The sequence below is a fragment of the Anopheles bellator genome, chromosome 2 (assembly GCF_943735745.2).
Source record: "Anopheles bellator chromosome 2, idAnoBellAS_SP24_06.2, whole genome shotgun sequence".
Classification (NCBI taxonomy): domain Eukaryota; kingdom Metazoa; phylum Arthropoda; class Insecta; order Diptera; family Culicidae; genus Anopheles; species Anopheles bellator.
The window spans coordinates 64,582,811-64,806,399 of record NC_071286.1 but is presented as its reverse complement, the minus strand read 5'-3'; the positions used below and the strand labels follow the sequence as shown (position 1 = coordinate 64,806,399).

At 51.4% G+C, this 223,589-nt stretch overlaps 6 protein-coding genes across 8 annotated transcripts; 2 read left to right on the top strand and 4 right to left on the bottom strand.

Annotated features, from left to right (window-relative positions):
• Positions 1-5,107: 5,107 nt before the first annotated feature.
• LOC131207869 (uncharacterized) lies at positions 5,108-191,827 on the bottom strand. Its single transcript, XM_058200501.1, has 8 exons — positions 191,240-191,827; positions 77,893-78,045; positions 7,075-7,692; positions 6,420-6,993; positions 6,224-6,348; positions 5,557-6,145; positions 5,347-5,486; positions 5,108-5,275 (listed from the first exon to the last, which is right to left on the bottom strand). The coding sequence occupies exons 1-8, from the start codon at positions 191,825-191,827 to the stop codon at positions 5,108-5,110; spliced, it is 2,955 nt and encodes a 984-aa protein (XP_058056484.1).
• Positions 191,828-210,418: 18,591 nt separating this feature from the next.
• On the bottom strand, positions 210,419-212,219 carry LOC131209561 (PIN2/TERF1-interacting telomerase inhibitor 1). Of its 2 annotated transcripts, XM_058202655.1 has the most exons (3): positions 212,031-212,219; positions 210,775-211,956; positions 210,489-210,614 (listed from the first exon to the last, which is right to left on the bottom strand). In XM_058202655.1, the coding sequence occupies exons 1-3, from the start codon at positions 212,140-212,142 to the stop codon at positions 210,610-210,612; spliced, it is 1,299 nt and encodes a 432-aa protein (XP_058058638.1). In that variant the 5' UTR covers positions 212,143-212,219; the 3' UTR covers positions 210,489-210,609. The 2 variants fall into 2 exon arrangements, with proteins under 2 accessions (XP_058058637.1, XP_058058638.1); XM_058202654.1 differs by having other exon boundaries at positions 210,419-211,956.
• Positions 212,220-212,509: 290 nt separating this feature from the next.
• LOC131209347 (la protein homolog) lies at positions 212,510-214,232 on the top strand. Its single transcript, XM_058202398.1, has 3 exons — positions 212,510-212,596; positions 212,744-213,680; positions 213,764-214,232. Exons 2-3 carry the CDS (start codon positions 212,751-212,753, stop codon positions 214,052-214,054), a joined length of 1,221 nt encoding a protein of 406 aa, XP_058058381.1. The 5' UTR covers positions 212,510-212,596; positions 212,744-212,750; the 3' UTR covers positions 214,055-214,232.
• Positions 214,233-214,318: 86 nt separating this feature from the next.
• On the bottom strand, positions 214,319-215,205 carry LOC131207868 (protein TIPIN homolog). The gene has a single exon (XM_058200500.1). The coding sequence runs from the start codon at positions 215,156-215,158 to the stop codon at positions 214,319-214,321; it is 840 nt and encodes a 279-aa protein (XP_058056483.1). The 5' UTR covers positions 215,159-215,205.
• Positions 215,206-215,570: 365 nt separating this feature from the next.
• Positions 215,571-218,152, top strand: LOC131210384 (histone-lysine N-methyltransferase SMYD3). The gene is made up of 6 exons (XM_058203626.1): positions 215,571-215,592; positions 215,669-216,017; positions 216,080-216,324; positions 217,000-217,127; positions 217,189-217,669; positions 217,731-218,152. The coding sequence occupies exons 2-6, from the start codon at positions 215,908-215,910 to the stop codon at positions 218,132-218,134; spliced, it is 1,368 nt and encodes a 455-aa protein (XP_058059609.1). The 5' UTR covers positions 215,571-215,592; positions 215,669-215,907; the 3' UTR covers positions 218,135-218,152.
• Positions 218,153-218,236: 84 nt separating this feature from the next.
• Positions 218,237-220,005, bottom strand: LOC131212236 (cytochrome b-c1 complex subunit Rieske, mitochondrial). Of its 2 annotated transcripts, none has more exons than XM_058206023.1 (4): positions 219,786-220,005; positions 219,152-219,292; positions 218,842-219,089; positions 218,237-218,774 (listed from the first exon to the last, which is right to left on the bottom strand). In XM_058206023.1, exons 1-4 carry the CDS (start codon positions 219,904-219,906, stop codon positions 218,556-218,558), a joined length of 729 nt encoding a protein of 242 aa, XP_058062006.1. In that variant the 5' UTR covers positions 219,907-220,005; the 3' UTR covers positions 218,237-218,555. The 2 variants fall into 2 exon arrangements, with proteins under 2 accessions (XP_058062006.1, XP_058062005.1); XM_058206022.1 differs by having other exon boundaries at positions 219,708-220,004.
• Positions 220,006-223,589: the final 3,584 nt, after the last annotated feature.

The following is a 223,589-nucleotide window of genomic DNA, read 5'->3' as shown; positions in this document are numbered from 1 at the left end:
TCGGTTTCGCCCGGACATTGCTCCGCCGTCCGCTCCGTAATCTCTCGTAGTTTTGCGCGCGCGCTGGGTACGCAGCACACATTAAGTTTGTTTTTATGGTCGATTCGCGCGAAAAGAAATTTTCTTCCGAGTTCCGGCAAAAGAACCAGTCACTAGGTTCCGATTTTCGCGCTCCCTTCCCCGCTCTGGACGTAGTCGTACGGTGATTAAGGGGTCGTATGCTGATGCAATGAAATGGGGCCCTAACAGAGTACAGAGAGCGAGGACCGGACGAAATCTTTCTTATCACGCACAACACACCCCAAATCCGTTTGCAAGCAAAGAAACAGAATGAAGCTATTAACAAAACGTGCGCGCAGTTGCGTGTGTGTTTAGTAAAGCCTTAACTCCGTTAGGGAAAATACTCTACTCCTTACAGTACTAATGGTTTTTGTGGTTGTTAAAAATCAGTTTGATCGATTTACAATTGAGTGGCCCGTGCGATGGCCGGTTTGCTCCACTCAAGGCTAATAATAATGGGTAACGTAACTAACGAAGAGATGCACTCTGAACTGGCTAAACATTGTAGTGACTGGATCTGGATCTGTCGGGATGTCACTAAGCTAATAATGCTGGCATGTTGCACTAAACTATTAAGTCACGCCGAAGTCGAAAAAAGGGACAGAATTGGACAGAATTAAAAATGAAATGAAACGATGCAAATGGGTGTGGGCAGTAAGTTGAAAAAACAAACAAATGGGAAGCACAGAGCGATGCGCTGGGAACATGAGTGCAAAGTGGTATGCTTTAAAATATCCTATCAATAAATACACGATACAGCACGAGGGCGCGAATGAAAGAATGAGACGGAAGTATGATAAAAGTTACGACTAATCTTAAACGCTAGTAATAGTAAAAAAATCGGATGCATTCCGCACCACGAGTACAGGGTGGAGCAAAAGCGTTAGGGGCTGTGAAGCGAAACGAGTGTGTACAGTCGCGGTTCCGGCCATCCGCTTTTTTAGCGCACGGATCCGAACGTTATTCACGCGCAAGGAAATCATATTATTTGAACAATGTGTTTAAGTAAAAACGATTAACGCACCCGCCCGCGCCCGCGCCCGCGCATGTCCTGGACGACAGCTTCTCCGCCGACAGCCCTGTTTTGTGCCTTCTTTTCTCACTCGTCGCTCGGGTTTCACAATTTAATTATTTTTCTTTAAAAAAAGCTCATCTTACTCAAAGCTCCCTGTTTTCAGTTTCGGTTCGGTTTGCCAATGTCAATGCCTCCAGCAGCGTAATACGAGAATTGTGTGGGTATCGATCGAGCGTGGATCGGCACGATCGGCCGCTGTGTGCCGTGGCCGTGTGTTCGTGTCTGATGTGCGTGTGCGTGTGTGTGTTTGATGCTCTTAGCTCAAAACAATACTGTCTTGTTACGTTCAATATCTTAACTGGTTCGCAGCACACGGATCCGCTCGCATCGCGGCTCTGTTCGCTTCTCTTCGGTGCGATGGGTTTTAATAATTTAAAATGGAGCGTGAAAGATCAAAAATGTACAAAATAATGTTATGCGCACCACTGGGTGAGGCGGATGAAGCGGAAGAGGTGTACGCAATTGACTAACTTGACTTGCTTCACTAAAGCTAAACATATGAATGCCGGGTGAAGGGAGAGTCTCAGATGCTAGTGTGAGTCATGTACAAGTACAAGTGGAGATCTCTGGCTCGTGTCGCACCCTGGACACACTCTCTATTGGCCAGCCAACTAGGAAGGTTCTTGAAACTGTTCGCGCACGACGAGCAAAAGTTTCCATTAAGATCAAGCGTTTCACTTGCTTCGCAAGCGTGCAAAGACGGTATGAGATTTACATTCTATTTAAAAGAAAAACATAAACTTCTTGGACACAAAGGTTACTCTTTTACATTCAGCGCAGCGATTGGTACAAGTTTCACGAAAACGGACGTTTTATGAACGCGCTCTATTCACTCATTCAGGTAAATTTACATCTTCGGGGTTGGTTCCCTACTGGTGATGCCCGGTCTTCGGCCCACCGGCATCATCTATGACCAAATAGAAGTTACTAAGGTCTAGAGGAAAGTAAAACTACTACTAAAAGTATTCACAAATATCAAACGACCACTCAGCTTCACCAGGCCACCGGTGTGAAACCCTCAAAACATTCAGCTGCTCGTATAACCTAAAGCACTAAACACTACATCGTGGATCTTGCAGGGGGATGGAACCGCCGAATCGGATTTCCATCGGGTGTAAAACTGGTAAACAACTGGGGTTAAGCATGTCAACAATTCCCAACGTTCGGCACGCCCCAGTCCGCATCAATTTGGTGTGGTGCATATCTCCGAAACCAACGCTACACGGTTTCCATACATATCTGGTCTGGTTTTTTGGCTGTTTTGGATTGTGTTCTAACTGGCCCTCGGTCGAGCGCAAATGGCTCTGCTATCTCTCTCTCGCGCGCTCTCTCTTTCGCTGTTATCCCTTCTAATAGTCCTGCTTAAAGCTTACTGGGTATACTCGGTTGTCCGGCTGTTGCTTTTGCTAAAATTGTCCTTTCGTTAACGATAATTGTCATGACATGCAGGCAGGATTGTGTTCTTGTGTGTGTGTGTGGGTGTGTGTGGACTGGACTTTACTTAAACCAAACAGAGAAATGAAATGACTAATTGAAGCTGCACGCGTGGTGACGAAGAACTTAAGTATGGTAACCATGATATAAAATGAGGGAAAATGGCTTGAAATCCGGGCCCTTCGTTTGGTTGCACTGTGATCGATTAGCTGAGGCTGCCTCTTGGACTAAGTACGCAAAAAAAGACGGATCGATTAAACAAGTACTCCACCGTGATTAAATGAGATGAGAATTTTTAAACACAATCACGAGATCACGGTGCTCGGTGCCACAGGGTTGCGTTTTAAGTGAGCTTAATGTGCCAGCAGCTTATGCTATTCAAAAATGCGAAAAACAAGTAAGCAAAAAGACGATGAAGATTCGTAAAACGGACGGACTATGTTTGTTTGATGGCTTCTCGATTGGTTTCGGTTTACGCTGGGTGTCACGTACGTGCTTCTGATTCTCTAAAATACTGGTCCATATGCAGCCCCCGTCTGTGGCCTTTCAGCTTCACTGGTTGCCCTACTTTAAGGAAATCTGTTTTAAGTCGAGCCTGCGCATTGAAAAGGAAGCTGAAGGAAGCGGGATCACTGTATCCAGTAGGTCAGGCTGGCGAGTTCTGCCTAATAAGCTGTCCGGGAACTGGGGCATCTGTACAGTGCTACCGAATTTAACGAACTTACTGGTTGGTGTTTGCCCGAGGGTGAGTTGTAAGAGAAAAGAGAATCATTTCATGATTATCAAACAACTACTTCTTTGAAATTGACCGCAGCCGCTACGCCATCTTGACGCTCCTAAGCTACTACATAATTTTGATTTTGACACCATCTCGCCATTCTGCGGTTTGTAACAACGTTTTATCCACCAACTTCCGATAAGTGCTTCTGTGTTTGTGTGTCTGTGTGTGCATGTTGAGAGATTCTTCTTCCGCACCCGGCTTCGTTTGATTCCGCACAATATTCTTATTGTATCACAATTGTTTTTCGTTTTGTTCCATTACACGCTTCTCGTCGTAAAATAAACCAAACAGAACAGAACAATCTGCGCTCCCCTCAAGCTAGGCGTGAAACGGTTCATTCTTCCGGACAATGGCTACTACAATTGACAGTTAAGCACACGCGCCCTAACACACTGCGCCGCTCTCTCTCTCTCTCTCGCGGCACAGCACTAGAAAGTGGACTTAGAAACGAAAGAAAGGGAAAGGTGGTTAAAACAGGATTTCTAAAACATCTCACAATTCGCATTAATAAAAACAAGCTGCGCACTTCTTTACACTAGCGGCTCCAAAAAATACCTTCGTTCCGTAAGCCATACACCTCCTACAGAGCCTGCTGCGCGCTCCCGTGGTATCGTACCACAGCCACCGGCCTCCTCCGTGCGTATTTAAAATGATGATTAAAATGAACGTTATACATATGCGCGTGTGTTTATGTGTGTATGCGTGTGTATAGTATATCTAAATGTAAGTATTTATCATGCAAGTAGGATACGGTGTTTGCTGCTTTCGCGTTTGTCACAAAACTATGTCAAAAGAACTTAAACATCGCTAAACCCTAAACATCACTACTACTACTAAGTTCCACTCCGTCCGCAGAGGCAGCATCATTGCGAGTGCCGCCGCGGTTGTTGCCACTCAATTATTGCTTATGGTTCGTTTTCTTTTGTTGCTCTTGTTACTTGGCGTTTACTACGGCCACCAAATCGTTCGCTTTTCTGCATGCGCACGCGCAAATCCGAAGGACGTGCCCATGAATCATATGCTTGATGTGTCCTGTGTGTGTTAGTCTCTTCCGTTCGCGTGTAGTAATTGCGGCGGCGTATCGATTAGTGGTATTCAATAATATTGTCCTCTGCGCCTAGGATTGGTTTCATTAAAAGGTAATAAATACTGTCCTCTAGTTAATAGTTATTAATCATTTGTCGATTCCGTTTTAGCTGACCACGGGTGCCCCTGGCAGTCGGTGCCTCACCAATCGTGCTCTTTTTCCCGTTCCCGTGTAATCATCATAAGGGCGCCCTCTCTGGAGTATTACAGTTGCTTGTCAAATGTTGTGCGCGGAACGTGGTGCCGCTTGGTTTGTTAAATTTTAAGAGTTTGTTTCTGTTTCAAATTTCCATTTCATCACACACCGGTTGCGTCGAGAGATTCCACTCCGATCACCATCGTTGGAGTATTATATTCATGCTTGTCTGCTGCTGCAACTGCTGTCACGTTGCCGAGTGCATCCTGCACGGCGCGTGAAGCCATGAAGTTGGAAGTTGCACCACTTTTCAACTGTTGCCGATCATCGACTTTAACATACTTAGAATGTCCTTCTCTCAACCTCGCTTTTTTCTTTCTTTCTTTCTCTCTCTCTTTTTAAACATCGCTCACTGCGCTTCCGCTGTCCGCTTTCGTCCCGCGGGTACCGCCGCCAGACGCCGTAGTAAAGGTTTAGCCTTCTGGCCGCACGGTTGGCGGCGGCGGCGGCGGCTGCGCTGCACCGGAAGCTTCCGTCAGTGCTGTGACGAGTCGCTACCGAGCTGCGTGGCCACCAGGTTCAGTGGCAGGTTGCACGAGTCCAGATCGTTCTCCGGGCCACTGTCGTCGGCGGCATCGACCAGCAGCTCGCCGCTCCCGTTCGGATCGAAGTTTTGCGTCGCTCGCAGATATTGCTGGAAGGCCTGTCGGAAGGAACAGCAAATCGGTGAGTCATCGGTGGTCATCGGTCGAGGTTCCACGACAAAGCACTTACAGGTGACATGGTAAAGTTGGTCGGTGTGCCGCGGGTTGCATCGCGCAACGCCATCAACTGGTTTTGCAGGGTCTGCAGATCCACCGCCGTGTCGACTCCGTTGTCCACGACGATATCGCCACTTTCCTGCTTGACGGACTCTGGAACGGGATACAAAGGAAATACAAATTTAGCGCATTGCACGTTTTGCTTCCCACACGCGGTACTTACTCCTGCGCGTACTCTTGTCGCCCTTCGGCCGGCGCCGTCGCGTGTGAATCGTGTCACGGCGCATCGTGTGCGGCCGGTTGACGCCGTGCAGCTTGAAGTAGAGCCCGCAGGCGTTGCAAACCATCTCGCCGCGGATGTTCCGCCGCCAGATGGTGGTCGTGGTGGTACCACAGTTCGTACAGGACATGTCCTTGTGCTGCGAGTTTTGCTGCTGCTGTTGCGTCATTTGCGGGGACGATGCGGCGGACGCTTTGGGAAGTTGCTGTAGCTGCGGGCTGCTGTTACCGGACGTGGCCCCACTGCTCGTCTCCGTACGGTGGCCCGTACCGAGCGATGGGCTCTTGGCGGTCGCCGTCTGCGAGAGCTGTTCCGAGGCAACCCGAAACAGCACGTTGCCGGTGGTGGAACCTTTACCGCTGGACACCTTTATCAGACCGACAGAGTGCGGTGCCCCATTGCCGGGCCCACCGACGACACCGTTGCTGTCGAGGCCGTTCGGTGAGTTTCCTTCGACCGGCGTTCGACTCGGGAACGACTGTTTCCGACGTCCACTCTGACTGCTCGCGTTGTGTCGACTGATTTCGTTTTGCTACAAGACAAGGGAGAGAGAATCGTTAGACCAACTCGTTCTCTCGATAGTGGCTAGTTTCTGGCATTATGGTTCCACCTTGTGCATTGACAACCCGCTGCCGACCGGGACAGTTGGTGCAAACTGGATGCCTAGATTGCGGGCACTAATCATTTTCCGCAGGAGTGCCGTCGCTTCGTTGCCTCCGCCGTTGACGATGAGATCTACAAAACAAAAGTTGCCAACAATCGTTAATGGGTCGTAACTGAAGACATTCAGGGACCGCGTGACTTACTCGTGTTCTGTGCCAACGCTTGCCACAGCTGGGCCACGGCCGGATCGGTCGCATCGGTCAGCCCACCGAAGGGGATCTGGTGGACGGCGGCGGCCACAGCCGCCGCAGCTACCGCCTGCTGCTGCTCGTCGAGCGAGTGCAGACTGTCGGGCGTCTCGCGGCCAATGTGGTCCATCGGACTGCCCGCCTGCTGCTGCTGCGGGTGATGCTGGAGATGATGATGGTGCTGGTGATGGTGGTGGTGGTGGTGGTGGTTGTTGTTATTGTTGTTGTTGAGGCTACCCCGGAGCTTGAGCTCGTCCCCGGCACACTCGGAATGGGCGTCCTGCGAGGATATGTCCATCTGCAGCCGGCCCGAGTCGCTGCTGTCGACGCTGTCACTGTGCTGACTCGCCTGGTCGTCGGCGACGGCCGCGGCCGCCAGGTGATCGATCGTTTCCCGCTTGATCACGTTCTTCCGGACGAGCGTCGGCGGCAGGACGGCACTCGGCTCCACCTTGACGCGCTTCATCGTCAGGTCCATCTCTTCGCTGCTGGGCGTGCGCTTCAGATTGTTCAAAAGGTATTCGTGAGGCTGCGGGTGAGATGCAAACGGTTCAGAGTTTAGCAAGGTCCAGAGTGCGTGATCGGAACGGCGGCCAGGCGACAGTCCTACCTTTATCACAGAAGATTTAATACTTTGCGGTTGCTGCGGCTGCGGCTGCTGCTGCTGTGTCAGCTGATTGTTGTTGCTAGCGTGCTGTTGATACTGTTGCTGCTTCTGCTCGGCGAGCAAACTGGGCGACTGGGGGTTCGAGCTGGGCGGCGAGATGATCACCTTCTTGCTGATGTCCATCAACACCGCGGCCGTCTCGAGGTGCTCCTTCTGGAGCTGCGTCAGGTTGCGCACCTGGATCAGTGGCTGCCGGCCACCCTGCGATGGCTGCGTCGGCTGGAACACTTCCGGCTGCTGCTGGTGTATGATGGTGGCCGGGTCCGTCTCCGTCGCCGTCGTCGTCGTCGTCGTGGGCGCTGGCTGCTGATGCTGGGACAGTACGCCGGTGGAAGTAAGTTTCATACTCTCGAGTGGGATCACAGATACGGCGTTCGCTTCCAGGCTGTCCAGGTGCGTTTTACTAAGTACTGAGGTAACTGATTTTGTATGATTGTTATTGTTGCGCAAGGCCTGCAGGGCGGCCACCGCGTCCTGCTCGGCCGACGCCTTCAGCGCAAGCGTCGCCGGCGACGACGCAATCAGGTTCTCCAACCGCTCGGACGCCTCCGTGAGTATTTCCTGTCGATAGCAAAGAAGAAGAAGGGCGTGCTCGAGTTAGTTAGTTACTGAACCATCGAAACCTTGTCTAATTAGATTATTGGTTTGGCCGTTTTCGCCGATGGAATAAATTTTTAATTGCTTGTCTCAGCCGTCTCAGCGACGATGATGATTACTAAAAACGTCCACCGCGCGGCGCGGTCCACATTGATTTTAATGATCCCACACCGCCCCCCCCCCCGCTAGAGTTTGGCCAAAATTGTCCTTCAGTCATCGCCGGGACGAGGCGACGGGTGGGGAGGCCGTTTCGTGACCGTTTTCGCTATCCATAAAAAGACCAGCCCTTTGCTGTCCTTTGAACTTTCCGCCCACAGCCCGGGTCGTTGCTTCTAAACCGGGCGCTTCTCGTTTGATCTTTTGCCGACCCAGCGAGATGAAATTATTCCTTCAATCACCGACTCACGCACGACTTTCGGCACGCCAGGAAGGAATGCGCCCTCAATCGGTTCCCAATAATGCGTGGGTTCCCGATTTTCCCGACTCCCGGAATCTCGGATCTCGACCATCTTTCACAGGAAAATCAAAAGCTCCCACCTAAAGGCGGCGACGAAGGGTATCGATATGTCACTCGCTTAGGCACGAACAGCGAAACACACGCCGCGCGCTGCTCCATAATTGATGGCCGAGCGCGCCATCGATTCCCAGCCATCGATGGGCGTACGTAATTAAATGTTTAATGAATGCAAATAATATTTATCAATAAATATGTTTGATCCGTAAACATGCTCCTCCGGCCAGTCAGCCAGCCAGCGAGTGGATGGCGAAAAAATGGGACCAGCTCACTCCGTCTACGTTACACGTTTATTGGTGCCTGCCACATCTTGTTTGTTTTTCTTATTTCCCGTCTTCCGGTGTGCCCCTGATGTGGCCAGTAGTTTCGCTTGGTTTTTCTTCGCTGACGCTATCTCTCTCGCTCGCTCTCGTCCACGATCTGGATCCGGGTCCTCCGTTTCGTTAAGTTGCCAAGTTTTTTCTCCAAACAACGACCGAGTGTCCGAGAGTGTTTGTTCCGGTACGAAGGTGATTCAGTCCCCGTTTTCAGTTTTGTTGAGAGATCTCGAGAAAAGACTGCTTTCTTTACAGTCTTTTGATGTGTTCTCCCCTGCACGGCCTCGTAACGATCTTGACGGAGCGCCCCGTGTGGGCGCCCGGTGATGCAACTCGATCGTAATGCACGGCGAGCAATCTATTTAATATTTTAGTTTCAAGCTTCGCTTCCGCATTCGATTACGCCGATAAACAGACGTTTTCGTCACTGCGGCGGCGGCGGCAGCGGCGCCAGGTTTGGGGCTTGCGCGGCTCGCGCAACATAATCGAACCGATTCGCGTTCCGCCGTGGAGAGTCAGTCAACTGGTAAGGCTGCGCGCGATCGAATATGCCGCCGATAATCAGCTAATTAAGGTCGGGTTAGCGTGCCGTCCGGGGGCTAGGGAAATATAAATTTCTATACCCGTCCCCCGGCTTCACATGTGCCCTGGTTCGCGGTCCGAACCAGGGAACGCTTAATTAACACGAACACGGTGATTGATGTTCCAACCATTCCACAAACCGACCCATTTTCTCCCCCTTCGCGTTCATCTTCCGTTCCGTGTACCGCCGTGGCGCGGTTCGTGGTGGGCTTGATCGAAATCGGTACCCGTTTGGTGGTGGCTGCATTTCGCGGGGCATAACGATCCCCGATTTCATTGCTACTTCACCGCTCAAAACTATATTACTTCAGTCCGGCTTCATCGTGGCATTTCGGCATCACGGTGGGCATCACAGATGCACATTGAATGTCACTCGTTAACTGTTAACGATTCGTGCCGCGTATCGATAAAATTGAAAGTGAAAAACTCCCGCGCCGACAGCGCGGGTCAAAGGGCTATTGCCACCCGCTGCTGCTGCGACATTCGCCTTGGCGCAGGCGAATCGAAATGTCACCCAGTTCTCGGTAAATGATCAATGCCCGTCTGGGAGTCTGGGGTCGCCCCGGGTGGTCCTCCGGAGGCCGAGCATCGTGGGATGGCTATCAGCGCAGCATCACCGCGACATCGACAGCCTCCCCAACACAGCTGATCCGCGAGGCTGAGCTGAGGGCTGAGCGAGGCCGATGCAAATAAACGTCGTGCTGCTTGCTGCTAAAATCACTCACTAAATGTCACAGACCCCTTGATTGTTTGGGGCGCGCCTTGATAGTTTCGTAACCAGCCCACCGTATTCGGGTATTTTCACTAACAGAGAACTACAAAAATAGGAATACGCGCGTCGTAATGAAAAAGGCTGAAACATAAATCCATTAGAAGCTGAAGCCCCGTGAGTTCCGTTGTAAAACCAGCGACCGGTGGGACCTGGTTGTTGAATGATTTAGCGCGGCTTCCGCGCGATCGCGAAAGGAGCGAAAGTGAAGCGAACGCCGCCGTCGCCACCGCCAGCGCCTGTAAACTGACCGGGTCGAGCTTCATTCATGAATTCGCGGCGCGCTACTCACGCGAAATGTTGCGCAAAAGCGAACGGGCGTGCGCGCGAGGGCGCTCTCGCGATGGGGGTTGCAGCATAAAACAAGCATAAATAGAAGCCGCCGTCGCTGCCGTCGAGAAAGGCCGGCTACGGAAGAAGGCGACGAAAAGAAAAAGCATGGGTAGCATGAATCAGCACTCGGACTCGGTCGGACTTCGGGAAAGCCCTCCCGGTATGCGAGAGAGAGAGAGAGAGAGGCACAGCGCTCGCGGGCAGAAGTTCTTGCTGAGCCCGGCCCGGGAGCTGGTCAGGACCTGGACATTAAAAAGAGGCAACCGAATGAAGCATAACGAATGACTAAACGATGGACAATGCGCGGCGCGCTGGCTGCCGAGCGGCGATCGTGGGAAAACATGTGGACATCGGCATTAATGCTCCTCAATCCTGCTGGGGAGCCTGCTGGCGCGCGGGGGGCCTTATCACCTTGCGCGCCTGCAGGTCACAAAACGAATTATTGGCGACCGGGTTGATTTTTCGTTTCACCATCGCGGCAGATTTAGATTAGTTTCCTGCTCTTTAACGGCCCATTTGTCCAGGAAGTCTGAAATTGTGTCGTGACGTGTGTGTTCCGCCGGCCGCTGCCACCCGGCCGCCTGGGCCGCTCACTAACGAGGGCATTTGAATATTTTGCATATGATTTATGCTCGCACCGACCCAGTGCGGCCCATTGCGTATGTATGAAGTGAATGGATTTATTTCGTATGTCCAATGCGCGGTGGCCACCGTTCGCCCGGTGGGTTGCGTAAAGCGACACAGCAGGCACAGAATCGACAAAAGTATGCAAATATGCAAAAACGTAACAAGCCGCACCACTGTGTCCATTTATGATTGGATTCTCACGGCTTGAGGTGCGTGTCACGGCGGAGTGTTTGTCAAGCGAAAGCCCTCCCGATCCACAAACCACGGAACGGAACATATGATGGGCCACGAAAGTGATGCGCCCACAGCTAGATCCTGTACCGAGAGGCTGCAGCGAAAGGAAAGAAACAATTAATCATGTGTGCCGTGCGTAGAGGTCCCTTCCAGTCGCTTCGCAGGTTGTGGACGACATCACCCTGCGGACATCATCAGGCAAAACCTTTCGAGGGGGCTGACTTTTTGGAAGACTTCTTCCGGTACCGGGAGCTCAAGCCGGCAGACCTCCCTTCACCAGTCGCCCGCCCGGATCGGATAAGATCTGAATCGAATCACGGGCACGGGGCGCGGGAGATAATTTGTCGCCGTGCCACAAATCGTCAAAACCCATTCGGGACGTAGAAGAACCTGCGGCGGCCAACATCGCTCGGCCGTTGTAATCGGCTTTGGGAGCGAAGAAAGACGGATGTAGCGCGGAGGTTCCTGGGCTGGTGAGGGCATTATTCACCATGATTAGGCATCTTCCGCTAACGAACGGATGCCACACCGCGCTTCCTGCTGTTGGCCAAGGTGGTGGTCGGGGGTTGCGTCTGGTCTATGGGCTGATGGTTTTCCAATTCTGATGAGATAAGGCGTAATTCTAGGTGTGTTCACGGGCAACGAGAAGACGGCCACTGCACGGTCCATCACCACAAAGACACATCTCGAGCGGAGCCTGAATCCCCGGAACCCAGCATCATCGCCCCTTCGCCCATTCAGTCAATCAGTCACAGAAGGGAGCGCAGACTTTATACCTGTTGTGGTCCATGCGGAGAGGCGGACCGAACGAGCCCGGGAAACTCGGCAGAGCAATCAGTCAAGTTGGGTTCCGCTCCTTCTCTACCTCGGTCTCTGGATGCGTAAGCCGCATTATCTGCCATGCTCGATTTGCCCGTCCCGATCTATCAGGGGGATTCGATTTTCGGACCTGAGCCCGGGAACGGCTGAGGAAGAACAGCCACCACGGAGAGCGAAGCGGACTAATCTGCATACAAAGCGAACGGCGGGATGCGTTAAGGACACGGACTTTCTGGATGTTGAACGATAACAAAACCGAGTAAATTGCTGAACGGAACGTCCGAGGGCCGCATGTTGTCAAGAGTTGATGAGATGGACCATACCAACATCTCCCGAAAATAGGGGGCTCCCCCAGAGAACGGGGAGCTCCCGGAGTTGGGTATGAAATCATAATAATTGTAAACCGCGACCGCGACCGCGACACGGACAGGTTAACTCGTGGCAGGAAATGAGCGGCTAAGGCGCTATTACTAGGCTCTAGGCCTCTCGCATAACGATGCGAGGAAGATCGATGGACCACCACCACGGCCTTGATGGAAGGCGCACCACCATCCCTGGTGGATGATTTATCTGGTGGTGAAGATAAAAATGGTTCCAAACTTCACAGCCCAAACCCCGAGACGAAATTGACGATGTGTTTCTCTGTCTGTGTGAGAAAGAAGCCAGAACTAAAGGCCACACGAGGAGGCTTAGAGTAATGCTGCTTTTCCGCCCGGGCTGGGTGCTATTTCGGAGCCGGGTCGGTCGATCTCCCCGGGAACGGAGAACCCAACCGAAAACCGATCAGGTGATCACCAGTGCGCCCTTTACAATTTCGCTTCCTTTCGCCCCGGTTCGCCCCTGTGCACCCCTGTGGGCGCCCGGGGACTGAGATGATAAATGAGATTCAAGACTTATGCGATGATGTTTCATCTTCTCTCGCTCGGCGAGCGGAAATGATCTTTTCAATGGTCCGGCCACAATTTAGAACCGACCGATCGAGCCGAGCGATGGCCACCACCACAACCAACACGATGGTCGGCCCTGATGATCCTTCGGCGGCGGCGGCGGTCTACAAAGTAGTTGTTGGCTCATTAAATTGTGATTGAAGTTGAAGAGCCGGCGGGACCATCGGCCGGACACTGTAATCACACGCGGATATCATTACACGCAAACGAGATGCCGGGAAGGTGGTGGATGAAATCGGGACTCGGGACCTCGGTTTCGGTTGAAGTCAGCAACCCAGAACAGGCCGAGCGGAGCACGGTCGGAAAGCCGAACTGTGTGACTTCTCTCTTCAGTGGCGAAGACTCTTGATGTGAGGAAACCACCAAAAGTGAACTACTGTTTGCGTCACACACAAATCAAGATCTACATCTGGGAATCCATTAAAACGGTGCGCGCGTCTGCCCCAACCCAGGGGGGGTAATTATTCTACGTTTTCCAACTATAAACGCCCTCGATTCGGCGGTTCGGGGCGGATTTCGCAGGGCCTCTCCTCGCACAGGGCTCGGGCTCGGTAAGCTTCGCTGAGCAGGCAGCCGGCCACCGCCACCGCGGGTTTCCTCAGCGGGGCGCCGCCTCGGTGACTCGGTGAAATAGTTACGCCTTGCAGCAATTGCATGTAATTAAAATCGATAAAAAGTTAAGTGCTTCTTGGGGCCCGCCCCGGTGTGCTATGGCCCATCGTCGTCGTCGCTGTCGGTGGGTAACAATCTTTTTCCTGGCGACGATGCTCCTGGGCCGCCCGCCCCCCCATTTGCCCCGTGTGTGGTTGTTGCCCAAACCCGTACGCGATTACGCGATTAGCCAACCCGCGCCAGGGAGAGAGAATGGCAATGTACAATTGGCAACGCGGTTTGGGGCCAGCAGATCGAGCTGATTGAGCTCACGCTACGCGGGGCACCACCACCAGCGGTGGGCCAATATTTAGAAGAAAGCCTAACCGTTGCATAATACAGCACGCCGAGGTGACCTTTGGGAAAAAGCAGCAAAACGGTGCAACTTTACGGTCCCATTTCCGATCGGAACGCAGCCCACTTTATGCACCATGCGTTGGTGTACGCTGTGCTGCTTATTAGCTGTTTGATTAAGGACTATTTAACGGTTCTCTCTTTTTACGTCCCAACCGAACGGGACACACGGCTTCATTAGGATTCGGGCCCATAAAAACGAGGCCCCGAGTTCCGAGGGTGACAACTTCCCGACTGGGCCCGCATTATATGCGGCGGGGTCTAGGAGAGTGTAGCGCCGAGTTCGCATCTTCTTCAAGGAGAGCCTTGGCTTTCTTGGGTGGCAATTAGCAGGGCCCTGTCTCGATCTCTCTCTCTCTCCGTGTGTCTGCGAAATGCGCTCTGCTGCGAAATAATTGCCAATATAAATTGTTATCAATGAGAATCTCTGGCCAGGCTGGACGGACCGGCCGGCCGGCTGGCTTATTGGCCAACCAAACCCACCCCACACTACTGCTGACGGTGGGTGGTGGTGGGCGTTAGGCAATAAAGAAGAAAAAACAACACGGCAATGGCAAACAAGAGCACCACTTTACATCGGTATTAATGTGAGTTGTGTAGATGGGCGGACGGGGCGGCAAGGATGCATTCGAGTGGAGAGATTTTATCGATTGCGCCGGCCGAGGGTCTGCTAAACGGGCACAACGTACTTGCGCTTGCGCGGCCGTTACGACAATCAACATGCACAGAGAGCAGTGCGGCCAGAACGGTCCGAGATCGGGTCGTTATCATAAACTTTCGTTCACGTGGCCGAATTCGGACACCAGAAACCGGTGGGCGATATTTAAGGTTCGGACCAGTAGTCAACCACATGAGGGATAGCATCGATTCAACCACAACATCGCGATGATGCATCGAGTCCCAATTGACCCCATTAACCGGAGATGTACTTTGTGTGTGAAGCCTTTACTCGAAGCTCTCGATAATCGATTGTAAAAGTTGTACGGAATCAAGGGAAGATTACTTTGAGTCAAGAAAAATAGAGTCCCCCGGGTTCGGTTCTATAATCGTAGTCTTTTAGACTCGTTGGTCGCACTGTTTTGGGTCCAGTTTTGGTAAGCTGATGGTTGAGGTGCTTTTTAGAATCACTCGTTTTTCGGGAACAAAATATGTAGCATAGCCGGTGCCATCGCAAATTTTCAATGAAATTTTTTTCTTCATTCGATGCCATAGTGCGTTCCGAAGTGGGTAACACATGGGCTGAAAAATGCCGAACCTAAACCATGGATAGCGCTAGTCTGATTGCATTAATCGCTTTTTCAGGTAGTACTAAGCTTTAAAAGAAAGCTACTAAGCTTTTATGGCGTTCTTTAATGATATTTGATATTATGTTATGCAAAGCGATTTCGTGTTTTAATATTACACTGCTTCTTGATGGGAAAGAAATCGTTCAAGTTTATTCATGATTTGAAAAGTGTTACAAGAACTCCGGTCCGTCAGAAATCACATTAAAACATTGATTTGCTGACTTCATACGTAGTCGTAGAGACACCGGTGATACAGAACGCAGTGGACGTCCAAATAATACGGCGGAATACTAGAAAATATTAACAAAATCCATAAAATCGTTTTGAATGATCGAAAAATGAAGTTGCGTCATTTTGCTGACATTGTAAGGATATCAAAACGAACGTGTTGGCCTGATATTGCAATAACATTTGACTATGAGAAATCTCTGTTTAAAATGCGTGGCGCGTTTGCTCACTATTGATCAGAAACAAGAACGTACTGATGATTCTGAGCAGTGCTAGAGGCCATGTTTAAACATTACAATCCGGAAATTTTGCTGTCGAATGGATAAAACATGGCTCCATCACTTCACTCCGGAATAAAAAAAAATCGTCATCTGAGTGAAGAGCGTCTGTTGAACCTCCACCAAAACGCCCGGAAGCACAGCAATCGGATGGAAAGGTTATGGCCTCGGTATTTTGGGATTTGTGTGTTATAATATTCTTCGACTATCTTGAGAAGGGAAACAGTGAATGGCGGGCTGGAATGATTGTGTGGCTCTTGAAGGAGTTTAAGTTGATAATGAATCCAATTTTTGATCAAAAAACACGTTTTCCCTCTTAAGCCCGGGACTCTATAGGTGGTATATTGTTTACTCTACAACAACTAAACGTTCGCAATGAGATGCACCATGAAACAAATTACTTCAGCCTGCCACAAAGCCACTCATTTTGGGTGCGTTCGGAAAATACGTATTTATGTTGTTCGTCGTACACAATAAATTGACCCGTTTACTGTCAATTTCCGTGCGAAAAGATCCAACATAACCGGCTTTATTTAGGTGAGCAGAAAAGTTACGTGCTTCGCCGGAACACGCAGCCGGGCGCATCACGGTGCGCTCCATCAACGGTGGCATATTGGATGCACCGGTGCATAGGCCATCACACCCGCCACTCGACCGATGCATTTAGCGTTCCGCGAACTGCAGATGCGGTCGGTGAATCGAACAACCTGATAAACATCGGCCGAGAACAGTGACGGGCGTTGTCAGAGTCTCCCCGGGACCCCGCCGGGACGACCCCGGGTGGCCACCAGCAGCCCTCCCACGGCGGCCCACTCCCGCCGTCGTGCGGGAGGGGTTTCGCGTCCGGTAATGTTTTAATGTGCGGTGGCGTGGTTTCTCCTCGCGAAATAAACCGTCGGCCATCATTCGCATTCGTGACACGCAACACACGCCCGGGGACCGCCACCGTTGCACTGTGACTCATCACGGCCTGGTGGGCGCCACCGCCATCTGCATCTGCGTGCAGTGGCAAAGGAATAAAAAAAGAGGCAGCAAAAAAGGGCAGCGCGTGAAGCGTGGTTCGAAGTGTTCTAATCTAATTACGGTTTCAATAAACAACGCGACGTCGCGCGGGACCGTTTGCTGGTTCGTTGTTCGCGTTTTCCCACACGGCTCCGGCTCGAACCACGGTGTGTTGGTGCACCACCGACGGGCCAGTAGTGTGCTCCTTCCACCGAAAGGAAGATAAATGACACCTGGACGTGTGTGCTGGGTTTGCGTGGCATATGTGAACATTTTGCAACCCGTTTGTGAGTGTCCCCCGTTTGCCCGGTTTGTGATGCGATGCAGAAGGCAAACGGGTAAGGCGATTGGCTTGCCTCTCTGTTCTACGTGGCATGTGGAGCAGGATAACAGTTAAAATTAAATTACTAAATTTAAATTTAATACCACAAAACAGTGGTGGGAAGTTTGCTATTTTAAATGCTAAAGAGCAAAAATTTTGGGAAACGAAGAAACATGATTCACAGCACTTACTAGTTAAGTATAAACAATTTTACACTTAAAGTGACTTTTTTTTACAGAAAGTTTACATAAGGACCAACAGCAAAATTCTTGCTTACAATACCGAGTGTGGCTTGTGTAGCTCAAAAAGAAATGGCTTTCACAGACCGGCTCTCCGGCGCCGGACCATATGAAACGTAGGGATATTTTGTCGCAAAATCAGCCCAAATTTGGTACCAACGATGGCAACCCTCGCACGAATTGGGCCACCACCCACGGGGCGGTGGTGGAAATAAATCATTCGCCATTGCGCCACCAATGTCTGCGCGACTTTCCGATGCGTTTAGGATGCGTTCTTATGGATGCACCGGCACCATTGCCTATTGGTCTCACTCAACATCTACGGGAAACCCAAAGATTCTAAGAAGACAGATCCGTCGAGCCGATAAGACAAAGACCGTATAGAGTGTGGAAAGCCGATTCTTTGTTCGGGTTTTGCTAAGCTCCAGATGCGAGGAGGAAAATGCAAATCCGCTTCGTTCTGGAGAAGAGCCGACTGCGAGAGAGCGAGAGAGAGCGAGAGGGAGAGGGACGGGGATGGAGTTTTTATTTTTAAACCAACGACACCCCGGGTGGTACCAGCTTCTGGCGGAGAATTTTCTTTTATTTGCTGTCGGCAGCAAACCGGGCGAAGGAAAAAGGGCACGAAGACAGAACCGCTTACGGTTCGTTGCCGTTGGCAAGGACGCCGGAGTCGGATTGGATCCTTTGTGTTCCTTTTTTTCCGATGCCCGGCGAAGTTGGAATAGTTTCAACACGAAATGGCAATCGAATATTATCACACGATATAGTTGCGCCGTCGCATTCGGATCGCACCGGAAACGGATTTATCCTTTCGAGGATTCTCGCCGACGATTCGAACGCTACTCTAATGAACCCTTCGGTTCGTGGTGTGAACCGTGAACCGTGTGTCACTTGGCCGTCGCCATTTGTTTGCATTTCAATCTCGCTCAGCTTCATCTCTTTTTGGGGACACTCTTGCTTCCATCACAACAATAATGATCACAATTCGTTGTGTGCACTTTGTTGCCGTGCTATGTGTGAGTATTGGCCGCTTGCGCTCCCGAGACCCGATTTCGATGATGCACTTTCGATATGCGGTTCGAACATCAAAATCGCACCCGCGCCCCGGATCACGGAACCGATCCGTGCCGGAAATGACAATAACCCGTCGGCTGCCCGCGCCCTTTACAATGGGACATAAAGCACACAGACACAAACACGGGGGCGCGTACGCACTGGGAATGCACGCCATAGAACGGTACACAATCTCGTCGCGGGTCGTGGACGTTCTTGCCGAGTGATGCGCGGCGGATGATGCTCCGCTGCCGAGCGCACAGTCGCCCTTCCGCCGCGCCCGGAAACACTTTCAATCAGTGCGCAGCGACCCAATTACCGCTCACAAACACCGACAAACACAAACACAGCCAGACACAGGGCCGATGGCGGTGCAATCACTTCCAATCGTCGTGATGCATGGGAGATGGAAATTCGATGCGCCCCCGGCCCGGAGAGGTTCTCTGCGACCGGAAATGCAGCCGACCCGACCGTTGCCGCCGCCGCCGCTGCCGTTTTTGAATGGATCTCGGGGCTCGGCGTCTTAGCCAGCCAGAGGCGGGTGTGGTTTTGTTTCTTTCCCCTTTTATTGTGCCGTTGTTTCGTTGCTTCCGGTCGCGATGGAGGACGCACAAGACGCACACGGCACGCTGTCTCACTCGCTTGCACCGTTCATATGGCATTTTAACATTTGGCGTGTGCTTTGACACGAAGATGCATTTCAGAGCTTCAGCGCGAAACACCAACACACCCACGGAGTTGCCCACACGGGAGCCGTTCGCGGAATTTGATAATTCATTTAATCACCGCGCGCATATCCTTTCGAGCCGTGCCGCACAACACGCGCCTCGAATGCATAATTCGCCTCTTTCTCCGGTTGATTTTAGATACAAATATGTAGAACATTCTTCTCTTCAACTTTACCTTCTCACGAACCACCGACCGGCCGATTCTTCCTTCGAACGTGCCCGCGGTACCAAACAGTACCGCGGCGGCAAACGCACGCACAGACACACACAGTCGCACACGCACGATCGTGCACGGAAGTGCACCGTGATCGTGTGTGACGGCGCGCACTACACGCCCTTTAAACGGCACTGCGCGCCAGACGGCGGGCTTTCCGTGAAGGGACGCACCCCGCACTCGTGGCGAGGCACGGAGATGAGAACCGAAAAAAACAAACGGATCGCGCGAACACTCCCGTTCTGCTGCGGCTGCTGCTACTGCGTGCGCTCCACACGCCACGCACACGCGACCGGCACGAAGTCTCAAGTTTGACTGAATGTTTAAAGAGATCATACACAAAACATACGACAAAACATGCTGCGGAGGATCGCGGTGAGAAGAGTGATGGCTGCGCGCGCCGCGATCGTCGAACGAAAGGGACCGCAAGCGATCGCGAGCAACCGCGAGTGAGCGAGATCAACGGTGAGCGCGGTGAAATGAATCCCCGAGCAGAGCAGCAGCATGGACGGACGGGACGATCGCTGCGGGTGTCGAAAAGAGACGGCTCGAGCTGACACGCGGTCCAACCTACGCACGCACATTCACTCACCAAATGAACCAGCTTCTCACCCGCCGCGGATCGGACTGAGTGAGTTTGGCTCGGCCGGTGAGACAGTTCGATATGCGCCCGATACGAACAGTACGGGAGTGAGCAGGACGACCCCAGGAGCCACAGAGTGTGTTCTTCAGGCAGCCATCAGCAATAAAAACAACACTAAAACACGATCGTATCGATCTCGGCTCACAGGATATTATAAAGAAGGACTAGTGCAAACACACGACACGGCTGGCGGAGAATTAGACAGACGAGCGGAAGGCAAGAGACACGGGCGGCGGCGGTGAACGTGGCGTTGTGTAAATGCGCGGCCGGATTTGGAATTCATTCACACGGATCACGGATCTTTTGCGGGGCGCCCCGATGTTTGTGATTTTAATATGCTTGCAGGCGGAACGCAGTTATTTATTTATTTTTTTCCGATTATGGGGCCTCAACAAGCGTTTAGAATAACAATAGAGAGTAGGGCTTAGGATGGGCATAATAAACATAACATAAAAAAGTGCACGAAAGAGAGAAAAGTAATATGATAGTTCTGTCACTGGTTAAGAGACATGCCAAAGTCCGATAAGGAAAAGGGCGATTACGGCGTGATTATCTGTCATCATGAAACTATTTCCTACTCTCTAAGCTCAAATTATTGGCCATTGGCCACGAAACGATCATTTTATGACGACATTCGTGCGATTCTAGCTACTTAAATGGGGGGCCATACATTTGAATGACTCATGAACGAACGTAACTTTTTAATCCGTAAACCTATTTGCATGAAATTTGATGCATGTAAAAGAGGATGTACCTTTCAAACTATGTAACTAATTAATAGATATGGTTGCCTTTTTTCAAATTAATTCTCGATATTTAGCGAACGTACTGTGTATGCTCTGGCCTTGCAACTTCTTCTAACGCACTAAGGTGAACAAGGCATCAAATTGAGCAATTGGAAGCTTTAGCATTTGAAGATCATCTTCATGAAAGAAGCATCTTCGCTGGTGATCGTTGGAACATTCAGAATATCGAACCACAATTGAACATGCATCTTCGGATCTAACAAACGCATATCACCAAAGCAATTCTGGCCCGGATCGCCCAAAACACGTTGGTCTACAAATGCTAAAACGCATATCGGATCGTGCCACGTCCTGCGTACGGTGAAGTCATCTGAAACCGAAATCGATTGATCGCCGGCGGCGGTGGTGACCTCGCATGATTGAGTCATACGCAACCGCACACGCGCAAATAGCATGATCGCGTCAGCGGAGGCCATAAATACGAAAAAAAAAGATGATCCGAACACGGAGCACCGAAGGAGTCAAATTTGAGATTGATTTGCTGCGTTTCTTTCACCAAACAGCCGGCCAACTACTACGGGGCGAAGTGTAGGTGCTCGTGATAAATACCCCCCCGGAGTAGCAACAACAACGACGACCGGCCAAGCACCGCATCTAGGACGGCGGCGTGGGTGGACATGGGTCAAAAGTTGAGCAAAGCAGCTAGCAGCGCATTGAAAGTACACGCGTAGCGCGGCCACAACCTACCGTGACACGTGACGCGCGGCAAAGAACACGACGAATTGTTCCCAGCGAAGGAATGACCACCACCAACACTCGGGCGGCCCGTTTTTGGTGGCCACAGTTTTTGGCTGTGGCTTTGGGATTCTCGCGCGCAACTCGAAAAAAGGCGTTGGAAGATTGATCGACCGAACCACGCGGTCGGCCGGGCGGGGGAATGATTTGCGCTTCGTTTTATTCGCGCACAGGCGCAACAATAGCTTTCGGTGGACGAAGGACACACACCGAGTACCGGTGGTCCTCGGTCCGGTGTTCCGATAGCCGCCGATGGTGGTGGATGGTCTTCTGACCCACAATTTTGCTGCCATAGTGTGGACATTAATAACGCGTGTGGACCTGCCGCCTTCTGCGGTTGACCAAAAGCGGGGCCGACTGGTGCTGTGTGGGTAGGGGCTGGGGCTGTGTCCTCGAGCGAACGGGTGTGTCCTTCTTCTTCGACTTGAGAAATGTTAAATTTACGCAACCCAATTTTGGCCGAAATAATTACTTCACTTCGGAACGGCGTTCGATTCGCGGAAGAGGAGTTCGTCCGGCACTACTTCACCGAGCGGAACACCCTTCCGAGGTTTGAGGCCCGTTAACGAGCCGCCGAGCGTTCGTTGGCCCCCCGTCCGCCGTCCGTGCTCGTTATCAATTTGTATTAGTTTATTACAAAACATCCCGGAAAAGCCGGGTGCCCAGCACCCTTTGCCTAGCAGCTCGTTTGCGATATCCGATCGCGTTTCTCGTTTGGTGGACCCACTGGCCTCGGAACGAGAGGGAGAGAGAGAGAGAGATAGCGAGCGCACTCAGGCGTAGGGAAATTATAGGTTTGCGATCGGCTGGCCGGGCCTCGGTAGGAAATTCGGGAAATGGTTCTCGTGGTGGATGGGCGACCACACCACTCAGGCGAGCGCGGGAGAAGAAGGAAAAACTAATCACTTAAAAGCCACGAACGGGGGTCTCGCCCAGGGCCAAATCCTATCATTACACTAGCGTCCAGCGAGAGTTCCGAAAACCGCAGCCACGCAGCCAGTAAAGCACCTCGCGCTTTACTCTCGTTAATGCGTCTCAAGTCGGGGTACTCCGTTATTTTTAAAGCCGATCACGGCGCATCACGGCGAGCCGGACAGATCGAGGCTAATCCTTGGACGGGCCTCTTGCTCTCTCTCTCTCTCTGCTAGGAAGGATTAGGCGCTGGAGATTGAGATCGCGATTCGGTGACGGATGTCAAGCGCGGCCCGAATCCCGAACCATGGGGACCGCCTCCAACGTGCGGTATGGCGCTGTCGATGCGGTAAGTGCGGTCCTCTCTGATCAAACCCCGAACTGGCTTCGAGCCGCATTTTTCGGGCTCTGCTCGGAGCTTCCCCTAGTTTAATTAATCCATTTTACATACCAGCCGCAAGCGTGGATACCGTTTGGGCGCGCGGCGAAGCGCAAATCGAAAGACTCATCCCGCGAACGCCAAGCGACGAACCCGGCCACGAACGTTCGTGCGGGCCTGAACTCTCTGGCCAAACCTTTGCCCCACTTTGGCGGCAATCGTTCCCTCTCGTTCCATTATCTGCGCCACACCGCACCTCCTTGCTGCTCCTGATAATAGTTTTCAATTACTTAAATCGCTTATTATGTGTATTTAGAGGAGTATTAAAAATTATGAGCACTTAAAAGCCCAACTAGGGGTGATGGTGCTGGCCGGCCCTCGGCGGGGCGGTGTGTTCTCATTTCCATTAGCCGCATCCTCTCGCGGATCAGGGTCCGCGACCCGAACACACACGCAGAGCGCGGAGGTTGATCAATGGGCCCGTTTTGGCCGCCGTCGGTTGCGGCATATGATAAAGATTGGCTTGGAGCGATCAGAGTTGCAATCGTTCGGCAGCGAGACGATCGCTCCGCTCGATCGATTGCGGCATATGGAAAACTGATCGGCCGATGAGTGCCTGCCCGATCGTTCGCGTGTAATGAGGTGAAAGGTATTTGGGGGCCACATTTTGTGTGCGCAACGTGCTATTGAAACCACACACTCCCGAACCGTCCATTACCCGCGTACTTTGCGAAACGTTCGGAGGTGAAGAAAACGGTTTCGGTTTTCGAAGCAAAATGGTGCGGTGCTCTTATCATGCTCGGAACAATGATTAACATTCTTAAAGTGCGCCGGCTACACATCAACGTGTAATGGGTGATAAAATAAGGCACACACCGGGCGGGCGAGCTCATCACGAACGGGAGCCAGCATAAAATCGAGCATCGAATGGACGTTGCGGCCACAACAAAAATAGTAATAATAATAATAACGAGGGGAACACAAAACAGAAGCTGATTGCGGCGAGCATAAAACAGTATCATCATCCCACCAGCAGAAGCTGTCGGCGCAGCGGGGCCTTAAAAACCGGGATGCGCCACTTCCGGTCACCCGTCGTCGTCGAGTCGGGCCCTTCATCGCCAAACGTCCACTTGGCCGCGGATCGCTCGCGCGCGCTGCCTCCTGGTTGTTGTGAATGGATCCGCGGCCACACGCCAATGAATGGTGGCGGCGGTGTAACGCGGGCGCGGGACCATCTTCTTGAATGGATTCGCGTACCGCCGTCGCCGCTGCCGCTGCCGCTGCTGTCAGCCGCTCTCGACCGGGGAGGTCAATCTCATTCAGTTCTTGGCCCTCGTTGGCTTATGTGGCGAACGGAGCGCGCGTTTCTTTTCGCCTCATCTTTGCGTGAAACACTTTGGCACCACCCCTTTCACCCCACCATCGGGAGGCCACCGCCGAAGTGATCGATGGGTCATAACGAGTCACATCCGGAGAGGTCGTCGTGTGTGCGTAGAAAGTGTGCAGCGAAACAAGCGATGCGCGTGCGTGCCGCCTTTCATTCAGCCTTCGCCCAATCGACTGGTGCGCCAATCAGCTGGATTGAAAAGTTCTTAGTAGCATCGGGCGATTGATAGAAAAAAAATATGTCGACGAATGATCTTCGGATGAGTTTCTGCCACTCGGTCTGCCGTGAGTTGTGGAGGAATTTTGAAACGACAGCAAACGCCACGAAGATAAGCACTCATCCCGACCCCGGATGCCGTAAAACGGAGAGCGGCCCATCCGCGAGCGCGTCCCTTCAACGATCCCGCCACGATCCACCACGGTGGGTAATCGATTTTCCGAAACATTGCAATTATCAGCTCTTTGCGATCGATCGCCGTGCACGGGCACGCTTGAAGAGTGCTCCGCGCGCCCGAAGAAAATTGCATTTTCCCTCTCCCTCTCTCTCTCTCTTGCTGGGCCACCTTTCTGTTCGTCGTTCTCACCCCTCGTCGGGCCGGGGGTGGGGAGCCCTAAATCGGATCGGCATTCGGCGGCATCGAAGGAGCGATCGCACTCAGGACGACGACCGGGCGGCTCTGCCGCTGATGGGCCTTTCGATCGATCGATCGCAAATGCCGCAGCTTAAAATGTTTCCGGTGCTGGCCGCGCGGCCGGCCAATTGATGGATCGTCGGCGCGTCGGTTGCCCCGATAATGCGCGCGTCCCAGTTGATGCGGTGGGACAGCGCCCAAGCACCCAGGCTGGGCTGGCCCGCAGCAGCGTGGAGGGCTTCATGGCCAAATGGAGCACCCCCAACTAGTGTTAAATGGTTTGTTACATTCCATTCCCGCGAGAGCGGTGCGTTACATTTTATGCGCGCGCCGTGCTAAAGTGCCGTGTGCGCGAATGCGAATGTGCAGCCAGCCACCGGAAGGGGACTAATCGTGGGACTGGGCAGGAAGGGCCCGATCGGGGCGAAAGGGTGTTAAAACGGTTATGGATGCAATTTGGCCGAAAAACCATCCGATTCCGGTGGTCCGGCTCGAACGGGGATGTGAAAGTTTCCCGATTCCCGGGAGGCTCTCTTTTGTAAGAGTGCAAAGTAAGAGAAGTAAGGCTGTCAACGGCCAAACCACATTGGGCATGGTTAGTATTTAAATGGTTGGCTGACGGGATTGGGAACACCGTCTGTCGTTGGCATCAAGCAATCTTTGGCTTTGGTTCATCCATACAACATCGGCCTGCGCTTCCAACCGATTTATCAGTTTCTATGCGAAAGACGTGAGTTCGAACCGTGACCTGGCGTCAACCGGCACGGAGTGCAAAATTATTAGGCTCTATTTTTTCTAATAATTTGCTTTATTGTTCGTTGTAAAAATATTGTCTATTTGTCTGCTCCACTTGCGATAGAATGCAGCATTTTAGATGGAATTGCTGTTGTCATGTCAATACCGTCGTAAATTAGGATGTAGCTGTAACTTATTCAACAAAGCTTTTTAATTGGCTTGATTTTCCAGGACCAGGCGGATTTCTGTTGAGAAATATCAATCCGACGAATCTTTGTAATGATATTGGGCTTGCCATAAAAAATTATCGAAAACACCATTTTGAAAGGAAAATATGTTCAACTAATCCTAATTTCCATATTACCAACGGAAATGGCCTTCAAATTTAAACGTGTGCAGTTTCTCGTGCACATTGCCTTCGGGATGACAATAAACAAAGCATGGATAATCGTCAGGTTGGTTTGCTTATTCACGTGAAAGAAACACTAAATACATTGTGTACTTCGCAGCACTCCAAACGGAAAGATTTTCCTATAGAAACTTCCATGATCAATGGTATCAAAAAATCCTCTTCTAATTACATGAGCAAAATTTTAATTCAAATCTAAAATTTCTTGAATAGTAACAGTAACTAAAGACTGCTTTTAGCACCGCGAAATTGAATGATTGAACTCGCTTTAAGAAGCGAAGCAACGCTCGCTCCTGGTAGAGCTAGTAATAAAAAATAAGAGAAGATAAACGCCATTGCACTCGACGCATCGCTACAGCAGCGGCTTTGTATTTTTATTTTCCATACAAACTGCGGTATTTTAGCGAATGTTAGTTAAATTGGTTTTCGCCACAGTGAGCAATTTCATCAAATGTAATTGATTATGTTCACTTTCGCCCCGTGGCCGTTGGCCAGCAAAGGTTGAGTGAAACGAATTTCGGGTTGAGTGGAGCACTCAAAAGCTTATAATAGGATGCAGAAAAGTTAACCAACCCATGCGGCCACCCCGAGTAATGGTGAAAGGAGAGCGAGAGAGAGCGAGAGAGATAAAATAAACCTGTTGGATACAGTGCACAGTTTTGGGAAACAATTGGCTCCGACGTGGTGCTGCAGCATACAACGAACCCCATTCGCGCGGGTGCCGGATCGAGTTTTCCCATTTCCATACGACTCGACAAAAAAATAACGGAGAGCGCGAACGGAACGAGCATAAAACATAATGAACGGGGGCGCGCAACCCGGCACCGAAAACGAATGGGCAAAGTTTGACGCCAAATGATAGCGAAAATGGAGGATCCGCTTTATATTTCCCCGTAAACGGGAACGGGACAGCCGGTAGGGCAGCGGTGGTGGTCGCGGTGTCGGCGGCAGTCAGTGGCCGCCATAAACGATAGTTAAACCCGCCGGAAAAAACGAACCCACCTGGCGGCCGCCAGAAGGAAACGCGCCAGCAGAAGTAGCATGCAAATAGCTTCACTTTGCGTTGCGCTGCGCTGCACACTCCGGCGGCGGCGGCCATTTTATTTTTATTTGACGCGCTTCTCATTTAATTAAACCGTGTAACGCTCTCACTTGCCACCGTCGGCGGTGGTTGATGTTGAGGAGTTGGAGCCCCCAGCCCTGTGCGGTCCCGGAGTAAATTTAAATTGTAACTCCAAACACTCCACAAGCAATGCGCCATGTTTTATCAATAACCGGAATGGGATTCCGGTTTTTTCGCTTTGTGGGGCTTAAAGGACCCCCGGTATGGCACCGTGGTGTGGTGGCACCACTCATCAAGCGAGAGAGTGCCAAAAAGTGTTGCTAGAAAAAAGAAAACTGTAAATTGCTTCGCGCGCACTGGCGCAATGTTGTTTGCGCGCCAGTGCGCGCTCCTTCGTTTAATCGGCCCCGCGCCTTGCAGAAGCCATCGCCATCGAAAGCCGAAGCGAAACATCATCATCATCACCCATCATCGTTGGCGCAAAACTAGATTGGATCGCTGTTGTTGTGTTGGAAGGCGCCGCGCATAAGGCAGTCACTTCTGAATCCTTAGTGTTTGAGGTCACCACCGAAGGGCTCTGCGACACCCCGACACTGTCACCGCGGCGCCATGGGCCACGGACGATGAGGATAATTAACTTTCTTCATTCGGCAAACAACTTCCTTGGGCGTCGTCACACACCTCGGCGAGAGAGATCCGTAGGCGATAAAATGGCTTTCACGCCCCTTGCGATGTTTGATCGAACGTGCCAATTGGGTAATGGCACCACTACCGATGATGGCTGCGGTACTACCGGAGCCGACGGAACGGATCGGCGACAGATTGGACCGCTCCACCAATTGCGATTCGGCGTAATTGTTGGCGTGCGGCAGAGACGGCCACAGCTTTCGTGAGGAAAGCCCATTCGATGTGATTGTTGTGCGACGCGGTCGAACAGGAAATGGCATCTCATATTTCTAAGCGCCCGGCGGCTATCGCGTCCAAAGCCCCTGTGTGTTACAGGAGTCAGGATCAGTCGAGTTGGCCCGCAAGGAAAACGAGCGCACCGAGAGCAAGAATAACGGCGATAACGAGCCTCTCTCTGCTCCGCCGACGGTAACGATCGGATCGCTTAGGGATCGTGGACGGCGCACGGTGTAATGCTTGCACAATTATCAGCCGATTAAGCGCCACGTTTCGGGTACGCGCTAATCGCCGCTCGGCCGATGAAATCCCAATTCATCAAACCGCGGCCGGGCCACTTTTGGGTTGATTACCAGCACCCAGCCACCGGAGAGAAAATGACACTACGATGATCGGGCAGCAGAAGGTTGCATAAACAGGGGGGGCTCTCTCTCGTTGGTCGGGTTTCAACATGGTCTGCTGGGTCTGCGCACTTGACTTGATCGATCACCACAACATACGCGGCGTGCGCACTGTTGGCGCAATTGTTGGGCCACCGAATCGACGGATCGGTGCCGAAATTTCGACCCGATTGGGGCGCCATTCTTTTGCTTTTCGCCGCTTTCCGAACCCGTTACATACAGTTACAGTAACAGCGTTTTTTTTTCTGTAGCCGGGATATTGGCCGGGGACATCATGACGATCATAAGAGCGTTACACACATTAACCGTTTTGGGGCGGTCGTTACTACGGACGTTTTTTTTTTTTGTACCGGCGACCAGAAATTAAAGTCGACGTCGGGCTTACCTGTAATGAGAGAGAGAGAAAAAACGATCAGATGGATGGCTCAAATGCGTGTTGCGGTGGTTAGGCCCGCAAATGGTCCGGTCGAGTTTCGAGAGCCCATCTGGAGCCTCGGAGACGTTTAATGAAACCGGATTAATGTCCTGCCTGGGTTTGATGATGTCGAGAGTTTGTGGTCAGAAGCAAATTTTCGAGACTCTATTGGAGTAATTTGGGCAATAATCGGCAACGGCCGCTCACGAAGTCATCAGAGAGAGGCACTTAGCGGCCCCAGCCTCTAAGACATCCCGGAGGATGCCTGGAGCTACATCATGCGAGTTGGTCCGTAGTGCACCAAGTGCATCCACACCGGGTGATGAGGTTATGCTCGCGCTATGTAAGGGTTATTTTGCCAATTTGTAGCCCACCCCTGGAGAGCATTGACGTCCGTCCCGGGAACCAGCTCCTAATTGATCAAAACTTGAATCCAAATGTCCGTCGGGTCCTCGGACCTCGGAGAACGGCACGATCGTTCGAGGTGGTGGTGTTGGGGGCCTGCCAACGGGTCTGACACACGACACAATGCGACAGCCCGGGAGTGGGTGACACGGCCCGCCTCACCCGGAGAAGATGTGTCCTCACGAGAAGAGCTCCTCGGTGCTGCTCGGTGAATGGTGTGGTGTGGGAAACAGACGACTACAGCGACCGGTTCACATTCAATTTTCAATCACACCTCGACGGCGAAGGATTGACTGCTGAGTTAAGGTAACCGGGTTCGTAAAGAAGCTCCAGATCGACAACTGGCAACTAGGTTCCGTGTGAACACTCGACGGCGGCGGCACACAGAGTAATTAATTGGCGAAAAGTCCAAACTCCCGGGAGCTCCACGGATCGACGGAAATATGAATTGATCCCGGCTGTCATTTCAATCCGTGGCCTTCACCAAAGCGCTAGATGGGAACTGCCCGCTTTTTCCCGGGAACTCCCCATTAGACGAACAGCAGCAGCAGCAGCGTCTTCTCGGATTGATAATTGAGCCATATTTTGCATATTCCGTGCGCCCCGCATCAATGTTGCGCATAAACCCACACCAGATCTCCGCGAGATGGCAATCCGCCGAAGTGGGGATGTCGATTTCCTATGGCGGGGTCGCTGGCTTTGCTGCAATCAAACCCACTTTATTGCCCCATTATGAGCGCTGACAGTGGCATAAAATTGCAATAATATTGTTGTTCGGTCTCAGCCGCCAGCAGCCAGGCGGCGGCAGCCTCAGTCGCCGGGTTGAGGCGTAAAATGGTGTCAACTTCAGGCGAGGCGGTGTTCCGCCGGGAAAGGATCCATCCCGGCTAGGGGATGGGCAGAAACAAAAAAAACGGAATCATAAAACAAGCATCCAATTGAGCCTGGGAATGGATTGGATCTCGCGGGGCCTTCTAATGGTTCGCCGAAGCACCGCTGCGCTCGTTTGCCGTTTCCGATTTGCTAATGAACTCGGTAGTCCCCCCGGACGGGAGGGTTCTCTGGGTCTGGTGGCGGCGTGTGGTGTGTGAGACAGAGAGTCCGCGAGTTATGGAATACAGACAGTCGAAGTCGTCGTGAGAAATCTAAGCCAAATGCATAACATTTGCATTGACAAAAAAGGTTTGTCAATAACGCGCGCTGTAAGGCTCCTGGCACTTTCGCCATAAACAATAGTTTGCCACAAGGAGAGAGCAGAGCGTCGGGGGGGCTGGCAGGATTTTATTTACGACCCTGGCGGCGGCTGATCGATTTGTGCCAAGCGAACCGGCAAATGGGAGACCCGGCCACACGTTAATGTAATCATGAACGCACACATTAGCATCTTGGTGCGGCCTCTAATGTTCTTTAATCTCCAGCATCCATGCGCCAGGCCCGGCCGTCATCCGAGACACGTAAACAAGCCGTCAATCATTTTTTCCAACCCACCACCGTGTGCCGGGGACGCGCATTGGGGATTGGGCCTTGGGAGCCTGCCTCTTTGTTCAGCAGCAGCATAGATTCGCAAATGAACGATCGCCACAGTTCGCACAGGATGCATTCTGCGCGAAGTTGATTGGCATCAATTAAGAATCGGACGCAAACGAGCAAAAGCCACCCCAGGAACCGAAGCGGCCTATCGCGCCGCTTGCGGCCGGTTGGTGGAGAAATGTTATTAAATTACACCGCCATCGCCAAAACGTTATTAATTCCGGCGGTGTGCCATTTCTCTTGCTTGTTTTGGCGATCAATTATAGCGCGACTCGGAACCGGACACCCGATCCGGCGACCATGACTGATTGATATTTGGCCATTTCACAACCGGAAGCTCGCGCCGGCGTCCTTATCGACCGAAGAAAGGCGGGAAACGGGGCGGTGTGAAGCTGAAGAGCCGACAGTTTCACTCGGAATAGCCAACTTTGGTGAGCCAATGTTTGGACCGGCCGTTGGAAAAGCCGAATCGCGCACCGCAGATTGACGTCAAACGGTAGCAGTATGAAAGGGAGCAGCGACACTTTATTTACCCCATATCCTGAGCCCTGAGCTCATCCTGCACTTCGAACTTACTACCTCTAAGGCAAACAAACCAGAATTAGCTTTGAGGATGGTCAAGGACTTTCGAGACCTTGACTGCACTAAGGCAATCTCCTGCAGCCTGGTTCGTCCGCTACTTGAGTGTAGCAGTGTTGTGTAATGCTTGCCCCGTGCAGTTGTGTCCAGCATCCGTTGTCTCCTATTCCGACTTGAGTCTCGTAACTCCAGAGCGGGAATCCTAACCATCATTATGAACTCTCCAGACTTACTGTCTATGTTACTTGTAACAGCACCCGCTTGGGTCAGTTCCACCCATTAAATGCATGTGTGATAGATTTAATCATGATGTTTTGAACAGCACGAATACAAGCACTCTTCCCTGGATCGGGAACGTCCCAGCGTTCATTAGTGGCAGTGACGGGGAAGGAAGACATTTTGTATGTCTTAGATGATCGTTATAGGAATTTCGCGATTAATGTTAACAATTTTCCGGACCTCGCTCGAATTACTATTCTTTGGGACACACTATAAAATAGCCTACTCTACGACCTAGAAATGCATTAAACGTATTCGATCAAACAATAACTGTTGGAACATTGGACGAAACGAAGTTCACCAGGTCGGTTAGGAATAAATAATAATAAATGTTTCAGTTCATTTGCGAACCCGAGTCCCAAGTGAGTGAATTCCATGATTCACCGGCTACAACCGGTGGCCAGTGTCGTAGCCAATTTTGCAAACTGATAATAGACTCCGAAGGCCGGGGCCTGGGAGGGTGGTCCGTTTATCAGGCCCGGAGGCAGTGAAATTACCCGGTTGCTTATTATTAAATTGAGCAAAATCCAAAATCGACAACAGCGAATTGATATGAAGAAACGATCGAACGATCGCGGCTGGTTCGAGAGCCGTCGGCGGGTTACAGCATCGCGGCACCACCGCCCCGGCCATTTGATTGCGCGCCAAATGATCGAGAAACCCCTCGTCCTGCTGCCTCGGCACCTCGAAATGATCGAGACAAGATCGAGAAAGTGATCGGTGGCGATGCTGCCGCTGCGCAATATATGCCCGGATCGGGGCCCGAGGACACACGCGCAGATCGATTGCGATCATCTGCGCTCATCCACCACACCACGCAGCTGCTGCCGGTGGCGGTGCGGGGGGCATTTGCAATCGCTGCCGGTTTTAATCGGAAAATTGTTTCGATGCAAATGCCCTGATCATCACTAGCAGGCGCAGCGGCCCCGTGATGGGCTTTTTATTTCAATTTTTTCCACCGATTTTTTCGGGGGTTCGATTCGGGCCGAAGAAGAAGCGCGAGGCTGCTGCGGGGAGAGATGCCTCTTTTTCCAATCATTGACGTGTGTTAATCAGTGCGCGGCCCCCAACCGATCGCATCTCATTTTCGATACGTTTGCTTAATTCTGGATGAAATTATCCATCATCGATCGTTGCGCCGATCGGTGCGCAATGAGTCGGACCTGGTGAGAGAGCGAGCAAATAAGAAGAAAACCCCACCAAACCCTCTCTGTTTCTCTCACCCGTTCGCCACCCCCGGTTTCGGTTTGGGAGGGATTCCACTTGGTGCAGTTGCATTAATTGGCGATGCTTTTGAATTTTTCACCATACGCTCCCACCGGCGAGAGACCGACCTTGGCTTCGAATTCGGGCGCACCGTTCGCCGGTTCGTATGTTCTGTGCGGGGTCGCGCTTGCCGAATCAATAACTCGGTCACGGTATGAATATTGCAAATCGACCACCACGACCACCAAGCGACCTCTGCACGTGGGGCACGATCCGGATGCCAATTATTGGAGCATTATTTCCGGGCAACATAATTTCCACACGTGTGCTGCAATTTTAATGAATTTTAAAACAAATCGATTCGCACCGGTGGCAACCTGACGACCGTCGACCCGCCGTCGACCTGAATCCCGCCCGGTAGGAAGCATAAATCGTAGCATCCGCGCGTAGCATGCAAATGTGCATGCTTTCCCCCCGGGGGTCTGCGGGTCACCACCACGAAACGTGAGCGAAGGAAGCGAGGAAGCAAGGACCGGGGACATCCGATCCAAGGTGGTCGGGTCGCCTTTCAAACGAGGTGCAAAATTTATGTAGCTTAATGGAAATAAGGTGTTAATTAGTAATTAATTATACTAGTTACACACCCTTTGGCGCGCAGGCAACAACGCGATTCGCGCGTAACGCATCGCCGGCCCGCGGGCAAAGGACCGCGGCGGAGCACCTCGCTACCGCAGGGCAAGATGCAGCGCAAAACAAAGCACACACGACATCCCAGCCGGCCAGCATAGGCTGCGGTGCCACCGCCCGGGGGGCTTTACTGACCGTCGTGATCGCGAAGACGCACACAGCATAATCCGCGCGCGCGCGCGCGTCCGCGAGAAGTTGCTGAAAAGTGAGCAAACAAAAGTGATAAATGAGATCGCACGGACCCCGTTTGGGTCATACGCAAGCGAGGGCAGCATAAAAAAAGAACCACGCGAACGCAATGTAAGCCGCAACACCAAACACCGCGGTCATGTGGTTCGCTCTCTCTCTCTCCCTCTCTCTGTTTGTCTCTCTCCGGCGGGGGGTTCGATTCGCGCTGTTGTCACAGTTCCTGCCACGACGACGAAGAAAGAAACGGTGCAGAAGAAAGAAGCGCAACCATTTTCAAAACAATCCCCGGCAACAATGTGCCCCTTGTGGGTGGGTGTCGGGCGGTGGTGCTGGTAGCATAAAAACGGCTTATTTGTGCCTCACGAAAATGGATAATCCTTGCAGCAGATAGCACAGGACTGCGGCAGCGGCGGTTGGGGGTGGCCAGGCCATGCAAAAATAAAATATATAGGCCCGGAGAGAACGAACGCAGCAAAAACAACAACAAAACCTGACATCGAACACAATGTATATATGACTGGGCACAATGTAGCGCTGTGGCGGGGCCCCCCGCTATCCTTGGCCGACCGGCGGGCAGGAGCGGAGCGAGCAGATGTTCCGTGCCCCGCGCCGCGTTGTTTGGGTTTCTTGGGCCGGAAAAACTTAAACCGTCATCTGATAAGCGTTTGCTTTGACTTTTTTATGCCCTCCGACGGCCAAGCCACAGCAGCAACAGCAGCAGCATATTGCATGATGTTGTTTGGGCCGAGCGATTGCAGCTGTTTTAAATCACATTCTGCCGTTCGTTTTTTGTTGGCTTTTGGTGTTGCCATTGCCTTACGCACGTGACACACACGGTCGTCGTGAAGGTTCGTGTCCGATGAATAAAGTTTTCCACGAGAAGCTTTTCCAGCACGCCTCCAATATTTGGTGATAAATTTGTTATGATAACCCGAGCCGATGGGTAGGATGAGAACGGTTGTAGATTTAGGTGTCAAATCCGGGAACAACAGTGTTCAGATTTTGTTACACATAAATCAACATAATTTGAAATGGAATGGATGATGACACGACGCGTGCTACGACTATTCACAATGTACAATGTAGAGTATCATAAACGATCATGTCACAAATACATGCAACTGTTGATAATTTTAACAATGGTTTTCCGCAAAATTTTACCATTTAAACCAAATAAATTGCAAATGGCTATAACATTGGCTAATGCGGATGACCCTACCAAATATCGAAAAAGGAATAATGATGACGTGGAGTATAGTAGATAAGCTACGCACGCTGTTTAAAATATCGCAAATGATCGTATATCAAAACGCATGGCTTCACATAAATTGTTCACAGTATAGTTTAAAAATAAAAAAAATTATGTTTTTCACACCTAACACAGGCATGTGAAAGTTGAAGCTAACTTTGCCAAAAGGATTATAAGAACAACGGAAAATGCGGTTCCTTGATACAGTGGCTAGCGAAACAGACTTTATCATCTGAACAATTCGATAGTAAGTGAAAATATTTCCTTGAGAGCTGTATGATAAGATAATAATAAGAACAATTCGACTCTTTAAATATGATGAATGCTGGTTGGGAATGTGCACACGTAATTTCATTTAAGTCGCTCTATTAATTCATTCATCCTAGATCATCCGTCTTGTTGGTTTCTATACGAAAGCCGACAGTTTGAACCCTGGCCGGAGATATAAACTTGAGTGCAAAATTTTAAATGATCGCGAAAATTATTCGACTTTATCGACTAAAATCTTTCTCAGCGACGTAGATCATAAAAACGTTTGATTCGTTTAAATCTTTCAATAAACTTTGTTTCGCCAACCACTACGCATTTTAAAATTATTTTTGTTCAATATATTGCGGCACTTGGCTCAGCGCATGGTTTTTGGATTGGAAGAAAAAATTTAAATCATTTTTTTTCGTACTTCTAACGAACACTCTTCTTTTATAGGTGTCCAGCCAGACGCACTCTGCACCGGTTGCCACGAAGAAGTCGGTCGCAACCAGTACCATAATCCGATGCCCGACCGGGGCGTGTTGGAAAGCTGCGACTAATCCAACAGCTGTTTTGCGTGTACCTCCGCAGTGCGCAGTCAACCTGCCGCCACGGGGCCGATGATTTGCTCGGCTGCACTCTCTCACCTCGGCACGGCGTTGTTCGCACCGGTTCGCACCCTCCCTGGTCGGCGTGAAGTCACCGGGTCCCCCACCAACCGGGATCTCCCGGAGTCCGCCAGCAACACGGCCTGCGGGCGGCCTGCGATCCGATTTGCAAGCTACGAAAAAACACGAACGAGAAAGGGCCCCATGGCCGGCAGAGTCGAGTGCAGTGTTTTACACGTTCCGTTTCGGTGCAATATGTGACCCCGGTCAGCCCAGCCCAGCCGCCTGCCGGAAGGGTTGCGCGTCGTTGCGGCCGGTGCGCGCTATGCAAACAAATCTTCGGACAAAACGGGGAACGTTCTCGTTAAGGCACTCGCGCCGCATGTTGGGCTTGCATATGGACAACGTAGCATAAAATGGAAATGAAAGGAGCAAGAAGAAACCCCGGCACAGATGGTGCCGGCCGTGCACGGAGAAGGTGTTAGAACCACACTCGGAACGGCGGCAGCCATTTTGGGGACCTGTGGTGACCCCACGATATAGATCTTCATTTGCGAAAGAGTCTACCGGATTTTGGGTGCTTCCTTTAAATAAAGAATATGGCCACTGGCGTGGCCCAGAGAGCACGACCCCCGGAGGGATCGCTGGAAGGATGTGTGTCTAAGTCCTGCGTTTGCACAACGCAAAAGTGTCGCTCCGTGTTCGTTCTTTGTTCCGAAACTCCCGGCGGGTAGCATACCTGCATCAGGAAAAGGGAACACAAAAAAAACTGTTTGGGAGCCGAAAGTTCTCGCAGCATAAGAGACGCATTATTGTGCGAACATGGCACCGGGCCGCCGGGGGCGCACTGTGACGCACCGTAAGCGATTTGCATCGCTCTCTCTCTCTCTCTCGGGAGGGGGGGCCTGGGTGATGTATTCCGTTACCGGGGCTCGTTAGGGCACCACCGATGCGGGTGGCGAACGCGCACCACCAACATCTGGTCTGTAAACCGCAGGGGACACATCGCGCTGCGTTAGCACGGCGATGCGCCGGCTGATATCTCAATGGCAATGGTGGAACAAATCGGAAAAGAAGTGGCCCCACCCGGCCGGAGAGCGCGGGGGGGGGCTGAGCATGAGCATAAAACAGCGTGAACACATGCGACGACCGACCGGAGGACCACCGCCATCGGTGCCGGGTTGAGATTGCAGATTCTACTCTTTGCATTTGCCGTTCCACAGCAGCCCAGGTGGTGAAGTAAGAGCGCACGAAATAAAACCCAGACAAGAGGAGGACTCGCAGGGGCCGGGACATTGGCCTTCCCACGGGGGCAGCCGCCAGAAAAGAAGGCGGCAAGAAGGAAGCACGGACGGGCTTAATGCAAAGCGTTAGAAGAACAAACAGAACGGTGCTGCTCCTGCTGATGATGATGGCCGCTGGCAGTGCTGGTGCACCTGCAGTGTGCGAGGCAGCCATAAGGACAGCAGCCAGAAAAAGGGGCAAAATGTGAGCCACGTAATTTTCAGCCCGCTTTTTGTCGGTCCACATGGGTTCATTATTTAGTTCGTAATGTGTGGTGTGTAAAAGTGGGCCCACCTTTGGGCTGGCGCTAATTTACTCCCCGTCCTGCCGTCGTCGGGACCACCCCCACCAGGACTTGTCACGGCTGCTAATTTTCCCACCAATCCTCACCGGAACGCAGTGCGGGCACAACAAAACGAATGCACGTTCGCGCGATGCGTATTTCTGTGGCGTATTTATTTAACATCAATTATGGTAGTTCCGTGGGCGCGAGTCGCGTGTCCTGAGCAGGTCTGATAATGTGAAACCATAATTTGCAAACCGATAGCTTTGGGCTTTCCATTTAGACCTCATCGTAATGGTTTATTGGCAACGCAGCCTTGTTTTGACATCTGGCAAAGGTTTTTAACTCGAAACACAACAAGTCTTAGGTTGCAACGTACGTTTGAGGAGGTTTGAGGCCTCTCGCAGTGCTTTCCATTCCAAATCTCCATTGATCCATGAAAATGGAGATTTCAGAGCGAGCGTGAAAGACCTCCGAAGATGACATCTGAACCCAGCAACAACTCGCGAATCAGTTAAATGTGACTTAGGTAGCCACACTTCTGACGCTTGAGGGCCATTAGAATATCTAAAAGATCGGAAAATGGGAATCTATTTCGATAATTTTAAGCTTAAAAGAGCTTCAGGAGGCCATCAACATCGGTTGTACTAGCTCTGCACTGTGTTTGGTGGGATCGGAAGGGTTCAATCTACTATGAGTTACTCAAACCTGATCAAACGGTTGATATGCAGGTCTACCAAGAGCAACTGACCAATTGAAGGAAGTTTTGGATAAAAAATGGCCACAATACCCGCGAAGGCAACACAAAGCGTTTCCGGATCCAGGAACAACAGTCAGGGAAACGATTAAACCATTTTGTTGGTAACTACTATCATAAGCGGGCAAATCACCGGACTTGACGCCTTCCGACTACCAAATGGTGATCGGCGACTACGGCGAAACCACTGGGCAGGCAAAACGGTCACAAACATAATCCCGAAAAGCCGAGAGCCCGGTCGCAGTAAAAAGGAACCCTTTACCTGCGCTGCCCGGAAACTCTCGGCTTACGGTGGCGATGGTGAGCGCACGGGCCACTACGCACGCTAAATGGACCTTCGCGGCCCGCTAATGTCAGCGATAATTATCTTAACGATGGCCAACCGCGAAATGCAGCGTTTCGGGCGCGGTTCGAGCGATAGTGCATCCCGCGGTCCCGCGGCGTCTCGACTTCAAAGGCGCGGACCAAAGCAACGGAACAAGTGTGTAACAGTTTGTTCCCAAAATAAAACCTCCGAAATCGCGCGAATCGGCCCATCGAGTGCCACTCACTCACGAATAACGATATCATTGCAACGTTGTTTTCCTTTTTTTTCCCCCGGAGGTCTTTTCTGACGTCGACGCGTCGGAGGCTGACGATGATAAAAGTGGATGCGTTTGTGCCTAATTCACCCGAAAACACGACGCACGCACGCAGGATGATAGCGCGCAGGCGACTCCGACGTCGACGGGGCCTCGTTAATTTGGTCGCTTTCTGGTCGAGGAAATCGGCAAACGACAACATCATTTCTGTCGCCCGTCGGCCGACAAGGCACGTACATTAATTATAATTAAAACCGAAAATGAGTAGCGACGACGATGACACCGGCGGCGGCGGTGACGGCGACGGCGGAAAAGCACATTTTTCTTGTGTGTCCCGGGGGGCGAGAAAAATGGGGAAAGCGTGTCCCCTCTCGAACTGATACCCGGTGACGCGCGCGGTGCACTGGCTAAATTAAGAAGAACACCTCGACGATGTCGCGAGCCGCCAGCGATCGAGGATCAGGTGTGTGCGTGGCTCGCGGAAAACAACAGATAAACCCGACGTGGGACCACTTTTCCAAGTCACACAAAGATAAGAGCCGGCTCTGGGTGTGTTAATGGGTGTGCGCTCTGTGAACCTTATGCGACTGGGAAAAGATTAATGATGTATCTATTTTGAAATTTTCCACCGAGGAAGTGCAGCCGATGAGGGGCCGAGATGCAGGAGAGTTTCCACGTTTCCGTGGAAAACGCGAGCGGCGAGCGGTGGTTAATTAATTTTCAAACCATGTGCTCACAGCGCACCCGGGCAGTCGTTTATCGGGCAGGAATTAAGGCAATTTACTGACACCATTCATCAGCCCGCCAGCGGCCGGGAAGGAGTTTTCCGATTTTCCCAGCCTGACCTCACGAACCAATCGAATCGGGCCCCGGACGGGCAGGGCGAACCAAACCCAAACGTCGCCGTTGCCGGCCGGCTAATTAGCACATAATACCCGCGAGGGATGGATGGCCGACTTCTGCTGATTAGACGAACCACTGGTTCGGTGATGGTGGCGGCCGCCAAAGTCCTTAATTAATATTTACACCAGACAGCCTGGATTTCGGCAGCCGGGACACCGTTCCGTTGCAACAAAGTCCCAACAAGTAAACGATGCGAGGTGGCCCACTGGGAAGTTATGCTACGGCGACTGCTTGGGAGACGGCCAGATTCGATTCACTTCCGAGGGATCTCGTGTCTCGGGAAAGGTGATTAAAAACAAAAAGGTGTCTCCCCTTTTTCAATCCAATATTCCGCTCGGTGCCGATTGTCCGGAACGAGCGCCACAAATCTGGGGCAGCGGGGAAAATTGGTTCACAAAATGACCCCATCAGGAGGAGGGAGCAGGAGAAAGAAGGGCCCCTCCACCCACCGCCAAAGATGGATGCAATTATCGTAAATGCGTCAACATTTCGCTTCGCTTCTAATTATGCAAATCAGTGGCTCCCTTTTGCGCGGCGCACCCGCGGGCTAATCATACACATTATCGGCACCATGGCGGCAGTGGCAACAAGCGGTAAAAAATAAGGCAAGGAAGGCGAGACGGGCAGTGCAATTTTCGCCCCACGGGCGACCTGTTGTCGATCACTTTAATGCCAATCAACGCGATGTTGCCGCGCGCAACGCGAACAAACGGGTGCGCGCGCGAGTGCATTTGATGTGGCCGGTAGGTGGTGGTGGGAATTCGGTGCAGCGGAGGAAGAAAAACACACACAACACAGGGCCGCGATGACTGATCATCGGCCGCCACCGTCCGCTGATGATGTTGTTGTTGTTGATGGGGCGAAATGAAAGAAAGGAAGCGAAAGAAGGGCCTGCAAAAGTGCATCGCGCGCAACGCGCGACGGGCACCAGAGCATTGTGAGAAGCCGGCCCGGCGTGAAGGACCCGTGTAACGATGTGTTGAGTGTAGTGACCAGCAACAGCGGCAGCACATGGCCCCCAATAAAGGCAGAAGGGTTGGACGTTCGCCGGGCGCGAAGATGCAAACAAAATTGTATTTAATGGGTTCATTAAGCCGGTTGTGGTGTGTGGCGAGGTGGCCAGCCCGTACCGTAACGTGATACGATGGTGTGAACAAAGTCCCAAAACAAAAATGGGCCGTGATTTTTCTTCCTCACGGGCGCGTGTGCGCGTGTGTGAATCGCGGACGTTTGGAATCGGATACCGGGCGAACGGGCAGGACAGACAAAGTATGGCAATAGTGAGGCAGCTGATTCGAAAACGGGGCTTTTAATTAAAATGTTAACCAGCAAATATAAGACACTACAGTGAACAAGATAATTAGTCAACTGTTTAATTACCTTTCATCGCTGAGCGTACTGTTAGATGCGAGAGTATGCGAATTAAATATTTCAATTGATTTTAAACTACTTATCGAAATAATTTTGAAATAATAATTCAGTTAAACCTTTTGCAATTAATTGCTTTTATTAAAATAATAATATCATTAATCATCGATATTAAATCAATGAACTTTCCAATAAATTGAGTTGTATTTCAATAAAAAGTAAAATAAACGAAAAATACTTTGCGGATAAAATACATTCAATTTCTGACCTTTCCTAGTCGTGGTGACTTGAAAGATGGACAAAACTGTCAAAGAAGGAACAAATCTTACTGACGACGATTTCACCCTACGACAGGATAATATCCCAATCCACAAGGCACAATTAGTCATGCAGTATCTCGGAGATGATGATATTAAATTTTCAAGCCATTCACATCGTGTTGTCCAGACCAACCAACCAATGAGAACATGTGGCCATTCATGAACTTTGGAGTACCTGGAAGACCCCACTCAATTCAACAGAATTTACTAAATTAGTCAAAACAATCAGGTCAACAGTAATAGCTGAGGACTGTAGGAAGGACCGCACGCCGTTTGAAAATGTTGTCTGAGCGCACTGGCAATGGATTGTGAAAGGTAAACTTTGTTTTGCTTCCGAGCGAACTTCCGAGAATTTGTCACGTGTATCACTGATCCCTAAAAGAAGCAGAAATATTATTTACACGACTAAATCGATGTTTGTGACTGACTTTTGATTAGTTAAAGAGTTTTTCATCGCCGTATTCAATGAAATCGGTTGTTTTGTTGAAATGAACATTGTTTCGCTAGCCACTTATAATAATACATGAAAGGCTACACCAGCGTGGTCAGGGGTTAACCTTCCGTGTTACATTGGCGTTCAATCGGTGAAATATAATACGGTGAAAGCAAACATTTTTTTCAATTAAAAAAGTTATAAAAACAAATAAATTAAGCAATAAGCCGCGGCGCAAGACCCGAGGTTGAACGACTGGTGGCACAGGTAGACCACGAATCCGCCAGAGGCTTTCCGCTCGATAACCTTGATAATCCCCTACTTGAAAAGTAATTCCAACAAACAGATCAATAAAGTAAGCCGAATAATGCCGACGGAGTAGCTTAACTTTGGCAAAAGTTTACCGTTCACCGAGCGGAACACCCGGAACAGCAGCAGCATCGATGCCGGAATTCGACACCAACCCCAAGTGTCCACAATCGATTTCCCACCGATTGCCCAGGTACCGTACCGTGGGCCGTGACACGTCGTGCGATACCACACCACACACACACGTCGGTGTTTCAAGGATCCGACCCGGGAAGGCGTCCAATTTCCCGAACAACACACGCTTGATCTGTGCGCGCCTTGAAACTTGGAGACTGGAGATTGGGATCCGGCAGATGGGGGACCCGAGGGTAGTAAATTTCCCACCGATCCACCCGAAGTGGGAGAGCAGTGTGAGTGGCCCAATTGGAAATTGGCAATCTGTGAGAAAATGCAGTTGCCGTCGGGGCAAGAACCCGACACCTTCCCGATGACGCTCGGACCGTTCTCCGTTGTTTAATCGATTCTCCGGCCGAGGTCCCGAAACGCTTCTTCGGCTAATGGTCCGGATCCGAGTGGGCACAAGTGGATTCCCTCGAACGTTTCGCGTACGTAAATTATCTCGATCAGAAATTCTTTTGGCTCCACGCTGCTTCGGTCGGCCACCAGGTGGCCCAGCTGTGGTCAACCCATTCTCCGACCTGGGCCCTTCGGACGCAAAAGGGCAATCATTTCGACGGAACGGAACCCGACGCTCCGTCTCCGTCCGTCTACTTTCGATCGGTGAAGATGCTGGAGCCCGAGAGAAGCAGCAAACTCGCGTCGTTCCGGGTACGCGATCAGCTTTCCCGCAACATTCGCTTCTCGGACGGTACCGAGGGCGCGTATTGTTTTCGGCGGAAATTTGCCCCCGTGTGGTTCCCAGAGGAGCGACGGGCATCTCCAGATGTTGTTATTTTGACGAAAGCCGAGGCCGTCCGTATCTGATTTCCGCTCTGGATGCTGGAGTCTGTTGTTTGCAAAAAAAACCAGGGCTGCGGCTACATGTCTTGGGGCCCCAATTGGGGTGGAGCAGAATATTGACTTCGAGGCCGTGGGGTGTTGCAGTTGCACCGTGCTGTCCGGACGACTGGCTGCTGCCGCAGTCAATGTTGATTAAGCAGCCGACGGAGTGGAAACACCGAGCGAACCATCTGGCGGTCGCCGGTGTTCAGTGTCGCCCGTTTTGAGGGAAGAATATGAACGGTTTGGGACGTCCATATCCACACCCTCTGACTCTGAAGTACGCTGCGGTTAATGAAAAATAGGCAAATCAGCTTACGGAAGTCCACATTTTTGTCAACAAGGACATTCACAAATGAAGGTTGTGCAACGATCCGGCTTATGATTCAAATGAAAACTCGAACCTCCACGAATCTGCTATCTCGGGATTCATTAAGAATGCGAGTAGCATTTAGCAGACGCCCGGAAACCACCTAAAAACCACACGTAAAATGCTGCTCGCCAGTCAAATCACTATGTCCTGTGTTTAGCGCGATCGGAAGGGTTTGTTTTACTATGAGCTACTCAATTCTGCTCAAACGGCGCTCAAAGCGCTACTAGCAAGCGCTACAGCTGGCCACATATCTTGAGTAAAGTAGATTTTTTATTTTAAAGCAATAAAATTGTGTTTTCTTTAAACAAAACCTACAATTTGGAAGTTCTTTTTCCACATCCGTAATAACGTCTACTTCTGAGGAGACCGTTTGGCTGTTACTTTCTCTACTTTTGTAGTAAATTTTAGGCGTCGTATTTTTTGGGATAACGACCCACAACCAACGGGAGCGATGAACCGATTGGGCCAATGATTGGTTTATAGACTCAAACCCTTTGATTGGTGTAAGCGAATTGGACGTCAAGTATTCGATTGACCGGGGTTCTGAAAAATTGTTTTCCAAGAGTCAAAAGACCAGAGGATCCGAAATTGTAATAATTTTTACTGTTTATTCATAGGAAGTTGTGTTTTGGCTCCAACATAGTTAGTTAACATTGGGTTGCGATTTCTGCCGCTTAATAATTCATAAACCGCTACAAACAAACCAATCAGTAATCGGGCATTTGGTACGGTACACTGGCTCCCGGGTCTCGGGCGTTGTATGTCCTCTCCGAAAGGCGACATTTGATGGCTCACACCACAGGCAGGATTCAGCGACCCAGTAAAGTACAATCGAAAATTGAATGAAATGTTTAACCGATTCCAATCATGCCCGGCCGGTGTAATTATCGGCCTTCGCTAATCCGCCCCAGCCGCCCACTTTCGCGAACGAAGGCTGCTTCCGCAACAAAACCAGCTCGCGCCACCCCGCAACCAATCACATGTGATGGATTGCGTTTCGAGCCCCTTTGAAGTAATTAAATTGAACACAATATCCAATAAATCAATACCCAGCCCTTTGCCCGGCCGAAGCTTATCAATTGTTAACCACCTACGCCTCTCGCCCCTACCGTACCTCTGGGACCATCCGACCGCCCCCCCCCCCCCCCCCCCCCCCCCGCCGATTTCGGGGCGAATTTGGCAATTTTGCTAATCACAAAAACCCCATCGCTAAACTCCAGGGGGGGGATGGGTCCGAGCGGGCCGGTGGGCGAGCGCCAGGTGTAATCAAATAAATTTCCACCACCCACCCAACCAACCAAGGCCCGGCCTGCCGCAACCAACCCTCTCCCCGGCCGCAAATCGCCACCGTTACACATCGATTACACTTTGCGCCTTCGGGCGCAGCGTCAACCTCTGCGGGCGCAACGAAGGTTTCAGGTGAGGCCCGGGCCGAGCCAGGCCGGGTGGTGCTGCCTCCAAATCAAATTATTTTAAAATCAGTTTGGGAAAGCCTCCACCCCCAGGGGGCTGGCCTGGCTCTTGCCTTGCCTGGTGTGCCGGAGCTTAGACGCGCGAAGTGGGTTGGAAAATTAAGGTCCGGGCCGATTTGCCTGCGTGATAATGCGTGCGGGCCGCCGGGCTCGGGCAGAGGGTTTCATAATCTAATTACCGACAGACGGACTGTGGTGGCGGCTCGGTACTCGATTCGATTTGGAGTTTTCGGTGTGCATGCGATACGAAATTACCAGTCAACCGACGCCGCCATCGTCCGCACGCACCGTGGTCGCTGTGTAACTGACAGCTGAGGCAACATTCGGCGCGCAGGCCGGCGATCGTTGGCCAGTGGCCAATTCGTTCCGAGCGTTTCGCCAGCCCAACTCCGGCCACTGATCTGCGTCGCTCCTCGGGTCCGCTGCAGAAGGTCACCGCACACACGGAGACGATTTATGCTGATCGATTGTTAATTTCGGGCCACCCGGGGCCGAGGGCCGGGGATCGAGAGGTGGCTGTAATGTGATTTTAGGCTAATTTTCGGTATCGATTGGGCGCCACTGGCACACTTTGGGAGGCCCCCACCGATCGGAGAGACATTGCGTTGCGTTGCGGTCTGGCAGATGGCCAGCCGAGTGCATGACCTGCCAGCAATCATGCGGCGCGCGAATGTGTAGTAAAATCTTATTGTTTCACAGACCATTGTGCCTTGCGTCACGGTGCGTGGGTGGGTTTACTGCGGAGTCCATCGATGGGCCCCGTCCTGCCAGGGGGTGGAATTTCGCCCACTTTCAGTGTGTAGCCAGCAGGATCTTATGCACATCATCAATCAGAAGTTGGACGCCTAAAACTATTTGAATGATTTTTTTGCATATTTCAGTTCAAATGATTCGCCTTTTTAGTCAATCTCAAAAAACGTGGAATTGGTGCTTCATACAGTTCTGTCCAATTTAATAATGAATAAACAAAATAACTAAAATGGTAGCAGAGTACAATAAAAAGGTTAAGATTTAAGATTTAAGCAAAAATATCTGACTTGTAATATGACTTTACCGTGTCTTTGCAGCCTTTCAAATTATTTTTCCATCCATGCAAAGTTTAAAGCATCATAAACATTTGCTGTCGGTAGCGATATGCATTCATCTTTTCGCCTGATGGTAGTTGCTCATGGTACACTGTACCTTCCTGTTCCCACCACAAGCAGAGCCGAAACAATTTGACTTAGCAGTGGATTCGCAGGCTTCATTAGGTGAAAGCCATGCTGTTTTGCCCTTGCCTTCGCAAAATAACCCAATTTGTTATTGCCAATAATAATCAGATGCAAAATTGATCTTCTTTCAGTCTTTCACAAATGGTTTTGCGATGTTTTTTTGCATTTCGCTCAATTTGTGTGGCCACCATTTTCGGATCATTCTAATGATGGCAAATTGCTGCTTGGGACACATTCACTCTTTATACGTATCATGTTATGGTGTGTTTGGGAGGCGTCTCCATCCATCAGCTCCTTCAATTGCTCATCTTGAAACCTTTTTACAGCACGAAGTCATATTCCTTCAGGTCGATATAACAACTTTTGAATCATCTCTCACATGTATTCACTGTTGGAGCATGTTCATCATAAGTTTCTGCAATCAACGTATGGGGGTCCTTTGACCGCTTTTGGTTCAAACGAAACGGCCAAAGTGGTGAATTCTGCGAATGCCCTTTATTCGGAACAAATAATTGAAAAAATGGCAAAAAACGGCACGTACATTCTTTCCGATTGATAAAGACTTATACGTTCAAAGTAACGCTCATTATTAGCTACATCCTTTTAAGTATACCTCTGCTAAGGCTTTAATAACCGAACTGGCCTTTCAGTGAAGCATCAATCAAAATAAGGCCTTTTTCGGTACGATTCGTAAATTTTATCCCAAACTTCTCCTCTTTTCATAGTAAAATAAATCAACATGCTTTGGTATAGGAACAATTTCAAGATTAGTGGCTGATAAGCTAATACACCGTACGTTGTTCGTTGATGCGCCATATTTGGTCGAAAAAAAAGATGCGAAAAAAAATTGGACGAATTTTCCACAGATTTTTTTACAGGAGAGCAAGTGATTTTTTTCTGTAAGAAGAAGCACCAAAAACGACTAAACAGAACAATCTCATGCGAAGAAATCTGCGTCACTCGTCGACCGGTGCCAGCTTGAGTGGTGCGTGATAAAATGGTGTGAAATTGAGGTGAGCTTGGTAGCTTGGGGACAAATTAAAATCCGAACCGAACCTCCCACAAGTAGGTCACTTCTCTCCATTTATATCATCACCGGACGGACGGTGTGTCGCCGATGACACACGCCGTTGAAAACCCGCTCTTTTATATCATCCAAACGCCGCCGGGTCGCGGCTCGTCGGCTGACAGAGCTTCTCCATTAGCATACCGCCGGTCCGCGCGCGCGCCCTTTTGCGTTTCGACGACCGTGGCGTCTCGAACGAGGATTTTACAATCTGTCAAAAAATTGGGTGTAGCACCACTTTAGGGCCCGAGCGCGTTAGTTGGAAAACTTATTAACCACGAGGGGCAACAAAAAGGATACAGAGGACACTGATCTCCAATTTTTTTTCCTTCCCAATCATTGTACCGGTCGGTCCCCCAGCCGGCTGGCCGCACACGTTGTGTGTTAGTGAAAATGATTTTCATTAGAATCATCCGCGTCCACGTTGGCGTAGGACCTGGCGCGCCATCTTCGTCAGCGCCAGTGAACAGCTCGCGATGCGCTCAGAGCTCGTCCCGTACGACCGCCTATGGTACTATATTTAGATCCTCAACACAGACACGTAACAAGCCATTATTATTATTCAGTTCATAATCCGCGCAAAAGTATTTCGCGGCAAAGCACGGGTGGCGAAACTATTTGCGGTCGCGTTTTTATCCTCGGTGCCAAGTTATGCCAATTTTCTTCAAATCGGACTCGGCCGTTAATTCTCGACCCTCAACTCAAAGCGCAGCGCAGCGTGGCCCACCAGAGCATTTCAGGATCAGGTTCGGACCAATTTTCCACAACAGCAGCATCCGAGGGCAAGAGGGCACGATTTTCCGTGTTTGGGAAGTCTTGGAACGGGATCGGTGACACATGCCCCACCGATATGTATCAACCGCAGCGCAGTAACGCTCGCGCTCCGTTTATGGGCCCGAACATGGGTCGCCTTCCCCCCTGCAACACCACACCGGCCACCGGCCCCAGAAAGTCCAAAGTGTTGATTCCCACGGGCCGAAGCGGCCATCTGTTGAGAGCGGTCCGGGGCGATCGTGGCGCGTCAACCGGTGCGCGTCACTTACCGTTGCCAAACTGAGCAAACAATGGCCCTCCGAGAGGACTGCGTGGGGCCAGTTGTGAAAATTGGTAACTCCACGGAGCAGCACCGCGTAAGGCCTACGCGTTTGGCGATGATCAGTGGTGCGTCTTCTATTGTTTCTATTTGCATATCGGACCGTGACGACAGCTGCTCGCGCTGAGCTGCTGAGAAAAGCACGGCTTAGGCGGACCAGATTAGGGGCAGCGTTCCATACCTGGCCCCTTCCCTTCCCGGCAGCATAAATCGGCCTCGGCCTTTCGGTGCAGTGCGGAGACACATCTTCCAGACTTCGGATCGCGCCCCACTGGACTGGATAATTCACTTTGTCTCGCTCTCGTGGCGGAGCTGGCTTCTCGGCCAGAGCCACCGGTTGGACCACGGCGGCAGCTGCTTCCGAGCGCCGAAACGAAGCAGAATCTCTTTCACCAAACCAAATCCTGCCAGCGAGGTAATGAAACAGTTTCCCATGGTTGGGCTTTTAATTCCATTTTACCCTCCATTTTTTTTTCACCGGACGGATCGGGCTGCTGGGAAAAGCGCTGCGGCTCAGCTCGGTCCGGCCGATTACATATTAATTTCTCCGCTCGACTCCGGGGCCGGTGTGGCCAACAAGTGCCAAATGTGCGCGAGCCACGGACCACAACACGGGGGCCTTGCGAGTTGCGAGAAAACATTAGAAACGCATTACGGTGGCCACCGTCGGGTCAGCCATTTCATACTGAAGCTCATAAACGCCGACCGAACACACTACTCCCCGGGTCGGTGTGTTCCGTCCTGGCACGGGGGGCAATAAAAATGCGCAACATTGGCCACTATCGCCGGCCGGTTGTGAGTCGCCGGTGGCCGGTAGTAAAATGAGATTAAAAATGGTAATCCACATTCCATGTAATCACCCTGTGCCGAGGTGTGCCGGGCTGATAGCTCGCAAAACTAACAGATTGCAACAGATTGCCGGGTCCGCCGCCGGGCAGACGAGCGACGGGAGGGCTTGGAAAACTTCAAATAAAACCAGATAACCAGAGAAAGACCGGAGCCGCCAGAGCCAGGGCTAAATTTATCGCTCGGCCGTACTTTTATGGGGACGATAATTCACGCCAGCATAAGGACGCCGGTTGGCTGACCGGGCTGGGAGGGGTTTCCATCGCCTAGACGGAGCGCACCGCCCAGATTTGTCGCAATATTTTGAAATAAATTATAGAAAGTGGCGCCATTTACTGGCGAGCGACAGAGTTGCAGTGGGGCCAGAGTTTCTAATTTCTAAGACCCGGCCCGGAAGATTGATTCCGGACGCGTCGCGAAAAGCACTGGACTGGAAGTTTGCGTTGAACTCACGCGAAGAAGCGGCCACAATTTCCGCGAACCACCGCCGAAACACGGTTGGTTGTTAATTTGTTTAAAATAAATTGCAACAATGATCCTGCTGCCGCCGACCGAGCCGAACCGTACGCCGCGGATAAATGCAACCCATTAACGCGGTACAACCGACGCCGGCCATTCGAAGACGCGGATCCGGACGGTGCTCCGTCCAGACCATCAAATTAGCCTCCCGGCTGGGGAGGGCTATAAATTGTGTGGGGCACCACCTGGGGCACACAGTAGCTTGCAGTAGCCCGCAGGAGATCAGCTCTCGTTTCACGCGGGTTGTTGTATCGATTTTTCCAACATTTCCCAACCGCAACCGGCGCACTAGAGGCGAGGACCGCACAGCTTAGAAGGACCAGAAAAAATGGCCACCATCAGCGAAATCAAATCAGCGATTGTCAGTAAAACAAGCAACCGTTTGCCAGGGCCAGTCAGTCAGACACTCACAGCCGGGTCGTGTCTGGCAGGATGGCGACCCGGGTTTCCCACCAGCATCATGATGGGTGGCCAGCCAGCCAGTCACCCGGGCCTCGTTTAGAATCGATTGATCAAAATGCACTTGCGCTCGGGCTGCCGTTCGGTGGCCACCGGTAATAAGACGGGACCAAAACGTCTACAGGTGACGCTGTCCTGAGCGATCCATATCGGACGGCCTGCCGACCGCCTTATGCCGGGAACCATTTTTCATGTTTCCCACACCACGTCGACCGGTGTATGTGTGACAAACGATGGGCCGCCGAATGGCAGCCACCCACCAAGAAGGTGGGCTATGGAAATCAATCAGATTTCAGTTTGTAGCCCGCCATTAGGCGTCCACCACCGCGCGTCACGTTGCATTTTTATCGCGATAAAAATAATATCTCAGACCCTAATGAGAACCCACGGAGGGCTGGGACTGGGAGGCGCGGTGGGGAGTCTACACGTCGTCCCCGCAACCGACCACGACGTAGTGCTTCATCATTTTTATCATACGCCCGGGAGTCGTTTGCGCAAGGAGTGCTCAAAATAGATCATAATATATGCAAACAAACCTCTGTCGCAGACTGTCTCTCTTTCTCTCTCTTTCTCTCTCTCTCTAGCGGTCGCTTGTGGCGAGAGATGTATCGGTGGGGTCCCCCGGTTCCTAATGTGTGTCTCGCTCGATGCGGAGAGCGAAGAAGCATCATTTATATTCCTCCTTGACGCGTTAGATACGGTGGAGGCGGCTGGTGGCCGGTGTGCCGGAGCGAAGCATCGAAAAACTGCCCTCCGGTTCTCCGGCTAATCGCCCCCCAGTCTGTGGTGTGGGTGGGGGAACGGGAGAGAACGACGCACAAAGCGGCGTAGGGTATTTTTATCCTTTCGGCCCCGGTACAGGATCTCGGAGTTTCTAATCAACGCGCGCCGTGGTGGTCTGCCTCCGATGGGGGAGGTGGCGGGAAGACCAGAAAGTACGCCCTGAGGCCCGGGTGGGGGGCTTAAAATAATATCGGCCCCGGCCAAGAATGTCACCGTTTGACATTTGCCCGCGACGTCGAAAAAATGTCGTCAAAAAGCCTTCATCCGTGGAGCATGAGAGCTCGTCATAATCAGATGACACCCTTCGGATAGTCCGCGGCGCGAAGATTGGCCGGACCGATTAGTGGTGGCAGGCGGTGGGCCCAACACACACTAACCTAGATCACCGGCACAGTTCATTTATGCGTAGATTTATGATCCATCACGTGCGGCCGCTGGTCAGCCGCCACCGCCGCCGGCGAGACACCGTTTGGTCTAATTGCAGGAATTCGCGCTACCGGCAGGTGGTTCTAATGTGCCAAACGTGGCAACGCATTAGCCACACTACCATGTAGCCATTTATCGGGATCCGGGTCGAGCGGATCATCATTCTGTCGTCATCGCGCTGGTCAAGCGTGGCATCGCGCGGCGGGAAAATATTATTACACCACCCAGCAAGATGTTCGGCCAGAAGTTACACCGAACCGAATCTGATCTCCTGGGTCGGCCGTTGCGTGCCCGTTGGTTGTTGGTGGGTTTGATCGGAAACCCGCTACAAACTCGGGGAGTTTTCCCTCAACCATCATAACGTCTCGTCCACACTATGAGATACCTGGGCAAGTTTTTTTCTGTACTGGCATCCACACTAGCAGCTACTGGGTGAAAAATCCGTGAGCTCCAGTGAGTGAAATGACAGTACGTTTGTTTTTGTTTTGATATTTCAGTTTCCTTTCCTTCTCCTTCTATTCCCGACTAAGTCATAATCTGGAAAAATTGTCCCTTTTTTTGGACAGTCAAAAAATCTGACCATAATTTGGCTCCAACGGTCAAATTGAAAAAATGCGAGAAATATTTCATAAACAGAAGGAGCTCAACAGCAACTCAAAGTTGCTCACGACACTCCAGATATTGAGTGACAGTTTCTGGGCCTACCATACATTTTTGCCCAGTTTCTTATAGTGTGGACGCCGGGTAATGGTGACAAAAGAGCGCACCGAGTGAACGAGACCTTATTTTATCCGGTTTTGGCCTTGCAATAGAGTCCACAAATCGGAAATAGTCCACAAATCTGGTATCTCTTGCGCTCTGTCATCGCAGTCGATGCTGTGCGCCATTCTCATGACATGACCTACCCACCGGAGCCTTTCGTGGCATATACGTTGAACGAAAGTGAGGTCGTCGTTCAGTGCGTACAGCTCTCGCTGCGCATAAGGACCCAAATATCAAGTCCAGGTTCCAAGTGAAGGTTCTGCATAAAACCAGCTTTGAACATTTCGACATGAGATGCAACCGAAATAGTTTCCTCATGCTGTAAAATGACCTGGGGGCTGCTAGCACCCAAGCGAGAATTTCCTCAAATATGTTATTATTGGTGCTAATCTTTCACCCTAGATAGGTGAAGCTCGAGACGACTTCGAACTTTCGAGAATGGTGGTGCCACCACGCACTTGGTCTTGTTCTCGTTTATCTGCAAAGCTAAATTGCCTGAGAGCGAGACAGAAAATGGGCACCCGTAAAAGCAATCCACTTTCCACAAACGGCGAAAAAGCCGCGACCGTAAACTCGCCGTCGTCATTGGCACCTTTTGAATAATTCAATCATCGTTACCCACGGCCAACGCTTAACGGTTTGCGCTCTTGCGCCACCTTCTGCACAACCCCGAAGACGCTGCGTTCCCTTGCTCATCAACGCACCTCGGTGGACTTTAAAGCCGGGCTAAAGCTCCCGCAAGGAGCAAGCTTGCAACCTCGCGAATCCAACGGATCGCCATAAAACCGCCACGAAACGTGCAACCGGAAGCATCAATTATTCATACCGGAAGCCGGCACACTGCTGCTTGGACTCTCTCTCTCTCTCTGTCCTCTTTTGACTACGTCAACGACATTGTTTAGTGCCCGCCGGGTGTCCCGGCAGCAGCATAAAAAGTCAGTGAAAGAGGTCCTTGCGGGCGCTTCGAAGGTAAACTCTGGATGCCATTTATCAAAATGATTCCGTCACCCCAGCACACCCCCTCCTCAAGCCACCCAATAGAACTGTCAGTTCCGCACGCCCGCGGGATGAAGAATTCGTCATGCGTCATCGATTTTATCGATGCCTCCAAAAAGGCAATCAATCGAGAGAAGCTGCCAAAAAAAATTGTATTTCGCAGTAACTTTATCCACCGGAAAAGTAACTCTTTCGGCCCTTCCACCACCCATCGGTCAACAAGTCCTGGTTCCTGGTCCGACTTTCCCGGGCCCGTTTACTAGCAAACCACCTAGGACTAGGACTACAAACACACCGAGAGCTGCACCGTTCCCGGAGTCGATCGATCGATTGATAACGCTTCATACGGGTTGGTTGCCATCGACTTTTCGTCCTCGGTGGGGGTCACCGGAGTGGGGTCCTTGAAGCGAGAACCGTGATGGAGGAGGAGGGAACGCCAGACCAACTGCGTCCAATCAGACCGAGAATTTAAATCGTCTAGACGTCGTAAAAACTCGGTGCTGCCGCACCGCGGACGCGCGATGGCGACGAGTCCTTCCGCGTCCCCACATACACATACGAACGGACTGACGGACACCAAAATGGGAACCACTGACTGCGGCGCTGCGCTGGTGTTAGTGATCCCGTTGGACCAGAACATCGTTCGGTCGCGCTCCGATAAGAGTTCGGGGAGAGTTTCCAAACGGTCGCAACAGACCGGAAGTGCCAGGGGTTTGCGCCTGACTTATTTATTATCACTCCCCCCCGCGGTTCTCGTAGGGCTCTCTGCGTCTGTGTTGGTGAAGAATATTTGTAGGGTAAATGCTGGTCGCTGGGCCGCTGGTGCGTGCTGAATGATTTTTGCGTTGCGACAGGACATTGTTACCCAGGACACACACATATACACACCGGAACGGACGCATGTGCACAAGAATGCACCCCGTACGCGTGTGCTTGTGTATGTAGGCATGGACACCAAAAAACCCACGGCTTGTTGTCAGCTTAACGCGTTTTTCATAAATCGGACAGCCGTCGCCCGGGATAACTTAATCGCCAAGAACCGACATCGCCGAACCTTCGGAAATGCCCCATGTGTCTCTGTGTGTGTCTCCCGACCCGGCCTCGGCCCCGTGCCCCATGGTTGATTATAAAACTTGTGGCGTGCCGGATGTTTGCCAGAGACAAAATTGGATTGGTCCTTGGAAGGGCGCGGCAGCGTGTGCCATAAAGTTTGGGGCTCCCAAACTCCCAAACTCCTTCGGGGTTTTGGGCTTCGGGCGGACTTCGGGCGGATGGCGCTTGGTGTGAGTCGGGGTGTCGGGGCTCGGAGTGTATTCAACCGCAACCCGGGTGAATGATTAGTTTGGCCCGGGCGCTGGCATTCTTCCGGGTTTCGGGGCAAACAACAATGCCAAAAGTCCCGGGCCAGGACCACACGCTACACCCGGGTCCCGGCCGGGTGTTGGATCGGACCCCTTATGAGAGGATTCTTGTGCGTCGTAATTTATGGGCCCCGACGACGACGACGACGACGAAGGCACTGGTTGTGGTGGTTTCATTCCGTTTCGTGTAGAATTAAACGACTTCAGTGTCCGGGGGGACGATGTAAGATAAACGGCGCTATTTGTTGGTTTTCTCACGTTATTAATGCTTGTCTAATGGCTGGGCTCCTACAAAAACGATGAACAACTTGTTTCGGGTTGGCCTTTGCAACATATCTCGACCCCCCGGGGCGGACTTTACTGGTTCAAATTCGAAGCGCGATGCGTCCCCGTCCGGCCAGCCAGTCGATGAGTGGTCATGTGCTTCGGCTATCGGAAATCAGCGGCCAGACCAGAAGCTGTGCGGTGTGTGCGCCGTCTATCTATTCCCGGAGATCCGGAGGACGACCGATGGGCGCTGACACATCACACGCGCGCGGACCGCCCGGGCTTCCGCGAATTGCGATAATCGCCGCGCAAATGGAAATATAAATTAATGAATATTTATATCTTCTGATACGACACACACGTGGGGTGGCCCTCTGTCCTGTGCCGTGTTGTGTGCCGTTCTGATTTCACTACGGCGTGCCCGCGGGGAGGATTCCGCATTCGCGCAACGTGGCGTTCGTCGAACGCGAACTTGCTGGGAGCTCGGATAAGGTCGGGAGCATCGGATACTTCTGATGGTCAGCCACGCGGCCGACCCTATCAGGGCTTCGCCTGAACCGGCCTGTGCCTCTGCCTATAAATAAAAACGGCGACCGACCGATGGCGATGTTCTAAGCCCATCAGATAAGATCGTCCCTTTCGCACTCTCGCGCATCGCTCCGGACCCGGACTGGCCACCCATCGGACAGCCCATAGTTCGGCCCCCCCCAAACGAGGCCATCGAGAACCACTCGCGGACCCGTTCGACCATCCGGGGCTTAATCCGGGCTACGTTTTGTTTTCTGTTTTCCGAGTCCGAGGCTGCTCCAGTTTCGCTTGGCGCCCGGAGGTGCGGCGCGATGCACTTCTAAAAGTGCACTTCATTTGCAAATGCATGAGGAGAAGGTCCGGGCACCACCACCGCCAGCCCCGGGGGCCCCGGATTGACCTCCGCTAATCTCCGCTGCCCTTTGCCGGGCCGTCGACGACGTAGCCTGGGGAAGGGTGACATATGGGTTTCCTCTGCTGCATATGTTGCCCCACCGCTTACCACTCGACCCGGCGACACTTCCACGACACAAAACAGAACACTCGGCGGCGAGTTTATGGCGCCGCCAGCCTGCCTGCCTGCCTGCCCGTTGTTTATCGATCTACTTCGGTTCGGTGGAGAGTGTCGTTACCCACCGTAAACTGACCGATAGATGATTCAATCCGCGGCCCGCGATCCACTGACTAACGGATTAGGCACAGCGCACGATTAGCATTCATTCCGTGTAACGGTACACCAGCGGCGCACGATATGGCACTCGAGGCCTGGCGCCCTTTTAGAGAGCAGCGAATTTGTTGCATTTAAATCCTGGCAAATGCGAAACCCAGCGACAGAATGGGAACGGCGCGGGATTTCCGGTCCGCCGGCAGGAGGCCATCGGCACAAACACTTGAATTTTAAAATGAATTTTAAACGACCCTCTACAATGCATAGCCAATCGGGACGCTAATAATGATGTGTGACAAATATCAGGTCACAAATCGAAATAGCTCAAGTAGGTCAATCGTGTCCTCAACGGACCGATTAATCATAGGCAGCGTTGGAAAACCCTAGCTAGAGTCCTGATGGTGCAGGCCAGAGGAACGTAACGAGTAACGAGTAGCGATATCTGATTGCAATTTATGGAGGGTTTTCAACAGCAGACATGTCGTCGAAATTGAATATATCAAAACGGTTTGTGTAAACGAAATTCATCGAGTCAGAAACCACCATTTATGAAACGCCTTTCCAACGGTGACATGAATCCGAGTGTGATCCAATTTTTGATCACTCGGCCGCAAAATTCCGACCAAATTTGGACGATGGAACGACAGTACCATGTTCGCTTTCGGGACACCGGTTGTTTGTGGTTTGTTGGAATAAAAGCCTGTGGCTACATGAAAACCCAGAGGTTCCGTCCCGTCATCTGATGTAGATTGGATGTAACGGAAGGACGTGCCATTTGCACAATGGAACACGGATATTGGTGCTAAATTTTGATCATTTGGACGTTCCGCTCAGTAGCATAACTACTGAGTTTTGTTTAGTTTGGCATCTAAACAAACAACAAAGCGTTGGACAGATGCCATGAAAAGTACATAGAAAGGACATTCGAGCACGCAAATCAGCAAATAGTATTTAAAAGAACTTATAGAACTTGACACGACATCGTTTGGTCAACTTAATGGTCGATTTGGATGTTTACAGGGTAGGTTTCTTGCAGATTTATCTCCACCTCCAATGCGATTATTTCAATTAGGACCATTGGCCAATATCGCCGCAAGATATTGGTCTAATTATTCTGCATTCTGTGCTGCTGCCAATGGTGAGTTACAGTGCGACATTTACTTTACTTTTTTTTTAGCAACGTTCACTTTTTTCGACTTTTCTAAACCTGAATATTTTGTAATCAACTTTCAATTTCATATAGGAAAACTTCAGGAAACTATAGGAAAACTATAGGAGTTTCAGGATTGCTGCAGGGAAAAGAGTATTTGTTCCCTATTTAATGTACCATACTTTAAATAGATCCTCTTTCCTTACTGACTCACATTCACATTTTGTAAAATTCAACCCAATATCCCTTCTCGTTATTGACACATAGCTTCGACGATATCTCGCAGCTATCTAGCTGCGCACTGTTGCGTGCTAACCTAATTTCGGAAAAGAATCCACCATCGCATCTCGCAATTCTGGACGAACGCGCGAGATAGAGAATGATAAAACATCCTAAACACATATGCGCTTGTGTTACATACTTCCGCTGCCGGCTGGAACGACGTAACACCTCCGGTGTGGCGTTCGCTTCCTCGTGCTCAATAACTCCAGGACGCCAATCGTCAGTCACGGCTTGTGACGCTGGCGCAGATCTCCCCCCGGCCGCGCTAATCCAAGCGGATCGGCGTCGCGGAAATCAGAGAAATCCGTGTCCCAACACTCACCTGTAAGGAAAAGGAAAGATATCGCGTATGAGAGAGACTTTGTACAACCGAGAATTGGTATAGCTTCTGCGAAGCCGCGGTCAAAAATAGAACGAAGAACGACGGACGGGTAAGGCGTTTTTGTAGCAAACCCAAACCCGCGCGGACTCCAAAATGGATGTCAATTTTTAGACCCAAAAACTATATGATAAAAAATGGTCCAATATGGGAGCTCATCACCCGAATGTTTATCGTCCGGGAAGACACACAGCCAGCGGCCGGTGGTGGAATCGGATCATAAAATTCGACTCATGAAATTTAATGCTTCCCGACCGACCGACCGACCGGCCACGCTGCTGCTGCTGGGGCGAACCACTCCAAAGTGGCTTCTGCTGTTCCGTTTCGTCGTGATTTCTGTCGCTCGCTCGCTCGGTTTATTTCGACACTTCCCGTCACCGATTTCGGAAGAAGACGGAACGCCGTGAGTTTGATCGAGCGCGACCCGCACGTCAAAATAAGACATTTCCCTCGCCCCGTCCCGTGCTGTGCGCCAGGCGGAGGCTGGAAAAGGCGGATCAAGAGCGCACAAGAAATTGAAAGATGTTGTGAACCGAACCGAAAGAACCGCCGGCCGTAGCTTATGATAGATGCACCTGTCGTTTTAAGGGGTTTTCGGGTTTTCGGGGGAACCAACAAGAACCGGGGCGAGACGAGCAGGGAAAAAAACATGGTCATTGGTGATTGAAAGGTTTTCTAACGCCGCTCTGCAAGGAGCGAACGGCCGCCAACTCCGTTACGCTTTGAGTCGCTTCCGCCCGAGAGGGTTCTTCGGTGGGCATCTGCGTCTTGCGGTTGCGGGCCCGCACCTGCTCCCGGGGACGAAGCAGAACTCGGGAACTAACGTACCGGCACAGGATCGCCGGGAAGTCGGGGAAACTCGACGAAGCCACAAGTTGGCGGATAAAATGACGAGCGAATGATAAACGGACCAAAAAAAAAAAACGGGCCCAAACTTCACGCATCACACCGTGGCGCTGCGCAACAGCTTGCCAGCGCTTCTGTGAGAGGGACACCTCCGGAGTAAGGATGAAAAAAACAATATTCCCCAACTGCCGGCCCAAAAGAACCGCCGGAGTTAATCGAATGGAACCGAATCCATCGCCGGAGAGCGCTGGAGCGAGCTGCGCGCGCCCGCTCATCATCAGGTGCAAAACGCCTGTCTGCGCGACGAAGGCTTCCAGATTCGTTCCGGGGACTCAGAAAGTCATCGAACTACCCCGGGCTGCTCTTGGTGCTGCGACCCCTTCTCAGACCGCAGACTTCTTCTTGATCGACGGTAAAACATAAACCCCCCAAAAAAACCATAACACGATAATCTCCACCACGGCTCGGATTGTTTTCCGGACTCAGCCTTAGCGACGACGATTGCGCTCGTAACGGTCGCAAGTAGTACCTGGAGCATTGAGCAGACCTCCACCACCACCACGGGTTTTCGTCGCAGCCCAAAACGCAACGGATTAATGCTGGCGGTGGCGGCAGCAGGGAGGCTCGGTGTAATGAGGACAGCTGTGCCGCAGTCGGGTCCGGCTGCTGCGGCTCAAAACGGTTAATCTATATTTAAATCAGCACCGGATCGCCCCATAAATCATTGATTTTTATGAATATATTAACCACGGCGCATTATTATTATGTCCGCCTGTGGCCCGCCTCGTACCTGGCGGTCCAGGCTCGCCGTGACAGCATGACCATTGTTTTCGGTGGGGGCGATGGGACCAGGCTTTGGGAGGCAGGTTTTTGGAGCAGCGATCGGTGCGCCTCGGAATCGATACGTTGCGCATCGGCGAGCGCCTGGAGGCCACCGATTTGGTCGCTACGGTCGCCGAAGTAGGACTCGGAGTTAGGACGCTCCGGGTCCGTTATAGCCTGGTTGCGGGTGCACCCCGATCGGTTGTGGTCAGATCTTTGACTCCGCCGCCCGGTGAACCGTATTTACTGTTGCCACACAGACCAATAGGTTTTCTCACGGTCCCTGCAGAGGAGAGGGTCCGTGCGAAACCCGCAGACAACCCACTCTCTATCTTTCTCTCTCTCTAAACGATGTGTTCTAGACCACAAACGGTTTCCCGATTGCGAGTGGTCCATAAGCCCGTAGTTAGTCCCACTTTTCCACAATCAACGACGTGTAACAGCAAAACTGGCGCCGTTTAATATTTGATACCGGAAAAGCCATTCCGGGGTATTTCCGTTTATGCTGTACGCCAAACGTTGGCCGTGCGCTTTGGCGGTGACAACCACCAGACAACACCATGCGTGGCTCCAATCTGCGCACTTTAACATCAAATTAAGTTAAAGTGAGCTTTAGTAGTCGAGCCGAGGCAGCCGAAACCCCCGGTGAAGAAAGCCAAGGAGAGTTCTCTTCAACTTCATCTTCATCGCGCCTCGGCACGCATCCTTCGCGGCGTGTGACATGATTTGACGTAAAAAGAGCATGTTTTCTCGCCCGTACCATAATCTGATAAGCTTTTATGTCACCTTTTGCCCGAGACCAGTGGGGTCCCAGCAGCGGTGGGTTCCGCCGTCGTCCTTTTTGTCGTCGCCCTCACACACAGAGGCGGGCACACGACGACGACGCTTGACACACATCATGCTGGCCGCCGACCACTAGGCCGGGGGTTTAGGGGCTGCCAGTCCTTTTTTTGTTGTTTCGGTCTTTGGTCTTCTGTTCTGCACCAAAGGTGCGCAACAAGACACTCCACTCCGGTGGTGTGCCGTTCATTTCCACCACGCTGAGCCGAGCCGAACAAGAGGAACTCCACTTCTCCAAGTCCGGACCGGGGCGGGGAGCAATATGTGCCGTGGCCACTTGGCCGTGGCCCTGCTGTCTTGCCGAAACAAAAAAAAAAGGGCTACAAGTTGCCTTTTTTCTCTCCCTCTCTATCTCTCTGTCTCGCCGTCTCGGGGTTCGTTGGCTTGGAGGATGATTTACGACATTTCTTAATCTGCACATCGGCCCAGCCGTTCGCTGTGCCAACACACAACACACGCTCCGCGCTCGATGCAATTTTAGGTTGTTGGCTGCCACAAATGGCGAAGGTGTGCAATCAATGCACTTCCCCATCCCCCTGTACAGACCAGCCTCGCATCCGTGCCGTGGCCCGGGGGGTTCGGTCGGTCCACACGTAGGTTCCTTCGTCGATGTGGATGACAATTTTATGACGACTTTGGATGCTGGCAAACGCGAAGCATCATTTTTCTCGGCCTAATCCAAGCGCACAGCAACGCATCGAAGAGATTACTGCGCGTTCGAGTCGGGTGGGTTAAGGCAGCAAAACGAAAAACAATCCAACAACTCCAACTCCAACGCCAACGGTTGGTGCGAAGGCGTATCACATATCACCGATGGTTGGTTGATCTGCCTTTGCTTCACTCGCGGGGGGAATCGGAAACTTTGGGGAACACCGAAACAAATGCAACCAGTAGACATAAACACCGTCGAGACGGAACCGGTGCATACGCCGAACGGGGCGCCATCTTGCGCCAACGGTCAATACAGAACGGTGGGTTCGTTGCGAAAGTATTGCCGTCGCCGTTCCTGTTCAACTTTAATTGATTTGGCATTCAACATTAATGCGAATAAGCTGTCATCGGGGCGTGGGTTCTTTTTTGTAGGGTGGTTTATCAAGTGTTTGGATTTTAAACTACCGATTGACTTGATTTTTTAGTACGCCAAATTTATTACGGGAAATTGTAACCTTCTAGTAAAAACATTGACAATTAAGAAATAGGACGCTGTACGCTTGCAGAAAATGGTAAAATATTTTTAAAAAATTTCGAAAGTGGTGAGTCTTCAACTCAAACTGTGCGCAATTCGAAAAGCTTATTTGATTAAGGCCCATTTCCACCTCGTTTGTTATATTAGTAAGCAGAATTGTCGTATTTGATTGGCTCGGAAAACCGACACGTCGTGCAAGAGAAGCCAATGCACCCACAACGAGTGACTTGGTGCGACCTTTGGTCCAGCGGCTTGATCGGCCCATCTAAACTCTTCTTGGTCCATAGTTCTACAATCGAAGTAGAACTGAAGCTATCTCCCGGTGTCACACTTTTTCACAGTGTCACACGCTGAAACACAGGATATCCAATTGCAGTCTTCATAAAGACTTCGCAGAAATTGTAACAAGTTTATCAGACTGTTTAAAAGCCGCACCATAAAGGAGATGTATTACAACATCCCTACCAGGGCGCGTCCGTTTTTTGGAGTGTTGTCAAAGATGTTTCGAGTTCTTCAGCATACATGATTGACATCTGTAGTCAGCTTAACAACATGTCTGTCAATACTCAAATATCGAATATTTCACAGTCACTGTTGCTTGGTTGCATATGTTGTATTCAGCAGAGTTGGTCCTTGGTCCGAATATCATTCATTTTTATCGATGGGACACGCATTGGCTGAGCAGCACTTTGATTCTTACAACGAAGTCGAAATCGGATGACTAATTGGCTTGTTTCAGAGCAGAGCAGAGAGATAGGAGAAATGTATATCTAGCGATGGCACATACTTTGAATAAAATAGAATTTTTCATTTCAATGTAATAAACATTTGATTTCTTAAAAAAAAAGTCGGATTTCATATGTCTAGACCTTAGGTACAGCTTACAACGAAAATGTTTCGGGTTGCCGATAATGTAGACGTTTATAAACATTGCCACTTCTTTTTAGATCCTGTGGTTCGATGAAGGTCCAACAAAGGATCAACATTTTGTGGGTATGTTAAGGTCTCACTTAGCTTTTGCATCCCCAACTAAAACCTAAACCATTCGAATTGACCATCGTCATTGGCAGTATCAGGACCATTTTACAAACATATGGAGAATTTGAGTAGTTTGCTTTGTATGATAAGAAGCCTTTCTGCAGTAAATTTTCTTTGAAGTGTCACATATTTTCAATAACTTCATAACTATTCTTTTTACAAAAATTACCCCCAAAACTGGACGTTCACAACAACGACTTAATCAATAAAGTGCAAGAAGCATCACCCCAATGTATGGCGATCGATGCCGGTGAAGTGACGAAACTTTATCGGCACTCCAGCGTGAGCGCAAACACGACCTTAAGCCGTCTTCACACCAAAATGAACTGAACGTTACGTAGCAAACGACGCGTTGTCTCATATGGCATTCTATAGGACCCTTCACACCGGCGTCGACGAAAACTTCGCACGGCGCGACGAATCTGTACGAAAAGACAACGCTCCGTTTGTGTCGCTAAAAAACTTTGGCCAAGGTTCGTATACTTGGTTTTTGGGTGAGAGGGGCGAAATGGTTTGACAGTTGTTTGTTTTGTTTCACGAAATTAAAATTGATGTTAGTTTGAAATAAAATAAAGTATTTCTGTTGTAGTCGGGTATAAAATGATATTAAATATGAAACACTTAAAAAAGATTATTTGAATTATAATTTTAATTATAAGGCATCCCGGGATGATAATATAGGGATCGATCGCTTAGCTTGAGTAACCGCGTGAACATCTCCACTTATTTTCAGAAACAGTACCAATGAACGTACCAATGAATGATTGAAGTAACAGTTGGTTCTACGAGCTTGGATCGTTTTAACAGTACGATGACTAGTACAAACCAACGCGAGTTATTATTCTCTGGTGTAACTTGGTAGAGCAAACATTTCGGTAAGACGCGAGTTAGCAACGCTCGCTGTCTCAACGGTCAGCCAACGGGTACACCAGATATTCCCAGATAAGATTAAACAAAGCTTCGAAACTGTTTCTCGACATTCTAAAGTACACGAAGAAACGTTCTTCGTCAGTTTCGAGCTCCCTGCATAGACGATGATATTCGCCGAGATTTTTCCTTTTTTTGTTGGTTTCATGTACCCAACAACGTCTCGTTGATAACAAAACGGCACTAATAAGCACTACTGCCCCATCATCCATTTCATTTACCATATTGACACGTAAAACAACGATGTAAGCGACTCAACGATTCAACTGATTTGAGAGATTTGCCAAACAGTCATAACACAACAACAAAGCATTCTTTAAATTTCGCCGCAAAATATTTTTTCTCTTGACAGATTAGTTGTGTTTATATTTGGAAGATCAAGACACATTGAATTTTTGGTGCGAGAATTAAAATAGTTTCATGATGAATTTGTGTTTGTATTACAAGTAATAATTAAGTGAAAATTATTTTGCATGCTTGTGATACGAAAAAAACGTCAATTGAGTAATCTTCGATTATTTTTGAACTACCCAAGATGTCTAATTGTTTTCGCCCGAACGAGAGGGCGAAAGACTTTTCCGTTGCCTGTCGCCGCCGTCGTAACCGGTGTGAAAGGTCCGAAAAAACGTCGCGTCGAAACGCACGTTAACGTTCCCTGTGTGAAGAGGGCTTTAATCTTTACGCAGCGAACCATTTGCTCGAAAACGTGTCCCAAAAACACACCCATCTCAAGAGACCCGCTGGTGCATCCTTGTGACCGGGCGACAGGGTAAGTGTGTTCTAACTGTAGTTTCGGTGCGGAGAGTCGGAGTCCGCGAAACGAGTGTAACACCTCGACGGCCAACAACCATTAAATGATGTGCAAATATATGACACACTCCATCTGGGGCGCGCCGCTGTCCCGCTGGCGACTCTGCTGTGCGTTATTGTTTTTGTGCTTTGCGCTCTCGCTCGCACCAATGGGCACAAGGGAGAGGTTGCGATGGTGATCGAACGCGCCCCATCATCGCGCGCGATCGCGCAAGGCGCGCATCTCTCCCGAAGAAGTGTTGTTTGCGCTCATAGCCCCCTTAACCCCCATAGCTCACCTCCTGTCCGCCTGGTGATGATCGTGACGACGACGATGATGATGATGGTGATTTGCATACCAACACAGCGCCACCAGGCCAGCCGCACACTACCATCGACGCGTGCGCCCGCGCGGTCAATCACCGCGCGCGGTGGCGTATAAAATCCATCTTGTCATTCATTCTTGCCACTTTAGTGCTTCGTCTCCCGTAACCCGCCCAGAACCACCCCCCGGGGGAGGGATCCTACGTCCCCAGCTGTCTCCTACGGTGGAACTTCAAGAACTTCGGCTTCGGGGCGTCGAACCACGCCAGCCAGCGCGCAATATGCTGATGATGATGACTGGCTGGCTGGCTGGCTGACTGGTTGGGTTGGGAATGATAAGTGGTGATTGTGTGATAATATGGTAAAGACATATACACACCCACACGCACGCATATCGGGTCCCGGTAATGTGCGATCCGGCGAAGCAGATAAAATGCCAACCGCATGATGCAAGAGACCGAGAACTCTGGGAGTCTCGCGAGTTGGGGAGTTTTCGGATCGCGAACTCGCTGCTGCTGCTGCTGCAGGAGAACCGATTTGTCATGCCACCAATGGCGGGGGTTCAATGGAACCGGTGCCGTGCGGAATTCCAAGCCGTCTTGACGACTTGACGCCAGGCGGAACGGAGTTTGACAGGCAAACTGCCGCAAGTGGCGCCCAAGTGTTTGTCTTCTAGCGTCTTTTCGGGAAAATGTCTGATAACTTAATGTCACTTGCGCGGCTAGAGGGATCCCTTTTGGCCGGATGTGGTTCGAAGAGCTAGCGGGTGAGTACGCCGCCAACGGTGCAGTCGTTTGGCAACCAATAACTCATTCGTCACCGCATTCCCACGCACCGCTGGCTTGTGTGGCAATCAACATGTTCGTTGTCGCGTCGTGTGCCAATATCCACATGCTCCGTGCGCTCCACCAACCTGAACACCTGAACGGGACACACTCCTCATCGTCGTCGTCGCCCGTCGGGAAGGATGACCTCAAGAGAGATGGGCGCGCTTGGCGGAACCGAACACGACAAGACGCCAATCGATTCCGGCGATGTCTGCGTGTAACCAGTCCAGTAACACATTCTACAGTCACTGCTATCCGTGGCCGTAAATGGGTTCCGTGTACGGAATGAATAATTTCTCAGGTACCACCGTGGCGGCCCGCGCGCTGTACTTTGGTTCTGTAGCTGGGCCTGGTAACTCCCACTTGGCCACAATTATACGCCTGCGTCAGAGGGTGTGTGGGGAAAATTAGTACCACAACCCGTTGGCAAGTTGCAACCGAAAAGCCATCTTCCCGGTGCAGTTGGCGATGGGTCTGTTGTGCCGCTCGGAGTCGAATCGTCTAAGCGTTTAACAACGGCTGCATCCGAGTCGGAGAGAACCTAATCGGGACACTAATCGAGGACCAGAACTCCTACACGCTCATCCCACCACGCCTCCACTGGGGGGAGTTCACTGTCATCTTGACTCTGAAGTGAGTCATTTTATAAATATTACAATCACCGCACACGGCCGCGTGATGATAATGTAATATTTAGATCATCGCTATTGCTGTTTGTTGTTTTCCTGGTCGTTGTTGTTAAAGTATAGGCCCATATGGAGAAGAAGTGGAGTCCTCCGCGTTGGAGATGTGCGAAAAACGTGGGGCACTATCGACGCAACCACAACTCCAATTCTTCGCAAGACACGTCTCCCTCGGGGGAGCTCTCGCAACGCAGTACGACACCTCCTTCTGCTTCTTGCGAAGGTACCGAAGAGAGGTGCGTAGGACGTTCCCCCCGTTCCCGGAGCGCAAGGCAGCGCGATTTACGATATCGCAAAAGTGCCGTTGCGCGAGGGTTGCGCACTGCACACAGCCCGGGAACCCGGACCCGAACGACGTAGGACTGGTAGCAGCCAGTCAGGCCTACACGTGCTAATAACTGCCACAGTAATAGCCGGCCGTGTAGTCGTTCGCCCAAAAACATAGGATTATCATTAACACGCATCACACGCATGGCACAAGAGGCACTGCTTCATCTGTCAGGTTATCCTCTCCTCTGGGCGCTATCATGATGTGCCGGGAAGTCGGGAAGATATTTTTATCTTCTTCCTCGCTCTCCACGATCCCCACGGCATGGCAGACAGCAGGACCAGGGCCTATGCACTTTCAGCTACCGGATGTTGCCCGACACTCGGGGTGTATGCGAGTGTGTTTTCAACCTCTGATCTTTCCCCATTCACTTTATATCACTGGCATCCGTAACAGGACCAGGACCGGTGGCTTGGTCTCTCTCTCTCTGGCGCTTCTTCGAGATTATCTTCGGTCTTCGGACGGGGACTACTTCGGCACCGGGATCGCAATGCATAACGAACCCCAACAAGAGCGCCCCCTGTCGGCAGCGAACTGCGTCAGTTCGGTCTGCGTTCTGTCGGTTCTGCCTCCCGGCTACCGGATACATCCGATAGCAGCAGCACCAGCTGCAACCGATTCTCGATAGCCCGCAGCAGACTGGTTGGACCACCAAGGCACCGATATGACATACCGGGACAGGATGGGAGGTTCAGGTTCAGGATGATATCTTCACGAGACCTCCGGGTGACGCCTGCCGCCTGCGGGTGTCGTCTCCCCGCCTGCGTGCGTGCGTGCGTGCGAAGGAAGTGAAGTGAAATTCTTTAAATAGATTAAAAACATCTGGATTGCAATTTATCAGCTCTCCCGACGCGATGCGGCCTCCCGGTTTCTTTCGGTCGCCGCCGCCGCGCGTTGATTACGATCAGGGGTGGTGTACCTCCCCGGGGGGAGGTGCTCGGAAAATGTCCGCCACAAAGAGACGTTTGTGACGGAAAATGTGCCAGATTTGGATCGCCCGATAACGCGCAGACCCGCGGAGCGGAGCGAGATTAAAGGTTTGCCCCGGTCCGGCGGTCCGGATGTGGGGCGCTTCACTGTGTGTTGGTGGTCGATGCAGAAATGCACTAATTGTTCTGGTAAATGCATCCTGCGCTTTGACGCCACGGCGAACGCGATGGCCGGCGTTTCGCTTGACTCATTAAAATTCATTCAATAAATTCACCGACTTCAGCGGTTGTGGGCTCAAGAAGCTCACAATCTTTAAGACGGGAGTGAATATAAGTTTTTAATTTCAAAAATGTATAATTTCATTCGCTTTCGTTTCATTTGAAGATAACTTTTAATTTGGGGAACAATTTTCCACGCAGTTTCAAAGGATTCAGGTTGGAGTCAGGTTGTCAGGCCAATTTTTGGCACACAACAACCCCAAACACATAGCAACTGGGCCGAATCAACTCATCTGGATTCGATAACGGCACAAGACCTCACCGACGGTAACTAAATTAATCTTACATGACAAGCGCAGCGTGAAGCCGGCGATGATAAAGAACCTTCTAACGATGATTAGTACTACTGGGCGGGTAGAAAAAAGGGAAAACTCAACCCGGGGCCCGATGGGAAAGGTGCTAAGAAATTTGCCTCCCCCTGAAACGAGAGCATAATTCTGTGTGTAGCAGCGCCAGCCAACTCTATCTCTTGGTAGCGAAAGGTCGGCAACTATTGGAGGAAGCTAAAAATAGTCGAACGAACCTAGGCACCTACCACTATCACGTACCCGATACCCGATGATGCAGTTGGGTTGGTGCATCCCCCACCGGGACACACATACACACCCGAAGCAGCTCGACTGCGGGAAGGTGGCCAAAGACTGACATCGATTTATGGCCCGGCACCGAATAAGGGCCCCCAGTCGGGTTTATACGCGGTGCGGTCGAGAATTCTTGAAAGCTTCGACTTTCGACCAAAGGCTGGCCAGAAGGATGGCCCAGCCAAGGCTACCGGCTGGGTTGCTGGGTGCGTTATCGCTATGGGCTAATTTTCCGAAAATCCGGAGTGGCATCGTTGGAATCAATATGAAGCCTTCTCCGATCTTAGTTGTCGAGTAATGCGAGGTTCCTACTTCGGGAATGTCACCTGGGGGACTTCCTTGGCCGTCTGGGCCAAGACAGACTAGAATCGCTCTCGTCGTCGTCGTTGCTATCATTTATCTAATTTTGTTGAAAAAATTCGGGCATTGGATTTCCATTCGAGGACTTCCATTGAACCTGCAATTCGTCCAAATGAGCGTGCCTCACGGTAACACACGTGCATAAATTCCGTCTCAATTCCGGGGAACACTGCGACAGTGAACTAATACATCATGTGTCGGAGGAAGAGTCCAAAAACCCAACGCTCCCCTTGACGCCCTCAGCCGTCTGGTGCTCTGTTGGCTCTCTGTTTATGCCCCACGTTTGGCGCTGTTTACTGTTTACATATTCATAGTGTTCCGTTCCGCAACAACGTCGTCATCCGGGCCGGGCCTCGAGACTCGCCAATCCAAATCGGGAGGGAAATATTACTTCGCACTTTGACAATATCGGGCGGGAATCTCGAAAAATCCGATGCCTGCCGAAGGGTCACCACCGCTCTATCAGGCTGTGCGTCGCCGTCGTAGTAGTAAATGGCGAAACCGTTGGCCCAGCATCCGATAGTCCGGCCAGTCGGCCGAGACCAGCGCCGAGGTGGAAGTGATTTCTTGTTTATATGCAAATATGTTTAATTTATCGTTCACCATGCTGGCGCACGATCTGGTCCGACGGGGCTAAGGAAGGTACGCGCGCGTACGGGCGGCGATGATCATGCAAATATGTGGGGTTCCTTGCCCCCTGGTACCCGGCCTATCGTGATTGGAGGGAGGCCCAAGAACCGAGAGTGGCCGCCGTGTGCCGTGAAAAATCGTCCCAGATCTGGACGGAACCGATAAGCCGGTTAAGCGTTTCCTGGCCTCTTCCGGGCGCGGGCCCCGTACGGGAGATTAAATTGAACCTAGCGTAAGAGATTCGGCCAAGGAATCAGAACACGGGAACCAATCTCTCCCTCGCCCTCCTCGTTTCCCATTCGCCCGTGTCAATTGGTGAAGGTAGAGACAGCAAAGCGCCTTAGCCAGCCGTAAGCGGTCCCCAGCGCGTCCGGGGATAAAGCGAGTGTCCCCGCGGCGGTGGTGGTGGTGGCGCAGCAGTAGTTGTGTGGCGACAGTTGGCGTCCGACAATCCGGCCACCATATAAAGGCCTCCTACGCAGCAGCAGACGACAGCTTCGCCATCGTTACCGTTCGCTGCTCCCAAGGCGCGAGCTGCTGCTGCCAGAAGGAAGATTAGGGTTTGTGGCGACACAACACAGATCTGCACACAACTACCCCAACCCCACCCCCACCTCCATTTGTGTGTGTGTGTTTGTGCAGTAATTGCACTTATGGGATTGCACACCCCAGAGAAGTGGTGTGGTGGTGGTGGCCGCCTCGAATGCAGCCAAAGACCGAAATCCGCCACACGGGATTGCACTTGGGACACACTCTTGGGGCCGACGGCTTGGGGCCAATAACGAAGTTGCGGATCCAAATGTGGCGTCCGCCGGCTGAAATGGCAGAGAGCGATATCTCCCGCTGCTGCTGCTGTAAAAGAGGTCGGCGTCAGCTTAAAAATGACTGAAGCGATAAAAACATATGAATTAGTGCCAATTAGAGTGCCAATAAATTGTGATAAACGCGTAGTTCGTAGTGTTGGCTGCGTGCGTGCTCGGCATCGCCATCCTGGCCGTCGTCGTCGTCGTCGTCGTCGCTATCGCTCGCTCGTGGGCGATGCGCGCTACTCGCTGCTGGCAAAGTGCACCGCACCGTTTAGAGTTACACTCGGGTGGCGGGCGCGATTCCAGCGAAAAGCCACTGGGAATTCTGCGGCGCGACCACGGGGTCCCAGTGGACGTGGAACAACACGACTCCGGACGTCTCTCTGCCATCGACGCCATCTTGATGATGATGATGATGCAGGCGAGAAGTCCTCGCTCGGCGCGTGGATTAAGGAAATCTGTCCGGGGCCCGCGAACCGCGACACGATGGGTTTGCGCAATTGCGGAGGTTTATCAGCGGCGAGTCGATCTCAATTTATGCACGATACGCGGCCGTGATCTTGCGCCCGGGGGTAATGTACGGATCCAGCGCTGTCACTGCGCGCACTCGTGGTCACCACACCACTTTTGCAGGTTACGTTAGGTGCAGGAGTGTTTGATGATCATTTGCTCGACTTTGCTCTCCATTGCTTTAGCATGACTCACAAACTTCTTGACGGACGTGGAAATCAAACATTAATTTATGAGGATTTGACGATTTTCATTCAGATTCCAATTGTGTTGTATCGGAAATTTTTATTCTACAGACTGATACTCTAGGATCTTCTCAGTCCGGACTGTAAATGATCGTTTTTCTGTTCACTATGGAAATATGGCAAGAAGTGTATTTAAAACTTCCCGGTTAACTTCCCTGTTATCATTGTAACATGGTGCTTAATACTTAGTGCTGAGGCATTATTTGTGGTCAGACCATCGGGTCGATCGCTTAACTCACAGAGCTGGCATTGTACAGTTTCGAATATATCTGTCAACCTTTTAGTTGAATGTCTGGCATTTTAGAAAATGAATCGCTTAAGAAAAGAACTACGTGTTTTTAACGATATTTTTTCCAGCTAAATTTTCTTCGGCGACGAGTCACATCGTTCACTTGGCGAGCTACATCTTCACTGATAACCCTCTCAATCAATTGACGAGAGGACGTTATATCCCCAAAAAATTGACAAAAAATTATTGACTGGCGACTTCATAGGATACAATTTTTTCGAAAACGACGAAGGGAGGATCACTACTGTAAATTCCGATTGATACCACCAGATGATGATGATGATTCGCTAATCGAAAAGTGTAATTAATAATTATCTTATCCGAATCAACTGTTGCCATTGATTAAAAGGCGGCCATCTGAACGATATTGTATTTCACGCGTAATATGGCAAAGTACAACTTTTATGATTAAAATAAACATTACAAACATTATTTTGTATAATTTTTAGTTTGTTTTTGAAACTATTAACGTTTCAAATGACCCTGTACAAATGACGGATTCATTCGTTCGATATAGCCGATGACGGAAGCTGAGCCAAAGTTGGCTGAATCTCGCCAGTCACCGGACTTATAATTTCTGCCAGATGATATTAGACATAACTTTTAACTCGTGATGTAAGCTAGATCAACGGCAGGTAATTAGGTTGCCTGGCCGCTACTATTGAGTCACTGATGATAATACTAATAATAGTAACGTCCGAGACGTGGCTGCCTTCCGGGCAGAAAGTGTACTCCCAGGGCGGGCACACGATGATGAATATCGTATGCGCGCGTGAAATAACTCACGGTTCCGCCCGTGGGCGTTTAGACAAAGTGCGCGAGGGTGGTGTCTCGCTTTACGCCCAACTCGCGCCCATATGCTCTTACTTCATGAGCTCGTCACGGAGACCCTACGCCACGCTCAGATGGTTCGGTGAACGAAAGCGAAATGATAAATCGTCGCCCGGGGGACGCGGCCTGTGATGTGTGGTCCCGATACGTGGATCAAACACAGATTGATGGATTGTTAATAGGAAACGGATTTTCACCGGTCGGCCGAAATCAACCCGCCCGGCCAAGATTCATCATCCTTGCGAGTGTTTAAATGCCCCAGTCTCCAGTACCCAGAAACGGCCGGCCAAATAAACCTCATCCTTTCGCGGCCCCGTTTATTATGAATGAGTCCTCGCAGAGAAGGGTCTTCTCCGGCCCACGCCGGGCTGGACGCATGAAAAATGGTCTCCCCGATCGGAGCACTGAATCATCGTCGGCGTCGCCAGCGATCATCGTCGTCGTCGTCGTCGCCGTTCTCAAAAACAAACTGACACCATCCATCTCGCTGCGCTGCGATTGGCTGGGAGGTCGGAAAACTATCACCGAGCGGCGGGGGAAAACTTAGAACTCCTCATAATTTATTTTTGGCTGCGTTTTGGGTCCCACGCGTCGCCCTCCGGACAAGTGCCAATGGTGGCCCTACTTAAGACGCCCGCGTTTGCTGCACTTGCCGTGCAAGTATGGTGCTGGCCGGCGGGTAAATCTCTCGGAAGTGACACTGCCAGAAAGCGGTTCCTCGGCTCAGGAGACCCAAACACCAGCGAGTTGCGTGTGTGTTTGTGATTAAAATAGTGCCGACGCCGGGCCTCGGCTCGGCGATCGATGCCCCCAATGTCCCGCTCATGACAGGTTCATATATTTATCGCTGATGGACTCGTTCCGAATGGAGGAGGCGTATCGCGAACCGCAGACCGCCGCTGCTTGGTGACGAGCCAAAAAGCAGGCACAGAGAAGCGGAGGTGCTACTGCTACCCCAATGCCGGCGTCCAATTCGAAGGCAATTAATTAGCTACGGGGGTCAGCGCATTAAACGGTTCTACCGACCGGGCCGTTGCCCGTCGGATCTGGCCGCGAGAGAGGCCACGGATCTCGATAATCTCGTTTGCACGATTGGGTCACCTTCAACGGCGGCGTTCTTATCGGCGATTGGGGCCGCCGAAGTGAGGACCCCGTGCGTCGGGTCGGCCGGACACGGCCCAACAGTTCCCAAACAAGAGAGAGAAGAAAAAAAACAGAAAACGTGACAAGTTCCGCCCAGCACTCACGGGGCTCAGGGTTTTATCAGGGCAAGCGTGACATACGGCCGACAGGGGGGCGAGAAGTCAGCTAGACACCGCAACTCAAACATGGCGTCGTGCACCACTCCAACATTGCCATCATCATCGAGGCACATCACAAAAGATCGAAACGCGCGGCGTAAAGAAAAATCCTTGATAACACACATAGACACACCTCGCGAGCCTGCTTTCCATGTCCGGACGACCGGGGCCTGGGGCCGCTCGATTTGGTTGTAATTTTAATTAAATTTGATAACCGACCGACCCGTGGAACCGTGGAAAGCCCGACCTTCTTGGGGAAACTTCTTGCGCTATGCGTTGGCTCCGTCGCGGACCATGCGCGTCGATCGGATCGGAACGAGCGTGATGAGCGTGGCGAGACGCGCAGCGAACTGAGACCAACTATCGTGGTTTCCCTCCCGACGAGATTTGCCTTCCAAGAGCGAACGAATTTGGGCGGACATTGACTGCGAACTATGGCGCGTATCACGTGGAGGAAGGTGGCTTAATTCGTGGATTCGTTTCTTCACCCATGTTGCCAACTCATGTTCCGGATGGTGGATCCAACAGCGCCACGAAAAAACCATCGATTGGAGTTGCGTACGGTTCGGCGTGGAGAGTGGGGACCTAAAGTGTCCCGTTGGTTACCCGCCAAGGACGTCTCTATTGGTGTGTGTGTGCGTTTATTGGCGAAAACCCGAGACTGCCATTTGCAATCGGGTCAGATAAACCAAAACATTGAATCCCTTTGTAGAGCGGGTCTCGTCGGCCATTTCACCGGCCCGAGGGCCTATAATTTGTCATCCGTGTAAAGGGGGAGGTTGCTAATGCAAGCTGCGCTTTATGGTTATTGCACGACACGACGACCAATGACAGTCGGCCCACTTTTGGCATGGAGCACCGCGAAACGAGAGCAAATTCTGCGGCCCGTGGGTCACTCCACAGTTAGATTCGTCGAGCGACCGAGACACAGACTTCTCAGGTTGGCTCCAGGAAACAAATATCGGACATTGGATATCGTCGTACCTGGGTGACGGGGTGATTTCCAATTAATATGCAAATTGAAGTACCACCATCAGGCTATAAGGGACACGAGCCGCGTCTAAGCTGTTACTTGAAGGCTGAACATTGTTGGACCTAGAGAGCGGGAACACGGCGCCATCAGCATCCGGTCCGAAAATTAACTCCAAAGAATACACTGAACACTCTTTTGTGAAGCACCCTAACTGCCGTTGATTACAGGCGCTGCCGTCAGGAGGTGGAAGGACGTGGACGACCATTTGTGTACCATTTAAATGGCTCAGGAGCCTACAAACGACTGTTTGATTTGATGTCAACCTAATCAGTCCCAAATCCGCGCGCCCGGGCTTTCCGAGGGCTCTCGGCGAATTCTCGAACATCATCAATATAAATCAATCGTTTGCCGGGTGGTAAAGGCTGGGTCGGACCGGGGCCAAGTGGCTGCCAATCGGCGGGACGGTTTCTAAATCGCTGGATTCGCAGAAAATCTTCCGCCACACGGAAAGCCTCTTCCGTGGAGACCGGAGAAGGCACTTTACGCCGTAGACGGTGGTCGTGCGAAACGAATCGAACAGCTCGGCCATCGGCTGGCTGAGCGGAGGACTCCACAGCCGCCATCGTCGCCGTTCAAACGTATCAAAATTGGATTATGATTAATGATGTGGTGTGGTGCCTGGGCCCGTGCCCCCCCATGACCGCCCAGTGGGGATGGATCGATTGATTTCTGGTACACCGTTGGTGCCGAGAAATGTCACACCCACTTGCGAATGGTGATTACACGTCACCGGGGAGCCGATATGTATCTCTCCCGTGGCCCGGGGGGAACCGGCGTTGTAATTGGATTTCATTACACAACGGCATTTTCCAACAGTCACACACGCGCACATACAATCAACAGCCGGCTCCGCGGCGATAAAAAGTGTGTCAACGACGTTCGATTCCTCGTTATTTTTCTTCTTACTGTGGGTATTTAAAAACAGCTTGCGGGCCGCGCAATAGACCTGCCGGCTTGGTGGAATTGCTGCAGAGCCGGGCGCAAGGAACGTGAAATTTCACGACATTCTTCGGAGGAGGTGTTTTGTTGATTTTGAAATTTCGGTTGTTGGTCGGAGTTCGGAGACTCCTCCCGGGACCGAAATGCGGGGCTGCGGAAAGGTACGTGTAATACCAAAGACATATTTGATCTGAATTACGTGACACTTCCATCTGTGCCTTTATTGGCGCAGCATTATTCTTACGTCTATCGGATAGCATTCCAATATTGCTCCAGCAGAGGGTTTTATTCTGTATCTCGTGGTGTTCAAGTGGAATTAAGCTAGGTCGACATTACAAAAATATGGTTCTTGATTAGTTGCGTTCTGCGTTTGTTCAACTCAGAGCTGAATGAATGGTTAGGTCCTATTAGGACATCTCGACCTGGTTTGCTCAGTGGATGGATCGGCATGGGATAATCCATCCCAAGCTGGGGGCTACGACCAGATCATTATTCTTGGGCTACAATGCCAACACTTCACGCATTCCTAGCAGCCATTCGCCGAGAAACAGCCCGTCATGTCGAACAGAGAAAGAATTGAAAGAAAAGTAGTTGCTACCCTGGACTGTGTAGGAAACCGTGGGACTCAATTGTCGCTGTCAGCGTCAGCGTAAAGGCCATTTATTTACTGTGAACTGCAGCTCGCCTCACTGTTTGATAACAAGTCCCGGGCGGGCGCTTGAGCTCTTCCGGCAAGCGTGCCGGTAAACAATATTCTGCACAATATTTCTACACAACCAGCGTGTCGCAGCCGCCGCCGCCGCGCATCGTTTGCAATGCAAAGTGCAGCTTCGACCGAGCGTGGCGCAGGTCGGTCGTCAAGAGGGCCGAAGATCTTTGCCGATCTTTGTTGGGCGGTTTGAAGGACTCCCCGGGCAGGACACGCGGTTCACAATCGACCTAACCGCGAGCCATTTTGTGCGTCGAGTACGTTGATCCGACCTCAGACATAAACAAACGTCACAGTGTGGCTCAATATTTGAAGACGTCGCGTCGTTGAGCGCCGGCAGCAGAGACGGAAAGATGATAATGGCCAGCGCCACCTTCCCCGCAGCATTCTAGTGCCACGGAGCTCATAACGCACAGAACATGGAGAGGAACCGCCATAAAAGGTGCAACAAAACAAATCATCGGCGTTGCGCGAAAAGACAAAGACGAAACCGGCCAGCGGAGGCCAGGAGGCCACGGAGGGGCTGGTGGTGGTGTAAGAAAGGGAGAGGCGGTGGGTGGGTACGTGTGGCGGTGCAGCCGGCGTGCAGCGTCGGGCAAAGATGGATGAAAGTATGATATTCAAATGATGCACATATTTACATGTTGTTTGTATTTATATATCACTCTAGCGCCTTCGCTTCCCTTCCCCGACCGGTCGACCCGATCAGCGACCAACATAAAGTTGCACTCCGCCGGGCCCCATTTATGCCCCCCTTTGCGCGACTCACGCAAAGATATTTATTTATTTACATTTTAGCGTTCGTTGCGCCCGCGAAGAACCGCGACGTGGATCCGCGGGTTTTTCTTTGTGCGCTCCGTGTCTTCCGGGACTGCTGGAGTGGTATGGGGGAGGATTTGCTGCAGTTGCAGTTGCATTACCACACCGACCCGTGGACGCCAAGCGATTCGCAAAACAGCGAGATAATGCCGTGTCCTTGAATCGATAAAACACATTTCTGGCCCGAATTCTGGGCCACAGCCACAGAACCAAGGCGCGTGACGTTCGCGGAAATTTATGGTCCCGGGTTCGGGTTCTGCCAAAAGCGCGGGAGGTTTCAGTTTTATGATTGCAATCCACTCCGACTTCCTCGCGAACTCGCGGGTTGGGCTCATCATCAATCAGTCGCTCTGGTTCGGTAAGGATATCGGAACGAGGTCAGCGCGAAGTGCTTTCGACAGTGCGCCCCAGTGGACGACGACAAATGGATTGCGCCCATGGGCGAGAGACCGACGAAGGGTCCCTCGGGGATCCGTGGAAGATCCTAGGGCCCCCCTAAATCGTGGGCCCACACGCAAAGGCAATTTGCTTTCCGATCGAGTTTAGTCGATAACAGCCCGGTGCGCCCGATATTATTGGGGCAGCCGCAGTCAATAGAAGGGCTGCCGATTTTCGTTCTCGCCGAGCTCCAGCGAGCTCCTTGCAGCAGTGAGTCGGACGTGATAAATTGCGGTACTTTCACCGTTTGCTGCAGTCGTGAGGAGCGAAAAGGAGTTAAAAAGGTCCAGACCCAGACATGACACGACCCAATCGATCGGGTAGCGACCGTTTGGCTGCCGAACGAGAATCTCCACTCCGCTTTGTGGCCGAATGACGGAGGCCGGGCGAAAGGACTAATACACTTTCCGACCGGTTAAATACCGGCATCGGCTTCGGTCGCTCGGCAACACAAATCAATTCCATCCCATGCCGGAAAGCGGGATAACGGAAGACAAACAAGCAGCAAACAGGTTACGATGCCGCCGATGAGGAGACGAAGACGTACGTCTGTTTGCTACGAACTGTTTGCCTAAGACCTTAATCTTGGGACTGGAATAGGAAGAATGTTTACCGTGGCCCGTGGCCCGAGACCCAAGCCATCCAGAGACAGTTCTTCCCGAGCGGGCCAACAACTAAATCAACTGCCACCGAAAGACTCCAAAAGACGGTGTGTGTGTGGTGCCGCGAACGAAGACACTCAAGCCTTACGGTAGTCCCTTCCCGCATTCGCATTAAGACAGTGATAATACCATTATCTCGCACACGAATGTGTATGTGCGGTGCGGTTAATGATCTACCCGAGCAAGCGACGGGAAGGTGTGAAAAGCTTACCCCCACCGAAAAGGCTCAAGAACGCCATGTTCCAACGCGCGTTAAGCTCGTCAATCGCCAGATAAACAGGCCCGGGACTCCAGCACAGCACCAGCACCGGAATTCACTCCTACATAATCCGGCAGATTTAAATCGAAGCCCTCATAGCAACCCACTTAACCAGTTCTCGGAGATCGGAGCCCGAAGATATTGGAGCCAGACTTACCTGTTCGCTTCCGCAGAGTGTCGCCGTGTAGCCGAGGTAGCTCTGCAGGGACTTCTGGGTCCGGTGGGCAACCCGGCGGAATCGATGGCAGGCCTCCAGCTGATCGCGACAGGAACTACACACCACCATCGGCAGCCCGTCGTCGGCGATAATCTGTTGAGAGCGAGAAAGAAAGATAGGGAAGATGAGAAAAGTGAAGTCGCAGCTTAGCTCGGCGGCAAAGAACCACATCCAGAGAACCCAACATCTCGTGGACCACAACCCGAGAAAGCTCGATGTGTATTAACGAGCGCACCGCGGAAGTTATGTGCTATGAAGATGTCCATGTTCTGGACTTAATCGTCCTCCCTCCTCCGCGTCAACCTCACATAGCGCGGGGCTACGGTGGATCTCGCGATGTTCATCACCTCTTGGCTTGGAAGGGCTTGCTCGGGAACGAGAAGCAGACAGAGCCAAACCAGAGTGCGACCGAGCTAGAGAAAACTGGTTTCCGCCTTCGTGGTGCCCATTCATAGTTTGTTCTTGGGGCCCCCCTCCCGAAACCAGATTCTCCCAGCGCGAGGAAGGTGTTAAAAGTGGGCGGAAAACTTAACAAACTTCACCGACCTTTGGCCGTGTGCCCGGCGGAGGGCTTATAACATTATTCGATGCAGCGCAGCCCACTGTCCGCGGCTCCGGAAAGTGTTGGAAATTTCTCACATTTACACCTCTCAGCCCGGCTCGAAGAACGCTTTCCCCTCGTTACTTCTTCCTCCTTGCTTCGGAATCCTAACAGCCGGCCCAACAAATGAGATAAACTATTCCCAACAACGCACGAAATTGAATAATGGCAATAATTTTAATCGGAGTTAATCGGAAAATGAAACAAAATCGCCCGCACCTCGCCCCTCCAGACGGTCGGTGGGCACTTTCGGGCTTCCCCGGCGCATCTTCTCCCCTCACGGCACACGGCGAAAGAATGGCGCAAAGCGGAAAACGCTGTGAAAAAGCATCGAAAAGCTGGGAAACTCGAAGGCTGGTCCGGGGGTCCGTCCGGTGGTGGCACGGAAAAGTGAGAGTGTGAAGAAAAGTCGAACAAAAGTGCCAATCGTACGCACCGGCCATTGATGGTGGTTGCCGGCTTGTTTCTTTTGCCGGAGCCGCAGGAGTAATTGCGCAACGCTCGAGGTCTGGCCGCGATTCGAACTTGGCCGTAACGCGATGATCGGAATGTTAGAAAGGAATGCTACGCCTGAATCGCCTACGAACATAATGGGCTTGACGTTTCTTTAAAAGTTTGGCGAAGTTGTGTAGCGAAGTTAAGTTAATTATTTAATGCGTAAAAGAAACAGCAGTTCCGAAAGGTGGGTCCCAGGCAGAAGGTCTCAGTTCGAGCAGAAACCACGAAGCAGGGGTGTGACAACCAATTTTGGTTTTCCCACAAATCCGGGCGTTTGTGACGGATTGCTTCAGGCAAATTGCGCATAACTTACAGGAAATATTCGTCATTGACCGTTCTATCCTTTGACAACAACTCAAGATGCACCACGACCCTGCAAACGAAGAAAACTGTGAGCAAAACTGTTCACATTCGATTAAACTTGGCTTTTCGGCATCTTCTCGGGCCTCTGAAAATATTTTGAACCATCAATGAGCGCTGCTTTTGGTCTTAATAGATTCACCATAAGAGAAAGTCAACATTTAAAATGCGTTCGCGTTTTTAATTTCTTTTTTCTTACAAAATTTGATAAAGTTTCTTTGTCATGCATTGTTTGGAAGAAACAAAAATTGACGATTAGCCAAAACACGGTCAAGCAAAGCAGCTGTCAAAAATTGATTGATCAAACAAAAAAATCGAAAATCGAATATACGTAGCTTGCGAAAATTCAAATGTCGCGAAAGTTTTTGATCAGACCACGTATGTCCGTGCTCAATCCGGCTTTGTCCGTTCTAAAAGGAACTCATGCACGAGTAAGCCGCCTACCTTCCGTGTATCCGGTTTAAAGGTTCGGGATGTCGTTCAACTACTACGCCCACCCCGAAAGACACCCACCTCGCGCCTTCGTCATTAAACGGCCATAAAAATCAATCGCTCGCTGATTGATAGCACATCCACGCGCGCGAAGCAGCATAAAGGTCAGTCATCGGAGAGCTATCGCTGTCGTAAAACCATCATCCGCACCGTCATCATCATCATCATCAATCCTTGGTGTGGCTCCCCTCAGGGGTAAAGGACTTGCGGCCCGGTCGAATGCAATGAGTCATTTCGCAATCCTTCGCTACGCGAAGCGAAAGCGTATAGGGAAATGTGGAGTACCACCGTCGGTGTGGAGTATCGGGTCGGAGGTTTTGCCCAGGGGTCAACCTTCGCGGAACACATTCCCCGGGTGACGCTATGTAAGGAGGTCGCCCCCGACGTAAAATGGCCATTTTTACGATGGCCCGATCTAGCGGCCCGGGCGCACCCCGAGACCCAATCAGCGCGCCATCCGTCATCCGCCGGTGGCCTTTAGTTTTAGTGGCGAACCAGCTTTGAATTGATTTCGACTCCAGCAAAGTCTTCGGCAACGGTCGAGTATCGAACTAGGAAGTAATAGACGTAGCGCAAGCCACAACGGGGCCACAACCTTTCCGGTGCTAGTAAATTCCCCGACTAGCAGGGCCTTTGGTGTGCGCCATTTCAACGCTCTCCCATCATGTAAATAGCGAAACAATTGGTAATCCGATTGTTGCTCCCTTGCCGTGTGGTTGGTTGGCCGCGCGCGTATTGGAAATTAGAAATCGAAACCAGGCGCGCGAACGCGGGTTGAATTCGTTGGCCCCAACCCCAAACTGGGTGCGGAGTTGAGCCCCGGAACATGGAGAAATATCAATTGGCAAATGGCAAAAGATTAGATGTCGCGCCATGCCGAGTGGTGGCACCGCGAGGACCACGGCTTTATCCTATCAGCATCGCGCTCTGTGTCGGTTGCATGATCGAAGGAGTAGAGCCGCTAAGACCCCGCGGAGTGGCTTGGGCAACCTCCACTTTAATGGCAAGGCGCGCGCGCTGTGGGCTCATAAATCTTCCATCGATTAATTGATAACTGGTGCGGAGGTGAAGTAATGGCCCTAAGACGTAGGAGCCGCTCGTTCCGGGATCGGAAGATATCAGATCGGGAATCGGGCTCGATCGAGACCACTTCTGGGCTCGTGTGGGCCACAACAACCGGAATGTGGTGGCACAGCTCAACACACGAACCGAGCGAGGCTGGACCGGGTGTGTTTTTGTTCCTTGCTTTCGGTGGCCAACTTTCAATGGAGCTGTGTGTATCGATTGCGAAACGTCGGGACCGAATACGCGGGGCGCAGTTTCAGAACAGGGAAGGCATTGTTGATCGCCGTCGTGTAGCCCAGCCCTGATCGACAAATGCAATTCCGCTAATTGACAGTCAATCTCTGGGGTCTGGACTCTTTCTCCGGAGGGTTTTCTCCCACGGGACACTCCGACTCCGAATCGAAGCGATTGCTTCGGTCCGCACGAGTCAGTCGGGTCAGTTCTGTTGAAGATGCTATCGTCGAGTGACAGTTGTCGTGGCCCATCTTGTGATGGAACACTTTATTTTGTAAGAAAACGTGAGCTATCGGCGGCCCGTCTTAGCACAGAATTGTGGACACTTTTGAAACCATCAATTGTTTATTGATTACCCTAAACCCTAAAGAAGCAACTACTCATTAATGCAGGCAGCTCACCAGATGCAGTATACAGATCACCAAATGAAAACAAGGAACAAAGAGCCAATATCATTTTGAGGTCATTATAAAATCATTTTTAAACGTGATAAAACATGCATCAAGACCTATAATTTGTTACAACAAGTTTATGGTGATGATTATAGTAGTAGAGAAAGAGTTTTTGTGAAGTATAAATGAAGTCGAAAACAAACAAACAAAGCAAAACGAAGCAACAGTCCAGAATAAAGACAATGCTGATCCCTTTTCATGGTTCGGAATACTATTTAGAAGTACTGAAACGATTATGGCTGGCATTTTTTCCAGTACAACCTGAACGGTGGTGGATAGAGGATTTTGTTGCAAAACAATGCAGCTCCTTACAAGACCGTTGCAGTTAAGGAGTATTTGAACAAAAACACTATCTGTGTCATTACTGGTCAATCACCATGTGACTTTTTCCTATTCCTGCATTTTATATTTAAAAAATATTATTATTTATCGAACATACAGTGTAGTTTATGTTATATTTAGTTGTGGATTAGTAGAAAATAAGATCACAACTTTGTACAAAGTTCTGCTTCGAGACGTCTCTAGCGGCAATAAATTGTTAAAGGACTGTACCAAAAACATTCAACAAACTAATGAAATACTGTTGCTACTACTGCTAGAGCCACAAAGTGTGCAAATATTCTGCACAACACACTTAATCAATTCAATTTGCCCCGGACCGGGCACAGGACGAGCCCCGTCAACGTCAGCGGATTGAAAATTCAAATAACGAATGATTCGGAACGGATGCGGATGTGGAGAGACAGCGTGTGGGCAAACGTCATCGAAATGCGCAAACAAACGGCACCCGTACCGGGATGGCCGATAATTTAATGATTGCCAACATAATTGAGCACGGTTTGATGCGTCAATCAGAGTAATTCACAAACAGGAGCCAGCAGGCGGCACCAGCCCGCACCGCACAAAACACCCGACGGCGGCGCACGACGGCGATTGCTTCCGAGTGATTTGACCCAAATCGTTCGACCACAGCCAACGACGTTCCGACGGATCGTTCCCGGGAGCCGTTGGTTGGCAAACAGACCGCCGCCGAGAGCGCGGCCTCGTCGGGTGGAGTGGTCCGGACAATCATTTTCCAAACCATCGGACGCTCGCGCGAGCGGAAGGATACTTCTGGCACTGCGCTCTCCACATCCGGTCGCAACGTTGCAGCGGCACCACCGACCGACCGTTCGAACTGTCGATATTTTGATTGTTCGCCTTTGCCTCTGGCTCTTCTTCTTCTTGTCGTCCACAGACACCACTAATGGATCATCGCCATTTCGCCGGGCGCCCGCCTGTGTATGTGTGTTTGTGGAAAAGGAAGAAAAACAATAATGCTCGTGAGCGGGCACGACGACTCCGGGGATCGGGGACTCGGGTTTCAGCCGGGCACAAACACTCAACCCGGGGCGCCCCGGAAGTGGCAGCATGGCGAGAGATGATCGAGCTACCGACTTTCTTTCGGTAGCTCCAATCTTTTTTCCATCACAATCCCGCCGGCCCCGGAGGACTTCCGGTTGGCCAAACAGTGGACCGACCGTTCTCGTTGGCCAATCGAGCGTACCGGGGCGGGTGTCGGTTTAAATCCGCTGGAGACGGCCAACGAGGTGGACAATAAATTATGGGCGAAAAGTATGCAACATAAGCGAAGCATTATGAGGCTGACCGGACCGGAAGTCGCTAGTCAGCTGCTGGAGGAAATCAATAAACTGTGTGCGCGCGCCCGCGATTGATTCGTGTGTGGGGTTCAACCGAATTCAAGCCGCTGGTCTAATGGGGGGCTTTCCCCGGGGGCGAGAGACCGGCCGGGAGAACACTTCCGGTCGAGCCGGACAAGATCGGAATCGCACCTAGTGGCTCACCGCTCGGCTCGGGTCGGTTAGCAAATGGATGATTATGGGGCCCAAGCCGCCATTCATGTATGTGTGTCTGTGTGTGACCCCGTCTTCCTTCCGTTGTGTGGCGCGGGGGCGGTGTTGGAGAGTAGCGGAGGGATAAAAACAAGCATTTCTAAATTGATATATTTATGTTCCGCGTCGTGCAGCGGTGCCGAGGAAAAAAAAGGGGCTTCCCCTTTCGCGCGCTAGTCCGTCTACGCAAGCGCCATCTATATCTGTGGCAAACACAATGTTAGCCGGGGGTCCTGGTCGCTCGCCGGCGACGATCGACTGCTTAATGGACACTCTGCCCCCCCCAGCGTGGACCGAGCTTATTAAAGCGTGAGAAAGTCAATCGCAAGCCGATCGACCGAGCTGGGCTCCGGTCGTTCGGCAAACGGCAATCTGAATCTTGGGGGCCCTCTTACTCGCGCTGCCTGAACGGTTTCAGTGGGCCACGATCGCGATCGATTCTCGCCCACAACTCGCCTCGATCTCGCGATCCGAGCGGCCGTGTCACGGAGACCTCGGCGAAAGAAAAAAAAAAGCCCAAGACGATTACGGGCCACTGATAGCTAGTTGGCTGGCTGCTCTCTTTTTCACACGGCTCAGAGCGGAGGTCCTCGATGCCACAAAGTTTAAAACGGTCGCGCGGCCATCGACGCAGCCACAGCCATCGTCAGCGACGGCGACTTGGGCGGCAAGCGACGAACCCCAGCCAGCGCTCGGGCTGGGCTCGCCGCCCGGTACTTATTTTGCAATTTTAATTTAATTAATAGATTTCTCATCGTAAATTATGAAAATTAATTAATGCTCTCCAAACACACACGCGAACGGGCGCCGATCGATCGAGCTGTCGTCGGCGGTGGCGTCGTTGCGAAAGAAATAAATCGACCGTCGCCGGCGCTGGCGGCACAGAGGAGTGATGCAGAAAAGGGCGACCTCATAAAGCAGACGCGTGACAAGGAGATGCGAGAGATTCGCGGATAAAGTGGGACATTTTTTTGCCCTTCGTGGCACTCCAAACCTTCCATCAGATCTGAGGATCTTCTGTCGGTCGCCGGCCGGTTCGGGGTTCGGTTCGTCCTCGGCAAAGCTGCCGTTGAATTAAGTGATTTAAAGTAAAAGGTGCACAAGAAACAAGCGATCCGTCGCTGGGTGCTACTGTGACCGGTGGTCCCGGGAACCGGTCCCGCTGCAACTCACCACCACAGCCGCCGTGCGATCGTTTTCACCAAACCGATCATTAAGTTAATAAATAATAAATTAATAATCGCACATCACCAAATTACACGGCATCGCGAGCGAACCGCGGCCCGGCCAGCCAGCCGGGCGGTGTAATTCGCACGGCGCAATCTTCCACGCGAGCGCAGCATGAATCACAGCAGCAGCAGCAGCAGCGCCGCATGAATCTATGCTCTGCTGCCAAGCGACGCCGCAAGGCGAACGGAGCCCCACAAAGAACCGCGAGATGCTGCTGGGGGGGGAGCGATGCAATCCTTGATGGCGGTGCAGAGGGCTGCTGCTGCAGCTGCAACCGCCCAGGACCCGGCCGAAACGTGCATGATTTAAATCACTTAAAGTTTGCCACCCCTTTTTACGCCGCTTTTCTGCTGCCGGGAGAGAACCACTCGGGGCTCGGGTTGAGGGGGGTTTGTTTTCCTGTTTGTTTTTTTTTTCTTTTTTGGGATGAAAGAGAACGAAAGCATAGGACCCGGTGGCGGCTGCGAAGAGTGGGTGGAGAGTGCGGCTTTCGAGCGTGAAACAAGCTTCGTTTACATTCAAAGTTTTCCTTTCAACGGAACGCAGCGTGAACGTGAGTTTCCCATTTTTAGTTTCAAAAGGGTGTTATCGTGCAGCAAGCTTGATGAGTTCGGGCACAAAGTAGTGTACGAATTGTTTAACGAAGTTCTGTTAAGGTGTGCGAAGGTGGTTAAGTTTGAGGTGGGCTTTAGCAACTTGTTCTCGGCCATGTGTAAATTGTTTTTGTTAGACAGCGATTCTTGGCCTTTCCTTTTCAAAACTGGTGACACGTTCTTGAGGGTCGATTCCGATTCATCTGATGCCTGATGTTGCTGAGATCGTTTTCTATATGTGAGCGCATGTTTTAGATGTGGCAAGCATTGTTGTATCCATCACTCCGATCAGTTAGATACCTCATGTTGTTATTTAAATTAAATCTTTAAAAATATGTCAGTGTCATTCAAAAAGTTAAGTAACTTGGTTGTTCGGTTTCGTTTAAAATGTCGATGTTCCGAATAAAAGACATTCGCCGAATTCGCTACTTTGGCTTTTTCATTTGAAGAAAAAAGCTGTCGACGCACATCTTTTGCTTGTCGAAACATGTGGGGGAATACATGTGACAGATGATTCAAAAGTTGTTATATCGACCTGAAGGAGTATGACCTGCTGATGTAAAAAGGTTTCAAGATGAGGAATTGGAGAGCTGTTGGACGAAGACGCAACCCAAATACAACATAGATTGGCAGATACACTGAATGTGTCCCAAGCAGCAATTTGCCATCATTGGAAAGCTCCAAAAATGGCGCCCACACAAATTGAGCGAAATGCAAACGGAGCATCGCAAAACCATTTGTGAAAGGTTTCTTTCACGGTCCCAAAAGGAAGTCGATTTTGCATGGGATTATCATTTGCAATGAGAAATTGGGTTTTTTTGGGAACCTTAAGGGCAAAACAGTATGGCTTTCGCCTGATGAACCAAGGTATGGTGATGGGAAAAAGACGAAAATGCGCCCAACGACACGGTTATGTAATAGTACAACATGACAAGCGACCACTAAAGCCGTTGACGACGCAATAAAACCCTTAACTGGGACACATTATCGCACCAGCCGTACTCTCAACAACTGAGATCGACTAGGATTATTGCCTTATTGGTTCAATAGGTCGTGCAGTTACAGAGCAACAATCCGTTGATTTTGAAGATGCCTAAAAATGGGAACAACGAAATCGAAGAAATCGATGAAACAAAAACAAAAGTTTTATTGGAATCCACAAATTCCCTGAGAGATGAGCGAAATGTGTATCATCAAACGAAGATTACTCCGAATCAAACTATAATATGTTGACGTTCTCCAGAAACGTGTTCTTTTTCAACTAAAAAATCGCACAACTTGAACTCATACACTTGGGAATCGGTTGTCTGTCCTAAATATTTAACAAATTGACTTAACAGCTTTTGGGTCTTTTTTTCTCTAGGGGACCTATTTAAAAAAGGTTTCGGCTTTAAAAAGGAGCCAAAAGGATAGCTTCCGGTTTTGGGCCATTTACTTAAGACTTATCCGGTACATTTTCATAAACCTTTTTGTGACGCCCTATGACCCCCGAAAGTCCGGCTTTCAAAACATTTTTCTCCGTAGAACCACCTCCGTTAGCTTATTGAGCCAGATTGATAAAACAGAATGTTCGTCTTATACAAAAACAAGCTATGAATTTTCATTTATCTCTAGTAAAAGGCACACCGCTCGACAAACGCCTGCGGCAGCCAGCGAAGATTACGACTCAGCGAAAATTCATGAAACCATCGGGGCGAAAATTTAAGAAAATAAATCAAATCTTGGCGACCGTGGCTGTCATCGTGTGCCCCTCGGTGTGCGCTCTCTCGTTCTGGAGTTGCCCGCCGGGCGAAAAAGTAGCCACCGGAGCCACCGAACCGAACGAAGGTAAAACGGGGCATCATTTGATGCTGGGGCGCGCTTTATACGATTTACGGAAAAGTTATAAACCCGACCCCTCTCCCGTTGGCCGCGGGCGTTCGGTTTGGCCCCGAAAATTCCTACCCCACACACAAGCAGCACCATACGTTGATGGGTCATAAATTAGATTGGCGGGGGCTCCCCTTCGGGGCGCTATGCGCTGCGCGAAACAATGTAAACACAGCTCATTATCCGTTAAAAGCTGACCACCGCTCGGCTCGGGAAACAATGGAGATCGGTGAAGTGAATATGGTATGCTAAAATGCGCAGTATGGCATGGCGCCGTAGTGAGCGCTGCGGTGGCTTCCCGAAAAACATTGTTTAATGAAATGCATGGGAAGCAAACATAACGTACGCGCAGCCACCGAACGGAACCCGAACAAAAACACGGAACCTTTCACTCCCAATTAGCACATCATTTTCGCGGATCAAACCCTCGCCACATCCTCCAAAAATCCGTCCGCCGCCAAAATATCCGGCCACCACGACGACACACACCCCCTGGCGGTAGCATAATATGCTGGCGCTGATGATGATGCTGCTGCCGTCGCCACCACCGTCGTGCGTAACAGTGTGCCGCGGTAGCCGCGTAGCTAAATGATCGGACAAACGATGCTGTCGATGATGCTGTCGTGGCGACAAGAAATTAGTTTCCATGCTGCGGCCTCCACACAGAAACCAATCGAAGCCCGATGGTGGCCGCCCCGTCAATGAGCTGGTCCGTCGTTTCCAAAAACCAGTTTCAAAATTATTCAGAAGAGAGTGAAAAAACTAACAAAATCCCGCATCTTGACTTCTTTCGACTTCTTACAATGCTCCAGCGCCGGCCGAAAATGGACAAAAGAAAAAAACGACGAAAAACACAGAGAGTCCGAGTTCCGAGAAGTAAAAAGAAAAGGGAAAAGAAACCAACGCTGGAAGTTGGAAATCTCGGACGGATGAGTGGTTAAAAGAAGAGTTACGAAAAAATTTACATTTTAACATCGCTTCCGTGCGGCCACGACCCGACTCCATCAGCCCCCACAGACGAGGCCAGTCGGCCCGTCACCGAGCGCCGGGGTGAAGCGCCACCGTGAAGCACGCGTCTTATGCTTCTCTATGCTTCGCGACGCAAGCAGAGACCAGCAGAGACCTGTCGTCGCAAACGGCAGGCGGGCAGGCAGCAGGCACCCATTTATGCTTTGAATGATGGCGATTGAATAAATTGTCGCTTGTTGACGGCGAAGACCGGCCGTCGCAGCGCTCCCACCGCACCAGAGGTGGAACTTTAAACGAAACTCTCAATATCTCGTTAACGGAAAACCCTTCGGAGGCGGGAAATTGCGTTAGGGAAGGCCCAAAGCTCCAGTCCATTCTGCTGCTGCCGGCCGGGTCGGCCGGAGGACACATTCTGGGTTGCACGTTGCTCCTCCTCGTTCGAAACGCTTCCGGGCCGAACCCTTTGGAGAGCACAAAAATCAAAGTCCACTCCACGGGCCAGGTTCAAAGTAATCCCATCTCGTGCGTCCAGTGCACGCAGCCCCTTTAATGTACCTTTTCGGTTTTTGCTTTGCGTGTCGTAAAATTGTTTTGGGATAACGTTAAGCCGAGGTTTCGGGAACCAGGATTTCCGTGGCTCAACGAATTAGGTCCGTTGGAGAGTTTGTTCCTGATTTTAGTAAGAAATTCGGCACGTAATTTGAAACGGTTTGAATAATCCAATACCAATAGGGAATTGGTCCTGACCAACAATATTGACTCTCCAGCCATACTGTCCAAGTTACACTAAACAGCGCCATTTCGTCAGCTAAGCAATTTTTCATTCTTAACTTCAGTTAAATTATACATCAAAATTACATAAAAGTGTGAAGCGAAGCAGGAGCTAAATCAGTAGCTAAAGATCGACCTACCTAGCTAAAACACATGGCGAAACATGTTCAACATCACGTAAAATAATGTTTTGAATTTCACGCATTCTGTTCTTCTCTACCTAATATTCTTTAGTCGTTCTTTTGATTTAATTATGCCTTTCTCATTTGAATAATTCATTGGCCCTATAACGAAAAAAATCAGGTAAGGCAACATTCAAAAACTTTTCTCGAGATAAACTTTTACCGACGGAAAAAGTTCTCGTTCTTGGTCTGGATTTTAATCTGGATCCATGAGAATATCTCAACGTGACGCTGCTATGAAGCTATCACTCAATGCGATTGGCCTGGCGTAATTCTGTCAAAATATATTTCAGCTGTCGTTGTTCGAAACTGCGGAATTTATAAAATATTATAAGCTCTCTCTTGACTAGCATCTATCAAACTATGGCGACCCAAGCAATCATAGAACTGTCGGAGAAGGTCCTATTTTTATTATCCCATTTAGCAACCTTTATGGGACGGGTGAATCAGATTATTAGCAACCACAATGGACATTAATGGCAAACTTTTCGATAGACCTAATATTCGATTCCCTTTCGGGGATCGGATCGAAATCAACTGAACGTGGACAAAGTTGAACGAAGAAAGCGTTTCAAAATTCGCCAAAAACCGCTTCAGCTGATCCCGTTGCGTCGCTTAAGGTGGCCGTGAGTTGGCTCCCTTAAAACGACCTTCTTCGGGTCCACGGCCACCATTCGAGTACGTAAAAACGACCCCCCTGCAACCGGAACTGGGGCCCTGCCCCAGAAGATATATCACCCATTGCCGATAGTTTATCACCACCGTTCCGTTTCGTTCCGTTCCCTGTCCGATAACGATCATATTTTTCGCGATGGATCATTTCCGGCATCTGGTGGCCGCCGCCGAAGACTACGTTTCCCTTTGCCGGATCGGATCGGAACCTTCGTGGCATTATTTTGGCACACAGCATATAGCATGGCGCAGCTGGCCTCGCCCCAATCGCTCGGGCAAGCGATCTGCTGGTGACGGAGGCCGGGGAATTTTATGCCTTCATCCAGTGCACGGACGAGACCAAAGGTGGACCAACGCACCCGGGTCTCGCTGTGACAAGGTGGTCCGGGTGACCCTGAGGACACTGACCTTATCAACGGGCAAAGATTTTCCTCCATTTCTTCGATCCCGACGAAGGCCCCCGGAGGTATCCGGACCTGTGCGCGTTTCCGAATCGGAGAGGCCGACCTTTCAGGGAACAGGGTCTGTCGTTGGGTTTTTGCGGGAAGAATTAAATCTTCGTTTTCCGGCGATAGCCAAAACCAGACGGATTAGCCCCCTGGCCCATGTTTGGTGGACTGGCTCCTGGTTGGATGGTTTCGAAATGAAATTGAAATCAACGCTGAAACGGGAGTTTCATACAATCCTCAAATAAAAAGCCCTGAAATTCCTTGATGGCCCATCTATCATTAACAAATTTGTCAAAACTCATGTCCGCCCAATCGCCACCCGGAGGCTTATGGTGTAAAATTGTCAGCTAGCCGCTGCGCCGCCGTTAAGCCGCAGTTAATTGACAACTTACGGGCGGGTGGTCCACGAAGCAACTGGGCGAATCGATTTTGTGGCCGCCACCGGTTGTCGGTGTCGTTGTTGTTGTTGATAGCCAAAGCCGCGCCGCGGATGTTGATGGCAGGTTGGTGTAGCACGTTCCCGATGGGCCGCCATTGGGCCAGTTTTTTTGTTCTGTTTTCTACGCCACCAAATGTCATTTTGGACGAAGGAAAAAGAAGCGAAAATGGAACGGGCGTCCTCTCCCGGGTCGGGGACGGGTCATAAAAATGGTAATTTTCAACCCATCAAAATCCCCACCAGAGACCCGAGATTACGCACGGAGAGGCCCACTTCGGGACGCCAAAATCGACACAGTGACGTTGGGCGCAATCAAATGAAACCGCTCCGATCGTTCTGACACTGAGACGGGGCCCGGGCGTCCTCCACAGCACAATGGCCATGCCACTGGCTGCGTACTGGCTGGCTGCAGTTATCTGGACGGGCGCACCACCGATGGAACTTCAGTACCACCCTGTGTTCGCTTTATTGTTGTAACTTCCTTTTTTTATGTTTCATTTTCGAGTTTTTTCTGCGTTGGACAAGGCTACACTGGGCGTGTAGGCCGGGCGCGAGTTGAGTGTGGGAGTAACCTCGCTCGGATACTCGGACACGACGGGGCTGACAGTCAAGATATGAATTTTACGAGATGCTGCCGGCAATAATTACACGTGCCAAAAATGAAATAATAAAAATAATAACAATGTGAAGCGGCGATTGAGGGAGAGAGGCCAAAAAATGGAACCACTTCTTCGAACCGCGAACGTCTCGGCTCGACCTCGGGCGCGTGGGAGTCCGGACTGGCGCACTGTCTGGCCCCACACGTCCGTGTGGCCATCATCATCGTCCAGAAGACATAAAGCCTATAATTCCCACGAACCGGGTGTCCTCTTTACGCCTATCTTGGGACAATCTTGGCCATCGCCAACTACACTATTCCGGCTCTATTTGGAGAAAAAGAGTTTGGCAGCTCCGTCCATCCGTCCGTCCGTCGGCAATTTACGCCCTCCCGCTAAGGCCACCATAACACATATATACGAGCGTCGGCGTCGGCGGCCATTTGGCACAATTCGTGCAACAAACGGCCGATGTTAGACACGGCGCGCGACGAAGATTTATTGGAAGCGTTGCCGATTATTCATCGCCCAATCCACCCTCTCTCGGTACGGGTAATCATTCTCTCCGCGCCTCGGGGTGGTTGATCGATCCGAGAAGGGCGAATGTAATTTGACAACCGCCAGCCGCCTTTGTGTCATTGGCGTTTGCGTGTGTCGCAGCAACTGACCACGCGCACAATTAGACACCATTGTTTGACGTCCGGAAGGTTGGTTGTGCCCGATCCCGAGTGCGCCACTCCACGCAACTCTTCTATCGTCTACTAGTGTGGCTTAAAAATATCGGTAATTCGGGTTTATAAGTCGAAGAACATTTATCTCTACATTTGTTCCAATACTCAAAATGGTTCGAAAAGATCCTTTTAGGAACAGCCTTCATAAATACATTCTTCGTTTTGGCTCCACACCAAGCTAATCAAAGAAAACGGTTTCCCGCTATTTCTATGTCAAAGTAGTATTATTCCCGATTTTGCGATTCACTTCTTTTTATGTAACAAAAACCACACCGTGGGCCCCAGGGTTTCGGCCCACTGTGGCGGCTGGCACGAAAGTAACAGTCGAACAACAGTGTTGACCTCATTGCATGGCATTTGCGTGCGAGAGTGAGGGGTCCCGGCTTTAAATGTCCGCACATTACTCTCGTTGTCTGGTCCACCTTCATCTTGTTTTGTTCACTTAATGCCAAGATTAATCTACTGTCAATACTCTGCATCTTGATAGAGACGGAATTGGCTCGCTGCACGCGCCCGCCAGCGATCCCGCGCGCTAATATATTTGCATAAAAACGTGGAGAAAAGGGAAAAAAATACTCCCAGGGCAATGGCTGGTCACCGAGAGTCCTTTGGAAGAGCAGCCTCACAAAACAAATCTCCGATCCGGGCTCTTTGCGCACCGGCGGCCACAGGCCTCGTAAGCAAAGAGATCTTAAATTAACTCTTAATCAACATGTTAGCTCAGCAACCCTCCGCCAGATCGTGGCGCCTCTGGGTTCCCTAGTTTTCCGCAGTGTCAAACCTGCGGTCCTGGTCCTTGCCGCAGCGCCCACAGCGCCCTGCGGCCAGCATCATCCAGCCAACGGCGACGTAATAGTTTGTGGCGCGCAAATGAACAATGTTATCTCGACGATCGGCTTCACTTTCTTCAGCCCACCGACCGAGCGAACGAGAGCGAGACAAGGCGCAAGCGGAATGTGAAGAAGCATAAAAACAACACGAACGGTACAAAATACCGAGAGGGTCCGGCTGCCGCACATAAAACATAAAAACCGATCTACCGGCGGGCATGGCGCCATTCCCCACCGTAGAGTGATTCCGTGGAGCCTTCACGCCAAGCTTACAGGCGCTAGACGGAGTGCGCACGTTTGCCATTATGTTCGACGTTGCGCTTGCGTTACCGCGTTGCGCAACAGGGCCTCCAGGAGGCTGACCTAGTGTGGCGGCCACAGCCACAGCAACGAGGAGCTGCGCGCTCTCGAAGAACGTCACAAAAACACATAGACTTCATGACGGCGTCGCGGCCATTTTGCTTCCGGGTCCTTAGGGCGCTGCGCCCAAGAATCGGTTCACGGTGCCCTACTCCGCACAAGCGAAAGGATTACCGGCTCAGTCTGGTTAATTTGCCTTTGCTGGACCTTCCTTCCTTAATCCGAAGACACTCGAAAGCGAGCCCTAGATGAAGATGAAACGAACGGGGCGATAATGAAGCACAGTCGTGTTGGGGAAACCAAATCCCTACCAAAAAGTTTGCCGCTTCCCCGAAGCGGCAAAGCTATTTATTGATAGTTCCACAATATTTACTTAGGATCCTCTCGGTTCGGATCCAACGAGCGCGGGACTGGCGGCCCTGATGAACGGCATCATTTGACCGTCACGAAAGAAACAAAAAAAAGTAATCGGCCAAGCATTAAAATCCCCTTTCTTTCGGGGCATTCTCCATTTACACTTCATTTCACCGTTCATCAAGAGCGAAAGACCGAGGTACCCTTCGGATCAAAGCTCCCCACCCAAAAGACCCCGGAAAAGTTGATAGATCCTCATCCAGCCCACGACGGTGCGGAACTGAAGCCACGGGCCATGCAAATTTAATTGAGGGAAAACATGAAACTTCAGACCCAACCCGGTCGGGGCGCGTGTACCCAGCTCGGAATTAATCTTTCGGCGAGATATTAGATTTCGCCCGTTATTTTTTTGCCTCGCTGACTCCATCAACTCCGGCTCCAACGAAGGGGCGTCCCGGAACGAGCGAAGGAATGGTCGGGCCACACGGCATCATGATGAAGGTGCCAGTGCCGGTGCCCGTGTCTTAATAACCATATCTTCGGGGAAAACTTCTTCAGCTTCTTCGGAACGGCCCAGCGACGACGATGGCGGCGGCGACGTATCAAGTGAGAAATTCATCGATCTGACCTTTGAGGGGGTCTAATCGAAATTGAGCAATTAGTCCGCAACTCCGAGTTGGCCGTGAGAAAGTGGTACCCGTCCGTGCGCACCAAAGGTGACTTTCCGAACTCCGAATAAAGTTGGATAATCAAAAACAAGAGTGACCGACCCTGGCCAGGAGCGAAACAGTCGTCCACGTCCTCCTTGCGCTAGTTAAATAACGCTACAAACACGGAAAGGACACTAATACCAGAGCGGATGAATAGATAATCTGCTCAATTTGCGCTGCGCTGCTGGCCGCCCCGAATGGGAATTGGAATCAATCCGTGCCATGGCCGGCAGCCACAGGAAGCGGTAAAAACTGGGTCACACAGCGTGATACGGTGGGTCCTCGTTCCCCGGTTACCCCGGCGGTGATTTTCATTACGCTTCCGGTCGATCACGTACGCAAATAAAACCCTTATTGGGGTGCAGTACTGGGCACAGGGAGCCGGGCCACAGTTGAGCGCGCGGGAATCGAGTTGCTCAAATATTGATTCACCCGACCAGGCTCGGGGGCCGACCGATGCCGGATGATGCACCCCGGTATAACCTCAAATCTGATCCGGCCCGCTGCCAAAAACCCGGGCGCAGCTTAATGGCGCACAGCACGTCCGGCACGATCCGGGCGAGAGTGAGTTCCTTCCGGTCGCATTTCTGTGCACACCGAAAATCAATAGGAAATGGGAATATTGGCTGGCCCCCCCAATTGGAAGCGATGGCGGCAGCAATGTGGCAGCGTGTGCGATGCACAACCGCCGCCCCCTCCCTCCGTGGTTCCGTTTTTTGAGGCACATGAATATTAGATGTCGCCCTGGCGCTGAACTCGGCCATTTTTTATGTAGTAATCCGGAATCCACCGTTCACGGCAATCGAGAGGGACGATGTAAATTGAATCAACTACAAAGGACACCTCCCCTTCGATGGGCATCTGCTTGGAGATGGCTCGGAATCTGGACGGAACATCCGCGCAAAGTTATGGGGCTCATGCAACGCTCGAGCTCTAGAGCCGAGGAGACCGAACCGAAAAACCTTCCAACGCAAAGCAGGGCCCTGGTTATGATTTATTTCATCTGCTTTTGCACGAAGGCGGCTCCCCGACGAGAGCTGCTTCACTGCGAGGCCTGTTCCGTGACAATCTGCTGCCATCGTCGTAGTCCTGGGAGCTTTACGAAAAACGTACGAAAATCGAGCAAACAGCTCGCATCGAGCTCTTCGCACGCATCCGCGCAAGTGCTCTCGGCTCCGCAACGCGCAAATGCAAATCTAGCGCCCCGCGCGCCTCCCTTAATCGATTCCTTCCGATGCAGCCAACGGTGCACATTTTTCCTTCTGCTTCTCGGGCCACTCCACCTTAGGCAAAAATGCACCACGTGATATGCAAATGCCGAGCAGCGGAATGGTAAATAGTCGCTTGGCTCCGTTGGACCCTTTCTCGCACCCGAGGCACCGGAGGCTCTGCGCAATTCGTAGTGGAACCACCACCGCCGTGCGCCTGGCATGCAAAAGCCAGATGGTGCATCGAAAAACGCACTCGAGAGAAGCGTGTGGCAACGAAAAAAAAGGGGGGCACGTAAAGAGATTAGATTTATCACGTTCCTTCGGTCGTTGCTCGAGAACCGCTCGAGAACGAGCGAACGACCGGGTCGGGTCGGCGCCGGAGCGACGAGAGCCTCGCTCTCGGTTGGCGGCTTCTTTTCGATCCAATTTCTTCCACTAATCCACTGCCGAGCCCCGGCCCCGGACACTGAGAGCCCGGCCGCAGTAAACACATCCGATCGCTCCCCGGCCAAGAAGGCCTCGTCGACGACGACGACGACGACGAGCTACATACTTGCATTGCGCCTGCCAGTCCGGAGAATTGTTGCCCAACTGGCAACGTTGCTGGCGCGAAGGAGCGTAGCGTGAAGCCTTCGCAGGAAGCCCACGCGCACTGGCTATTGCACTGCCCACAGGCTGGCCCTGCTGGGCTCTCTGTGCAAACGACGTTTATGCTTATGAATAATTGGTAAGACCTACATCACCAGCACCAGAGGCCCGCTGCTGAGGGCCGACTGGGCCGAGCCGAGAATAAAATCCACAAACAAACAAACCGTCGACCGGGTGGCAGCCAACCGGAGAGGAGCCATCGGCCGTGATTAGCCGCGTTGCACAGCCCGCTGTCGCCCGCCGTACACCTCAAACTAACTAACGGCACCGGTCCAGCGCGCTCATTCTCGGGACGCAGGATAATAATGCCGGGGGCCACGTCTCGGAAAGCCTCGCTGCTGGAGGGCTCACGCCAACGCCAGCCGGATAAATGTCACCATTATCAGAGAGGCGCCTTTCAGCCGCTGCTGGTTCTGGTCCTGGTGCTGCTGGCAGCACTGGTCCGGACCCGCTTGGCGATTTGATTACGAATTCCTGCGTTATCTTCCGGCGAAGGCTTATGGGTGAGTAATTCTGGCTGCACATGGCTGCACACTATAAAGTTCCTACGATAAGCACACGGCACCTGGTGTAGTTACCTTGAAAGGTGGACATTTCTTTATATTTTTATTGCCAGCCAAGTCCACCCCGGTCTGTGTCCGGTGAACGTTTGAGGTTAACAGTGAACATTGCAATGTTAATTCCATTTGCTCGAAAGTGGTTAAGTATTCCAAATTGCCGTTTTCAGTAAAGAACATAATTGAAAAATAACCGTACCGAGCACGTTCGATAAATAACGAGATTGCATTTGCAAAATATATAAAATACAGCGCCATCTATTTGTTAGTAACATAATTTATAAGTTTAATTCTTTTTCTTTCAGACACATCACATTTTATGCAAATCAATTGACTAATTGAAAAGTTATGCATGTTTGTGTTTTAGTAGATTCATGACGTGTGTTAAACGGTCTTGTCGGTGGAAAAAGTTCGTAAAATCATTGTTGGAAATTCGTGGATGGAAATTTCACTGTAAGGATGTTGGCTGAAGAGCGTCATACAAGTAAAAACACTATTTAGAAAATTATACGAAATGATTTGAAAAAAGATTTACTTTAAAATCAAGTACACAACAACTCAGCTACAAGAGTAAAATAGAAATTTCAGTGTCAAATATAAGTTTCACTATTTCCGCCTGTTAACACTTATTTAATTCATGCTCTTGAACTAGATACAAGGTGGACCTGGCAAAAAACAATTAAGTAAATGTGAAGCAATCAGGCGAATTTAATTCCCAATTAATCCTTCATGCACGTATGACTGTTTACCGAAATCGTACACATAATGAAATTGTGCTCAACATGAATTTTCCACATATTGGGTGCCCTGTGAGGATCAACATAACATTGATTCGACCTGGAAAGGACACCTAAAATATTCCTTTTTTTTCCTCATCAAAGCAGAATGTTTTATCAAAGTGCCAACCGATCGAAAACTAGCGTCAACCGTAGGCGATGGGAGATAGTTTATAGGCATTAAAGAGCTTGATTTGTTGCATCAAAATATGAGCTCAACATTGCAATATCTACCCCGTCTTGCCCCGACTAGGAGTAATAAAATCTAGCTTCAAATAGCACCGAAGCGGTTCAATAAATACATTAACATTCAGTCAGCCGAAGGCTTCGAATGATTCAACCGGTCGGACGGCAAAGGACGGCTAAAGCTTTCCGCCAGATCGAGGCTGACGGCGTCGAACTGATAGGGTAACGCACCACCGCCACCGATTATGGTCATACCAGAGCCAGAGACTCGATGGCCGGCGGGCAGCCACCTAGCCTATAAATAAGTCCTCTAACAACCCTTCGGGAATGATGGCTGACGGGCTGGCCCACGGACCCGGCGGTTCGTTGGTTGATCTGTTGAACGTGCAATACGAAGAAGAAAAAAATCCCACAACCCAAAGGCCCCGCACACCGCAGGCTTTTGGCGTGGCCTGCGGAATAAGTCACATCGAATCAGACTGATCAGGCGGGGACACGTGATTTCAGCGGCCCGATACTGGCCACCAATCGCACGCGCGGCACGGCTGAGCAGCGATCCGATTTCTGACCTTCTAACCGACGGTGACAGATGACGCCGCCGCACGCTGGGTGGCAGCGTCGGCATTGCAGCGCTCCTAATCACTCGCGGCGTGTTGACACATTGCGAAGCATAACATTAGCATACCAGCATACCGGCGGATCCCCACACCTCAGCCCTTTCGTTCTCTCTGAAGCCATTAATTATGACGCATTTATGCGAACGATGCGTACCGTGTGATAGCAGCTACCAGATCTTACTCCGGTGTTTTATTTCTTCGGGTAACGGCTCAAGCCTCAATAGCCCGAGAATCTGGCCGCTGGGATCCGGAGTATCTCGATCGCATCGCATCTCCCGGGACAGCTTAATCGACCGGGGGGCCTTCAAAGCCCGGCCATTTCCAGCACGGCCATTTAAAGAGTGTGGCAGAAGCGCCGAAGCATCTTCGGCCACAAATATGCAAATATGGGCTATGTTTGTTGTTGTTTTTCGCAACGTCATCGTCAAAACTGTCGGAAACTTCGGCAGCGACCGGGTCATAAGAAAAAGCTCTCAGCATAATAAAAAATCGGGGTGGAACTGAAGAAAATGCCGGGGTCGAAGAATACATTAGCGAATACATACGGCACACGGCAGGGGCGGTGCGGTGCAACCACCCACTCAAGGGGTGGACAGACTTGTGGTGGGGTGATGGATTGGGAGCATAAAACATTTAAACGCCGTTTGGCATCCGCGCGAGCCCGGAACGCCACTCGTTGGTTCAGCTTCCCGAAGAGAGAGAAAGAGGGATAGAGAGAGAAGAGAGAAAGCGAGAGAAAGAAGAGAGAGAATGAGTGCGCTCGAAGGAAACATACGCCTTAAACCGGACGACGATTATAAAAATGGTAACATTTTTTTTTTTTAAGTAACGCCGTCACTCGCCGTCGGCGCCCGGCGAGGGACGGATTTTTGGGGGGTTCGGTAAACGGTTCCCAATCATCCGGGGAAATCAAAGCGGGGAGCACTTAGCCGGCACACCGTGGACGGGAAAGCTGGCCGCCTGCATCGACCCGGAATGGCCCGGGTGACCGGGAGAAAATGACTCATTAACTTCCCTCGTTACACGGCCCCCGGCGAGTGGGTGGCGGCGAGGGAGACAAAAGCACAGGGGGGTCGAACACGCGGGATCGGCGAAAGCGCGACACATCATGGCGGCGTGTGCGCGCGATGGCTTAATTTTCCTCACAGCCTGGACCGGAGCCCACCGGGGATCCGCTTGCCTTTTGGGCTCCTGTCCCGGAGCGGCCCGGTTCATCATGACCCGCGGGCGCCCGCGCTCGTGCAAGACACACCGGAGGCGGCGGCTTGTTCTCAGCCCCAGCCGTCGCCGAACGAGATCCGATCCCGGGGAGAGCCCTCGATGGAGCATAAAATAGGTTAAAAGCATTTATTATTACCAGCCCGTGAGCCTTTGACTGTTGGGCCGAGTGTTGCAGCAGCACCCTCGCTGCCGTCGTCCCCTTCACAGGCCACGGCAGGGGCCCAATTTTGAGGGGTTTGGAGTTTTTAGTCTAATATAAAGCTAATAACACGAAGCTCTCGGGCTCTCTGTTCCACGGGTGGTGCCGATTAATCGGTGTGTGGTTTTATCTGCTCGAAGTGATCGCACCGCACGAGATGGGCGCCAATTTTCGACGGAAAATGGGCAGCGGAGGAGGATCCGGGGCACCCGCACGCGGGGGAGATCGTGAATTCGTGATTCGGCCCGTGTCCGTCGTCGTCGTGCCGAGCTTTCACTTCTCACGGCCCACCAAACCGATAGCAGCAGCGGCGGCCGGCGCTGTGGGAATATTTATGGATCGACGAATAAATCGATTTCTGCCCGATGTAAGATGTAAATATCAATCTTTTTTCTCCCCGTCCCGCCTTTTCTCACTCGACCGTCCTGCAGCCGGATTGGGAGTCCGGGAAGAAAGGGCCTTTCGAGCAGCTCGTCGCTTCACGCCGCTTCGGGAACGTTCGAAACTCTTGCATATAATAATTCGAGCAGTACAGAAATCGAAAAATTTTCTCTACATTATTTCGGCCACAGTTTGGAGTGGTAAAACATGTCCAGTTGTGAGTCACATTCTGACAAATGAAATGTGGAAGCCACACCAATCGTAATGTAGTAACCAGGGGTCCATGTTCTGCTGTCTTGTTCCATTAGTGAAGCCGATTTTGAATTCCTGACAGATTGTTTCAGGACGAACTAAGGTACGTTGATTTTACTAATAGAGTATGTGTACTCAGATAATAGTCGGAGGCTTAACGATTCGGTCGATGTAAATAAACGCACTTACGGCACCTCCAACATTACTGCATCGTCGTGGCTGTCATTATTTTGTTCTCCGATGCCTCGTGTAACTTGAATACTACAGCCAGAAACGGTCGATATTTATTCAATGAAATCCGAAAATAAAGATTATCTTACACCAGAGAACATTATCTATTGCCACAAAAACACAGTCGGCATTGTGCTACAAAAACAAAACAGAAGCAAACGAAATCCGACAACAACCATAACACATGAACCGATACACAAAATACATCGTCAACAACAGCCGAGCTAACTTGGGAAAAAGGCTATCCAGTATTGGAGGATTAGGTTAACTGTAAAATGCCGAAAGTTTAAACAACTAAAAACCTAAAAAAGTTTAGCCATAAAGGGTTGATTTAAACCGTTAGTTTAATTAGGAATATGCTTAAAATTTCATTCACAAAATCGTTATTATAATCGCGAAAAGTTATGTATAGAAAGGATAATATTTTACATATAATGTTATTAATATTGATAACCAGAAATCACACGGCAAGTTAGTTCACCAGCGAGAGATGTGATCAGGGTTTTGTAATGTGTCGATTTCGACAATTTTTGGCCAAAGGTTAACTAGCATCTAGTCGAATAAGATTCACATTACAGTTACAAAAATTATCTAAATAAATAGGAGTAAAACTCAGTCCTGTTGCGTACCGAAAAGACGTTTTCCAATACGCTGCTGGTTATCCTGATCCTCATCACATATCATTGCGCGTTCCGTGATTATGTCTCCGTTTTGATGCCTTTTTTAATCCAAGGCTTTCTATCTGCTGCATTGAATCACCCCAAGGAACCAGAAAGTATCCTTCGTGAGTCTTACGGTGCATCGGGAATTGCCGGGCATTGAATCTATTGAATGGGGATTGTGTGCGTGGGCTCGAACCGTTGAACATGCATACGCTCGCCCCGTCGTGCAGTAATCACTTGAAAAATGCATAAAACGCGTCCTACCGCTTTCGCGAGCTCGAAGATTTACCCCCGGGGGGTTTTAATTTAACCTCAATCCAGTCGGATAAAGCTGCGCTGCGAAGCTGCGCTGCGGTCACAATGAGCTCATTAGGGAGAGAAAATCAAATGAGGCACAACACGCCATCGATCGTTATTTTTTCGCGCTCGTTCGGCTTTATGAAATATGCCCGCTTCCTTCCTCCAAGCGGACGAAAGGTGCATTTTCTTATGCAAAAATCCCTAACCGCACGGTGGCGCACGGCACCCATTTTGACGATATGTTGAGGAGAAGCAAACAAAAAAAAACAGGGACACACGATCCTGGCCACGAGCGGCCGGCGCTGCCTGCGAACTAGAAAAAAATCTAATATTCAACGAGCAACGAGCTGCGGCCGGCTGCCGAGAGCAGAAATAATTAAAGCCATAAAAGGCGTAAAACCGTTGATTGGACGTCGTCGTCGCCGCGCGCGTTACATTGCGCCGCCAAGACGTCAAAGGGACACAACAACGGCAGGCGACGGCAGCGCATGCAGATTTTCCAGGACCGTGGCCCGGCGGCGCACGGAATGAATCGATCGATCTTCGGGTGTCGATGGAAGGGAACGCAAGTGGTCCCCGGCGAGTTCCCTCGGTCAGCGCAGTGCCTGTGCGCAACCTTGCACGGCTAACCGAATGATATGAGGCATGACATTTTCCACCTTTCGATCGGAAACTCACGAAGAAGTCGCTCGTGGCGGTGATGGCTAACCATTCCTTGGAGGACGGTATAACCATTAGGTATTGAAACCCGAATAAAAAATCTCAATTTCTTCCGGAAGACCAGAACCTCGAATAACGAAGCATAGATTCATTTACAGAACACGCTGGCAACACGCTGGGTATCCGTTGTGTATTTCAAAAGCGATCCTGCAAAGGTCCGCCATCACTGCCAAAACCGAATGGGCCTGGAAGCGACAGTTGAAGCAATCGCTACTCCCGAAGCGTTCCCAAGAAGGCCGTGTCCAGTCCAGCGATGCGCGTCCGCAGGGGCCGAGATCAACCGGCTGACCACCGCATACACAGGTGAGTTCGTCGAAAAGAGGTCCAGGTGTCAGGAGCGAATCCAGCCGCCGTCTGCCCTTAGCCGCAACTGGTAGCGAGCGGGATGACGTTTAACGTCAAAACAGAGGCGACCTGTGTGTTTCCTTTGATTTTGTACCGCCGCCGGAAAACCTCCCTCACTCGGCAAAGGAGCCTGCAGATGAAGTCGAGACGCAGACAGAGGAGCGAAAGAGCATAAAAAACGGAGCACCGCAACCGAGCCGAGCCGCGTTCGGAGAGGTGGAATAAATCTGACTTATTGGAAAAAACGCTTCTCGACTCTTGAACGGCGGCACTTGACCCACTTACCGGCAGCCCACTTGCGAAAGCCAATTCCGATGTGCCGATCTCGTTGCTCGGCGGTGGCAGCGAAACTGATTATAATTCCCAAAACGGGGAACGCAGCCGTGTACCGTACCTCGCTCAGGTCTTGGTGCTACTTTTCAAATGTTACCGGCTGGTTACCGATCTGGCCGATTGGCGAGCTCAGTGCAGCAGCCAAGACCACCGGCGAATGGGACTTTAAAACAGTACGCAAAACACATCCTTAAAGAGAATGGACTGGACTTCCCCACTGTACGGCTCAAAAGTCCCAATACGCAAGAACTGAAACAATCTTGCAAAGGATTTCGATTAGCCGTTATCAGCAACTAATCGTCCTTCAAGCAACACTCTATCAAATAAATTGATCTCTCTTTCTCTCTCTATTTCTCTCTCTAATGCGAAGACGCCAAACGGGGCTTTATTAGCGTAGATTAGTGCAGTAACTAATCAAACATCTCCGTTGACGTTTCATAGTCGTCGTGCTTCTGTGTCGTGGGGCGCTTCCCTCGGGGGGTATGTTTACACTCCGTTCGCTGAATGGTCCTCGTCACAAAATTCAATTATCGCCCGTTCGCCCGACCTGACCAACGGGCACCAGTTTGCGAAATGCGACCCACTCCGTCCGCGGTCGGTTGGGATGGCGCTCTTCCATCAGAGTCGCTATTGATGGGCAATTGAAGTGGCGAGTTGTGGGTCTCTTCGTCGACGTTTCCATTCCGTTTCCACCGTGCATGGTGATGATAGTGGGCATCAGCGTAAATCACGGCGGCCATCGCAATTAACGGGTGACACAGAACTGGCGGCGAACCACTTCGCACAGACCGGAGGATCTCGAAAGGGGTTTAGGATCCTGGCGTGGAGAAATCCAGTACTGCGTGCCGCCCGGTGGGTTGTTGTTGGTGATATTTTTGACCCGCTTCTGGTTGTGGGATCTTATCGGAGAGAAGTATCCACTGGGAGACACCGAGTGCCCGACACGACACACTCTGGCATTTCGGTTTTTGCAACCAGCCAACCAGAGCCGGACCAGAGACCTACGCTACCTATGCTGGGGAGGGGGCCTTAGTTTATCGCCACCCCGCATGGGAGCCTCGGTTTCTTATCTCCGCGCGACGAGCGAATGGGCTGCGCCGTGGAGCTTATCTGGATGAGAGACCCGGTAGCGTCGAGGCCACGGGACGACGCACGGAGCATTGTGCGCTCCGTGGTTGGGGCAGTAAAAATGTAAAATTCCCCGGCACCGGCCAGCCAGCCAGCCAACCACCGAACCGGGACACGGAACGGACAATTAACGATAAAAGTGATAAACCCCAACTGCAACTCACGCTCGGTACCAACTGTTATTACCCTCCACCGTTCCGCGTACGGTGGGTGGCACACCCACAGACCCCTCACCCGACCCCAAAACGGGGCTGGCATTCCGTGCCACTAAATAAAAACCAAAATAGAGGAAAACGGAGCCCTCGCCTGACAACGGCGCCGGACCCGGCCGGACTCATTTGAATACGGCGCGTGGTGGTTCCACGTTCGCTCCCTAGGACTGGGCGGGTTTTTGGTCGGCGGCCGGTGTCGTCGTTCGTCCGCCCGCCTATCGGGCTTATCGTACACCGGCCATCGGCGGCCGGCCGGGATCGTCGCGGTGCAAGAAAACCCGGGGAGGTGTTTATTCGCTGGGGCGAGAACCGCGAGAGCCGTTGTTTGGGGTCCGCCGCGGGTTCTTCTGTTTTGTTTGTTGTGTCTCAATTTTATTGCCGTGTCAGGAGGGGGGAAGCACAGAAAGCGGTGCATAAAATTCACATTCGGCTTCGGCGGCGGCCGGCGGCTGGCGGCAGCGTAGATCGCATCGCAGGAAGCGACCGTTCGCGGAGGCCCGACGACGACAGCCACCGGAAAACAATAAAATATGCGCCGCGCTGTCCGGCGGGAACTGGCGGAATCCGGAGCGGACGCGGGCATATGTTGCAAAAACCCCGGAAACGCAGCACATGCCGTGATACGGCGAACGGCTGCTAACCCGGGGCATCGTTCGATGTGATAACGATAGAACGGATAGAACGCACCACGAAACATATGCCAACCTACAGGCGCAGCAGTAAGTCGTCGTTGGCGCTCGCGACAGAGCGGAAAAGTGTATGCTCCGTGGACCGGGACATTTCTATCCATCGAATGCATTAGCCAAAGCCACGCGGCTCTGATGGAGCTCCAAACAAAAGCCATCTTCTTGCGAGCCGCGATCCGGTCCGAAGCATAAAATAACATAAACATATACAGCACTTCCCGGCACGTGTGGTGGCGGCAACGGAAAGAACGAATGGGTGTTGTTCTACTTCGCACCCAGATGGAAACGGCGGCCGTCGACGGCATTCTTCTACGCCGAAAGCATACCTGAAATGGGGAAAGAAAAAAACATTCAGTATCTCGCATTTGGCACTGAGTTCGTAAATTTATTCCACAAACTTTCATTGATTTCTTTGGTTGATTTGACACACCTTTTAGTTTCCCTGGTTAACTTCCCGAAAGTATAGTCAGTGGTTAAGCGTCTTAAAGGACCGTGTCTGAGCGTCGGGTGTGACATAATCATTATTTCATTTAATTAATAAACAACTTGTTTTGATACATATCGCTTTCTGTAGCTGTGAATTTATCAAATTGATATGCACGATAATCGAAACAATGTTTGCTAATATTTGGTCGACTAATTGTTTAAGCTGCCCGAACTTTTCGTATGCTTTGTGTAGCACAACCAACTGACATAATCCGTAAGGACTTGCTTTTCAATAATAATGATAACGAGAGGCGAAGCCCGTAAGACCCCGCAAAGAGAAGCTTCGAGAATCGGCTAAGGGATCGACGGCAATATATGGCTGTCGATGTTTGCAGAGGTTGCATTTGAAGCCATCATAAGGGTGGCTCTTGGATGAGTTTTGTTGCATTTTAGTGTTTCCCAATTAGTGGATCCAGCTTAATCGGTTCCGATGCGAAAGACGCGTCAGTTCGAATCTTGTCCTTGGCAATACAACAACCTGCTGTCCGTTCTAATAATAATAAACTATAAATGCTTAATGAATATTCATATTTTTATGCTTCCATCACACTCTTCAGGAATCCTTCGTCGCAAATTTATATGCTTCCAGCACCACAAATGCTATCAGTTTTGGACTCGAGCTAATCCGATTGACCGTGATCGATCATACATCACCACAATCGCCGAGATTGAGGTACGCGGCAGCTACTGCTCCTTCGCTACTTCACCGCAACCGATCGATAGCAAACCGAACGCTCACACTCGGCATGAAATAGAAACCACCAATGATCGCACCTCATCACCTGGCCCCAGCTCTGGCCTGCTATCTGTGCCCTCTAATCAACGGGAGGGCCCAGCGCAAACATCTTCTTCCTCGTGCCATGCGGCTCCCGGCGGTTTCTTGTTGGCCAGCGCCAAAAAGGAGAGGCAGGCGAAGAAAAACCAACCAATCGACGAAGCAGCAGCAATCCAACCCCCGCCGGGGAGGGCGGGGGATGAACGGGCTCCAAATCACCCAAATGATCGCACGTTTCGCACGATCACACCGCGCAACGCGATTTCGCATTACGCAACACACGCCACCGCCACCACCGCCGCCGTGTAGCATGCGTAGCAGCATCATGTTGCGATCGCAAACTGCGCATTATGCTCGCGGGGTGTCCCGCGAGGGGTGGGGTAAAGATCGTGCCTCCAGTTGGGCCCGTTGGGAGGAGATCGAGGGGTTTGATCGAAGGATCGGGCCACGGGCGAGTTATCATTAACCGGTGACCGTGGGACGACGCCGCCAACATGGTGCTACCAGCCAGCCCCCTCCTGGCATGGGCATAATGAAGGCAAACGACTGCTGACTCTGACGGCGCACGTAAGATTTTCGATTGGTTTTCGATTTTCTGTTCGAATCGAGAGCGAGAGAGAGCGCAAGATTCGGACATGCGCTCGGCTGGGAGCCGGGCATTAGATTACACAGGCCCAACGTGAAGCCCACAGCATGGCGAGCGCGTATATGCTTTCGGGCCGGCCCCAGGTTGCGTAAAAATTGACCAAACTTAGTGCGCGGCCCTTTCGCGGACGAGCGCACGCGCCCGGCACGTAGAGTGTTTGGAGAAATCGGTCCTGCCAGCCGGGCCGACCTGCTGCTGGGTACTTCTTTTTCGGTGATTGATGATGTGCAATCAAACCGTGCGTTTCCCCCTCGCTGACGACTCCGCACAATCTCCGCCGGGATCAATATTTGTTGAAATGCGCCAAAAACTGGCCGCACGTGGCCTGCCGCGGTCCCGGCCATCGATCGGGTGCGCATAATAAAATTAATGAACTTATCATCATTAGGTCACACGCGTGAGCCCAACTTCGATTCCGAGGCTCTCCGAGGCGTCAACATTTCGTAATGTCGAATGCTGCGGCAACGACCATTGCCCCATCGGGTGGTGTGCCCACTTTTCATCGATTGCCGGTAATTACCTCGCAAATTTATGAGTACGATTAGCGTGCAGTGCAGCACGCGTGGCGTGGCGTCAGGGCAGAAAGGCGAAGAAAACTACAAATTGCACTCCCTGAAATCCTGGCACCGATCGGGGGTTGGCAGCCAGCCCGTGCGATGCAAATTCCGATGTTCTCGGAGCCCCAAACGAATATGCTCCTACCGGTGAGTGATGCAAGTTTCCAAAGGCAAGAAAACGGAAAACATCGAGTTACGTTTTGCTTTCCGCTTTCGGAATTGGTTCCTGATAGAGTCGAGCTTCGAGCCCGGCTCCAGCGAGTTTAATTTAAAGAAATTGGTAGTTCCCAAGAAGCCGTCAAGTGGAGATTAGGTAGCGCCCTGGATGGATAAGATACGCGGCTGCTGCCGGCTGGCTGCTGACTGCTGATAGCATCGCACCCCTGGGTCCCGGGGGCCGGCAGATGGCAAACGGGCACACCAACAGTTCCACGTCTCCGGCACGTCCAACCTGCCACACCAGAGATCTTGTCTCACGGTATTAAATTGAAAATTGCTCGCGTACTGCTAGGGCTCGAGCGTGCGATGATAAGCCACATTTTGGGGGCCGATCACCCAGGTCCCGCAGCTCGGGCAGCTCGAAATCACGAACGCAGAAAACATTATCTCCCACTGATTACGTCACCCGGGCGCTAGCCGGTGAAATTAACCGAGCCGACGGAATGATTGCCTTCTCTGCGAGAGAAACTCTTGGAGTGATGAAAATGTTTTGCTCACAAGTGGCCCCTCGCCGGGCAGCAAATTATCTTATTCCGGGCTTAGTGCACGATTGAACCTCATCTGCTACAATTTTGCTGCCTGACCATCGCGCGGTAATTGAACCGCGATGGTGGGTTCCGGAACCTCGGTGTCCAAGATGCTGAGGGAACGGTCTGGCCCACAAAAGTGGCCAAACGTAGGACATATTAGGTTGGCTAAAAAGAAATTCAATATTTTTGCGTGAGTTTCAAAACTGTATTTAAGATGTTCGGATGGTCCGATTAGCGTCAAATATGCACCGTTTCGTTGGGAAATTTGTTATTATTTCAAAGATAGCCTCTTTGCCTCTAATAATGCCTTTTTTATGGAAGACTTGGTCGTTATTGGCGAAAAACTGGAGCAATCCATTTTTACAATACTTTCTTGATGTGAAATTTTCTTCACTCAGGAAATTTTGTAAAGCGCGAAAAAGGTGTCAATCGCTTCGTGCAAGGTCCGGACTATACGGTGGATGCATTAAAACTTTTCAACCAAGCTCCCGGGGCTTTCTAGCGAGTCACTAAAACTGTGCATAACATTTCGTTGTCCTGGTGGAACACAAAACCTCTTCCGTTGCTCCCATCCGTTTAAGAAATGGTTCGATTTCATTCCGTTTGACCAAAATTGCGCAGATGGAAATTCGAGCAATCATGTTTTTTTTTTGTGTAAATAGGGTGGCGCACAAATATCGAGCTTCTTTCTAGATCAGCTTTGGGCCAATGGCTTAAAACTGTTTGATGGTTAATCTTTGGCTCCTGGCCGATGCCCTGACTACTAACATGTTCGTCAACTTTGATTATTTTTGTGATTTTATAGACATTTTCGACGGTGGGTCTGCCTGTGCGAGGTGTAACTTAAAATTCAACACTTAACTTAACTTAAAACTTAACTTAACAGCGTGTAACTCACAAACGAATGGAAGAAACCAAAAACAATGAAAGCATTTCTTTAAGCGTAAAATATCAGCTTGAAAACGAACCTAAAATTGAAACTGTACGATCGATACTTTACGAGATATTGATCACTAAAGACATCTACTGTGAAAATAATGGATTTCTTTTTAGCCAACCTAATATAAACCCTAGACAGAGAGAGTTCGCAAGGAGGACGTAAATCGACGTTTTAAGCAACAAAATAACCCATAAAACCGAGAAGGGACCCGACCAAGCATCCATGGCCACCGGGATTTAATGTGCCCATTGCACCGTAAACGTCACCATACATCATATGCAGGGAGCTGGCGCATAAATTAGCCACGGCCACGGATATCAGCAAATGGCCTCTCTCTCTCTCTCTCAGCGAAGCGAAGCGATTGCGCTAAAACGCATGTCACTCAATTCTAATATGGTCTCTCTCCCCAACCTATTCCATGTTCATTTTTGACAAGCGACCAATTCACCCCTTTTCGCTTTAAAGCACTCCACACACCCTACACTGCGAGAAGATAAAAGATTAACGAAATGCTGTCGGTATGTGTGCTCGCGCAAAAAATGACTCATCGACTCACGATCGAGCGGCTTTTGGGCCGTGATCAATCCGGGTTGCTATCTCTTTCGCACCCACCCGATATGTATGCGTGCTTGGTGCCGGCGGCGATCGACACACATATGCGCACGCGGAGGCGTCACACATAGCGGGGACCAAATCCCAATGATGCTGAGCCCCGAGAAGCCGACATCGATCATCGGCGGCTTCATCGCGAATCTCCCTTGGCGTGGGGAGGCACGCAGGCAGGCAGCATACGTAGAGCAGAGAGTTTTGACGTCTAATTGAAGTCGTCGCCCGTGGGGGCGCTCGAGTCGAGTGTCAGTTGCGTGGGCGAATCCGTGGCGACTCTTGGCGTGCTTGAAGAAACAAACGGCGGACGCAGAGACGGGCGGTAAAGTAGTGTCGGGTGGCGGCGGTGGTACCGGTTTATCATCAAAATGACATCAGAAACGTCAGGCGGCAGCAAAAACACGGCGAAGATACGATATGAATCGATCGGCAAGTAGACCGCGCCGCCATTTGATGGATGGGTGTGTTGTGCTTTTTGGGGTCGGCGGAGGATTTTTTTCGTGGTGGCTTCGGAGATCAGACAGACGGGGGATTATGTTGTGCGGTGGGGTGGTGTATGATTCGTGGGTTTTTGGGTGCCTTTTTCGGGGTGCCAGAAACGCTCCCTCTGGGTCTCGAGCTGTGCGATGTTTGCGATGTTTTTTTTCTCTTGTTATCCAGCGTAGGAGGCCCTCCAGCCGTGTGTTCCGTGTGTGTTGGTGTGGACAAGACAATTGAAATTGAATTACAATCGATTAGAGCGAACAAGACCGAAGGGGGAGACCTCCGAATGCAAATCGAACAAGCAACCATTTATCAAAACGGAACCATAACGCGGTGCCGTGTGGGTTGACTGAAGGTAGTGCCCGGCGGCGAGCGAGCGGAGTCTGGAGATCGCATCCTGGTTCGAAAGGTTAAGTGAACGCCGTCGGTTCGAGTCTGCCGAGTCTGCTCTGTCGAGTCTTCTGCAAGCCGGCCCCCGGGGGAAGTGTTTTTGTGTGATGGCCGCTCAGCAGCAGCTAACGCGCAAATATTTGCGTCTCCCAGGACGTGCCTCCTGGCGATCCCATAAGGAGTCTCGAGAGCGCCGACAATGCAAACGCAGCGATAAGAAGAACGCCACATCCTTTACGGCGACGGGGGCTTCATTATCCTGCCCCTGTTGTGTTTCGCTTAAACTCTGAACCTGGGCCCGTATTATCAAGGAGCACCAGCTGCTGCAGCCGGCCGGGGCCAAGGGAGCCACCACAGTCTAATGATGATGGCACGGCAGTGGCGGCGGCGGCGGCGGCGGCGTGGGGGAAGCTCATCATCGTTTGGGCGGCCATTTCCATCTTGTAGCAGGCCTCCAATAAACGTCGGAAAACTTCAACCAGCCAGCTCGTCAGCTGCAGTACAACAATGAGTGCATGAGTGCGTCAAGTGCGTCGACTTCCACGTGTCAGTGTGTGTGTTTGTGGCGCATAAACATCAACCCCCGGCCCAGTGGCCGCGTATTGCTTAATCCGACTCCGCTCCGCCAAAACATTATTACAATTTGCTGTTTTATTGCCTGCTCATTACATTTCGTTTTTTTTTCCTGGGTGAGTCGGGTGTCTGCGTTGTTGCCAATAATGACAGAAGGAGGCCACCGGCAGACCGGCTGCTTCCTTTAGTTTGTGTGCCGGGGGTTGCAAAACTCCACACGAAAGGGCTCTTCGTGATCGTTCCTATCGAAGCCCAGCCCAATCGCCGCATAATCGAACCCGAGGTACGGTCGGTTTTCAACCCCTAGTTTTTTTTGCGCCAGCCTCGGCGAAGAATTACTGCTACTGCAGCATAACACACCTAGGAGGCACGTCAAACCACGCCAAGGGGCCAATGTGCCAGACAAGGACCCCCACCAGGTTTCCAGCTGACCCAAATTTAGGGGTGGCTAAAGCTTCTGCCACTTCCGCCATCATCATATGGTGCCCTTGGCAGGTCCCTCTCTCACACAGGTTGCACACGGCCCCGTGTGCTTCCCGAAGGTGTCCTCCTGAAGTTGGTGCAGGCCATCGTATCGTCCTGCAAAACTGGGTCAAGCGCTAGGCAGAAAGAAACGGCGTGGAACTCACTCTTCGCTGTGAAGGTGCGATTTTTTTGTGACCAAAATCGGCCAGCTTGTCACACAAGTGTCGCGGAACATCCGCAATCCGACGGAATGGCGCTTTTAAGATGATTCGAAAAGTGATCAGCAAATCTGGGGACTCGACAAAAAATACAGTCGAAGGCGCCAATTCCTGCGAATGTCTTTACCGACACGGCACTCTGTTGTTTTGGGGGTTACTTTTGGTCGATATTTTTGTTTGGAGTAGCGCAACGACCGACCAGCTGAAAGGTGATGTATCGATCAAACTGGAACCGGGGAATTTTTCGTTACAAGTCACGTGGGACGCTTACACCGGAGTTACACTCCCACCAAAAACCCAAGCCCCAGGGTCCGCGGACATCACATTGTAGCGCACCACCCAGCACTACTGCTGCGGTGTTACTTTTCGATTTCGGCACGAACCGAACGGCGGGCCCAAACAGTGCTTTGGCTCACGGCTCGCCCCGGTAACGCGTGTCAAGGCGAAATATCTGAACACGTAAATTTCCGCATCGGATCTTATCGCGCGCGCGGCAATAATCACTAGCCGTGCCACGGTCGTGCGAAAACGACAACAACCACACACACACCAACAAACGTCCGCAAGAAGGAGAAACTCAATCAGCATCAGAGCAAATCCGTGATCAAATACGCCACCGAAACGCGCGAACTCAAATCGCGCGAAAAACAACGCCACAGATTCCCGGGCACGCGGCCCGAAACAGTTGAAACACAGTGAAGCAAATGGAAAATGGGTGGCCATAAAAAGCAACGACGCTCAACCGAAGGCCACCACCCGCCCCGTCGGCCCGTAAACTGTCGGATGGATAAAAATCGATTTCACCGTTTTTCTTGCTTAATTATTTTTTGGCCGTTCGCCACCGAATCCTCGTACTACTAATCATTGGTGGCGGCGCCGGACCAGGGAGACCTTCCACCGAGTTTTTGGCACTCGGAAGGTTATCTCTTGGGGTGCAGTATCTAGGCACTGTGTCGGCAGAGTTAGCAAAAAAAATAAAACGTGGCACAAACAACCTTCACCACGGATGATAATTACTTAAGTCGATTTTGGGTGGAAGCGGAGGGAATGCTACCTCGACACCTTCGGGCACAGCGATAGAGGTCTAGTACCTTGCTTATGTGTGCATTTTTTAAATAAATCCAAAATATTTTTCAAAAAAAACTTACAATAAACCGAACCTAATAAACTATGTTCCACTCAAAATTGATTTTTGGAAAAAAAATTGTTCATTGGAATTAGAACATGATTACTGTTTATGATTTATGATTTATGAGCATCGAGCATAGACGTTCGGTTGGATGAATTAAAAAGGATGTGTAAATTGTTTCTCACGTCGCATTATTTATCAGTCTACTAGCCGCATGCGAGCAGAATTTACCCTAATTTCAGATCAAAAGACAGTGCCTGGTGCGGATTCTCTGGCGACCTCCCAGGACCAGAGTAGCGATTGCAGTGCCTATGCTTTTCAACTAGATCCGTTGGTTCGAATGGACCAATAAAAAACCTGCAACAATTTGATATAAATTCAGCAAATATCCACCTAAAAGCCAAAGCGTGTTTAGTATCGCAATCTAGTGATTTGGGATTTTGATTTGGGTCAAAGGAAGCGATCGACTGATAAAGGGGCCACCTAGTCCACCACGAAATGGTTCGGTCGAACGGTTGTTTAGAGATTGAAAAGATAGTCCAGTCCAAATCCATGGACTACAGAGACCTTCGACCTGTGTTTTTTCCACGAAAAATTTTAATTTGTGTCCTACCGGAAACAGAAACAGAAACTGCGAAACTCGCCGACTCACGCTCACGGATCACGGACCAGCATCAGGTCGCGGCGCGTTTCTCCTTATCACACGCTTCTCGGGTCCACCATCATCATCCGGGTCCACCACGGGCACGAATACAATGAAATTAAGATCCGAAATCAATCTCGCCCGGTAAATCAACGTTTTCGAATGCAAAACACCGGACGGAAGCGGTGCCACGCGCCGGAGCGAAAAAACTCCATCCGCAGCGTTGGGCACCACCGAAAAAGAACAATTTGGCAGCATGATTATTACACGAAACCGTAATAAATTACTCATTGTACGCCGCGGCCTCCTGCCTTGTTGTTTCTTATTTTGCCGTGGAATTTTGGTGAACAAAACAGAAAAGGGAAGCCACCGGAAAGTCACCACGGCGCGACCGCAGATCCAGATAACACTGATACCGCGTTGTACCGGTAGGAGTTTGTTGATTTCCACAGACCGACGACCACGAACGTCGTACAGAGTGTGGGAAAAGTGTTGCTTATCAAGGTCCCGCCGCGGCCGAACGGACCGAAGGAGAACGCTTTTCCCAAGACCTTTCGGTTTACATCGAATTACGTCGGTCCGGTCCTTCGTTCCGGAGGGCACCGGTGTGGTAATTGTCCGGACGCAGTCAACCGTCGAGCCGTCGCGGTCCCGCAAGATGATGCCGAAGAGCCCACCGGAAATGACACTCACCTGCAAAGGAAACGGACAAAGAAACAACCGGTCAGTGGTGATGGGTGGTTTGTGGTTTTTTTTTTTGCTCCGCTTTGCAGAAAAGTCCACCAGAAGAGCAACGTCCCAAGAGGCGCCCTCCCTGGAGGCCCTTTTAGGGCGCACCCAATCCGTCCGGGATCAAGGGATCCGTTTTAATTAGAATCTCCAAACTTTCTTAAACGAATCTCATCCGGAACAAGGATTCAAGCCAAGTTTTCGATACTAAACAGAGCAATTACTACTCAGTTCAGATCTTTGCGCTTGCTTCGCGAGGAGGTTCCGGGGATCGAGTGATGGATGGTTACAGTGTAAAGTCGGTCTACGTCAGCGCATCCGGTTGCTGCGCCACCCGTTAAACTGGTGTCCAAAATAAATGGATGGCAATAACAACATACCCTCACAACATACACGACGCGTCGTGGCGAACTGTTGCGTCGTAACCCTTTTTTGGCGGGCGTTACCAGACCCATGGCGAGACTCCTCCGGAAGCCAGAGGTTGCTCTCGACGGGTCGCCAGCAACATAATTTATCAATTTCAACAAAACGCTCGAGCGGCACGCTCAACAACAAAAAAAGGCAAGTGGCAACATTTCGCGCTGCTTCTCTGTCGAGCGGGCCACGCTCGCGTATTATTAGGTATGAGCGTACTGCTGCTCCCCATCAGCCTCCCCGAGTCGCCAGGTTCTACACCGAGGGTTCAATATGTAGCATGACAGCAGCAACACCTTTCTGACAGCTCGACCGCGCGACCCGCCAAGGGATCGGACCAAAAAGAAAGGCCATCGCAAGGAGCAAACCAAGGAGACAGAAGGAGAGAGGAAGAGAGAGGGCCTTAATCGATTCGGCACAGAGGGTGACAGCTCAATCAGTTGGCCCCAAAGAAGGCGCGACCGTCTAGTCTAAGGCGAAGGCGAAGAAAAGCGAGCCACCGGTCTCAGGTTTTTCAATTCAGTATGTCACCCTCGAGAGAGGGAGCTGGCCAGTGTCTCTGGCCTTCCAACGGGGGCCGCCACCGGCACGCCTGCAAGATGACAGCAGACGACGACGATGACGACGACGGTGGGCAAGAAAAACGAAAACAAAACTGACGTCTTGAGAACGACGCCCCGCTTGAGCTTTAGACGCGGCGACCTCTGGCGACAGCCACCGGGGCGAGGGTTTATCTCGGCGACAGCTCTATTTGAGATCCACCAGTTCACGGGGCGGAGAGGAGGCCATGGGAACCGAACACCGGGGGGAACATACCGTCGGGGTGTCCGATTTGGGCGTTTGTGTTCGAAACGAATTTGTGGGATAAACGTTACAAGATTTCTTAATTCTTGGCTCGGGCCGACAACGACAACGACTGGCCGCTACTGGGGGTTTCATAGCACCACCGCCGTGTCGACTTGTTTAGCTCGCTGTCTAGTGATACCACCAGCTGTTGCTATCAGTCAGCTAGAGGGCCGATAGGTGTCAAACGTGGACTCGAAACGAAATAATCGTTCGACACACGCGGTGGCCACCACGAGCGACCGCGTGTTCGAGGACGTTATCGCCGTGCGCCGAGCGCGAACAATTCCTAGACCTGGGCCGCCACCGCGAATCGGTGAATATTAATGAGATTTTGGAGTGGTTCAGAAAATTCCACCGGCACAATCTGTCAAACGCTTTTGAAGCCCTAGTCGCGCCTGTCAGCACGTCGTCGTCGGCGTCGTTAACAGTGCCAGCGTGTTTCACAAGCGCGCTATTTGTCTGGCGATGAGCAACGCGAACAGCGATTTGCATCATAACGATACGAAGAAGAGCGGCAAGTGGTCGTGGGCTGAGCATAGGTTTCCGTGCAGAGCTCTCGGGGGCAGAGCTCTAACATCGCATCATTATTACGCGTAAACGAGGAGTTACTGTTCTAACGAAGTGGGCGCCCGCGGGCTTCTGCTTGGAGGCTGTGGCTTAATCAGGCAAAAACCTACGCTAAGCCTGAGGGGCCGGCAGGCGAACCTAATTAAACGTTCCGTGACTCATAGACTCTCTTCTCAGTGGCCACAGACGTATGTCGATGTAGCGGCTCCTTATCAACATTCATCTCCCGAACCGACCGACAGCAGGCTTTTGGGAAGTAGTCCCGCTCAATCTCTCTGGGACGTCCCACAACTTTGCCCAACTTCCCTGAGCCCTCCGTACAGCTCGAAAGCAACCGATCCGTTTGCCTTACACGGGGGGCCACGTCAACCGAACACCGTATAATTTCCATATTCCCAGCACCGAACACTCCTCTCGCTTGCTGGTGGTGGCCAAAAAAGGCAAGATTTAGAGTCGGGGAACCCGGGAGATCCCTGAAGTGGAGTGTGTCAATGAAGTCAAGATACGAGCCCCACAAATCCATCGCACAAAGGACCGCGTGGACCGGGTGGTGGTGCGCAAGACCTGCAATCATGTCACGCCGTGTACACTCCTGAGGGGAGCACCCGCCGTGTTGCACCCCCTGGCGGTGAAGCTGATAGCCAGAACTGAACTGGAGATACAGATAATTTGCGGATGACGCACCGTGCCTAAAAATAAGTTGGGTGCGCTCGGGTCTGACGAAATCTCCATAAAAAGAGCTCCACAACACACGGGCGTTCGCGTGTCCCCGCGACTTTTGCCCGGGGAGTGCCCTCGAAAAACAGCACGAAGCACAGTAATCAACTCCGCACAACTCCCATCATAAAGCTTTGTCAGTCGACTCTTTACGACTCGCGATCGACCGGCGATAACGGGCGGGCTTCAGTTGAGTTGAGAACCCCTGGCGCAGGTCGCGACTCCTGAAGTGCTACTCTTTTCACCCATAGGACCACATCAAAGACGAGCTGTACGATGTACTGGGGGAGAAAGCTGAGCCTTCCCCAAAACAACACACTCCATTAAACCTAGCTCCTAGCTGTACGGGGACCGTTGCGGGACCCAAAAGTCGCTTCGTCCAGGTCCACGACCAAATAGTGGAGTCTCTGGTGGAGACCAGACCAGAGAGTTCTACGTCGCAGGGCAATTTGTACCGCCGAGTGGAGCTGAACACGGATTACGAACGGTTCCTATCGAAGGCAAACCATGTCCCGACGACGCCGACGATCATGCCGGAGTCTGACGTGCGTTTCACGATGTGCAACGTGCAGCGAGCGAGAGCGCGCACGCGAGTCGTGTAACACCGAACCGAAACGGGTGTGCGTCATGTCTCCCAGGGTCTTCGGGCCAAGTCTCGGCGTGATAAATGCAGAAATAAATATAACTGACAAAGTTGCGCGTGGGGGTCGAACATGGCAACAACAGACGGCAACACAACGGTACGACCCACCGGGTCCGGACTCAGGAGGTTGGGTGCATCGTCGCGATGCAGCAGAGTGTCAGAAGAAATTAAGAAATATAAATCTGCAACAACGTTCGGCGCTCTCGTGACTAGAGAAGTGGAGAGACACGCGTTGGACACTTGAGAAGCTAGTCACCGAGCCAAAAGGTTGCCCTGTTTTTTAATTATCGCCCGCCTCGAAAGCCTAATTGGGGCACAGCCCAGCAGACGGGTCGAGTGGCAGGGCTAAGACTTTTATCAAACTACTTAAACACCTTTTCGTCCTCGACTTCCATTCTTTGGGTGGGCGCGAAGAACCGATGCGGCGCTGCGGCCGGCGAAGCAGACGTTCCTTGGCACCGGCGACGAATGATCTCATTCGGGTCGGGCCGGGCCGCTTGGTGGAATGCGCTCTCTGTTTGTCGTCCGTGGGCCGGGGTCTTAGTTTCGAGTGAATTGTATCCCCCACAACAGAGTTGTATAAATACGCCGGTCGGCCGGGACATGTTCAGTCTGGTACGGTTAATATTCTGGCAGCGAAGAGAGATTTACTCCGGACGGACGGATGGTTGACCCAGAACAACCCGGTGCATCTAACTTCACTAAATTTCGCACCAAAAAGGGACTTAATTGGGTGTCCTTGTTGTCCAAGAATGGAACCAGTACCAGGCAGTGCTGGATTCGAATTGATGAAAATTGATCTGCTGTGGTGGAAAATCAATAAAAAATCTCTCAAATCTCATAAATCTCACGTGTCGCGCGTTGGGACTCCGTTCTCAACAATCATCGGGAGCGACCAGGACCGTCACTGGCGGCTTCGTCTGACTCGTCCCCGAGACCTAAACAAATTCCAAAAGCCCACTCCCGGGCAGAAAGTCAACAATAAACCACTCCACTCCGTCACGGAGCAGCTCCACGGATTCGATCAGGTAAACAGACCCGGCCTGGCCTGGCCTAGCCAGTTCCTAGGCTGTGTTTTCGTCGATTTCCGTTCCGTTTTTCCTTCGACATCGGACACCACGTCCAGGAAAGCCACAAACGGGCATCAATCATGGGGCGCGAACGGGACAGCAATAATGGGTTGGGACACGGACGGACACGACTTGACTTCACATCCCATCCCACCGCATCTCGTCGTCGTCTTCATTTGGTGCGGATTTGTTTTTTCAGGACCCGCGTCAGGCCGCTCTCCGAGAGTGCCGACCGCGCGGTCGAAGATAAATCGACCAAATATTTATCAGGACGTCTTCCTCCGGAGAAGCGAAACGAGAAAAAAAAAACCGAACACCGAACAAATCAAGTTCCCTGACGACACTGAACCCCGGGCTTCCGGCCACGGAGCCGCGACTCGGCGAAGGCTGGCTTTGGTAGGACTTGCGGCGGACCCCGGCGGTGCGCGCGAGCAAATAAGAGCATCGGGAGCCTTCTGCCGTTTGCGACAACCGCCGCATCGGGTGCGCGTTTGCAAAGTAGAAACTCCCGAATTCTTGTACCTAAATATTTGAACATTCGTTTATCTTCCTCCGTGTTCGTTTTTTTTTTTTTTTGTTGCGCTCCCGCCGGAAGAGAACACTCGTCCGCGCCGCGCCCGAGGAGCGAGCGACCGAAAGTTTGAGCTCCGCGCGTCCTCGACTAACGAAGAACGGACCACCGAGGACGAGAACGAGAACGAGTTTGTAAAAATGTCCTTTTTCGCTTCGCTGTTTTTTTTTGTTCCGTCCATGTTTTTTTCCCATCCCGTAATGGGTGGTCCGGGTGCACCGCCGGTGGTCGAGCTGGCCGATCACAGGCCAGGACCTTTTTTCGCGAGCGCAACCGCGCGCGGCCGCACGGGTTTTCCGGAGATCCTGGCGCAAACAAGTTGTGCGGGCCTCACGGCCACACGGTGGTGAAGCATGATAAATGACCGCCCACTGCGGATGTGTTGTAGTCCTGCCGCTGGCGGCGCTGCCGGCCTCGCGGTCCCCCCGAAATAGCTCCGTCAGCACCGAAAGGATATTATTTCCCATCTGGCCCCGGAGCTGGCCTTCCCGGTTGAATGATTTTTTGAGCCGACCACCGCTCCGGTGGCCTCAAAGTGCTCGGGAAGGATACGCTCAACATGGAAACACGCAGAAAAAAGGAAGTCGCAAAAAATTTGGGCAAAAATAATGGTACTAAAAAAGAATCCTTTGGCTCACTTGATCCCTGCAGCGATGGGGCGGTCGGGCCATCGGGCGCAAGTGCTTTGCAACATCATCATGTGGCCGAGTCAGCTACCAGCGACTAGCGGAGACCACACAGTGTGCCCCCGCAGTGAAGTGGCGGCCCGGCCTCCCTCCGTGTCCTTGTTCGCCGGGCCGAACACTGCAACGTTGGTGGTGATGGTGCAGTTTAATGACCGATTGCCGCACGCCCTGACGACGACGGCAGTGTCCCTTTTTACGGGCCACCGTTTTTATGTGAGCCAAATTATGCCTAGCAACACAAACACAGTTTGCGCCACCGACGTCGAAAAGGGCACCGCAATACTCTTGATCCTTGACCAAAAAAATGTTACATGCGCCACACGCTCGAGCGCATCGGCTTCGGCGTGGCGGGCTCATTAAAAATTAAACGGCAAACGGAATGTGGTGCTTGAAAAAGGATTACATTTTTCTCTGCCGCTTGGTTGCTCCTTTGGAAAATGGAGTCCTTTTCGACGGTGACCCCCTCCCGATCGACAGATCTTGCGACGGAGCGCTTATTCAATTTCCGTCCGTCCGTCCGTTCGTCTTAAAATATATTTTGCTAACGAATAAAATGTCCTTCCACGGGAAGACCAACAGGGACTCCGGACACCCACCCCCAACCGGTGCCCATGTTTTTCCAATTCAATTTCATCGTCCGCAAACCGAAACATGGCCTGCAACATGACAGCCTGACAGAAAGAAAAATCCCCAAAAGGACCGCAGCGTCATTGCAACGGATTGCAGCGCAGCGTGCCGTCGCAGCGTCATCGTGATCAAAGTTGCAAAACTAACCCCCAGGGGTGGTGGGGGTGCTGCAGGACCCTTACTGCCACCCTTCCCGGGACGGGGCGGGTCCGCTGCAACATTTGAAGTAATCTTCCACAACGTTTACAACTTTTAACACCAGCGGCACACCGACGGCGACGGTGGCCAGCGACGACGCGACAGGATAATCTTTTCCACCCCGGGCAGCCATCTTTCCCTCTCTTTCTCTCTCTCGCCGTGTCTCTCTGGTGCACAAAACTCGAAGCTTCCGCAGTCCCAGAGCAGCGTGAAAACCAATTTCAGATCCAGCCCAGCGGTAAGTGAGTGCTTTATTGCTGGCAATTTCTCCTTAGCGCCCGCCGGCGACTGAAGCCCTCCACCCGGCCGACGGTTCGGCAGATTCTTGAACTTTCTTCCGGAGCGGGAACGATGATCGACGGATTTTTTCCCCCCGGTTTGGCACCGGGTTTCGGGGACCCGCAGCCCGATGACGTGTATTTGAACTACTCACACATCACCGAGTCCGAGGCGTGCCGGGTTGGTTATGCTGCGGGGCCGGCTGCTCGCCGGCGCATACTAATGGGACCGGCTGGGTCGGGAACCATTCTGGATGAATTTTTTTTTGACAATGTTGGCTGGCCGCGCGAAAGAAAGTTTATAAAGAACTGCCCCCGGGGGGAGGTAAAATGGCATTAATTGAATAAGTTTCGAAGCAATTTGTGTATTGGCAAAACTCCGGTGCCGGAACCGTTGTGCTGTGCTTGACAAAAGAACTGGCCCGAAGAAGTGCACCAAAAATGTGTCCTTATCAACGGTGGAGAAGGCATAGAAATAGATTCCATTTGCCTGGAGTGATACCGAGAAATGATTTCAATTTGGATGCCCAAGACACACAGTGCGGCCAGAGAGTTCCGAGATTGCTCTTGCATTTGAATGGCGCGACTCAATCGATTTATATATATTTTTTATGCTCTTGCCAATCTCCACCTCTACGAGTTCCGCTTAAATAAATCAGAGTTCCTTGGTCTCAAAACACCTGAGTATTTTCCAATTAATTCCAATTTTGATGGATTTTCAACGCCTCGAGGCGTTGGAAAACCAGCGATGGCCATCCCTCAATAGAGGGAGCCAAGAAAAAGTATATGAAAAAGAATCCACAATGTACTAAACTTATCTACTTTCTACCAACTCTAGCCACCGAAGCCCAGGATAAGACTATTCTGAAGTGGAAGAAATGCCACATGTTTCTTATGCTAATCTTGTTAAATAGTACGTAAATCTAATATATACGGCCCGGTCCATTCTTCTAAGATAAAAAAAATTAAAACAGCTCCTTCGGTGGTGTGCTGTCAAATCTATGTTCAAATGTATCGAAAATTAGCTTCCATCGCACGACTTTGTTGCCGCACTGTGCAACCGCAGAATCTCTACCGTTTGGGGTCGCCGCCGCTCGCACACACCCAAACGAGGGGACATTTTTCTTCCAGCCCGGTAGCGATCCTAATGAAGGGTGGAAGTAAGCGGGAGCCGAAAAGGGCTGGCCTCTAACGTGCTCCAATTTGAGTGATACCATCAAAGACCGCTCCGGGAAAGAAAACAAACAAAGGCCACCCAGCCACCGACTCTTCACTGTTGCCCACCGCTACGCTGCCGGAGGGCCCCAAAAAGAAGCCGACGACACGTCGGGGTGCACGGAACCCAAATAAAGCATCCCATCCCACACACAAAGAAAAGCGCCTCCGATTTCCTTTGAATTTTCCTTCACTCAGCGCGTCACACCGTCGTTTGTGTATCTTCACGACGCTCGCCCATCACGGAAACCCGGCGGACGTGGGGGGCCACCGTGATTCGTGATGTCACACACGATGTCCCTCACGTACGCAGCACACACACAGGCGCACGTTTCATTGTGATGGCGACGCAGCATATCATATGCTGCACCACGTGGCCACTCACTATCTCGCGCTCACGCTCAGCCTGTTCCGTGATTAATTACGGCCCCGTTCGTGACGGCAAGAGGGAGCGCATCCATCCCCAAAAATAACTCCTCATTTTGCTGCACCTCTTCCCTGCGTCGTGGTCGGTGGGCCGCCTCCAAAATGGCCCACATCAAATCGCCCGACCGAACGCAAAAGCGCGTGCCCACGCTACGCACGCTCACGATGCTTTTAAACTTCCCCTTATTAACTGTTACGTATGTGTGTCCGCGCCTACCTTCATATCATTTATTTTTGGAGATTTCATTTATTTTTGGACCCACCAGTTAGTGCTGGGGAGGGATCTCCACGGTTAGGAGGGTCCAGAAACGCTCACCGCCAGCGGGGGACGCGCGATGAACAATATTACTTTCGGAATTGTTGCCCTGTGGGTCTCAGTCTGGAGTTATATCAACAACTCAGTGGGCAGCGCTGAGCCATGTTCTAACTTTTAGTGGATGATGCGCAACGATTTCCAAACCCACTCTCTGTGTTAGACCGCCTTCGGTGATCACGACTCCACGTTGATAACCGAACCGAACGGTTGGCAACTTTTGGAGAAAGATTTGTTTAGCGTTTCATAAATGGTTTTGTTGTTTATGTTGCAATTGCAGTAGTTAAGGATTCGCATACTTTTGAAGTGGATACGAGCATAGCTGGAACTGGATTCCAGCACAGCAGAGCGTACACTAACATTGGTCAAGAATGGCATGAGCTTCAACAACCTTCATATTTTGTTTTTGAATTGATTAGTGCAGTTTTACAATAGATGGCATTACTCACTATATGTTACAATTCTTTTACGCATCTGAAAATGTCGAATTTTGTTCCTGGTAAAATGTTTTTGTGGGGAGCATTGCTCCATTACTTTAGTATGAATTGGAAGCATTGCTTGATCGGGATGAATGCATTAGGGACGCAAAAAGAGATTGCAGAAATGCCATGAGTTGACCGCAAGACAGATTCCAAATGTCTAAATGCCATTCGAATGATTTGAAAAATGTTTTATTGGGTTCCACACAAAATGAAAGAGACATTGAAGGAAAAAAAACATTTGTGAATTACTGCTTGCACGGCAGAAAAGAAAGGGGTTCGTGTACCGAATCGTTACTGGTGATGAAAAGGGGAGTTTTTACAAGAATTCTAAACCCAAAAGGGCCTGGACACAGCTTGGTGAACCAGGTCCGCAACCAAAGCGAAAAATTCAGCAACGGTTATGCCGTGCATCCCGTGGTCATGCCCGTGGTGCGATATGAAAGGTGTGGTGTACTAAAAGCTTTAAAAACCCAATGATATTATTTATGAACAACGCTATCGACAACGATTAATATGTTTGAAGCAAGCTTTGGCCAGGAATAATGGAATAAAAGACATGATAAACTGATTTTTCAACATGCAACGCTCGACCCCGCGTCGCAAAAACGGTCCAAACCTATCTCGAAAATGTGGGATGGGAACTGTTAACTCACCCGTCGTATTCAGAAGGAATTGGTCCTAAGGACTATTATTTATTTTGGGGATTTCGGGCATCGGGGATTTACCTGAAAGATGGGAGAAAATAGCAGTTAACGACGGACAATACTTTCAGTGAAGTAGTCATATGTTTTGTTGATGTAGCTAGGCCATAACTGGCGAATAAAAATCGTATGAATTAATTCCCAATATAATGTTCGTAACGTATAGTCGTAACATAAATTGTCTTCCCCAGAAAATCAGTTTTGAGTGAATTATGCGACGAATCGGTTCATATCCACTTCAGTCACCTCGATGTAGAACATGGATGTTACGCCCATTAATACGCGTACTCGTGCAAACTGATCGAATCACGCAAAGAATACGAGATAATTCAACAAGAGCATCTTCAAACAATTACACCGTGTACAAACCAAAATGAATCTACATTCATTTTTAGACCCAAAACTAGTTTTGAGTACCATATGATTCCATCAGGGCATTTGTTGAAGCCACTTTTGAGCCATAGAGTAGCGCTCAGGAATCGCAAAACAAGCCGTGTTAGGTAACAACGCCGTGCTACATTGTGATCGTTAACCGTCGATAAGCACTACAAATCCCCCGACAAATTAGTCCCAAAAAGGGGTTCAGAAAAGCGCCCACAACATTGTCCGCCATCGACAGAATCGCAATTAAACGCGGCCGGTACGAGTCCCCGGTACAAAGTGCTGCTAAACACGCAGCAACAGCCAGACAGCATAACGCAGTTTGGGGCACTTGGCGGAAAACTCGAAACCAGAACACACAAAAATTAGCCCCATTTGTTTCGGCCAATTTTCTGCATTAAGGATTTCTCAACCACACACACAGTGCTGCACGGCGTGTGATTTATGTGGTTCACGTCGCGAACCCGTGGGCCCATTCGACACCTGAGTTCAGGTTGGCGTTCGCCGGGTTCTTGTTTTTATTTTTCGCCCACCACAAAGGTGCCTTCACAATTTCCTTTCGCGGCACACAAACACCTGAGAGGTAATTTTCTATTACATACGCGAGCCGCATGAACCGGGGTGCGCGCCATCATCATCAAAGCGGCGATACCGCGCGACGTGCCCCGCGTGCACATATGAGTCCCGCGCCCTGTCCCCGTGTGTTCCTGGGCTTCCTCAAGAGCTGTCGTTTGTCGAAGTCGACTTCGGTACTTGACGATATCGACGTGGCGTTGCTTTCACCTTAACCGGCGCCGCGAATTAGAGACCGAGCGATCCTGGCGCGGTGTCATTATCGGCAGCGAGAATGGCCACCAAGAACCCGGGCGGATCCCGTCGGCCATTGTCTGTTCCGGGCTCGGTGTCGGTGGAGCAACACGTCGGCCACATAAAACAAATTGGAACTCTCGCGATGTGTGCCACGGTTCGCATTACGATTGTTTCAGGTAATCAGCCTGCCTCTGGGGTGCTGTCCTCAACGAAGATTTGGTGCACGATACGAGCCAGGGCATGCCACCCAACAAAAAAAAACCTCGAAACTGGTGACGATCCGCGACGAATTCGCGTCGTCGGTTGGTGAGATAAAAATGATGGTTTAGGTTTTGTAGTCATTAATCAAATTACGCGTAAAGATACCGTGAAGGACTATCTGCCGCCGCCACCACCGCACAGGGGTTCCGCAAGCAGTAAATCACCAAACCGTTGCGCTAGGCCATTCGTCCCGCGAAGCGACACGTTCCACTTGATGGTTCGCTCGGTTGCGCGCCACAGCTTCTAATCGAAAATCGTCCCCCACCGGCCAACATGATCCGTTTGCTGCCCGTCGTCGGTGGCCAGAAAGTGTCAATCATCGGGTAGCCGATCGAGGAGAGCCTTTTCTGGAGGCCCCGGGCCGTGCTCCTATCAAATTACGAGACGAACGCTACGGCCACGAAGTGCCGCCGAATCGTGACGCGGAAAGAGTTGAGAGTGGCGTATCTGTCAATTAAAGTACGATTAGCTGGCCGTGACGTCGGCCGCGTTGCGTTAGCGTTGGCGATGCTTTTCGGCCGTTCAGAAAACTTATTAAACTCGCCCCGGTCCGCCGAGACCGAGGCCGGAGCAGGCCGGAACCTTAATTAAATTCTAACTCCGAACGAACCAATTCATCAAACGGACCGGCTTTGGACTCTCTTGCAGATAGCTTCCGTTGGAAGTGACGACAATTGTGTGCGGAAGCAACCGGAAGAGACCACCCCGTCTCACATTGGTAATAAAAATTTTATTTTTCAATTTTCAACCAAATTCCACTAAAATATTCACCACCACGAAATAAAACTGCCGCCCCCGAAAAAACGATGATGTCTCGTAAAACCCGGAGCGGGTGGTGCTAGGCAAGATTACTTTAACTACCCCCTTACCCGAGGGGACTGAATCCGGCGGCGCACAACAATAAACGGATGCCCCATGGGGCGCGATTTGCCACCCACCGCCACCGGAGCCGGAGAGGATCCTTACCGGGTCTTCGTGCGGATTTGCTGTGCGCAGTACTCCCTCGTGGTTACATAAAATGATGGTGCGCATGTGTGTTTGTGGTTCCGCCGGGACCCAACATTGACTAATTGTCGGGTGGTGTGTGCGAATTTTTATCTTCCTCAAGATTAACAGCCGTGCGGTGGAGTGCCTTTCCGCCATGCTCAGATCTTGATCCGTTGAAGGCGAAGGCCTCGGTAGAATTAGTTTTTTGCACCGGAATTTAAAGCACTTTATGCTAACAAAGGCCTGATTGCATTGCAGCGTTGCATTCACAAGAAGGTGATGGCCTTCGAGCAATTTTGTCTCATCCGTTGGAACTGAAACATTGTTGAATGATTTACGTTTATGTTGCGCAATGTTTTTATGGACATCCTTTCAGCTAATTAGCTCACCGAATTAGTGGCTCCTATGCTGTTAGGTCACCGGGCATTAATTGCACTCCCGAAACTACTTTATTTCGCTGTTCCTGGCGAGCGTCCCACGCAAGCGGATGCGCTCGTAAAAGTGGAACATCGACATTAAATCAACACCGGCCCCGGAGTTGCACCCGGAGAGCACGAGAATTGTGTCACGCAGCAGCAGCAGCATCGAAACATGAGTCTTAAGCGCGAAAACGTGATCGCCCCAGTATGGGTGCCAGAGTGGAATCGGATCGCCGTCGGAAGCGCGGCCGTGTTTTATTTGTTCCCATTAAAAACGCTTCCAGCCTCGAGAACGGAGAGCTACCGGAGATCGTCGTGGTTCCCTGAGTGAGAAAGTGAGCATTATCAGCACGTGCACGTGTGGGTGGTGAACGATGGCGACGTAAGTGGGTCAACGATGCACACACACAAACACACGCTGGGCCGGGGGGGAAACTGTTGAAAGGATTTATTGCACACCAACAACACAACATTGCAGCGCCCGCGCGGGCCACTTCATTCGCCAGCCATTAAGTCACGGGGGAAAAGTGGCCTCCGTGATCGAAGATCTTCCGCAGAGGGGGGGGTGGAAAGCTAATAGGGTGACCTAAGCGCCCTTCCGAAGCAACCATTTCCTCCGCACCCGCCCCGAGGCGATCCGAATCGTTTTGACATGTTTGTGAATTAGAGAATCCCGTGTTGACATTGTTATTGCCCTGGTATTAAGCGACACATCACTCATCCCGAGGGTGGCCCCACCCGAGAGGAGCAGCACACTTCCAGACACACCCTGGAAACATCCCCGGGAATTCTCCACAAAAGTCACCCATTTTCAGGACGCTTTCTTCGATTCGCACCCCCGGGGCGTTTGGCGCGCGGTAATGCTTCACCGGTTACAATTGCGCCGGAGTCGAAGTGAGAGTCCTGCCAGCCCGCCATTCCACCGCCGTGGTAATTAATTCCCGCTACCCCTCCACCCGACCGACCGAAGCCAATGAAACGCAGGATTGACTTAACTTCTTCGATTAACACCTCGCGCGCTCGCGGGGCAAAACACATAAACTTTCGGTCGGAGGGAATTTATGGACCTCAAAAAACACATCAAAGCGCATTTATGCGGGGCGCTATTGGGAAGGGCGACCCGCGGCTCCCGGGACTTGCCGCCGGTCGGTTCGTCCTTCTGGTTGGGCGAACCCAAAAGATCCACTTGTTTTCCACATTCCGCCATTACCGGGTTTCCCCGAGTCGCTTGGGTTTCGGCTCTGCTAATGTAGTTATTTAAATCTTCTCTAGTGCGCTCTCTCTCTCTCTCTCTCTCTCTCTCTCAGTCGGGCCGCTCGGGAAAACTGGTGCAAAGTTGAACGGTCTCTGATGGAAAAGCACAGCTCACCAAATACGTCGCTACCAAACTAAAGCTAGCAGCTGCCTCTGGCAGGGTCGGGCTGATCAAACGGGCCGAGGAAGGAAGGACGAAGGAAAACTTTTCTATCCCCGGCGCCTTACTTCGGATGGGCGCGCCGCGGACGGAAAGTTTTGCGCCCGGCCACGGGGATCGAGGAGTGTGTTGGCAAAGTTTCACTGACAGAAATGAAGTTATTCGACATCAAACGTTAGGGAGCCTTCGGAAACATAGATCACAGATACGGCGCCCCCGGCGACGGGGGTCCCCCGACTGGCTGGGGGAGTGATTTTAACACCCTCTGCCGCCTTTTGTCCGGCCTTTTGAATTTTAATGAAGCTACCAAAACAATGGCCGCGCAAAAGACGGATCCAATATTTAATCAATCTCTTCCGTGGGCGTTACTACAATTCAAAACAAACTGCCGGTTGGCGAGTGGACATAGTAAAAAACCTCCGATAAACCCCCTGGCCCGTTCACCTTCGTAGGGAAATGCCACAGATTTGTGGAAAGCATCCTGCTGAAAAAAAAAAAACGGAAACGGAAATCGTCGGAACGGCCGGTGGTGGAAAACGGTGAAAAAGTTTACGAGCACCATTTGTGTTCGGGTGGAAAACATTGCACCACCAAAATGAGAGGGCGTCAGTGGGCGCGCTTCAGTGGGCCTCGCCCCCCCACGGGCGAAGGAGCGAAAAATAAACGCAGGAAAAACATCCAGTCGGCGGCACCGGCCCCCCAAATTAATGCTTCCCCGGGAAAGGTCAATTTAAAGTTGGTCGCCATAAAGTACATTACCCAGGAGTACCCAGGGTGGGGCTTCCTGCACACTCCCCCCCATCGTGTGGTGTCGTGTGGTTTTCATTACATTTTCATGTCCATGCTCTCGAGAGCTCTCGATGCTCCCGAACAGGATGAGGAGGATGGCTTTTGGTGGCCTCCTGCCGAGAGCGGCCGGGCGGATGATACTTTGTCGTGCCGCCGTTCCGGATGGTGGTGGCGGGGAGACACTGGCTCACATTAGTCTAATTCTCGGTGGGTGGCCGCGGATGGGTGGAAAAGCCAGACCTCGAGGACCTCGAGAGTCGCTCGCTTCCTAATACATTTATATGATCAAATTTTCATCACCATCCACCCCACCATGAGGCGTGCGCCACCCACTCACGGAGTGGAGTGTGATAAGTGACCAACGCCCCGTGTGTGTCCGCCAGTAACGAGCGAAGGTGAAGGTGAGCCCCAGGAGCAGTAGCAGCAGGAAAAACCGAAAACAAACTACGCCAAAAACCACCAAATAAAGTGCACAAACACATACACGTCCCGGGGTGTGGGACGGGAAAACCGGAACCGGAAGTGGCCCGGATGGTTGGTAAAACAAATTAAACTCACCACAGCACAAACAGCACCAGAGAGCAGAGCGGAACCAATACGGAAAAACAGCCTCCCCACAACGGCGACAACGGCCACACCGTCCGCGGGAAGAGAGTGGGGGAGGGAGGAAGGGAGTTAGAAACACACACACAGATCGGGCGTGCAAATGACCACCGGTATGCATGCATGGGGTGGCCCATAACCCGGCTGCCGCTAATTGCATTGGCTGCATTTCCATATTTTACCATCAGAAAAGTTTGCATCCCCCAAACCCGGGGGGTGGCCTGAGGATTGAGCGGGTACTGGCCACGGGGCTCGATGGTAGCCAAACGGGGCCGACGTCGTGTCTAATGGCCCCACGGACCAGGGGGCACTATGTTGCAGCATAGGAGAGAGAAATAGAGTGGGCTGAAAGTGACACTATCGTGTCCGGATGATCACCATACATAACCCTGCGCTGCGCTGGGCTGCGTTACCCCGCGTGTCGCACAATGGATCTCGCCCCCACCACCCTCGCTACACCCACTGCCCACCGACACGCACTATTTCCCGGCGCAACCAACCGCCAGACCAGCGTGGCGATGTAGAGTGTTGAAATTGAATGGTTCCCGTGGTTGGGTCCTCTCCCAGGTGGGACATGGTCCATGGTTCCCACGTCGCCCCAAACCCTCCCCCCAACACCCCTCTCATGGGGCACACATCGGTGCCCCGTATCTAGTTTCGGTTACGCGCCTTGCTGGCTTGGTTCGTCATGTCCAAATAGGTGAAATTTAATTACGTCGTTTTAAGTCCGGCCTGTGCACTCCTGATCCGCGTGCGGTCTCTCTCCGTGTGCACTGAAACACACGTGCGGACGTGGGGTGCAGGTCACGACATCACGCAGGCAGAATCGACGAAACGAAACCCATCACACGGTGGCCGGCTGGTGCTCGCGCATTACTCCTCGCGCAAAGCCACATTTCGGGGCCGAAAGTCGACGCAAATTTTCAGCTTCCCAGCCCAGCGGGAGTCCTCTGTGCGAGGTTGCATCGAGTGACCGGGCCGTGTTAAAAGCATACCCACCGCGATCAATGACGAACGACGGGAACCGAGTGCATCGCATCGTGCATGCTGCGATGGAGAAAATAAGGACCGAAAAGGGGGGTCCCCAGAACCGTGGGAGCATGTGAAAGGGAACGTTGCAGTTACGGCGCGTTGGCTAGCATGATCGCGTTTACAACTTCTTTGGAGTGTTAGTCCACTGCCGTCAAATGTCCGACTGTTGGGGAGGATAATTTCTAACTATTGAACATCACATGTTCGGTATATTTTTTGTTGCTGCATCATTTCAATATTATTTTCAGTGTTTATGATACATTCGTTTCATTCATTATTTTTATTATTTAACAAGGTCCAATTATCCTTTGAAATCCTTGAACATACAAGTGTGGTATGGCATCCTCTGACTCAACTGAGGGAAGGTGCGATTGAGGCTATTCAGAACCGATTCACTCGAATCGTCAGCTCGAGACCAGGTTGGTTCAAGCATAACGACCTGCTGTGTTGCAACGTACGTTGCCTCTTACTTGGCATCCGGACGCGCTGTCACATAGGCACTAAGTATTCTGGGCCCTTTTCATGTTGAAGATTGTAAGTGCTCACATTGATGTAAGCCCTTCTTACTATCCTATGTTCGACTGGTCCTTAGCTAAGCGGGTTACAAGAAGGCGTCTTTGTCTGAGTTGAATGTCTACTCTAGAGTCTAAGCAATGGGCTGCCAGAGCATACAATCACGCTTCGTCTGTATTCAGCTTCGACATGGCCATTAACCAATGAAAGAACTAATCTCTTTCTGCAATTTGTATTCACAATGTCTTTGTATCTAACTTAAAGCATTCTAGCTTTGTATCTAGCTTTTCCTTTTGTTTAGTCTAAGTTTCAACTAGGCCGCTTGATGCATTGATTTAATTAAAAATAAACAAATAAATAATTTATAAGTGAACAAGAACTCAGAAATACAGTTAAATAGCACTAACATATCCCTGCAGCTAACGCCCGTGAATTTACGTAACGTTGTTGAAGGTTTTGAACTGAGTTGAATTGATGTTGCACTCAAATAAAGAGCTGATTTGTGGGGCAACATTTTTTTGATTTCAACCAATCAAATGAAACGATTGGTATATGTTATCTAACTCTATGACTGATTGTGGTTTAGTTTCCTATTACGCCACATCCATAAACTTTAATGAAAACTGTGTGAACTTGTTTAACGTTCTAACTTTGTGCGGGTAAAACGAGTTCACTTGTGTTGCTCCCCGACCCATTGATAAATTATCATCACTATTGCTAACAAGTTTTAGCACATGATTTTACCATTCATTTATGTTTTGTTTAATCAACCCGAATATGTTTACAAAAAAACATATCTTAAGAAAACTTTGGCCCCAGCATAAAAATAAACAATCCCGGTAGTAGAACCAGTTGCGAAATTCAATTTATCAAAAAAAATTTCAGTTCCAACCCACCTGGAAACACCACCGGCCACTAAGGCACCGTGGTTTTTACTTTCATTTCCGTTCCGTTCCATCGGCCGCCAATGGAAACCGCAACCGAAATCATGTCGTGGTGGTGGCCATGGCCCGGGCCCAGTCACATGTTCTTCCGGCCAAGTAAGCAGAAGCAATTATAACACTACCCTGCTCTCTCAGCGTGGAACACACCAGAAAGCATAAAAAGCACATAAAACAACGGAGCCCGGCACGCAACGGAGAGCACCGTGCTCCAGTGAGCGAGTGGCCGACCGAGCGAAGGAGAAAACAAAACACCCATACGACGACTGCACAGCATCACCCGGTTGGCGCTTCCGAACGAAAGTGAAACCATAATAATGCCAAAACCGGACTCGGCACACCATAAGAAAACAAAAGCGAAAAACGAACGGCATAAGCAAGCAAGCATGAAACATAAGTGGAACAAGCGAGCCATTGAGAGGAGGTTAGCGAATTTTCATTCTTTTTCCTTGCCTTGCCGCGATGCAGTCCTGGCGGGAGAGCCAAACCAGGCCAACAAACACACAGCATCGCGAAGACGCACGATGCTGTCGGCAACCTGCCTTTTGAAGACGGAGAATTAATGAGGTCCCACCGCAAGATGCCTGGGCTGGCTTGGCCGGTGGTGGAAAAGCACAACTACACTGCACTCGGCCGTCACACCGACCGTCACTAATTGCCCTCGGTCGGTCGGTGTCGGGGGGGTCCTGTTGTTCTAATTTTGGCCTGGGCCTAGGCCTGGGTGGCCAGAAGTGCACTGCACACAATTGGTGCCCTTCTTTTTGTCGATGGCATTATGCTGCATTTGCCTGTTCTTAATCACAATTTGCATCACACAGGGTGCAGAGTGGGCCATTTAGAGCCCAGCCGGTGCAGGATAATGGCAAAGAACTGTGCCGTTTGGTTTGCACGGAAAAACAAAAGCGGTGTGCCGCCTCACACCGACGACACTAACCGCAGCATCGGCTCAACAAAGCGATGACGGAGACCTTCGGTGCCCGTTCCGTCAATGAAGAAATCAGACGTCCCTACGGCAACCCCCGACAATGATGTGCCGGTGGAGTTCATAACCGTTTCGAGCACTCATTTCGAGAAGCCACCACCGTAGTGGGGTAGTAGCTCGGGTCGTAACTTGGTTCTCGCATCCTACCGCGATGCTTTGGGCGCAAGATTTATGCTGCTGCGTCTGCGTTCGTTCCCGGCGCAGCATAAAAGAGGCAACATTACACGTACATTGCATTGTAGTAACGGCGACCGGCGATGGTTATGGTTGCCGTTGCCGTGGGGATTATGATTCATAAAACTGTAGTTCCGCCGTGTGGTTTCGCAGACTTTATCAACGGTGGCTCCCTCCGGCCTCAAAACGCGCCAAACGAGCGTTTTCCGTGGTCGGTTGCCGAGGTGGAAGGGAGACGGAGTGGGGCGTGCAGAATTTACTTTTCCCGTTTCCCGCGCCAACAACAAACAAGGCACATAAATTCAGCTCGGAACGGCGCTACGGTGGGCGTGCTGAAAGTTTAATCCTACCTCCCGCCAAAAATCCGGACCACAACTTCTCTGGGTGACTTCCTTCTTGGACGTGGCCGCGAGGCGGACATACTGACCAGCTGCTGCTGCTGCTGGTTCGTGATATCAAGCAGCCGGCCCGAGTCAGTCTCGTTCCGCAAAAAGTTAATGATTAAAATTGACATTTTAATAGCGCGCCTTCAGAGCGAGGTTTAAGAGTGCGCGCCTCGTCGTGCGCTAGGTGCTATGGTTATCCTTCTGAGTGAACTCGCCACACGTTTTTTTATTCCTTCACCTATACGCTGGCCCAGTAGGTTGGCCGCTTATCGCTCACGAGCTGTCCGTACCGGACCCGAAGCAAGGCGGACAGACCACGGAGCACATGACCGCCGATCGGCAAATGCCAGCCGTGCCACGGCAGCGCAGTTGACTCACGGGCTAATATCACTCGCCGAGACCTCATCGCAAGTCTCTGCCGCCTAGAAGTGTCTTGAACTAATATTTTCCTACGCTAGCTGCAACCAGCGCTACTGACGCTTGACTTTTGGGGAAGTGTGGCCGCGATAAAACCTTCCTTTTTAATGCGCCAAAAGCCACTCCTAATGCTACCGCTAATGCCGACGATGTTGCTTCATGTGTGCGTTTGCGTCGGGCACATGTAACGCTAGACGCCGGCGAACGAACGAAAGGGTGCCGCGTCTACACTTATCACCTACGGGCCGATCGCGCCCCCAAGACCGATCCCGTCCTGGCGCAGTGATTAGGCAAAAGGCCAAACTCGTGCAAAGGAGCTGGCGGAGTTGATTAATCGGGTGGCCCCCACTCGGGCGCCTCGCTCGAGTTGGTAAATGTGGCAAACAAACCACGACAAAAAAGAACCAAAATCCAATGACCATTCGGAGGGCTGGATTAGGAGTACGTTGTTGGGCTGACTGAGCCAGTGTTGAAAGGCCAGTCCGCGCAACACTTGGATGTGGTCACAACCTAAGCAGCGTTGTGGTTTGTATGTTTTGCAGCAAGAATGATTTACGCGTAGATAACGATGAAGAATAATGTGCTGCTCGATATCGGATTGCTGAATCTATTGATCTGGTAGTACATTTTGGCCATGGTGGAATTAAGTTTATAAAATGAAAAACGTAACCAGGATACCCAGGGACCTTTTCGAAAATTAAATTATTCGAAAACAATTCCAAAATGACTCCCTTTTGGTGAAGGTTTAACGTTTCTTAACTAATCTAAATACTTCAAAATTCAAATAACAAGAGTAAAATTGTCTCGTTAACTTTAAAGTGTCTAAACTTGGTGACAAGATTCCAATCCGAAAAAGAAATTCTTTTCTGGTCCGTACGCTGTGTGAGTTGGAACAGATATCACGGAACCAGAAAAGATTGGAACAAAGTTCGATCCGTAATTGACATTACTTTGCATGCTTGATGAACTAGTATGTACCATCTAAACGGCAACAAATATAACTCTCACTTACTTTTTAATTTTTGACGTATTTTAAACGATTATTTCAAACAAAATTAAGCACGAGCGAGCTACTAATCCCTCAAGAGCGGCCACATTTAACAAAGACCAACCTCTTTAAGCGGTCGTGGCCGAACAGCGTCTCGTATAAGACCGGCAGCTTATGCTTTTCGAGTGCCATTGCTTTGCTTGTTATTTAATTATGAAAATTGCACAACCAACATTGTTCATCATCGCTACATTGTTGTCTGTCGAGCGAAATGTTTTCTGCTCTCCATCTCAATTCCTCAGCCCCCGCGCCTTTGCTAATTAATGTGGCAATCTGGAAGCGGGTTTGCCGGGGGCCGATGCAAGTCGAGAGATACAGCGCACCGCACCGGGTGACCAATCAATAAATGTGTTACACCAGACCCCTGAGAGTAGGATATTGATCAGATCTTGGCTCGCTGGGTGCAGGCGAGAGAAAAACACGAACGAATCATGTTAGCGGTGGAACTTAACGGCCAGGCAACTGAACCGCTACTAATCCATCTCTCGGAACAGAGCGCACCCACCCACCCAGGGGGACCCATAAGGACCCACCACCGTGCGGCCGCATTGTCTCGTTAATTGCATTTTTGTCTCTCAATTTCTCAATCATGCCACGGATGCCAGGTGGACCCCTCTCGGGTCTCTCGGGTGGCGGTCTGGTTCCTGGCCACTCCAATCCCGGGCCGCACCAATCAGTGCAAAATATGTCAACCGTCGCCGTCGAACAGTGAGTGAACGCGCACAGCACATGGTTATGAAACTCTGCGACGGTGGCGGCCGAAGTCTCAAGCTTCGCTTCTGGTCGGTCCCTAATGGCGCGAGAACGCTGCCCAGGAAGAGCAACATCAAACGGTGTACGCTGCATTTCCCTGCACGGTGCATTCAGACTTCAGTGCCGGGTCCGGACACACGGCAGGTGACAGCCACACTCCACCAGGCCCTGGTTGTCGCCTGGCAATCGAAAGATAGACGATCGGCTGCTGCCAAGATGAATCGCTGTCCACTCCGTGTTCTGTCGGAGACCTACCTGTCAGCGTGTTGTACTTGCAGCTTGGTTTTTTTTTATGTTTGGTTAGTGCCTGCCAGAGTCCTTTCGGTGACTAAACCTTGCCCGAACCATTGCATAATGTGTGATGTTGGGAACTTGCGAGGACTAGCTCTCTACTAGCTCAATTGTAACGTACAAGGGTGCATGTAAAGGTAATGTAATGCTCGGGATTGCATCATTATAATCCCTCGACCTTTCAGAACCCAGAGTGACTCTACATCAATGCACGGGTTAACCGATGACAGTTGCATCATTTTGCTTCTAATGTCAAATTATTAAATTGATTTCAAGTCACCTAAAGCTCAAATTGAGTACTCAAACGTGGAGTACAAGTGGCCGGAGGCACATAATTTTGCATCGAATGCGATCCTTTTCCGAATGACTGCAAACGGGATCAGACTTTAAACTCAATGCGGCCATGGAGAAAGATTTTCCTGAATCTTAATAGGATTTGCATATTTTCACCGTTTCAATCATAAGTTAGCTTCATATAAAATATTTTTACAACATACGTGTTGCCAAAATTAAGTTAATATAAGCATGGTAGGAACCCAAACTCGGTTATGAGGCGCCCTTGCAAACAACCTAACCAAACTTTCCCGACAATCAAATCTTATTTTATCAGTAACGATATCAAAAAAATAAAAAGACAAACCGATTATCGTTGCCGCAAGCCGCTGAGCCGCGTGTTATGTAAAACATAAAATGAACGGAGAGAAGAAAAAAAACACCAACAAACCGACGACCGGCGGGAGCATATCTAACAGAGCTTTCGGTCTTTCGTTAACCCCGAAGCCGCGAAGCACTTATAATCACCCAGACAGCCAATTTGAATACCATACCACCCAGCCAACGCCAACCGATGGCTGCTCCGATACAACTGCGACCCAGGCGCGCCAGCCCAGCAGCATCGCCAGCTTATGTAAAACGTTCCGAACCGAAAACCGGCGGCGGGCCCAAAGAGGCAAAGTGCTCGGGCGCGCGCGCCAGCGCGGGAAAAAGGTTCGACAAGAAACGAAAAATAAAACAAACCACATGAAAAATCATTAAGCGTGCGGCCAAAAAAACCCGCGCGATGTAAATAATATAGGAGTCGCTGTGGAAGCGACAACAAAACGAAGAAGAAGACGAAAAGCGGCAGCATTCTCCACTATCACGGCCCACCGCCGCCCGGCCGGGGGGAACAGTTTTCCCTTTTTTCTCCCAGGGAAAACCCGGCGCGGATCGAAAGCGCGGATCGAAAGCGCGGATCGGAAGCGAAAAGTGAAGGATGCAAATGAGCCACCCCGAACGCGTCGTTTTTCTCTCTAAACTTCATTTGCCGCGCGTTTTGCTTTTGTTGTTTCGCCTTAATGTTTCCTCTCTCACCTTCTTCGCGGCAAACGCACCTCTCCCGCCTTTGATTATGTTTTATGTTGCTGTGTTTCGAACCTTTTGCTTCGCGAGATGCATGGTTTATCTATTTTCTTTCCAGGTTTATCATCACCCGGTCCGGTCCGGAACCAGGGAGAGAAGGGAAAGCACCCGGGCAGGGCGGGGGGGGGCTAGCGCGCCTTAATGCTCATTATTGCGTTTATCGGAACCGTTTATGCACGATAATAATTAGGTAAGCGATCTCGAGGCCCGCGGAGGAGGCGAAATGAAAGGGCAAAAACGAAACGCACCACGCACCCACTCACCAGATACAATCTAAGCCGCTTAATGGTAATGCGTTTCGTTTGTTTGGCCCCCGTTTAATGTGTTCCACATTATATTTCTCCCGCGCCGAACCGTTGGGAGGCGATGTTTTTCTGTCCAATTATTCTTCGCCACATAAACCACTCGTTACTGCTACTCTTGTATGTTGCGGGGGGGCCTCTACTTCTTCCACTGCGATCCAACTCCACACTTTCCGGAGAAATGTGGCCACCAGCATCGGCACGGAGTCCAGGGAAACCCGGTGGAGAAGTTCTTTGTTGAGTGAGTGATTCGTGGAAACGCTGGCCGAACCCAACCCGCGCTTCGACGGCCAATTCGACGAACCTCATCTTCGGAGCAGTGGCAACTTCCACAGCAGACTAGAGCAGCAACTGATAAACATATTCCGTGCGATGAAATCACATCCAAACGCCGGACGAGCGCGCACTGCGCTGTTTATGCTTCTCGCCGGCCCTTTCCAGCGTTCGTTTGAGCATCTTCAAAACTATCAACTCCTCTTCACACGGCAGACGGAGGGCCCAGGCCCAGCACAAGTTCCCGCAACGCAATAACAAATAGCGAAGCAGAACTCATTGCGTTTTAGCTTCTCCGTCTCGCTCGCCATCACGGTCCACCGGATCGTGGAGCTCAAACAGGAGCAAAAGCACGTGCGTCTAGTACACTCTAGGTGGAACCTCGAGTTTACAATAAGCAATCACGGGGCCGTCCCCCGGCCGTTGGTCGAGTTTTCCACCACAATATGCGCTCGACGAAGCCACTTGGGTTCGGGAAAATTGGTTATGAATCGGCAGAAAAACCAAAGCGGAATTTCCCAACTTCGGTAAACGATTCGAACGATGCTCTGATTTTTGCGGCCCAACGGTCACTGTTGGGTCGCAAACGGCACCATGGAAACCCATCAGAAAAGAAAGAATCCGATGGTTGGCTGCTTTTCTCTGTTGAGCCTCAAACCGCTGTTTCGATTTAACAGGAACAGGACAATAATTATCCCACAAGCAATGAGTTTCTTGAAAATATTAAAATAATATTATTCACTCATAATGTTCGTTCAATTGGAGGACGAATATGAGATCCTTTGATCAAGGCCGGAAACGTTGGGAAAATCAACTCGCCACCAAGTCCAACATGGATGGATTGCCTCCAGCGTAATGCAGCGTTATACCAAACGCGGTCTCGATTGAAAGTCGATTGAAGGTCGTTCAACTTTGATGACCCATCTCCGAGCGGTTGCCCTTCCTCCTACCCCCGGGGGGTTAACTTACCCGAACGGGTCCGGTTACGCTCTTTCTTACGCCTTCGCCGGCCAATCAATCGAAACCGAGTTTATCTTTGTCAGTCAACCATCACTTATTGGGAGGCCCGTACTTTTCCCGCTTTTCCCGGCCCGCAGGAAGCAAGCATGGGCTATGACAGGATGGTGGTGGCCCGGAATGTTTCAACTCTAATTAGTTATTAAACAACAACCAACTGGCGTCGAACACGCGCTCCCGAACCGGAGCATTAAAGCGCCGTATGTGTATGTGTCGGCGAGTTCTCACAGCGCGCTGAGTGACATTTTGGTGACAAACGCGCGGAAAAGCGGCCAGCAGCGGCGGCACGGGAGGACGCGATGTAATGTATTCCACTGACAGGCGAGATAAAAGATAACCACAAGAGCTGAGCACGGGTAACACGGGGCGGCGGCGAAGATGAAGAAGCAGCAGCAGAACGCGGTTTTTCCACTTCAGCTCCGTCGGAAAAGCGTCACCGAGCGAGCCGGGGAAACCGACACCATCGATCCGTGTCGCGCGGGAATGTTTTTCCGGCGAGACTGCTCGCTCGGCTCATCCACCATCCACACGGAGTCGGTATCTCGGGCCTCGGGAAAAGCCACAAAACCGCAAGATCAGTTGCGTCGTGCGATAGTGACACACGCCCGCGAAACGCGACACGATAGTGGCCGCGCGCGCCGGGACGAGCAGGGGTCACAGCGAGGACACGAAGCGCGGGCGGCTCTGAGTGTGTGATGAATGTGCACGATGAAAATGTTGATATGTGATATGAAACATGCTCGGTGCTCCTGGCTCCGCTGGCGTGCCGAAAATAGAAGCATCTCACGCCCCGAAAAGTCGGAAAAGTCGGCCGACAAAAAAAACAGGGCGGCGTCGTCGTCGCCGTCGGCGTGGTTGCGTTTGCAGCGAGCGCGACTTTATGATGGATGGTGCCGGGTCCGATCGCCCAAGAGCTCGCTCGCCTGGGGTGCAATATTGTCGTCGGGCCGTCGGCATCGGCCCGGAACCATATTGGGAACCACGCCACAAAAGACAACGCCTCGCACGCAATCGACCTAAAAAGCCAGTAGCGCCACTCACAGGACGAGACTCTCGGGGAAAAAAACGAAAGGCGGCTCCACCAGAAGCGCCAACATCTCCACATCGTGTGCTGAAGATCTGCTTCCTGGACCAGAGAGATCGGTGATTACTTTGGCCACCGCACCACGTAGATGCTTATGGCCTCATCTTCCCCGACTCCTGCAACCACTAGAATCACATAAAATATAAAAATTTCTCTTCTCGCTCGCTGAGCCCAAACCGGATGCGGGCTATTACCCCCGAAAAACCCGCAAACTCCCGTGGATACTATTTCAAAGCGAGTTTGCAGCGGCCACTGCCACCGTTAGAACACTTTCCGCGAGCGCGTTAAAATCGCCCGTAAATTTATGTTGACGTGATAAATCATGCGGACAACGACGCCGGGAGGCTAACGTGCCACCCACCACAACCGGAAACCAATTGGGCCATTAAATGCAGAAGACGCACGCCGGGCTAGGTAAAGGCCGACGGCCGACTCTAGTAGTAGGTCAAAATTTATTACTAACGTGAACTCATTAGCAAGCACCGCGGCATGCTCGGGCCACATCCTTCCTTAATGTTGCACAGGAATGCGTTTTATCATCATTTCCGGTTGCTTCACTTTGCGAGAAACATTTTAAGCAAAATGGTTCAATTGTTGCCCGACATTCCCGATCCAATTTTCAGTCGATGTCGGTGGCCCAACATTTCCAGAGTTACCGGCGCCCATAAATGTCTAATGGCGGCTACAGTCCATCTACAGGGGTGACTGGATGGAAGACCTTTCATCGGTCCCAGTCTTACGATTCGTACGTACTTCCTTCCGGGGGCCACCCGAACCCAAATCCCACTGACTGACGACTCGCACTTGAGTGCCCACTTCCGGTCGCAATCGAAATGCACCAAAGGTCCGCGAGCCGATGAATTATTTATTTCCGCGCACATTACTCACTCATCGAAACGTGGGCACTCCACCCGGTGGTAGTAGAAGCAGCCGTGGCCATGATGGCTGTCCCAAAAAAAACGTTACGGCCCCGAAAAAAAAGGCGGCCAAAAGCGAGAGGTCGCACGATGCGCCCCGAAATTCGGGTAATGATGATGCACGGGAATGGATCGCGGTGGGCGTCCGCAGGACTCTCTTCTCGAACCTGGGAAGGTCGCGCCAATTTGTAGCCGTAAATTTGACCCGAACCAACAATGATTCACACCGTCCGATTAGACGACCTCTCATCGAGTGTTTTGCTGCCGGTTTTTGGTCCGATATCGATTGCTCACGATTTGAGTCACGGCGCGCCCGGGTTTGCATATCGCATTTCTGTTCTGCGGAATTAATTTAACAACTCTGCCACAACAAGACACACAGATGCTTCCGATGCCGGTGCTCATTACGAAGGACAAAAATAAGGGGCCCGCTTCGAAGAAAAAAGGGAAAACGACGCTGCGAAGACTCCCAGCTTCGACGACAGGCCCGCCCAAAGGAAGCTCTTTCCCCAGGCCCATCAATATACGGGTGGCGAAGTAATAAAATCGCGTGTATCATCGCGTGTGCAAAAAACACTACGCAAAACGTGACACAATTACGCGCAGTGACTGTGTCCTGTGGCGTAACCCCGCGCTGGCGTGCGCTGCCGCTGTCACTACGCACTTTAAATGCCAAATGAATTGTTCAGCACTCGGGCGCGGGGCATCCCTCTCTCTCTGCCTCTCTAATTTGATGTCTTGCTTCGCAACCCTCCCGTGTCTCCCGTGTGCGCGCTCGCGTGTATGTGTGTGCCACAGGATTTTCCGTCAACATTTCCGATGCGCAAGACACGTGGTCTCTTGCTCCTGTGGCAGCTGGCGTCGACGGCGACACAAAGAGCATAACTGCGTACCAGAGGTCTATGATACGCGTCGCGTGATTCGTCCTTAACAGGACACAGGACACGTCCTGTGTCTTGGCGAAAAACACAACCCCACCGAAACCAGGAGAACGCAAACAGAAACGCGACGAGAAAAGAAGTTCGAAGCAAATCAACATCGGCAAAAGCGATTTTCAGTGAGGCGGGAAGAACGGTTTTGGTTTTTGTGGCCAACAAAAAACGTCGCCAAAAACATCGATCGAACCCGCGGGGACGCACGTAAGGAAGTAATTCTTCAACCCGAGACTGGGGGCAGCCGCTCAAGGATGTGGCGCAGTGGCAAAATAATACCGCGCAAACCGGGGGACGGCACTCGAAGAAGGGTTCCGAGTTCTCAGAGACATCAGAGGCAGACGACTTGAACGACGAATGTAAATTTCAATTTCATGCGGAAAAACAGAAAATATTGCCATTGGATGTGAAATAATAAACATTCACTAACGGCGTCAGCGTGACCTGAGAGAGGATATCATCCATCCCCGAGAAGATGGCCCCGGTTGGTATGTCTCTCGGGCGGCAAGTACGTAAATTGAACTCCGGAGCATATTTGGCAATGAAGTGGAACAGCTTCTCCCCCCGACAGGAGCCGGGTTCCTTGGGTAATTGGGTAATAGGAAAACGAATCGAACGACCAAAGCGAAAAAAGGTGTTTTTCCGGGTCCACCAACCCAAGTGTAGCAAATTTAGAAATTGGTCTTTTGAACCCAAATATCTTCTTCTCGGCACGAACATAACGCTGCGGCTGCTGTCACAACTTAGCCCCTAAAGGGTAAGCCTGAAGACATCTCAATATCGAGCGCTGCCCACTAACGATGCGTTTCTCTCATCAGAACCCCTTGATATAAGGATAAATTAATACTTATCAGTTAATACCCGAGATGTAGCAGACGCTACACAGTTAATGACACTTCCTCTCCGTCGTCGTCGTTGTGGTTGCCGTTGTACGAAAATATCAATTTCCACCGCAAATAATTACAATCCTACACCGTGTGTCGGGCTGTGCCCTCTATATTCTCTTATGGGTTAGCCCCCCTCGAGAGGAAGATCCACAAAAGAAAGACCGATCACCAAAAGCCCACAACATCACCACAAACTTATGCTTCCATTAGCATGAGAGTGCAGGGCGGGCTCGGGCCAGCAAATTTGGGGCCCATTAATACTCGTGTCATCTGTCGACGCGGAACAAAGCAACAAGGGGCACCCCGAAAACCCGGCGGGACCAAACCAGGGGACACAACAACGCCACTATCAATAAAGCACATTTGCTCAGGTCTCCGCCCGCTCCGGGACGACCAACCAGCCTGACCGACGAACCCCGACGACACGTCAATCGATAGGACTTCCTGTGTCCATTGACGAGTAGGTCCAAGGGTTGAGACGAGTCGCCGAAAGAAAAAGGAACCTCAAGCCCCAACAACTTTTGTGACCGAGCAACGAAACGAGTCGCCAGCGAAGACGACGGTGGTGGCTGATGGAACTGACGGAGTCGCCTGGTCCCAGGCCACAAGTAAGGCACCGCACAAAGGCCAATACATCAACCACCCAACCAGCCAGCCAGCCAGCACTTGCTCGGGGGCCGTCCGGGTGTCGTAATCCTCCCAAGGGAGCCCGCCCCACATCTGTCGGTGGTTCTGTTCTTGACGTCAGCTCCGGGGCCGTGGGTCTCCATTTGACTCTCTCTCTCTCTCGCTCCTTCCCTTTTGGGCCACCTTTATCGTCGTTTTGACCAGTGACCACCACCATTACCGGCAGCGCACTACACCACGGTCGCCATATGTTGCGACACAGACACATACACCCAGAGAGAGACCGCAAGAGGCCGTGTAACTGGAACCTTACGGTCGCGCGATGGACATGAATGAGGTGAAGAAACGATATAATGCACCTTCTTGATAGCCAACCGATGGCTATATATAGCCATCGCGCAAGTCGCGTCCTACACCGCGCGTCGTGTCCGTGAGCGACCCCCGGGGGGGGGGTGGCAGGGCACAGCCACCCTTTCCACGCGACCCACACTTCCCAGCTTCTCTTCGGACAGACTTTGACTTGACTCGGCTGGGGTTTCGTCCGCCGGAGCCGCCGGTCGTTGCCTCTTTCTTGGAAGTTCTTGGACGGACCTTGGTCCACCGTTCCAACAAGAGAGCGTTCTGGAACCAAGCGTCGGTCGAAGTGGAAAAGTTGTGATAATACAAAGTGCGAGAGGCCGCACCAGGAAGGTGTTAAAGAGACACCGAACGAAAGCCGTGTCGTGTCATCGGAACAGCTTTAGTAATCAGTGGCAGCTTGTGTCAATTGGCCAAGTTTCAAATGGTGGCCCAAAATGTTAAATTTCATCCCACAACAACTGACGACGACGACGAGCGCTTCCTCGTAACAGGGGGTCCCCGTGCAAAAGAGCTCAATTGATGCAATTATTCGACACAAGTTGTACTAATTAGATCGACCCGGAAAGGTGGTCCCGGGACCGCAGACGCTGCGCTGCCTTCCCAGAACCCGTATCTGCGTACCATATCATATGACGCACCCGACAGAGGCTAAGCAGCCGAAGCAGGTTCAGTTATTTTATGGGCCCACCGCCGAGGGTCCAGTAGTAGTGCCGGCAACCTTGGTCCTGGTAACCGAATACACTTATAGTCAGACCCCGAAAGAGGGGCGAAACTTCCGTCCACGCTTTTTGTGGACGAGAGAGAGAGCGTACCACCCGAAACGTGTGGTATCCTTTTGACGAGGCCCACAGCCAGCCAGCCAGCCAGCCAGCCAGCCAGCACAAAAAAAAGGTTTATCTTTTTAATGAAGGTTATGAAACTTGATAACGTTTCAAGTGCGGAGAAGGTCACGGGCCCCTCACCGAAAGCATCAAGAGGCAATCCGGAAAAGCTCTGCGAACCCGGTGCGAATGTAGAACCGAGCCGGGACCACACCGTGTTGACCGTGTTTTGAGAGGGCCACCAGGTTCGAGAGGTTATAAAGGTGCTTTTATGGGGCAACCAGATGTCGCCCGGTCCGAGCACCGCTCAGTTCGCCATCAAAGGAAGTGTGCAAATTATTAAAGTGGCGCTCGTTGGAGTTCGGAAAGCTTTCGGGAGCCCAATTGGAAAAGTTACAAAAACCCCGTTGCCACTGTGAAAATGTATTTTATTATTCTGCCAGTGACAGCTTGCTCGGACTTACTCGGGCTCTTTTTCCGTTTGGTCTGGCCTGGCGCGCCTATCAGGAAACTCCGAAATGCTCCGAAATGCTGTTACGAAATTCCCCTGAGCAGCGGGTTTTGGGCACAATCGCGATCCATTGGCCGCGGATATCAATGAGATAGACCAACAATGCGATAGGGGCGTCCAAGGCGAAAAGTAGTGCCATGGGCCATGAGCCATCGAATTTTGGCCAGTAACGCCAGCCAGTCAGTCGGCCAAATCATAGAGCGTGATGTGAAAAGACCGACCACCGGTGGCCTCCCCCCGGGACAATGCCTTTCCGTTCCTGAGGGGGCTGAGCACATAATACACATTTACGATTTATGCACGCCTCCGTCGCTGCTGGTCAGTATATCTCGCGGCACCTCGCGACGACGGCGGCGTTACAGTTCGGTCGGTAAAAACAATCGGACCAATCGCGGGAGGCACCCACCCCTATGCTAGATATACTGGAGAACAACGGACCGTGGCCACCGCCGAAAACGGTTGCCCCTTTTTTACTCCACCGTGAGCCGAAAGGGATGCGCGTCGTCCCACATCTGTGGCATCAGATAATGATTTGTGTGTGCAGAGTGTATGACTCGGTAAAAGGCATATCAGTTCACTAGCGGGGGTTCACCATTTTACACGCCATTCTATTTCGTTTTTCCCTTTTTTTATGCTACGCGGACCGTGCTTTCCCGCACGATAATGTGAGTCACATTTATTGTGAAAAATGGCGCCCGTCACGGAGCTCGGGCGCTGTGCTACACGCGGCCAGCGCTGTAAAGCTGCATCCGCTGGTCTTGTTGTTGTGACATGATTTAAATGAAAATTTATCGCCCGCTCGGTACCAGCCGACCAACCCAGCCACCAGATGGCCGGTTGGGGAAAAAAATCCGCGGGGAAATAAAGTAACACATGAGTTGGAAAGCCTCGGGCCTAGCTCATAAATGGAGCTTGTCTTGTGGCATTTTACCGCTTCTGCACTAACCTTCAAACGAAAGCTGCTTAAATTGCATGACTTTTATATCTTTCTAACTAACGGATCGAAAATAATTTAGTGTTTTTTTTTTGTTACACTGGTTCTTTATGGGGAAAAATATCGTTCAAGCGAAGTAATGACTTGAAAAGGATTATGCGGACATTGCTCCATCCAAAACAATAATAAACAATTGGTTTGCCGACTTCAAACGTGGTCGTAGAGACACCAATATTCGTTCAAAGAATATTCGTTCTACAAAAATGGTACACAAATGTTAGAATGGCACTGGAATGATTGTGTGCCACTTGAGAAATACGTTGATGAAAACCCTCAATTTTGAATAAAATATCGCGTTTTCCTTCTTAGGCCCTGGAGTTTTCAACCCATGTGTTATTCTATGCAACTCCTTCCGCCACCACTGCTGCTGCTGCCGTTTGCTGGCCGGCGTGACCCAAAAACTCCATTTCACAAACCTCATGTCGGGCCGTGCTCTGTCAGCCGCAGGGCAAGAACCGCAAAAAAAATCGGAAGTCGAACGATACCTGCAACGAGAAGATGGCAAAAACATGCTGAAGATTAGTTACACGAATGAGCAACGGCAAGACGCAATGGCGAAGCACTTGTACAACACCCTCTGTGAGTGGTACCCCCGATGTGAAGTTCTGGTTTGCAGTTCGTGCCAGAACCGGATTGGGTTAAAAGCAAAAGTGCGATGGTCGCGGTGCTGCAGCAACGGAAGCCGCGGGGCCTTTACAGAGGGATACACACCAGCCACATGGGCGACACGTCACGTTTCTGCTCCGCTTCTCCGCGTTCTCCTCTGAAGACTACACTCTCTTGCTCGACGGCAGCCGACGATGTTGCATCCCCGGGTCATTCATGTGTTCGGTAATTACATTTATGATTACTGTAAAGAGCATAACGAGCAGTGTGCAGCTCTTGCGTAAGCGTCGGCAAACGAGAAGCACAGCTCAGCTATGCTGCACCGAAGCCTGTCGTTCCGGATTTGCTTTAATAGCTTCACTTCCCTCATTTGCGCGCGCCGGGTTGCGAAGTGCAGTTCAGATTTTAATCTACGGCCACTAAAAAAACAGCTACAAATCGGCAAGTTGCATTCCCTGTTATCCATCGTGCCACGAAATATTGAATTTATCGGCCAGGTCGGCGAAAGGAAGGCGAAAAGCATAAGTCTAGCGCAACATCAAAAATCAACCCTATCCTCCTCCACCGATGGCTGGCGCCGCCGGCCAGTGTTTCGAAATTGAAACATTAAACCTTAAAAGAGAGCGCCAAAGTGTGAGCGAGAGAGAGAGAGAGATAGAGAGAGAGACAAATCCATCCGCTTTACTGCCGCATTCCACAAACGACGGGGTTCGACGACTCCGCCACTCCGGAGGGCTGTGCGTTTTTCCAACAACAACATCAGCAACAGCAGCAACAGCAGCAGTGCAGTTGTTGTTGCTGCATTCGCTACCAGTGCGAGCCAGAGCGAGATAGGGAACGCCGCGCGTGGCGTACAATTTCACACCTTCACCGCCGTCGCTGCCGCCGCCGCGTCACGGAGAAGGGCTCCATGCGAAGTGTGTGTGGGTGATTGTGGGTGGGTGGGTGCAGACCCAACACGGCCCCCCACCGTGGTCGGTCGGGTGGCTATGCTGCCGGAATCGAAACCGAGAGTGTTGTTAGCGCCGCTGTATGCAATCAGAATTCAGTTCAGCGTGGCAAAAAAAGCGCACCCGACGCGGTGTGGGCCACACTCGGGGGTGGCATGATAAAACATAAATGTGAAGGAAAAAAATAATATGTGTATGATAAAATGCATCCAACCATCGCAGAAGAACCAACCGCCAGCGCCACTCGCGGCGTGGAACGAGTTTTCCACTTTCGATTTCGCCCGAGCCAAACCCGAGGCAACCCAATCTCTGGCCACAGGTGCAGTTGCACCCAGCATAAGCACGCCGTGATTCCACCGACTGTTGCATGCATTCTGCGTTGCAAACCATAAATGTTGGGTGGCACAAAAAATTTGAGAGGTAACGATTGGGGCTGAATATTTTGTAAATTATAGATGCCATAAAAAATTACATTGGTTTGAAAATGAGTTTGACTATCAGAAGAAATGTGCTATCGGAATATCGGAAGAAATATCCAATTTTAAACTCAACTGCACAACAAAGAAATAAGGCTCAGTTTTGACCTTAATGAAACAATCTATGTCCATCAAGCGTTTGAATTTCAAACTACCGATTACTTGACTTTTATTTTAAAACGTCAAATTTTATTCTGGAAATTGAAAAAAAATATAGAAAAGTGTTACATTTATGAAATGGGACGCTATACGCTTGCAGAAATTTGGAAAATGTTAAAAACTTTCTTCTAAAGTAGTTAGTTCCAAACTCAAACCGTACGCAATTTGAAAAGCTCATTTCCACCTCGGTTGTTGTGTTAACAAGTCGAATTGTCGTATTTGGTCGGCTCGGAAAACCGGAAGCAAAATTGGATTAGTTAATCGTCAGTGAAAAGCTGCTACTGAAAGGCAACGAAACTATTCACAAGACCCAATGTCAGCTGGATCAGGTCGCTTACTAGCACACTGCTATGTCGTAGCTATATCGTCGCCCGCTATTAGCCGGGTAAATACTTATGGCAAATGCACCACGAACGATCGCCACCAACTATTTGCCATCTGTAGCTTCCAATCCGACTGACGAACTCGAGAATGGAAAATCGGTTCGGTCGCTAACGGGTGAACCGAGGCACTCCTGGGCAGGGTGTGTCTGGGAACTGCATATCTCTGACGGTTCCGGGGCAAACAATGGCTCACGGTATGTTGTCGGAACTTACTCCGGAACACGAGACGCGCGCGAGACGAACGTCCCCGCCTGATGGCCACCCATTACCCGGTATTAGGCGATAACAGATTGATTGCTGCCTCCTACTCTGCCAGCGCATCATTCGTTCACCATTTCGTTTAAGGCCCCTTCTCCTTCCGGGTCGCAAATTTAATTTCACCGTAAAATGGCCGCCACCGGCGGCTTATCACGTTCCATGCCGGGTCGGACGTCGGGATTGGGTCACGTCCACTTCCATTATGCACCGAAACGGGGGACCGGACAAAATCGGGCTTCCAAAACCACTCGAAAAGACGGTCATCAATCACAGTGGAGAGCGGCATCACAGCGGCCACCAGTTCCGGTGGGGCACGACTTGGCCGCCGGCCGGCTCAGGACTCAGCACGGAGCACAACCTTATTACCGATTCCGGAGTGGCCGCGCGAACCGCGCTAATCTTTTCTGTAACACGCCACCGACCGACCGCGCGCCTGAAGTGTACACCCCTCGAGTACACCCCGAAGAAGGCCCCCCCCCACACACAATCGTGGAGTGGCCCGCCCGGACAAGGGTTTAACACCCTGCGCGCCCCTGTGCAGGCGCCTGTGAGCTCAGCACTAATAATAAAAGTGCCGACGGCTGATGGGCTGCCCGAGTGCCACGTCAGCAGCAGCAGCAGTGGCGGCGATGCATCGATCGGCGTGTAACGCCGCGTGCGCGGCACTCTCCCTTTCGGCCGCCCTGCCGGCTGTTGAAAAGCAGGTCAAGCAGGTCGGCCTCAAGCGGTGACGATGGCGGTGGCGGCGACCAACCAGCCGCCGCTCGTCGTGACCTGCCGGCGGCACATATCGCCAGTCTCTCAACACTCGCCCGTTTCAGTCGCAAAAATTAATCTCACTTCGCGCGAGCGGGAATGACACACGTTATCTTCGAGTGAATGGCGTCCGCTTGCGTGTGGGCGGCGCGGCGCGCTGGCGCGTCATATCCTCGACAACAGGCAACAGTGCCACCGACCACCGAAGGCCCAGCGCCCACACGCCGCCATCGACCACTGATAAACATCTTGTCAAAGGCCCCGATTGTAAAATGGATGTTGGGCCAGCCGGCGCGTTGGATGGGGTTCGTCCTTAAACGCTCTCGGCTCGCCCGCCTGAAAAAAGAAACCTCAATGCGTCCCCTACACACTTACTACACGTACTTTGCGTAACCTCTGACCCGAGACCTCGAGACGTTGTTTTGACAGTCAAGCAGCAAACAGTATCATCGCTTCCCGTCATGACGCCAAATGGAGAGAAAAAACCGGTTTATCGTCCATGGCTACACTACGAGGGTTCCGCGGCCGTCTACTGATCCAGGCAACGGTGACTCAAAGAAGAAAATTCATCATCTAAAGTTTTTAATTCAATGCGGGGCACATTTAAGATGCTGCGTTCCGGTGATCGGAACAGTTGTGAGAAACTTTTCTCCTTTCGTACCAAATCAGCATTCAAAGGTTAATGGCAAAGACATTACAGTCTACGAATGGATGAACCTGACAAGTGAGTGACCCTTGAATGAAAAAGTTTCATTCATGAAGACGAACATCTTATTGATCAAGAATTCACAATAGACACAGGTAATCATGCAGTGCCTCGAGGAAGATGATTTTAAGATGTTAGACTATCTGTTAGACTTAGACCATCCAACAGATGCTCTAAGTCGATGTGCGTGTTGGTTAGCCTTGGAATACCAGAGAAAACCCCACATAATTTTACAGAATCCGCTGAATTAACCAAAACAATGTGGTCAACAATAATACCTGAGGACTGTAGAAAGTGCCGCATTACAAAACCACACCTTTTGGCAATGTTGTCTGAGCGCGAATAAAAACAAGCGTTGCAAAAGCTGAACTTTGTTTTGCGTCAGAAGGAGTTGCTAGAGTCGTGCATTTTTCTGGTATTCGTTAAGGGAATTCAACCCACCGCAGAGTGGCAAAAACGTAGAAAGGTAACTTTGTAAATGGAACAAGCGCTCACGTATGAAGCTAACAAAGAGTGGCCTAACTAACGCGTTTCCAGACCTAACTTGGTTGGAGAATTCGGAAAACTTTCAAATCCTAAAGCAGATTCTTAGAGGCTTAACAATGAAACGGGGATACTTGGCGGGACCCCTTAATGGATATACCCCACCTTACATGTAAATAACAGATAAAGCTACAGCTTGAGAAAAAAGTTTTCATTGAAGCGTGAAAAAGAAGTGTGGAAAAGTGAGAGGTCCCAGCTTACTCTAAATATTTGTAAAGTTTCTCAAAACGGCTGGAACTGTGGATGGTGACTAGCTGGCGCGTAAAGACCCAGCAAAGTGAACCCTCTGTAAATGTGCCGAAAATTTAAAGACCCTAAAATGCAAACCACTTAAAATGACAAGAAACGATACGAGGCACCAGGCGTTGCGGATGTTCAACTTCCGCCATAATTACGGAGTTTTCGGAGAGTTTCTAAAAATATACTAACTTCACTTTCAAACGTAAAGCAATTTGCGTCAAATTTTGTGTATTCCCTAATCACATGCCGCTGCTGATACTTTTCCGCTATTCTATCGGCCCCCAAGTAATTCGGCCCGGGCCGCCACAGCCAGCAAACACTTTCGGAAGCCGTCCAGCCGCGCGCCCTCGGAGGAAGGGCTCTTCGGAAGCACTAAGAAAGTTCGGACACTTTGCTTCGAGCCCGCGAAGGAAATGAACCGTAATTAAGAAATAATTACGTGCCGAGTTGGCCGTCGCGGGGGCCGTTCTGGTGCGGAAGAGAAAAATTCCAGCCTTCCACACGGGGGGGTCGAGAGGCCGAGACTATTTTCCAAACTCCAATTATGAGGCCACCGGAATGGGACTCACACCCAAACACCATCCCCAGCCAAGTATCCTTACCGATTTTCAACACCCAAAACGCGTGGCAGAACAATGAACAAAGTTGGTGGGCCACCTTCTTCCTTACAGGGCGACACCACTCCATAGGTCCACCGGGTGGTGGCGGAGTGCCAATGGACGACCCACTGTGACCTTCCGCCCTTCACAGATAGCTTCAGAACTGCACACCACCACCACCCTGTTGGTTGCAGGCTACGAAGCTGCATTTAAATTACATGCCTTTATGTAGATGGCGCTGTAAAGTTTGTGTAGGGTGGGAAAGAATCCTTCAAGTTCTTCGGCGCAAACAATGAGGCGACCGACGGCCGCCAACAAAGAAACGTCATCCCCACCCGAGTTTTTGACGTTCGCCCAAAAAGCCACGCCGTTCTGGGTGGAGTGCCCGCCATCAGCGATAACCGCCCGGAACGCAGTGCCCGGAAACTCGCCGGGGCGTCGGGCTGTCTGGAGCAGACGCAGACGATAGAGAGCCCGGTCCCCGGGCCCGACCAGCTGACAGCGGGCAGTCCCGCGGAACGCGTACGCCGGGTCCTGATAAGAAACCAAACACTTCACCGCGCGCGCAAGGTCGTGTCGGCGAACTCTTATCTTAGCGCCACCCGGGCGCGATTGTGAACTTCCGGACCACTCGACGTCGAAGTCACGTCGTCCCTTCCTGGCGGGGGGCGAGCTTTCCGTTTTTCCCACGCCGCGGGCTTATCAGGACCAGCCTGCCTGGCGCGCGGCACGCGTGCGCCACGCGTTCTCGAGACCGGAACTTGGCACACTCGGCAAATATTGACTCGATTGTTTGATTAGGTTGGGCGGAAGCGGTACGGTAAACTCTGATAACCAACCGAACCGGCGCGGTCCAGTCCAGAGGGGAACGGAAACACCTGTGCGCCGGTGAGCCGGTGGTCTGAAGAATCCCCCGTTATCTTCGCGGTAGGCAAATGTGTAACTAGACCCCGGCGGTGGTGGAGTTATAAACCGGGTAGTCATCAGCCGCCAGAGCAAACAACCCCATGTTTGGCGTTGTTGGGATGTGTGTTTGGCGATAAACATACTGTGTCAACAATCCCCAGGAGCTCAACTGCTTCTTCCGTGTGGGATGCGATTTTGGGACCCGACCAATATGTGTTCCGGACCTCCAGATGGACCTGAAACGATTCTTTCGCGCTCCGCAGCTTGTGACAACCAGGATAATCAACTAATCTCCACGCCTGGGGTACCAACCTACAAGCCCCGAGACTTCCTCGTACATGGCCCACGCGGCCCTACAATTAATCACTAGATCGGTCGGACATCTTTAACCCTATTCCGAACGCAGGAACACCTCCGCGGGATTAAAAGTATTGATTAATGAATCCCAAATGTCCGACAGCCATTCCACACGCCTGCAGCCGGGAACTCCGGTGGGAAAAAGAGATCGCTCCACGTGGCTTACCGCCCGCCGCCAACGGAGACACCGTAGCCAATTCCTTTCACTTCCGGACACGTAATCCGAGAGATTTGATACGGAGCAAAAGTCTGCCGTCGTCGTGCTTTTCTCCCACGAGCCCGAAACGGACAAACCGGTGAGATTGTGTGGACGCACCATCGGAGATCTACGCGGGTCTTGCTCAATCCCTCACTCTGAAGCCCCATCCTAATGACAAGGCCAGGCCTATAAAAGAACTTCACCACCTTCACCAAGGGTCTCTCAGTGGCTGAGGTGCTCTGAATATCTCGATTCGGCCGTCTCCACGGACGCCACATCATACGGCAGCAGCAGCAGCAGCAGCTCGTTAGGGAAATTGTGTGGTGCTTCGCCGCAACTTCGCGCGTAACGGGAGCCCCCGCTTTGCGGAACGATTTCGATCTCGTTTCGCAGCGCGAACAGCGCCGTGGGTTCTTGGGTCTCACCTCAGCGATCGGTGGCGACGATCTCGTCGGGTTCCGCGTCCCTCCGACATTGATACCCGATTTCGAAACATTTTCCCACCAATCAACGAGAAACGACGACGACGCTGGCCCATTCTAATCGATCTCTCAGACACCGCCGGCCAGCTGGTTCCCAGTGGCGGATTCTTCGCCGCCGTGAGCCGTAGCCGGCTCATTAGCTAGCAGGCAAGCGGTACGACCGAGAACGGACCGTTTTTCTTTAATTAAATAATAATGAATCATTTTTCATCACCACACGAGCGCCGATAGACGTCAGCCCTGGATTGGTCCGGTGGCGGACCTAGATCAATAGCTCCCGATCTTCCACGCCTCCTCTCACGCGGCGGCAACACGACGTGGTCGCCGGGCAGCACAATCGCACTCCGACGGCTCCCCCCGCTCAACACCGGTGGCGACCAGCGACTCCTGTCTGTCGTTAGATTCCCAGATTTGCAGGATTGGCAGGCTCTCCGGAGATTTCTCATGGGGAGATTTCTCAGCTCACCGGAGACGGTGGCACCACATGATCGCACAAGTGGGGGGGGGGTCTGATGGGGGTGCATTCAGACGCCAGTTGTCGAAGATTTCCCAACCTGCTCTCCGCACGATGGACATGGCACGACTTCCACACAGAAGTTTTGACGGTGTCACCCGGGGCCAAGATTTATCGGAACCCATTTGTTGGAACCCATCTGATACGGTGAAAAGTAGGTGTTTGCATTTGGCACCGACCTGACGGTGCCAGAGCTCCCCACAATCAGGTCAACTTCTCTAGTCAAATCCGGATCGGAAATCGAGCACGCAGTCGAATCGCGTGGAGTCATATTTCCAATCAGCTATTTGTCTGCCACCGCCGCCGTGACGTGACACCGTGTTGTTATCGAATACATAGGTGGGATCTGCCACCTACTCGGAGGGCGTCCTGGCTTGCCCTGTGGAAGAATTCGATTAACGACATTGTTGTGTCGACTGTCGATCCATCGTCGTAAGGGTTGCGGCCCGCGGAGAGAACTACTGGGAACGGGTTGTAACGGTTTCCCTACGCCAGCCAGCCAGAATGTGATTATTGTAGTTACGACAAAGGTTGAGCGGATAATGGTGCGCGATAAATGGACGTGATGTATTTCTGGCATGCCACCACCAGGTCCGGGTCCAGGTGGCCCAGCAAGCCCAGCCGACTCCACCGAAGGCGTGTGTACACGCGAAATCGATACCTCGCGGTGCGCGGTGATCAAATATAGATCACGCGAACTACAAACTACCTTCCAGCCGAAGCCAGGCGTTTGGCTACAGCCATATCATCAATAGAACGCCCGGCCCCGACACCAGCCACGTGCGCCCACCGCGATAGAAACGCCAATAGGACACCCCACGGACGGACGGACGTGTTGTTGGTGGCGAAATTCTAGCGTCAAGCAAATGACGTAAGTGACGTGGTTTATCTTCACCGGTGGCACCGCCAAGCGGACGGTAATTCGCTCGCCACTGACACTTGCCAATCCCAAAGTGGCTCGCTCTGGGGGCGAACTTGCTCCCCACTTCGCGCGGCCTGCGTCATCAGAAATAGTACGTCCGTTCACCACTATCTGTCGCTTTTGTAGTTTTTCTTTCTCTCTCTTTTGCCACCTCGCAGCACCGGTGGGTGTGATTACGGTGTAACACGCCATCACTCTACATTGCCGCTACATGCCGGGCGATGTCCGGGGAGCTCGACCCCGGAGCACCCGAGTAATGGATCGTTCCGTGTCCGTAGGTATTGCACCATCCGCAACGGCGTGCGTGCGTGAAGATGGTGGAGTGGCGATAGTGCGGACCTTTGGAGTAATGAAGTTTACGATAAGGTAAATTAAACCTCGCCACCCGGCTGGTTCCGACACTTGCATCGCGATCGGCACGGAAATGATGGGAAGCGGTGCATTGGAAACACCTGGCCAGGGCTGTCTTCTTACAGAACCGTCGGAGTTTCCGGGGGTTTTGGAAAGGTCTGTCTAAAAGTACGTCTCTTCCGGTGGTGAAATGTTCATAGTCTACACACCCCTATGTAATGCGTATCGATCTATCTTACAGGAGACCTTACAGTGACGATCAAGAGTGATACCGAGACATTGCATCAAATGCCACTTCGGAGCGAAAGGTGCCTGTTAAACCTGATCCGATTTTGGCACCCCCTCAAGAGGGTTGAGAAAAGCAGCCAGCGATCGATGTAAATAATCACCTTTCACGCCTTTTTCGCCTCTTTCACCAGAGTGAGTGTTAGCAGAATTGAAATGTAATCCTGCGCCACCCGGTATCCGTATCGTGGCGCTCCGCAACGACTCCACGACTCATTTCCATCTCATTCGCGATGCGTGGTTCGCCCGAGCCCGTAACCGGTAGCCCCTGGACCAATCAGCCGCCATTCGTCCAAGGTCCGTCCAAGTGGCTACGAAATGGAAATGAACGATTGTCATCTGGCATGTGTGATGTTGTTAGTTGAAGGTGAACGATCTTCGATCATAAGGTGCACTAGAAACGGATCCTTTCACCGACGGGAATCATTGGCCGCTTTACGCTCAGTGTTGCGAGTGCAACAAAGTTGCATGTCTGTCCCCTCCCAACTGGGACGCTCTCTCGGGGCTCCGAGGTCTCCGGACTCAGAAGTCGAGTCGAAGCGCCCTCTCTACGTCAGCCTGTCGTCCGTTGATTGGTTACCAGTCAATCATGGGCACCCGACCTTAGCACTCGCGGCACAGCAACCGATGATCTGCTTCGCCTTCTCGACTTTCTGTCCGGCCGCGAGATGCTCGAAATTCTGCCACATGACAGGGCCAGGCTCAAGGAGCCAGGAGCGCCAGGGAGGGCAAAGAAAAAACGCCCACCGGTTCGCGAACGGTATCATGACGAAAACGTGGCCCCCGGCGGTGACTGATAACTGTGCGCCTGACCGATCCGGTTAACGAGCGCCGTTTTCCGGGACGGGTTTTCATCGCAATGACAAATGCCTGTCATCGGGAAAATTGAAATATGTCGCTGGCGGCCGCGTTCGTAGCGTGGATGCGGATCGGTGCGCCCGGCACGGTAGAATGAGTTATTTTTAGTCATCAGCCGAGGCCCCCAGGAGGACACGGAATGGTTGTTTTCGACAAATTTTGCAACCACTCTGCATGTTTCAATTTTGTTAATCAGAATCGATCACAAGCTTTCGGCAATAATGGCGTTGTTGGTATGTCTCTTCATGTTGGTCTGGGTGGTTATTCAACTTACATTAACGCTAAGTAACATATTCTTCATGGAATCCAGTGTGGTCATTGTGCGTTTTTCTTCAAGGTCCGACCGCTTACCTGTGATTGGAAGAGATAAAAAACACAAATTAATACCCAAACAGTTAACACATATTAGTGAAGCCACAGTCCCGAGCTACGCTATCCACACTATTTAATGCGATAACTTTGGTGAATTACCATTTCACATTAATCCGACACCCATCGGATTATCCGTGGAGCACACTCTCTAGAGGATGTTCCAGTTCTATTGAACACTCCCACAGTCAGACGCATAAATCTCGGCCACTAATCTGATAACTAAAGTAATTATGGCAAAATCCCCGGCAGCCAAACTAATGCGCTCGTAATCACCTCAAACTACGGTAGAGCCAGTCGCCAACCCGGTCGGTCGGTCGGTCGGTCGGCCAGTGGTTTTGAGGAGGGTTGAAATCGACATGAAAATGGCCAAACTTTTCAGCGTCCGAAAAAAAGTTACAACCCCGGCCAGTCGACGGACCTTTGCCCAAATCACGGCATAAATGTAACACAGAGCAGATCGTTTGTCGAACCGGCTTCCCACTTCCGGCCCGGTCAGGCTCAGCCTGGCCTCGGCGGCAAGCAAACTGGCCGCCCAATCGCACATGATTACTGCGCAATCAGCGCCCCATAAATACTAATCCCTACTGCCATTGCCCTCTCATCCTCTCCGGCTCTCTTTGCACCACTGGGACCTAACCAAACCGGCCGAGCCCGACCGAGCCATTCCAGCAGACACTTCCACCCATATTTCGTCGGCGGAAGAAAAAGCCCGCATTTTCGAGGAAAACTCTATCCCCAGACGGAGTGGGCCCCATTCTTCGATGTACCTAGTGGCCGCCCCGACGGTGGCTCAGTATTGATTCATTAGCGGATCGATTTTTCCGTCAGAAACCGTTTAACCGAGTGACGTAATTTATGGCATCGATTTTCGCCGAGCCGGTGGCGGCCACCGGGCAGCCGCCGGACTCGGCTCGGCGCGCGAGGCTGGGCGAATAATAAAAATGGCAAATACAATAAATAAAATCTCCACCGTGCTCCGGCGGTCTGCAATATACCGCGTCAGCGCGCCAAAAGGCGTTCCAGCTCTTCTCTGGTGCAGGTTTCATTAGGGGATTGGATTTTTTGTCCTGGCGCCCCCGGAAGTCTCCCGAAGAAATATAATCCCGAAATTAAATTATCGATAAACCAAAACGCTCTGTTTAGGACACCACCACCACAGCAGGACTCCCGGCGCAGCCTTCGTGGAGGTGAGCCAAAAATAACGACCCTGACCCTGGATGGATGAAAATTTCGCCAACTTCAAACCAATGGACCAGGCTCCAATCTCTCGTTTAGGCCATCATACTAAATAATCCACTACTTCTAATGAAAAAGGAATACCTTTCATTTCACAGCGCGCAAACCAGCATCCGGTTAACCCTCGTCTAAACCGGCCTGGCCTTGGCCGCTCGGGACGACTCGGGAATTCACGCCTTTCGGTGCGCCAGGCTTTTCCGGTGTTTTTCGGTGTTGGAAAACGGGGGCCAAATTTGCTCACCGGGAAATACACCAGGAACTGCCAACCGGATAACACACAAAGGCTATATCTGCTCCGTCGGGGTGATTCATGTGCTATCGTGTTTTTTTGGTTTTCTTTTTTGTCCCGGCTGTTGTCCTCGAAGCGTCCTTGGTGTGGGCCGCGGTTCCAACTTTCCCGGGCGGGGAAAACTTCACTTCGCACAGACAGATCATGTGGGGATGTGGGGCTGATTTTTCGCGAAGTCGGCGAGAGAGACAGTGTCCGTCCCTCGCCAGGCCAGGACCCATCGGCCCGGAGACTGTGGCGTGGATCAATAACCGTAAATCAAACGTCCGTTACACTGGTGATATCCTGATTGCTTTCGAAGTGCCACCAACAGGCCGGCGAATCTCTGGACTGGTCAGCCCAGACTGGTGGCTGCGGTTGGCGGCAGTAATTTACGATGGAAAATGATTGCTTAGCGCGCGCTGTTATTCGGTGCCGTTTTGGGGATCATCATATTTGTGAGCCACCGGCACCGGGCGCGTCAATAAATTGCGCCTCCCAAGGCTCGCGTCTTTTGAAGCACATTAGACCACCCCGAGATGGAGCGTCGATTTACGTCACTCGAAGAAAAATGGGAAGCGCAACACCGAACCAAAAAAGCCACCGGGATAAATTACGCACGATTAGGCAGCGCGAGAAATCGTAGACGCTCTCGGAACCAATAGGGTCTCCTACCGGCCTGATGTCCCAACGCGCCAGCTGATGATGGTCCGCAACCGATGCCGGCATTTGACGCGAAAAACCGAAGTTTGCGTAATCGCCAGTGACTCACGGGAAAGCTGCGAAGGCTACGGCTACGGTACACATTTTCCCCAACGGACAGTTTACCGAGCGCAAGGAAACAAACACACAACGGACTGTGTTTACCAGCGTTTGATTGATAACACTTATCCGAGGTACGTGGTTTATTATCGGGTGGTGCGCCATCTCCGACGGTGGTTTCCAGGTGAAACACCCAGAGGCCCTCGTCGTCCGTCGGGTGGTTAACTTTCCGTCGAATGCTTCCGGATGGAACGAGACCGGTCGGCCAGGCGGACAGATAGTGATTCCGAGCGATATGACGTTGGGAAACGGGACTTACTGACGACGATCCGGTTGCCGGTCGGTCCTCCGACTGGCCACACAAACCGTGGGGACAAGACCTAAGCGCTGTACGGGCACTGGTCAAGCGTAACATGGCGGTCAATTGTGGCGGCGGCCGGCGATGTGAAAGTTAGATTAATCATAGCCCAATAATATGAGTGTGTACCGAGACCGGAGCCATCTCCTGTCCGGGTCCAGCTCGTAAGAGGGGCCCGTGGAAAGTTGGCTCTTGTGGTGATTTGGTTTAAGACGTTTTTTTTCCTTTTTTGACACTTGGCAAAGCAAAGAAAACAGTTTACGTATTGTTATCAGGAGCGCTCGATCGATCGGCCGGATCGGCACATAACGGGCCGGAGCTGAGGGCCCCCCCCGGGCACTACGGAGGCAAACGTGCAATGTTGCAACCGGCAGTCCCACGGTCGCCAAAGACACCACTCCCGGGGTCCTCGATCGGAGATCAACGATCAACGAATTGGCTTCCCCCCGGGACCGGCCGCACATAAACACACTTAATTCGCCGCAATTAGAGCTTTTGATAAATGGCACTCGAGCCGAGGAGACTCTCGAGTGGATCTCGAGTGTGTTGAGGCCACCAACCATCTGTCAAAGATGGTCTCACTTTCCTGCCGTCACGCGAACGCGGAAACTCCCCATTGGGGGGAAAAATCGAAAACCGATCAATGATGCGCTGTCGAAACGAAACCGACTGCCGTGAGGCCGTGAAACATGGACCGACACCATAAAGAGGTCTGCCCGGCGGTTGCACAACATTTCGGCTTGCCTGCCAGTTCCAGTGGGCCAATATCGGCGAACCGATTACGGGATAGTAGACCGCGCCACAATCGATAAGCTACTGGGGCCCAGTAATTTATTATACCCTGACGTTCGTGACGTTCTAATCACGCCACTCGAACTCGAAGTTAATTAACGTCTCAGGGTCATCAAATTGGATCAGATGAAGATATTTCTAATGCGAACCACCTTACGGTCAACAGCCAAAGCCATTTGGCGAACCCAACGCTGCGATTTCTAGCCGTGTTGTCAAGCTCTGAGGCCCCCGGCCAACTGGTTATCTGATCTCCCGGCGGCCACTCTCCGGGCCATTGGGCACCGATTTTTTCGCGGAACCTTGACAGCAAAACTGAAATTCATCTCCAACTCAATTCACCCGCCCGCCCGCCGTTCCGAAAGAGCCTTAAGCCCCGAAGCACAAACTTCGATTCCGTCTACACAGCTCGGTCGGTCGTTGGTAATGTTGGTGCGACAAAACCTTGCGACTGGGCGCGGATGCAGTCAAACATTGCCAACAGACAGACAGTCAGAAGAAAACAACAATCAGCACCGAGCAGCCGTCGGGAAGGTAAATGAGAGAATGATGAGCGCGCGAATCGAACGGGAAAATTATCTTCCATTTTCCGACACCAGTCCTGGCCAAGAAACCTGGCACCGGAAGCAGCGAGGACGATGCCGGCGCATCGCGCAAGACTGATTGCGGAGCAACTTTGCTTTGTGGGTCAGGTTATCACAAACCGGTCGCCCGGGCTCGCCCCTTCTTATCTTCTCCCTTATCTACCGACCTCATTTGGTCGGAAGAACAAATCCGGAAGTTGTAATTAAAAATCCGCCCAACGGGAAGAACAATACCGGCCAGCCGGCCGGTATTGTTGTCGGCACGGGGTGGGTGGGTTATGCAACAGAGTTTTATTTTCGCATTTTCCCCGAGGCGCAGCATATCTATAGTTTCCAACTGTTTTTTACTCGCCACCATCCCATTGGGTTACATAATAAAACGGACGATCAGCATAGCAGATAGCAGGAGCTTACCGTGCCTTATCGGACTTTGCCATTCGTTTCGCACGCCGGGCACTACGCCGGATGCTTTCGAAAGAAGGGAGGCTCTAATCCCGTAGAATTGAACTTTTATTCAACACCGGAACTGCATAAAAAAGTGCATTCAAACGAGTAAATAACGAGCAAAGCCACAGAAATGTAAAACCAGGAAATGTATCCCGAAGCCGGCCCGGGGGTGCCGGTTGCATTTTAAATTAGCTTTTGTGGACGACCAAAGTCGGAACATTTCTCCACCACATTGTTTCGCCCGTTTCGGTAAAAGGATTAATCGGAAAACTTTATCCGCGTGTAAATAAAAAGTGTTGTAGACATGATATTGGATAGCGAACAAAGCTCAAATTGATCGTCAAGAAACTAGAAAAACAAGCGAACCGAACACAACGCATTACACAATGCTTATCGCGCAGTGCAATAAAAGCTTTGCCATTTTCACTGTTTAATTTTGCATCCAATTGATCCGCAATCGGAGCCATCGACGGCAGCGGCGCATTTTCCGCCTGTTTGTTGTTCGAATCTGTGGCGAGTGCAAATAACTGACCCGGACACATTTTTGGCATTGCACTCGGCCTGTAGCAGGCCGGCATCCTCGGGCAGGCGGCAGCCATACCGTTCCGTTCGCCCGTTTTTCCGTTTGATTAAGCGATGTGTTTACAAAACAATTCCTTTGATTCCGCCCGGTTGCGTGGTACAGTACGCCTCGTTTCGCGACCACCGTCGAAGAGAATGGGACCCGCCGTAGTAGCAGCCGCAGCAGCCATTTACATAATCCTTTGATCAACCGTCATCTTTATTTTGCCAGCTGGACGCAGTGACCGTGTAATGCAAGTTGCACCGGCACCGCTCGGTCGCCGTTTTCTGCTGCCAGCGATGGCAACAGCGATTAATCTAAGCAAGTCCTCTCTCCATCTCTCTCACACTCTATCTCTCTCTCACTGTCCTCGGTTGCGTCTGTTTGGCTAACGGGTGATGTGCAACATCAACCAAGCATCCTTTTCGCTTGCGTGCGCGGAAAGCACATAAAAGATATGCCGAGACCAGGGATCACTCAGGAGCACAAGATGGCCGCTTTCTCGTTTGTTTGGAAAATGGTTTGAAATTTTAAACTATCTTTTGATCGTCACCCAACAAGATGTGACCGTTGCTTTGGACCAACCCGTAGTATTATTCAGAAGAGTTAGATCGATTACCAAAATCCCACAGAAGTAAAGCAAGGACCAGAGAGTTTTCTAAATCTGTCTTCGATAAGTTGAACGCGCTATTGGCAATCTTTCGTTACGTTCGGATAGGTTTCCACGACATGCAAGTAACGGACCATTAACCATCAGGGCATGGACGTCGATTGAGGGTAATATGCCGAATCGAGAACGTGATTGCATCCATCTTCTTCCACTTCTTCCACATCCATCTTCTTCCATCCTAATTCTGTAGCACCCATGTGGCACTCTTTTTGTCCCAATATACAGAAAATAGTTCATCATCTATCATGTTAATTAAAGATCTCCAACGCTCCAAAGACAAATAAACAAGTCTCAACCTGACGTCGGCGAATTAGGAACGAAGTTTCGTTTTGGAAATTCCGATCACGAACAAGCAAACCACGCCGATGGGCAATACAGCACCCAACCGGATTCTTGGCGAAGCCCGCACGACGATAGCGCGCAGCGCGCAGCGCGTTTGATGATCAAATTAGGCTCAGTCCAATACACGCATCACCGTCTCAGGTGGTTAGCTCCAGATGGTTGACGAACGAAACAATCCAATTCCGGACCGGCCCGTACCGGTTGCTGGCCGGCTGGCAGCTGGCCGTATTGGGTTCAACTCGGCCGGTGAGAAGTTCCTTCCTCGTTTGGGAGGCCCAATCTTGCGCACCGAAAACACCGGTTCCTGGCAAAATTTGATCCACCAGAAAACCCAATGGTGGCCGGGTAACGGGTACCGCGAGCGGACTCTAATTGATCCCGAGAATATGTTGCGAACAGCGCCACTGTTGTGGAAAACAAAAACAAAATATTTTGGAAGCATCGCTAACTAGTTTAAGCTTTCCTCAGTCCCGTCCCGGGGCCCCATAGCTCATTAGGGACCGGCCGTTCCAACTAAAGCCTTGCGTACCTGGTAGTCTGGGCCTTCCCCGGCCCGGGAAAGCGAGTGGAAAAAGTCAGATAATATCCGTAATATCAAAAGCCGCTCAGGCCGAGGCCGACCGTTAAGGGGCGGAGAAATTTAATTGAATTAACGTAATTACCAGCTTCAAAGAATGCTCATTGATACCGAAGGCACGCCCGTCGGACACGGCGAAAAAAGCCACCCGGAATCGTCGGTGCCGGCGTTGGACATGGCGAAAATGGGCCGCGCGCGCCCGGCCAAAGCGTCACACGGCCACGGGCCCGGTATGTTTTGGGGCCATCATTTGTTAAACAAACTCCTACCGGAATTTTGGGACGACGGCGAGAAGATCGCGCAATCGTCGAACCCGTCGGCCCGCGATTATGCTTTGTCCAAGCGCAGCCAGAACGCCGGTCGCGCATTATTATGATACAAACGGCCGGTGGGCAGGCTCGGGCGGTAACTACTCGAAAGCACCGACTCATTATCGTCATTATCATTCTCCTGCTACGGCCCGACTCCGGGGCGCATCCTTGCGGTGCCGACCAGCGCTTCTGTAGCCAAGACGGCGCGACTCAGGTGTTTGCTGCTGCTGCTGCTGCGCCGATTATGCAACGCGAATTACGGGGCCCTTTTTGACATGTACTTCGGAGGGGGAGAACAAAACATCGGAAGTCAAAAGGAGCAGGAGACCACATCAGCTGGCGCATGTTCCCTTTGGCACGTTAATGTTTCCCTTCCTTCGGCAGATTGGCGAGTTTTGCAAACTTGTTTTTTTGAAACCATGCAAAGCAACGAAACGAACGCCGGGCCAACTGTCGCGCCCGTCCCCGGCGGACGAAAGGCGGACGCAGTGCAAAAACGTGTCTCGGACGAATTATGAAAATTGTTTCCAGTTTATCAGCACCAATTTATCTTCATCGGTCGAGGGGATTTGGGCCGTTTTTTGCGCTCTGCCACCAAGTGACTTGTTTTCTTTTGCACTTCACTTTCTTAAAGATTCGTCAAAGTTAGTTTTGCGTGCCAACATTTTCAAGCCGCACGAACGTGTTCCGCGAGCTGTCAAAACAGTCCGGTTCGGGGTGACGACAAAGTAATTCGGTGCTGAGTGCGGCCGAAAGCATAGCAATTGCCCAATTCATACAAGAACGCGAGCCGGCGAAGAAAATTAACTTCCAATCCTGCCACAAACGGGTCCGGGTGTACTTGTGGACGTCATTTGGCCACATTTTTTTCCCGGGGCGGCAAGTTTGACTTTGACAGCAACGGCGGGTGTTGGGTGTGAACATAAGCCGGTGGCGGTAGCGCCGCTAGGACAATCGACCAGACCCCACCCGATGTGGCCTTCGCGTGAAGGCTCGCCCTGCACGATATTGTACTCGCCGGCTATTTTTGCCCCCAGGCACGTGTCTGCCCGACTAGAAGCAGGACTAACGGTGACCACCGGCTAGCCACGAAATGGAGGCGTCACGTACGCATCATGATTGTGCGAACATATTTATGCTTCATTCTTGGCCAAAAAAAACACTGTACGTTCTTCCTTCACCGGTTCGTTATTTCGTCCAATAACCATATTTTAGAGAAACATGGACCAACGTGAAACAAGTATTATTTGGGTCGTATCATATCATACCGTCTAACGGTTGCCCGAAAATGGCCATCCATTTCCCAGCAGACACACATACCTGCAAATAGAAGAAAGAAAAAAAGGTTAAACAGGACGAACAAAAAGCCGGAACACACAACATCGGCCCGGCACATACCGGGAGGAGAAGCCTAGGGGATCGGCGGCTCGTATCAACAAAACCAAATATCTCCGAGAAGCCCTCGCTAAATCTGACACGCATCAACAGCGGGAGAAAGAGACCCCATTCAGGCAGTGAGGCATAAAGGGCCTAAAAATAGAGGCAGCCAAAGGAAACCATAAGACCCCTAAGGCCCGCGACGCGACTTCCTCGACGACTGTTGTCCTGCCTGGCCAAAGCCCAGCAACACGGGCCGGGTTGGGCCTTGGGCACGGTGAAACGATTAATCAAACCCACTCCTGGCCCTGGTGTGTGCGGAATGCTTTACAGTCCAGTTTTTTTTTAACTCTGTCCCTCTCTCTCTCTCTCTCGGTCCGATACCGTACATTATCACGGGTCCGATAGAGGAGCCCAGGAGCCCGTCTGATTGATCGTACATAATTGAACACTGCTGGGCCTAGGCTTACACCCGGGGGCCACAAAATTAAACCGAGACGGCTTAGAGAGACAGGCCCCATACAGTCCGTCCAGCCCTATTATCATTATCGAGAAATTTACTAACGTCCAGCGAAGGAACGAATCGTAATCGACGGTTGATAGGGTCCGTGGAAAAATCCGGACCCATGCCGGACAACCGGGGGGGGACTAAACCGTAACACGAACGTGTATTCTGTTGCTGCTGCGCATATCACAGTCCGATTCGTCCTTGACTTGATTGCAGGAATGTCGACGAGAACACACTATTTTTCATGTTCCCCCTCATCTCATGGTCCAAATATCGCGCTACTCTTTTTGAAGCACACACACCGAGAAACAGCGGAGCGACCACCGTAGTTTCGGTCTATGCAACCAGAAATAATCCGACAAAAAGTCCATCAACTAACCATCAACCGCTGGCTCTCCGTGCGAGATGATTATGACGAATTCGATTGAATGGTTGTTGGCCGTTGCTTTGCAGAGCCCTTCCGGAGCATTGGGTTGAGGCTGTTTTTTCCGTTCCTTCGTTTTCCCTGAGCCTTGCTGAGGTTTATAATGGGCTTTGGTGGCCTCTTTGAAGTCCGTTTCTCACCAGAATGTGGCCCGCCGGATGTGCGCACTGAAGACAATTTTATCAAACCCCGTCCGGAGCCCGGTACGGGAGACCCGGACGTTGCGCGCGGTACACACGATTAAAGGCCCCCGAAAACCAATGCATCATCATCAGCAACAACTGACGCGGAACATTAAACTTCAGACACATACACGAACACCCGCTCGGTGCGATGATTGAAACGATCTCAAGACCGAAACCAAGACGAGAAACCTCGATTAGAACCCAGCGCAAGATGGTTGATGATAAGCTGTTTAATATGTTCGCTTCACCCAGGCACCAGGGACACCAAATCGTGCGCCTGTTTTTGGGACTAAGCAAAATGGCCCCCCAAAAAGCTTCCCCAAATGGCAGAACATAAGAAATCCGGAGTTGAACGAGACGATCATCGGGGTTATCTGGGAGGTTAGAGCACTTAAAAGGAGGGATGTTCGCGACAATGAAAGTAAGTCTCTCTTTAAGAATTTCACATCCCTCCGCAACGTGAAACAATGTGTCACTGTGACATTCTGACATCATATCGCCAAAGTTGATTTCACCACTACATCTTTTTGTTTGATTTGCATCTTGGACATGAATCACCACCGCACAAACTGGAGGTGCCCTCTCTGTTTTTTGGTGGCTGAATTCGAAGAAACAACCAAACGAACCCCGACCGTCGCCTTCGAGAACGGCTCTGATAGGAGAGCGGCGGTGTCGTCAGCTCCCTTCAAAACTCCCGGTAACGCCGGGAGTGGCCGGGACACCATCTCGGAGAAGCTTTAATCACGTTAAATCACGACGCAGGCGACGAATGCGGACCATATACGGATCTCGCCGCGGTGCGCCCCAGGAGGGTTCAAGGTGAGAAGTAGGTGAGTTCACCACTGCCGAGGCGTTGCCTGTTAGCCGCACGGAAAGTGACGTCAACCCGCGAAGAAGGCGAGCGTGATAAACACAGCGAACGAATAACCGATCCGATCCCTGCACTATCAGTAGCGTAATATCACTGCCAACAGCCCCAGAAGCCTCCAGTGGCTCGCTTAATGGTGCTGGTGAATTAGTTGTTTTGTTGTGGATTTCCCCTGGACACCCGACACCCGCCGGGAAGAAAGAGATAGAGAGAGAGAAAAGAAAACACCACCAGCCCCACCAACTCACTGAGAGCTTCTTCTGAGACGGGCCACGAAATGTTTAACATTCGCTCATTACTATTTGCGCAGCGCCAGCCAGCCTGTGAACGAATGCCGCCGACCGACCGATCATAAATTCGTAGACATACAGCCAACCAAAAAGGGAAAAAATAGTTCTTGGATAGTGTGCAAGTGTTCCACAACAAGCCTGATGGCCGACCGGGTCGTGCCCATCACCTCTCCTCCCGCAGACTTTCAAACATCCATGAACATGACTCACGACGGACGATTTCCTAATTCTTCAGGCCCCGTCGACGGGCCGGCCGGACGATAAAATAAAAAAGCCCGAAAGCTTGCCCTCGCCGCCCCAAAAGTCGTGAGAACTATTTTCATGAACTGGCAGACCCACACACGGACCTCCGGACGCCCATTTTGAAGGGGACGGCGAGGGGAGATAAAAATTATACCCAACCAAGTTGATAGCCGTGCCGAGCGAGAGACAGACAGAGAAGGGGGAACGCTCACTATCAGACCTTGGACGCGATGACTGGCGTCCAGCGCTGTGCTCTGTGTGTCTGTATGTGTGATGGTCCGCCAAGACCTCGAGAGACTGTCGAGTGGACCTTTGCGAAGATTATCAGACTTTAGATTAGTCCGTACGACTAATGAAGGCGATTCATGTGGGGCTTTGGCGTGCGTTCCTTTTTTCTGTATTGAAATATCAACATCATGATCTAGGTTTGGTAATGAAGTTTTATAGTGCCCATCGAGGCGCAAACGCTGAAATGACTGGCGCTTATCATCGGCACCTAACGGCGCAGTATTTCCGCGCTTCACACAGAAGTGTTGTAGGAAATTAATATACAGTTTAAAAATAAACTATGCCAACTCTATTCCTTAGATCGACGGCCGTTGCTAAAAATACCCTTTAATTGGGCGTAACTGATTACTTTTGTAAAAAGCCACTCTCCAAGTCCGACAAAACCGGATGCCAAAGGGACACAAATACCCAAAAAAAATGCACGAAATAAATAGCACGCGCACCACACGGCCCCCCCGGGGCCATAAACTGTAACCGATGCCAACACGTCCAACATGGCACCCACCGGTGGCTCGGGCGCCCCAACACAACCGCCACATTATTCATGATTACTGGACAGAAATAGCGGCCATCGTGACACGGCCGACCATCGGTCGGAACCCTTTTTCAATTTTTCGCCAACGGAGCAGACCCCCGGCAAACGATGGAGGAATCCGGCGAACGAAACCAAAAAAGAGTGGGATAAAAAATTGGAAACAACCCAGCATAACCTTTCTGTGCTGATAGCATAAGGCTGACCCCACGGCCACCGGTCGGCCGGCGTGTCGGGGGGCCTTCGCCCAGGGGTCAGGCAATAAGCGTCAGTAAATAATCGCAATCACTAATCTCCTCGCATACAACCGAGGAGTAAGTGGCCTTTCACGAACCCGCCGAGGAAAGGCCCCCACTCCGTTTCGGGTCCGCGTCGAAGGTCCTGCGAACGACGTTCCATCACTCATCTCGACGCCGACGAATTGCGACCACACTCTGTTGTGATTGTGTTCACGTAAATCGTCGTCTAATAGGGCTCGACTCGATAGCGCCCTTAACCCACGCCGCTTACCAACAAAACAATCCCCGGACGTCCAACAAACCCGGCCTGGGGAGCTTATCCCATTTATCGGGAATGATTTTGGGAGTGGATTTGGGCCCGGGTCCGGCTGCTGCTGATTACTCCGCACTCCGCAAAGCAACCCACGGCCAGTGTTGGAGTTGATGGAGTTGAAAACCGCAAAGACGGATTACGGCCGATAACGGTACGTGCCGCCCGCCCGGAGGGAAATGATCCTCTTTCGTCGGCTAATCCTCGCTTCGTACTTTTTTTTTCTTTTGCCGTGCGGCCCAGCATACGACTGAGACCGAAAACTGACGGGAAACAGTTGTCTTCGAATGCCGTGGTGCATCATGAATATTTTCCAATCGGTCAAGACAAGAATACTATTTAAGTGTTAGGATTTGTGGAGATAGAAGTCTTGCTTCTTGCCTCACAAGAAGTTGCATCATATTTTCGAGATCATTTCGTCATAAATTCAATCCAGATCGTTCCATAACCACCGCAATCGTCTGACTTAGCACCAGTTTTGGCGCTAAACTCCAGACCCCTTTACTGACAATAGTTGAGGTAGGAACCGAAATGAGGAATCTGTTGAATGCTATTCCTAAAAAGAATTTTTCAAATCGTTTCAAAAATTGGAACAAGTGTGGACATGAGAGTACTGCATAGAGTAAGGACTTTAAAGGCAATGACATAGGTTTAGAAGAATAAAGAAAGATATTTCGAGTCACAAGCGAATTCTCGATCTTTTTCGGCCACAGTATTAAATATCAATCGATTTCACGTAACACGATCCCTTGCGAGCGACATTTGTAGCGTGCAATTGTAGCGCACCTTCGCTGGGCCGTAATCTTAGGCCTCTAATGTCGTCGTACGCGATCTACGCGTGTTTTTTCGGGTTTCTCCTTAACCGCCCCGCGTAAGAAACCGGCGGAACAGGGTCTCCAAGCGGCATTAGGAAACCAGCCAGCCACAGAGCCTTGGCGACGAGAAGACGCCCAAAAGCCCGACAAAGTGCGCGCACGAAATTAAGCCCCAGCGCGCGCGCAATGAACCATTATCCGGACTGTCGACGTCGTGGTGTGTGCGATTATCATTAAGGCCACGGCCCCCCTCTTCACCCTCCGGACGGTTGATGGAACGTATCTACTTGGAAAAACGGTGTAAAACACACGCGCACACGCAAAGGTAGCAGCATCACTCAGCAGCATCTAGCCGAATTACACACCCCGAGGCGGGCACCCGAGCGCGCCTTGCGCGATGATTGCGCACGCCGAATCCGACGCGGCGAGTCAAGAAATAAATGAACAAACTGCGCTGCCCGTTGGCTGGAGTAATTAGCTACGCTGGGTCCCGGAGAGTGCACACACCGCGGGGGGTCAGGGTAAGAGTTGGCGCTGAGAAGCCTACATTAAAGTACAATTTCAAAACACTCGGGCCACCGCCCAAGGATAAGCAAGATTTGTGGTGTGCCACCGGAAGAATTGATGAAGACAAAGGACACCCCGTGCGAATGGCAAAATTTAATTACTTTCAACGGGTCTTAACATAGCGCGTTTGCGAGGGACACTAAAAGCCGACCCACTAATCCTTGCCACTCGCTGACCATCGCCACGTGTTGCTCGAAGTGGAGCACAAGTTGACACCCTGCCACAAAGCGAGAACGCAGCGGAAAAAAACAATAGATCGAGCAACCGGAATAGGCAGGCAGATGGGGAAGATTTATTCCATATTAGACCAGCTCACCGGTCGCTGCTTCTTAATGGACTAATTTTTTCCGGCATTTCTATCTCCCAATCCGATAATCAAAATAATCGCATTCGCCCGACGACGACGACGAAGCGCTAAATGGCCACCGAGAAAGCGGCGGCATGCGACGTCCTGTGTCGGGCGAGCCGGGACCAACACAGGCACTAGCACACACATCCATTCACAGCCACAAATAGAGAGTCTTTTGGGCGAGAAACTGAGAACACGGTTTGACGGCCCGAGAAAACATAGCCGAACGGTAGGAAGCTGGAAAGCTGCTCGGCCAAACCAGAACACCGTCCCGAATCGGGCGCAAATCGGGCAGCTGGTTGGCTGGTCGGAGCCACACATCCCCCCCGAAAAAAGGGAAAACGGAAAACGGAAATCGACGGAGGCACGGCCACGGTGTGCGAAAAAAAAACCGGACGAAGATCGGCCTAATCAAACTAATCGCCCAATTTCAGACCGAATCTAATCGTACTCTCACTTCAAGTGGCTCGCGACGATGCTCGTTTGGTGCTCGTCGCCCTTTTTTCTGCTTCCCATCTCGGGCTTGCTTTCTCGTTCGAGCTGCCATTTCACCGGCTCCAGCATGGGGCTCGGGAAGCTGACAGAAAGCTGCGCGGATTTTATAGAAGAAAAACTAAACCGCCAAAGCTCGGTTTTTTACTGTCACAGAGTGCGTGCGTCAGAGAGGCGTACTAACGTCACACGGCTGCGATGTCCTTTTTACCGCGAGGGCAACAGTAATAGGAAGCCCAGGAACACCATTCCGTTTTTCTTAGGCCACCACCTAGCGAGTGCCAAATTGTCGGCCGTGCCAGTTCCCCGTCAAACCCCAATTTGCGTTCCGCCAAACGCGCCTCCTCTGTTGGGTAATTTAAAAGAATTTTCTACATTCTATTTTTGGCTTTATTTACAATACGTGCCCTGAGAAAAATCCCAGGATTTCAATTCAAATATCAACGAAGGACGAAGGTTTTCCTTCGAAAACGACCTTCCGTGACCGTTATCTATCGGTTCGAAACGCTGATTTGACCAGACGGCAGACCAGTGTTGCCAGCCCCAATAAATCACCGCTTTTCGGCCACGGTCCATCGGAAGCTTTCCGGTCGAACATTCGATCTCCGACCGACAATGGTCGTGGTGCCGTCGATGCTTCAGTGGCCGATTACAAACACCGATTGGATGCGAAGCTGCGGGACAGATGATGATAATTGACCAGCACGCCGATTGCGTGGGACCCTCACGGTAATTCGAAAGGCTATTCGTGGACCTCGAACGATGAAGGAGCCCCAGAAACACGCCAAGCACACGGCACTCAAAATCGATCCCAAATCGGCCACAGATAATGATGGTTCTGATTTGATTGACCAACTCGCCGATCGTCGATATCGGGGCGCGCGCGCGCGCGCGCTCGCAGCGGCCAGACCAGACCAATCCAGTCCAAGGACACTCCCGTGGCCCGCGCGTGAAGGCTAGACGCAATTGGGGCCCCCCCACTCTGCGCGGTGGCCAAAATTAGCCTCATCTTTGGTGCAAAAGGAAGGTGAAAAATCATCGCAACATAAAAATGAATAATTTCGTTGATTTCGCTTTTCGGTGCACGCTCGGCTGTTAGCCGTCGTGGCCGCCGTCGTCACTGCGGCCGGTGATTGTCATTATCATTAGGCGCAAAATCACAATCTTCATCGCCGCCGTCAGCGCAATCATTGTCTTACGCATTACGCGACTCGAGGAGATTTCGTCAGACGCACAGCGCGTGTTTCGATTATGCTTCGGACGCGCGGCAGCATGAAGGCAAGCGTGGCGCGGCGAGCGGCGCAAATGAAATCAATGCTGCCGCCGGACCGGCACTCGCTCGGATGGGTCTCGGCTCGCCGTAAGGCCGCCCGATTTCGCAATAAACCGGCCGACCGAACGGAGAGAGAGAGAAACGGTGCAACATGGGCGGCTAATTCAAGGCGCGATTAGTGCATTAGTGATGGCTAGGGTGGCGCGCACTACATCGGGCACCGGAGCCCGTCGGGGCCTTGTTTCGAGTGTCGGTGCGCGAAGTGTTTTGACACCTTCGTAGAAGCTGTCGTGAAATATTTTTAACTACTTCAGACCGCGCTGTTACTCCACGCAGCATAGCAGCCATTCTCGGGGACCGTAGTGACCGCAGTCTTTAAGACCCGACAGACAGCAAAGGCGCGATTCGGCGGACTTTCAGACTTTCGGTCGCCATCATCAAGCGTTTGATTTTACGATCCGCGTAACATAATCCGTATGCGCCCGCGGCCGAGAGCCTACGCGACCTGCGTGGAGTTATTTATGCCGCCAGGACCGCTCCGCCTCCGAGCACCAAAGAGCAAACTAATAAAGTTCACGTTGTTATTCGCGCGAGCGCCACTCTGACCGCGTGCTGCGTGTACAGATTCCGTTCGCGGAAGGAGCCACCGAACTGTTGAAAAATGTTTCGCTTTACTCACGGTGCGACCCTTTTAGCCCCCCAAAAACCCCAAAGGGCCGACTTATTGGTAGGCGCCAGAAATTTGATAAGGGTCCGACCGCCGTCGCCACCGCCACACTATTGAACAGTTTGGGGTGGGTGGGTTAAAAGGTCTTTCACGATGTGACAATGTGATTAAAAATTAATTTCCGCACGGGGCGTGAAATGAAGGTATATGGGGTATATTAGCCCTCGGCCGGCCTCGGTTGACCTTTTCAGGACCCATTATCCATTATCAGGAGGGCAATCTTCGCTGAGCGTTTTTGGGGCGCCGTGCCCGGAAGGGCTGCACATCTTTCACAGCAAACGATCGGCGATCGGTAAATCAATCTAAGCCCAAAACTACGAAGGTCACTATTTATATTTCGGGAATTGGCAACACTGATGTCATGTGAGTCCATCTGATGGTTCCATCGTAAAGTTTGACATTTTTGACGACATACGTACTCAGAACATTTTGTCATACGCACGCTATTTGTTTATTTTATATTTAGTTGAAAGTTTCGTCTCGGCAAAAAAATGGAACTGAATCGTGAACATTTTCGAGCGATGATTTTTTACGACTTTCGACGTGGATTATTACAACAAGAGTGCGTCAATCAACTTAATTTGACTTTTGGCGATGAAGCTCCATCAAAAACCACTGTGTATCGCTGGTATAGTGAATTCAATCGTGGTCGTAGTTCGCTGTCCGACGAGTTTCGTGAAGGTCGTCCAAAATCGACTGTAGTGCCAGAAAACATCGATGCTGTGCACGAAATGATTAAGCAAGATCGTCATGTAACCTATTGTGAGATTGAGGCATCCCTAAGCATTAGTTCCACCAGCATATATGCGATTTTACATGAACACTTAGCTGTGCGAAAATTATGTTCACGTTGGATCCCACATAATTTGACAATCGCTCAAAAAAAGGCTCGTGTCGATTGGTGCAAAGAAATGCTTCAGAAATACAATCGCGGTGCTTCAAAAGACGTTTATAAAATCGTGACAGGTGACGAATCATGGATATATTCGTATAAGCCCGAAAGTAAGCAGCAGTCGACTGTATGGGTGTTCCAAGATGAACCAAATCCAACAAAAGTTGTTCGCACACGAAGCACTTCAAAGAAAATGGTGGCCTGTTTCTTCGGAAAAACTGGTCATATTGCAACAGTGTCTCTAGAGGATCGTAGAACAGTAAATTCTGAGTGGTACACAACCATCTGTTTGCCAGAAATCTTCGGTGAAATAAGGAAAACAAACAAGAGACGTCGGATTGTTCTTCATCATGACAATGCCAGCTCTCACACATCGGCTCAAACAAGAGACTATTTGAGCACTCAAAACATCGAATTGATGGGTCATCCGCCGTACAGCCCTGATTTGGCACCCAATGATTTCTTTTTGTTCCCATCCGTGAAGAATAAACTGCGTGGTCAACGATTTTCATCGCCCGAAGAAGCTCTTGAAGCGTTCAAAAATCATGTTTTGGAGATACCTCATTCGGAATGGAATAAATGCTTTGAAAATTGGTTTAAGCGCATGCAAAAGTGTATCGATCATCGTGGCGAGTACTTTGAAAAACAATAAAAATATATTCGCAGCTTCACTATTTGTTTTTGTTCCTATTCCCGAAATATAAATAGTGACCCTCGTATTAACGCGCGTTAACTTCCGCAATTCGGGGCCGGCATTCGAGTCGAGACTCTAAAAATACAGTTTCAAGAACACGCGCACCGCACGCGTCAAGGCTCAAGGCTCCGAAAGGCCGGTGTAGTCCCGGCCGGAGACTCACAGTCCGATTGCATCAGCGTCGACTGTTGAGCCGATCGGCTTCCTGTTGGTGGTGGTTGACCCCAGTCGAGTCCTTGCCGGACGCAGCGATCCGATAGAGCACACAACTCGACGGCGGCCAGAGCACGATGAATCGCGCGATTATTTGCATCTCTGAAACCCGCGCCGCGGTAATCGCGAGCAAATCGGCACGTCCTCCAACAGCACCACCTCACGCATCCCATGCACCGGAGGCACCACAAAACAATGGTTGCGGCCTGGCACGGAGCCGGCAGCCGGAGCCCGAGACCGGTGCCCGCGGATTAATTGCACTTGCTTAAGTGCATTTCTCTGTACCGTTCGCTCCGGGGGCAGGATGCACTCCAGGTGGGTGTGCTGGTGAGGACGACTGGCACCTCACCTGGCTACACCTCGACAGCCTTCTGAGAAAGCACTTTCCGGGCGCTGGGAAATGTCGCACACCCGGCCGCTTTGTGCCGGGTGGGAACCTTTCTCGCGGCCAACCAACCGACAACCGACCGACTCTAACCAGCGGAGTGTGATTCACACAGCCACACACCCCTAATAGCCCACCCGCTCGCTAGCCCCCCGCCCATGTGGTCGGATTTAAATGCAATGAATGTGCAAACTTAAACGGTTCATTTAAATTAACACTTCCGCCGCGAGTCGACTCTCCCCGGGCCGGTTGCTTCATTCCGAGACTCGGAACCCTTTTGCGGCGTGGGTTGCACAGGAGGCACTGTGTTGTAACGGGGTAACGGAGTGTGAACTTTTAGTATAAGGGACGACGCGCTGTGACATGCGCTTTCTATGGGTCCTTCGCAATTCGTACAAGCGCGCAGTAATCATAAAACACCATTATTAACCGGTCCGGGGGCCGGCAAATTGTCGTCCGAGCGCATTGACGACCTCGCTTTATGCGCTGGTCACCAACGAGATCGCCAACCGAGGACCAACCTCGCAGGCTGGCCGGCGTGGCTCGTTCGCCGATAATTGCCAACGATCGATCAAACTGTCTCCGGGAAGACAGTCCGTCGTCGTCGTTCCGTCGGCTCCAATCATAACTCTGGGCGCTCGGCCCGCGGTCAACAAATGATCACGAGTTGACGGGAGTTCCGCCGGTCGTCCGACTGGGTCAGTTTTTCGAATCGAACAATATGGACGTACACGGCTACCAATCTTCATCAGTTTGCGCGGTCAGAGCCCGCGACGTAGAACGCGACGCGATCCCGTCGTCGTGCAAACTTTCACCCGCTCGTGACGCTCGACACGAACTCAATCAAATCGAGCCAATCGAGATCCGCCGAGATGCACCGAGTGGTCATCGGGGGCCCCGGGGTTTGCCCAGTCGTGACAAGTCGTGAGCATCTGGCTCACTAAACGCGGCTCATCGTTTTTCGATGAGCCGCACAACTTACTTGGCACTCCGGCACAACCAACCGGCAAAAATGCCCGTGCAATGGCCGACTTATGCTACCAGTGTCACCTGGATTCCCCCGGGGGGTGGCCACCGGGACAAAGTTTTTGCCTGCGCGCAGTGCTAAAAGTGTTCCTCAGAAAACCCGAACCGAACCCGGTGTTGTGCTCAACAACTTTCGTAGTCATCTTTTTTGTGGTTCGCTCTCCGTAACCCGATCACTGAATCTCCACGGTACCATTTTGTTTTATGAGCTGCAGTTGCTGCTGCCGGAATGGAGAGAAAGGCGAGGCGAGCTCCCGTCGGCAAAACTCTCCAGCTAATACAAAAGAAGGAAAATGGGATGCAATTGTGGCGTGTCGTCGTTCTGTGTCCCTCTGGCGACATGAACATCACAAGATCGAACGCTGTTCGTGTCTGTTTTCTATGTTGCGGCCTCCCACTGTAGGGGGTGGCGTAGGTGACTCCTGCGCGCCCGGAGGAGGTACGTAGAAAAATGGTGCAACTGGAAACATGAGCAATCGAGCCGGAATGGTCTACGCTGTGGGGACAATTTTCACATGTTCGCCTCCTTTTTTTCTCTCTCCCTCTCTCAGTACATTGCGTCTGCATTTGCATTTGTTTAGTGTGTTGAGTGCATTTCACTTTGATGAACCAGACACACCATCGCATCGTTTGTGCTGGAAAGTGTTGTGCCGGATTGAGTTGGCGTGTTTAATGGAGTAATTTAAATAAAAGCATTCGAACAAACGAGCACTATCCAGGCGTGTTAACCGTAAGTCCTCTTCAAAGACCACAGCACGACGTAAAGATTTAAAGACGTTCTAATATATGATTCAAATGTCCCAAAGCCCAAGACATCACTCCCGTATGATGTTTAGAAAATGGCAGAAAGTGTTTCTGAACAATATATCCTATTGATAATACAACATTTTACAGACGAGCTAACCCGCGGAAAGGCAAGCAGCAGTGGAGTGGATCTTGCGAATGTTATCTTTATAAATTAGTTTAAGTTAGCTATAGAATGTGAATTTATTCAACACAGCTCAGTGCAATTCTCTTAAAAAAAGGATCTTCGCTAATTGATTCCGATTTAATAAAATAGTAAAGAAAATTCAGTTATATTTATTATTTGTCGCTCTGGTAATACTTCGAAATACACGGTAAAGACGCCCTCCTGGCTCCTGCATTTCCCTTTTGTCGAAACGGGAAGAACGGGTCCAGATAGGGCTCGGTGCCCATTGTACTCTGTCTAAGGCACTAGCTGTTGAATTCTCATAACAATAACTCATCACAATAAGACCCAATTTGTGACTGGCGCATCGCCAGTGGTTTTGGAATTTTTGAAGGATTGAGGCAACAAAGGAGCAGAACTGTTGTAGAGCAAATAATTAGCTTCTTCGATAGAAGCGTACCCAATCAAACATATCATCTGTCGGTAAAAAATCGAAGAACATTATTGAAACCCGATGGAAGATTGGTTGATTCCAAGAAACACACCATTTAATACTGTACCCGGTACGCTTTCAATTCCAAACACTTGTTTCAAAGTCCGTGTTAAATAACTTCAAACAGAAATGGCTATTTCCGAGCGAAACGGGTTCCTCCGGGAGACAGCATGCTAGGAGACAGCAGGCTTCAAAACAAGTAAATCTCGACATCAAAGCTAAGGGCCTTCCGATGCATAATACGGCCGTTCGATTGAGGATGAGCGCACAAAAGACGCTGATTGGCTGCCTGTGACGACCGGACAGCCGGACGACAGGAGGATTATCTTATCTCCGCCATGAAGCTTTCAGATTCAGTCGATTCCAGCTTTGATCGCAGTCAAAGTCCGTCCGACCTCGAAGCCCACGTAGCAGGTACAAAACGTGGAACCGGGCCAAGAAACGCGCCCCAAAATCCCACGGACGGACGAGAAGGGCTTGCCCGCACCGGAAGTGCCGTGGAAGACACGGTTCCAATTTTACAGCATCGGATGCACCGCTCGCGGGAAACGGGGCGGCAGCAACAAATTATGGATACAAATTGTGGCGTTGAAAGGCAGTCCCTGGCTTGGTTGCGACATGGCCGTGCTCGCGCGCGCGATTCGATCGCGATAAATCTTATCCCGTCGGCTCCATCTTCGTGGGAGCCGACGTGCGGAGGCGTTAACCACCAACCAACCACCCCCACCCCACACGGTCACGCGTCGACCATTGACAAACTGTCGTGGCCGAAAATTCGAAGCTCGAACCCTTCGAGCGAGGGCGAGAAAACGAAGAAGGGCGCGAGCGAGACCGTGCGGAAAAAGTGGCCAACAAAGACGGACACGTGATGGTCACGTTTCGGGGGGGCGGGGGTACGAATCCGAAGCGGTACCGTGAAATGCCATTCATCACCTCGCGTTCCGCGTGGTCAGGAGATAATTTATCAAACTCCGGTACACGCCGGACCAAGGGGACCCTCACGGACGGACACGGACCGACCGATCAAAAATCACGAAACACCCCCAAAATGCACCTCGGATGCGGGTGCGGGGCGAGGCAACACAAAGACCTTCGTCGCGAACACAGAAAAGCGCTGCGCGCACCGAGCATCGCACTCAATGAAACTCGTCGTGGTGCAACAACTGGCACTCCACGGTCTTTCTTGCGCTCGAAGCGTGGCCACCAAGCAAAAAGCCACCATCAGACTGGCGAAGAAGGGTTGGCCAAGAGCCCGCCGGGTCCAAGAAGTAGAAACAAAAACAATCTTATCTGGTTCGATACGGTCCCCGGCGCACCGCGAGTGACGCAAACCCAGCTGTGGGAAGACAGTGGCCACGAAAGAAACAAACGCACCGCGAGGAAAGGAAACAGTAACAGAAAGAGGAGATGAAAAAACCGACGACGGTCCCTCGCCACTATCACGATGGCCATCGACCACCACCACCATCGAGGGCCGGCGACGCGACGGACGAGGCGGGCGAGGCGGGTTAATCCGCAAAGAGCGCAAAACGCAGAGGCAAAAAAGAGCGGCAGCAGATTATATAAAATCACCGCAGACGTAGGTTGGGTGTCCGCCCGGGGGGGAGTGTCTGCGGGGGGAGTTGAAGCACCACCCGACCACCACCACCACCAGCAAAACCTGGCGGCAGACAAAGAGCCATTCGGCGGCGGCGACGACGACGGTGAACGAAAACGAAATGCCGTCAGCGAAAACAAGAAACGGCAACGCTCGGTAAAGCGACGAACCCGACCGAGCGGAGGCGCCCGATACTCTCTTGGGTTGGGTCCGGGCGGTGCGAAAGAGAGAGAGAGAAATCACATCCATTTTCCGGACGCCGGCCGCTGATGATGGGGTTGCTCGACCCGTCGCTGAGTGTATGTGTGCGATGGTCATCTTCGGACCAACCAACAGAGAGACTCGTCGCGGCCAAGGCAGGAAACGGCAGCCCAAGAGACAAGGAAAGACAAAACAAAAACCCTTTCACGGGGAGGGGCGGCTGTGTGTGGGGCGACCGGGAAACAGTCCACATCCGGTCGAGACGGTGCGCTTCGTCCGTGACGAAGGCCCCCCTTCGCATCTGTGTGGAATCAAATCTGTTGGACCAATTTTTCGGAAAGAGATTGTCCAGTCCGGCGGCGGCGCTGGCGGGCGACCCTGGCACGGTGACAAACGGGCCACGAGGAACGGGGTGGGCCAAGGTTTCCGGTTGCATTCAGTCATTCCTTGCCGCCCGGTGAATGATAAGGTTAAATCGGAACGCCAAAAGTTCCCAACTAAGAATGCTTTGTGTGTGCAGGATGTGGATTCTTATGCGCTCTTTCTCTCCCTCTCCGCATCCGACACTCTTGTGCCATTGTCTCTGCGGAGTGTCCCCACCACGACGCGCAGATGACGCGCTTAGAAAACAACGGGCAAACGCAAAACAAGAGTCTGGGCGACAGTCCCGTCCGTCTAGACGGCCCCCGTCCGATAACCGAAAAGATCCGTGGCCAAAGGCAAAAGGTTGGTCGCAGCCGCCCGCGGCGAGAGCGCGGCCCCCCCCTCAGAGATCGAAGAAGGCCAATAAAATATTCGACGGCCGTCGCCGTCGTCGCCGCTTATCGCCGTCCACTTTATTGGCACGCTGCTGCTGGTGCCGGTTGGGCGTGGGATTCGGACACGGTTCTGTCGTTGGGTGGCATGTGCTCCTAATGCGCCCCGGGGGGGGGCTGCTTCCGAGAAGAAGCGCCGCCAGCGCCGAGCATCGCGGAGATTGTAAAATCGGTGGCTTTGTTATCGCTCGGGCCGCTCTCGGGTGCAGCCATAAATAAAGTCCGGGGAATCCTGTCATCGGCCAATCTACATATTCGCGGTGGCGAGCAGCATGTGTTACCCACCCGAACAGAGCTCTGATTTTTCCCTGTCTTCTTCTCCGAAGAAGCCCTAAACTTTGTTACCACGCAAAAGGGGTCACCCTGCACGCCGGTGACCAACAAAAAAACACGGCAAATCGAACGAGGATTAGGATTAGAGGACGGTCGTGGATTAGCGCCGTGTGCGTTATTCGTTTTTGTCGTCCCCGGCTGCGTATTGCGATGAGAGCCCCCGATTTGCCCGTTGATTGACCGGATGACACGACACACCAATCGGCGGGCCGAACCGCCGAAAAGGCGTACCTCCTCCAGACACTCAATCATAACTCGGTGGCGCGCTGGTGGGTGGCGGGGCCACTCAATCAACCGTTCCCCCTCCCCCGGTCCGAATCGGTGACGTCGGGGCGGAAATGATTGAATTCTTGAAACTTCCAATCAAATCATGTCTAATCAAATTATGCCCGGTGACTCGCATTCGAACGGTCGAGAGACCGAGCGCTGCCGAGGTCCGCTGGAATGGGCCCGTTTTATCGGAACGGTCCCCCATCGAACCTACGGGTGAATGGGCGAATGTGAGTAATCAGTAGGGAAAGGGAACCATACGCTGCTCGGCCTGGGGCTGTCGCGCGGAACTCACCGGGAGCACACTTCGAACGTGTTTCACGCTATTTGCACAGGGGCCTAACCTTGCGCGCTCGGCGCTGAATGAAGGCTTTTAATCTGGTTTAATACTGTCTCAGTCTCAATCGACTCGAGAGATGGGTGCGGAGCGAGATTTATTGCGTATCCGTGCCCGGAGCGCCATCACTCAAAGGGGGCCCATCTCGCCCATCAATCGGAAAGGATCCGCTGTGGACCGCTGGATCTTTTGGGGAGCGGTGTAAGAGACTCTCGTGTCAAGCGGAGACGAATTTCGCTTCTATCACGATTCAAGCAGGTGAACACAGGTTATTAACGTTAGTTGAATTAAAAAGAACTGCTTTTAAGATTCGAAGCTTGCAGCTAGTTTTAATGGGGGTAAAATCCGCTCCCAAGTCGATGGCTTCGAACCGTTTTTGTTGGTTCGAATCCACGACACGACAATTTAAGGCCGAGCACGGGTATTATCGAACGATTGTCAGTAGTGTTGTCGTTGCATATGTGTCCGTGATAGTGTGATCAATAAATTTACTAACAGCCAGGAGCAACACCCAAAATGCCCGCCATTCCATTACACCAACGAAAAAGGGAAGCGCTCCCGGCGCGGTTTGTGTCGGCGGGGAGGAATATGGCTTGATTAAAACCGGCCTTCCGGGCACCAGCAGCCCCCACTGGTCCGTCCGCTCACTCCGCTGTTCCAGTTTTACTGCGTCACCCCCCCTTTTGTCACACATTTCCCGGCCGGCCCGGCTCCGACGGCTTTTGTTTTCCCTTTGTTTTTTGCTCGCACCGCACCGCGAATGCCGCGAAAAGTCACTCATGCGGAAAACGCAATGAAGCGAGGACCAGGACCGGGGCCGCCCATCGGAATAAAATAAATTCAACCGCAAGCGCCCGACCCGAAACCGGGCCGACCGATAATGAACCGTGCACAGCGTGACACGTCGTGGTTCGCTTCCCGTTTTTCGGATTCCATCGATAAGCGGACCAGTGATCGATCCTGCCCGTCACGGTCTGGCGGCTGCTGGCGCGGCGCTGGCGGCGCTCACCCGAAAGTGTCCACTTCCGGGAAGCTCCCAACCCACACAAGCGCACCCCCTAGAGCGGGAGTGCCACCCTGAGTACCAAAGTTTGCAATCCCCCCACACCGATGCAGGATTCCCGGCGTTAGCTTTTGGCGTTTTCTTTCTGCCCGTGTCTTGATTTCTTCTTAATATTGCGGCCGGGCGACGGTTGGTTGATTCGGGTCTCGAGTGGGTTGCGTATGTGTCACGCAGCAACTATCATACAATGAGCAATCATCAACGTCATCGCCACCGTCGTCATCATGACCACTGCCGGGGGGGTTCGGTACAAGGAAGGGCTTCGCGGCACGGTTTGATTAGCTCGATGCGTGACACGCACACACGCGGAAAGGTGAGTTAATCACTTTTTGTAAGCCACCACCACAACCAACCCACGTGGTCTGCTGATGATGCTCGATGATACGGCCAGCGAGGAAACGGTCCACGACGACAACGACGACGAATAAACGACCGAATCCTGTCTCTCGCTCTCGCTCTCCGCTCTTTCTATCCTCTCCTTCTCGGACCAACTTCTATTCAGAGTGAACGGGGCCATTTCATGAGCCAAACCTCGGTCACTGTCACTCAACTTGACAGACGGAGCTCCGTCCGCGCACATAAGCCAGCACTCGGCCCACTTCTTATCTCTTATCCATCGAACCGAAGGCTCTACTCTACTTGGGACTGGTACACCATTCGCTGGAGTGCCTCAGGCTCTGTGCGGGGTCGCGCTTGGAGCTATTGAGATGAAATGTAACGTGTCGACATCGACCTGTAACAACTCTCCCCTGCCGCTACTGCCTGCTTTTTGGCGGCCTTCCATCTCGTTAGTGGGATCCCCTATTTTGCGTGGCGAAGAAACGGCACACACCCGCGACTTAAGACCAATCATCGGCGGGGCCCGTTCGGGTCCAATTTTATTTCCGCCTTCCAGACAGACCCTCCAGGTTCTGGTTCTGTGGTAAAAAAAACGGACCCAAAATGGCGTCTCTATGTTGCGTTGCACGCAACGGTGTGTCTAGACTATTAGTCACACCCATACACGTTCGCTGCGGAGAAACACGGATACTGTGGCTCTAATCAATAATCGGTAATTATCTCCGATAATTGTGCCGTGCCCTGGCGTGATGGGAGTGTGATCGAAGGGACCGCTCGGATCTCCAATTACCGCCTGCCGTAGTTAAGTGGCCTAAACTCTACTAAATGACGATCATTTTTGCTCTCTCATTTCAAATACCCTAGCGACGGGGCTCATAAATTCGTATCCGACAGTTTTCGTTAAGTTTTGAACACCGACGAAAGGATAATTTGAAAAACGTCATAAAATTGCCGAGTTGCTGCATTGTAGTAACTGATTGGATTTCAAGTCAGCGAGCCTCGATCCGGAGCCGGAGCCAGTCCCAATTCCACGATTGATGAGCCTTTGGAACTCATAAAACCTCACTGGAAGACATAAACGTGGGGCTCAAAGAGCGTGATCATTTTTGGAACACGAAACACGGGAACAGAACATTCACCGACCGGCATCGTCCGGCAACAAGGCTGTCTCTCGCTCTCTGGGGCCAGGAAGTTTGCCATTTATCATACGCTTTACTTATCAGTCTCTGACATTTACGAGCCCGCGATCTCGCAGAAACGAAAAACGAAACCCAAACACCGGACACAAGAAGCGTCTGGCGTCGAACGATCGATTGGCTTCTCCGGCATCTTTAGGCTGCGGCTTCTTAAGAGAGATCTTAAAGCCGCACACAACACGGCATCAGCCGAAAATCCTGTCCAAAATCCTCTGCTCCTTAACACACGGCAGCAGTGCCGTTCAGAGCGACAATTGAAGCCCGAGGAGGCTTTAGCAGGTGTGTGTGTGCAGGTACGTGTGTGCAAAGAAGGAAGCCAAAACCCGGTGCAGACTCGCAACTGAGGGCACAATGTATGTAAATTGAAACTCAATCCCGTACCGAGCGCACCCAGGGAGTTGTGTGGAACGAAATGTTCAAATAATGTTCACAACATCAAATAGAGTGCGCGCCCGTTGGGCCTGGGGTGGAAGCGACAAAAAAGCAGCAACCAAATCAGCATCAGCGGACCGGCACAGGTAGAAGAGTAGGCCGGAACCTCCTCCTTGCAACCGGGCCCAATCCTTGCAGCCGATCCCTAAACGGCATCGACCATTAACACACCGGGGCCTAGAGAGCCGATCGTCCTTCGTCCTTCCTCGCCGTCGGCTTAAGCCTTTACACCCGGCCCGTGGGCTCGGTTTGGTCTTTCTACCTGACCGGGGGCCTCAAACCTGTTCTCCTCCGTGCACACAACGGGCGCTGGATGAGATGGTTTCACGGAAGGATTTTCGAAAAGCTTCTCCTGTGGACCGAGAGTTCCGTACCTGGCCGGTACTGCGGGGGGCATCCCGGGGCATTTGTTGTTGTTGTTGCTGCTGTTGCTGGTACGAGATTTAGCGAGAACCGAACGCGCCTCTTCTTAGTTGGCCACTTTAAAAGGCCCGGCTCGGGTGAGAACGCGCGAAAGCTGGCCGACCGGGAAACAACCGGTTGTAAGTGGTGATAATGGGTGGTGCCTCTCGGACATTGTTCGAGGAAACACCACGCGCATACACACAGCCATGTCCCGAGCGAAACGGACGTTGTCGTTAGAGTATCGAGAACGAAGAAATGGTGGGCCTTCATCGTAATTGATGAAGGGCAGCTTCCGTTCGAGGGGGTCAGACAGACAGCAACATTGTGAGAGGAGCGCTCTTGAGAAAAGCCTCTTCTTCAACAACAAAAGTGCGCCTCATTTTGACGAATTAATTAGTTCTCCTCACACAAGAACGTCGTGGATTCGGTGGCTGCGGCTGGCATCACTTAGAAAGGCTCGAGGCAGGAATCGAACTCAGGATCACCTCAGTGGTTGGTTGGGTCGGCAACGAACGCTACCACCTGAGCCTGTAGCTTAATGGGGACATAGCGAACTGCGCCCTTAACCCACACGCAGAAATGCTACCAGGTTGTTCAATACGTTTGGAGCCTTGATAAGAAAAATACAATTTCAGGGGTACTTTATGATTCAGTATGGCCTTGCTGAACAGCAATACACTTGTTCCAACGAGATTCCAATTTATGAATTTAATCCCTGAAGCGCTTCAAAATACGCTTCCACAGCTGTTATGACCTCATCTTTTGATGAAAAAAGCTTTCCACGCACATTTTTTTTGAGGTCTGAACACAGATACAAGACGCTATTGGTCAAATCTAGTCAATACGGTGGATACTGCAACAATATGAATCTTCGCCATTCCAAAAATGCTCTTGTAACACTGTGACTCATTGTCCTTAAGAAAAAGGATCTTTAATGTTCCACTAAGCCGGTCTTTTTCCATGATTTTTTTTTTCCTTTAGCTGATCTAAAAGGCTACAATAATAATCGGAATTTATTTTTTTACCAATTTGCAAATAAAATTCCTTTTTTTAACTTTTGAAGAACTTTTATAAAATTCCTTTCGCATACAAAAAACTGATGCTAACATCTTCTTTATCGATTTCTGGACATGAACACGATTCGGAGCCGAAGAACCAAGATCACAGCAACCTTTAGCCTCCTGTTTTAATTCAAGATCATGGTTATAGACTCAAGGCCCATCCATAGTGATGAATCAACGCACTAAAATCTACTTTGTCCTTTCAAAAACATTTGAAAAAAAATATTGCTTACACTGCTCAATGAGATGCCTAACGCTTCTACTAGATCACTTTCAGTCACTCGACGATTTTACAATACACGTAAAATCGAGTGTTCAGATATCCTGTATTTTCTTACGTTTTCTTGTGTTCTTGCAGTTTTTGCACGTCCAAGATGTGAATTGTCTACGAAGCTTGTACGGTCACATTTAAATTCAAAATTTCTACTGAGCTATTTGCAATCGAAGAGTCCTTTATAGTTTCAACAGTCGTTCATAAATTTCCTTTACTTCCAAACCTTCCAAAAATAAAAATTCCATCACTGAACGATACTTGATTTTTTTTTCGTTGTATCACAGTATCTTGTGACACGTCGATACTTAATGATTTGTAATCAAGGAATGAAGTGACCGATTGATATGAAACATCACATACGATCATTTGAAGAGAGTACCAAAATAAAAAAATTGAGCTTGCAGCTGTTATCAAGCCTATAAACTTATTGAACATCCTGGGGTACAGATCATTGACAAAGATCTGTTCACCGAGGGATCGGCGATAGATCACCACACAACCACCGGGTGGCCCAATTATGGCGGAAGAAGGAAACTTCAATCGCGACCCAAATCATTGACCGCGCGGCATCATCAACGAACCGTGCGCGGGGAGCTTCGCTTCCGCCCCTGGCCCAGGCGGCAACCGTTTCTTCTTCTGCTGGCTCGAACTGCACACGGTTCGTTGCACAAAGTTGCCGCGCCGGGCGAGAGCAACGGAGAGACCTCTCTCCGCACCCGCCATCCATCCGGCGCCATCACCGTCACCGTCGTGCCGCCTCACTAGTCATGCCGCGGTAATTTGTAATCTCGTTTCGTGCGCGCTAATTTCCAACAATCCCGCCCCAGCGCCCCACTGTCCGATACGATATGATGGGGGTGGAGTGGGGGAAGGTCCCCCCGGGGGGGCTAGGGCAACGACAACATTGTGATCTGCCGCCCCTGCGCCAGTGTCATGCACAATCGATCAGCTGCGCACACTTCCATCGTGAGCTCGTGGCGTCGGCGGAGGACCGACCGCCTAATGACTGCGCCAGGAGACCCGGGTCGGTCCCGGTCGGAAGCATCAAGCGATACCTTCGCTTCCTCCCTGCCTGCCCACCCGCCGCTGGAAAGAGGTTTTGCCTTTTACGGCCACGGGGATGCAGAAACCGCGCCGACGGCGAAGGAGCGCAACCTCTCGCCGTGGGACACGTGGGAGTCGTCGCGGAGACCATATCACACAAATGTCTTGCGTCGCTGGCGACCAGGAAGTGGTGGGCAAACAAACCTTAACCCCTTGCGCGGCGACTGTTGTGTGTGTCCGGCAGCCGGCGACGTTTGTGCAATTCGCCGCCGGCAAACGGACTCGCCCTGTGTGACTTCTCACCACCGCCTCCTCCTGAGCCCCTTTTTGCCCGGCGTGCGCCACACACGTTACGGAGACAAACAAATTACTCTCGGGGCAGGCGCAGCCGGGGAGAAATGAAATTAGAAGATTTATGCCGTCGCCGTCGCCCAAGGATCGGTGGCGGCGGTGGAGCTCTGGCCAGAAAGTGGCCAGAGATTGCGCCCGCGCCCGGCGACGTCGCGTTTTGGATTGGAATTGATTAGAAAAGTTTGCCGGCCGTTACTTCCCCTTCGAAGGACACGGCGGAGACAGATGGCGCGGAGTCTGGCGAGCGGCGGGTCAGGTCCCGGAAGACACCAGACGGACACCCAACCCGGCCGCCGGCCGCCACTCCCCCCCACCGAAGGCCACCCAGCCAGTCAGCCAGCCAGCGCAGTAAATTACGCCGGAGATTAATTCAAGAAGGTTGAAGTACTTACTGACTCACCATGTGTCACACAGACACACAAACCATTTGGCCACACGGCAACGGAGAGGCCGGGGAGGGGTTCAAACGGGGGGCCTGTTTACACAAGCCGCAGACGGCGCGTCCCAGAAAGCACGATGTGTTTTCGCTCACCACCAGCGCGAGCGGAGGTGTCTCGAGGTCTACCAGGCCACAGACCCCTCCCCAGCCATCCCACCGGCCGTCCCCCAGGGAACCCAGGGGTGCTCCTGCTGTCTTGCGATCTTTTTCTGATCCCAACCCAGCCACCCAGTGAAGGAAGGAAACAAAAAGTGTGACCGCAGGACTCCACCGGTCTCGGGGACCGGGTGACCATGGGCGGGACGAGTGGGCGAGAACCGCAGACTCGGACACAGAGATCTCGAACTCTGGAGAAAGTACTCGGTGCGAACTCTCGGTCGAACTGACAGCGGCTTATTACGACTCTCTGGCCTATTCGCGAGCGTGTCCCTCGGTTAACGGCCACGCCAAGATTAAGGGTTCCAACTTTTTGGCTGATGGGGGAGTTTTCTCGCCCTTTTCCCCCCTTCCGACCGACTTCCTAACTTGTTGCCGCCGGGTGGTGGTAGTTGTTGTCGGTGTGGACCGTCCGCGAAACTTTACGCACCGTGACAAGCGGACCCCACGCGGACACTAAGCGGACGGTCGCGGTGAGTCCTTATCGCCTGGTGGGGAGGGGGGCGAAGGCGGATCGGTAGAAAAAGTTTCCCGGAGGTAGGCCACGTGTCAGAAGTTGGAACTCGACGTAGCGGCTTATCGGTGAGCTGTAATACCCGGCCCGTTGCGGTGGCCAGTTGCATAACACCACAGTCCATGGCTGGCGGTGTCCGGCTCAGGCCGGGACCGCTGTGATCTATTTCTGTCCGGCGGCCGCCCTAATCAACCGACAAGTCGGATCGGAAGCCCGTGCCGTGACCGTCTTGCTGCTTCTTTGTGCAAAACTGATTTGCCAAGACAGCGGAGCGCGGTTGACCTGGTTTCGCGGGTGCGGGAGATCCGACGGACGGATGCCAACTGTTGGCACCGTCCGAACCCGTGCCCTGCACTCTGTTTCCCTTTCGCTTCAGTAGCTGAGTCCAGCATATACGGTGGCCAAACGGAACGTGTTGTCCTGGCGCAAACAACCCACCGAGACATGGCGGCGCGCTGACAGCTTGGCGGATTGAACGCGAAAATGGCCGCCGTTGGCGACGTCGGATTGTGCAAACCAGCCGTGCAAACGTTTCGGCTAACGAATACGCTGTACCTACTGGCCCTTAGGTACAACACAAAAACAAAGCGACACCGGCCGATGGCCGATATCCGTTGGCCGGGCAGCATGTGAACATCATCGGGCGACATCATCGACATTCTTTGCATAGTGCCAGCGGGGGGCCGGTGCCGCATACCCGGGGGCACATCGTTACATTCCCACACGCTACTGCTTGTGGCGGACGCGTCCACGCGAAAATGCTGGACCAAAGGACCAAAAGCCAACCAAAAAACGACGCGACTCTCGACGGTGACTCGATGTACCGGGGTCTGTTCAAATAGTTTTGGGACATTTAAATTTTTGCGGTCTACGTAAATTCGATTTACGATTTTGAATCACTTATGGTGACTATTTCGGCCATTTTGAGTAATTAGTCAATTTTTGACAGTTGTTTTGCTTGAACAAAATTTGGCTCATCGTCGGTTTTTCTCTGCTCTTAAAATGGATGGCAAAGAATCTTTATCAAATTGCTTGTGGAAAACGAAATCAGGAGCGCGGACGCATTTGAAATGTTGATTCTGGCTTACGGTTAATTTATTATGACCAAAAGCAGCGCTTATCGGTGGTTCAGCATTTTCTCAGAGGACCGAGAAGATGTGAACGTCGAAAAGCCAAGTTTGGTTGAATGTGAAAAGTTTTGCTTTCTGGTCAATAAGGGATATTAGCTATAAGTTATGCGCAATTTGCACGGAGCAATCCGCCGGAAAAGCTTGGATTTGAGGGAAGCCAAAAATTGCCCTTTGGGCCTCTGTTAACATTTCGTGTTTTCAGCGCGAATTTTTGTCCAAAACAACACTCTAGTCATGCCAAAGCCACTGTATTGGAATTCCGCCCCCCCCCCCCCCGGTGACTTTTTCCTGTATCCAAAACTGAAATTCAAATTCAAAACCGCTTAGTGGTCAATTTCGTTTGGAGCAGAAAAAATTGACGCAACAAAAAAATCAGATATACGTAGCCCGCGGAAATTCAAATGTCACGAAAAATTTTGAACAGACCTCGTAGTTGGGACGCGTAGTTGATGCTGGCTTCTCGCGATGGTTCCGCAGGACATTTTTCACGGACGGACAGAAAAACCCGGAGAAAAACCCGGAGAAAAACCCGGAGTCCGCCAGAACCAGGAAAAACAACAAAAACACCAGCAGCCAGCATGCCACGATTCCGTGTTCCGGGAATGCCGTCTTTTTGCTGTTGCGGTGGCGATGGAAACTCCACAAATGTTGGCCCCGTAAAACTGTTCGTAAGTGTGTGGAGAATGGGCTCCCCTACCAACCACAAATGGTGTCCACGTCCGGACATCCGATCGATGGACGATTTGCACAAGGAACGTTGAGCGTCAAACGAGAGTAGAGTCCACCAATTCAGTAGATTGGTATTTTCTTTTCAAGGTACCCCGATAGTGGCGGTCGGAATTTGGAACATTTGGTTGTTGAATTGTTGGAAACACTAGAGCAAACAAATCCAGATCGGAAATAGAGCCAAGAGCTTACCTTAATCGAAAGACAGGCCAGTATCCGCTTCGGCAGATCGGGGCACATGTTGCCGGCACCACTGAACACGTCGTCATCATCGTAATCGTCATCGTCGTCGTCGACGTCGCCTTCGCCACACCCGACGAGAGCGGCCACCGGCGGCGGAAGGGCACTTGCGTCACTGTTCTTCGTTCTGTCCTCGTCGGCTAGGCGAACGCCGCCACCTCCGGTGTCACTTTCGGCACCGCCGGGCCCACCGCGGCCACCATCGTCGTCGTCCTCGGTGCAGATAATCTCCACGTTACACTCGACCGCGATCGGTTCCGATTCCCCGACGGCCGTGGTGGGGATGCTGGTGGTGGTGGTTGGCGGGTATTGTTCCTCAGTCCGGACAAGTCCATTCTGTTGCTGGGCCGGGATCTCCGCAGCGAGCAGCGTGCTCCGGCCGTCGTACTCCTGCTGCTGACGGTGGCCATTACGGCGGTGGTGGTGGCCGGGTGGCGTCGGCTCCCGGAAAGTGACCGTCGCCTCGAGCAGCTCACAGTCCCGGACCGTGGTCAGGCAGAGCCGGCACAGGGTGAAGAATTTGGGCGGTACATTACACATATTGATCATCTTCTCTCCCTCACGCTACACACGCGGGCGCGCGCGCACACGCCACAGGACACACGCCAGACACTATCCTACGAGAGGGGCCCCTCCGAGCCCGAGTTTGCGTGCACTGCGGACACACAATCCGGCGGCCGGACACATGCGCGCTCACCTCTCTGCTGCTTCCGATCGCTCACTCGCGCTGCATCGATCCGCGGGACCGCCGGAACAGGATCGGGGAACTTCTTCTTAAACACCCCCCAACCCGTCACAACACACCGCGATAAACCTCACGAGGGGTCACAAACCAGAACGAAAAAACACTCGCGCGCAACACCAAAAAAGAACGATCGAAGGACGAACACGGGACGGACGCGGGACACGGGACACGTGGGGGTCGAGGACAAACTGACCCGGGACACTTACGGCGCTGCCTGGAAGCTGCTGGCGAATGCTGCATTCGCACACTCTCGTCGCGCACTCGTGTGTGTTGTCATGTGGTGGTGATGGATGTTGTGTGTTTAGTGGAAACTCACTCTCACTCTCTGTGGGGGGAAAAAACAGGGAATCAGAACGGACCAGGACCAGGCCAGGACTACCAAAAACTGGGGAATATTAATTTTTAACACTTTGAATATTGTGTGTGACGTGCGCCTCACAGCAAACTGCGGAAACTAAGTTCCGGCTTGACCGGAACACCGGAACCGAGAGCCCCGGGACACAACTTTTCCTTCTGGGGGGGACACACTTCATTCACACTTGGGTTTCACGGCGACGCCGCACGAAAATGGTCAACACACCATCGCTCATCGACCGGGATAAGCCCCCGATCGACTGACCCGGACCACCAACTATCCGAACTGCCAAAGTGTCGCTGCCACCTGACTGAAGTGCGTGTAAAACCGTTATCCTTGTGGCTGAGTGTGTCTGAGTGTGTTTTTGTGGCCTCTTTTCACTACAAAAAATGTAAGGATGTCAATGGTGGCGGCGCAAACTTTTTCCGTATAAATCCGTGTGGAGCCGCGCGGGTTGGTGAATTTAATTAAACGAGGCAGACGACGCAGGCTCTTCTCGAAAGCCCGCGACACGGTGCGCGTGTTCGTGTGTATGTGTTTCACAATCTTTTCCACCGCGCGAAGGATAACGGCGTTCGGCGTTCATCGTGTGTCGCCGCCGCTAATTTGCTCCCGGATGTTTTTGCCGGATGAAGAGAACCGAATCGGAAGGAGTAGTACCTGCGAACAGAAGGAGAGAAAAACAACAGTCATTTTATTTGCATAAAAGCGGAACGGCGCGGCATTACCAAAACGGCAATCAGTGGCAAAGGAAGTGGGTTGAAACGGACTCGCGAGACACATTTGCAAAGCAACCTCCTAATTTCACCGAAGTACTAATTCCATTCGCAACCCAAACAACCGATCGACCGACACTTTCTAGGCCAAGTCCTGGACACGAACGAGTTTCGGCGCCTAAGAACCAGGCAACCTTTGCCTCTTGTTTTCATTCGGAAACATGGTGATGATGAGACCCAAATCTCATCCATAGTGATGAGTCAGCGCACAAAATCAACTTCATCCTTTCGAAACAGTTCTAAACGTTGCCGAGAAAGTTGTGTTGGTGCTGTTTTTGGACGACCTTGACGTGGATCGTCTGCAAGGCTTGTACGACCATGATTAAATTCAGAAACCCACCTTTCTATATATTGTACTAATTGATGAGGCGAAGAGTCCTTATACACTTTCAACATTCTTTCATAAATTTCCTTTCCCTTCAAAAATTTAATCACCAAACGATGCTTGACCTTTCCCCTTTTTTCCAGTTTTTATCGCTACCAAATAATTTGTAAACAAAGAATGAATGAATGAGATTGAAATGAAACTTCCCATACGTTCATGTGAAGAGGGTTCCAACATAACAACAAAAAATTAGGTTAGCAGCAGCGCCCTCTGTTACCACAAATTTCTTTAATTCTTTTAATTCCTTATTCTTTTACGTCTCACCCAAACCGTTCGACGCAATGCCCGACCGTGTAGGTGGTAGAGGTAGACACTCGGTCGGTCGGCACCCTCCATTTTATTGTTATTACATTTCCACGCTCACGGCTCACGTTGCTGGGCGGACCACGACGGGTTTAAGCTTCATGGCGGCATTTAAAGTCGGCGATCCAAAGAATTGCCGTCTCATGGACTTGCTCCAAGCCACCCCTAGGTCCACCGGGGGCCATGGCGTGGCCATCTTGAGCCGAACACGGCCAACAAACCGTGTGTGTGCGAGTGTACTTTTATTTTTATCTTTAATTCATTCCGCTGTTATCGTCGGGGTTCACGGGCACTCGTGTTTACGCACACACTAGCCATCCATCCCGCCCAGCCCAAGCCCAGCTGTCGAGCCGAACCGGCCAAGGAAGTAGTTCCCTTTTCCGAGGGCGCGCAATTAGAGGCATAAGAGGCACTCGGGCAGGCTTCAACAAAACGTTCCCGAAGACGACGATCGGTGGTGGTGCGCCTCGTTGGCCGCGTCTCTCTTTCGGAACAGTTGGCATCCGCGCGGATTTTATTATCTTCCCCGCGCCGCTTCGCTTCGCCATCGGCACGCAGATTATCGCGGCCCGGGGAAGAAAATCAACCGGCTCCCTCAACCAGATGTGACGATGGTTCCAAGGGTCCCGCCAGGGGGCGATTCCGGGAAGCAATCGTTGGGAACAAATATGATTATCGCCGCGAACGTGCGCGCCTTGCCGGAAGGCCAATTAGCGTCGAGCGCCGATAGCGAAGGATAAATCAATTTCCCGAAAATGTGTTTTTTTTTTGTTGAAGAAACTGTGAAAAACCTTTCGGTCCACCCGCCGAAAGACAGTTTAATGAGCGGCGATCGGCGTCCGCGTGTCGTCCTTCTGTGTGTTAGTGTCCTTCGAAAACAGGAAACGGAAACGCGAGAGCATGGCGCGAACAGGAGGGACTCTTATCACCATCGATCGCCGCGCATATCGGCACAGCAGGCCACGAGCAAATCCGGAGCATAAAAGATTGAATTCCCCGGCAGGTAAGCACGGTGAACACGAATCCGGCTCTCCCTTGTCCGCTCGCTGCCCCCTTTTTGTGTCGCCCTCTTCTTCGTTTGAATGGTTCCCGCTTCCCATTCACCACCACCACCACCACCAATCCTCGGCCGATCTTCTTCGGCCGACCGACTCCGAAAGGTGTTCCGTGTTCCGCTCCGGAGAAACTCATCTCAGCCGTACCACGACGTTGCCACTCGCAGTCCTTTAATTTCTTAGTCCCATTCTTGGCCGGTGTTCAGCTGACACCGAACGGCAGGAACGGAGACACGGCAACGGGGACCGGGGACCCCCTCTTATCGTTCGTTATGCTCGATGGATGATGATCGTCGACGCGGTCCAGAGGTCCTTCACTAAACACAGGCGCAGGAACTAATTTTAGATTCCACCGAAAAAGGGTCTCTGCTCTGTTCACGTTTTGTTTTTCAATACAATTATCGAGATGCGGTATTTTTGGGCTTCTCTCTCTCGCTCTCGCTCTTTCTCTCTCTCCTCGCCTCTCTTTCTTTCCCTTTCTTTCTCATGTTGCTGGTCCGGTCACACGTGCGCCACGAGAAGCGAGAGAGCGAGAGAGAGAGAGCAACACACTCCAAACACCAACAGAGCAAACACAATCTAATCATACCGCAGACGGAGGGCATAAACTCACCTCACAAAGCGAATCTGTAGGACACGATCGTCCACCGAACAACGCTGGATGATGCGAGCCGCGAGCGTTACACGAAGCACCAACACCACCCGACGACCGGTTTCGAGGAAAAGGTTCGAAGAACTAACCCGTCCGCTCGGTATCTCGATATCAGCGGAGCAGCCGTTCTCTCGCACACACCGGCGCGGATTATGTATGCCCACGCACACCACGAGCCCGAGCGATCGAGAGAGAGAGCGAGAGCGAGAGAGAGCTGTGTGCAGTTCCGCGCTTATCCACGGGGCGATTCGGTTCCGGATTGAAGCCGCTCACTTCACTCGCGCTCACTCGCTTATCTCACGCTCGGTGAGAACTCGCGCGTTGATCTCGTTCGCTCACCGTGGCGAGTTCGTGAGAGAGTGGCTCAATGTCCGCGGCGGCGGCGGGCGGTGAACTAAAAATAGTCCCAACCCGACCGATCCGGCTCGGTCGAGCCGGACGATCGTTATCGGGACGTGGGCCGCGGTCCGTGCCCCCCTCTCTGTCGCTCCCGCCACGGACTATCACTTTCCGATCGACCGACTTTCCTGATCGGTCGCGCACACATACAGACAGAGCAGCGGGTTCACGTTCGCCCGTGTTTTGATTATATCGCGGATCGTGCGCTCTCTCTCTCTCTCTCTCGTTCTTTCTCACCCGATAAGCATTACTATGAGCACACGGCTTTTAATTCAAAAATTCGCGTGTTTACAAAACAACACTCTCCGAACAAGGACACCACATTCCTGACCTACTACTCGGGTTGCAGCGCAATGCACAACGCAATGCTTCGGCCGCCAATAAACGCAATTAATCACCCACACTCACAGCGAGTGATTGGGTAAGATTTGAAGGAAAGAGACACAGAAAAAAGCGGCCAACGGAGGAGTAGAATAAAGGAAGGTGGCCAAATGGGGCAGAATGCATCGCTCTGTGCATCGGCGGTGCAATAATGTGCTCGGCACACCCACACTCCTACGGTCCGCCAGAGCCACCAACACACCGCCATCACCACACGCCTACGCAAAGCGAAGATCGTGTAGAAAAGGTGAACGCTGCGCTGCGGCCCACGAGGGGCCCAAGACAGAGAGGCTTGAGTGTTGGTGGTGATGCAGGCGCAACTCCTGCTGCAGTAAAGCGCATCGTGCGGGCGGGGTGGAGGCGAACAATCGGGGAACCAGCACGGCCAAAAGGTATAGAAAAAGTGCCGAACCCAAACGACCCGCAAAAAAAAAACGACGACAGCACACTTTTTGTCGGGAGTTCCATTCTCCGGCCATTCTCGTCCGGTCCGGTGTCTGGCCCATCTGCTGCGATATGTGTGTGACAGGCGCATCAAGGAGCCACAGAGGTGCAGCAGCAGCCAGTGCCGGGCACAGACACCGGGAGATGATGCTGCTGCTGCATGTGCAGGACCCGGTGCTCCCGGTAATTTCAATCCTCATCACCCGGCACACCGCTCGCTGCTGCCTAAATTGCCGCAATCAGTCGATCGATATTGAACCCCGCGGGTGACCCACCCACGACGGAGCGGGGACGGGAAATGGGGCTCACCAAACGGTGTTAGAGGCAGAGAATGTTTTATTTTAAACCTACCCTACACACCACTCTTTTTGATGTCGGAGCGCTGTGAGGCCCTTCGTCAAGCCAGAGCGAGAGAGAGCGGTGAAGCCGCAAACGTGGCTTATCGAGGTCGCCGGGCCTGGCCTGGCCTGGCTTTTATCCTGTTTAACGACCGCAGCTGAGGCGCAGGGTCACGTGCAAGAGTTGCAGTCCGCAGTCCGAGAACAAAAAGCACATCCACTACTCCGTGTGCGATGAGAGGGAGGGACCGGCCGGGCACCTCCCACCGACCGGGGGGGAATGGATCAAAGTGGAGCAAGGATAACGGACTGGACCGTATCATGTGAGGGGCGCAACTAATTAAACGCAACCTTCCGCCGTGATTGGTGTGATGAACCGGTGTGTGGACGGACACTTTCTTGTCGTCCCACTTTGGGCCCTTCCGGTTTCCACGTGCGCGATCCGTACGGGGCTACGTGGCACAAGAAGGCTGCTCGTGGAGAAGCAAAATGGGAAGGTCAGGTCGGTGAGATTTACAAGCGCTGTTTATGGGATGCAAATCGTCAAATCTTGTGGAGAAAGTTCCCGAAGGATGCACCACCGACAAGGTGCTGGCAAGCTGCACAAAACACGTGTCCACAGCATCAAACTCTGTCCCCAGCTCGTCGCATTCATTTGCAATTACTGGCCGGTGCTGCCTTCTTCGAACGAAACAATATGCGATCAACGGAACAAAACCAAGGTCCAAGGACACACACGGCACGGCACGGCACAAGTAGAGGTACCGTGAAGGCGTTTTTTAAATTGTCAGAACCCCTTGGGCTGATGTAGACGTTAAGACGAGCACAAACACCGGGGCCGGGAGGACTTGCGGGATTGCGGCCGCTCCCGAACCGAACCGGAACCCAAAAAAACAAGGACCAGCAACTCCGGCAAACCGGGGGAACAAGAAGTAGCGAGGCAATGGCATTGACATCTGCCAACTGCTGTTTGCTCTGGCTGCCACCGGTCGGAGGGTTTCGGATCGTTCAACAACATCCACTCGTGTATGGGTGTATGTGTGCCGGGGTCTGGATGCCATCCCGAACGGCTATCCGTCGTCCTTTGCGTTGCGTTTTTGCTATATCACTTCGATCCTTTGCCAAAAGCTTCTCGCTCGGAGCTCTAGGGAACCATTTCCTTTTCATGCGCCAGTCCCCAGCTAGTCCCTGTGCCTTCAGGACTTCAGGACGATGGGAGTAGGTAGTTCTCGCCCCGAACTTACCAGAGGCACGCACACATACAGACGCGGAACGCGGCCTAAAGGAGAGGACCCTATCGCAATAAAACCGGACCCGGCCCCGGAACGCGCGTTAGGCGGCCATCGCCTCGGGTACGTCTTGGTCCTTTTTATCAGCCATTTATCCCACCGCCCGGCCAGGTACATACAAACCGCTCCATGGACCACCGGACGCCTGGACGTTGGCGAAAGCCCGGCGGCGCAAGGAGATGCCGGGGTTGCGCCCGGAGCAAAAAGGGCCGATAAGAAGGTACACCTAGATAACCTTCATGAGAGAGAGCGAGCGAGAGACTCACTCCTGAGGCCACCAAGAATTGCCCAGGCCTCTTTTGCCCAACCCTGGTCCTCCTCTAGGTGCTTGATCTGGACGCTTCTTGGACTCGTCAAACGGCCCATTCCGAGTCCGAGTTCTGGAAACGGGAAACAACACGACGGGGGAGCGCTGTAAATAAGACGGCCTCGATGGCACAGGCACGGCGGATTGCGCCAATAAACATGGTCCAGGTAAGTGTGGCAAAATTTTAAGGACCAACAAGCCAAGGCAATTCCACTTTTATTGATTTTTTACTAGTTCGGTCCGCGTTATGTGTCTTCGAATCATTGGAACCAATTCGATTCGGAAGAAACCTAGCATCGGGCACGGAGCGAAATGAATAATTTAAAGCAAAGTTGGCCCAAATTGAAGAAACCCTCTCCGAAGGACGTCCGATCGTTGGTTCTTTGGGGGGAAACGGAAAAAAGGTCTTATCAATTCTCCTTCGCCGGGGCTCGAGATCCGGCCGGCTGTGAGTCCGTACAATGACCACATTTAGCCAATAAGTTGCACCATTAAAGCCAATGGACCGTTGAATCTCCGGCATGCCGGGTTCCTGCTGAGTGAAGTCGCCTTACCGACTGTCCCCACCGTGCGGACGGGGATTGCGGGCAAAAAAGGAGCTACAGAGTCGGTCGGTGGGAAAATTAACAATTCCACCGGCACCGGCAGCAGGGACGCCCACTACACTGTACAGCGTAGCCGGTTCGTCCTTATCGGACCCAAAGGATGTGTAAATTTTTGCAAGGTGAGCGGGCAGCGCATAAAATTTTCACGATAAATACACTACGCGGTCGGTCGGTCTGGGGTGTGACTTTCCCGAACTTTCCCAGCTTTTCCCGCCCAACTCATTTTCGGAATCCATCGGTGTTGGTGTCCTTCCACTTTGAGGGCAAAAACCCGAGGCGGCTTTGGGAGCGCATTTTCATCATCACTGCCACCGCCGGTCGTGTGGCTGCATTTCGATACCCGATGGTGTCCTCTGATGGTAATGCAGGACACACCGACAACAAAACATGCGATATGCAGCAGCGACAATGATGATGGGAGGTTTCAGAGCTTTTTATGAGGGGTCCCGCCTCCATCCGGACCCCCGGACACATCAGGATTTTCATCCCCCACAAACCCCGGTAATGCCCAGGGGCGCCCAGAAACATGCCAGGATGCTCGAGAGCCGACGAAAAAGGTTCGACTTTTCGATGGGCCATCTTTTCGGCTCCGAGTACCGAGTCGGTTGTTGGATGTCACCAAGGAGCAACAAAAAGAGTGCCGGAAAAGTACACGAATCGATATCGGACGCTGGTGAACAAGGACCTCCGGGCGGACTCCGAGTCCCGGGCCTGCCAAGATGGGCCGTTCCGTCTCGTGGCGCTCCATTCTGTTTTGAGCCACTCAGAGCGAGAATTTCACCGGTGCATCTGCTGCCTTTAGCCCAAAAAGGGCCCAGTGCCTTGTGTGGATTACCGAAAAGGACCGATTTGTTTGTTCCGTTGCTCCGCGCGACTCTGATAATATCAAACACATGTGCGCCGCCGCCGCGACTGAAAATAGCACCCAACTCAACACAAACTCACCCCTTGTGGGGGGCCAGTGAGAGAGTCTCATGAGGCGCCCGGTGGGGCCGATGACTCACCCAGCTCGCTTCACCTTTTTACTCACGGCACGGCTGACGGTTGCGGCATCAAAAGGATGGCCGCGAGCCGCGCGGCACGAAAAAGCCAACGAACGAGCGAACCAGACACTAACGATGAGCGCTCTTTGCGTTCCGCGTGCTGCTTAACGTTAATGACACAAACACGCACACATACACGCAAGGAAACCCACGCCAGTGATATCAAGGAGCGCGCGGAGATGGTCTCTTTCGCATCCGTGCGCCAGAACGGGACGGGCTCTCGATGCAACGCATGATATCACCCAGCAGCTGTTCTATCGGATTTGCTCATCCGGCGGATTAGGAAAGTTTCGAACGCGATAAAAAACAGAAACGCGTCATCGCGAACGTCGCACACACCACCACACCACCGCGCCACCGATCATCATCATCATCGTCATCAGATCATCCAGGTCGCTATCTGTCGCGTATACGCGCGTGCGCCTGTGCCAGAAATGTGATTTATCTCCACGCGGGCGCGCGACAAGGACAAAGCGATCCGTTCTCACCCACCTTCCACTGTGCCTTCCACTGCGCCGTATCTTCATGCTCCGGAAAGGGCACCGAACCGAGGGCGGATGTGGTCGCGGATCGTTCCCATTCGCTCTTGCTCTTGCTGGCGCACTCTCTCTCTCTCTCTCTCTCTCTTTCTCTCGGCCGATGATCGCGATCGTGACTCGGCCGCTTTGTTGCTCTTTGAATGGACGACGACGCCGGATTACGACGCGCGCTCCGCTCTCGGGCCACCACCACCGACCGATCACACCGAGATCATCCGTCAACCTACGCCAACCGTTCTGTGCACGCACCCAACACGAGAGAGAGCGAGAGAGCGAGTGATCGTTTCCCAAACCGCGGGCGAAGGTGTTCGATTCAATTGCGTCGCGATTGCGTCCCGACGACCACGACCAACAAGACAACCGATTGATCTCGCGCTGTTTGAACAGCGCTCCGTGTGTGCGAGTTGGCCGCTCCAACCGGGATATCACAACTCCCGACGGCCCCAAAAGCGTCCATCACACGACTTCATCAGAATTCCCTCCCCACGGATGGAATGAGTAATGAGAATTCCCGGCCCAAAAAAAAACACAACATCACAAAGTCGCGGCCCCGACGGTCGCTATCAATTCATTCCAGTCACGACACCCCGGAGTTTGTTGGCTTCTGTTCGCTGCCGCGGCCGCCATGATGATCGCGGTCGGTCGTGATCGTCGTGCGCACCCCCGAAACCATATGCTGCCGGTCGTTTGCGCAAACCTTTTGGAAGCCATTTTCCTCTGCAGAGGGAGAGGGAGAACACACTTATCACCACCACCGTTCACCTACTTCTCCTCCTTGGCGACCTGAGGGACCACGCACCAGGCGTACCATGTGGCGCTAGATTTCCTCGACGCAAGAAGCGGATCCCGCGAGTGACTGCATTTTCTTGCACCTTCCCTCAGTGTGGGATACGCTTAAAGTTGGAAAATAAATTTAGAACAGCAGCCAGCCAGACCGCCCAGCCCAGCCCAATACTAAGCCACCTTCCCGAGTGATGCTGGTACGCATCCCACCGCTGTCACTTTGCGTATCGCGCGCACACGGAACTATCTCGCGAGGACCCGCTCTGCTTGCGGATGAGTGGGCCTCGAGGCGACAGACTGATAACGGTCGACGCGGATCTAAAATCCCACTGACTCAGCGGCCGGTTGGTGTTCGTGTTGATTCATGAAACGAACCCCGTCGGGGCAGATATCTGTTTTTGCGTTTTATTGGAAAACAGTAATTTCGTTCTCGTCGTATCGTGCGCGATGACGTGTTTGGCATAATCTTCCTCTCGCACATACAGGCACACACTGGACTTGATAGAAGCCGAGATCTGATGATTTCACGACCCGCCCGCACGAGTTTCCAGCCCAGAGTTAAAGATCAAAAAGGTAAGTACATTGTGGCACAAACACTATCCACGCTTGGCATCAAATTTGAAACCCAAAAAAAAAACCGAGGGACGCTTTTGTAATTTCCCAGCACAGGGCGGCCCCACAGGGCAACTTATCTCTTTATCATCATCGGCTTTAAAACTCTAGCTGTCTCTAGCCCGGGCGCCGTAAAACGTGGCCGCTCGTGGTACGTGACGGCCGCTTCGGCGGGCTGCAGTTCTTCTGCCTCGGTGTGCCCACCGACTGGGGTTCGGTGCTCCGATTGAACGTGGCGCACATGGCGCATAAAAATGGGTGATAAAAGTAAACAGAGAGGCACAAAATCGGCCGGCCGGGGCCGACTGGTAAAAACCAAAAACCCAACACAAACAACACCCAAGGAATAATCATCCGCAACACAATGGAAACTAATAGCCGCACCGCGCCCTGGTGGCTGCTTCCCGATCGTCCCATCCTCCGGGATGCTCCGTGTCCGTGTGGTTGTGCCTGTTTTTCCCAGTATCCCTGGCCGTGGCGGTGTGTGCGTGGCCGGAGACGATGCCCGACAAGAAGTTGAACAAACAGATCCGAGCCGGTCCGAGTCGACGTGATGACCCCATGCGGCTCCACCCGACACACCCCCCCTTCGTTTCTTTTATTTGTTTTTCCGCATTTTCTTGTGAGCCGGGTGTGCTGCATTGTCGCCCAACCCCGGGGTGAAAGTGCGGTGAAGCGTGGCTTGGTTCGCGCTGGCCCGAGAGCAGAATCCCAAATCAATTCCGTACCGCCGCAGCCGGCTGTTTCCACGGGGTGTTCGCACGTTTCGCAAAGCCCTTATTTCCCTACGGAACCGAAACCGAGAACACAATGTGGCCGCCTGCGTGTGCGTGAAGCGTACGCATCGTAAAACGCGAGGCTCTCGTAAAATGCCACACCACACGGCGCTGCATCGGCGGAACATTCGGATCGGATGCACCCGCGGGGTGGAAAGGCCGCCGGGTCCACAAAATCCAATTTCGAATTCCATCGTAGGACCCCACCCCCACGATCGAACCCTGGCACACGCACCTGTTTCCTTTCGCCCGGCGGGAGGAGTGTCCTATCGGTGACAGTGCGAAATGTCAATCATCGTCAAAGGCTCGTCGGCCCCTTCTTATCAGTCGCCGGTTAAGCCGGCTCCGTCGACTCGGCTTTAGGGGGGCTGTCACCAGCTTTCTTGCCAGATCGTGGCCAGAATAAATTATACGTTAACTTAACCAGCACGCTGATGTCAACAATCGGCGTGCGCCCTGGATCAAACATTAGCATGCCGAATCGACGGCTGGATTTATCAATATCGGACGTGCGCTTGGCTCCAGATTCCAGAATTCCCGGGCGCTTGTGACGCACCTTCGGGTCCAAGCATCGAGGACCCAGGACCGTCCATTAACTTGCGCAACATTTATCGATCCCAAGCCGGAAAGGGCGCAGGTGTCACGCAGGAGCAGAGACGAAGAAACGTGTCCTAATCCACCAAACGGCAAGCATCTGTCACTCCGTCACTCGCTCTGGGCGGATTCCCAAACGTCCTTTCGGCAACCAACGCTACATTTGGCGCAATAGTCGACGCCATTGAATAATTTGTTTTAATTCCTTGTTCGACACTACACTCCGGTCGGTCGCTTAACGTCCAACACGAACACCGGACCGCCCGGAGGGGCACCACCATAAGTCGGCCAAACTGTGTCTCGGAGCGACCCGACCGACGATAACAATCGTTCGCCAAACTTTCTTCCACGGGTTTTCCACGGACACGGTGGGGCTGCTGGTGGTGGTCGTGGCAATGAAAAACTTTTCCCACATTCCCACCCGTGCTCGCCGCCCATCGTCAGTAACCAATCCTTCGCTGCTGCTGCCGCTGACCCTTTCGGTGCGGATACGATGATTAGAGGTTGGTGATTCATGCGAATATCGACGTCGTCGTGGTCGGCGCGGTGTTTCGACACGAAACCATGAACCACCATCTGGTGTGGTGTGGCGTTCTAACAATGTTAGTTGTTATTTTCGTACCATTTTTTTTCCTAGTGCCCAGGCCGGGCTCGTCGAATACCAATTAGCACGCGATTGCCGTACGCGAAGCGCCGACGCGATTGACGCGAGGAAAAACGATCGAAACGTGGTGCCCCGGGAAGGGAACCCACCATCCTGTTCCCGGACACGCACACAGCGCACCAACCTGGGCGTGTGTTTGTGTTTCAGAGTCCAGGCGTGGAGGACTCTCTCACCGGCCGCCCAAGAACGGGCCCCTCACACGAAAACAAAAATCCGCATTTTATCGGCTAATCTCACCTGGAGGAAGGTGAAGTCATTAACGATTCCGCAGGCAAGGCAGTGAACGAACACAAACACACCGGAGAGGTTGGCCACCCGGTGTACGGAAGGGGTGGTGGTGTTTGTCGATAGTTGGCCCATTCGATACCGTCGATAGTGCCGCGACGAACGCACGATGATCTATCTGGTCTCCTGTGATTTTCCGCACTTACGTCAAACGAAGAAACGCCACCATATGGCGCACGGTGGCGCAATGTGGGGGTCCCCCCGCCGGCCGGGCTCCGGAGGGTCATGTGGACAGAGCCCCCCCGTTCGGTTCGGGTTTAGGGATAGATGGATTCGATGACGCTATCCGCAGTCTGGGGCCACCGCGCACTGACGTGAGAGGATTGGATCGGCTCAAAACTTCTGTGTCCAAGGGCCCCCAGCCGTTGAGAGGAGACGCCCGGGGGGGGGGGGGGGGGGACTGACTGTGGCGCGGCAACACTTCATTAAAACAACAAACACTAGGCTCTCGAGAGCGCGAGCACAAAATGGCGGGCAGTTTGAAACTATTTACAGACACTGACGGCAAAATGAAGCCAGCAGATTAGATAAGATACACATTCCGATGGATACGGGGCTCTGGGTTTCCATATAACCGACTCGGCGCAGTGTGGTGCGCCTATCCCCGTACGCCGTCGTGACCAATGGAGAGTCGCGGTCTCGGTTATCTTATCGGTGTGCGGTCTAAAAGCTCCACATATCCCTCAGAGGATGGCCACACACTATTGGTCCGGGAGGTGATGGAACGTGTAAAGAACGTCAGCCAATGCCATGTGCCTTTGGAGCTGGAAGAAAAAGGCGATAAGCTGGCAGCCAATGGGCTGTGGAGTTAGCATTCCGACTCCGACGTAGAATTGGTGGCCTGGAATCGATTACAGCGGCAGCGGCAATGTAGATGTAATGAATAGCGCAGGATCTGTCTGCCCCGTGATTGGGAACTTCAACTTCATGTCCATGTGCTCGGTTAGTCATTCTGGGGAATCTAAGCTGGGGAGCGAATATGTCCCAACATTCGCAATCGAACATGTTCCAGGGACCGACCGGCAGAAAGAGTTCTCCCCAAATCCGGCGCAATACTTTCTGCAAAATGGCGCATTACTATCCCTTCGTTCCTATGAACGATTCGCATTGACTGGCGCTGCTGCCCGCTTCTAATCGCACCGCCAAATATTTCCGGTGCGTTTCCCGGAACTCAGGTCAACACGCACACACACCACGCGCACTGCATACCATTAGTGGATCCCGCCGGAATATCCCTGGCGAATTGCGAATTGAAGAGCTCAACCAACCAGGGACTCTGACTCCCCCCTTTTTTGCGTTCGGCAACTTGCCAAACGTGCGGAGTGCAATAGTAAATAACCTGCCCACCGCGCCTGGCGTTCCAGACGCGCCGTTCGCGAGTATGTGTGCGTGGCTACGTACAGCACACAAACACACCCAAATACCGCGGAACACTGGGAGCGGTGGTGCGTCGGGACCACCGGCCTCCGTATGTCTAGGATGAACTCCTATCGTAGGTCGCGGCGCCGTCGACGGGGATAGCAGTCCTCGACGGTGGCGACCCCACCGAAAAACCGTCTGCACAACACAACGACCCCTCGACGCGCCTCTGTGCGGTATTCAGACGCGGGGGGGCCTACTGTGTATGTGTTGGTGCGGGTTGGTTCTTTTATTGTTCCCTTTCGTAGTGCTATTTTTGGACGCGATCGTCTCGTCTCTCGAACGCCTACCGCAGAGCATGAAGACCATGAAAAAGGGTGCACGTGGAAGAGGAGCGAGAAAGAGAGAGAGAGAGAGAGCGAAGGGAGAAAAGCGAGAAGTCCGCACGAGCGGGGAGAGAGACAGCATTACAACGCAGCGGGGCGAAGGACGCCAGCAGCATAAGGTGAGGTGAGGTGAGCTAAAATTTTAATCCGTTCTAGCCGAACGAACGGCCGACAATGGTCGCTTCTCTCTCGCTCTCTCTCCCCCTCTCTATCTAACCTTCTCAGGTCGCCGAGTCGAGTGCTCTTGTTTTGATCGACGACCACTGCACGCACATCGATTGCTCGCTCTCGCTCTTACAAGCCGCCCTCTCGCTTCGTTTTACGCACAATTCACGGCGAGAGAGGAGGGGACATGCATTTGTGTGCAATGGTGTGTGTGGTCGGTTGCCCGGCGCGATAGTTTCACGGTTGGCATGATTCGGCTCCTCTCCCGGCGGGGAATACCCATTGTTTGCAAACCGGCCATTCCCGGTTTGCCTTTGTTTTGCAGAACGCCGCCAGCCTTTATCGGGACATTGAATGAGCCGTTTGCACAACAATAAGGAAAACCAATCAGCTGAATGAGCAGAGTCGTCGCCAAGGATACCGCTAAAAAAGAAGGCGCCCCGTGCCGAAAATAGAAATGATAAGAAGTGAACGGCCACCGATACTTACCGAGTTCGTTTCCTTTCTTAATCGATCGGTGTGCAATCATCGCGAATCGGCGAATCCGCTATCCACACATACACATACAAACAGGCACGCATTATTCAAGGTTGCCGGTGCCGGTTCGTCACCTGGGCACGGATTTAACGCACGAATATGGACTTCGCCGAGAGGAATGTTGTTCCTTTCTTTTCCTGTGTGGTGGTGGTGAATCATACCGTAAACCACCAACCACCGATGCCGACGCACACTCACAGAAGAAACACTCGTTTCCGTTCCGTGCCAGAAGCGGAACTTTTCGACAAACCCGGCGTAGACACGGCGAAATCTTCGCACAACTGCACACCACACCGCACAGAGACACAGCTTGCTGCGATGCACGGCGGTTCCGGTTGAGATTCGCCAAACTCGATATCACTCGATTTGCTGAAGGGGGAGAACAATTACAAACGCTCGCATGCACACAGCCACACACAGCAGGCGCGCAGATCCTGCTGCGAACGACAGCCCGAACGTCTCAGCAGCAGCCGGGACGTGCACTCAGCCAGAACATTAATCCGTGGTGGGGGCCAGAAATGACATTTTGTTTTGCAATGACATTAAATACAGGCAGCCCGCTTTGCCAGGATAATCCTTTCGCTGCCCCGCCGTGTGATTGCGATGTGATTAGTGCGGCGAAATATCCTATTGAACGGTGCAGGGCCAAATTCCGCAAATTCTGAACCGGCAAATCTCACCGGTGAACGGCACACCGCATGAAAAACACAAACAAACGCGAGACGCGAGCGAGAGGCGCCGGTAAGCTTTCGGGTTACGCTGTAAGGATTAGTGCGCGGAAGGGAGACAGCCGATACGCACCGTGTGTGTGAGGCCAGGACCAGGACCGGCCGCCGGCTCACACCAAGCAGCGTGCGTGCGTGCGAGCGAGACACACGCGGTCGGAGGGGACAGCAGGGCAGCAAGCAGGTGAGTGGTGAGACGGGTGGCCGGCGTGGACGCACAAACAACAGAAGGGACGAACGCGAACACGGAACGGCTGGCTGGCGAGCGATGAGATGGGTATTTACGAGACGCACGGCGAACGAACAAACGGACGCAAACGGCGCGCGTGCTGACGAATCGGGCGTTTGAAGTGAACTGGTGAGCCCAAATGGCAATCTTATCCGGCGAGCACATGATACCGCCGTTCACTCGCTCGTTCTCACTCACTCTCGCCCGGCTGCGATGCGTTTCTTTTTCTTTCCCAGAGCGTGAGAAAGGTGAGTGAGAGCGCGCTCTCTCTCGGCGGCTGTTCGGCTGAAAAGTCACGAAGTGTGCGCGCGTGTGAGTGCAGGTATGCGTGTATAGCACGCCCGGAGGGGTGTAGGAGGAGAAGGTGATTTTGTTTAGTAGTATCCATACAAACACGCACACACCTAAGCGCTCGATGCGAGATAACAGCGTGAGAATGGCGGCGAAGACGGATCGTTGACGAGAAAGAGAGCCCCCGAGAGTGAGAGAACGAATCCCGATGGCGACTGCGATGATGGTGTGGAGCGGGTTGAGCGGGTTGATAAATAGATAGACGGATAAACGAACTGATTCCGCGTGGCCCGGTTGCCAAACGATTGGAAATTTTAAATGGCACGCTCCGCGGTTTATTGTTTTTATTGCTTCATTTGAAAACAACTGCAACGTTGGTTCCGGTAAGTAGTTTATGCTAACTCTTGTGAAAAACCCCCGTTCAAAAGAAAAGGTGTTGGAACACCATTGACTGAATCTATTTTTGTGGTTCATTTTATGAAACAGTGTATTTTAGGATCATAATTAGCTCGTCAGCTATCAAAGCACCTTTCCATTCAGGGACGACGAGGAATAGGAACCCGACCAACGTCGTGTTGGACCACATTTCACAAACCGAAAAGTGAAGATTCTGAGATCAGCAACTCGGTTGCCCAACAGCGGACCACAACCGACGGACGCGGGCGGCCAGCGGGTTACAACATTGTGTGCGGATGGGGAATTGCCCGCAGCAGACCCACCGCAATCAACCGCGCACCGCTTACCAAATAAGAACCGAAAGGTTCCCGAGCTGGAACGGGAGAGACCCCGAGACCGGCCAAGGAAAGAAACCACGAGAGCCTGTCCGGCAAGAAACAAAACCCGCTGAAGAAGGCGAAACGGGCCCAACAAACGACGACGGGCGTACAGATAAAAAGGAAGTGATAACATTTTTTTACGTGTCCACACACCGTCGCACACCGCGGCGGTGCGGCGGTGCGGCGGTGCGGCGGTGTGTGCGATCGCTGCGATCGCGCGAGCCTTTGTTTACAACGGACGGCGTCGTGCGTCGTTTCGGTAGAAATCCAATTCCCACCTACAATCTGTTCAGCTTTGCCTCGCCCTTTGCTCAACCCCTTCACTGGAGTGTGATTCAACGACCGGAGCGCTCCATTCGGCTGAGGCTGGGCTTGGAGCAAAATGGAACCGCATGAAAAGGCGTAGGTGCCGGACTCGCGGCTTCGACGCGCCACTATATTGGAAATCGGTGCGCGAGGGGCTGATAAAAAGATAAACACACCGACGCGCGGCCGCGCCGGAGCTGGGTAAAACGAGTCGAACCAGGTGGTGTTGGTGCCGTTTCGCGGTGGGGGAGATGTTAAAGGTTCGGCGCAGCATTTTTACGGCGCGATGCCCGCAACACACGCTCCGAGCTATCATTGCACTTCCAAAGCGGAAAGTGAAACAAAAAAAAACAACAAACGGCGTGTCTTTTCAATTACGAAGCCCTTTTTTATCATTCGGACCGATCGGCTGGCCCGAACGATATTTGTTGCATAAACAACGGTTTTTTTCTTCACCCCTTTTCGAGTCGGCATCCCACGAACTTGGCGATAAACACTAACAGTAACACTTAAAAGCACAGCGCAGGTTAAAGGAGGAAACAAGAAAAGCACTGTTGCAAAACCGCCAGAAAGCTGCTGAGCGGAGCAAAACCCGCACCCGGCCAAATCGGTACTCAATCAATGATGTTCGAAATAAATTCATTGAAATCAGCTAGAGCATAGAAGAGTTGGCCAATCGTTTGTGTTAAAACACGGCTTCTTTATACGAGTCCTTTTATGAGTCTGGCGATAGCCAACGATGTCAGAGGCTTCCTATTTTTCTCAGATGAATGGCTCCCGTTTTTTGTATGTTACAGTGGTTAGCAAAACAGATCGACACGGATCAGATACTCGCTTGTGTTGGATTTGTTACCATTGTTTCCATTTGTTGTTTGTTGATCACTAAAACGATCAACCGTTGGTTTGTGGTGTTTGTGCGCACAATGGTATAAAGCCAAACCATGTCATCACATCAGCTTGATTAGTAACAAAATCGGTCCGGAAACATCGAACGAAGATGTGAAATCTGATGATATGGGCTGTGGGCGAAATCTTCAATGTTTTATTCAAAGCAACATGCGGTACACTACCAGCGCACCTAGATAGCTTCAAAAGCGGACACTTTTTTCAACTTTTGCCACTTCCGGTGTTGGGAAACGTTCTTCTGCGTCGCGAAACGATGTTTTTCGAGCTTTCGGCGCATGGTATCGTCACGTTGAACAAGTTTCACATCCTCGGTCAATCTGTAACCGATAATATTGGCAAAGTTAGAGCCGATAAAGGCCGTTTCGTCCAAGTGCTTCAGCACCGCCACCTTCACCGGGCAGGCTAGAGCTTCCTCGATCGCATCAGCGTCGTAGCTTTCATGTTGATCCCGTGACGATACTTCGCCGTTATCCTTACCATCGTGATCTGCAAGCTCGCGAAGTTCGTCCTCATCGAGGGGATCTTGAGGTCCCTCTTCGGAAGTCGCTTCCTTCTTCTTCATCTTTTTGGACTTTTTCTGCTTTTTAGTGGGTTCCGGCACTTCCGGTATGGCAGAATTATCCATAATGGGATTCGTGGTTTCACTGGAATCCTCCTCGGCAGTTTTAGGTTCCGAAGAGTTATCCGTTTCATCGGAATTATGCTTACTTTTTCTAGCCGTTTTCTTTTTGTTCTTTGTTTTAGAATCATTAGAACATTCGTCATCAATATCTTCATCGAGCTTTACGGTCGATTCCGTATCAATCGCCTCAGTTTTGCCCTTTTTCGATTTTTTCTTCTTCTTAACCGGTTCTTCTGGTTCTTCATGATCGTGTACTTCTTTCGATTGGTGTTTCCTCTTGGTCTTTTTCGGCAAATCAGTGATTTCGGTGGACTCTTCTGATGCCTCTTCATTCATGACTAATGATTCTAGCTCCGTTCCGCTTATCACCTTCATACTCTTCTTACTCTTTTTCTTTTTAGTTTTAACTATTTCTGGTTCAGCACCGTGTACATCCGGACAATTTTCGCCCTTGGCAATCGTTTCGCTGTCCACAACCGCCTGCTTCATTTTCATTTTCTGCTGAAAATATTCCTGCATCGACAGGCTGGACTTGATGGTCGTTAGGCCTAAGATGTTTGTCTCCGTTTCGGATTCGTGCTCACTTCCATCGGCAGACGCATCATTGCTTTTGGCTTCATTGGCGGGCTTATTCATTTCCGCCATCGATCGTTTGCCGAAAATGTTGGCAAGATCTTTCTCGTTCACCTGGCTCAGATCCTTGCCTCGTGTAAACTTTCGGTAGTGCACCCGTGCCCTTGATGTTTTCGATCGCTCCTCGAGTGCCTGCAGTTGCGTAGCCGTATCTAACATAGTTTCCGTTTCGGCCTCGGCTGTGGTTTCCTCATCGCCGCCGTTCAAACGTTTGAGTAGCTCGTTAAATCCGGCATCGTGCTGCGTCCAGCCATTGTCGTCTTCACCCGCATATCCTACACCTTCGTTGTCCCGCTTCTGCCGTGGTAGAATCGGATTAAGCATTCCGTCCTCCTTCCTTCCAAGACCCTTGCCCTCCGACCAGCCCAACTTGGACAACATTCGTGCTCCAACGTTGCTCGTATCTGATAAAAAAAAGTAAGAACACCACGACTATGCCATTTACAATACGGTTCCGCAGCATTGAATCGGTACGTACCCTTGAAGATTGGTTCTACTTTTGGTTTCTGCAGAGCCCTACACATCCTTTTCTGACGAACTTTCATGCTCGGAAGCAGAACCGATCCCAAACAATCGTCCATGGTGTCCATGTGATCCAACAATCGTCCACTTTACAAAACTTTTATAAAAATTCACTTCGCCAACCTGACCGAAACCGTAAACAGAACCGCATGCTTTCGGCGCGCGATGACAGTTGATACTTCCAGGTGCTTACATGTGAAAACATGATGGTAAAATATCTTATCAAATGTAAAATAAATCGTTCAAAAACGACAAACTTATTTTCAATAAGGTTTTGCATTCTGTACAATGAGTTATTGATTCTTTAAATATTTGTTTAGAACTTCGTTAATTATCAGCGTATAGAAGAGTACGGCGTAGAAACGAGCGCCATTCGGTTGTGTAGTAATCTTGGTCGCAAGCTGTCATTTTTTCCGCTTGCCGGTCACACCAAGGTTCGTCTTCGAAACATTCTCCGCCTTTCCCTTCTCTCGGACGCACGTGGATTGAACCATTTCGCTGTATTTTACTTCGAGCACGCAGGTAAGTTAAATTAAATCCAGTGTAACCACTTTATTGTTTGGCCAAAGCAATCGGAGGGGTTTAAAACGAGGATTTCTTCGATACCAATATCCATCGCGCTGTCACTGTGCCACTGCTTGATTCTAACCTTACATTTTCCTCTGTCAGCCGCGCAATGACCGAATCGGAGACGAAGACTACCGGCGAAGAAGTACCGGCAAAGTCGGACCCAGTTGAGTTCTCGCCGAACGAGGCGGCCATCATCCGTCAGCTGGAGTACTACTTCGGTGATGCCAATTTGCTGAAGGATAAGTTCCTGAAGGAGCAGATCAAACTGGACGACGGCTGGGTTCCGCTCGATGTGCTGCTGACCTTCAAGCGGCTGAAGGCGCTGAGCGAGGATAAGAAGGTGATAGCCGACGCGATCGAAAAGTCCACCGAAGGGTTGGTCGAGGTGAGCGAGGATCGGGAAAAGCTGCGCCGCCATCCAGAACGCCCCATTCCGGAGCTGGACGAGGAAACACGCAAGGAACTTTACACGCGCACGGTGTACGTGAAGGGTTTCGCGCCACAGGATGGCACGAACATGAACGAGTTGGTGGAGTTCTTCCAGCCCTATGAAAAGGTGACCAACATCGTGATGCGCAAGTACCACGATAAGCCGACCAAAAAGTATCTCTTCAAAGGCAGCGTATTCGTGACGTTCGTCAGCACGGAGCAGTGCGAAAAGTTTCTTGCGATCGACAAGCTCACGTACAAAGGCAAGGAGCTGATTCGCAAAATGCAGAACGACTATTTCGTGGCAAAACAGGCCGAAAATAAGGAGCGCGCTGAGAAGATCGAGCAACGTAAACGGAAGAAGGAGGAAGCGCAAACTCTCGCCACGGCCCATCTTCCGACAGGTGCGAGCGTCTTCCTTGAGGGTCTCGGATCGGAGACGTCGCGTGAGACATCACGAGAGACGATCAAGGAGGCGATCAAAAAGGTGGACGATACGCTGGAGTTTGCCTTTGTTGATTTCAAGATCGGCGACAAGAGTGGATACGTGCGCTTCAATCAGGAGGGCGCCGGAAAGCGATTCGTCGAGAAGCTGACCGATAAGAAGGTAAGTGAGGCATGGGCGTTTAAGAAATGTTGCTCGAAAAGATTTTCGTTTGTGTAATTAATACACTCGTTTCTCTATTTTAGATCAAGATCGACGATGCGGATGTAACGGTCGAACTGCTGGTCGATGAGAAAGAAGCCGAGTACCTGAAGAAGGTAGTACAGGACCAGCAGGCCAGACGCAAAGGTGGTAACGCGAAGGGTAAAGGTGGCCGAGGACATCGGGGTAACAATCACAAAAACTTTGGTGGCCAAAAGCGAAAACGGGAGGACGGTGAAGAAGACAAAACGGGGAACGAACCGCCCGTTAAAAAAGTGGAAACTCCGACAGAAAGCAAGGAACAGACCGCCAACAGTGACTCTAAGGCCGAGTAGAAGGGCTGAAGATGGTTTGGGACGTTATTTTATACCTGTACGTACCGTAAGTTAATACTTTTGCAACTGTACCTTTAAGTGATTTTCTCCGATTCAATCTACCGTTTCTGGATGTCAGAGAAATGCAGTATGTATCATTTACATAGAACGATGTGAAATATATGAAACCGTATGAACTAACAAAACGATGAAATGATGATTTCGTTGCTTATTTCGATGATGAATCTCTTTTAAAAACTTATAGTTAGAACACGTGATACACATTTAACGCGCTTCACTGTCCGCGGAAGGAGCTTCAATACCCGGCTCTGTGGGTCTACCTTCAGTTTGTCCCTTCAGAGCCTGCAAACGTGCCTTCCTTAGTTCCAGGGCTTTCAATCGGTTGGCGTCGATTTTCGCTCTCAGTTCTTCACTCAATGCGGGCGATTTTGGTGGTGTGGTAGCGGTTTCACCGGTGCTATCCTTTCTAACTGCATCGAATGTATTGTCCAGGGAAAGGTTTCCCACGCCGGATGTGTTGCCAAACGCAGTGCGGCCCCGAGAAAGGGCAATCTGTTCGTCGAGCATACTGTCCAGTGGATCGAGGGGTTGATTGAGGCGATTTCCCTCATCTCCACGATCGGCCGCATCTTCACCGCTGGTGTCCGCGCGATCCCTAGCTTCGGCAAGCTCCTGATCCAGCAATCCACACCGGTAGCGGTTCATGTAACCCTGCACTTCTTTCTTGGTGCCCAAACGCTCGGCCGTATTAATCACGTCATCGAAGTGGTACTTTGGGAACATCCGATGCGCCCAGTGCTCGTAACGGCGCATGATTTCATTCAGATCAGCCGCTTCGTGTCCCTTTCCATGGAACTTGAAACCCTTGAAGTGATCTCGTATGGCGATAATACCTCGCGGACCGCACAGCCTCGCCGCGTTCAGTGAGTGCCGTGGGTTGGTAACCTTTTTCTTCTGGTGCTTCACCTTGGCCGGAACTTTCGATAGAGCAGCTCCATTGGCTTCGTCATCACCCGCGTCGTCGTCGTAATCAGGTGCGTCGTTGTCGGAGAAAATCTCACCTTCATTTTCGTTCGCTTCGAAAAGGTCCGCGTCGTCGTCCATCGTGTCTCTACAAGATTCGCAGAGTGGCAGAAACAATTAAACACCGAAAGGAGCACGATCACACAAAAACGGAGATTTTGCAGGGAAGGATTCTGAGGATCAAAACAATCCTCTCAAAAAAGCGCGCCATTCGGTAACCAAGGTTGGTAGACTGTATGACACAGTTGTCACTGGTTTCAATTTTTTGGTTGAAACGCATCCATTAATTCAAAACGTTTACCTACAAAAGTTAAACAATATGTACAATGTCTTTTTATTTGCATTAGTAGTATTCGAGTTTTGTTTCATCTTAAGCATTGGATTCTAGAATTTGTATTTCTGAACAAGACCACGGTGTGCACATTAGAAGGTAGGCCGCTACATTTTGTTTACATCACACACAGAGAAACAAAATAACAAAACATTCTAACGCAAAACGTGAAGGAGGAAGGAAAGTAAGATTAGCCACAAAACATTTGTCTAAAAATATACTTCAGGTTTTACTTTTCTCTGTTTTATTTATGCTTGCAGATATTTTTGGTCATCGGCTTGTTTTTGCTCCAGTTCCCGCGCAAGACAGTGCAACCACTTTGCCGGCGCGGTAGAATTAGGAGCGCTCTGTTATTTTTAAACACTAGCACTTTGTGCCACAACCAAGACCGTCGTCGACCGGTGGACGTTTTTCTCGTACACGATCGCAAACGCGGTTCATTGGGATTTCGGCTGTTCTGGCGATTGGTTAATCGATTGGTGATTGTAGTCGGCGAACAATGAAAAAACTGTTCCACAAACGCGGTGATTTGATACTGGAAGAGCAGCCTTTTGCTTGCGTACTGCTGCCGCAGTTCCGCCATGAACGGTGCGATCGTTGCTACAAACTGTAAGTTTCCATTCCTATTCCACATGTTTCACTTAACTTAATTTAATACGCTCAATCGACAGTGGGAAAGTGTTAAAGTGTTCCGGCTGTCTGTACGTGCGATACTGTGATCGAGTCTGTCAGCAGGAAGCGTGGCCTGATCATCAGGCTGAATGTGCCAAACTTAAGACTCTTCCGGCCGGGCTCGTCGTACCGTCGGCTGCCCTCATGGTGGCGCGGATCATTCGGCGTCTGCAAAAAGGCGGCGACTTCCAGAAGGGTTACTACACCGCCAAACTCTACCGTCGGTTCCATGATCTGATGCCTCGTAAGTTCGAATATGAGAAAGGGAGCAACATTCTTACGAGCGATATCATTGATCATTTTCTTGTTTCGCTTAAACATTTCTATCATTATTTTCAGTAGTAGCTCTGTAGTCCCTTTACAATCTCGTTGGCAATGTTTCAAGTCTTTCGGTCGATCGGTTGGTTTTGTGGTTTTTCATTCGAAATTATGGAAATTTCGCTGCAATTGGCATTCTATCAGGTTTCTATTTCCACACCTTATCGTATCGAACGCAAAAACTCATCGTTCATACATCATCCAGCTCGAACTGCCCTTTGCCGGTGATGCACTTCAGGACCATCTGTATCACCGAAATGTGAGAACTGGATTTTTGTTTTTGCTTGTATTTTGTTATGTTACGTTCTTTTTTCTATTTGATCGTCAAATTGAATTGAATCTAAACAATTCACACCTGCCCCGAGGATGGTTACAAAATTTAATCAATTGACCCCACCGTATTTGTACGGTACGGTAGGTAGTAAACGGTGGTGTTGTTTTCGTTTTAAAACCCGTTCGTTTGGCAACGTTTTCCGGAAACGTCTTACCCACAGCTGAATCGATTCGATGCTTCTTCGCGCACCATTGCATGCACATAACACTGCCGTTCAGTTTAGAAGCACGGCACTCTAACGATCCCAGATTTTCGATTTCTGCACAGATGAGGAAGACATTCGAAAGGATACTAAGAGGGTAGAGCACTTCCAAGCCGTCAGCGTCGTATTGCGCCGGTTGCTTGACGAATCGGCCATCCCGGAAACTGCTGAGCTGTTCAGGATTTATGGCAAGGTATTTTTGTCGAGTGACCCTATTATTTGCCCTCCGCTACCAATTTGTTTCGAATCGGCAGATGTGCATCAATAGCTTCAACATTATGGACGATGACATGAACAGTATCGGCACCGCGATGTACCTGGGAGCGTCGATTCTGGATCACAGTTGCCGCCCGAATGCCGCGGCATCGTTTATTGGTGCGCGGTTGCAGATCCGTTTGTTGGAGGATTTTGTGGGTTCGGAACTAGACTTTGGCCGTATATTTATCAGTTACATCGATCTGTTAGAACCGCCCGATACTAGAAGGGAGCAGCTGGCCGAACGGTACTACTTCCACTGCGACTGTGATCGCTGCGAGGATGAACAGGACCGAAAGCTAATGGGAGCGGCTTCCTGCCCGAACACTGACTGCAAGGAGCCTATTTGTATTGAAAGTTTGGCGGACGAGGACAAGTGTCCGGCATGCGATACGCCCATCAAACAGTCGACTCGCGAACGATTCCACGAAGTTACCAGTTTTACGCGGGATCGTCTGGCCGAAATGAAGGATGTAACCTGTGAGTTCTGTTGGTTCATTGTTGGCAAAAAGGCATACGTAAAGCTTGTTGGTTTTTTCAGATTTCGACGTATGTCGATTGTGTATCGACAAGCAGGAAGGTGTGCTACATCCGCTAAATGCCCACTACCTTAAAACCCTGGAAAATGGCTTCGATAGCGCGATCAAGTTACAAAAGTGGGACGCAGCCCTTGATTATGGTGCGCGAGCTGCCCGCGGTTACCGTCGCTATTGCCCGTACAACCCACTGTTCGGACTGTTGCTGCTAAGCGTGGGCAAGATCGAACTAAACTTTGGCACGGTGCAGGCCGCACTGAAGAGTTTGCACGAGGCGGAAAAGATACTGCGCGTGACGCACGGTGAGCAGCACGATCTCTACAAGCGAAGCTTAGTGCCACTGCTGTGCGAGGCGGCGCAGGCGTACGAAATGTCCCAACAAACCAACGTTATGGTGAGGCGCGAATAAAGACGAGATTGGAGAATACTTTTTACATAGACAGCGTTTGTCGTGTGGATGCTCTCTCTGTTCGGATGTTCGGCTTGTTAATGTAGAGCACGTCGCTTTTCTTAAACGTTACCAATCAATTTATTAACTGCTGCTTTGCTGTGCTTCTTTCTACTATTCGCTCCCGAGGAAAGACGAGAGAAACGGGTTTTTGGTTTGGTAATCGTCGGTAGCTTTTAGCGATGGATCCGTCAAATACTTACAACAATTGGACGCGGGTCCATCAGCCTTTCAGCAAGTTTGCTCCATTTCATGTGCCTCGCAGGGCCATACCGCAGCAAGAGTTAGGTGTTTATATGTCGAGGGCACGGGAAAAACGATTGTGGATCGATAGATTTACTACTTAGCTGACGGGTGAGAGGGTTCGTCCAGAGAAGGTCCCTTAACCGACAATTAGCAGACCTTCCTGCGGGAACTCGTAGTACGGTACCTCCAGATTGAGCGGAGCCGGGCCCTTCCGGATGCGGCCCGAAGCGTCGTAATGGGAACCGTGGCACGGACAGTAGTAACCGCCGAAGTCACCGGCGTTCGCAATCGGTACGCAACCCAGATGCGTGCAGACACCGATCACAATCAGCCACTCCGGCTTCTGGACTCGTTCCTGCCAAGAGACCAAGAGGTGAAGACTCAGCAACGGAGTGAAATCTTTTTCACGTTGCAACACCTACGGCATCATTCTGGGGATCACGCAGCGTAGCGACGGCAACAGACTGTTCTGCCTCGATTTCATGTGCGGTACGGTGGCGGATGAACAGTGGCTTGCCGCGCCACTTGAACGTCACCGATTTGCCCTCCGGGATGTCGCCGAGCTTGATTTCAATCTTCGACATGGCCAAAACGTCGGCCGAGGCACTCATAGAGCTGATGAACGTAGACACGAGCGATTTGGCGACGTACGCGGTCGACACAGCCGCACCTACGATTGGATGTATTAGGAGATGTTCGCAGTGATTCTTTCAACCCTTGCCAATGGCTTACCTCCGACGAGGAGGTACGTGAATGCGGCCCGGTCATCTGCACTGTCGTTCTTGGCGTTCGGGCGCTTCACCTGCTCCCGGCGGTACTCGGAGAAATCTGGCACCCGAATGTCGGTATGGGCGAACCGGATCTGTGTGGCACCTGCGGACAATCCGAGAATTGAGAAACGTTAGTGAAGGTCAAGAAATTTTCGGACGGACAAACAGGTTCTTCGATAGTCGGTCTGACAGCAGCTACAGTTTGTTTTGATCTAGCGGTCTCTGGGGCCAATTGTTCACTTTCGGGCCAGCACTGCTCGATGAAACTAGATTTGGGGCACTAAAACTGGCCTCTTTTCCGCTTTCGGTCAACGATTTTCGAACCGTTTCGACTGCAATTGCCGAAACGGAGATGCATTACATAACAAACGCTTTGCACCGAGAATCGTCGAACAGTCCTTCGCTACGGGAACTGTCAAATTGCTGCGACGTTGTCTTTTGCGGCGCAAACCTTATGCAACCCCGGAGTCGCAATGAATCTGATTTTTCTTAAATTCATACGTAGGTGAGGTATTAACCTGTTACGCCCGAAACCACGCGAATATTGTTCCGCGGCAGGTTACTGCCAGAAGCGACGGTCACGACGGGAATCTGACCTGCAGCGCTCGCGGACTTCTTTTCGGCCTTTGCCGCACCGACCGCCGCTGGCTTCAGGCCGTTGGTCACGGTCTGCGAGACGCCGCGCACGACGGACAGCTTGGCCAGGTTGGTCAACATCGCGTTTTTCGGTTTTTCGACTCGCGAAGGGCTACGGATTCTAGCGGTGGTCTCTCACGGGCACTTTGGGTCGTAACTCGTAACTTTGGGTCGAAGTAACTTTTTGACACTATGACAAAAAGACAGCATCGTGCTGTCACTGTCAAGTCACTGTGACAAAAAGACAGCATCGTGCTGTCAGTCCACTGACAGCATTAGCAAAAACAAACTTCAAAAAGTTGCAATTTCCGTTTGCGAAAACGGAAGAAAACGCATAATAATAGTAATAATAATCGAGAAACTTATTTTCCTGTTTATAAATTTGATTTTTTAATTGCTTGCGAAGAGAAAACTCGATCGTTTGACAGCAGACAACCATCGGCCGCAGCCCAATAGGGCTGCGGCAGGATGAACGATTCTCGTAACAAGCTGCGCCCTCTAAGTGTGAGAGTACAAAGGCTTCACGATTTCGAAAACAATTTATTTTAGCGTTTGGAAAATTTAGTTAGTTTAAAATGATATTGAGCTGAAGCTCAGCGGCAAACTTATGGGTCCAATTGACGATCATTTCGGGCCTCTAATTAGCACAACAACACTATCACTGCAGAATACACAATAACACTATCACTGCTGAATAAAAGCCGTGGCTTTGAAGAGTGAAAAATAATCAAAAAACAATTTGTTTGTCAGCCTATTACCAGCACCGTTTCACTCAATCTTCCGCAGGAGGTGAAGTTTCCCTAGTGGGAAATGTGATAGTTCTTTGCCCGCGTTCCCCCATCTCGCGGGGCCACTCGAAGCGATTTTGCGATCTTTTTTCTTCTTCGAAGGCAATTCTCTACGTTGTCCGTTTCCCTGCCCGCTTAGGCTGCGAGGGGCGAGGGGCTGCGAAAGCTACACCGTTGGTTCTTCGGTGGGCTGAAAGTTTTCCACGTTCTTACCACTCTCTCCTGCAACGGATACTCCGAGCACCAGCATCACAATGGCGGTAACTGCCGTGCCAAACACGGAAAAACGACGATTTCCCCCGCTGCCCGGTGGACTTGGTGGGCGAGTGGGCTAACGGTACGCCCAGGTACCGGCCACCCAGATATCGGTGGTGGCCCAGTGTCATAAAGTACAACAATTTATTCTGTTATCATTACCATAAAATTATCATGAAATTAAATCATCACCGCGTAAGCATGGGGCGGAGGCGCCGGTGCGAAATGGAGCCAGGGAGCTTTCGTTGGCGTACTTAAAAGATAACATGAAGGGCCGGAAATGGATGGGCGCCGACTGGAGGATAAGGAAAATCTACAGGATCAGGAGAAAGTTTCGGGTGGCTGTTTTGTTGGTTGCATGTGATTTTCGGTTTGATCTTTTTGTTTTCTGTCCTTCATGCCCATTATTGTCTTGCGTATCGAGATGCAAACATGTCTGCCGTCTCAATGGTGGACGATTTCATCCAACCCGATGTACTTCACCCGAAAGTCCATAATTAAAACGGTTTAGTACACAATTTTTTGGGAAAAATACCCCCTGTTTTAGGAGCTTCTAATTGCAATCCGCTAATGCTGCGCTTCGAAGCGTCATTAGCAGACAGGACAATTTACTGCGCTCTTTCATAACTGTTAATTCAACCTGGTTAATGAAATTTCGGAAGGGATGAACCATTCGCGGAATCTACGGCATTTCTTGCGCATCGAACCAAAGGTCAAACAAGGAAAGCTCAAACAAGAAATTGGCGCGAGATTCAAATTATTGTAATTAATTCGCAGATTCCATTTGCGATGATTTGGGGCGATAAACCTTTGGGTCGGGCGCTGCGATGAATCATCGAGATACGCGACCCGAGTCCCCGGCGAGCCACCATGGTCAGGAGATGATGTTAGATGTTCCCTATGTTGGTTCAGTGGGTTGCATCCGTTTTCCATCTCCTAGTTCCTAGGTTCCTTGCAGATCGAGCAGAATCTAAAACCGAACGCTGCATAACGCACCTCGGGCGGGTTGGCTTAGTTGGGATATAATATATTCAAAGAATGCTCAATTCACGGCAGATTGAGTGGTTTATTACGACGTAACCCTTACCCAGTTTTATTGACCTTTTGCCTGCCATTTCGTGGATTTGAATATTGCAGGCGAATGGAGAAAATCAACACTGTTTGTGCGAAAAGTTGTTCCATTTGGCCAGGGCTCTTAGAGAGATTAAAATGCGCCAGCTAGCGCTGCTAACCAAATAGGTATATGTTTTATGTGGCGCCTTTGGGGAGAACTGTTGATCTACCCACCACCACCATTTTATTCATTCTTTCCAATCAAACATCGGTAAGCGGCACACCACGCTAATATTATGTTTAATTTCACTCCAAGCTGGATTGCGTTGTATTTAAATTAGCTGCAATTCCACTTTCAGTGGTTCGGCATTTTCGGGAATCATTGCTCGGGCGAATTTTTCCACCGAATTGCAGTCATCTCCACCGCTAGTCGTTTGCGCGAACAACTTCATCGGGCGCATAAATTATTGGGACATGACACAAACAGCATATTTGTGCGGTTCCTTCAACGGTTCTTTTTCGTTTCGAACTGGCATTTTCCGCCATTTTTTGTGGCCTTCCGCCGTCCATTCGTCAACCTGGGCACCGTGGCACCTGAAGGCAGCGACAGATTTTATGATTTTATTTGCGCTCAACTGTTTGCAAAAGCCATTCGCGTTGATGAACTGCCCAACGCCGACCGACACTTGCTCTCGCGTGGCTCACTCTCTCTCTGCAGTGCAATCAATCTACTGAAAGCAATTTATATTAATCAAATCTACGATTTAACTTTTATTCCCATCGGGCCACGCGGACTGCACCGAATTGCACAAATGTTGTCGGCTTTTTTCGCGCGCCACTCTTTATTTCTGGATCCCCAGCTCCGTCCGCAGAGGAAAACAATTTATTGGTTTGTTATTTCAATGAAAATGTCGCTCTACACGCGCATTTAATAGCTCGGCACGGCTTTCAAGTGCGATCCGGGCGCCCGCCGCCAAAAAAAAAAAAGCCTTTCCAATATTTAGTGCACGTCAATTTGATTCATATTTTTACTCCGCCATGTTCCTGGCCTGGCTGGCGGTGCCGTACGAGGAGCGTTCGCGCAAAATCGGCCGGGGCCATTAGGTAATTGGTGGAAAAACAGGGGAGTCAATGTGCGTGGCGGCGGCAGCCCACGGCGCCAGTAAGTGCATAAAACTGTTTTAGGGTCCTGCGGAGGCCCTCCGAAAGTGTCATAAGCGCAAAGTTGCGTCCGGTGCATAAAACAAATGAAAACATGCGGCCCCACGCCCGGCGGGAGGAAGGAAAAAAATGCGATGCGATACAATGTGCCCGGTGGTCCCGAGCATATACGCAGCGCGGGCCTCGGTGCACTTAGTTAACGTGTATTTGTGCAGATTTTGTGCAGTTTATCTATTCCGTAGGGTTCGGTGTGGCACAAACCCCACAAAAAAACAAAGCAAAAAAAGTGACAATAACATGGGGGAAATAACATGAATTCTGCATAACACGCCAGCAGCAGCAACGGCAGCAGATGCATTTCGTTCGCTGCGGAGAACGGAGAAAAACTAACTTTCCGTTGCACCGTATGAAAAACGGAGACAGATATGGATGCGCAGTGAAGAAGTGTATGAATTTGGGAAGGTACGCGGGGGCACCGCCGCCGCAATGGAAGGGGCTGGCGTTTCG

Excerpts from the sequence above, each read along its gene's own strand:
- LOC131207869 (XM_058200501.1), bottom strand. The coding sequence starts at position 191,827 with ATGTGTAATGTACCGCCCAAATTCTTCACCCTGTGCCGGCTCTGCCTG. Across the intron at positions 78,046-191,239 it reads TGGCCTGTCTTTCGATTAAG|ATTATCGCCGACGACGGGCT; the intron begins GTAAGCTCTTGG and ends CGCTCTCAACAG. Across the intron at positions 7,693-77,892 it reads CACTCTGCGGAAGCGAACAG|GAAATACTCACGGAGGCGTC; the intron begins GTAAGTCTGGCT and ends TGCTATCGACAG.
- LOC131209561 (XM_058202654.1), bottom strand. The coding sequence starts at position 212,142 with ATGGACACCATGGACGATTGTTTGGGATCGGTTCTGCTTCCGAGCATG. Across the intron at positions 211,957-212,030 it reads AGTAGAACCAATCTTCAAGG|ATACGAGCAACGTTGGAGCA; the intron begins GTACGTACCGAT and ends TTTTTTTATCAG.
- LOC131212236 (XM_058206022.1), bottom strand. The coding sequence starts at position 219,906 with ATGTTGACCAACCTGGCCAAGCTGTCCGTCGTGCGCGGCGTCTCGCAG. Across the intron at positions 219,090-219,151 it reads CACGTACCTCCTCGTCGGAG|GTGCGGCTGTGTCGACCGCG; the intron begins GTAAGCCATTGG and ends ATCCAATCGTAG. Across the intron at positions 218,775-218,841 it reads GTGATCCCCAGAATGATGCC|GAACGAGTCCAGAAGCCGGA; the intron begins GTAGGTGTTGCA and ends GTCTCTTGGCAG.
- LOC131209347 (XM_058202398.1), top strand. The coding sequence starts at position 212,751 with ATGACCGAATCGGAGACGAAGACTACCGGCGAAGAAGTACCGGCAAAG. Across the intron at positions 213,681-213,763 it reads AGAAGCTGACCGATAAGAAG|ATCAAGATCGACGATGCGGA; the intron begins GTAAGTGAGGCA and ends TCTCTATTTTAG.
- LOC131207868 (XM_058200500.1), bottom strand. The coding sequence starts at position 215,158 with ATGGACGACGACGCGGACCTTTTCGAAGCGAACGAAAATGAAGGTGAG.
- LOC131210384 (XM_058203626.1), top strand. The coding sequence starts at position 215,908 with ATGAAAAAACTGTTCCACAAACGCGGTGATTTGATACTGGAAGAGCAG. Across the intron at positions 216,325-216,999 it reads GTTCCATGATCTGATGCCTC|ATGAGGAAGACATTCGAAAG; the intron begins GTAAGTTCGAAT and ends ATTTCTGCACAG. Across the intron at positions 217,670-217,730 it reads CGAAATGAAGGATGTAACCT|ATTTCGACGTATGTCGATTG; the intron begins GTGAGTTCTGTT and ends TGGTTTTTTCAG.